General features: G+C 40.8%; 6 protein-coding genes and 2 long non-coding RNA genes across 17 annotated transcripts; 3 read left to right on the plus strand and 5 right to left on the minus strand.

Moving 5' to 3' along the window:
- Positions 1-18,790: 18,790 nt before the first annotated feature.
- Positions 18,791-76,645, minus strand: tbc1d1 (TBC1 (tre-2/USP6, BUB2, cdc16) domain family, member 1). Of its 6 annotated transcripts, none has more exons than XM_004564287.6 (23): positions 76,484-76,645; positions 74,995-75,649; positions 56,771-57,367; positions 50,893-50,982; positions 50,701-50,805; positions 49,587-49,719; positions 49,330-49,421; positions 48,339-48,455; positions 47,980-48,102; positions 47,009-47,151; positions 46,403-46,663; positions 45,202-45,318; positions 44,774-44,887; positions 41,729-41,862; positions 36,615-36,800; positions 33,533-33,694; positions 32,657-32,815; positions 30,193-30,293; positions 29,867-30,010; positions 27,651-27,810; positions 26,473-26,642; positions 20,261-20,437; positions 18,791-20,163 (listed from the first exon to the last, which is right to left on the minus strand). In XM_004564287.6, exons 2-23 carry the CDS (start codon positions 75,607-75,609, stop codon positions 19,960-19,962), a joined length of 4,104 nt encoding a protein of 1,367 aa, XP_004564344.1. In that variant the 5' UTR covers positions 75,610-75,649; positions 76,484-76,645; the 3' UTR covers positions 18,791-19,959. The 6 variants fall into 6 exon arrangements, with proteins under 6 accessions (XP_004564344.1, XP_004564345.1, XP_076741054.1 ...); XM_004564288.3 differs by lacking the exon at positions 76,484-76,645 and adding an exon at positions 76,191-76,255; XM_076884939.1 differs by lacking the exon at positions 45,202-45,318 and having other exon boundaries at positions 76,484-76,643.
- Positions 76,646-77,001: 356 nt separating this feature from the next.
- On the minus strand, positions 77,002-88,782 carry pgm2 (phosphoglucomutase 2). Its single transcript, XM_004564286.2, has 13 exons — positions 88,537-88,782; positions 85,726-85,893; positions 84,912-85,103; positions 83,122-83,205; positions 82,773-82,966; positions 82,411-82,600; positions 81,831-81,928; positions 80,587-80,767; positions 80,221-80,314; positions 78,569-78,698; positions 78,281-78,473; positions 77,930-78,063; positions 77,002-77,608 (listed from the first exon to the last, which is right to left on the minus strand). The coding sequence occupies exons 1-13, from the start codon at positions 88,609-88,611 to the stop codon at positions 77,506-77,508; spliced, it is 1,836 nt and encodes a 611-aa protein (XP_004564343.1). The 5' UTR covers positions 88,612-88,782; the 3' UTR covers positions 77,002-77,505.
- A 1,793-nt stretch (positions 88,783-90,575) lies between these two features.
- On the minus strand, positions 90,576-142,491 carry zcchc7 (zinc finger, CCHC domain containing 7). 2 transcript variants are annotated; one of them, XM_076884940.1, is made up of 11 exons: positions 142,340-142,401; positions 138,866-138,930; positions 137,150-137,699; positions 135,636-135,846; positions 112,541-112,590; positions 111,547-111,684; positions 111,289-111,459; positions 107,547-107,582; positions 95,258-95,353; positions 93,952-94,069; positions 90,576-92,504 (listed from the first exon to the last, which is right to left on the minus strand). In XM_076884940.1, the coding sequence occupies exons 3-11, from the start codon at positions 137,651-137,653 to the stop codon at positions 91,891-91,893; spliced, it is 1,938 nt and encodes a 645-aa protein (XP_076741055.1). In that variant the 5' UTR covers positions 137,654-137,699; positions 138,866-138,930; positions 142,340-142,401; the 3' UTR covers positions 90,576-91,890. The 2 variants fall into 2 exon arrangements, with proteins under 2 accessions (XP_076741055.1, XP_004564342.3); XM_004564285.3 differs by lacking the exon at positions 138,866-138,930 and having other exon boundaries at positions 142,340-142,491.
- On the plus strand, positions 142,441-144,944 carry LOC143419010 (uncharacterized). Its single transcript, XR_013098968.1, has 3 exons — positions 142,441-142,550; positions 144,666-144,703; positions 144,833-144,944. It is a non-coding gene; the product is annotated as an uncharacterized LOC143419010 (long non-coding RNA).
- A 6,959-nt stretch (positions 144,945-151,903) lies between these two features.
- On the plus strand, positions 151,904-208,981 carry pax5 (paired box 5). 4 transcript variants are annotated; one of them, XM_004564283.4, is made up of 11 exons: positions 151,904-152,311; positions 166,874-167,039; positions 170,644-170,841; positions 171,567-171,631; positions 174,463-174,588; positions 182,264-182,364; positions 190,070-190,202; positions 198,703-198,804; positions 201,124-201,210; positions 202,042-202,128; positions 204,116-208,981. In XM_004564283.4, exons 1-11 carry the CDS (start codon positions 152,266-152,268, stop codon positions 204,196-204,198), a joined length of 1,194 nt encoding a protein of 397 aa, XP_004564340.1. In that variant the 5' UTR covers positions 151,904-152,265; the 3' UTR covers positions 204,199-208,981. The 4 variants fall into 4 exon arrangements, with proteins under 4 accessions (XP_004564340.1, XP_004564338.1, XP_004564339.1 ...); XM_004564281.4 differs by having other exon boundaries at positions 151,905-152,311; positions 182,264-182,448; XM_004564282.4 differs by lacking the exon at positions 151,904-152,311 and adding an exon at positions 157,845-159,127 and having other exon boundaries at positions 182,264-182,448.
- A 10,585-nt stretch (positions 208,982-219,566) lies between these two features.
- LOC143419185 (uncharacterized) lies at positions 219,567-220,727 on the minus strand. Its single transcript, XR_013099161.1, has 4 exons — positions 220,528-220,727; positions 220,309-220,380; positions 220,135-220,187; positions 219,567-220,056 (listed from the first exon to the last, which is right to left on the minus strand). It is a non-coding gene; the product is annotated as an uncharacterized LOC143419185 (long non-coding RNA).
- A 1,490-nt stretch (positions 220,728-222,217) lies between these two features.
- Positions 222,218-231,821, minus strand: melk (maternal embryonic leucine zipper kinase). Its single transcript, XM_004564280.3, has 18 exons — positions 231,679-231,821; positions 231,357-231,468; positions 231,166-231,251; positions 229,684-229,800; positions 229,198-229,341; positions 229,034-229,102; positions 228,383-228,475; positions 228,031-228,129; positions 227,808-227,876; positions 227,392-227,490; positions 226,659-226,745; positions 226,407-226,538; positions 226,132-226,293; positions 225,303-225,588; positions 223,462-223,555; positions 223,118-223,274; positions 222,891-222,994; positions 222,218-222,793 (listed from the first exon to the last, which is right to left on the minus strand). The coding sequence occupies exons 2-18, from the start codon at positions 231,433-231,435 to the stop codon at positions 222,616-222,618; spliced, it is 2,055 nt and encodes a 684-aa protein (XP_004564337.2). The 5' UTR covers positions 231,436-231,468; positions 231,679-231,821; the 3' UTR covers positions 222,218-222,615.
- Positions 231,822-237,097: 5,276 nt separating this feature from the next.
- adamtsl7 (ADAMTS-like 7) lies at positions 237,098-244,789 on the plus strand. The gene is made up of 12 exons (XM_004564358.2): positions 237,098-237,232; positions 237,905-238,034; positions 238,183-238,358; positions 238,612-238,717; positions 239,682-239,858; positions 240,256-240,385; positions 241,290-241,512; positions 242,424-242,597; positions 242,724-242,897; positions 243,059-243,238; positions 243,889-244,033; positions 244,387-244,789. Exons 1-12 carry the CDS (start codon positions 237,098-237,100, stop codon positions 244,539-244,541), a joined length of 1,905 nt encoding a protein of 634 aa, XP_004564415.1. The 3' UTR covers positions 244,542-244,789.
- Positions 244,790-245,496: the final 707 nt, after the last annotated feature.

Genomic DNA, 245,496 nt, shown 5'->3' on the forward strand with positions numbered 1-245,496 from the left:
GCAAAAATATATATAAAATAATCTTGTACTTACGTACAGTTGTTCAAACTGGTGATCAAAATGGTCCATTAAACTTCTGAAATGGCCTTTCCAAAGTCCCGACTTCAACCTTATTAATAATATGAGGTCTACGCTCAAAAGCAGGGTCTGTGCCAGGAAACTAACCAATTTAAACGAACTCCACCACTTCGCCTTGAGGCGACTTTTGTTGTGATTTGGCGCTATATAAATAACATTGAATTGAAGAGTAATCACATATTCAGAATTATGCCAGAAACCTGTTGATGGCTACCAGAAGCACCTGGTTCAAGTTCAGCTGGCTAAGGAACATTTAACCAAATATTAGTGGGGGTGTATTTATATATTTGAGCCTGTACAGTATGTATCCTTCAATCCAAGCTAAAATCAAACTTGTCCACTGAATTCTTGTGTTTTAAAGTCATTAAAGATGTATGCTGTAAAATAATTCCTGCCTGCAAAAAGAACAGTCCCCATGATGTAAACCTCTGACCACAAATGTATGCTGTCCATCACTTATATCTATAAAACTGAATCCTCCTATTGGCATCATTTGCACTTGACACGGGGAATTCTAGGAAAAAATAGCCTAAGTTGTTCATGCATGAAGCATTTGACTCCTGAAGGCACAGAGACACACCAACACTGGGCTGGGTTGAACTCAAAGAAAACTTGACACCCCCCCCCCCCCCCCCCCCACCTCTAGTGCAGGTCACACCCAAAGTTTAAAAAAAAAGAAGCTCTGATGCAACTCTTGGATCGCACATTGCTGGCACAGGATTGGAAACATGTCTCTTTTGGTTCAAAGAGAAACAATAAGAAAGCATCTTTAACACCTACAGCTGCACTGAATTTAAAGAGCAGTTTACGCCCAGCTCATTTTCTGTCAGCAGCAAGCATTTACAATTTTTTATTTTTATTTTTTGCTGGTGAGTCAGTTCGCAGAGTCATAACAACTTTTTCACTATCTGTAGTTGGAGACATCTTGGCAATCGAAGCGTGAGACCGTCAGAATCATAACAAATCTCACAATGGCCTTTTTACTAGAGCAAATGTTGAGTTAGAATTCATGGAGTGCAGGGATGTGTTTTAATCCCTTATTAGTATTTTCTTGAAAGTATCCTTGTATTACTTGCCCAACTAGGTGCCATAGCAATAACAATACCACCACTCGTATGAATGTAGTAGAGCTTGAAAGGTAAACAATGGCAAAAATGCACAACAGATTTTTTTTTCTTTTTAAAAACAATAAAGGTAGTTCTGTGGAAGCAGATGGAGGCACAGAGACTGACAGTGGGCAGATGGCTGTTAAGATTTCACAGGAATCACAAGCCTCTCAAAACACACAGGTGAGATGAAACATGGCGATACATACTTCATTCCTCCACTGCCAAAGTAAACAACCGAACGGAGCTCTTGCTAGGTGTGATATTCATTACTGCCAAATATAGGTTCATTCTCTAACAACTTAGATTTATATTTTATATCTTTCTCTGTGATGAAACAGAGTTTGGCTCACCACTGGTCCTCATATGTTGCATGTTTGTTTAAATGCTCCGACTTGCTGCTAGCTTGCTGTGGCATCAACCCACCCTGACATTGATAATGACTATGATCCCAGTACATGACGGGGAACAACATGTTTTTCCCTTATCTTTGGTTATAAATACAACAAGAGTTGTGAGGTCACCAGGTGCCACCCATACACCTTCTCCAATTGGTTGTTGGTGAGTACATTAATCAGTTTGTCAACTGCTTTCTTGGATGGTGCGTGCAGTTTAGATATAGATCACTGCAGCGTCACAGCTCTAGTTCAGCAGTAAAATAGCAAGCTGGAACAGAGCTCAGCAATTTTTTTGTCATTCAACAAATTTACCATACTATGCCATACAATTATAAATAATGTTTACTGATGAGATTTTAGTAATTCTATATTACATTATGTGTTACATCAAAGAATTGCACAGGCACAAAGAACACTGGATGTACTCCACTCACCAGTGACTTTATTGTGTACAACTTGCTGGTACTGGGTTGGACTGCCATAATATTTCATGGTATGAACTCCTCAGAGATTCTGGTCCATATTGATGTTGCTGCTGCAGATTTGTTTGTACATCCATGACTGAATCTTAGTTACACAACATCTCAAAGGTTCTCTGTTGGACAGAGATCTGGTGACTGTGGAGGCCATTTGAGGCCAATGAACTAACTCACTAAATTTTCAAGAACTAGTTTGAGATTATTTGTGCTTTTTTGACATGGAAGCAGCCATCAGAAGACTGGTACACTGTGGTCATAAAGGGACAGACATGGTCAGCAACAATACAGAGGTAGGTTGTGGTGTTTAAACAATGCTCAGTTGGTCCAAAAGGATCCAAAGTGTGCCAAGAAAATTGACCACCCCGTTACACCACCAGCAGCATGAAATCAGTGACACACAACAGGATGGATCCATGCATTCATGCTGTTTACTTTAAATTCTGTCCAAACCATCTGAATGTCATAGCAGAAATTGACACTCATCAGACCAATTTTCCAGTCTTCTGTTTTCCAACTTTGGTTGTGAACTGACTATAGCCTTAGTTTCCTGCTGCTAGCTGACACAGTGGTACCCAGTACCTTAATGCTGGGTTTGAACATCCCCACGTCGCCTTGAGCATGTTTACAAACTAAAATGCTCCCATGAGACTGGCTGATTGGATATTTTCACTCTGGGGCTGTTAAACAGGCGCACCTAATAAACTGGCCAATGAATCTATATTCTGTTTTTGTTTACAGTTACCAAAGATCGGTATTATTTGAGAGATAAAGGCTTCGCTACTGCTCAGTCATCCTCATTCTGCACACATTTCCAACCTCCTCATATACAGCACACAATTGATCAGGAACCCCTATGTTATCACGTTAATGCTCTTGATACACTTAAGTGTCATTTTTCAACATTTTGGGTTAATGTTGAAGTTTTGGTGGCTAAACATAATCAAACAGTTAATGATTAGAATTTCATGATTTCCACCACCAGGCACCAAAGCAGTGTTCTTATTTGCTCTTTTAACCAAATGTTACAAATACCAATTTAAATTTTATAGCCTTTATAGATGCTCTGCAGTTTGTTTACACTCATATCCAGATTCATAGATGTTCATAGATGGTTCACAAACTAATTTAACTAAATGTATGTAGTTTAGTATTTTCTATTTAATTATAAATATTTAGACATCATGTGTATCAGTTCTGACTCCATTATGAAATGATTTGTTTGGGCAGTAGAAGTTTTTTGAAATGAAATCTATTTCTTTGTTCTGGAGAAAGTACACATAATAAAAACGATCTATTCAAAGACGTGCCGCATTTTGCTTCTCCACTGTTTGTCTTTCTTTAGAAAAAGGTGATTACAACGAGGTGGAGCTGTTAGTCAAATAAAAATTTGTAATGATTTATATAATCACAACTTGCTTTTTATACCCTAAAATGAAGACAGATCCCCACAGTGGAACTGTAGTTAAACAGATTTATATCCCCACAATATGAGCAATAAAAGTACACACACACACACACACACACACACACACACACACACACACACAAAATGTTAGTGCAGGGTGTGATCTGTGGAAAGCAATGACATGCTCAGACAGAAATAAAAACATAAACCATAATTATCACTTTGTTGAACTTTCACTGTGGGTTCATTACTGTATCAATACACACACACACAGACTGGGGTTGTTATGGAAAACAATGATTTTCGGAGAGTCTACTGTGTTACATGCTTCTCTTTTGGCATCCTTGTAGACAGTTTGTATGTCTGAGGTTTCTCTTTGTGAAGAGTCGCTCCCTTCGCAGCAATGACACAAAACAGAAAGAGCAGCGGCGCGAAGCTGCTGCTTTCCTCTGGCCTTTCATTTCAAAATCAAACCCAGCAAAAGTCACACTTTAAACACACTCCAGGTGTACCTGCTCGCTGTCTCTCATTACGCATAAAATGTTACGAGGCATCTCATTAATTGTACCCGACGTGACACACCTTTGTCTTTGTTCTCCACCTGTCCCTGCGTTATTATTTATATCTGATTGCAGACTGATATGGATCATTATGATTTATGACAAAAACATATATTGATGCCTCTGATTTAAACTGGCAGACATGCAAGTACAGACTACCAGCTATGTAAAGAACAAATTTATGCGTTTCTTGTTTACGGCATCTTTTAAAAAGTTCCAGTACGAACCAAGGAGCACATGGATATAATCTCTGCCTTATCTGCCAGCTCTCAGATGGCTTTGCAGCACTCTGACTGCCATAAATTACAATAAGTGTTTGAGTGATTATCTGATCTACGTTCATTATGACGTCTGTTTTCCAGCCTCATATTAGACTCATATTGTGTGTGTATGTGTGTGCGCGCGTGCGCGCGCCATCAGGTGGTGACTCTCACTTTGAGATATATTATGGTATATCGTCTCCTTGGGCAACTTAGGGAACAATCACATCTCTGTGTTCACTACAAGCAGCCAGGAGACATGGCATAATTGCACACACCGTTGTAGGAACAAACACTGTAATTGTTCCTATGTACTTTTTATCTAGGTTTTTCAGGTGCAGGTGTATCAGGAGGGTGTGTATACGTGCGTCTGGGTGTTATTTGAAAGTGAGGTTGCCTTGTGGCCATAAGACATTCAAACTATCACTAACTGAAATATGAAGTCAGCCTGATGGGAAGTCAGTCCGCCCAAATAAAGAATGTAACCATGCACACAAAACACACACAAAAAACACACACACACACATGCACACACACACACACACACACACACACACACATAAAAAGGGGGAGGGGCTAAAAATGCAAGTGGATGAACTGAGGAGATGAGTTGTCCTTGTTAAAACATATTTACATGAGGTAGGAGCTCAGTCACAGCCTCCGTGTGTATTAGACTGTTCATGTATTTTTTCCTGGTTCAGTTTGGTAGTTTTCAAAGACACACTAGAAAATCCAAATCCTCAAGTGCATCCAGTTCACTTTCAATTTTTGCATGACCTTATAGCCATTCCTTTTTTATTTACCTCTTGTTTTCTGCTTTTTTATCTAATAAATGACTTGTCTTTGGAATATGATTCAAACATAGCGTGCCAAATATCAGACAAGTTAGTCCACATGTATCGACCACGTCATTTAACAGTGTAAAAAACCCATAAAATGTCATTATTTCTCAGTGATAAACTCATGGTCCCACTACCCCCTGTTTTTCAAAGCCATATTTCTTAAACGCAAACATTGTCATGATTGATTTTTGGGACCAAACCTCACATCTGCTCTGATTGTGAAAGGGATACAGGGCAAAAAGTGACTGGCACCATGCATAATTCCCTTAATAGCTACTAAAGCCCCAGTTACAGCTGAAGAAAGGATCCCAAAAGTATGAAACTGCTACCACTGGTGTTATTTTATTGTAAAGTGGACCAAACATAACACATTTCCCACATGCTTTTGGGAGATTTGGTGTATTTGTGTTTTTGCAAATTGTAGCTGCACTTGGATGGAGGTGATTTTCCTAGAAAAGACTTCCATCTTGCAAATGTACTCCCTAGTCCAGACATATGCAGAATACAAAACTAGTGCTTGCCAGAAATTAACGTAGCTCCTTTGGTGTTGCAGTAGCTTTCTTGCCTACGTTCATTCATTTTGGGGGGATATCAAGTCACTGATATTCCAAAACCTTCAGGTAACTTATAGAAAGTAGAACAATACAGAAAAATCATTTCACCTTTAAACACGACAATAACCCCAAGAGCACATCCGAATCAAAAAAAGAATGGCGCAGATCTAAATCCAATAGAAAGTCTATGGTGTGACCTGAAGACGGCAGTGCACAAGAGCTGCTCTTGCTGTCTTGCAAACATTGCCAAGTCAAGATGTGAAATGCTGATAGACTCCTACACAAGAAGACTGAATGCTATGATCAAATTAAAAGGTGCTTCAGCAAACTGTTAGTTTAAGGATATGGACACTTACGCAACTAGCTTACTGTGTTTTGCCTTCAGAACTGCCTTCGTTCTTCATTGTATAAATTCAACAAGGTGCTGGAAACATTCCTGAAAGATTCTCTTCCAGAGTTGCTGCAGAATTGACTATGAAAGGGATTAGAAAGCCATTCCTTAGCCCATGACTCCGATAAACCACAGTTATAGTATTTTACCACAAAAGAAGAAAACCTGGAACAATAGCGATCCTTCCTGGGTGGGGCAAGCCTACCAATGTTGCTCCAACACATTCACAACACATCCAGAAGGACACTGTCATGGTTTGTTTTGGTTTTTAATCTCTGCAAGTCTCTGTGGATACTTTGAAAATCATTCCCCTGGATGAACTAATTAGACATTAGCTTTTACATTTACAGAATTTACAGATTTATTCCCATCAGTCAACTCCCTGGAGAACTGGAAAGCTCACCTGTGATCATCTTGTGCTCCTCGTGCATGTTGCTTAACCTTTCCTCGTCTTTAAATAAAGATTGTAAAACTTAATCTGTCATCTTTATTAGCTTTGCATTTGAGTCCACTTGCAACACTTGGCTTAATCAGCCTTGACAGTCACAAAAGAGTTCATGTTCATGATTCAGTCATAACAAAGAGATTAGGCAAAAACGCCATCCACAGAAGAGGCTCGTCTCACATTTGCCAAAAAAAACATCTTCATGATTCCCATGACGTTTGGGAAAACATGAACTTTTTGGAATGTTTGAGTCCCGTTACACCTGATGTAAAGCTAGCATAGCATTTCATAAAAAGAACATCATAGCACCAGTCAAACATGGTGGTCTTAGTGTGATGGTCTGTGGCTGCTTTACTGCTTTAGAACCTAGACGACTTGCAGTAATTGATACAACCGTGAATTCTGCTCTGTACCAGAAAATCCTGAAGGTGAATCCCCGTCCATCAGCTCTGGCACTGAAGTTCGAGAGCACCCTGGTGATACAGCAGCACAATGAGTCGAAGCTCACCAGCAAGTCCACCTCTGAGTGGCAAACAAGTCTGGACTTAAATCAAATGGAGATGCTTTGGTGTGACCTTAGACGGACCGTTAATGCTCGGAAAACCTCCAGTGTGGCTAAATTAAAAACAAAAGAGAAGAGTGGGCAAAAATTTGTGAAAGACTCTTTGCCAGTTATCACTAACAGTTCTTACCGCCAAAGGTGACACAACTATTTATTAGGTTTCGGGGAAAATGACATTTCACACAGGGTCAGGTAGAATTTTTATAGTTTTTTCCCTCTTAAGCATCATTTAAAAAAAACGCATTCTGTATTTGCTTTGTCTAATAATGTGAAACATTTAAGTCTGACATATAAACAAAAAACTGAGAAATCAAGAAGGGGGCACATAATTATTCACAGCACTGCACATACATTTACATTTAAGTCCAGGTTGTGATAGATGCAGATACCGCTGCCCTCTCGTCCATGTCAGAAATTTTTCACCTCAGTGAGACTTTTACCTCGAAAAATAATAAATGATAAACCTTTTTAGTTCCTCCCTATTACCTCCTTATCTCAAAAAACAAAACAAAAAAACATGTTCACCTCATAAAGTTTTTATTTTTCCCTCTTTTGCTTAAGATAGATCTGCACACATCCTTAGACCACACACACTCATTTTAATGTTTATACAAATATCTTATTTTGTAGCTTTATGTCTTCGTGTCTCATCCTTTTGTTTCAAAACAAAGCATGAGAAGGAAAAAAGAAAGAAAGAAATGCAATTACAGATTTATAGATTTTTTCTATGCTGAATAGACCTCCTGAAATAACTAGTTGTTCAAGAAAACTGCCTGCTTTGATCAGATGAGTAGTTATGAGTAAGATTAAAAGCAGCGCACTTGTGGCATTTTGGAAAGTTATTTTTACCCTGCTTTAAATATTCATTGTTAAGTGACAGAAATTCAGTCAGGTGGTGTGTGTGCTGACGCCACTCCCAGTCTTCCGATAGCTGCTCATAAATCAACATATTTGTCACCTTCTGTGCAGTTGTCAGTTCAGCACTTTGAGGTAATGAGGCTTTAAAACTGATACCGAGCAAGATAAACGCACCTGTTACCGGCTCCCGCCCCGCCACCACCCTTGACTTGCATTTTTGCTCCTGATTTGCATATAAACAGTGGTTTGTTGTTCAGTATGTAAGCTGCATTGCACAAATAGCATCATGGCCACAGATATGTCTTATGTGATCTTAATAAAAATGCACATGTGGGGTGAAATAAACGATTGGCTTTCAGTAATTCCAGATTCAAACAAGTCAATTTAGAGTACAAAGGAGGATTTATTAGCACTCTAAATATTAGTTCTTTTTTTTTTTTTTTGCCTGTCCTGTTTGGCTCTTTTGCCATCAGAATTGTTGTCTAAAGGCAAACAAAGATGCCCAATGGATTTACTTTACCAAATTGACCATCCCAGCCTTGCCGTAATGGTCCATTTGATTCACCTTTTATTGTTTATTTTATTTTCACTTACTGAATACGGGACAGACTTGACTGGGGGAAAGACGGGGAGAAAGAAAGAGGGAAAGAGAAACAGCTGAGAAGAGGGACGGGGGAGAAAGGCAAAAAACAAAAACCAACAGAATGGGCAGAAAAAAAAAAGAAAAAAATGCATCTATCGATCACCTGGGTCACCTGCTGAGAAAGAAAAAAGAAAACAAGCAGAAGAGAACAAGAGTAATAGAATAAACAACATCACAATGATATATGGGAATATGACAGTAAATACTAAATATTAAACATTATTGTGCAGCACATAAGATCAACAGAACACAGTGTGCTTTGAGGTAGGAGCCAAAAAGGGTGTAGTTTGTGGGTGTGATCACCCGTGTGTACACCTGTGAGCATGAGAACGCTTGTTTTTTTGTTTTTTTTAAAAGGTTCCTTCATGTAATGATCTGCTAGAGGGTGTGGGGGGGCCACAGCCCCGACCTCCAGGGCATGAAGCAGGTATGGAGGAGATCAAAACTCCAGACATCCAGAGGCCCCCAGAACACAAGAGACCAAGGAAGACCAACAGAGGGGCAGCCGCGCCACTGTCCCAGAAAGAGCTGAGGAGAGTCCCAGATGAGGGCTCACTCAGCAGCCGCGGAGCAGAAGCCAGGGGGGGGGGGGTTGCAGTGACGCGCCCGTGAGCTCCGCCGGCAGCCAGCCGTGCCTGAGTGACCGAGCCCCAGGCCGAGAGGCCGGGGGCACCCCACCTCCGAAGTGGCCCGAGCAAGCCCCAGGCTCCAGGCCCCGATAAGCGGCCGCCAAGGAGTGAGCCGGTGTGTACCTGGACGCCCATCCCAGGACACAGAGAACCACCAACGCACCGACGTCTGAGGGAGTCCGCCACTGGCAGGGGAAATATTAGTTCTTTAGTGGCCAAAAAGCAGGTAAAAGTTACCCATTCATGGAAATGGTTGCCACCTGTACCACTACACACTACACTACACTGAACTATGACTGTTGAATGGCTTACCATGAAATTCGGTGTAATATCTATCTATATAGATAGATATTACACCGAATATATATATATATATATATATATATATATATATATATATATATATATATATATATATATATATATACACACACACATATATTTAGTTATATGTATGTATATGTTTCTTTGTCCAGTTTCTTTAATTATTTTTAATGGCTCAGTTAAAAAAAAAGAGCACTATCAAATGCTGGCGTGAAAAAGTAAGCGTCTTAGTCATGTTAATGTGCCTTGGGCATATTCGACAACACCTGAGGGTGTGTGTGGTAGGTGTCAATGTTAAATTAAACTGTCACAAAAATATATACCTTTAAAAAAGTCAGAGCAGGAGGAGTTGCTCAGAAAAAGCCTTTGTGATGAATGGATGGTGATGACAGGAGCTGCTTTCATTTTGAGCTACCAGGAAGAAACCTCTCCAATACTACTGCAGAGTGTGTTTGTTTACTGGATTCTTTGCAGCACACTTCCAAGTTAAGCATTATGAAAACCCACCTTGATGATTATTTAAGGATTCTACAAGACGGCATTTTTCTAAATTATTGATGCATGATTAAAGCCCTGTGTGTGTGTGTGTGTGTGTGTGTGTGTGTGTGTGTGTGTGTGTGTGTGTGTGTGTGTGTGTGTGTGTGTGTGGCCAGTCATTGTAAAGATTCAGCCACATTCCTACACATTCAAAACTTGTTCAACAAAAACAAACCAAACAAATAAAGAAGTAATTAAAAGAATAGTGCATATATTTTTCTCTGCATCAAAACAGATTTAAAGACATTATGCAGATCAGGTCACATGCATGTTAAAATCAAGTATTTCTTCTGCGCTAATTAACTGATTTCTTTTTCTGCAGAAAAACCCCACGTTTCAATCATTAAAAGCAAAAAAGCTTCTTGAGGTAACTTGGGGCTTGAAGACTGCCAGTATGTGCAGCTTGTGAGCTGCGTGTCCATGGATCAGTGTGTGCACGTTTGTGTGCACAGTGCAGTGTTTGAGTGCGTAAGTGTGTGTGTATTTTGGGTGGGGTCTCTATGAATCGTTTCCCCACCCTGCAGGGAGTAGTGCTTCCTCTCCAGGGTTCAGAAATAACCAACAGACAGCTTTATTGTTCGAGAACCTGCCTGCTGTCTCTCTCTCTGACACACACACACACACACACACACACACACACACACACACACACACACACACACACACACACACACAAAGACCCCATCCCTTTCACAGATCTGTGCAACTGACAAGTAAAGTCTTGGTTACACCCTGGCTCAGAGGAAGGGAGGAAGAAGGAGAGAGCGAGGGAGGGCGAGAGAGGGATGCACAAACAGGGAGGGAGAGAGCGAGAGAGAGCTGGGGGGGGGGGGGGGGGGGGTTAAAGGGAGGGGTTTGTGGACACTTGATGTGCTGACAGGACAGTGGTGGACACACCCAGACTGTGGCGCCTGACCTCCTGCAACAAACAGAGGCGGCCTTACACACACACACACACACACACACACACACACACACACACACACACACACACACACACACACACACACACACATTCATGTAACATCATCCTCCCTGGTGTTGCAGGTCGTGTTTGCTGTGTTCAGCTCCATGTTAGCAGTTTGTGACTCAGCAGGATAACTACAATCTGTCTCTTTTATAATCCGTGCCTCTGTCTTACTCAGAGGTCGCTCACACAGACTCAGCAACGCACTGCACTCTTCAGATTTACTCGAGTACTGTAACTAGCTACCTGGGTATTTCCATTAATGGTGCATTCATGACTGTGTCTCCAATAGTTTTCAGAGATATGTGTAACTTTGCAGCTAAGGACTGTTTTTCAACCATGTGATGTTTTTATAAAAATTTACATTGAACTCCAAAGGAGCATCTAAAATGGTCTGAACGAAATGATCCTCATCACTGTAAACACAGTACGATACAGTGAAAATGAATGTTTCCACAGGTCTCAGTGACTGTAAAGCCACGTCTACTAGCAATAACTTTGAAGTAGTCACTTTCTTGGTGACTTTATCAGCCTCACATGATCACATTTCATTAAGGTTATTAAGGTTTGAAGGCATTTGTTAACGCACAGCTCTCTCAAAGTTTCGCCACAGCATTTTAGTCAGATTTGATTTTTTCTTTCTTTCTCAGCCGTTCTGTTGCGGATTTGCTCCGGTGCTTCGTACCATTGTTCTGTCACTGTGCATTTAAGGTCAAACGTCTCCACTTTGGTCTGCTCTGTCCAAATAACGTCGTTCCAGATGTTTTGTGGTTTGTTCAGATGTAGCTTTACAAACTTGAGCTGTGCTGTCATGCTCTTTTTAGAGAAAATTGTCTTTCTCCTGCAAACTCTTCCAAACAAGACAAACTTGTTGAGTGTTTTTCTGATGGTGCTGTGATTGACTTTAACATTTTACATATGCCAGCTGAGGCCTGTAGACCCTGAGATGTAATTCTTGGGTTTATTTTTACAACTCCTTTGTACCTGAGGTTGAACCTGCTGGGTATCATGTCCTGGGAAGATTAGCAGCTGTCTTCAGTGTAAGTTTGCACTTAATTTTTAATTTTACCTGGATCTTTTGATCAATTTTGATATTTTTTTACGAGTTCAATATTTTTCCTCACCACTGTAAATACTTTAAGAGAGCTAAGTAAAAACAGAGTTCCTTTCAGGGTTTAATCAGGGTTAAAGGTCAGAGTCAGAGAACCTGAAAGCCTTGAAGCGTACCGTTAGTGACTCACACCAAGAAATTAATCATATGCTGACACTTCCTATGCTGTCATCTACTGCTAATCATAAAGAGTGTGTTATAATAACTACAGAGGATTTGACCAAACAGAGGTCAAACTTTTATGACTTAAGTCTTAAACAGCTCTGATATAAGCGGTAATAAATCATTGTTCTTTTAAAATGCAACCTGCCGCATCCTCAAAGCACCGATTGGCATTTTTGCTGCTTTGATTTATAACAGTTTATTAAACAAACACGCCCTGACTGTTTTATACTCTGATAAACTCGATATGTGGAATGAGAACAATGAATAAGAAAAATGCTTTGCTGCTTATTTTGAGGCACTTTATATTAATTATTTTTAAAGATAATTTTACTTATTTTGACTATATATACTCTAGTTGATGGTTTTGGAGCACAGTTGAATAATTTATTCAGACTTTTAAATAACAGGAGAAAAAAGGAAATGAATGATTTCTAAGAGAATTATTCAATCCAAGACTGCATTCACTGGCTGGTTCTTTGCATGCCATCATCTGATTGGCTCTAAGAGATCTCACAAAAAGAAAAAGTGTTAACTTGACATGTGCTCAAATAATTGGTAGACTGAAAATATAAATTGCAGCTAAACTGTAAATATGACACACACACACACACACACACACACACACACACACACACACACACACACACACACACACACACACACACACACACACAAACCAAACATGTTTCCATTGACTGGGAGGAAGAAACAAAACAAAGTAAAATAAGAGGCATCTGCATGCAGAATTGCACAACATTGACATGTTAGCTAACAGTTGGATCTGAAGTGTCTGGGTGGCGTGATGAAACACTCACACACACGTAGAGACGGCGATGTTGAAACAGACTGGGTGGAATATATATGTGCAATTTCCTTGCCAAGAATGAAATTTCTTAGAAGCGACTTACTGTTGCTCTGTTACCAAAGCCTTTTTTAATTTACATTTAGACTTTCTGACACACCCAGATGTGCTGCAAAGAAGAATAAACTCATCTGAGGCATCCGCCAAAACAAACCCCTGTGACAGATTTGTGTCAAACATGATTTCTGGTAAGGTTCCTGTAATGCAGGGTGGATGGATGACGTGAAATAAAGTGCAGCGATAGCGAGACTTCATTAAAAATAAAACTTATATTACAAAAGATTAATAAATATAATGCGAGTGTTACTCTCGCTTCTGGTGTGGTAGAGTTCTCCTCTCTCGCTGGTGGTAAAACTAGCTTCCATAATGAATACAAACTTTTACGCTGTTGTCTACCTGACACACACACACTTAAATGTTACAGATAAAATACAAAATGAGGTTAATTATATAATGAAGTCAGCCATTTAAAATCATAAAATAATAGAGCAAAAGCTACTATCCAGCATTTGCAACATTGAATCTAATTACCAAAAATAAATACACAATCCATAACTAAGGTTATTTTACTGTGTTATATTCACCAGCTCAATGCATTTAGTTCAAAGTGAGCATCAGAATGGGGAAGAAATGTAATTTAAGTGACTTGACCGGTGACCCGGTGTCACTCCTGTCAGCGAAGAACAGGAAACTGAGGCTACAATTCCCAAAACTAGACAATAGAAGACTGGAAAAATGTTTCCTGGCCTGAAGAGTCTATTTCTGTTGCAGTATTCAGATGGTAGGGTCAGAACGTGGTGCAAACAACATGAAAGCCTGGATCCATCCTACTGAGTGTCAAAGTTTCAGCCTGGTGGAGTGTAACGGTGTGGGGGGGGGGGGGGAATCTTGGCACACTTTGGAGCCCTCAGTACCACCTGAGCATCATTTAAACTGTCTTTACGCTGTACAGACTCCGCTGATGAGCGTTTAATTAATTTGTTTAATTAATTAATTTGTTGTTTTATGTTTTATTTTTATTTCCACAGCATACCTGAGCATTGCTGCTAACCACGTCTATCCCTTTACGACCACATTGTACTCAGGGTGAAGGAGATAAAGGCCTTGAATCGGACTTGAACCTTTAGCCTTATGGTTAATACTTTTTTAATAACCATGTAGAAAAATGATCTCCATTGTTACTGTAAAGCTGTAAATTACATTCAGGAAACTTGATAAATTCTCTGCAGTGCATCTATAAACACTATCTGGATGGCTTTCATAAAGGATTGTTATAAAACTTGGTTTAAAGAACCTTTAACTGAGTCCTGTTTCACTTTCACTCCCTGTTCGGTTAGATTAAGGCTGCCTTGTTAGGTTTAGGAAAAGATCGTCGTTTTGGATTAAAATACACCAGTTCACAGCCTAAATCTGCACACTGAATACACTTTAAGGGTACCCAGTGCATTACAAGCAACACCTTATCTGTATCTCCAAGGAGGATTTAATGCACCGGAGAATAAAAACACTGATCGAAATCTTTTACAGACGATAAAGAAAAACAGTCATCTTTAACAAATGCATATATGTGGACAGTGTATGAAATATTATATGTGAGTATGCTATCAAAATGCCATCGTTAAACTTTCAGCACAATAAATATTATTAAAAATGAACCTTAAAATAATCAGTGTTTATTTCACAAACTAATGAAACAACCAATAAAACAAGTCCACATAAATCACAACATTATTTTTGATTAGAAACATTACTGTTATCTAGCAATGTTTGCTAAACAGCATAGTTGTCCAGCCACTTTTTGAACATCAGTAACACAAGCAGATACAGATTACAGCAAATCAGTTTTGCTTTGATTGTTACATAATCAATATTAATATTACATTTAAAGCCTGGTAGCAACTTTTTCTTTTCACTTACAGCAGCAGAGCACGTGTCAGAGGTGGGGTCAAGGAGAGGCTCCTGCCTGTCACAGACTCGTTCAGCCAGCGGTGAGTGCACTAATACTGATAATGACGTGTGTTTTAATAGTCTGAGACATTAACATTAAATGGACTTTGTGGATATTTCTGTTTTTTCCAAAACATCCAAAAGGAACAAATGTCATTAACTTCTTCTGTTTCCTCTCACAATCCTATTCAAAGTGAGATCAAACGAATAATGAATGGGGAGAAAATAGGAAAATCATTCTTAAGCAAGTTAAAACAAACATTCAGATTATTATTATTTTTTTAAATAGGCTTGAGGGTGAAAGTAAAGCGAGAAGCTTCAAAGGTCTTGTTTAATCAGGACCTGACTTTACAGCCTCCATCGCTCTGAATTACCTGGGCGCTAAAGGGAAAGTAGCTGCTTATCAATATTTAGTGCTGCTGCAGTGCTTTATGGGCTGTTACTGACACTGCCTGACCTTTTGTACTGACCCTCATCACGGCACTTGATGTGCTGTTACAGTCCTTTAAACAGAGCATCACTGATGATTATAAACCATCTAAATTACTTTATAAAGCACATGAAAGCGTGAAATTTATATTTGCTGGTGCATAAAGGTGAGCAGATAACGTCCTACCCTGATATATTTCTTCATATTTCAGGGGTTGGTTTAGTTCCTCCTGCACACATCCTTTACTGATGGCACAAGGGATTTTTTTTGTTGCAGCAGCAGGAAAGAATAAAAACAGAACAGTCTACAATGAATTTCTGTTCAATTAAATTTTATCTACATAGGTCCAAATCACAACAACAGTCGCCTCATGGTGCTTTATATTGTAAGGTCGACCCCACAATAATGCATACAGAGAAAAACCCAACAATCATATGACCCCCTACGTGCAAGCACTTTGGCGACAGTGTGAAGGAAAAACTCCCTTTTAACAGGAAGAAACCTCCAGCAGAACCAGGCTCAGGTTGGGGTGAGAGAAGGAAGACAGGATAAAAGACATGCTGTGGAAGAGAGCCAGAGATTAATACCAAGTATAAATTGGAGTCTAATAAATATATATATTTCAAACCACTGATGCACAAATACAACAGTGATAGAAACAAAAAAAGCAAAGTGGGCCCTGAGTATTCACTCATATTTTATTACAACCATAAGCAGAAGCCATACGTTAGAGCAGTGGCTTCCCAAAGGTAAACAAAGCTAAACAGATCATCTCGAAACTAACACACAGGTTCTTCATTATTACTGAAATATAATAGCTTAAAATTCCTCCATCAGGCTCTTGGATGGCGGGAGTTCGCGTCAGGTTTTAAGGAGGATACAGGCATGTGGTGTAGCTGATCCTGCTGGGAAGGGCTGGGCACGGCCGGGCTGAGGCGGAGTGTGGACAAGTAAACAGATGCCAAGTCAAATAAAACTCTCCAATGGAACAGCTCTGGGCAGCAGGACACATTTAACACAAACACACACACTTTGTACACATTCAGTAGACTGTTTACACACAGCGTAGGCAGCGCAGCAGACGCGGGGTGATCCAGCTCCATCGCAGCTCACTCAACCAGAGAAAATCTGTAAGCCGAGTTTCAACCACAGTCATGTGACAAATCATCTTTCCCCAACAGAGAAGAAGCTTGTTCCCTTTTCAGCCTGTAACATTAGGAGCTCTGACACAGCAGGTGCGACACACACACACATGTGCACACACCACTGTTACAAAACCCCATAATTGCAACATAAGAAACCTCATTTATCAGGCGGTTCTGGTGGGCTGTGAGGTGTGGCCACGTAAGGAGCAGTCATGCTAATCAGTGACATTTACAGACGAAGGTGTGTCTGGCTTCTGGATGTTATGTAGAGAACATGACTCTCTTTGTTGCTGCTTCATGGAAATCTCCACTCAGCTGCAGTGTTTGGTTTGGATCAAGACATGAGCTGTGCCTTCACCCCACAGATCAGCGAAGCAGTTAACAGACAGTATTAGCAATTCTTCTGTTGATCCCTGAGGCTCAGGCAAAGTCTTTGTTCTCACATGGCCGGTCAGAGGTCATTTACAGAGCAGCACCACTTCTGGACCTGGAAGGCCTGGCTTTCTCAAATTCATGGTGTATTTGATTATGAGGGAGTAGCTGATGCAAACAGATGCCCTGCACTCCAGCTGAATGCCACTTATAGGGCCCAAAGGGCTCCACAACCAGAAAAAAGTCCAACATATTTTGGGAAAAAGAATAATCAGGTGTTGAAGTTTGACTGGGAAAGACATTTCTGAATGAGCTTCAACCACTTTTTAAATTATTATTATTAGGGTGACAAAAGTTAGAGCGGCAAAGCTGGGATGCTTTGTACAGGTGCAGAGGAGGGATAGTGGATATACTGGACGAGGATGCTAGGGATAGGGGCAGCTGAAGGTACACGTTTAACTGTATTTTTTATATTACTTATTAAAATAAAACATTATTTTATTAATATTTGAGGCAGAAAAAAAACAGCACACTCACCTGTGGCTTTCTTCCATTTTTCAGTCCTTTGTTTGCAGCCATGTCATCTATTGCCAACATTAATTAATTATAATTTAATTTTGGGTGGTTTTTTGGCCATGCTCAAAAGTAATTAATACACTTCAGGATATTCCAGGATTGCTTTTAACACTTGGAAATCCATTGATGTCAGTGACTGCCTGAAGTCTATAACTCAGGGACGTCATCAAAGACTGTTTTTCCTCCTTTGAGATATTCTGTCAGACTTCTATAGCAAAACTTTTGTAAAACACCTTGAATTAGAGCTGGAAGTCTGCATTTCAATCACACGCGGCCTTTTTCATTCAGTATTCACTTTGGTGGTGTACACAGTTCACCAAACTATAAAAAAAAAGTGTCTTATAGACCTACTAACTGTAATATGATCATTGCATAGCGTATCAAACTGTAGCTAATTTTTAATTCATTAACATCCCAACTTAAGCGTGGTATATAGAAACGCACCATTTATGTGCTTCTTTTCTTTAAATTGAATAAGCACATTTTACTCTTGCACACAAATAACCTGTAGCAAACTCCATGAGTGACATTTCTGTGATTAAAAACACAAAATCAAACAAGCAAAAAACAAAACAAAAAAACCCATCCAAGAATGGCTCCAACCCGACTGGGTGGCTGATTAAGACATGCTTGGAGAGGCCCGTGAACAGGTTTAGGAATGGAAGGAGAAAAAGATCTCTCGGTGAAATCGTATAGTCCTCTTGCATTCTGCTTGACTAACAGAACAACCCAATCACAGAGGGCAAAAAACAAAACAAAAACTAAGCATGCATGTACACGCACTACAAAATATTTTGCAGAAATTCCGTTTTTTGTCTTGTCTGGGGTCTTGCTGTTGGTGTTTTTTTTGGCTTTCCTGTTTCATGTACCCACTCTCACACTATATGCAAACTAACAGGGTCACAACTTGCCCGAACACGCCGCTTCTCCAACCTCAGGAGGAGTTCCTGTTAACAAATACATGTCTGTGTTTTAAGTACGGTGTACAGCGCACGTCTATATACTGGAAACCTTATATTGGTATTCAAAAATGACTGACATGTTTAGACAGGAGGTGGAAGAATCTATACATCCGACACATGTTGGTCTGGAGTGCAACACACTCACTCACACACACACGCACAAAGAAAGCTGGCTTCAGACGTGCTGGAAGAATATGAAATGTATTTTAAAGTACAGAGTAGCAATAATCATAGTAAAACAGAACATGTGCAAAGAGAGTCAGGGGTAAAAGAAAAATATCTTTACAGTGTAAACCGACAGGTTTGTTGCAATCAGTGAGAACATTGACACGCAGTGACATTCAAACACTCACGTACAGGCACACCAAGCTGCAGCTCGGGCTGAAGAATTCAGTGTGTTGCATACAGTAAATGATTTACGGGTGACAGATTGTCTCAACAGCAGAAGTTTTCCTCTTTAAAGTTAGCGTCTTTTGCCGTAATTTTGAGTAGCTCCTCAGTAAATGTGTGGACTTCCCCTCGCTGGAGCGGCACGGCTAAGATATCAGATTTTTCCCATCAATGCAGATGAATTGACATGTGTTTAAAGGTGAAACAACAGGATGTGAAATGAACTGGATTTATTGTGTTGCTTTTCCTGGAAGCTGCTGTAACTTAAATGAAGTTCAAGTTCAAATTGCGCAGGGCCAGGAAAGCCTAGGAAGAATCAAAAATAGTTCACCCCTGATCTCAGAATATGAGCACCATCATCATCATTTAGCCGATGTTATATTTAACCTTTGCATTTCAAACCCCCCCCAAAACATTTTGCTGCCGTTTATTTCTTCACCCATCCCTTCATCTCACCTCCTTCTTACAATCTCATTTTCTTTGGGAGGAACTTGTGTTTCTTAATTAATGTGATATTTGTAACAGTGCTCTGAATACTGCAGAGTGGAGTCTTTGTTCTACAAGCTTGCTGTACATTTTTTGCTGCATCCAAAAACACAAACAAACTCCATTTATCACACACACAAACACACACACACAAACACACACACACACAGGTGCAAAAGTATTTTAACAGCCGAGGCCCGGCGGTACAGTCAGCGCCATCTTTGGGGATTATTTATGTTTATTTATTAGAGCACAGGAAGAGAGTACTATCCTTCAACCTCAATCCCATTTCTGCCACTATTTCATCTGTCCTCTTATCATCATCATCATCATTATTATTAAAACATTCCAGAGGCGGCAGGATCGAGGCAGAGACTCATTAATCAACCCTCGCCAGCAGGTGAAGCAGCGAGTCCACAGTCCTGCTATCGTGCTGCTCTCTGCCCTCCAGCTTTGATGCTGCTGTGACTGTCTGTCAGACGGACAGTGAAGGCAGCGCCTGTCCGTCGGGGTTGGCGTTTATCCCGAGGTTGGAGAGGAGGCCCTGGAGGTGTGTGATGGTGTTCAGCAGCTGCTTCTTCTCCTCCTCCAGTGCAGAAACCTGCTCCTTCAGCTGCCCCTCTGCCTGGGCCAAAGCCTCCACTCGACTCTCCAGGTTGCACACTCGAGCGTGGGACACCTGGGTGAGAACAGCGAGGGAGCGGTGACCTAATGGAACAAAGAACGGGCAAAGGCAGCTTTTCTTCTTTTGTGCAAGCGTGCGTGTGTGTGTGTACCTGGAGCTCCTCGAGCAGGTCGAGGTTCTGCTGTCGCAGGCTCTGATTGGTCCTCTCCAGCTGCGCAGCTCGCTGGTGCTGGTTGAGGGTCGGGGGCGTGTCCAGCAGCTCATCCTGCAACACGTGGTACTCCACCTCATAGGCTTGGAGCTGCTTGGACACATCCATCTCACAAACCTGAAGCAGAGGCATTTAATAACTCTCAGCTGGGTGAACATTTGAACTGCTTGCAAACAGGAGAATCGTGTTTCCATCGTGTCATACCATTATAAAAGAATGTATGTGAGGAGGATATAAAAGGAATATGACCAGGTTAAAAGTGGGTTTAATTGTTATTTTTACTGATTTGATTGATCTAAAACTCTTGCTTTGGCTTTGTAACTATTTAACTGAGTAATAATGGAAACTCAAAGTACTCCACAAGTTTAGCACTGCTGTTTATAACTCGGCTCTCATTATTGCAGCTCGGTCGTTATTCCTAATTGTTCTCACCAAAGACAACATTTGGAGGCAGTAAACAAAAGCAGCCGCACAATCACACAATTCAACAAGACTTCAAACACATTCGGTTTAGAGCTGCTCATTAACTGAGATTTCTCATATATATCTATATATTTAAATTAAAAAAATAGTCTTTTGCTCACGTGTATTCCCTTTATTTCACTGAGGGCACTTTGTGTTTCTCAGCAAAATTACGTTATCATTACTCACAGCAATGGTGGTCAAAACTAGGAACAAAGCCTCGTGTGAAACTGGGGATGTTTACTCTACAATGTCAACACATTACACACACTGAGCAGGCTGCTGTTGTCCAGACCAAAGAATTTTTCACATTTCGGCATTACAAAACAATGAACTGACCTGGAGTCTCCACACATCCAGTATGTTCACTCCCACTTTTCTTTTTTTTTTCTCAGATGAAACTGTGAGTCATAACACATGTAACATATACATAATCCGATATGAAAAAGTGGCACTGGAGGGAAAGTACCGGCAAGTAAGCAGTTTGCCATCTCATAGAAATTATAAGATAAGCGCGTACCTTCTAAAGTATAGCTTACCATGAGTTATTAGCTCTGTGTCATCTGTGATAGCTAGGGATGGGTACCGGTATCGGTTCTGACATAAACGGTAGTAACCAGACCGAAAAGCAGCGCACATTTCGGTGCTTTATTTCGGTGCTTTTTTTTTCCTAAGCTGTGATACACTTTAGATTCTAGCCAATCATTTTACGTTTCCGAGGATAGTAGGCGGGCCCAGGTACGTGCGTTCTTTTAGAGCAGAGCTACAGATTAAAATGTCCAAGGCAAAGCGGTCAAAAGTCTGGCTGTACTTCACAGCAAAAGATGCAAACTCAGCAGCAACAAGTGCTTTAAGCTGATACTGTGATACTGTCAAAGGAGGTAACACCTCAAATCCGATGAAACACCTGGCGACGCATAGCGTTTTTTTTAAAAGCCGAGAAATGCGCCGTATTTGATAGCTTGCTGCAAGAGCTCACACCGAGCGCATGTACTGTGCGTGGGTTGCCTGTTATCGGACCCGGAGTTAGCAACATCCCCCAAAAACCCGAAGAATAGAGTCCTGGCCCCTAGCCCTGTCAGTGTAGCAGAAATGATGAGGATAATGATGCAGCAGCAGCAGCCGTTCTTCTCTGCGTGAGTAGCTTAATGTTGTTCGTGTGTAATTTACGTTGAGTAGGCTAACCAGGTTATTACATTAATGCATGTAAGGTGAACTAGCAAACATCATCATAGCTACATGTGGCTGTCTTCTTGTTTGATGGAAGATACTCCCTTCACCCTGGCCAAAAAGGCTAAAATGACCAAAGAAAAAGTGGGAAACAGTTAAACATGAGAGGTTTTTGGACAAAGTTTGTGTTTTTTCCATTGATTAAGCACTGCTTCCAGCCAAGAGTGATACCATATATGCCCCATAGCTGCAGAAAAGGCTAACATTGTTATCTTTTTACAAAAAAAACTGCTGAACATGAGAGGTTTTTGGACCAATTTTGTGTTCTCCATTCTTTAAGCACCGGTTTGAGCACCGTTTGAGCACCGGCACCATTTCAAAAGTACTGGTTTGGCACCGGTATCGGATAAAACCTAAACGATACCCATCCCTAGTGATAGCTGACAGCCACATTACCGCGCACCTTAATGGTTAACATTTTCTCATGGCAACCATAAATTACACTAAAAAGTGAAACCTGACCAAGACTATGAGATTTTACCCACTCGAGTTGATCAGCGTGAGAGGCCCATCTTACTGACGTGGTATTTTTCCAAATGGTGACGCATGAGGTAAAATTTGCATAACTTCACACACACACACTCCACCCATCAGCTGCTCTCATCACTGTTGTAAAGGCAGGGTGTGGCTGGCCCTGATAGCCTCTGTCACTCAAGCAGGATATCATTCTCCTTTGTCTCATTGTGAAGCCATTAAACTGTCTCCTTTAACTGCTGCGAGTTGTAAAACCAGATCTCAAAATGAAACATCTGTTCCGTGAACTTAGTAAAAATGTTTTAATAGTTTCGTGAGCTCATTTAGAGCAACAACAGACAAGAAAAGAACGTCCAGTTTTACAACAGCTAATCTGATGAGCTCGGTGCTGGTTATCGTGTGAACGATGTCTGGTATGAGCGTGAGTAAAGGCACAAAGTCGCCAAAATAAACTGCAGGAGGACCACCAGGAAATTTTTTATAACAAACCTCACAGCTGAACATGGAGGACATTTCAAAGACAAACAAAGGCAAACTGGCTAAAGCTAAAGCTATCCAGAGCTCAGAGCCAGCCACAAGCCAGCAGCCTCGGTATGAGCAACGGATCAAAGATGTTACGAGGAGAATTATGGAGATAAATGAAAACGTTTTTTTATTACATAAATCTTCTCCACCTCCTCAATCCAAAGTTTTATCTGTTAAAACTTTGGATTGAAGACGAGCTGATTTTTGCCATATGTCAAATATAGATCTTAGAAAGAAAACTGAAAGCTGCAAAAATCTGTAGCATTAGGTCCCACAGGAAGTAACAGGCGTTCCTCTGTTTTCACATACGAAGTTCAGATCATTTTAAATAGAATGTTTGTGTTATAAAGGCATCAAATTGTGCAAAAGATCAATATTTTTGTCACACCGGCTGTTGTAGAATCAGCGTTTCTGCATTTTCAACTAGAGCATGGCGATATGACCAAAAATATTTATCACGATATACATTTGAAAATTTGTGATAACAATATAACTAACGATATAACTGACACTAGACAAAATACTTTACAACTCCTCAACTTTATTAGTGCAAAAAAACAAAAAACAAAAAAACAACCATGAACAAGCAGCTGTTTTTTTTATGTGCATTAAAGTTATATAAAAATTTAACAGTGCAAATGCAAAATCCTTGCTGACAGTTTAACCTAAAGGCATTTCCAGTGGAAATTGGCCAACATATCCTCAGCATAACCATGTATCCACAAAACTTAAAAAGAGGTTATACACATAATAGGGTACTATTATGTTGAAGCGCAGTACGTATCACTCCGCGAGGCTCCTTCCTACGATAGCCGTAATGCTCCGACAATCCATCAAGCGGTGTGGGTTCGTAGCTTAGCAAAGTCGTACTGAAACATTTGACCGATTTTCGAGCGCCGTGTACGACATAAAATTGTTTCCAGGTCAGTAAACACAACCAGAATTCATACATAAGGCACACGGGATTATAAGGGGCACTGTCGATTTTCAGAAAAATCAAAGGATTGATTTTCCAAAAAACACGGTAATAACGACGGCCTGCTAGCATGCACTACCAAAAATAGTGCTTTGTTGTGTATCTGATGGACGAAAGCTAAACCAGTTCCACACCACTGAAGTTGCAGCATTTTTACAAACCAATTCTGGTTCATCCGTTTCATTTAACGATCAACTTTCGCTCTTCTCATTCTGCGTCGCCGCCATGTGCGTATGTAAACAAAGGCACTGCGCATGCGCCAGTATTACCGTGAACGGTATGATATAGCCGAGCCCTATTTTCAACCATAGAAAAGACCAAATATCAAGAGTCTGATAGAAAACACTGGGGAAAAAAAAAGAAGTTACTTTTTACCGCTGACTAACATTTATCTAGAATAGTTATGCATCACTCGCTCTTTAAAATGAAAGTACACACGTACATTGTGAACAGATATTTCTTTAGGAATTCATAGAGAAAGTCTTTCTCACTGTCCTACATCCAACTAGTTGTTAGTTTTGTTTCAAACATGAAAATTAAAAATCACGCCAGACCAATTGTTCAGCAATGACTCAATTATCTCAATAGGCAAGGTTATTATCGTTAATGAAAACTAACGAAATAACGAAAACTAGAAGTGAAAAAACATTTTCGTTAACGGAAACAAAAATAAAAACAAAAAAAGGAAAACTAACTAAAACTGTAATGAGTGTTCACAAAACTAACTAAAATTACCTGAATTTATAGCAAAAATGTGTTTAGTTTTCATTGATGTGTGCGTGTCATACAATAGTCAAGGGTGAAAATAAGTTTAGTTTCCAGATTTTTCTCTTGCTGTCTCATTATGCCAGCAGGTGGCAGTACGTTAGTCGAGTCGTCTGTGTTGCTGCTCCGTCCACGCGCAGAATCATGTCAGGAAAAGTCGTGAGAAAGCGCCAGAGTCAAATTTGGGATTACTTTGAACATGACTGTGTTTTGGATGAAGCAAGTGTCTTGTAGTGGAAAGAGACAAATTATGAGGGGCATTTCTAAAGGGAAAAAAATCCCACAAACCTTAAAGTGCACTTGAAAAGCTCACACAAGAAGGCTAACCTAGCTTACCTTGAGAAGGTAAGGGAGCACACTCAACCCTCATCCCCAGAAACAGAAGCTAACCCCAGGCAAGGCAGCGTGATGCATCCCGAGACAACAGGACGGAGATATCTACATAACTGTGTGAGTCAATTGCCTTCAAAAAGTTTATCAATTCATATGAACCAAAATTATGAACACCCGGTGCTGCAAGAGTTAATAGTCTTATTGGGGCCAAGATATACATTTTATAGTTGCCTGGTATCAATGGTTGTTCATCTGCCTTTATTTATTTATTTATTTAAAGAACCCATAGCTGGGAATGTGAGTTGTCTGTCTCTGCATGTTAGCCCTGCGACAGGCAGGCGACCTGTCCAGGGTGCAGGGTATGGTAGCTGGAATAGCAACATACCCAAGGATAAGCAGAAGAGCATGACTGATATGATGAAACTGGGATTTTGTTACACTTAATTATTGCAAACACAACTAAAACTATAACTGAAACTAATCAAAACTAAACTGAAACTAAGGATTTTCAAATAAAATAAAAACTAAACTAGCAAACAATTGGTAAAAACTAATTAAAACTGATATAAAATTGAAAATCTGAAGTCAAAACTAAATAAAAACTAATAAAATCGCAAAACTATTAAAACCCTGTCAATAGGACGATGGCTCACAACCTTTCTATAGCTCCCAAAACTCAATACATAAGATCACACTGATAAAAAAAAAAAAAAAAAAAAAAAAATAGATTTCTGTACTCCAGTGTTAAAATTAGGGCTGCTCAATTAATCGAATTTTAATCACGATTACGATCTGGGCTTTCAACGATCATTAAAAATGACTGAGCCGATTATTAGCCCCTCCCTCGTGCTTTACTCTCGCGCTGCTCCGTGTGGCAAATCGAGCGCACCTCTCTGCATTTCGAACACGTGTCACAACAATTAAGAGGACCCGAGGGAAGCTCGGAAAGCTAAGCAGAAGTTATTTGGAGAGGAGAGTGACTGCCGTTGGTTGAAAAGAGAGGTAAAGAAAACTTCAGTGGTGTGGAAACATTGTGGGTTCGCGGAGTCAGACGTGGATCAAGTAGACATAGTGTGTAAACTTTGCTACAGTGTCGTAGCTGCACCACAGAGCAACACTGCAAAGTTCACTAAACATAGATGTTTACATTTTTCATTTATTTTTTATATTGCAAACATTTGCACTGTTATCAGTATTTGCACACTATTTTATATTATTTTTTAAAGTCATTATTCAATACATTGTTATTGTTAAATAAATATCGTCAAATAATCGAGATCTCAATTTCAGTGAAAATAATCGCGATTATCATTTTTGCCATAATCGAGCAGCCCTAGTTAAAATGAGTAGTTACACATTACTAAACAACTTTGTCTCCTTGTCTAACCTGGTTGATGGTTTTCTCCATCTGTACAAGGCCCAGGTTGGGTAGCATGGTCTTGATGAAATCCACAATAGACTCCAAGCTATCGTGCTGCAGGATCAGAGGCTTGTGGCTCCCCAGCAGGCTTAAGGCCACCTTGAAGATGACCTCTGACCCCTGCAGAAACACCATATCTGACAGAGGACAAAAAGGAAGGATAAGTTACAGAGGCAAGCGGGGAAAAAACCCAGAAAACACAGGGAAAGGAGGCTAAAAAAGGCTCTAGCGTGACGGCACTCTTAAATTACATATTGTAAAAATCAATACTGACATGTGCTGACAGCAGAGCTTACCCTGTTTAATGGCAACTTAAAGGCTCATTAATGGGAACAATGATTTGACGTCAGCAGAAAACGTTTAAGCAAACATAAATGTAGGCCATTGTGAATCTGCAGAGCCAGAGAGCATTTGTGTGTGTATACTGTGAATACATCAGGGTGTGGTAAGGGTTAGGCAGGATTGCATGAGATCATACAGAAGATTAAGGAATGGCAGCAGAGGTGTGGGCCCCACAGATGATATCAAAAACCTGACAGTGCAAATGTGATGGCCGCTAAGCGCAACACACGCACGCTCGTGCACGTCAACACACACACAAATGAAGTGTTATGCTCAGATGAGCACAAGGAGCCAGTGAGTCTGGTTCAATGACTGAGTACTATGTAAGAAATTAGGCGTGAAAACAAAAGTGCGGAAGGAATGAGGTAGAGAGAAAGGCAACTCCAGAAAACATATACCCTCTGTGGGCGTGATGGCATTTACACAAATGAGGAAAAGGTCACTTAACAGATAAACAGTAACTGTAACTGAGTCTCAGTGTGCACATGACTCAACTGAATCCTTTACTTTGCCTGAAGTCCCTCCCCAACTCCTTCACCAAACTTTCAGGATTATAGTACTACTTATCTTCAATCAGTTACTAAAATTTCATTTAGCTCTGACAATTTCCTTTCAGCATTTTGGGTTCAAGATCTAATTAGATGAGATACCTAGGGAGTAGAGATAACTAAACATCACTGTAAACGCCCCGTCATCCTTTTTCCTGTCATGCGTCAATACTGCTGTGCTTCTATCAGGAAGAAGAAACAAGGCGGCGACCCACCAAATCCACTGTGCAGAAATAGAAAGCCTTCAAAGCTTACCAAAAACTCTGGCCACAAACCCGAGGGGAAAGTGTGAGGCGAAGACCGTGAGGAACCAGGGGGTGGCATATAAGCTGGGCCCGATCTCCTGCTGCTCCAAGTGGCTGTAAAGATCCCTGTGATAGTCATGAAGCAGTCGCGACAGCTGGTACATCTGGATCTGAGAGGAGCAACAGCACTTCGTTGTAAAGGTGTAACATGACTTTGTATGAGGGGCTTTTATTATTTCACACATGCTTTAAAAACTGGATCTGTTATACATGAACATTTGTAGGATTTTAATAGAGAGTATTCAGGAAGACAAACGTCTTGGTAAAAAATGGAAAGATTTTTTTCCCCTTAAGTTTACGACGCAAACACAAGTTTTAGAATGGACCAATAACACGACACCTTATTATGAGGTCACCTCCTTGGAGGGTAAAACGAGGGCTTCCTGTGTGGTATGACAATTATTTTTTAAGCAATTTTTCACTTATCATTAATGAGCCACTCCGTTCATTCACCATAGCAAAGTATAGAGTATTGCACTACATGTGAATACTTTCCTAACTCCCTCATACAAAGTGCTGCGGTGAGGTCATATCAATTTGTCTTTCTACAGAGCAACTCCAACGTTATCCGTGGTAGATCACATCCACACCAAGTTTACCAAAGGTGCCTCATTTAAAGTGGTATAAGAAATAAGTTTTGATTAGATTAATGTTAAACTGAAATGCTGACAACAGTGACTCTTAAACTAGTCAGGGTACACTATGGAAAATGGCCTTTTTACCAGTGCTGGATTATGCAGATGTCATTTAAGTGTATGCTGCTGCCTCACTGTGTATTATCGTCACTTAACACTCAAAGAGAACAACACAGTTTATTTTTAAAACCATCTTTAATTAAATTTCACGTTATTTATGATCGGGGTTAGCCATATGAGTGTTTGTACACAAGGATGGGAAAAACTTTTAAGCACCTCACAGAACTTTCAGGTTAGGCCTCAGCCATAAAGGCCAGTTGTTGACTGCTTGGCAACCACTATTCCTGGATGAAAATGAGGATGCAACCAGTTACATGAGGTTCCTTGCAAATACTATGAAATCAGTCACACAGACCTAGAACATAGTGATCCTGTGGCCACCACAGACCACAAGGGAAAAATGTGTCTACCTCAACCAGCTGGTGAGTAGCTGCTGGTTGCCGCTGAGTGAAATTGGTCACAAAGAGCCACATGGTGCTGCCGTAAAAGCTTGTAATCACTTTGATTAACAGCAGATTTGGCACAGTTTGTGTGGAAGAACCAGACTCGCCAGGAATTCTTTCAGCTGCTCCCCTCTTGGGGTCACCACAGCAGACAACCTGCCTCATCCCGTCATCATATTTGCTTTGACAATATAGAATTTCTCGTTTTGACCTCAAAAACCACAAAATGATTGATGAGTTATTATCTGGTTTTGTTCACTTTCATTCTAGCAGCAAAGTAAAATGAGGGATTGTTCACAAAAGGTGTGTATAACGTTCACAAAGTGGAAAGCCGTCAAGGACCTTTTGAATTTATTGATTAAGGATCACGAGCACCAAGATCGTAACAGCACTTCGTTCATATTCATAGTTTGAAGCTTGAGAAAAAGCAACAGTCCTGTGCAATATTATTGTGGAGTATGCCGCATGTTGGACTGGTGTTGGACTCCCTGGATTAGCTCACAAGCTTTTTATTGTTACGTGACCTGCGCTTGAATTCAGGAACAAAACACATGATGTTTAGCATGATAACAAGGTTGTTTAGCATTTAACCATAGTATGTAGCTCTTTTGGTTCTAGTTCTATCAAAAGATGAAATTCAATCCCACACTGGAATTCAAAACCAATGACGTAGTTATCTGTAACACGAGCACTATTTACCAACTGTGTGGCGAGTACTAATGCAACTAAATTCCAATGCCAAGCACTAAGACCATGTCTCAACCTCACCAACGCTCTAGAGGCCATTAATTCACTGTTTTTGTTTGAAAACGAAAACGTAAGCAGACGTGTCATCTAAAAACAAAAAAAGGGGAATAAGAAGCATCAAATTCCAGAAAATGTGAGTTAGTGACATTACTCAACTACATAACCACTGGAACTGGAGGGCTTTGCTCATGTGATTCAAGTATTTAAGAAAGGGAAACATAATGTAGATTAAGTTGTTTGGGGACACTGACAAGAGAATATTGTGTGGGTGAACACTGTACCTGCAGGATAATCATGTCAGGCCTGTACTGTTTGCGGAGCCCAGCATCGTACATTAGAAATTTGAGCATGTCGAAGGCGTCTTCTTCCCCCATGTGTAAAAGCAGCACTCCAGCGATGAAGGACAGGCCCTGGCAGTATCCCACCTACAAAAACGACAACCACAAACTTGATGCCGACAACACAGGGGAGGGAAACTCTCTCAAGTCTAAAAGACAGGTAACAGCTGGCTTTTTTTTCTTCCTTTTTTCCACTGAATATCAAAAGAAACATGCAGAATGAAAGAGGAGAAAGGCAGAAATAAAGCAAAAACAGAATTCAATGATACCTCAGGGTCAAGCAGTGAGTAGGCTTTCAGGATATTATAGAGAGACAGCTGTCCTGCCCCCAGCTGGGCTTGGAAATATGGATGTGTGGGAAAAGTACGACCTGGAAGAGAAGAGCGGAGCGGCATATTATCTCTCAGCAACGTCCGTAGTTTGCATTAAATATTATTTCAAACTAATGCACCAGATACGCAGTCGAAAACAACACTGACACAGCTTTAGAAGTGTAACATTTTCTTCTCATGGTTTATTTTAATTCGCTCTATTCTATTCAGCAGCATCTGGGTGTGTCCATGTTTTTGAACAAAGCATATACACTGCTGATCTTCGCTGTGGATGCAGAACTTCTCACTTTGCTGTTGACGTTAAAAAGGAGCTCAGTGCAGCTGCATGCACGTACTCTTTTGGAGCAAACACGCTTACAAACAGGTTCTTGAGAAGCGCACAGATGAATGCAGCTTTTTAAAGAGAACCGATCCCCGTGCTTCAGAGGCTTAACGTGTATTAGTGGATTGGACGTGTATGTTTCAAAAATGACAATAAGGAATGCGCTCCATTTAAAAACAAAACAAAAAAGCACTCTAAGGAAGGACAGACTAGTAATTGGCAGGTGTGTGTCAGGGGACTGAGGACTTGATTTACAGTTAGTGATGTGAGGTTTTAGAGAACCGAATGAAAACCGTGTGAGTGTATATTAAAGGAATGTGCGTGGGGGATTTAAGCTGGTGAACATAATGTCATGACTCCCTCCCCTGCCTGGAGGAAAGTGTGTCTATTCTGCTACATAAAAGGTGTGGGAATGCAATGTGTTACGCACCTACATTCTAACCAAAAAAATAAATAAATTCCTCTTTTGCTTGTTTATGTGAAGGAAATAGCCTTGAGCTGCCATAAATCTTCTACCTGCATTCTTATTTTTGTAGCTTCAGTGTGACAAACACTGTGTTTATCACACTGCATATAACACCTTTATATTAGACCATGTATGCAAACCACCAGTTTGTATGTGCACGCCGTTACAGCTGTCCCTGCCCTATTAGATGTAGAGTAAATAACATGAAAAACACAGGGTCAAAAGCAAAAACTGAGGGAGGGGAAGCACTACAGGGACAGATCTGTGGGTGGATGTGTCTATGTATATATATGTGGGTGTTATATGGGTGGGGTGTAGGTAGTGAGTGTATGTGGGTTTTTGGGTGGGAGGTGTTGGGAGCATTTAAGGGAGAAAGTGTTAAAATGAGGTTTGACAAATACAAAAGAATATATGCAGTTTATGTGGCGTTTGCTATGTACGTTTGACTTCTTGGTATCACGCAGAAGGAAATTTACATTTTTCACAGTACTTGTCAAAGAATGACCATAAACCAGTGGGAACAATGAGGTGTTTGGCTACGTGAATTTATAAACATCACACACGTCACACAAAGAGACTGACAAATTGATTATTTAAAAGCAACAGTTCTACTAAAATCTTATGTTTTCTTTTCCTTTATGCACTGTAGCTACAAAGTAGTGATTATGCTTGGCATGCATGCTGACTGAAGCGCCAAACAAAAGGATTAGAGAGGCTCCCGTGCTCACAATCAGCTGTTGCACCTATATTAAAGGTTATAGATGTACAGGGTATGACGACAAAGAATCAAACACTTTACTTTCTAAGTAAATATGGCTCTTAAACCATTAAAGGCATTCTCCTTATAGTCGTTCAGCTTGCTCCTGTTATGTTTGGCTCACTCTTCGAAAGTCTCATTCTGAACACCTGAAGGGGAAAATCTGTGATACACACTTTTGACAGTTTTGCTGCACGTTCAACCTGAGACGCCTCTGGGTCATTCCAGTAGAACTCGACACTGACTGTCTAAACACAAAAACACAAACGATGCTCCTGATTGGGCTTCAATGTTAAAGGATCAGTCCAAGGTCATGAGGAAACTGCCAGTGTGAATCTGCAAGTGGTCTAAGTGTGACTGTCAGGGAGTCATCCAAACGTTGCAAAACAGCATAAATAAGAACAGAAAAAAAGGCAATGAATCAAGTTTAGCTCACGAGTTTTTTTGTTTTTAAATTACAGGTTCTTCAACAGGCAGCCTGCAGGCCAACGATCACCAGTGGTAATCAGGGGTTCAAATGGGATTAATAATGCGTTGGCAGTGTTTGTGGCATACATAGCATTTAGAGAAAATATATTATTTAAAGAAACAACCAACTTACATTTGGCTGTAAAAGAAAGTGTGTAGGCATTTTATGCATACAACGACTGCAATTAGACTAAAGTTATTAGACTTAACTGATGACATAAAATGTGTTTATTTATTTACTGTTTTGAATTAGACTGCGATTCGTAAAATATACACATTGTTAAAAATCACTTTTGTGACATTGACGACATGGGAAAGCGAATGTACCAGGCACATTTAGATAACCCACACGCAGTTTAACCCTGCATGTTAACCGTGGATGCATTACCCAGGTCGATGAGGATGGCATGTTGCTGTGAGGTGAGTTGTTTCAGCAGCTCTTTGTATGGAGTGTGATTAGAAGGGGGCCGGGAAGGGACTGTCTGTGTTAACCGGTACTGTTCGGCGAGAAACTTCCAGATCTCTCCTCTGTGTTGCCTTGGGACACCTGCCAGACAACGATAAAGGAAGGAGAGGGTGATGAGGACAAACGTGGGACAGAACGCTACCATGTTGAGTGAAACGCGTCCGCCATGTCCAAAGGGATTTCTACCCTTCTTGAGTTATTAACTATTTGTACATGCCTGTAGAACTTAGTAACAGAAGTTGTCTCCATCATAATTTTAATCTACTAATATCCCGAGCATCGTTCAATCACCGCTTGCCCGCTTCTTGCATGTAAAATTTACTCTCAGCTTCCTCTCAGATGGATTATCCAGCTTGTATCCCTAATTCACCAGGTTCTCAGACTGCTATTTGTTATATGGTGACCTTTCTGTGTGTAAATACGTGTGTTGGACTCGTTGTTCGAGGCCGTGTGCACAGTAGATAACCTTCCTGTCCACGCTGCAGAACATGCTGATACTAGAAAATGGACAGAACAAAAAGGCCTGATGATTAGAGACACGCACCAGAGATAAAAATGTCAAAGGGAATAGACACCGAGTTCACTGTGCCCAAAAACAGTGAGTAGAATGCCTCATGGAATTCAGTCACCTTGCTTTTGCCACATTTTAAAAAACAGTTATGAAGATAAGTTACAGTTTTTGGAGCTTTGTGCGTTAAGGTTTGGTCAATATTTGAAAATCTCTGCTGATTTTAAGAAGAATAAACATTTACAGGAGGAACTGATATAGAGCATGTGTTTGTGGAGCCAAGTATGTACCTTGTGCAACTGCAGTATGTATGGTCTCGGCGTCAAATTTGACCTTTGCCCTCCCGGGAGTTCCTAGCATTTTCTCCCACACCAGCGTGACCTCCTTCAGACACGGAGTGATTTCTTCATAGTCCAACTTCAGGCGCTTGTTCTGCAGATCGTTCTCTGATGCTACAAACACAAACACACAAACAACACATGTGAGAAAAAGCAACAACACTGTGCGTTTGCTGGTGGAGCTGAGGTGTTAGGACTCGGTTTCTGAGAACTATTTGAGGCCCATCATCTCATCATTATGTGCGCTGCTCAAAACTCTCGGAATTATGCGCTATCGATTTCAGTTTGGTTTTGCGTATTAAAATGAGCCTCACATAGCACCCGTGCACTTTGATAAATTACTAATCCTGACTTTCGTTCGCTCTTTGTTGTGGCAAAGTGATGAGCAGAAACATGCAGCTGCACTGCATTAATACACTTCTCAGCAAAGGTCAGAAGATACAGGTGATAGTGAGTGAAAAGAAAAGAAAATCACTAAACAGCGGTGACAACTTGCTTGATGACTCTTCAGGTTCTTTAAGGAAAGTGTCCCCTTTACATGGCATCCAGAGTGCAATTTACTCTACTGTGCTTAACCATGCTGATTATAGAAACTTTACTGTCACTAGATCTGCTTCTATGGGTGTTTTCTTTGCAACCCCTTCAAAGGAACATAAGACCACAGCTGTCTGTCCGACCCTCTGCAACATCCTGTAGCTGGAATTCTCAATAGATCCCTTCAGTTAGTACAGAAAGTGTTGCTCTAAGCTATGAAAGACACAGCTCTTGTTTACGACCCACAGTCAAAAAAATACCCCGAGGATGCCTTAATTTTCACATGGAGATCTAATTAGCAATAACTGGAGACGTACATAATTGCAACATCCCCTTTATTTATGAAACTTTTTTGTTTGTCTTTTTTGGTTCGATGTAAAGGAAAACCTCCCACTGGACTTTCAGGTTAGTACAGTTTACAAACCAAACAGAAAAACACAAACTGAATTCCGTTGCAACATGTTGACACCAGTGATCAAAGAAGGTGAGGGCACACCCAGCACCCCTCATCTGTTCCTCTCTCTATGACAACACCCTTCCTCTCTCCCTCCCCAAATCTCTTAGCCCAAAACCCATGTCTTCTCTCTTTTTTCTTCTCAGTCAATCCCATGTCTGTATAGTCCCACCACCACCCCCTCCCTCTTCCCCTGTGGACGCCCCCACCCTTTCCGTTCAAATGTGGTGTCCACCCAGTGACCAGCTGCAGCTTGGCTGCGCTCGGGAGAGTGATATCATCATTACAGGAGGACAGAGACAGAGGCAGGAGGCCACCCATCGCAGCCGGCACTGCAAAGGACTCTAGGAAAATAAGGTGTAAGAGGAAAAAAGGCTGAATGAATATTAAAAAAATAAAAATAAAAAATAGAAAGAAAAAGACTAGCAGCACAATTTTATTAAACAAACTAAGAAATGTAATTTTAGGGCTGCTTTGAACTCACAAAATAAACGGTCTAAGGAAAAAAACTGAAAAAAAGCTGTATGAATACCTTTTATGGGACATAAATCAGAAATGTAGAGGAATGACCTGGAAGGCATAATCTAGATTAATGGGAAAAAACTTGGACGGAGCAGATAGCTGACACACCCATAGTAAGAATAGATGCTGAGGCTGTGGCCATGCCGTCTGTCTTATCATCTGTTCAGAGCAACCAGTGTCTCGTCACTCAGGAGTGGCACACTGGCAGGAGCCCAGCTAGCGCTCCTTCTCTTTCCTCTGTCTAGCCTTCTCCTTGTCTCCTACTTTCTTTTCTTTCTCTTTCACTGCCGCCGGAAAACTCCACCCTTGATAAAACACAACAGGATAGGATAACCCACCCTGGAGCTGACAAAGATACGCACACATGGATGGACGTGCACGCGCGTGTTTTCATAGTTGACCCACAAACCAGGCGGCAGCGAGAGAGATAAACTCATAGAATGGAGGATACGGAGTCGGGCTCCACCCTGACAAATAACGGACAGAAAGGTGGAGTGCACGCTGTGGGAGACTAAAACACAATAAATCTACAGAGCGCCAAGAAAGCCGCCACACGCTGGCAATGTTTGGATTGGTGTGTGTTTGTGTAGTGCGATCAGAGTGTCTGCGTGAGGCAGAATTGTGAGGCTGTGGTCCCAACTGTATTTTCTTTTTCTTACATCAATATTGACCTTCATTCGTTAATCTAGCACCATGTGCTTGTCAATTTATGGTTCATAAATAGAGGCAGAGGTATGACACATGGCTAGATGGGTGTAGATATGAGCCAACTGGGTCAGGAAAAAGGTGGTGCACTTGGCACACCCATAGATGTGCCTACCAGGAAGCAATTTTGGGCGCGCGCGCGCACACACATGCAATAACGTGTTATATAACTTGATCATTTGTGGTTTGTGATTTTAAATAAAGAAAAGTAGGTGTATACTCAATTTGCAAAGCTTTAAGAGCATGCATTTGGAAAGGCGTGTTGCCAGTGTCTTAAACAAAGACTCGTCCTACTTTTTAGCTTCCAGAGAAACCAACTCATCGTGTAGTCAATGACTACCGATGAGCCACGTGAAACAAACAGTACCTGCATGTTATCATGTAGACAGAGCGAATTCAGACAGAACTGCAGTAATATTTAACACACCTCAAAAATTTTAGAGTTAAGGGCTAATAAAACACTTTTTCACAGCAATAAAGCACCATTTGGCTCATCCAGTTTTTCTATTTTGTGTGCATTTCGTTTTGATGTGTACATCTCAAATTCAGGCAAACATTGAAGTTTTTTCTCCACCTCAACAGGATGCTTGAGTAGCTGCTGTGTAGATTACGGGCTGAACACCACAACACTGTGAAATGCGATAGCAAAGTTTGATTATATGTCTCACTGTAGGGAAGTTTATTTTAACTTCTCTGTTTAGGGCTATTTTTTAAGAGTTGTTACTTGTAAATATGAATAAATCTCAAAAGTCAGTGTGGGCTCATTGCGTGTATCTGTTTTTAAAAAAAAAAAAAAATCCCTTTATTCATCCAGCTCACCTTGTAGCTTCTGGTTCTCTCTCTCCATCCTCTGCAGGAGAATCTGCTGCAGGATGGCCTTCTTCCAGAGATCCCTCAGCTCCTCTTTGGTTCTCTTCGTCTTCTCCTCAGGCACCGGTCTCATCGCCGAGTCCCCAGATCCTCCACCCACGATCTGGGCCACAACCTGACAGGCATCAGACCCATCTTAAAGACATTTAAAAGATTATCATATTAGTTTACATTAGATTATTTTGCACAAGATGTTTACTGTAGCAAATGTAAAAAAAGATCTTAATTTAGATTGAGAAATGTATCTTTAAAAACAGTTTTGTTGAGCAAAAAAAAAAAAGCAATAAACACTCCAAGTCATTTCAATTTAAAATGAAACAATCACAAATATCTTCTGGAGTTAGAAGCTTATTAATAAAAACATTTATGAGCAGCACATTCACATTCCTTCATCTGGACTAGCAGATAACACGCCGTTTAAGAACTGCAGGCCTTCCGATTAGATTCAGACCCACAGTTCTGGGTTTGTGTGTTAGATGTGTTGTGATTCTTTCACCATTAGCAATGACAATAAGCAAGAAATTTACATTTCATTTACACTTCATTTACATTTGTTCAACACTTCACTTTGTTTACAGGTATGAACAAAACTTTTGTTCATACCTGACAGAGGCGAGTGTCAACTTCTTCTTACTTTCAAACGTGTTGGTATAAAAAGGAACAAAATCATCGTCTCTAAAAAAATTCAAGTAGCCTTCCAGACCCCTCTCTCTCTCTTCTTTCTCTCTCTTTCGGTGAACCTCACGGACACTCATGCAAAACAACAAGAAAATGCTAAACATAGATATATTTGACACAGTTGGGTGCAACACACAGACAGTAAAAAAAAAAAAAAAAAAAAGCGTTTGTGTGACTCCACCTCAAAGTACAGGGTGGATCCCAAACCTCAAAATACCCTGTGTTGTTTAGAGGAGCGACATACCAACTATCCAGATCGCACTTCTCTTTCAGTTCGCGGGAATATCACGATTGATCCTGATCACTAAAATACACACGTACACACATACCTTAGCCTAACTTAGGTATGTAAATCTGATGCTTATCTTGTCAAAGACTCTTCTGAGGAAAAAAAATAAATAAATATGTAAAGGTCATCCTTTCAATACTACAAAAAACACTCACGCACACCACAATGGCGGGCTTTGTGTAAAACGAGTCTTATATTTGTGGAGTGATCATCTGTTTCTAAGACATGCTGAAACCAGCCGAGTCACCACACAAATTTATGGCTCTTCAGTTATAAAAGAGGTGAAGACAAAGCAAACTCATGGACGACACACACAGAAAGACACTAAGACACTCACACGCGCGCGCACAACTCTCTTAACAGATTCATGTTTCTTACTAGAGAGAGACAACTGCTGCAGTTTCAGCAGAAGACTGGTGACAATTTGTCTTTAGGTGAAAAAATGTCAAACTTTCAAACTGCAATACTTGATGACATTAATTCCCCGCCTACTTACCCCAACTAACACTATGGTACTGCATATTCCTCATAATAACATAAAAACACAAACACAAACACACACACACACACACACACACACACTGGCACAAAGTGGCACAATCCACTCCCTGTGCAAACAACCTGGTCAGAACCAGGTTGCAGTGTGCACACACACACACACACACACACACACACACACACACACACACACACACACACACACACACACACACCATGCAAAGTGGGTCAACAAGGCTGGCGCTTTCCTCTGGCGCTGTCTATGTATGGACTGTCAACATGACCTTGAGACACACTGCCACTTCCAGCAAAACACACACACACACACACACACACCACGCCCATGACCTCATGCATCTACGCACACACATAAATACACACCCAACAAGTTTAGCACTGCATTCAGCCAGCACAAAGCCCATCACATTGACTTGTTAAAAAAAAAAAAAAAGCCCTGTTTTTCCCTTCACTTGCTTGCAGTTGAGCGTCAAAGTAAACTTTGGCTGCACATTTCATTAACTGAAACATTTAACATGCTTCAATTACAGGGCAAATTCATGCAGAAAGACAGACTTCACCAGTCTCTGCACATTCAGTGTTAAAGTGAAGAAAACAACCACATTAGTCCAACATACCAATCTGATTTTATGAAATACAATATCCACCCAACAGACTCCAGTTGGGCGTGTGCACGAGTCAACATAATAATAGGAAAACTACATAATGTTACTTACTCCTGAGAAGAATACCACCTTTGTGAGGATTTAAATATTGCTGAAGGTGCACCAGGGAGGTATTATTTAACTGTATGGAAATCTTTGTAGCTGTAATGTGCCGTTAAAGCCACAAAGCGTAACATTGGGAAATGTGATCTTTGGCACCCCCCAGTGGTTAGATCTTGAGGGCCTCTTAGTTAACATTTTAATAATTTATCTAGACAAAACAACCAACAGGCATTCTAGTTAACAACACATTATGTGCTGCACATACATGTCCAAACAACATGGGAGTGTAGGACACCGCTAGTGGAAACTAGTGAAACTAGTTATTCTCAATGAGTTTTTGAAAAGCAGCAATTTAGCAATTAGCTGATGAATCAAGGAGTCAGTGGACATAAAAACAAAATAAAATCATAATAATGCATGCATGCATGTTACTGAAAGAAACAGTGTACACCCTGTTAGTCCAAGTCTTCCAATAACACAAAATGAACACTGACATAACAAAGTACAGAAAACACTTCTTTTTGTAAATAAAATGCACTGTGTGAGAAAACGGTTTTATATCAGCTCACATGGATCATGCTTCTTTCCTGCTCGGTGCTTACTGGCATTACAGTGTGAGAAGCTCAACAATCTCAACTGTCAACACTTCTTCTGTCCTGAGTGCACTGTACATATAATTATGACACAGAATCCAAAGACTTGCAAGCACTAGCATGATTAAGACATGTCCACAAGCTGAAATACAGGCATTTTTATGTCAACATATGTTGTGATTGATATTTCAAAGTTATCTGAAGTCAAAGTAACTGTTCACTACCCAAAGTTATACAGTTTTCTACTTGTAACCATCATACCTTGACGGTATTTGACAAGAGCTGTCATTTCCCAGGCAACAATTACAACTGTTTGCTCAAGGTTTTCAAGCTTTTAGGCAAATCTTCATTTTCAAGCATTCAAATAATCAACCAGCAGCATTAGTGAAGAAATTTATACTGCAGTAACACAAAATTAACACTCCACCAGAATAATCATCTAGTGCAGCTGTCCCCAATCCCCGGGCCACAGACTGGTACCTGTCCGTGAGTCATTTAGTACCGTTGAGGCTTGGGTATGAAATTTATGGTTTTCAGAGTTTTTATCGGTTTTAGCGGTTTGTTTTTTTTAATTATTTTTTTATCGTTTTTATCGTTGACTCGGTTTCCTGGGTCTGTTCCCTTGTGTTATGAATGAATCGTCTTTTTTTGGTATCGGTTTTATTTTGTTGTATTTGTTCACGACACCTTAAAGGCCGGTCCTTGAAAATATTGTCAGACAAAAACCAGTCTGTGGCGCAAAAAAGGTTGGGGACCACTGATCTAGTGCCAATACTGGATTTGTAAAAAAACCAAAACCAAAACAAATAAAAAGTACATGAATATATCACAAATTCTTAGTTTCACCTTACATTTTAGAAAGTATCACTTCAACATCAAGAAAGAGGTTTCTGGGTACTATTTGCTCAGTTTACTGATCAATTTACTGATGATATCAAAGGTCTGGGGCTTTGCCAACAACTGTTAGTATAATCAATTCATTACAGCCCTACATAACAACAAATATAGCTGTGATTAACTAAATATAATATAAATATATGTTTAATGCATGACTTCCGTAGGTTAAAAAATAATAATAATAATAAAGAAGTAATAAAAAGTATACTGCTTCCCCAAAATGGAGGAGATGAGAAATTAAAACTGTTATGATAAACAGATAGGGAGTTACGTTTAAGTTATGAATCTCTGCCTTCAACTCTTCTGAGAGTTCTTAGCATAAAACTAAATGAAAGAGTGACACACAGTGGAAATGCTTTGTGTCTGCACCGCAGGAGCAGATTTAATAACAGTGTAGTAACAGCTTACTGAAGCAGCGCAGTCTCAGTTTTGCATATGAGCTTCCTGTTTAGACTCGCAAAAACTATTAAACTGAATAACGTGATTTACTAAGGTATGCAGTAAGCAAGGTACTTCAATTGAGTCAGGTTTAATAGGAAACAATTTATCTACAAATGTTCATGTTCCTGTGACAGTTTCTCCTATGAATGTTTGTGTATCTGAAATGGCAGGTGGAGAGGTTAAGAATGCGAGTGCAAACTGGGAACAGAGAATGTTAAGCCTAAGCTTTGACCCTGTTTTTTTTTGTCATATGTTTTGTCATTTCTACACAAAACTTTGTCCTTTATCTTTACTCAGCAGTGTGCACACACACAAGGTTTGACTTTTAGTGTGCTAAAAGTCTTGCTCTAGTAACACACACTTGTACCCCTCTCCAGCAATTTCATTTACAGCAGGAAAAAAAAGTACTTTTTGTAAAGACATTACTCACTCCCTCATCAGTTCTGCTCATTTTCAGCCTGGTAATTTGCAATTGCTAGAATGCATTGGTCATTACATGAAGTGGCTGTGTCATGTTTATATAAATCAGCATACTGTTAGTTGATCACCCACATAATTTTCTACTCCATCAGCGCATTTGTTAGCCTCATGCTAATTTGTCATGCTTAAGAAACCTGGGCTTTAGCAAAGAAAAGCATGTACACACACTCTTTATGGAGTGTGTTTTCACTTTCAGCTTTGCAAGCCGCTGTCAGCTTTTCTGTTCTCAGCTTAGAAGTGGATCCAAAGTTAAAATTTACATTAGCCATTAGACAGACTAATATACCAAAGATAAACAGGAATACAACTAATTTCACACAAGAATTGCTTTTTAGAGCATGATGACAACACAGCATGTTGGGGTTATCTACAGTCTCAAGAACAATGAGGGGTCCAGCATGAAGTGAATTATGTCTTTAACCATGATTTCAAAAGTTTTAAGTGTGTGTGGGTGTCCCTTACCGATGGAGTCTGTGCCTTTCTGAGGAGTAGCGACCCGCAAGAAGATCTGCTGCCTCCACGAGTGGCGGCGGCTGCGCTGAGGGCTTTCCCCGACCCCACCAGCTGCACTTGGTGTGGAAAGCGCCACTACATCACTGACAGCACAAACACCCAAATACAGAGATGTAGTTACAGATGTGCCCTGATAAACAGTCAATAGATAGATAGAACTTACTTTTTACACATACATGTATGCATGCATGTGCATGTACACATATCAAAACCACTTCAAAGACTGTATGAAACCAGAAGCGGATGCAGCCTGTGACTCAGCCTGTGACTCTCTCCACTCTGTGGTCAGCAGACTGCAAACACAATCACCGAGAGCCCTTCTCATAATATCAGGGGACTTCAATCATGCCTCACTGGACTCCACACTGCCCACCTTCACCCAGTATGTGACCTGCCCAACCAGAGTCAATAAAACACTGGACTTACTGTATGCCAATGCAGATGAGGCATACAGTTCATCACCTCTCCCTCCTCTGGGCAGATCTGATCACAACCTGGTGCACCTTGTCCCTGTGTATGAGCCCTTAGTGCGCAGGGAGCCACCAGCCACCCGCACAGTACAGAGATGGTCAGAGGAGAGCGAGGAGGCTCTTAAGGATTGTTTTGAGTCGACTGTGTGGGAGGTGATTTGTGATGACCACGGTGAGGACATCGACAGCCTTACTACATGCATTACTGACTATATAAACTTCTGTGTGGATAACACTGTACCTACCAGGACTGTACGGTGTTTCTCCAACAACAAACCTTGGATTACCCCAGAAATTAAAACCGTCCTCAAGCAGAAGAGGAGGGCCTTCAAATCCAGAGACAAAGAGGAGTTGAAAAGGGTGCAGAGAGAGCTGAGGGGACTGATAAGGAATGGGAAGGAGAGCTACAGGCAGAAGATGGAGAACCAGCTTCAGCAAAACAACGTTGGTGAAGTCTGGAGAGGCCTCAGAACCATCTCGGGCCACAAACAGCAGAACTCTCTGCCTGGGAGGGATGTGAGATGGGCAAATGAACTGAATCATTTCTTCAACAGATTTGATTCAGCCATGAGGCAGTCTGCAACATCGGCTGCAGACTCACCCACCCCCACTGCTGCTGTTCCACCTCAGACACTTCACACCTCCTCTATTCACCCTGCTCACTCCCCCCCACCCCCAACAACAGCATCCAATACACACTCAACACAAGGCTCCAGCCTGTCTCTCTCAACCACCCAGGTTAGGAGGGAACTGAGGAGGATTAATGGCAAGAAGGCAGCGGGCCCAGATGGCATCAGCTCGAGGGTCGTCAGGTCCTGCGCGGACCAACTGTGTGGGGTGATGGAGCACCTCTTCAACCTGAGCCTGAGGTTGGGAAGAGTCCCACAGCTCTGGAAAACCTCCTGTGTTGTACCAGTGCCAAAGACTTCACGCCCCAAGGACCTCAACAGCTACAGGCCGGTGGCTCTGACATCCCACCTGATGAAGACCCTGGAGCGGTTGGTCCTGGCTCAGCTTCGGCGCCTAATAAGCTCATCACCGGACCCACTTCAGTTTGCCTACCAGCCTGGCATTGGAGCGGATGATGCCGTCATTCACCTCCTACATCGTTCCCTCGCTCACCTGGAGACCGCTGGAAGCACTGTGAGAATCATGTTCTTTGATTTCTCCAGTGCCTTCAACACCATTCTTCCCTCGGTTCTAAAGGACAAGCTGGTGAACTCTGGAGTGGACCATCACCTCACTACCTGGATCCTGGACTACCTCACCGACCGACCACAGTATGTGAGGACTCAGGGCTGTGTGTCGGACAGGGTCGTCTGCAGTACGGGGGCCCCACAGGGAACGGTTCTGGCTCTGTTCCTCTTCACCATCTACACTGCAGACTTCTCCCACAATTCCACCCAGTGCTTCCTGCAGAAGTTCTCTGATGACTCTGCAATAGTCGGCCTCATCACTGATGGGGACGACAAGGAGTACAGAGGTCTGACCCAAGACTTTGTGGCTTGGTGCCAGCTGAACTACCTCCAGATCAACGCCAGTAAAACCAAGGAACTGGTGGTAGACTTCCGCAGGCACAAGCATTCTCCACTGCAACCACTGAACATCCAAGGTATGGACATTGAGGCTGTGGACAGCTACAGGTACCTTGGTGTTCATCTGAACAATAGACTGGACTGGACTCATAACTCAGACGCCCTCTACAGGAAAGGGCAGAGCAGGCTGTACCTGCTGCGGAGACTCAGGTCGTTTGGGGTGGAGGGCCCACTCCTGAAGAAATTCTATGACTCTGTTGTGGCTTCTGCTATCTTTTATGGCGTGGTCTCTGCTATCTTTTATGGCGTGGTCTGCTGGGGCGGCAGCATCTTTGCTGGGGACAGGAAGAGACTGAACAGGGTGATCCGAAGGGCCAGCTCTGTTCTAGGATGCCCTCTGGACCCAGTGGAGGTGGTGAGTGACAGGAGAACGGCGGCTAAGCTGTCATCCCTGATGGACAACATCTCCCACCCCATGCAGCAGACTGTGACAGCACTGAGCAGCTCCTTCAGTGGGAGACTGCGGCACCCACGGTGTGGGACGGAGAGATTTCGCAGGTCTTTCCTCCCCACTGCTGTCAGACTCCATAATAAAGACTTTAACTGATCAAGCACACACATCCATACATATGCAATAATACTAAGTGCAATAATCCTTTCTGTCATCGTTGTATTTTTACTCAGTTGTATATAGTATTTGTATTTGTATTCTATTTTTATCTGATTGTATATTTATTTTATTTTATTCTACTGTATATAGTATTTTATTTTATTCTATTCTGTACAGTTGTGTACTGTATTTATTCTTATTGTATTCTAATTTTTGCCTCATAACTTTTGCACTGTCCACTTCCTGCTGTGACAAAACAAATTTCCCACGTGTGGGACTAATAAAGGTTATCTTATCTTATCTTATCTTAAGTACAGATTATGACTTTGCTATTACTAACAGACATTTACACTGACTTTTGGTACGAGTGTGTGTGTACCTGTTCTTTGGGTCAGGGCAATCATTCTCTCGGACAGTGGCCAGAAATGGAAATTTCAGAAAATTAGGGACAGATGAGGAGGAGTGGAGACGAGCACGGAGACCACCCAGAGGACTGAGATGCAGGTGGCGATAAACAGAAGGCAAAAACAAATGAAAGAACAATCGTGGAATCGCATCCTAACAGAGACATGCAGACGTAATTCCATCGATATCACCAAAAGCATGATGACATTTTCTGCTGAGGTGGAAAAAGCTGAACACAGCCCAGCGATTATAAATGAGGGATGGATTTAGCATGTCTCTGTCTGAATGGCGAACTACAGAAAAATACAGAACACAAGACTACAGGAAGGTATGAAAAGTTAGTACGAGAGCATTTAAAAACACAAAGAAAAACATTAGTTAAACTAAAAAACAGATTCTCACCTTCTTTTACTGAGCCGGGCTCCAGAAGAAGGTGAGGAAGGAGGATGAAGGAGGAGAGAAGAGTGGGACGAAGGACAAGGAAGGGCAGGAGGAAGAGCAGAGTTGCATGGGACGTGTCTGAGAGTCAGTGCGAGTGCAGAGAGAATGAGAGGAAGTAAAGAATATAATGGGCAATGACAAATGTATTTAAACAGAAGGAGAGTTTCAGAGTAACCGGTATAGAGTTAGGAGAAAAACATGTGACTATAAGTGCATATGCATCATATAAACAAGATTTTTGTCAAGCATGAAACTACAGAATATTGTGTTTTTATCTCTATATGGTCTATATGAGTAAAATCATTTGCATTTGATATCAATCACTTAGAACATGTTTTTACCAAACTCTGAAAAATGTTAGAAACATGTAGATTTAAAAAAAAAAAAAAAAAAAAAAAAACAAACTGAGAAAAAGGTTTGCAGAAGGCTGAGATAGAGCGCAAGTAAAGCCAACATCCAGGGAGAGGAATGATGCAGTAATCCACGTACAAGTTTCACTTTCTTTTGACACAAATATGCTGGTGTCACTGAAAACTCAAACATGACAAAAATCCTCTTAACACGTTTGGAAAAAGATGATACTGCTTGCTCCTCATTGTCATAGACTTGATGAACCACAGTATTAAACGACAACACACACACACACACACACACACACAGCTTCATTACTACTTGCAAATACCATAGTTTCATTATCTTTTTCTCAAAGTGACAAAGCGATGCGTACTCTCCAAACTGGCTTTGCAACCCTTATTCTGGGAACTGAGGTAAACCGATACAGGGTGTTAGACCACAAGGTAAAAATACCATCACTATAACCATCAACTTTTTAAGCTATAAAAAATATCTAAATTAAATAAAATACTAAAACCAATCCTTTTCTAAATTTCTCATATCAGCGAGTTCCTTTACACACATGACATTGTACGCATCTTGAAGACACAAATAATCATACTGTATTTGTCTGTTATTAATAAGTGGCACTATTTCTCTTTTATATGTTCATTACGTTTTGATATCTTATAATATTCATTAAGTTGCCTTATTATTACAGTCAACTGTATGAAAGCACAAAGTAAAATTTAACAAATACTATCCAAATAAAATTTCTACTAGTCTATCTGTAAACACACACACAGAAACACTCACATGCTCTACTCACTTGCTCTGGTGGGGAGTGTCCGTGCTGACGGAGTAGTGTCGCACAAGCTTGTGCTTGGTAGCTGCAGTGTGGTCCTGTGGTGGGTGAATTAGTATGTGCTCCGGTGAGTATTCGGCTGAGGAGGGGGTGGCAGGGTGGCTGAAAGTGCTGGCCCGGCGGCGGAAGCCCTGTGGCTGAGCATCCCCGGATAAAGAGGAGGAAGAGTGTGACAGCGGCAGAGAAGTGTCAATGTGCTTCAGGTCTCCTGTTGAGTTGTGACACCTGAAGATAATAAAAAGGAAAGGAATAAAAATTCATGAATGCAATCATTTCTACACAAGTCTAAGTCTATGATATGCACCACATAGTGAGAGAAAGCTTAATGTGATTTTAAACTTAATCCAATGTACCGCTGAGCAGAGAGTATACAGTGGGTACAGAAAGTATTCAGACCGCCTTACATTTTACACTCTTTGTTTTATTGCAGCCTTTTGCTAAAATCATTTAAGTTCATTTTTTCCTCATTAATGTACACACAGCACCCCATATTGACTTGAACAAGTTCTCACCTTTAAAGCACTGAGTAACCCGAGATATGAGGTAGCCTTTGCATATAGGAGCGTTTACCTGAGAGGGCTGGTTGATCGCTGATGAGCAGGCAAAGGATCATCTAAACAGGGCTGATCCTGGCTGCTGTTGACAGTACAAATAGATGAGCTGCTCTCACTTCCCTCGCTGTTCTCCCTTTGAGCTCTGGCCTTGCTGCTTCCCTGCCATTAACAAACACACGTGTGTTAAACACATGGTTTTTACCTGTGAGCAAAGATCACAAACCAAGACACACAACCTTCCCAACCAATTTCTCAGTGCTTTACTCTATATGTAAAGACTAAAAACTGCTAAAAATAAATATTATAAATATGAACTCTCTCATCCTAACGGGCTGCTTTTTTTCCTGTTACACTGCAAAAACAATGAATAAAATAATGAAAATATATTAATACAGGTTTGCATAATCTATACTTTCAGCTTTATTTCAGCCCCGAACTGTTCACTACACTTTATGTGTAAACTGAGCCACTCTGTCAGTAGATATTTGCTGTGCTTGTTTTCACTCCAAGTCCTAAGCTTTTTTTATCTTATCTTCATGTGTTCTATTGAGCTTTTTATCTAAGTGAGAGGGATGGCAAGCAATTAGTCTGATAGTTTATAGGTCCTCATTTAATTTAAAAAAATATCCAAAGCCTGAAACTGAAAATCAAACACCTACCTATGAATTAATATCAATGTACAGCCACGATTTATTTCAATTTATATAAAATAACAGCACTTCTTGCATGTGGAAAAGCTAAGCTAAATGACTACAACGGTGTAGCACTCTTTGAGAGTGTGGGAGTGGGAATTGTTAGGTACCCACTGTTTTGCACTTTTTAAACACCTACATATTAACATGGGAAGCACACACATGGAGAAAGACATTTATTATAACAACTGTATTTGCTTCTTACCAAACCAAAAGGTCAGGTATGTAATTTGCATATAGTCACATACCAGAACATACTTCTGCACACAAACCAAAACAGAAACAGCACTGTTACCTTCCAGATCCCCTCCAGGGACTCAGTGAGAGAGCGCTTGGCTCGGCTCTTGAACTCCTCGAGTCGCTGCCGGCTGCTACTCTGCTGCTGTGCCTCCACAGCTGGAGCGACATCCTCACACATCTACATACACATAGAGACAGGAAAAGACACAGAAAGCAACAGTGAGCGAGAGGAAGGGAGGTCCTCAGAGGCATGCAATGACGGCAATTTGTGTGTGTCAGAAAAAGGGAATTTTGTCTTTCCTTAGAGGACCAGTCTTTCATAGCAATAATGACAATAGAGAGGAAATGTAGGACTTAAGAGTGTGTTCTGCTACAGAAGTGCATATGTATTTCATAGGGGTGTCCAGTAGGTACCTGTTTGCTCTCCTTCTGCACTGTGTGCTGATGGGTCTTCTGTCTCGCTTCATACAGATTTCTCAAAGAAGCCATTATCAACTCATTCTCTTCCTGATCACTCTTAGGACGAGCCCTCTGGACAAACAGACAGATTAATCAATATATTTGATGAGTTTTTGTATATATTATATATACTTATTATATATAAATGATGGAAATATGTAAAAATTATGTTTTTTGTTTTCTGTTCTGTGTCCTGTTCTTTTTGTATATGTGTGTTTTTTTGCTGCTGATACAACCACATTTCCCCTTGTGGGACAATTAAAGGATTATTCTATTCTATTCTACTTATATATATATATAAAATTATTATGAGAAATGGAAAGTTTCAACTGGAAAAAAAGAAAAATCTAAAATTGATCACAAGTCTGTTTAAGCTGGTAAGTTTCAGAGAACTCATCTGCAGAAGTTTACATTTGGAAAATAATTTTTACACCTGGTTCCCAAAAAATGGTGAAATCGAGGTACATTAACACCTACAGCACAGTGAGCTAATAAAGACATGCTTAGCTCTGTTGGGTTGCAGTTTTACTACACCACCAGCAGATGTTAGCTAAGTCACACAGCACAATGTATCTGCATTATTACTCTGGCAGTTTCCTTTTAACGTGCCTGCCCTTCCAATAAATACCATCAGCAGACCCCATTAAAAGTACTCAAGCCCATTACTGAAAACAAAGCAAAAAGCTAAGCAAGGTGAAGAGAGAAAAAAACACTGTAAAGGCAAAACTGAGAAATGAGGTGGCAGAAAAATTTAAATTATCTGTGAAGAAAGAAAAATGTATCTTTGTGAATCCCCCTCAAAAAACTTGTGAATCCACATTCATTTATCCACGATAAACTTCGATGACCTTGCTTACTAGGAAGTTTTCATGTTACAACCACCTGAAGGGAAATTTAAACATTTACACCGCGCCCTTCAGGTCAACAGGCACAACAGGCTCATTACCATAGTGTTTTCAAAGACTGAAGCTTGATCATCATTGTCCAAAGTGGCCAAATGTTTTTGAAGCTCCAGTTTAGTTTTAGATGGGTGTAGACCTGAAAATAAAGAAAATACAGAATATAAACACACTACAAGCAAGCCTAGTCTCACTAGAGATTTGTTATACAGCAGCTTAGACAGTCCTAAAAGCCTAAATATAAAGAGTTGTACACATCTACAACATAGAGACACCACTTATAGCTTTAAGGACACCTTCTTACCTTCTATGCTCTCACAAAGCCTGTGGAGCTGCTGCATCGGGCAGCTGTCACACTGCTGGCTCTGAGTCTTTGCATTTTGCTGCAGGGCGGCCACAGAGAACGCTTGCTTCAAAGTCAGCATGATCTCGTCCACCTTAGAAGAGTGAAATAAAATCATTTATTGCCCTCTACAAGCTTCAGTGTTTTTAGGCAAATATCAAATAAATATTAGGATGTATGTCTTTTCCCCAACACTGTTATTGTAAGAGCAATAAATGCTTCATAATAAGTGTTAACTCCTAAATTCTTGGTTTGTGAAACCAGTTTTGTTCAGTTTGTTTAATTTTAATAGCCAAATCCCCGGAGAGCATCTGATTTGCTCCTTTTCTATCCCCAACACTAGAACATCTCCCTTTGAGTGTACAAGGTCTTTAACAACACTAAAGGGAAATCTAGCTCTGCAAACAGGAAAGCAGAGCCACTGCACATCTGGAATCAAAACTCCAGCTCCATATGGGAACAGACATTATGTAATGTTCATTTTACAACCTGTTAAAATGAACTCTGGCAGCTGATGTTTAACAGAACAAGTGTCTGATTCTTTCAAGAAATACAGTATACTCACAGCGCAGAGCTAGCTATCATACAGTAGCTTTTTTTTCCAAACCAAAATTGAGTACTTGGCACACTATGAGTCAGTGGAGCCCAGATGCACTGAGTCATAGGTCCTATGATTTACAGATATATTTAATCTGAAGTGACAGAAAAAAAGAAAACACTTGTGAGAAATTTCACCCTCCTGCCTTCTGGCATTTCATTTTAAATCCAAAGCAAACTTATTGACTCTTAAATGAAGTAGGCTGATCAAATCCAAACACTGAGTGGGAGGGACTGATATTAAAAAAAATCAATGGGTAAAATTCTCCTTTTCAGCACACATTCAAAATTGAAAAAAAATGTAGCTGCACCACTTCTGTTGTAAAAACTCAACAGCTGGCGATAATAACACAAAATGACACTGCGCTAGTGTCCAAAATCTTAACTGTGACTCAGTTATTTGGAGTCTGTTACATGGGAATATTGAATGAACTGTGTCTGGACACAAGCAAGAATCCTTATCAACTTCATGTCTCACCAGTGATTCATCTGTACACTGGAAGACATAACACACGAAGTGGCAGTTTCCCCCTTCCACGGTCTCCCTGCAAATGAAGCCGAAGTGATCCACATGACGAATACCCTGGAAACAGACAAATAGTGGGTTTAAAAAAAAAAAAATCATAATCATAGTCACGCTTGAATAGTAGTAGGACTGTAGCGATCATACCTGTGAGCAGAAAGAAATTTCTTTGAAGCTCTTCTCTATTGCAACTTTCTTAGTGTCTGGACTAACCAAGAAGATCTGAGACCTGCCCACCTAAAACACAAAGAAACACAAAGAAAATACAGTTAATGCATGTGTGTTTATGACCTTACTAGCTTTCTTTCTGTAGTGTGTGACAACTGTGGTGTGGCAGTGACTACAGTTATAAATCTTACTGACAGAACTACTTAACAGAAGTTATATACAGTGTTTCCTTAAATAGTGTCCAGGGCCAACATTTAGTTAAATGCAGAAGGAAACAGAATGCCTGTATTTTCACAGGCTTTTATTAGAGGTCGCAAATCACTCTGCTTACTGGATTAAATACTACACAACATTTTTTGTCTGTTGCAAATTATTTAAAAGGGGTAGTGAATAATTATGAACATATCAATAGAAATGTCAGACTTAGCCAAAAGCCTACTATTCATCTGTAGTCCGTGGTAGGTCAGACAAAAACAAAAAATAAGAAAAATAACACACCATCATACTATACAACAATACAGCCCTGACAATAAATATATATAAACTTACAACATGAAGTACAATAAGATAACACAGAAAAAGAAATAAATATGAATGCATATAGAATTAAATATAACACATATGTTAATATGTGTTATATTTAATTCTATATCTGATTAGTGAGTTACAGAATTATGTCTCTTTTTGTGAATAAGAGCGACACAGCAAACTACACAATACAAATTATGACTGCCATCCTTTGCAGTGTATGTGACTTCATTAGGAAGGAGTAAGAAAATGAATGAAAAGGAAACCAAAGTCGTTTTTTCTTCTTCTTTTCATCCAGTATGACACAAAGATGAGATAAAACGAATGACTGCCGTTCACAAAGACCTTTTTCATTCCCAAACTGTCATCCAAATCAGGCCATAATTAGGCTTATACCATGTAGACTGAACCCGCCATCGGACAGCGTTGCTAATCATGCACGAAGTTTGATAAAACAACACAGAAACAGCCATAAAGTGTGAAAGCGGACATTTCATTTAATTTTTTAAAAAGGTTTTTATTGGGAAACTTCAGTCTGCCTATGTAACAGTCCTTTTCTTATTTTTTCCCGAGCCTACAGGGAGTGCAGAATTATTAGGCAAGTTGTATTTTTGAGGAATAATTTTATTATTGAACAACAACCATGTTCTCAATGAACCCAAAAAACTCATTAATATCAAAGCTGAATGTTTTTGGAAGTCGTTTTTAGTTTTAGCTATTTTAGGGGGATATCTGTGTGTGCAGGTGACTATTACTGTGCATAATTATTAGGCAACTTAACAAAAAACAAATATATACCCATTTCAATTATTTATTTTTACCAGTGAAACCAATATAACATCTCCACATTCACAAATATACATTTCTGACATTCAAAAACAAAACAAAAACAAATCAGCGACCAATATAGCCACCTTTCTTTGCAAGGACACTCAAAAGCCTGCCATCCATGGATTCTGTCAGTGTTTTGATCTGTTCACCATCAACATTGCGTGCAGCAGCAACCACAGCCTCCCAGACACTGTTCAGAGAGGTGTACTGTTTTCCCTCCTTGTAAATCTCTCATTTGATGATGGACCACAGGTTCTCAATGGGGTTCAGATCAGGTGAACAAGGTGGCCATGTCATTAGTTTTTCTTCTTTTATACCCTTTCTTGCCAGCCATGCTGTGGAGTACTTGGACGCGTGTGATGGAGCATTGTCCTGCATGAAAATCATGTTTTTCTTGAAGGATGCAGACTTCTTCCTGTACCACTGCTTGAAGAAGGTGTCTTCCAGAAACTGGCAGTAGGACTGGGAGTTGAGCTTGACTCCATCCTCAACCCGAAAAGGCCCCACAAGCTCATCTTTGATGATACCAGCCCAAACCAGTACTCCACCTCCACCTTGCTGGCGTCTGAGTCGGACTGGAGCTCTCTGCCCTATACCAATCCAGCCTCGGGCCCATCCATCTGGCCCATCAAGACTCACTCTCATTTCATCAGTCCATAAAACCTTAGAAAAACCAGTCTTGAGATATTTCTTGGCCCAGTCTTGACGTTTCAGCTTGTGTGTCTTGTTCAGTGGTGGTCGTCTTTCAGCCTTTCTTACCTTGGCCATGTCTCTGAGTATTGCACACCTCGTGCTTTTGGGCACTCCAGTGATGTTGCAGCTCTGAAATATGGCCAAACTGGTGGCAAGTGGCATCTTGGCAGCTGCACGCTTGACTTTTCTCAGTTCATGGGCAGTTATTTTGCGCCTTGGTTTTTCCACACGCTTCTTGCGACCCTGTTGACTATTTTGAATGAAACGCTTGATTGTTTGATGATCACGCTTCAGAAGCTTTGCAATTTTGAGACTGCTGCATCCCTCTGCAAGATATCTCACTATTTTTGACTTTTCTGAGCCTGTCAAGTCCTTCTTTTGACCCATTTTGCCAAAGGAAAGGACGTTGCCTAATAATTATGCACACCTGATATAGGGTGTTGATATCATTAGACCACACCCCTTCTCATTACACAGATGCACATCACCTAATATGCTTAATTGGTAGTAGGCTTTCGAGCCTATACAGCTTGGAGTAAGACAACATGCATGAAGAGGATGATGTGGACAAAATACTCATTTGCCTAATAATTCTGCACTCCCTGTATATGTAGACAACGGCCTTTATTTACATCTACCACGACCCCGACCATTATCAGTTTTGAAATTCTCTGAACACAGCTATTCCCCTCCCTGCAGCGTCTCTTTCAATATGCCTTTCTGTATCAAATATTAATAACATAATTAGAGCCTTTTGAGAGGAATGAAGATATTTGATCTGTGTCTCTATAACTGAAGCAAAAGAGAGGCGATGATCGCACTGGGATGAGGCTACTCTGGCAGTAACAGGATGTATAGTTAGTGTTAATAATGTGTCTGTATCTGCTGAGCAGAGCAGGACACTGACCTGTGACTATTTCCTGTCTGTAAAACAAACAGGGAAATTCCTGTTGGCAAGAGACCACTGAGGTCATGAAAATGTCAATTAGGGAGACTCATTTTGAGCAGCAGTCAGCATTTGTTATTGCGGAGTCATTATATTTTTGTCTTTATATTTGTTTTCTTCTCTGCCTTTTTGGCCTTGAGCAACTGGATAAGGGGCTTTATTTTTTAATCTTGAACAGCAATTTATTGCACTACTAACATACTTTGTATTCTTATGAGTATGAATGTTCTTTGGAAAAATTTTTACAATCAAACTTCCTGTGGATTCAATAAATTTTGGTACATTAATTTAAAATGGTATGCATTATGGGTGATAAATTCAACAAAGATAATGGGACCATGTTTTTTTTTTTTTTTTTTTTTAACTCAACGTTGAATCTGTAGTCTGGTATTTAAATCTGTTCAGAAAGCCAGAAATGTCTTAATTGTTCTCACAATCAACACTATGCATCTGGAGACCATTTCAGTCAGCATACAGTGTAGGGCTGAACGATTATGGAAAATAATCAAATTGCGATTTTTTGCCCCAATATTGCGATTGCGATGCGATTATTTTTTAAGGTATTTGTCTTCTGTATTATTAAACAAAGACAAGCAATACATCATATAGTATGGCCAATACTATATTACATTAATTTTAAACTGTTCTTTCCTGGAAGACAGACCTCTGTTATGATGACATGAGGTGATGCATGAATTGATGACTGACATTTTTATTTAACTTCTTCAATCACAACAGTATATTTGAACATACACAATAGTTTATTTTTAGCTTACAAACATCTGAGCATAAAGTGCTGACAAGGAACCCTGGTGTAAACATTAAAATGAAAGTCAGTACAATGTGCAGATTGCAGAAATATACATAAACAAAATCAGTGGCTTTACCACACTCAGTTTTTCGACATCTGTGAACTACTAGACAGTCATTCAATTAAAAAATAATATTAAACAAATAAAACTAATAAATAAAAAATACACACATCTTACTGATCTCTGCAGTCAGTAACATTACACAAAGTGCAAACATAATAGCAATTGTATAAACACACACACAAACACGCCTTTAAAGTTTAAAGGCGTGAAATTGGACGGTCTAGCCTTCTGATTAGCTAATCAGAAGGCTAGTTCTGATTAGCGTCACCGCTGTCTCGGTGGAGTTTAATAAACTCGGCCGTCTGCTTCTTGCTATCTAAAATATAACCAGACACTGGTGTAAATTCTCGACTGTCTCATACTTCTGTTTAATAAGTTTTCTGTTTGACGTTTAGTCAGCTGTGTGAAAACCAAGGAGGAACCCACCCGGGGGATTAATAAAGTTTTATTTTATCTAATCTAATAACTTTAATCTCAGCCAAACCGATTTACTCACGAACAAACAAAACACTGAAAAAAGCCCAACAATAACATTTTTAGGTTGTCTAAGTGACTTATATATTACGTTTAACCCGAGCAGCGAAACTCCGCGGTGATCTGAAAATGATGTGCCGGGAGTTGTGCCGTTCTCGGCCGCATCAGTAACCCTCGAGCTCCCGGCTAGCTGTCGAGCTGGTGGGTAGCAGACGCCTCTGAAAACGTCGAAGCACTTTTGCAAATATGGGATATCTTGATAAACCGAGCAGATATTTGATGTTTACACAACTACTTTCTCGCCTGAAAATATGTTAAAAGTTTATTTTGTGACCCAGAAAGATTAGTATGAGTAATTTTAAAACTTAGTAGCGGCCGCCATTGCTGGAAACTGGAGTTTGGCTGGGCTGCGCTATGAATTCTGGGATATGGTAGTAATTTGGACAGCCTTCGGCACGTCGCTGTGACGTAATCGGTCTACAAATGCGGCCTCAGGAGGATGCAGCCCATGAATTGTATAATATAGTCGCAGTATAATCGCAGCCTTTGCGGTTAGAAAATTGCACTTGATCATGTCGCGATATTATCGCAAATGCGATATATCGTTCAGCCCTAATACAGTGATAAGAGGGTAGCGCCCAGAATATGTCGCCAGTCTATCAAAGCTCCGACACAGAGGGACAGACAACCATTCATGCTCACATTCAGACCTACAGTGAATTGAGAATCACTAGTTAACCCAACAAGCATGCATTCGAACTGTGGAAGGAAGGCAAAAAGCACCCAAGCAAGCCCCATCAAGCACATGGAAAACATGCCAACTATTAGGACTGTGCCATATCATTCATGGTAATACCGTTATAAATTTTTACTTGACATAAAAGTGTCATATAATGGTTTGTGTGCAAGCCTTCAATGGCAGTTTAGCACCTAACAAGGGGAACTTCTTCAACAATCTTGAACAAAGAGCAATACTTTGCAAAATATGCAAGAAATCTGTTCCTGCTACAGGTGGAAACAAACTTGTTCCACCACTTGAAGCAAAAAGCACACGATCAAGTATAACCAGGCTGAAGGGGAGATACTAGCAGCTGGCGATGTGTGACCCAAATTCAACAAAATGAGTCAAGCATGTATTGCTAGATACACTCGCTAGTTACAGGAACAAATACTGGAAATTACTGATGTGGTCACATGGTGGCACCTTGTTTGAGTGTGTCATCAACAACAGCATCTCAGTGAAAAAAAGAATGGAGGATAATGCCCTTCATTTACTTATAACCACTACGCCACCGTGTTGACCTCTAATTACACTGTCATGCAATATTTATATAAGTAACATTATAATAATAAAAATTATGCTTACAAGTCCTTAATAGAGAACAAATACAGATGTCTGGAGCATCCAAAAGAGAACTCAGAACACGCCTTCAATTTTATGTGTGTGTGTGTGTGTGTGTGTGTGTGTGTGTGTGTGTGTGTGTGTGTGCGCGTGCGCCTTTTCACCCACCATAAACAACATGGTCCTATTCTCCTTCAGGCTGGTGGGCTGCACATCAGCGGACCGCGTCTGAGGATCGGTAGTGTTGCTGTTAGAAATCTCTGGTGAGAGGCCATTCTCATCCAGGGCCTGTAGGCAGGGAAAGCTGGGGTCTCGCTTGAACAGAATTGGGCGTTTCCCAGTGGTTGGGCTCTCTGCTGCACCGTTACTAACAGCGCCACTCCCCAGTCCATTGGATTGGAAGGTTAATGCCCTCTTCAGCCCACCCACCAATCCCCCATCATTTGCCCCTTTATCAGCTGTCCCTGAGCCACGCAGCTGGCTGAACTTCTCGATGCACTCGTCAATCAGGGCAGGAGGGGCTTTCTTGTGAGCAACACTAACGCGGCCGCAGTATAATACCTCAAACTTTTTGGCAAACGCTGTCGGAGACACAGCAGCGGCGGGTGCCATGGAGGTGGTTGTAGTAGAGAGAGCGCAAATCCACGTTTCAGAGGAATCGCTGCCTCCAGAACCCGTGGAAGCCTTGTTGGAAACGGTGGTGATGTCATTGTTGCGTGCCGAGCTTTTGCCAGCCTGCCTCAATGTACTGATGATCTCAGGAACCTGGAAAGATAACGAGAACATCATTAGAAGTACTGTAAGGACTCATTATGTAATTGTAAGGCATTTAGCTAGAAAACCTATTTTTAGACTAATTGCATAAACAGAGACTGCGGAAGAAAACCGAGCTCTTAGTGTCACATTACATCCATTTGAGCCTAAGCAAAGACAAACAACTTTGAAAAAAAGCTTAACTCAAAATGCACAAAATGCTCAAAAACATTTAATCATGCATTTAATCTCTCTTCAATCCCAACCAGCCAAGTGGGGAATTTATTCAAAATCATCAACATTGCCAGCTATACTGTATTTTTATATTTATATGTATATATATATATATATATACACACACACACACACACACATTAGGGGTGCAACGATATTCGTATCGATATTGAACCGTTCGATACAGTGCTTTCGGTTCGGTACGCATATGTATCGAACAATACAACATTTGTAATTTATTTTATCAACTTTCCTTCTGACGATGCTGTCTGTGTTGAGCGCTCAGTGAATCTGCGTTCGACTACTCCGCCTAGGCTGCACTGTCGAGCGCAGATCCACTGAGCGCTCAACACAGACAGCATAGTCAGAAGGAAGAGCGCAGGGCAAGCTAGCAAGACAGAAGTTAAGCTTTCCTTGCAACATGGACCTCCTCCACCCTCATTCAGGTCTGGCGTTTGGAATTATTTTGGTTTTCATGTGACGTATGACCCTGAAGGTAAGCGAGTCATGGACTAAAGTAAAACAGTATGTTGGATGTGCCATGCAATGCTCAATTACATGGGTGGGAACTAGTGTGTTAGCGCAGTTAGCTCGTTAACGTGTTGGCCGTCTAGCCCCATGCACGGAGTGATCGGCGGTAGCTCGTTAACGGAGATTTGCCGTGTTGTGGCGTTAAGGTCATTTCAACGAGATTAACCTGAAAGCACTAGTGGGAACACAACGAATATGACTGCACATTTACGCCGACATCATCCTAGTGCAAAGACAAAAACAACAAGCATGCTACTAACTTTAGCCGAGTCATTTAGACAGCTGTTAGCACATGATTCTCCTTATGCTGCTGAGAATATAGCCCAGAAGAAGCGGATAGTATAGCTTTTATTTTGGAAAGAGACATTTCTCTGTAATAAACTCTCTTTTCCAAAGATGAGTGATTCCTCAATCAGATACAGGGCTTGCAATATCGCTAGCCCAACGTCCCGGGGCTAGCGATTTTTTCAGTCGGGCTACCAAAATCTATCTCTGCCCTGCCCGTCGGGCTATTGTAGGAAGGAAAAATATATGTCAATGCTTTTGCATTCTTTCGGAAATGTAGCTGGGTAATTATGTCATTGGCATCGGTGAGCCACTGTCAATATGTGACATATTGAAATCGCGTTTGAATTTGCGCTTGTGTTTTTTTGCTTTCACTTTGCAATCGCGCGAACTGTGTATAGAGAGCGACAGCACTGATCTGTGAGTGATGATAATTTGCGCACCAATTCCTCTGACATCGTCTTATTAATTGTTAGCTTACTATGCAAACATGACAAGTGAAATCTCCCGCAGCTTAAACATGTGAGAGGTTGATCGCGCAGAGAATCGCTGAGCTTATGTGAGTGCGTGTGTAAAAGCATTTCAGTTCTGCTGAGCCAAATAAGACAGGTCAGGGTGAAGAAGTGACAGCCAAAGAAAAGCTTACCACAAAACGGAGAAGTTATGACAAATCAGACTATAAGGCAAAAAGAAAGTGCAGCTTTATGGTTTCATGGACAAAAGAATTTCTGTGGCTGCAATATGACGAGCTAAATAACCAGGGCTGCACATAAGTGGTCCGCAGGTGCGCATTCGCTGTCAAAATAAAAAACACGCACAAGGGTTAGGGTTAAATTTAAAAACTGTACTTTTGAGTTAAAATATATATTTATAATTTTAATAAATGACAAATTAAAAAGGCATGAACATTTTTTTGTATCGAAAAAATATCGAACCGAACCGTGAATTTTGTGTATCGTTGCACCCCTAATAAATATATGTATATATATATATATATATATATATATATATATATATATATATATATATATATATATATATGTATGTATGTATGTATGTGTGTGTGTATATATATTATATACACATTTCATCTAACAACAAAACTGCCCGTGTCTTTAGGAAATTATAGCCTGTTGACTATGTGCAAACAATGCAATTCAGCACTATGTTTAAGTTTGAGATCTTCAAAGTTAATGTTTAGTAATGCTTTTTTTTTGGGTGGGGGGGTGGGGGTGGATGCTACCTGTGTAAAATAAATTTCATTTGTTCACATGCTTTGACCTGGTGTGGTCCTTTGTTTGTGGACTCCAAAGTCATCACATACATGTTTGAACGTTTGAGTAAAATGTATTTTACACCGATCTTACACTGATACGAATCCTGCTGAGCTCAGACATTTGATATTGCTACTACTATTCGACGGCAATGCTTGCTGACTAGGGGTGGGGGAAAAAAATCGATACTGTGTAGTATCGTGATATTTTGTTTGCTAATAATGTATCGATACAGGGACAGCAGAAATCGATATTTTGTTACAAACAATTTTTTCGTGGACTGGAACTCTGACTTGAGAGCATGTTGATCCTTTTTCTGAGCAAGAATCCTGACATTCCTTCACTGTCCAAATGTGTTTAACTTTTTTTTTTGGCAGCAATAAACATGACAGTTTACTTATTTTAATTTAAGACATTTTTTATTTTAATTAAGTTTAAAACTTTTTTATTTAATGTAAAATTATATTTTGTTTTAATTTACTTTCAAATTCTTCAGTTGCTGAAGGGCCTGTATAGTTTTCATAAATTGCATAGTTCAGAATAGCTATAATTGTACCAGATGGTTGCATTCAGTTAAGTTGGACTAGACTGTAATACAAACCGTTCAGTTTGTCAACAATAAAACTGACTGAAATGAGAGAAAGACTGAGTGCGAGACTTTGATATTAGATAAAATGAATATTGATAAAGTTTACCTTTATGTACAGAATCTGAATATCGCAAAATATTTTAAAAAATTGCAATAATATCGTATCGTGCGTTAAGTATTGTGATAATATCGTATCGTGGGGTGTATGGTGATTCCCACCTCTATTGCTGACATACTTACTTGTCCTTTTCTTTTGAAAGAATATTTATAACACTACCAATAAAACCCCATGAGGTGCAACAGTAAACATTTCACAGGGAATAACTCATCACTGAGACCTTTACTCTTGCGTGAGTTCAAGCACTACCATCAAATTTCGTCTTCTAATAATATTTTTTGAATCCTTCATCCATATAAATTCATTCAGGGTCACAGAGTGACTGGATTCTACCTCAGCTGTATATAGCTGAAGCCTGCCTACGAGACAACAGGTGGGATACACCGTGGACAGATTACCAGGGGTGACCTATCGCAGGGCTAACACAGAGAGATAGAAAATCATCCATATTTATGGCCAATTTAGAATAACCAATTTACTGAACATTCATGTCTTTGGAGTGTAGAAGGCAGCCAAAGTAGGCCAGCCAGCCTATTAGCTGACAGTGCCAACCACTGCATCGACGTGACACTTAATGTTTTAGTTTAAACTTCCCTTATTATTTCTAAAGTGGTGATTTCACTGAGTCGTCACACTGTTCATGCATTCAGGTTGCATGTCCACAAACAGGTGGCTGCCTACAGTAGCAACAGCGGATAAACTAAAACAAACACAAAAGGCGTACTCCAAAGAACAACTTTTCCATCCATTGATGTAGATGCCACACCTCACTATGAGCTAACCTGCCAAATGGTGTGAAGAGTATTTTGAGACCCCTGAATAAAGCAGCTCTTGTGTTGTCTTCTGGTGGTGAAAAAAATGCCAAATTGGGACCTCAAAGCAGGCTTTGTACTCCTGTCCCCTTTAGATGCACCTATTTCTTTTCTTTCTGAATCTTCTCGAGTTTCTTCTCTTGCCCTATAAACTGTACCACTGTATTGAGATCTTATGGTAGGTACAATTTCAATCCAAATTTTTACTGGAAAAAGTCTTTTCCTATTCCTCCATATAACTAAACAGGATAACAGAGAGAGAAAGGGTGGAAAAGAAAAAAAAAGGAGAAAAAACTCCAATGCTACAAAACATATTATACACTCACAAGCTCACACAACAGAGCAATGAAGAGCACTCCTAGGTAACTTAGACATTATGTTTCAATTTAAGGCAAAATGTTTTAGGTTATCTGTTGTTTGGCCTTGTTGTGCTGAACATTTCAGAAAAAAGTTGCATATTTAAATAAGTATCAAGAATAAAGAGCTCAGAAGTGTCCATCTAAGACATATTTCTGGCAACCTCGCAATTGCAGTTTAATACTCACTCTTTCCCTGGCTCCTCTTAGCTGTGTTGGACTTGGATTACCTCTTAAGGGAAATATCTGTCTCTCAAGTTCAGTTAAGCTCACTAGCTGTGTCCGTTTGGACCGGTTAGAGCTCTGAGGGTTGAGAGGGGACAGTTGAGAACAAATGAACTGTAACTGGGTTCTTTCCCCACACAAAAGCCCTTTTCTGTAGCTACACTCTCCACATTAACACAAGGTCCATTACCATTAGAAGAGTCTGACATGTTGCGTGTGCCAATTATAAAGATGGAAAAGTGACACAGAGAGAAATATAAGAAAGCCTAACAAAGCTGGGATGCTGTGTGATCTAGTCGCACAATCGGTGTATCCTCAGTACTGGCTTTGTTACATAAAGCTCACTCTTTGACCATTTTCTTATACAGGGACACTCTGTGCTGTTAATTTAAAGCCTTTTCCTGATTACTCGCACATCGAGAACGTTCTGTTATCCAGGCAAAACAACTCATTAAGCCACTCAGGTAGCTTAATGTATTTTGTGATTCTTGCAAGGCTTATTTTATTTTCTTGCACACACTTTGATTAATGTCTTACTTTATTGCTTGGCTCTAGTTATACAAGCTATGCATGACCAGAGAGATCAATTCAAACAGCCTGAGGCTTTTCTCTGGATAATTGGTCCCACTTCCTTGTTTTAATCTATTTACAAACAAGCACTGGACAGAAGATAACGCCATACAAATCAGAAAACAACCTTTTGCTGTCTACAGTATACGTCCTTCTCCTATTGTGGACCACACTATCATTGTACCACACCAAGGAACAAAAATGAGGAAGCAGATGAGCTAAGCAGAAGCAGCGGTTGAGCCACATTGGTGATGTCATTAATGACAGATGCCTGAGCAGCTACAGTCTGACAGACAAACTTCCAGCAAGGTCCTGCCGTGTCTTGCCTCAGCATGAGGTGCGCGCTTTTAGCAAAACAAACACATAACTCTCTGTCCTCACCTGGAAGCTGCTCTGGATAGGTGTGTCAGCCAAATGTGTAATAAGTATTCTGACTTGTTGCCTTTTCCTTTTTCTTTTTTTCAAGGATATAAAAACTGTATGAAGGGTTCGAACATAACCATGTATGTTCATAAGTACTGTTCAGTTTTGGGACTTCACTTTTAAAGGTTGTGCACAACACTGCAGCGCTTACAGGATTACCAAATACATTCCTGGGTGACACACCAACAGTTTAAGCTTTCGGATTTGTGTCTGCAGCACACAAGTACACAAAACATTTTGGTCTTAGTGGTGAGAGTTTAAATTAAAAAGACAAGTGCACAACAACTTTTTGTAGGGAATGATTATGAAATGTAATTACTGACGAGATCCAAAACTATCTCAGTACCCACCCCAACCTGCCACCAAACACAAGCAAAGGTAGGAATTCAGACTAGGGCTGCCACAAACGATTATTTTGATAGTAGACTAGTCAGCAGCGAGGCTGAAGCAGTCGCTGCTGACCGACATCGATGGAGATCACTGCCCGATGCGCCGCCCGGCGTAGGAGGAACTAAGTGCTAAGTAAGTAAGACTAGTCACCGATTAATTTTGCAATTAGTCCACTAATCAGATCGTGCATCCATTGGACGTAAAACGTACAGCTTATTGCACCAGCATCCATCTGCTCTTATATAACTATCATTAGCTTACAGCTTTAAGTGTTTAAGGTCTGTGCTAACTAAAAATAAGGACAAGATGATAGTTTAAATTTTAATAAAATTTGCAGATTGTTTCGGTGAAGTTTAATAAACTCCTTGCTATCTAAAATATAACAGGACACCGGAGTAGATTCTCCAGCATCTCACACTTCTGATAATCAGCTGTCTGCTTGACGTTTATTCAGCTGTGTAAAAACTATAACTTTAATCTTAGCCAAACCGATTTACTCAGGAACAAATAAAATACTGAAAAAAACCAAACAATAACATTTTTAAGTTATCTAAGTGACTTATATATGTTTAACCTGAGTAGCGAAAGACGGTGGTGGGTTTGAAAACGATTTGCCGGGAGTCCGGTGCTCTCACCGGCTCTAGTGAGCCTTGCCCCCGGCTAGCTATCGACCTGGTGGGTAACAGACGTCTCCGAAAACGTCAGAGCGCTTTTAAAAATATGTGGTGTCTTGATGAACTGAGCAAATATTTGAGGTTTACACAGCTACATTCTTGCCTGAAATATGTTAAACGTTTATTTTGTGACCCAGAAAGAATAATAAGAGTAATATTAAAACTAACTAGCTGCCGCCATTGTTGGAAACTGAGCAGGGCTGCGCTATGAATTCTGGGACAGAGCTACTTCTTCTTCGGGGTTTAACACCGGCTGGCATCCTTGTACATGCAGTGCTGCCATCTTCTGTTTCAGTCCGTTATTACACTCATAAATCCTACTACTTATTCCTGCGTCTTTTGTGATCTTACAAAGCTTCAAACGACGCGTCGAGTATTAAATCAGTCGTCGACGATTTTGATAGTCGACTAATCGTGCCAGCCCTAGTTCAGACTTGCAATCCTTGGCTACTTCTTACTCCCAGGTTTCCAGCTTTTTTTGCTCTCCAGTTGCATCTAAATGCAGCTAAATACCACCAACTGCATTTCTTCTTCTTGAATATATGGCATACAGATACAAGTTAAGTACTGGGTCCAGTTGAATCGCCCGCTAAAAAAAAAAAAAGCACACGAGCAACAAATTTATCCTATAACTAATTTCAAGATTAATTTTTAAAAGATTCTCAATACTGCTGGCTGAAATGCAACCCCAAACCATTACAGAGCCTACATGGTGTTTTACAGATAGCAACAGATACTCACTGTTGTACATCTCTTCTGAGCACCTCAGTACACACTGGCAACAATTCAAACCAAATGTTCAAATTTATATTCATAGCGCCAGAAAAGTTGTTCCCACTGATTTTCAGTCCAGCTTTTGAGTCATCTGGCATACCTCAGGCTTTTCTCCCTGTGTCTCTTCCTTAAGGATGCCTTCTTGACAGTCTCCATTCCTCTGAGACCATTTCTGATGAGACTGATGCATCTCTCAGGTCCTGTGCCAGGTTTCTGCTGCTCTCCTATATCTCAATGACATGACTTTCAGATACTCTTCATGTGCTGTATATAGTTTTGTAAGCGTTGCCACTTCTTCTTTTGTCCTGCCCTTATCCATTTTCCTCAATTTTTTTAAAGAGAGACTGTACACCACGCTGACATCAGCACATAATTCGGACTGAAAATGAGTGAAAAAGCAGCCAATGTCCAAATAAAAACTGACATACCTTCATAAAGTCTGGAGAGCTACTTGTCAAGGCCACTACAAAAACTGCAATAAAGTCTGAATCTTTGGAAGTAAAATATAGAGATGAGAGCCAAATCAAGACCTACGCACAGTACTATATTTCTTTCAACTACATTTTTGCTTGAATCACTCAAATAAATAACTTAATCAGCAGGGGAAATGAAAAAAATACCCCAAAATGACACTACGACCAACTGCAAACCTAGTTACTGCAGCAGCAATCCATCACAATTAATAAATGCTTTCTTTTTAAAATGTATTTGTCCCTTTACTTATTCAGACTCAAAGATACTTGTTATATATCATTTTGAGTATCTTGTGGTCCTCTCTCTTGAAACAACGCTTCCTTTCCTCCTTTGACTGTCACTCACTCACACAGGAATCTAGACACCATGTTTCTCACTCTCTGCTTTCTACTGCCTACTTGCTTTTAATCATTCTGTGAAGAGTGAAGTCTGCTATCTGTCCACTAACAACAGACTCTTTGCTTTGCACCCCACCCCCCTTCCTCGTCCTCCTGCTTTCACTGCTCGACTCTGAAACACTTCAACCAACAGATACATTTAGTCCTTGCCAATGGCTCTCCTCCTCCGACTTCTTTTGTGTCTCTCTGTGATAAAAGATACTGAATAGCCACTTCTTCACTGTCCTTGTTAAGACTTTATCTTACTGTATTTCTACACACAACTTGAGTTTCATTTTTTCTGCACTTGGTAATTGATAACCTGTTTAACTGCACGGCATGGCGATGTTATCGCTCTCTTCTACATCAGGTAGTCACTGCCTTGTAAAATGCACTTCACATAACTAGGAAGCAGAGATTCTTGCGTAATTTGGCGAATGACAAACAGCTAAAGCTATATTTATAGTTTTTAGAAGTTTAATGCAGAAATCCAGTAAACAGCTTTCTAGAAATATAGCTCAATTTAAATTTGGTGAATGAAAAGTCAAATTCATTTGTATGTCATCATGCTTTTTAATCTATTCTCATATAACCTTTTGGTGAGTACTCCTCTACTGCTTCCTTCCTCTTCCATACTTCTCGTAGCATGCTAACACATCTGTTTTGGAGGTTTGAAGCAAAGCTGACAGAAGTTTTGCTTGTGAGGGTGCAACCCTTGCTAAAGGCACACAGCACACATTATCTCTCACAGTGGAACGTTTACATGAAGCCGATCTCAGACAGGAAGGCAGTTGGACGGCCTCAGGCAGTGACCCACAGACTCGGCCTCTCACAGAGGAACAAAACTGAAAAAGTTTGATGTCCCACACCATACCACAATTAAAAAGAAGTACTGTAGTAATGGCCTCAAAAAAGGAGGAAGTTACACAAGAAAGACAGCAAAAGAGAAGCTGCAGGTCGGCACAGTAAACAAAACAAACCTGTTGGTGTTTTTCAGAAAGAGAAAATAAACCTCAAACATCAGAATATAACATGAACCAGGACAAAATTGTAGGTAAGCGCCTGAGGAATATTGTAAAAATGTATTTTTTTTTCCACAAAGAGGCCCCTATAAGAAACTCTTTAAAAAGACTGTCAATGAGATTATTGTTTTAAAAGAATCTATAAATATGGAAATATTTTTCAGTTAAAAGTTCTTTTTTAAATATTTTTTATAGCTAGACTTTCAGAACTATCTGACCCCTGGGCTATTTATAACTTTGAGGAACTCCAGTGCAGTGAGACTCACATCATTGGTTTACCACCAAAATCCAATAACTAAAACACAGCAGTGCAATTTAAAACCATGATGAATGTATATAACTAAATTAATTAATTATACTCCAAAGGAAAGTATCTATTTTAACCCAACAATATGTATTCTAAAACAAAAATAATTTCAATTTGATTTCAATTCAGGTTTATTTATATAGCACCAAATTGCAACAACAGTTGCCTGAAGACTCTTTATACTGTATGGTAAAGATCCTACAATAAAACAGCGAAAACCAAGGAAACCCACAAAATCAGATGACCTCTGGCAACAGTGGAAAGAAAAAAACTCCCATTTAACAGGAAGAAACCTCCAGCAGAATCAGACTCAGGAAGGGGCAGCCATCTGCCATAACTGGGGGTGAGAGGAGGGGGGAAAAAACCCAACCAAAAAACATTTTGTTGATAATTTCACTTTAAACACAGACTGAGCCCAAACACACGTTTAACTTGAATGATTCAAACTAGAAAAGCTGGGAAAAAACATTACAATTTAAGGAGAAATGCCCCTTAAAACCCACTAATGCACCAGCAAGACACATGAAAATGAACAACAAAGATGACGAGGCAGCTGAAAGTCCCACTTCTCTGCTTCCCATGATCATGTGCTTGAGTCTTGTGCCTCGTGGAGCTCTGCCAAGTTCAAAGTTCAATGTATAACCAAGAAACGAGAAGCACTGCTGACGGAAAGCGAAGCGCAATGAGGAGAAAGAGGGCAATTTTATATGGTTGAAAATGGTTAACCACAAGCTTCCAACATATTGACATCACTTCAACAGACTGAAAAACTACTTCAGCACAAAAAACAACCCCTGACAATGAGCTCATTCAATAGTAACAACAAGCCCACAATGTAAGGACTTGTTTAAACGCAGTGCAGAGTGAACTCTTGACTGAGAATAAATTAAGTCAGTAAAGATCCCCGACACCTTCAAGGTTTTCATCTTAGAAGACTGAATGTCTGTAGCGTGGAAATGTTAGAGCTGACACAGTGACTGAAGAGGCAAACAGCCACTGAATGGACATGGTTAGATACAGACTCCCAGACAAACAGGCAAAAAGCAGTCTGACAGTTCACAAGGACATGTTATTTATATAACGACTCGAAGGTGCCTCCAGTTTACTAGCTTGTTTTTGCTACAGAGCATGGAGTGTGTCACATGAAAAGAGCAGCCAAGTCGCATAAAATGAGGGAGGAAAAGGCAGGTGGCCAAAAAGGAAAAGGGGACTCTAAAGGCTCTCTTGGACAGTTTAGATAATCATTAACTTCAATCACTTCTGGGGTTTTTTTCTTTTGGGTTTTTTTTTTATTTGGTCAAAAAATAAAAGGCTGCGTGCGGTACTTTCCAAGCTGAGTCAGAAATCAGCTGTTTTACCAGAGAAGGTTAAATTTAAGCTCTGTAAAGAATTGGGTTCAAAATAACCTGATAATACTTGTTAGCAGTTCCAACTGAAGAATAATTTTAATCAAAACTCAACAAATAATGAGTTACTATCATGGTAAAAGATTCCCGCTTCTACTGATATCAAAATCAACCTTTTTCCCACCAGCTATTTTGACATGAAGTTCTAGGTAAAACACAGCTGTTACTTTCTGCTTTGGTTCAGAGCTTTAATTCATGTGATCAGTAACAGGGACAGCAGTCTGAGCTCCCTCTCCCCTGTTCTCAACCCAGCTGAGAGATTAATCTTTCCATTGTGCCTTGAGACCTCCTCCCCATAGGATATGCTGGAAACACCTCACCTTGGAGGCACCCAGGAAAAATCCTGATCAGATGCGTTACCTCAACTGGACATTTTCGATGCCTTTCCCGAATGATAGTTCCTCGCCCTACCTCTAAGGTTGAGCCGAAACACTCTTCGGAGGAAGCTCATTTCCACCGCTTGTATGCATGATCTTACTCTTTCAGTCACTCCCGAAGGCATGGGAATATCAATCAACTAGTGAAGTGACAGTGTCAGCACCACTTGCGAACAACGCATTTATACTCCTCACCCCAGACTTGGGGGTGCTACTTCTCATCTCAGCTTCTTAACACTTGCCTGCAAATTCCACAGTACAAAAGGAACGTCATGGCTCAATGAAGCAAACAGAACCACATCATCAGCAAAAAGCAGACACAAGATCCTGAGACCAACGAATCCCACAACCTACCATAACATGCAAAAAAAGGCTGCTGTGACAAAGGTTCTGTAAAATGTCCCTGATATTTTACAGCACAAAGGTTGAGCTTCACTTCAGTATGAGCTTTTGAGCTTGCATGCAATCAAAGCAGTTTCAAAAGAGACAGACTGCCGACGTAATAGCTCATGACAGACTTTATGACTAATATGCCATACAAGACGTGCCTCCTGTTCCAGGACTACAGCACTGGCAGGAGCACAATGGATCTGGAGGTGATATCGCCATGAGTCACTCACACGCTCACATACACCTACATTTGGCTTGAGTTGGCAGCAGCTAAGCAGACTGGATTTTCACGTATTCGGCTCTTTAAAGGGTCTGACAATTAGTAACCTACAATTTACAGAAGCAGGAGCTCTGACATCATCTAGGAAAGGAAAAACCCTGTTTTATTACTGGAGTGCTTAAGCACAGTTATGGTTTATGCTAAACAATACTGTGAGTGAGGACGGGAAGAGCAACGTTCCCCCACAGTGATCTTTCTCTAAACTTGTAAGGAGAATGACGATTCACTTACAAATTATTTATTAGGCCCATTATGTAAATTAGAAGGAAAAAGTGTCAAAAGCCCCATCACATTTCTGAAGAGTAAAAGGTGAGGTGTTCATGCCTTAATTCTTGGCACTCTGCAGGGAATAAAGTAAATACATTACTGACAGTGCATGTGACATTCAAATTCAACTTATTTTCACTCACAAACACATCTATAGATGGCCTCACACGCATGAAATCACCATAGTAGAGGTGAAATTTTGATCTGACAACTTTAGAGGAAGTTTCAAAAGTAGACATATTTATCTATTGTAAATACTCATTACACTTTCCAGCTTCAATCAAACTTCTGTGAACTGTATGAGCCTGAATGACCACCCAAAGCTACCATTTTACACCCGAACCAATGGTAGGGTCACAATGAACTGAACGGTAGCATCCAGTTGACAGGATGAAGTACAGTAGTCACTACAACGCAAAGCACATTTGGAATAAAGACGAGCGAAATTATTTGGTGTTAAATACATTAACTGCTACACAAAACATTACTAGACATGTAACAACTATTCTGCTGGAGTCGTTTTAAAAGGCTAAGGCCACCACAGACGAAAGCTAACAACAGGTTGCGAAAATTTAGCTAATGTAAAAGCTTACTCAACGTTAGCTAACTGTCCACTTTAGCATGACACACAAAGTAAAACAACGCCTTCAAACTCCACTCACATCTCTCGACTCTTGTTTGTTGTTGAACAGGCTGAATCGCTGGAATCGCGCTTTCATCCCATCCGCCATAAACTTGACAAAAACTAAATCTGAATTGTTACTTCTCCGTAACTCGTCCCTGCCAGCGCGAAGCGCTTCAATATCATTTCATTGGAAAGTTGATTTTTCTCCCTGAAGCCGAGGTGGATCCTGCTGTTCGTTCGCCGTTAGGTTCGCAAGCGTAAGATCATTCAGCTTCCGGTACACACATTCGCAATAAAACAGTTCCAGCGCTCAACGTGTAAATCCCTTACTCTTTAACGAAATTTCTGTTTTATTTTGAAAGCAAATCGGTAACTTCCGTTTCCCTTCACCACAGACTGCGTCTGATTTGTCGTAGCCAAATCCTCCTCCGCGTATTGAGAAAATGGACACAGTTCCTGTCCCGGAGCAGTCAAAGTTTCGGCGGCAGAAATTAGGGTGGATTTCCCATTACCGTTACAAGAATGCAGATCTGTTATTTTCGTCGACATGACGTTATATAAACCAGCGGTCCCCAACCCCCGGGCCTGGCCGCGAGAGTTGAGGCTCAGGTGTGAAATGTATGGTTTTCAGGGTTTTTATCGGTTTTCATCGTTATTTTGTTATCGTTTTTATCGTTAACTCGGTTTTCCTGAGTCTTTTCACGTGTGTTACGAATAAATCTTATTTTTTTTCGGTACCGGTACTAGTTTTATTTTGTTGTATTTATCCGCGACACCTTAAAGGCCGGCCCGTGAAAATATTGTTGGGCATAAACCGGTCCGTGGCGCAAAAAAGGTTGGGGACCGCTGATATAAACAACATTTCCACCCAGGAATGCACAGCCTTTGGGGAGTGCCACTGAAGGAGAATTTGGGATGAAAAGCACACTTGTGGCGCAAAAGTTTCAAGTCTTCATTAACGTCAAAGTCAACATTTGACACAGTTTTGTCACGCCGAACAACCAACGTTAGATGATACTGAAGTTTGCTAGAGCACCACACTGCATTTTAAACTAGTTACTTTTCACAGCACATGCCTAGAAAAGTGGACGGCTTGTACAATGATACAGTTATAGGATTAAATAAAAAGTAGTTATTTTAAGCACTGATTAATTAAAGTGCAATAGCATTTTTTACCATTCACTGTTGATATCTAATAAACTTGAATCGCTGAATGTGGATTAAAATTATTCTTCTGAAATTGCAAAAATAACAGTCCCATAAAAATAAGATAAAATGGGAAGTTGTGTAATGAAAATCGTATTCGTCTATTTATTATGCATAGCTTAGTCATCAATTTATATCCAAAGAAAGCAATGCATTTTATTCAACAAAGTCTCTCACAAATTACTGTTCAGCATTACAAATGGTAGCCTATTAGTGATTAAAACAAACCCTTGGTGTTCATGAATGCTACCTTTTTATTACCAACGAAGCAAGAAATAAAATATTGTAAGTGCAATGGTGGTAACTCCTCAATTAGTAGACGCCAATAAAAACAGTCTAGCACTGTAGTATCTATTCTTTAGTAACTACCATACATTAAAGGAAAAATAGGTTTAGTAACTTTGCTAATGAACACAAAGGCACTCAGAGAGCACATTCTCCTCCAAGGTCTTATTTAGTCATTTTGATGCAAGTGATCTGGAGCTGCAACAAAATGTAATAATATCTCCCTGTGCTTCATCTCTCAACCAAGATACAAGAAACAAATTAAACCTGACAAACAAAACAAACCTTCGTCTCTGCTCTCGACTCGCCAGACGAATCACAGATTGCACAGGGACACCAGTTACAGTGAAGAGAAGCTGGCTTGTAAAACGTAAATTTAAAGCTGAAATCACACAAAAGCACAGCAACAAATACAAAGTCATGCAAACAGATTTTCACACCGAAACACTGATTTTTAGACACCTCTGTGGTGACACCCAGTGGTTACTTTCTTATTTACTAGTTCAGCAGAAAGGGGAGGCCCCACCGACCTCCTGAGATCATTTCTCTCCCTTGATAGAGAATAGGAAGTTTATGTTTCTTGCTGAGGTACTTAAATTTAGTGCTGGTGGTTCTTTTTCCCATAATGTCTCATTTTTAACCACAAAAAGATCCCATGTCCCTGCAAACATTTACAAAACACACAAGGGAAACTGCAAAGCACAGTGGCACCTGTAACAGAGTGTTACTCCTGAAATAGTAATGACAACCATCTAAAAACACACTTACCTTAAATGTCTATAACATTAGTGGTCTAAAAAAAAGTAGATGTGTATATTCAACTGCACTGTTAAGCAACTCTACAGTTTTTCAGTTGCAGATATGGAGATCCAATATAATAGCTTCTTTTGCGATAACAGTATGACATGGCACAACATGGAGCAGAGAGCTGCATTTCCTGTCCGGAGGCAGTTAAATTATAACCGTGTAACCAGTCAAGAGGAACCACTAATGCAGCAACAAGAACAAATCCTTCATGGTGGTACATTCTTTGTCCCCTGCAGTGAACAGGAACTTCTATTTTCTCTGACTCTGAATATGTGCTTAAAGAAAAAAATACAGATATTTTTTCTGATTCAAAAGTTTTACTTGGCACGGTTCTCATAAAGAAAGCCAGAAAGCCATGAACCAACCCTGATCTGGTATGTTCAGGTGCACATTTCATATCACAACAGTCCAAACTGAAATGCCCCATTTGAGAAATGTGTCAAATTGTGTGAAACTGCTGTTACTGCGGTGTGACAAGTGACAAGAACTCCAGAAGCAAAGAGCGATATTGTGTGTGTTTGTGTGTGTGGCTGACACAGCTCAGACAGCAGGTTGAACAGAGACTCTTGACAACTGTGTCATTTTCTCAGTCGATCCATGCCTGTTGCAGAGATACTTTTTTCCAGCTCCGTCTTCCACCATCAGACTGTGAGATGCTTTGGATGAAACACAGTTTGTGACTGGGCATGCCCCTCTCATACCTGTCTGATTTTCTCAAATCTTTTAACACAATTACATTGTAATTTCCACAGCATATTCAGCTCCTGTCTATCCTCACAGTTGAAAAGAAAACACGAGGCTGGATGCCCTTATCCAAAGCCGGTCAATTCCTCTGGAATCAGAATATCAGGATTTGTGCTGAGGCTTATGAATCCAGGTCTCATTCCCATTAAATGTATTGCACCTAATTTAGATGAGATTAGATTAATTGCTGTCCTCAAAGCTCCCTCTCCCGTATTCTCCCCATTTCCTCTCCTCTGCCCTATTTTCAGTGTGCTGACATTCATCTGTCCTGATGCCTCTCTCTTCCCCTGGCTGTCTGTGCCTTGTTCCAGATGATCCGGATCCTCCACAAGATTTAGAAACTTATCTTGTCTCATTCCTGCCAACTACCCCAGCTGTCATAGTGCGAGAGGCAGGGTGAAGTCTGTGATGTAAGGTTATGTAAAATTAATTTGACTCAAAATCTGATGATTTTTGTGCTTTTGGTGGTGAGGGTTCATTCTAGATTCCCATCTTGCTGTAAAGTATGCACTTTTATTCTGCTTAATAAAAACTTATTTGACAACATTTAAAACACTAAAGAAAAGACTGTATTATCTCACTATTTAAAGCCCCGCAGCACTGTGTAGAGATGCCACTTATAATTAGAATGTATGTAACTGCGAGAGAAGCCTGAGCAACAGGTGGTCAGCCTGACATCATCATGGTCACATGTTCGAAAAGGTAATGAAAACAACAAGCGCTCACTCTGCTGCAAACATAACATCATAACAGGATCTGTGCGACAGGAAGTGATCTCTATGGTAACGTTGTTTCACATCCTGCACGTTTCATGTAAAGTATGCTCATTTTCTCTTGATCAACAAAACAGACAGGCGTATCCAGGCATGTCTGCAGTCGCTGTGCAAATGCTGAAGAACACATGTGTGCATTTAAGACAGATGTACACTCAGTGATATTTACATTACCCCACACAGTAAATGATGGCTGTAGGCATAACTGAAGCGTGCTGGTATTTCTCTTGCGGTGCACATGTGACATTTTGTATTTTGACTTCTCTGACTCATCACGTTTCACATCGAGTACCCTTCATTGGCTCCATCTTCCTAATCTGGCCAACTCTTTTAAGTCTCTGGCATGTTGGGCATGGCATGCTATCGAATGTCTCGGGCCTGATCTAACACCAGCTGCAACTTCACTTTGAACACACAGGCTTTTGGCCATGCATGTCATGTGGAGGAAAGGTAAAAGGACTAGAGGTCAGGGGTGTGTTGGTCCTCAGTGTGTCACTGTTAGTGGATCAAATGCACGTCTGTGTTTGCTCGTGTTGCTGAATGGAATAAAAGCACGGAGCATGTGGGCCGCAAGCGAGCCAAAGCCAGATCCAGTTTCTCTCTGTGGGCTGTCATAATAAATACTGATGCGGTCACACTGAATGCTCAGGCAGCTTTTTGTCATTTGTGCAAACATAAGGAAGAGGTCGTCACACGGCTGGTGATCCCCTCGTGTCATTCTCATCTGTACCTTGGTGCTCCAGATTATCTGACATGCTGTGTTTCCATATACTTTGACTAGCTGAGCTTGTGTTGATATGTTTGTGGTTGACATATGCCGTTGCTTGTCGTGAGAGAACTCCCTTTGACGTTTTTGGACTTCTAATTTGGCTCATGTGCATTTATTTACCATAGCTCTGAAGCTGTTCTGTGTTATTGTGAAACACGTTTTGTTTTGTAACTTTGCATACATGTGTAGTTTATTTCTACAGCCTCAAACGCTCTACCCGATTGTTGATTGAAGTAATTAAATCCAAGAACACATGCACACACACTTATACATACCTTAGTTCTGTACTGGCACTGGAAGACATAGCAGGCACAAGTCTGTGTGCCTTTCACCAGGCAGGCAAAGCTACTGGGTTCCTGGCTGTTGTGAATTAGCTTGGTCACATGGTGAGGAAGACATTCAAACAGAACTGTGTGTGTCAGAGGGTCCCATACAAGGCTCTCTCCCAGCGTGGACACACATCGTACCCTTGATGCTGACACACACAGAAAAACTGTCTGACTGCGTGAAGTAGGACCCAGCTGTCTACCTCCAGACCCCCCAGCTTGCACCCCACCACCTTGCTCCCTCTCACCGGGCTGGGACCTGCTGATTTCAGCCACCACCCAGGGTAGCATAGCCATGGTGGTCAAATGGTGGACTTTCCGAAAACCAATCATGGTCAGTTTGTATCGTACTTCGTCCTCCTCTCCTTCCACCTCCATCTTTGCCCCCCATGATGCAATCCTCTCCCTCCCAAGCTTCTGAAGACACTGCGTGGCAGAGGTCAGATGTGAAAGTGAAGGACATGAGCGGTGGTTTGGAGTTAGATTATAACGGGGTTTGTCAGAGCTCCCTGGTCCAAGAGCTTCACTCCTTCTTGGCTTCACTTCAAAGTAGAGACCCTCCATGATGTCTGTGACCTGAGGCAGCTGCTTGCCTCCACTTCACCTACAAAATATCAGTTAGAGATCAGAGCCAGTAAACAGCTGAAAGGACAGCCGCAGGCATTTGCAATCTAGCTTGATCTTATGAGATTTCAAATGAACACAAATGTGCTACACAAACATTTACTTTGCAAATTAGAACTTAATCTTGTAGCTTGATGTTTGCTCGACTTTGCTTTTAGTGTAGAATGAGGCCAGTTTCCCCAGGACACTATGAATCACCTGATTTGTGTGTGAGACTCAGTGGTACATTCTCAAGGACACACAAACAAATGATGGTAATCCTTCAAATATCATATTTGACCGGTTAGTTGTCACAGAGGGGAAAGGGACCCCCTCACTTCATCTAATCATACAGCTCTACATAACCGCTCACCTGTGTTTGCACATTACGTTTTTCATTTAAAATCCGTGAGAAATTACACAACAGCGTCAGAACCTTAATACTAGGACACGAGTACAAGATTAAGTAAAGATACATTGTCCGTTTAACCAAAACGATCACGTTAAAGTCCCGAAAAAGCAAAAGGCAAACGTTTTCATACCTGCCTTAATATAAATAAATCGTTAACTTCATCAGCGGTGCTACGTTCAAGATCTGTATGCTGCTCGAGAGCATCACGCGGAAGTGAAAGCTATTTTTTATACAAGGAGCGGGCGGCAAACAACGGATCGTAACGGGGTTTTGGTCATTTTACGCACGTAGCCGTTTATTTTTACGCACGGGGGTTTGCGCGATTTGCTCCCCGCACCAAATATTGTTTACCCCGAGATTCCCAACGCGCACAACGTCCGGTTTTAATCAGTTTAACATTTTCATCTTCTCCTCCTTCCTTACCTGTCCCGGTCACGCCGGTCTGTCGTGGCTAGCGGCAGAACCACCACCGAGAGAAATCTTATGGTGTAAGAGTAACTGCCTACAGAGGAACGAGAGAGAGCCCTTTACACAGCTCGAGCCGTCTTCAGCTCGAGTTAAATATAGATAGACCAAATCCTACCGTCCTCCTCGCCTCTGTACTCAGATGGGGCATGACAAGTGCATGCTGAGTGTGCGCGCTGGCGAAGGATGCAGGGGCGACAAATGTGCGCGTCGTGGAACTCACAAAACAGATCGATAGTGTGTCCCCTCGTTTTTTGTGTTTTTTTTTTGTTACTTCACGTTTACCTCCACATGTACAGTCAGAATCTTTATTTAGTAAAGTTGTATTTTTCAGCATGAAGAATACCGGAACACGCACATTATTTATTCTCCATCAAATGAATTTAAACTGAAAATAAGTTAAAACAACAACAAAAAACCTCTGACTTCTAACACTTCTAACAACATACAGTATGAAGAAACGAGGAGTCGGTGTCTCCACTTGATGGCGCTATAAACTTTTAATGTTCTCATTTACACACTCCTCTAATTCTTGACATTAGCAGCAAAGCAAATGATGCTGAAGCACACTGTGGAATGCATGTCATCAAAACAGGAAATACAGAACGCATAATAGTGTGAAAACAGGAATGGCTGTGGGTGTAAGATGGTTGGACTTGTGCGCTTTAAGATCTCCGGCATTGAGGTAAACTGAATTTTAAAAAACAAAAACATGAAGCTGTGAAACATTTTGACTACTGAAAATATAGGAACACATGACCCTTGAGATCATTTTAAAATGACTAATTATCATCAACAACAACATGATTTCTCCAAATTGTAAAAGAGCCACATGGTTAACTTGTCACTAACACGTTTATGAATTGATGTAAAGCCAGAATTAAAAAGAATCTCGTCTGGAGAATTCAGACAACACGTGGCATGCTGGTCAGAGATATTAAGCCCAGCTTGTCCTGCTTGTTGTTACAGACCCATCTGCGCTACTGTGGCTTTGGCTGCAGCTTATTCTTATCTGGCTCGAAAAAGTTTTCAATGATGGCATCAACCAAGTCATCCAGTTCCTTCTTCAGGTGCGGCACATCACTGTTAGAGACAAAAAAACAAAAACAAAAAACCCGTTGACATTTATGAGGGATTACTAGAGTTGCACTGTTCAGTTATGACATTTCAAACTGTGGAGTTTCTTTATCTTCAGAGAAAATAAAACAACTATTTATTCCTACAAAAAAAAAACAAAAAAAACAAAAAAAACCCCAAAAAAACGTTTTTGCCCATCATTAAATTCCTTCAGGATTTGGGCTGATATCAGACAAAAGAAGATGTATAAAGCCATTTTGCAGGGTGTAGAAAAATTTAACAGTTCTATAGTTTGCTTATATTAGCTTTGCCTCTAAAGTAACCTACCTGTTACCAGGAGGAGCACAGAGTTCAGTGTAGTATTTGATTTTTGGTTCTGTGCCGCTGGTCCTCATGGTGGCCACACCCCCATTAGAGAAGGTAAAGGTGATCATCTGACTGGAGCTAGACGTGGGAAGAACCTGAGAGAGGAGAGGAAGGAGTGTTAGATGGACAGAGGGAGAGACACACTAAAATAAATAAAACTGGAAAGACGAGCAAAATTAAAAACACAAAACTTCTGCAGTTTAAAACTAACAACTGTTTTAAAAGGAAACTCTTACACAATTATAATGTGTAATTAAGAGGTTTGTTATGCTCTCAGTGTATGAACTGCAGGTGTGAAGTTTGTGCCCTTACAGCTTTTTTATCGGGTTGGTTGCTATCGTATCCGGTGGTCAGGTCTCGCACAGCGTCGATGGCAAAACGACCACATTCGGTGGGATACGAGTCTTTTGTGCCACCATAGTTGCGCAGACGCTCAAACAGACTGCGGATCACTTCCTGGTCATGGCAGATAAAGTAAGAGTTCTTGCTGATGTGGTAGCCATACCTGATGATAAGAAATAATCAAAGACAGAGCTAGAGCCTGCAGTTTTAGGTTATTCAAAGTTTAAGGTGAAATGTACGCAAGTGTGTGCATCTTACTCTTCATAGATTGTAGTGAGCTGCTGAGAAAGACTGATTTTTTTAGTCGCCAGGAAGGAAATCATCTCTCCTGCTATGGCTGCAGCGCTCACTCCATCCTTGTCCAATACAGAGGGACTACACATATACCCTGCAACACACACACAGAGTTCACTTAGACTATATAAACCTCCAGCTGCTGTAGTCAGCTGCCACTTCTTTTAGTAGCAGTGTATCCAAAGGAATGAGATTCCAATTATAGTATCATAATCTTATTATATAGGAATGCTGGAAACTATGCTGTTATGTTGTATGTGTGTGTTGGACTTACTAACAATCGTATTGACCCCAAACAACTTTTATTTTTAACTCAGCCTTTGTGTTTGACTGTCAGCACGGCTCAAACCTTTTAATAATCAAGACTGAGATCACATCACATGAATCTGATGTTTTTACATGTTTAATTTTGATGACTCATATTTTCATTAACCAAATGACCAAGATTGCGCTACGTTGTGTGATTAGATTCACTTGTAAAGCGCAACTGTTTTTTTTCCACAGAAATATTTCAGTATCAGTGCACAGTATACATGCAAGTATACTTCAGGACGGCACAAAGAAAGTGAAGCACTTCTATTCACAGTAATGATGCAACCTTTGGTCACAGTTTTCAGTGGTGTTTAGTTCAGGGGACTGTGAGAGCTCTGCATCATCTTGCACCTCTTGAATTAGTCCACTGTGAAGTCTGAGGTGAGTTTGTGATACTTTCCTTGTCAGAGATGAAATGGTGTGACCTTTGCTTCCAGAATTATTCGCTGATATTAAACTGGATCTATTGTTCCCTCTCCCACTCAAATACTTTCAGCTTTGCAAGTGGAAACAACTACAGCCAAAAAGCTCATCCACTTCCATAAAGGTCATATTTGTTTAGTCCTCAGTGCACTGCTGGTGACTCATTCTGAAGGTCTTTTGCAGTTAAACAGGGGTTGTCCTTGGTCTTCTTAGCAAACCTACAAGCAATTCTCCCTTTTTTGGTCTTACAGATCTCAACTTAACCTCCTCTGTTCCTGTTAACTGCCACTTCTTGATTAAACTATGAGATGAGGAACCAGCTTTCTTTACTTTCATAGACACAGGTAGCTGTTTAGAGAAGCCGTGGCTGCTGACAGCTGCCACAGCAGAAGACGTTTGTGGATAAAGGTCTCTGAAGCTGAAAGGCCCAAAAGAAGTTAAAAATTAACTTCATGTCTTTCAGCGATCAGCTCACACACCTCTCACTTAACCGTTCATAGTAACTTTACTTTTCCATGTCACTGTGCACTTTATATATCTAGTTTAGTTCACCAACAGGTGACTACACATTTCAGTTTCATTACTGCCATCACTTTAAGGCTATTTTTTAATCCTCAAGCAAGTTTTTGAAAGGTTTAGATTTAGGTTGAGTTTAAACTTTAGTTTAGATCTTGTGAGCTCCCAAAAACTCAAACAGAAAAATGTTGTTGTCATCAACTGATCCCACACAAATTTATGTTACTTGAATACTTTTAGGCAGTTAAAATTAACTCAGCTTGTGACACTGTGGAGATCATTGTGTGCATTAGCCACAAAGCATGAATCAGGACTGGTCTCAGTTTGAAAACAGTCATTCGTGTGTGTGCTGCATGTGATAATACCTATGGCCTCTTCAAAGGCAAACAGCACGGTCTTGTCCTGGTCCAAAAGGTCTCTGGCTCTGTTACCCATCCACTTGAACCCTGTTAGTGTTTCCTGTCCAAACATTATGTAAGAAATTTGGTTAACAGTAACCACGGAGAATGGTTTGAAACATTCAATCTGAAACACGTGCGGTGGTGAAACCTAAAACAGTATTGTTAAATAGTCTCATAGCCCTTTTTTTAAAAATTTATCTCAGTTTCTTCTAAATACGATTACTAGCAGGAATTCCATACAAGCACTCCTCTCCAGTTAGGCCCATCTTACAGAATCTTTTGATGCATGGGGAAATTTAACTGATCTTATTTTAAAAACAACTTTGTTACCTCAAAGTGGAATCCCTCCTTCAGGGCAATGGCGCGCAGTATTTTGGATGAGACTGTGCTCGACAGCATGTAGAGGTTTTTCACAGCAGCAGCGTCGGAGTTTTGCTCCCTCCAGCAGCGAAATAGCCACCAGCCAAGCAATGCTCCCAGCTCATTACCACTGAACACACGCCACCGTCCACTAACACAGACACAGACAGAGGTTATGGAAGTGAAGGCAAGCTAACATACCTTATGCAGAGGGTCATCGATCTGTGATCATCAAAGCATTCTGTAATATGCAATGTTTAAACTGTTACATTGCAGCAGGTCAGTCACATAAGTTGGTATAAAAAGAAGATCTTAGAGAGGGCAGAGTTTCGTACAAGTAAAGATGGACAGAGATTCACCAAATTGCAAAAAGCTGCATTTACAAACTGCGAAAATCTTCCTCAATGAAACAATTGTGAAGACTTTTAACATCTTCTCATCTGCAACACATAATGTCATCAAAAGATTATGAGAATCTGGAAAAATCTCTATGTGCGCGTGAAAAAGGCCAAAAGTCAGTATTGGATGCCTGTGATCTTCAGTGGGTCTCAGGCAGAACTGCATTAAAAACATGCATGAATCTGTCATGGAAATTACTGCGTGGGCTCAGAAACCCCCTTCTGTTCACCTCGCCGTCTACAAATTCAGGTTAAAGCTTAATCAGGAGAAGCTACATATGAAGAAGATCCAGAAAGGCTGATCCACGGTCAGATTAATAGAAGTTTTAAATTATTTCTGGAAAAAAAAATGGACATTTTGTTCTCTAGCCTAAAGAGGAAAGGGACCATCCGGCATGTTATCAGCAGTCAGTTCAAAAGGCTGCATCTCTGAATTGGTGCCTTGCATATCTGGAAAGGCATGATTCAATGCTAAAAGGTATATACAGGTTTTAGAGTAGCACATGCTCTTATCTAGACATCTTTTCCAGGGAAGGCCTTGCATATTTCAGCAAGATGATGCCGAACTACACACTGCATTTATTACAAGAGTCTGGGTGCAGAGTGGTCTGATCATTCACCAACTGAAAAGATGAAATCATCATGTAAAACAATGACAAAGAAGACCCGGAACTGAGCAGCTGGAGGTCCTGAGTAGCTCTAAAATGTGTGGGTCACCATAATTTTTATTCATTCAACCCTAATAAACCTGCCCAATGAGTTTGTGTCAAACTCTGCTGCAAACACTATTAAAGCTGTATATGCACACAAACACACCTCTCCTGCTTCTCAGCAATGGCCAGTCGATCTGCATCAGGGTCATTCGCCAGCACCACAGAGGCCCCCTCCTTCTCTGCCAGTGCAAATGACAATGTCTGCAAGAACAACCAATCACTTGTTACACAATCAACCAAAACCAGTCATCTACTACAGTCAGCTGTATATGTTTTAGGGCAGTGAAACATTTGTTGTACTTTCATTTTGGTTTCTGTACACTGGAAATCTCAATACAAGAAGAATAAGTGCATGATTACAAAATTATTTCCTTAGTTAAGAAAAACAACTTCACAAAATGTCAAGAATACTCTCAAAGAGGAAGGTGTGTCATCGTCAAACAAAGTGAAACAGGCGCAGGATGAACTCTTAAGTGTACAGGGCTATTCTGTCATTCCTAAACAGTAATGCGATACTTTTGTAAAAACCCTTGAACTGAGACTCCCCGTCTGTACTTCAATCACATCTTGATGATCTGATTTAAAATCCACCATGATCGTGAACATTAAAACTGTGTCACTGTCCAAAAACCTACGGACGCAACTGTACATATGATTGGGTGTGACAAATGTTGACTACGCACCAGGACTCCCTCTCCCTCTTCAGGATTAGGATATTTAACGGTGGGAAATTCGGGGTCTGGATCCTTCTGTTCCTCCACTGCGTACGGAGGACGAAGATCGAAAGCCTTGAATGCTGACTGGACGAACGTGTGACCAACACCGTGCACAGATGTATGCACAATTTTCACCTCTGACTTCTTGTTTATTTCCCTGCAAAAAAAGTCAAAACATGATTTATGAATATCCACAGTTTTTACCTCGAAGCATCATGTACTTGTACGGCCTACATGGCAGCTTATGCATTTAAAACATTACACAGTAGAATCGCTAGCATGTTTTAAATGGTACATGCTGCTCAGCAAGTTGTGTATCTATGCAGCACCTGTGATGGCAGTGTTTCTGGATGGCTTTGAAGTATTCTGTGTTAATATCCTGATAGGGGTCTTTGAGCAAAGTGCTCTTCAGAGCCTCCTCCGTGTTCCACGACTCAGGCCAAGGCTCCAGGTTTTCCACAATGGCTTTAGATATACCTTTGTCATGAGGAGTCACAATCTGGGCACCGTTCTCCCAGTACACCTAGGACAAAACCAGAAAAAACTAAATGTTTCAGAAATTTATGGGAAAGAAATTGGAACTTTGTAATTTTTAAATTAGCAGAGATTATAAATAAAACTATCAGTAAGCTATTGATGCATTTAAGGAAGAAAGACAAGGCAATGATGAGGTCTTACCTTGTAGCCATTGTCTTGTTTGGGGTTGTGAGAGGCCGTCACCATGATACCAGCACACAGACCCAGGTGGGAAACTGTGAAAGGCTACAATGAGAATGAGAGAAAGACAATAGTACCTCATATATGATAAATATTTTAAGAACACCATGCAGAAGCAAAAAAAAGTTAAGAAATACAAAGAAAGCCTATTTGAAAATGTTACTAATAAAACAATGTTATAGTTGGTTACTATGAGGGATTGGATTCATTTCTACTGAGAGCCAAATGGTTAAAATGTTTTCTGCTATAACGCCATCATGGAGGCAATTACTCGTGATCAAGGTGCACTTAAGGAAAATGTCAATATAATTTTTTTTTTTAATTACTTTGGGAGAACATCAGGTGAATTTGAGCAGCAGACGTTTTCCCTCGTTTTCCTTTTGTCTGAAGACTCACAACAAAACTGTGCTACACAAAGATTTTCTTTCCCACAAAACTGCAGAGAAAGATAAAATCAGGATGAAAAAGTGAGAACGAGGAATACGCTTTTATGAAATTCTGGGGCGAGGCTGCCGGAAACTGGCGCCACTGACCACCACCAGTAGGCAACCAGTAGGCAACGGGTGAAGTGTCTTGCCCAAGGACACAACAACCGAGACTGTCCAAACCGGGGCTCGAACCGGCAACCTTCAGATTAAAAGGCGAACTCCCAACTCTTGAGCCACGATTGCCAGTAGAAAAAGGCAGATATTGGCTAATACTAATATTTGGTTGACTTATCGATGAATGCCTACTGAGAACGGGCCTAAACCACTGCTGTGTGTTTGCATGCTGGCCTTTTGGCAAATCCTGCAGAGATATAGTCTACATTTTCACTAAGGCTGAATGATTGTGGATCTTTCCTCTGGTCTAAGTAGGCTCATACCCAGGGCTAATCTTTGAATCTGACATCTTTTGATGCACAGTGTCTAAAATTTCATGGAGTCCTGTTTCATCCAGCTTAGACAGACACCTAAAATCCATTCACTCCTATCTCAGCATGACTTAACAAGGTCCTGCTTTTATTTCTTCCAGAGTTGACTACTTACACCAGCGTAACATAAACAGGCTACTATTAAATGAAAATGCAGCTGCTAGGCTTCTAACACGTAGCTGAAGCAGAGGGAGCATTACAGCAGCCTTTGCAGCTCTTCACTGACGACTTCATAGCTTTAGAAGTGATTGAAACATTTTATGCTTGTTTCTTAAGCCATACAGAATTCCCTGACTGAACATCTGAGGTAGGCAGTCTTTAAAATCTTCTCTTAAAAGTTATTTTTATCTGCTGGCTTTTTAAAATCACTTGTTGAAACCTGTTGTTCTATGTATTTTATTTTTTTCACGTGTTGGACTAGCACTTTACGGCTTGGCTTTGGAAAGTGCAATATAAAAACAAGATAAATATTGCGTGCTGCTCTCACTATTACACAAGGAAAATAAGTAATGCAACAGGAAAATTGAGCAAAAACTGAATAAAATAAGTGGATAAATAGATATATTGAATAATCACCTGGAAATACAAACAAGACTTAAGTGGTATTGATGTCTAAAGCCTAAATTGCTAATCACAGATCCTCTTTCTTCAAAGTGAACATAATCTGATGACTGCTACATGTGTTATGCAACATGTTGCACTGTACACTGAAGGAAAGTGAGCGGATTTTTTTTTTAAATTGGAATTTGCTTTAATTTTTTTTGACTGTGTTGAATACGTGTTGCAACATCCAAAAAAAACACCCAAGTGATGAAAACACAGGAAACCAAGTGATTACCACAAAGGGCGTGGGGGTGATGTCAGAGAAGAGGTGGACAGGGACTCCTCGGCTGATGAATACAGCCGCAGCCAAGCTGGCAAAACGCTTGCTGCTGCCCCCGCTGGGAGGGTGGGCGCGAGCGTCGTACCCAATCACCACCCCTCGCTCTTTGAGGTTCCCAATACTCTGCTCCAGGTAGCAACAGAAACCCTGTCAGGGAGGAAACGATTAGAAGATACAAGAGAAAGGTCTTGAGAATGGTTGATTATAACTTTAAATAAATATATATACACACAGCACCTCTCACAAAAAAGGCACAAACTATGGATGGGTTTTAACCCGGATTATAACAATTTCAATCATGTAATGAATCAGATAAAAATCACAAAATAATAATTACAGAACATGAAGTTGGATATATATTCAGAATAATATGAATAAAAGCAATCATCATAAAACTGAGCTAGCTTTTATACAAATCAGTGATTTGAAGGACTGCTTGTATATATAGTTTCACGATCCTGCAGTGTCAGATCTTCAGTGCAAAAACAGCAATCTCCATTATTCTAGAGCCAGAAAAGAACTAAGGGGAAGGTCTGACTCACACACAGGCAGCAACTCAGGAATAAACTATGAAGTGCTATAAAGCAATCTATACGATCTTAAATTCAGCTATAAAATTAAGTGTGAACCAGATTTTGGGGGGTTTTGGGTGACAATAAAATACTTCGCATTCCTCAACTTCTTCACAAAACAAAGACTAAAAATCAAAAACGGAAACATTCAACTTTGCATGCGACTTGAAACGTATTGAGCTGCAGTATTGACCCACCTGTGTGGTCTGAATAATAGTGAGGTCGTTCATACAGGATATGCCAGGCCCCATGGCTGCTCTCAGACCTGCTGTGCCAAACTCCATCCTGGAGGAGAAACACTTCTTCAAAGCTTCCATGTTTCCCTCTTTCACCATATCCTGCACCATGGATTTCGTTTTGGGGTTCTGGGGAAGGGAAATTTTTTATTATCCACAAATTAATAAATAAATAAACGAACACAATTAAAGATTTAAAATCTTGTCTACAGTGTTGTCACTTGATGATAAAGTTAGCATTAAAAAACCCAACACAAAAGCTTCTATAGACAACAGGAAAGTTTAGAGGGTACGAATCAGTCTACTTAGGAATTACTATGAGAACGTCCAGACAGGACGGCACTTCTGACCACGTGGACCCCTGAGGAAGCCGCTGTAACACAATTATCTCAAGACTAATGAATCTGGGGTCTTTTTCCAGTGTGACCTAATTTGTGACATCCCATATGTCTTTAAGGCCAAGAATGACTGTGTTTGTGTAGGTCTGATAGTCGGGTAGTAGCCGGGTTAGTTTGGTTATACATTTGTGTTGTAAGCATGTTAAGACCATGTGACTGGTTCTGTTTCAGTAATGACCAACATACCAGAATGTATGACCAGCAGCTGACTGGGTTATTATAAAATCTGAGTCATATTCTGTTTTACTGATTTATAATTTCAAATTATTTTCCACTAAATAATTCTGTTATTTTGTAGTATTTATAAAAATAATGACGTAAATATTAAAAATAAATATAATATTAGGAACAACTGATGCTTGCAGACAGGAGGAAGAGTCTCCTGCAAAATTTGGACAAACGTTTGGGGACCAAACAGAGGGTTATGGATTTATAATCATTAAAATGAAAAAGACTCAGTAACAACAGACACTTGAGTACAAGCACAAGTTGACTTCTGGTTTTAAAGAAAGCAAACCTGCAGTGATGAATGTTTGTGGATACGTAACCCAAGTGGAAACTTCTCTGTCTAAGATAAGAGAAGTCTAAGAGCAGAGCCCTGGGGAACACCACTGGTCACTCACAAGCAGATGACTGGCTTCATAAAGTAGGCACAGTTCAGTTTACCATGAAATCCACAACTGGTTTAATTTTACACGTAAGACAGGAGGAGAAGTAGAGAAAAACTACCTGTAATTGTTAAAACCTTGCAGATCAGTATTAATTCTGTAGGGTGAAATGTCAAAAGGGCTCTATGATGACTTTAATTTAGCTCTCGTGTTCTTGGAAGTAAAATAGCTTCAAACTAATTTAGTAGGGGAGGGCAGGTCAGTGTTCGTGGAGTGGTCACGAGTTACGCAACCCGGAGAACGACTTCTTCTATTTTTGTGTGAACAAGGGCTTCTTTGACTTGATTTGTTGGTTGGATGTAAAATAGCTGACAAAGATTATTTAAGAAAAAAAAAAAAAAAAAAAAAAAAAAAAAGAGTTTGAATTATGACGGTTTCTAGCTAAAATGCTTAAGGGTCTTTCTCATCTCAAAGCATCAAATTTCTACAATATGTTCTGTTCGTCCACATCTGACGTCCCTGAAAAGTTTATGGTTTAAAATTTGGGCGCATGTAATGATTGATGTGAAATTATTAGAATTTAATGTACATTAAACTCCAGAATTTTGCGTTATTTGGATTAGAGGACCTACTTATATTTTTGCTTTTGTAGAAAAATTTGTCATATTTGCTCCATCCAGATTAAAGTTGAATGAAAACAGCATTTTTTCATGTTGACAAAGTTTTATTTGGCATTTTTTGTAAAATACATCTATGTCCCATTCAGAAAGTTGTCTTTTTTGCAGTGTGTTTTCTTTTCCAATTATTACTATATGTTCAAATGTTGGACTTTATAATTCGGGTTACTTTCTTTGTTTATTTATTCTTTAACCAGTCATAATCAGACATTTTTTGATCCATCTCATCCTGGTTCATTTTAAGGTGAGAATTTGAAAAATTTCAGGCTTTTATCTTTAATAGTTTCTGATTCATGCTCAAACATGGCCTCAGATTTCGCAATGTGAAAAAAAAGATATGGTGGAAATGAATCAAGAGATAATTTTCAGAACTATACATCTTGAAAAGTAAACGACATATGAAGCTGAAATTTCACACTGATCATTATATATGTCCAAATATTAGACCATAAAATCTTCTAGCAAATTGGTGATGGTCAAGCAGAAAGTCCGTGGTGATTTGAGACAAAACAATGCTAAAGAAACTGGACATCCTCCTTTACAGTGTTTTATAAGCCGAGATCTAAGACACATGAGATTCTGCTTTCAAATGACAGATCAGATCTACTTTCTGTTATGCTTATCCAGACTATTAACAGGCTATCATCTAATTCTCACAGAGAAAGAAGAATCCAGTTCTTCTTTGCGCTTCTTGGTTTAGGCATAATAATCATGTATTTAGTAATTCAATGGCAGATACTTGATTTGAGGTAATTCGTGGGAAATGGGCACTTCTTTAACAGAAAATACAGATAAATTAAAACCCAAGTCAATATAAACTTATATCAACTTATTATAGTAAACAAGTAGCAGATTTTTACAACTTTAAATTAAAATCTAAATTGAGCACTATCACAAAAAGTTCATTGATGCATGCTTAAATGAAAGGACCAGTCAAGGACACCACTAAACTCACAAAGTTACTAACTGGAATCTTCATGTATCGCCCGAGAATAAATAAAATCGCTCGTACAAAGATAACCCTGAATGTGTTTGATGACTACAGCAAAGCTGAAGCACTCTGAGCTAGCACGCTAGCTGTCAGCTCACCTTGTCGTACTGCAGCCACTGCCGTATAGACTGGTCCAGCTGGGCGTCACCGGTTGAGGACGTACCGTTCTCCATTTCTCTTCTTGGCCAGAGTCAACAGTCTGTCCAGCTCAGTGTCTATGCTCATGGGAGATCAACGCACTCCTTCAGTAACTTTTTCTGGCTAAAAACTGAAGATGTTAGCACCACTGCCTGCTGCTGCGGGCGGAGCGACGTTCTGCGTCACGAGCTTCCTGCGTGTTGCATTCAGAAGCTGTCGTAACTGTGGTTAATAACAAGCGCGAGGCCTTCATGGACTATTTTAACCAATGACTCTAGAAAACAGTTATACAGTCATCGATTTTAACCAGAGAAAATTAATTGAAAGATTGTTTCAAAACTGTTACAGAAAGCGTAATCTTTGTTTTCCTAGAGGAAAAAAACCATAATTACACAACTACAGCAGTCACTGGAATCACGGTACCAGTATTTGAAGTAATGTGCAAAAGTCTTAACCCACTCTCATTTATTTACATTTTTACAATTTAAATGGGAAGTAGATAATCCTTTACTACATTCAGTGATTGTCATGCAGAAAAATGAAGCTGCTGCCAATCAGATGCTTTCCAGATGATCTTGCATGGTGGATGAAAAACTGAAGGGACCTCTCTGTGTTCATAATTCCATTCATTTTGACAAGTTCCCCAACACCACTGGCTGAAATGTAGCCCCAAATCAAGACAGAGCCTCCAAGGTGTTTTACAGATGTCTGTAGACATTCACTGTTTCAACTCTCTCCTGATTGCCTACATACATACTGAAATGATTTGAACTAAAACAATAAATTTCTGTCTTACTACCCCATGTGACCTGCTGCCACTGATTTTCAGTGAAACGTTTGTATAATCTGGAATACCTTATCCTTTCTCCACATTTCCGTAAGAATGGCTTCTTACTACCCACCCTTCCACGTAGAACATTTGTGATGAGGCTTCAGTGAACAGTAGATAAAAAGGGCCAGATGTATCCATCAGAGTCTGTGTCAGACCTTTGTTGGACCTCCCCCTATTTGACACCAAGAGTGGGACAGGAGCCCTGTGGCATATGAGACTATTTGATCAGAAATAATAAATAAAAAAAAAAAAATTCCATTTGCAGCCCTGTGTCCTTTTAAAGCTTCATCAGCATTTCTGTTCTGTCAGTAAAGACCAGCAGAGGATATAAAGTATATCCTCTTTAAAGTAAATAAATTGAAAGATTGAAATATGAAGATGATTATCAGTGAATGTTTTTATACTGTGATTCATTCATCTGAGGAATGGAAGCATGTTTTTAAGAGCCAATTAAAGATCAAAGCTGTGTAAGAGTTTAACTTGTTTCGAACAATAAGTCTGGATCACTCTGACCCAGTGTGAGTGTAGTTTTAATCTTTCAGTTCTCATGTCTGATAACACAGGCAAGTACATTCAAATCCCTCCATCAGCTGTCTCTGTAGTTTGTCTGGGTTCACTGACTGAAGCCAAATTAAGGAGAAGTGACAGCATCCACCGGTCTTTACCGCCCTTCACAGAGCACTAGGCTCCATAATGCATACTGGAAGCATCTATCACCAAGTTCATTGCTCTTCTCACATACAAAAATGGCACTTTCATATAGCTATCTTCTGCAGCAGTTGACAGTCTTCAGTGTACTTTTACCTCGTGCCTTTAATAAATCACAAAAATAAAGATAAAATTGACAAGCTGATCGTCTGAAAACATGAAATCATGAAAGCACAAGGCTACACAGCAGATAAATAGTAAAGAAAAACTGTTGCTCAGTCTGTGGAAAGACTGGACCTCAATCAAAATGTCAACAGTAGGCCACTTAGGGTTTTTAACAAAAAGTTTGTGACTCATTGTTATAGATCACAAATTATTTTTCCCCAGCATAGGGAAAATTAAAATTCATCCATCAACCTCCACTATGACATTTATCAACCCGAGCCAAGTGCTATGAATTGTATTGAATAACAATGACACTGAAGATAAGAAAAAAGAACTGCGAGCGCAGAAGCAATCCAAGCTTTCTTCCTCAATCACAGAAGAGATTCAAGTTTTATTTTTCCTCAGACACTTTGAATAACCAGTGGTCATATTACAAAGGGATCACTTCACACGATTTCCTATTTCAGGGTTTCATTTAGCTACGACAATAACAAATAAGAACGCATACAACTGATTTTAAATGATCAACACTGTTGGGGCCACATGTTAGTGATGCATGTTATCTGGGACCAGTGGTTTGAGTCCACTTGTCCGCTTACAAGAAAACATTCCTGAAAGTGATCACCTTCAATAAATACAAGAAATACTTGTGTTCTGACTGAAGCGATCTTTTTCAGGTTTGACAGAGTTCTCCAACATCAAATGACAGAGGATCACGGTTAAATAGGCGTCTGCTGATTTTTCATCACTGCTCTATTAGTCTGTACGTAACAGATGCATTAGTGCTCATAAATACAGAAAAATTACAAGCGCATGGGTTGGTTACAGAAAAGAGCAGCAGTTTACCCTTCAGTTAAAATTGAAAATGAAATTAGTAACAAACACGTGTTTAAATATACACTGGCTTCTGGTTCCAAGAGCAGCAGCAACATTAAAAAACTACTTTCAAAGCAGAAGCACAGGGAAATCAGCTTATTGAACTTGCAAATATTTTTAATTTTCTTTTTTTAAAATGAGACTTTTGCAACACGATGGAACCAATGGGAAGAAATAAATTTTAAGTCACCATTACTCCTGAAACTGTTTTAGTAAACCTTTTTGGTTTTACGCAAATATTATCCAGATTCCTTTCAGGCCATGATCCTTTTTCATTAAAAATCCACAGAACTGTGACTTACTGGACTAACTAAATTGTGAACTGCTGTTTATACATAGTCAATTTCCAAACATAAGGGCCACTTCCTGTTTAAATCTGGGGACAGCTGTATTCTCACACTGACCACATGGGGAAAGTAAATAAACAGCTTCAGCGTTCTGACTCGTTTTAAGCTGTTATTAACAAGATTAAAGATGCTGCTCTGTTCAAGCATCACAATGTGACTTCGAGCCACTGTGAACAAAATCAGGACCCTGGAGGTGAAGCAACTAAATGAAGCATCTTTTAATATTTCCAAAAATCATACACATCACCTAACTCTTGACTGTTGTTAAAATATTTTGTGAAAAGGTCCCATGAAGGCCCTTAAAGCCACAATAATTTCAGGTATTTATGTCGAGACCTGAGTTAACGAAACGTGCGACACGCCCCTAAAAGTCACGGTCTTAACTTTTGCTTTTAGAGATCAGAGCCCTGACAGACTCTGACATTGAAACCTCACACAAACAGATGCTATCTTCTGCCCTTTCTTTGTTTAATGAAGAACAGATTATCGTCTGCAGGGTACATCTGCGCACCAGTTTTTTTGTCAGCAGTCGCGGGGGCTTGATTTTTCCTCTTTTTTCTCTTCTCTTGCTTTGCTTTAGGCCCATGCACCTTTCCTCCAACAGAGCCAAAGAGAGGATTAGATCTTTTCTCTGTGTGTCCCCCTGGCTGTGCTGAAGGGACATGGTTCACTTTCTTCTTCTTTCTCCTCTTCTTCCTCTTCTCTCCCATCCCTCCCCCTCTGGGAAAGTCTTCTGCTTCATCGAAAATTGGTTTAGCGGCTGGCAGCGGGTTTCTCGAGGTGGGCACAGGTCTCTTAGGTTTCCATGGTTTAACATTGCCTATGCTTTCCTGTTGTTTGTACTTATTAAACTTTTTTGTTTTGGGTGTTGCAGCACTTAAGTCATTATTATTAAAAAATAAATGGCTGGGCCTGGGATTGTGGTTGTTAGGAGTATGACGAGGGGTATGGTAGGACTGGTGGTTGGTTTTATGAAAGCTGATCTTCTGTTTCTTCTTTGGGGGTCCTGGTGTGAGAAGGGCCTCAGAAAAAGATTGAAAACCGCCATTTTTCTTCAGTTCTGGGGAAAGAAAAACAAAAATAATTAATTGGATCTGATTTGATTAGATGATTTTCATCTTTTTCTCTTATGATTGAAAAAACAAAGTCAGATGGATAAAAACTCTTATGTGCCAAGACATAAAATATTAATTTGGTCCTTAACAGCATTTAACTACAACCTCACATGACTAATATCTGTTTAACAAAGCGACGCCAAAATGCTGAAGCAGAGTCTGAAGAGCTAAGTACTCCCAAGGACCGAATAGGTTATGAAACAATTTTTAGGAGCAAAAAGTTGACAAAAGTAATTTTTTTGCACGACTTTGTCAGTATCTGACATGATTGTGGAGGAATTCCCCCCCCCCCCCCCTCTTCTTTACAATGTTGCTTCAGTCTGCAGGCACTTGTTTGTGCACAGTTCTCTTCGCCAAATCATTGCTGAGCACGGGCACAGGCTGAGGTTTGGACTTTGACTCAGTCACTGCATCACCTTGATTCTCTTCATTTTCCTGCTGTGCTTTAATCACTGTTCTGTTTTCAGCCAAGCCTCTACAATACTTTGGTATACAGAGGAGTTCACAGTAGACTGCAGTGGATGCAAAACAAGCACAATTTTTCACGCCTCCACCAACGTGCTTAACAGATGGTGTGAGGTGTTTCTGCTGATATGTTGTGTTTAGTTTTTTTCCAAACACGGTTTTCTCATATGCAACTGTGCAACACTACGGTTCACACGCTGAACAGCTTTTAATTATTGCTTTGAACAGTTCTTTTTTCAGGGGGGAATGATTGCACAGCATAGGTCACTAATGCTGTGGGGCGATCGTGGCTCAAATGTTGGCAGTTTGTCTTGTAATCGGAAGGTTGCCGGTTCGAGCCCTGGCTCGGACAGTCTCGGTCGTTGTGTCCTTGGGCAAGACACTTCACCCGTTGCCTACTGGTGGTGGGCAGAGGGTCCAGTGGCGCCAGTGTCCGGCAGCCTCGCCTCTGTCAGTGCGCCCCAGGGTGGCTGTGGCTACAATGTAGCTGCCATCACCAGTGTGTGAATGCGTGTGTGAATGGGTGGATGACTGAATGTAGTGTGAAGTGCTTTGGAGTCCTTAGGGACTAGTAAAGCGCTATACAAATACAGGGCATTTACCATTTAATGACTTAAGAAGCAAGTGCACAATTTTGAATTTCATTCAGATGCTTTTGGTGGCCATCAGCAAGCTTCTGGTATAATTCCGGCTGCACACTTGCCCGCTCTTCTTGGCAGAATTGGTAGAGTTTATTTAAATTAGTTGGTGTCCTGGCACAGACCAGGCTTTTAAGCATATAGCCCAAGGATTTTAGCCCATGGAGGAAAGCTTAGTACTGCGCCTAGACCAAGACACGCTACTAAGAGGCGTTGGCCTAAAAATGAATAATAGCTGCAGCCATAAAAAGGATAGATATTTACTGGCCTATTTCTTTATGTGATTTACCTTTAGCCCTGATCTTTATCCTGTGTTGTCTGCGGCTTATCTCTTCCACAGTGTCATAGTGGTTAATCAATGAGGTTGTGGGATGCACTCCACTGAACATCCTCTGTCTTATACATGCCTGTGGAAAACACACAAGACACAGAATTAAAAGGCCTGCAATATATTTAAAATGACATAATAAAAACGCAGCACATGAGGTCAAATCCAATCCTACAGAAATCCCGCTGATTATGTTACTTTTAGAATCTGTAGAAAAAACAACTCTGCGCATGCGGAACCTGATGAGTAAACCCGAAGACGTTGGATGTGAAATACGCTGTTGATTACAAAAACCTGTAGGAGGTTATATCTTACTACAATAATCTCTGTCTGTGTGTTTGTTTCCTTATCCGCTGTCAAAAAAGTCCATTTTGACCAGAAACATCTGTATGAAGCTGCTATTTGAGCCTCGTAATAAAGCTGGCATAGCCTTTTAACTCTTGTTGTGTTTCACTGCCAGCCGTTTGAAAATGGCTGGCAGTGAAACACAACAAGACTTGCACCACCACTTGCACCACATTTTTGTCTCACTGCGCAATCCCTTACGTGCGCAAACCCTGCACCTCCTTGCAGGTCTACTTTTACTGCTGGTGGGCTTCAGTTCAATTTACGTTGACTGCCATTGACGTCTATAGACGTCAATGGCAGTGAATGAGTTAAGTATAAATTAACCTCTCAACATAACTAAGCTGCAAAAAATTTATATCTTTAACTTCACGTGACGACTTTGCAGCAAGCTATTGATGATTTGATATTTTAGCTTAGCGTTTATGAAATTTTAGAATACAAATAGTGAGAACTCTTAGAATTTATTTATTTTTATTTAACATAGAAGCTGGAAGAATTTCAGGGTTGTTCCTGGTTCAAATGGGTCATGGAAGCTTGTTTCTACAATGGAAAAAACACACACAAAAAAAATAAAAATTGCCAGTCAAGAGCCAAGCTGAAGTTTTAAGCTATTAGTTCAAAATTTCAACTTGCTGACTCAAACTGCTGCGTAAACTGAAATTATGAGATCATTTTGTGACTTTTCTCAGTCAGGCAGTACTGGACCTAACAGTAGTAGTAAAGAATTATTTAATCAAATAATAAAAGTACTTACAATTAAATATATCCCTTAAAGAAAATATTGTTTCTTTTTGTTTTAAAGAATCTGCTTCCACTTTGGCCTTTATTCTTTTGGTGTATACAAAATGGCAAATACCTACACATGTAATATAACAGACAATTCAGCGTAGACTAAAGAAAGACAGTGAGGGTTACTTACATGGCCAAAGTGTCCCTTCTGTGAGCAGTTGTAGCAGTAGGCATGAGAGTGTCTGCTGGGCTTTGGTTGCTGCTTCACAGGAGGGCCATGCTTAGTCTGTTAAAAAAAATAAATAATCAAAAATATATTTTTAAATAAAAACCACAATCGGATCCCCCCCGATAAACACGATGGACACAATAAAACGGTGGCTTAACCTCCCATTTCTGTCTCATTCTCCCTCTCCTCTGCCATCATTCCCATGCTCTCAATGAAGCGGACTGCAGTGTATTGTACAGAGAATATGGGGCGCTGATATAAACCACTGATTTCCGAGGTATAGTTAGAGGCCTGTAATGACCCTGTATGATAAGTAACTGTGTGTGTTTGTGTTTGTGTGCGTCAGACTGTGTGTGTGTGTGAGTGTTTGTTGGACACGGGGTCCCGTCCCCTATGGGCCAGTGTTCTGAAAGCCTTCCATGCTCCAGCGCCCACAGCTAATATACACTGATAAAGAGAGAGAGAGGAGACACAGGCAGAGTGCATTTACTGCTAATGTTACACTTACACACACACACACACACACACACACACACACACACACACACACACACACACACCCCTAATGCTATTCTCCAAAACACACAACCACAAAACTGCGCAGAAATTGCCCCCTCCCTCTCTCTCATCCCTGATTCCGAGATTACAAATGATTTGCGCCCCACGTCATTTCTTAAACATAGCTTAGGTAACCTCCCCATCCCCTCCCGCTTCACCCTCTCCTCCGTACACACCCCTGCAAACCCACATCTACACCTCACACTTTTCCCCTCTCTCTCCCTCTCTTTTCCGCTTGAGTAGTTTTGCGGCAGAAAGGATGAATGCTATTAGAGCGTCGCGTCATTATCGGGTCAGGCCTGCCGGGCCCATCTCCATCACAAAGGCCAGGAGATCACAGACCTCTCGCAAGCACAAACTCTCTCTCACACACACACACACATACACATGTGCACCCCAAGGAGATCACAGCCCCTGTCTCGAGCCCCCCACCCGACCTCCACCCTTCCTGCCCCTCTTTCCATTCATCTTTCATGTAAATTGGCTGTAGGTCTCCCTCTGTCTCTCCCTCTCCCTGACCTTGGGCTTGCGTTATCTCCACATACTCTGATCACAGAATGAATGAAAGCACGAGAGACATCGGAGAAAAAAAGAGAGAGAGAAACGAAATCCCCCTCTTATTCTCACACCAACCTGTGATAGTTGTGTGAATACCTGGTGTGAATGTGCGTGTGCATGCGAGGAGTTCTCTGCCTCATCCGATATTAATTAACGGGATGAACGTTTATCCCTCACTCATTTCCTCTCCTTGTTCTGATCTCACACTGCCTATCACGGGCATCTAAACAGAGTGAGGCCCTAAGGGATCACCGCAGCTTGGTGCCTTTCTAAATCTTTTTTAAATGGTTTAGTGAGGAGTGACAGCTATGGCTGTGCAGCGACAGCTAATATGACACATAATTTTAGTATAAATTTGCAGCAGGAACATTTCCACTGAAGTCTAAACCGAGTGGGAAACTGGAGTCAACATCAATGGCTATGCAAAACAACATGTTTTCCTTGTTGGTCGGTATGTGTTCAGTTCTGGATCACTCATAGCGAGTGAAGGGCATTAACTTGAGTTACACAGATTATGTCTATGGAGAGTCTACTCGCTTCGTATTAATGCCATGTACCAACATTGAGTGGAATAATCACCAATAATGAACAGGACTGAATAAAGAGCTAAAATAATTGTTTAGATAAGGGGAAGCCATTATATGCTAGCACTGCTAATGTTTGTCAGTTGGTGGGTTAAGATAAGTATTTCAATAAAAAACAAAAAACAAAAAAATTACACCTCCATCAAAACCTGAATAACACAGCTGGCTGTGGTGGTCATCAGTGGATGCTACACTACATGGACAAAAGCACATGTACCACCTGCACATGTCACCTACAGGAGTTGCTCAGTCGTGGTAACACATGAAGCTGTCGGAACACAGTTTTTGTGCTGATGTTAACACCAGAGGACATTTAGACTTTTACACACTATTCGCCTCGGCACTTGCTGATACTGCTCTGTAACTTTACATGTTCGGCCAGATCATTTCAGAGATTCCTAAACACTTTCAAAAATATGACTTATAGCTAATTGGGAAACATGTAGGAGGGAATGAATGTAACAGACTAACCTGCTGCAGTGGTGGCATCCAATCACAGGACAAAACGCAAAGTCAGTGAGCTCTTTAGAAAGACTCATTCTTAAAAAAGTGTTTATAAAGGCTGATTGCACAGCTAGGTGCTTGATTTTATACACCTGTGGTAATGGGACTGAAAACACCTGAATTAAAGATTGGGACCGTTGGCTGTGATGCACAGTGATCATTACTCACAGTAAGGTATTTCATGCAACCTCAAAAAAAGAAAAGAAACTATGTAGCTAATTTGAAAAGATTTAATTAGAAAATGGTATCTTTGCTGATGCAAAGTCTGATTGTTTCAGTATTTATGCATTTTCGTTCACCTACAGAGTGATTTTTTTTCTTCCTTTTATATTTTTTAGCAGTCAAAAAAGTTAGAGTGACCCAGTGCTCTAGGTAAATAGGCACATACTGCAGGAAATCATCTTTTTGTTTTTAAATAGAAAATACACTGGTTCTTATATAGTGCATTTTCTACTCCATCCAAGCACTCAAAGTGCTTTATACAACATACCACATTTGCACAAGCTTTTTTTGCAGCTAAGTGCTTTCTATCTAACAATCACACACATTTACACTCGAGTGTCATTTTACAGACAGCAACTCGGGGTTCAGTGTCTTGCCCAAGGACACAATGGCATGAAGACTGGAGCAGACAGGGATTGAACCACAAACAAACCCTGCACATGAGCAAAAAATATCTGCTTTACCTAAACATTTCCCAAAAGACCCTGAGAATGTCCATGTCTCTTCATAAACTTGCTTACAAGCATTAGAAGAGACTTTCAGCATCAGACACAACAGGAGAGACTCCCTTGATACCTAAAGAGCTTTTGATCACACACATAAAGCATAAAGCCAGCCTGACCTAAAAAATAAAAAAAGGACTGAAACTGGGAAGAGGAATGACGCGTTGGTTTAGTTTTTGTGTGTGTGTTAGTTTGTACGAGGGTATTTGAGAAGGTCCTGAGGGCTCCACTATGTGGACATAGACAACCAACCATCCGTGGCCTCTCATGCATGCACGCACAGATACATGAGCACTCTCTCCCTGTCACACACACAAATGTGTTTTCCCACAGTTGTCCCAACACATACACCGTGTCTCTCTAAGCCCTGCTCGCCTCTGCTCCTTGCCTTAGCTGCTGGTGGCAAAGCTGTGATAATCCTTCGGCCAACACAAAGCTCAGACTGTTACAGACTAAAATCTGAAGGAACACACACACACACACACACACACACACACACACACACACACACACACACACACACACACACACACACACTGAGACACACACACAGTTATCAAACAAAATCCGAGAAGCAAACAGGCTTGTGTGTGTGTAAGAGGAGAGGGGGGCGGGATCTGAACAGTAACGGGTGGTGGGAGCATAGGGGCCGGGGCCAGCAGCGCTGTTTTGCATATGTTATTGCAGCAATAGGGAGACGTTTGCATATGTTACTGGACCCACAGGGGACCAACTCTGCATGCTTTATCATAGAGAGCAGCCTCACAACACAAGACTACTGGGCTCATACCAAAACAAACAGAGCCTTGTGGTGTGTGTGTGTGTGTGTGTGTGTGTGTGTGTGTGTGTGTGTGTGTGTGTGTGTGTGTGTGTGTGTGTGTGTGTGTGTGTGTGTGTGCGCGCGCAACATACCACTATGTACATATTAGGTTAACAGGGAGGATTAATTAGACTGTTGTGAATCAGAGAGATGAAATGGCTGTAAGGTGTACATCTTCCCAGACAGGATGCATTGAATGAACTGCAGACCTAACCATTAATCCTCCTTTTGTTATGGAATAATTAAAAAAAAAAAAAGCATATAAACCGTGTTTACTGTCACTCATCAACAGGAATGAAAAAAATCCATCTGCTTAAGGAGACTGCTGAAGGTGGAGGTGGGCATGTTTGCAGTTAGGTAGGCCATGAATGAGGAAGAGGAAGTGGATCCTCCAAATAACCAGATGTGATTCCTGCCCTCTTTGTGTCTCCCAGTTCACAAAGACCGAAACCCTAACCCCGCACCCGGTTAGGACTCACACTCACACAGTGCAATTCCCAGAGGCTCTTCCTATCTCTTCCTGTCAGTTGGTCAATCAGTTTGTAGACAATCAGTACGAGTCTGGATTTTTTTTTTCTTTAGAGAGGAAAAAAAAATGCTCCTGGAATGTAACGATAATGTGATGCAGAGCTGGGAGGCGGTGGGTTGCCACCTCTGGAGAAAACCCCCCTTTAGGGGCAGCAAGTGGCGGTAATCTGGTCACACCGTGGAAGGCGGAACAGGGGATACAAGCTAATCTATTCAAAACCAAGTTGTACGATTTCTTTTCTTAGTGCTCACTGCTGAGTGGAGAGGCTTCTTTTCTGCTGTGGCCAGCGTGAGGCTGTGTTTTCATTAAATATAGGACCCATAGACAACACGTATGGACATGAGAGACACGGATTTAGATATACTACATACAGATGGACCGCGTCTTTTATGCTCTGGTCAGTATTTCAAATCCTAATTTTACATTCTCAGCCAGCTACACACACACACACACACACACACACACACACACACACACACACACAAATCGACACCATCCAGCTAAGCGGAAATTCACAATGACCTGCAAGCCTGCAAGACCTCTGATAACACTGCACCTGTGTGTGAGTGTGTGCGTGAACATGTGCATTTGTTTACATTCCTATGGTCCTGCATGTGCATCCAGTAGATTATCTAAAGACACTTTTACCAAATACTAATAAACTCCAAAATACAGAGTCCCTGGTCTTCTTACTGAGGATAGCAAAGTGTGTGCAAGCTTTGATGAGGACCTCTAAGCCTTTGTTTGTAGTTTGAACAAAGTATTTTGGGAAGGGAAGCACCTAAAAACCCCAAACAAGCAGAACTAGTTTGTCTGCATAATGTCGCCATGAGGGAATGAACTAAAAAAAATGCAGTTTTACTAAATAAATTTGATCAAAATTTGGCTTCAAACAACCAAATACAGTTCTTCACATATTTGATAAAGTTATTTCAATTTAAATATTTATAAAAATGATATTAGTCTTCGTAGTGGCTGGTACATATGGATTTGGTTCCTGAAAGGGTTGTTGCTTTCAGCGTTGTTAATCTAAATTTTTATATATATATATATATATATATATATATATATATATATATATAAAAATTTCAATCAATTATGTAAAAATTTAAGTGACAATGTAATAACAGTGTAATAACAAACAACATAATGCCATTGAGGTTTAAACACTCTTTGTTCTTGCAAGTTTGGTACAAGGTGATGATTTGTCATACAACTAAATGTTGCTTAATAATTAATTTGTCTTTTTCCTTCCAGAAATCTGATGATTTTAGAAAAATCCGCGTATAGGATCTTGTTTTTAAAACATGCGATTCAAATATAATCAGTTTAACATGACATAAAACAGAAACTGGGACTCTTAAAAAGCCCGTACCAATAAATTCTAACATGATTCCTTAATAATGACTGAAACAATCGAAACAACTGATTATTATAAATGACAATATGCTGATGACATGAGAAACTGAAATTAAAATAAATCATCTGAAGTTAGATTGTTATAAGGCGCCCTGTGCTGCTTTATGAACTGTGCTATCCGTCTGACTACTGAAGACACACAAAAGCCATTTCCTTTCACAAACACCTTCCCCTTCCTCCGGTGCTGTTAGCGCTTCAGTCTGAGGGAGAATAAAGAGTTGAGGGCCTTTTGACACGGCGAGGTGAGAAGACTGGACAGTCTGTACTGTACAATGATGAGACAGCAAAAACAGCTCACTGAATAGATGTGGATTTAAAGGATTTTTACAGAGCACACTTTGAATTGAGGACATTCTTGTAAGAAAAAAAAAAAGAGCGGTCAGCCAAACAGAAGAAAGGACAGAACAAAAAGTGGAATAAAGATCAAACTTAAACCTGTGAGAAGACTTAATGTTGGTATATTATTACTGCGGGAAAGAGTGCGATTTTAATTAAGTTTTGTCTGAGTGACAGTTAAGTGTTCATTCATATAAAACCATTTCTCTATGCAAACTTACAGCCTACACTGGTTTAATTAGACTTTTAACAGCAGCACCTTTGGCTGAGTATGCTGTAACTTTCATATAATGTCTTACTGTTTCCTAAGTGTCTGATTTTTAAGCTCTTCTGCCTTCTTTTCTGTTCCCATATCCATGTACTGCCTCGTGGTAACATTTATGCTTCCGCCATTGTCTGTGCCGTCCCCCTGAATATTTATTCTGTTGGTTGGTTGAGTGTTGGCTTTTCCCCCCCCCAAAAAAAAAAATCAGTTTACCTCTGATCCTCCAAGGCAACATCATTTTTTGTTTGTGTGTTTCATGTTGTATTTGTTGGTTTCATTTCTTGTTTGGTGGGAAAGAGGGGCGGGTGGGTTCAGAGATGTTTAATGTGTGTAGACTACTTGTGAAATTAAACACACAAGTCCATTCATGTTCTGTTATGCTGGGTAAAAATACTTTTGATGTTAAAAAAACCTCCTGAAAAGATCTGGCTTAAAATCCCTCCCCTGCATCCGTATGGGAGTGCAGTTGCCTGTTTGACCACTGAATGGCGCTCTATCTTCACACAGTGTACAGAAAAGCCCAAGGCTGATCTCAGCGCAGAAGTAGGACTTCGATAGGAGGAATACAATCAGAGTTGTTCATTTGTCTTTAACGCAGCTGGTGTGGGCAGCAGGACAATCTTCTCTTAATGCTTTTGCTTAATCTGTCTCATTTGGACACTCAGAGCACTAAAACATTTACTTTTATGAAGGTGAAGATGGTGTGCCAATCACAGAGAGAGGTCAGCAAACAATACCACTTAATAATTGTGTGAACGCAGACAGCAATTTAATTCCGTACAAAATCAAATACAATATCTAAATGTGTTAACTGTAAAATAACACCAGGATTTGATCAGTCTTCATTGTATTTAATATTACTGCAATAAAACATTTATGATATTGCACTGAAATAATACAAATGTTTATAAATTCAAACCAGAATAACAGCTAAAGTGCAGCCATGTTTCTTTTCTGTCCATTAAAAATCAGATTACACACATTATCTACCATTTACCTCTAAATATCCAGTAAATATATTTATTTCTAAACGGTCATATAAACCAAAGTCATAAAGCCCACAGAAACCAGCCAAAACATCCGACCACTACTGAGGTCTATTTTACACAACAGCGGAGGGATTTCAGGGTTACCTGTGACGTAACATTTATTAAAGTTTTTTTTTTTTTAAACTGTCTTTTTTCACAATTAATCTGAGGGAGACCCTCTTTGGAGTAAAGCTTTTTCTTCAGCTATTCATTCTGCTCAACTTAAAACAGACAAAGAAAAGAAAATGAGGATTCCTGAAATATTTTGTACCTTGGAAAAGTCGACTGTCTTAACGAGACATTTTTTCCTATAGAAATAAGAGGATTTAAGGGGCAAAATGTCCTAACCTTGCGCTAACAAAGACATGTGTGAACTGAGCATACCTTCTGAAGAAAGACGGACAGACAAAAATGTATAAAAGGGTACAACATGCTAAATGAAAGGGGAAAGAAAGGCAGTCAGGTGAGAAAGAGAGGGGGAGTTAAAACGGCTTCATTTTGGAGTCGACTAGGAAGGTCACGGAGCGCTTTTTCACGGGCAACCCCGACACATTTACACACCTGTCCCACAGGAAAAGATCAATTCACACACCCTGACACGATCGCAAGATTGGCTCAGCACACACATACACACGCACGCACACACTCGGCAGAGCTGCTGATCAATAAACACCGATGTACAGGTGTCACCATTACTATCTAAAGGGAGGCCAATCAATGCTCACACACCGATATACCTGCACCAATCAGCTTCTGGGCGCACTGATTCACTCTCTCTGCTCACTCTCTTGTCTCCTTCACCGTTTAATGCACTCACCATTAACCCCCACCCGCCTTCCAGCAGTTCTCCCCCACCCTCTCCAACTGCCTCTGCCTTCCTCCCTCTCCCTTGTTCATACATATATTTCTGCTATAAAGGTGAAACACATTGAAACTACTTCTTCTTTTTCTTTAGTAAAGACACTTGATCTCTATTAAAGTAAAAAAACAAGCATTCCGGACGTTTGCTTGAGCTTTAACCCTCGTTCAGAGTCTCAAAAGTTAGAAGAAAGATAATTCCCACTTCACATACACTCATTGGTTAAAGGCAAGGGAGCATTCACTTTCTACCAGAGGGTGGCACTCTGGTCTTAATGCAACAGAGCAGGGTCTGGGCACCAAGAAAAAAAAGTGACTGGGAGTTGTATGTTTGTTGTGTGTATGCATGCACACATTTATGCATGATATTTACATGAATTAAAGCAGCCAGAATACAGATAGCAGGTCACTAAACCTCGCTCCCCATCCAATCATCCCTCCAGCCATCCATCCCCCCCTTAATCGTGCTTTCCTACTGGTCCCTACATGACTTCAGTCTTTCCACCCTGTCCTTCTCTGTCCTCTCATCCTCCTCTTTTTTGTCTTGCGTGTAGTTAGCTATGAAATAGAAATATGGTTCTTTTAGCCTCTTGTCAAAAAGACTGTTCAATTGGCCCATTAGATATTTAACTGGTCTTTAAAGCTGATTATGTGGTGTATATGTAATAATTCACCAATGTGTGCCATTCTATTTTATTTCAATCATATAAACACTATAAATCTGAAATATCACCAGTGGCAAAAATATTTATTAATCTATAAAATCAGAGAGATTTATCAGTAATATAAATGAAAATAATTATTAGTCACACTTTCCACAGTCTGACCTCAATGCAGAAGTGGCCAAAGGCAATTTGTATAAATTTAAAAAAGCCATTTGTGTAGCAACTTGAGTGCAGGTGTAGTTGTAGGCATGCCCACGTAACAGAAATCATATGACCAACAGACCGAAAGAAAAGTTCAAACAAGTCATGTTGGCGGCAGGGCCTTCTGGAAAACAAAACATATGTCGATGGCAGAACTTTGCACCGGCCGACCTCAGCCAGATAATACCAGTATTTTGGGAGTTTTTTTGTTATATTTAGTATGTAGAGTATTAGGTGGAAATCATAAGAACATAATAACATACATGGGGGTAGTGACATGGGTCTGCAGGAAAAGGAGTGACCCCACACTGTAAGCTTCAATGGAAAAGAAAGGGGGAGAAGAAAAAAAACAGGGCGTCTGTGGGTGGGTGGGTGAAGTGGTGTTTGCGTAGGAGAGTGAAAAAGAAAGATAGACTGAACAGCAGAAGTAAACTCTGTTCTTCAAAAAGGAAACAGTTACATTTTCTACAAGTGCTACAGTTGTGTTAAAAAAATCTGTATGGTGCTCAAATCTGTATGACACAGACACAATGAAAATGTTGTGGATATCTTTTTACCCCATTTGCTGCTCTATATATTTGTAGGAGGAGTGTGTGTGTTTGTGTGTGTCCATGTGTGTCAGTATCGTACTTTCTCGGTAAATACCCCAGGGCTTTGTGGTCTATACTGTGTGGTTTGGAGGAGTTTGTTAGTTGAGGGCCAGGTGCAGGCAGACAACAGATACACTCATGGAAGATAAACGGACCCAACACACACACAAGCACGCACACACAGCGAAGGATAAATGGACCCAGTAGCAGGGAGGTCTGACAGAATGCCTTTTCACACCTGGCTGAGCCCAGCGGAAGGTGACAGAGTCACATCTCCCAAAGCGAACACACACACACACAAACACACACACACGCACGCACACACACCTTCTCACATTGGGGAGTTCAGGGTCATAAGCAGCATCATGAATAAAATGAGGCTGTCTTAAACAGAAGGAGCTCTGTGTATGCATGTGTGTGGGTGTGTTTGTATGTGTGAGACTGTGTTTGTGTCTGCGCAGGCCCCTAGCCCCCATGCCAGTTTGGATCTGTAACGACCTTCTGCTCCCAGTGCTTAAATGGCTTAAATACTTCAATTAGACCTGGGTCACAATCCTCCACCCGTTAAAGCACACCATTGCACACACAAACACACAAACGCACATGCGGAAGTGCAGCGGGGAACAAAAAAACAAAATGGTTTCATCATCCCGCAAGGCGACCGGAGACTTTCGTCAGCATGTTCTCGTTTCGTCTGTGGTTCAAAGTGAAACTCCGCTGTAAATCATAGAGGCTCATCCGCCAAACACAGGAGCAACAATTAAACTCAACTCCCATCTTCTCTGCCAGCGTCTCCCCTGGAACTTCTCTGTCCCGCTCCCTCCTCCCACTTCCTCCTCCTCCTCTTTCCATCTCTCCCGCCGTGCTACCCTAGCGCTAACGATGCTGCCTTTTCATTAGACAGCCCCTGCTAATTAATCTCCATAGAGGAGAGTGACAGACCTCCCCTAACACACACACAGTGCATGCCAAGATATATGCAAACACACACTCTTCTTCCCCCTCTCTCACTCCCTCGTCCCACGTGGTGTTGGCAGCCCATTTCATGCTTTATCACGTCTTTTAATTGACAAACAAGCTGCTCTTTTCTCTTAGGCTGAGGTCTATATCACCCCCTCGCTCAGATGCACACACACACACACACACAAACATACAGACACACACACATGGAAGTAAGAAGCCAAGAAAACTAGTTATCTTTTGAGATTTTGGATAAACACACACAAACACACAGATATAAATAAGCAAATGCCTCCCCACTGACATATGGCCCATGTGACTGTCAAACAGTTTTCTACTCTTTGACACATTGTTTCTGTCTCACACAGACACACACACACACACTAATGTCACATGAGCACTTGATGAAAGAAAAGGAGGAGGACAAGTTTCCCATAACTTTTAGTACTTCTTTAATATTTTACTATATTTCTTACCCCCACGCTTCACTTACCTGCTACAGGGCAAAGTCAATACCAGTCACGACTGACTTATTGACTAATCACATGACACCTTTGCCTCTATGAAACTCATGGAAACACCTCGTTGATTGACGATTCAAAAATAAATGTAACAAGAAGATCAATTACTCTAATTCAGCAGTGGTGAGAGTCCGGCTTAGTGCTAGTGCAAAGTTTTACAATTAAGTACATTTATTTTTGTTAGTATTTTCCACTGAAAAATACTTTAATGAGCTATTAATTGATATGTTTCACTACAATGTTGCTTTATGTATTTTTTAAGACAAATTTCAGAAGGTAAGATGTCTATTTAGATTGGGCTTTATCACTCCTCACTACCATCATTTTTCTTTTTTTATCTTTCTTGGCTTTAACTCAGACTCTGAGCAGAAATCCTACATAAACGTGGTGCAAACTAAACCCACACAAATTGCTTTTCACAATTTCCCAAGCTTAATAAATTTTGGGACTTTCCACTTAAAACCACTCGTTCTGCTGTTCTCAGGTCACCTCCTTTTACCTCCTTTGTTTTGCTAAATAATTTATCATGAATATAATAATACAAAAATTGTTTGTACCATTAGTTACATATTTAATATTTTCAGTAAAGTAATGAATCAAATATGCACATTTACAAAAGTTTCCACTTGTACTCACTGAAGAAAAAATTCAAACCTAAACTAAGACATATTTGGTGAAACATTCTATAGAAAACAAAAACACATTTGGTGTTTAATGATTTCCTGTTTTCACTTTTACTGTCATTTGTATGAATTCATACCACAAGTTAAAAGCAGCTTCCCTTATTTTAAAGAGCTATTAGACAAACGCAAAATACAAATCTCAGAATTTTTATCTATGAGCTCAAGATTCGAGTGCGAGCAGAGGAAACTACTGAACACCATCTGAACCCTTGATCCAAAAGGTATACTTGACCTACACTTTACTCCTTTCCCCTGCACACAGTCTGTTCGACTTTGGCATCGTTTCTAAAAAAGAAGCGGGACCTTTCTCATTTTTCAGGACTGAACCTGATACAATATTAGCCTCCTTTCACAAAAAAAGAACTAATAACTGGAGAAATGGAAGGAGTGTGAAGAATTCTGCTATGACACTTGCTGACAGAGTTTTTCTGTGAAAAGATACTCACTGTCAGGTGATACTGTCTCCAGATTTCTGGACAAGCCTGAAAAAGAAAAACACACACACTGTGTCATTAAATACCTTTTACAAAGCTTTGTAAAAAAAAAAAACAACACTTTTTTTATACTCCACCACAATGAACTTTAAATCAAACAATCAAGATGTGATTGTAGTGCAGAATTTCAGCTTTAATTCAAGGGTTTTTAATGAAGTATTCAACAAAGTGTTTAGAAATTACAGTCACTTTTCCCCATTTTGAAAAGCTCAAAAGTAATTGGACAAACTGGCATAATAAAAAAATGAGAGAATAGTTTTATAGTAGTTAATACATAGATGGAGTCCTTATTTTTGCAGTCTGTGCTTTTAAAATCTGCAGGTCTGTCTTCAGTCCTGCCTCCCTACGCTCTCTTTTTTCAGTGACCTTACAGTAAACGTGTACTGGGGCAACTGTTATTGTGCTTTGGTGCTATGTAAATAAACCTGAACTGAAATTAAATTCAATGAATCAAGTAAGTAAAAAGCATGCTCAGCTGAACTAAGATCAGGTGAATGACTTGGCCATTGAAGAATATTATTGTTAGTTAATGTCTGCATTATCCTTTGGGTCATTATCCATTTGCTGTCCAACCTGTTTTGCAACATTACGCTGGAGCTGAGCAGACAGCACAGCCCTGTACACCTCAGAGTTCATGCTGCTACTTCTATCTGCTTCATCTAAAAAAACAGTGACCCAGTTCCACTGGCAACCATACATGTCCACGTCATCCATTACGCTTCCTCCACTATGTTTGGCAGATGGTGTGGTATGCTTCAGACCATGAACTGCTTCTCTTCTTCTCAATATTTCTCTATTTCCATCATTCTAGTGCACGTTAATCTTGGCTTCATCTGTTCAAAGAGGGTTTTTTAAAGCACTGTGCAGGCTCTTTTAGATGTTTTTTGACCTCCCTATTCTTGAGTGGAATCGATGGTTTGCACCTTGTTGAAAACCCTCTGTTATTTCCATTCATAAAGGTGTCTCTTGTGTCTAATCTATAACTTCTTTTCAAGACTGAACCAGGTTGTAGACCTGACCACTCCTAAAGTATGTGCGTAATGATTGCGTCCTTCACTTGCACTGACAGCACCTTGGACCTCAGGTATCCAGTTAACAGCTACTAAAGCTCAACATTTGGAATCAACTCCATATTCTTTATCTCCTAAATTTGTTTATCACTCAATTGTCCAATTATTTTTGAGCCACTGAATATTTGGGACTATGAATAAATGCAGTTCACACTTCAGTCACATATTGATTTTTTAAAATCCACTGTGTTGGTGTAGAGAGGAAAAAATACAGATAAACTGTCCAAAAACCTGTGGACCAAACTGCATTTATACCAGTTTACTTGGACTCTGACAGTACACACAAAATCAGGACAAAACATTTTGAAAACATCAACATCAGATTTTTAAAACACAAGGGAGAGGTATGAAAGTCTAACTGGTGAGAGAAAAGACAAGAAAGACATTCAGAGGCTGAATGGAAACTCCTGGCAGGCCACGGAGTCATTTGCTTGCCCGTCTAAGACCATAAGTCTCTTCTTGCATCTCTCTCTAGAGTCTGATCACCTTGATTTCTCAGTAACTATTTTCTATCCATGTGTCTCTCTGCAGTCAGTCGGTAAGTAAAGCAGTCAGTCGTTTTGTCCCAGTGTGGCTAAAGCATTATCTCCGGGGCTTCTCCACGCTGTTCCTTAAGCGTTCCAACATCCTTTCCAAACCGCCACCACTTCCCACTGGGAAATTGAAAATGCCGCAGGCAACAAGATTTATCTACTTACATACCTACTGAGTCAAGAGAGTGTGTGAGACAGAATGAGGGAGACAAATTCAAGCCTGTTCTGTGCAAACAGCACTGTTCAGTCACACCAAAGTTCCTCAACATATTTTGTAAAATATATAAATTACAATCCCACTAAAAAGTCACTAATTTGACCTCAAGTGTGGGTTCAAATCCCGACCTTGAAACAGCAGCCTGTGAGAACAGTAGGTACTTTTTCTGGCTTAATGTGATCTGTTCTGATTTGAATACATACAAGAACAAATATGAATTTCAACAGCTGCATCTTCCTCCACCTCTCATCTAGCTCTTTTCTTTTCTTCAACCCCCCCCCCCCCCCCGTTTGCTCTCTCCCTCCAGACCGCCAGGGTAGTGTGTTGTTGTCGAGGGCGACAGGCGAGGCGAGCGACACACTCGCGCTCCATCAACCGTCTGTCTTTAATGAGAGACACAGAAAGGCCCAGGGGACTGAGACCTGACTCTCTTTCTCTCTCAAACACAGACACTAATACATACAGTATAATTTGTGAGTGTAAGGAAAAGAGGAGAAAAAAAGTGATACGTTCCAAGAAAAAGGTAATTACAATGCCACACAACTTTGCACATTTGTTTGCTGTTGGAAAACAATATGCAAAAGAGTAGAATGAGATCAATTTGAAGATCTGGATGACGAGCTGAAAGGAATGGGTTTAGAGATTGAGAGAAAGAGAGACAGAGAGAGAGCAAGAGAAAAAGAAAAAATTGGGTTATGTGTGTCCTGGCCTACACTCTCCCTCTGGTGTTCACCTGGTTACTCATCCATTACACAGAGCACAGTACATGACTGACTGACGGAGAGACAGGGCGCGAGAAGGAGAGAGAGACAGCGAGAGAGACAGCGAGAGAGAGAGAGAGAGGGAGAGAAAGAGTGGGGTGTGAGGTGGAGAGACACAGACTGACTTCTTGCAGGGTTTTCCATTCTGTGGCATTAGTGTAAATGGGCAAGGTAATGAACACTGCGGCGGGATAATTGTCATTGATGGTCATTAGATTCACCCTTCAGTGCCAACACACGCACACACACACACACGCACGCGCCCATAGCTGGAATATGCAGCATGGCAGAGACATAACTAAGCTGTAATTACTGAAGTGTATCAATTAATGTGAACAGCAGCGTTTGCTGACCCCTGGTCACTCATTATTACTGAAAGCGAAAGAGGGAGGGAGTGAGAGGTGGAAAAAACGATGATAGTGGAAAGAAAAAGTGAAAAACAAACCACATTTATTGTGATGAAGGCGGTTTTGATTTCTATGTTCAGCAGTAATTTTTATTAAAAGCCCAAGCCGCAGTATCAATCTGTGGCAGTTCCCATGTTTTATCATAGAGCAAAGTGAAGTTGTGTGTACAGTAATTCTTCATATATGCATTTTACCCCAAAACATGTTGCCTCCCTCAGCTTTAAGCATGTGTACATGCATGTGTTCAGTTTGGTCCTGTTATGCAGTTTGAGCTTCTTTGTGTCAAACTGGCTCTCTGGTTAAAACTATAAGTGTACATGTGTTTGAGCTCTGTGGTCTCTTACTTTCAGTGGAAGAAAATATTAAAGTCACAGCAAAGTGATTTTTGGGAAAGGCCTTTCCAGTCTCAGCTGGGCAATACATTACTTTAGTTTAGAAGAGCCTGACTGACCTGCACAGAGCCAACACCTCAACTACATATCAGCTTTACAACTAACAACGCCAGGAGTTATTGCCCAACAGAAACAACATTCACCATCGTCATGGGAAACCTTCACAGAGAAATGAAGGATTCTCATAGCTCCCATGATTTGGGAATATAATGTTCAACACTCTGAAATGCGTATAATGTTTGCATATCCACAATTCTGGATCATCTAGTGCAAGTCTGACTCTCAAGTAAAATAAAAGTGGGTGTAATACTCACGTCAGGGTAGTGTCCCTTCATGTTGCAGCGATGACAATGTCTGTTCCAGTATGAATTCTCACTGCAGGAATCATAAAGATGCCCTGGCAGGCCACAGTTGTTGCAGTGCCTTTTGAGACAGTCACGGGCTGGGTGGCCTGGAGTCCCACAAAGAAAGCATGGCAGCAACTTCTGCACATACACACACAAAACGTGGTTAGAACCTTTATGTACTTATAAAAGTGCTATATGAGCCACTATGTGGTGATCAGGACTCACTTTAGGGTCAGGACAGTTCTTGGAGAGATGTCCAAAATTGTTGCAGTTTCGGCAGTTGACGTTCTTATCAGTATAGTATCTGTTCGACACCCGCTGCACTGCTATCCTGACACCTTTTCTTTTGTTATAGATTTGAGCCTGAAAAACACAAGTTTAGTGCATTAATGGCATCACGGTGTTAGTGTAAGGATCAAGAAACTCTGTAGCCATACAGGATATATAGCCACAGGGTTTAGTGCTTGGTGTTTGGTCGATAAAGCCTCATCATTCACTTTTCTGTCAGTTGTTGGTGTTAATTACACAAGGACAAAGCAGCTGCATCAATAGTTTTACAAGATGAACTCAATATTTTTTGGCAGCTATGAGGAAAAAAACTCATGCTACTGGGTCTAACTTACTGATGTTTACATTTAATAAATATATATTTGGAGTCAGCTGTTTGTGTGGCTGCATTTTATTAAAATTAAGCAATAGGTCACCAACACTAGGCTAACTAGGATATTCTGTCAGCTTCAGTGCTTAAATGTTTGAGGCCATTTCAATACTTTTGCTACGACTGAGTCGCTAAGTTGTTGGTCGAACACACATTTTTTTCTCTGTACACTACCACGGGAATTTCACACTAAACAATCAAGATGGGACTGAAGGGATTTTACAGAAGTATTACTTTAACTGTTTTCACTTTCATACATAGTGCCCCAGATGCTCAAACATAATTGGACAACAGACTGAGCAGGCAGTTTCATGACCAGGTGGGGCCTGTTGTTATTTAATAATACATATGGAGCTGGCTTTACATGTTGAACTTGCATTAGGATTTTTTTTTTACCAGAACTCTTAATAATCATTTCAGTATAAAATAACACAGTTAAAACTATATGAGTAATGCAAATACTAGCTTTTATGTTTATTTATAGTTGATTTTGATTGATAGAAACCAAAAACAAAGCGGCAACAAACAGAAAGCACTAAAAAGCTGCTCATTGCCACCCACCTCCTTGTCTTTGTCTGAAACCAACCAAGTTTCACCTTCTGCATCAACATCTGGAAGAGAAGAAGAAAATACATTTTAAAACAAATTTAAGGGAGAAGACTATGCTAGGCTCTTATTTTTCTGTTATAAGGTTTATTAGTTATTCCTGAATGTAATACAAACCAACACAAAAAACCTGACATGAATTCATCAGTTACTGGGTAATGAGCACTTTAATACAAGAAAGTAAGTGAACAATTACAATTTGCAAATTTTAGAATAACAAAGGGATTGCAGTTACCAAGCATAACATGTTCACACACACAAGTCGTGAGCCATGGTTTTTAAGAGTGCCTAAAAGCAATTACAATGGATGAACATCAGAGCTGCATTCAAACGTGGGGCTTTATATGACAAATGAGTGAGAAAAAAACAAGAGGAAAATATCGTTTTTGAAATCTTTTCTCACAGTAACATTAAACAACAATTGGAACAAATATTTGATAAGAACTGATAGATTCAAGTGTCTAGATCCCACCCCAGCAGGAAACCCTGAGGAATAACTTTAGTTTCCTGTAAGAGAATGGTATGCATGCACACACGCACACGCAAACACACACACAGAAACTGACACAGTCGCAGCCCAGCACATCTGTATGAGAGTGGCACTAACAGCACCCTGAGGGAGGCCGCTGTATTCTCCTCAGGCCCACAGAACTGTAACTGACATCCAGAAATCGTAACATACACACAAACATACGCGCAGAAACACACAGACATGTGTATTCGGCATAAATTATGTTCTGATAAGCAATGACCCACACAAGCTGGCGTGTTTTCACACACACACATAAAGTCACACCCATCCGTCGACCCCTGCGATTTGCTGGTTGACAGTCTTTAGCTTTTAGACAAATATACAGCCTTGAGCCATAATCAAATATTCCACACTCCTTTTTCACCACTCTCGTTTGTTCTTTCTTTTACTGACTCTATCCAGCCCCTTATCGCCATTCTGCTCAGCCCTCCCTTCCTTTGCTTTTGCTCTCTCTCTCGTTGTTTTCTACCTCTCTTTCCCCCCCACCTTTCCTCCCCGGGTGAGCGGCTACGGAGGGAGGTTATCACCTCTCTTCCCTGTCAAACAAATTAAAATGGCTGCTGTTTGGATGGGGCTTCTTTCTGCCACGACCTTCACCTCCAAAAAAAAAACAAAAACAAGCAAACAAAAAACCAATGCAAGCAACCTAATGTCATCACATAGGTAAGCTTGAAATTTTGACTCAAAATCACCTGATGGTCCTCCCATAGCTGATAAATTTGGAGAACGACCTGTAAAGATGTTGGTATTACCTTATACCTATCATCTCTAAAAGGAAAAATTATCCCAACAGACAGATGTTGTATTGCATCTTCTTGCTATATATTCATGATGCAGTGGTCAAATGTCTATAAGGTGTATAGCAAAGTGAACGGAAATAAGTTAATTTAGGATGAAAAAGAAATAACTCAGGTGAAAATGGAGAAAGTAGCAGGCAGAAGCAAATCAGAAAGTTAATTAACTGAACTGACACGCCTGCTAAAATTGAATGATAATGCATCAGTTTCCCTTTTTAGGGCTTTTTTTCTCCTTAAATTAAGCAGATATAATCCACCATCATAGATGATTCCCAAAAAGTTGATTCTGTTCATCTGGACGTAGCCTTTTCAGAGGGTGAAATGTTTTGTTAGGCATCCAAGTGACTTCTTCAGTCTCAGCTGACTGCAGGCTTCTCCAGCCTTATAAATGGTACATTTGCATTATGACTGAAACTAACACCACTGACAAAGAATGGGCTGTCAGGTCAGTTTCTTGATCATTAATATATAAATTGTCATGACTACAGATCGCCAAATACTGATCAATGAACACTGATCAATGGCCATGAGTATTATTCACAGAGTTGGGTAATGGCTGCAATCACAGCACTGAAAGATTGTGAAAGATGTAGGCCTCCTTCTCAATTAAGAGATGGTCTTTCCTTTTAAAATAAACGGCCACCTTGTCTCCCCGCAGCGTTCCTCCCTGTCCAGGATGTGTACATGCTCATCATTGAAAGAGTGTCCACTGGCTTGTAGGTGTGAACAGATTTCGGAGTCCTGGCCTTACAAGTTAGCTCTTCTATGTTGTGCCATCCGCTTAGCTGCAGAAAGTCTTTCCCAAAAGTCTTCAAAATGTTGGGGTCATCAAAATGTTGATGACCCCCAAGACTGTAAGACAAATGTGAGACAAGTCTTTGTGTTCTTTTTGGTTAGCATTGGTTTTGTCCTCAAATCACCAGTGTATGCCATCTTTTCTTAGTCTCTTTGTGATTATTGAATTGTGAACTTTGACTTTAACTGAGGTAACTGAGACGTGTAGTTCTTTAAATATTGTTCTGGGTTCTTTTGTGACCTTTTTGATGAGTCGTTGATGTGTTATTGGAGTAATTTTGGAACACCGGACACCCCTTGGGAAAGTTCGCCGCTGTTCCATGTTCTCCCCATTTGTGGATAATGGCTCTGTGGTTCTCCCAAAACCTCAGAAATGGCTCTGTAAACCTTTCCAGAATGATCGATGCCGATGACTTTGTTTTTCAGATGTTTTTAAGTTTAGATCATACCATAATGTGTTGCTTTTTAACATATTTTAGCCTATTTCACTTTGTCAGACAGATTCTATTTAAATGATTTTTTGATTCAACAGATCTAGCAGTGATCAGGCCTGAGCGTGGCTAGTTTTCCAAAAAGCGTGGTTAATCACATTAAATTTGTGATTTGGCAAGTGGGCAATTACTTTTTATGATAAGGCCAGGTAGGTTTAGATAGCGGTTTAGATAGCTCCTTTCCCATAATAAATAAAATAATCATTCAAAAACTGCATTTTATTTTACTCAGGTTATCTTTGTCCAATAATAAAATTTGTTTAATGGTCTGAAACATTTAAATCAAGAAGGGGACAAAAACATTTTCCCCATATAGTAACTTTATTCATTGGTTAGCTGTTTTAACTATAAATACAATGACAAAGCCCAAAGTAATGCCTAATATTAAACTGTCTGAATAAAACAATTTTTAAGACATCAAGTAAAAAACTAAATAAAGGCTCATCCTGAAAAAGCTAGAAGATACCATTTTTATTCTAATTTATCAATTTCACAGAATAGCGTTTCTATCAGTTAATCAATGAATCCACAAAACTATTTCAGCTCTGCTGGGGGTGGGGAAAGTACAGCGACAGATGACTGTTTAATCTTCTGGTTTGCTTTTGTATGTTCACTTCAGGTTTTGAGTATTTACATTTATTATGTATGTAAGCTGTATCACATTGTCTCTGTCTATGCACATCACTTTGAAGTAACTTATATTAAACTGTAGTAGTTTAGGGTGGGTGTGATGGTGGTGGTGGGGTGTACTGATCTAAGTGTGAGCATACTGGGGGGCCTCTGTATGAAGAATGCATGTGTGTCACCGGTATCCAGCAGTCAATGGGGGGAAAAAAAGGCAGGGGTGAAAGGTGCGTGCATGTGTGTGGTGTGTGTGTGCATGTGTGTGAGCAGGCGTTAGTGACTCAACGAAAGTCATTCCCAAAGCACCTCCCGGGGGGACTCCCCAAATAAAGAGCAGGAAGCTTTCCCTTAATCTAACCCCCTATCCACACACCCCAGCCCGACGCCCCCAACTCGATGCCCCCACCTCACCAACACAACACACCAAATAAAGGGTGAAGCTCTTTGTCACGGCCGAGGAATCAAACACATGGGTGGAGGGGTGCTGGAGAGGAGAGGAAAGAAGAAGGAGGGGGGCTGTACACAGGGTAAAAATATGCTAATCAACCTTGAGGCCCTGTTCAATACCAAACCCTCGTTCCATCGTGGCCCAGCAGATCTGAAGGAGTCTGGAGCTCAAAAAGCAGATGGCAGCGACATCACCGAGCAGCTGAACGCACTCAAGAGAGGCCTCCGCCATGTTGACTCCAACTGTTCAATTTGAGCAGATCTAATGGCAAAGCATTCCTTACAGCCATCTTAGTGGTCTAAACCCAAATATCCTGAAGAGAGAAATGGTTGTTTAATGTTAAGAGCACCAAGTGGTGCTCAAGTCATCTGCTATGACTCTCTGAAGCAGCTCACTGACAGCGTTTACTGAGGGTTCCAAAGACTTAGATTCTGCAGGACATCTCGTACATTATCTCATCACTCCATCGTCACGGGAAATGCAACACAATGACATGGAAGAGGGGGAGAAACAGAGGGAGAGATTGATCAGGGGAGAGAAGGCAACAGATGCTATCTGTCTGTCTCATAGGTACCCTGATTACTAGAAGATGAGGAGGAGAGGGGAGGAGGCTGCGTTCCTGTTCATCAGAGTCGGCAGAACAAAACAAAAGGGGTGGGGGGGATGTATGTGTGTGAATGCTTTAAATCTGTCTCTTCTACCAGTGAGAACAGAACGGAAGTGTACATGTGGCTAATGAACCATGAACACCCAGCTCTCCTGGGGTGACGTGCACACACACACATGGGATGAGGCCCAGACAGGATGGTTTAAGTCTGGTAAACCAAGGACAGCACTGAGAACATCAACGACACAATCAACTGCAATTCTAACCAGTTACCAGTTTCCTAAAATGTGTGTGTGTGTGTGTGTGTGTGTGTGTGTGTGTGTGTGTGTGTGTGTGTGTGTGTGTGTATTCATGAGTGTGTCATATACAAGCTGTTCTCCCCTCTGTCCCAGCAACATCAAAGGCTTCAATGGATCTGCCTTACCCCAGTCTTTTTCCCTGTCCCGACACTTAAACAGGCATCCTAGGCCAGCCCGCCCATTATACAAGCTGCTGACCAGACCCATTAATACACACGCACACACAGGCACCGTCTCACACACAGACACACGCACGCACACACACACACACACCCACACCCACAAAGGGAATGTGTAAGAGGTCTTGCCCCCCCCCACCCCCTCCCAAAATGGAGGTTATGTTTGATACCAAAGCGACAGGGCTGGATTAGCAACACTATACATGACAATGGTGAGGGTGGGTGGGAGTGTGCATGCTCTAAGTGTGTGCGTGTGTGTGTGAGTGTGTACAAGAAAGTGTTTCCTTTGTGACATCACCCTTGCCCTACAGCCTTCCCTTCTGTCCAACAGACATGTACAGAGCACCACATTTTTAACTCCTCTCTTTAATTTGAGAGAAAAGTCTGACCAAGCCCGTAAAACACAACAGAAGATTGGCGGAGATTTTTATTACTATGACTAGCGGATACAGTGCTGTGGAAACCCAGCATCGCAGAAAGAAAAGTATCAGAGTCGATGTCTTCACTCCATACTGTGACATATTTTTGAACCAACATGCTGTCCTGAAACCCAAGCTAGCTGCATGTTGCTAGCAAAGCTAGCTGCATGTTGCTAGCAAAGCTAGCAACTGTATGTATTCAAAACTCTCCACGAATAAATAAACAATTCACAGTTGTTGGACTGACAGTAGCCTTTTGGAAAATTTTAATCATATTGTCATAAACCCTAGTGTGCAGATGTTTGGCACGTAGGGAGTAGATAAACAGCTGTACAACCACACTACTTACTTCAAATTCCTTTTTTCCAATCTCTACTTATCTCTCTGTTAGAGAGAGGTGGTTTCCATCCAAATGTAGCGCAAATGTTTCCACCCACTAACATTTTTAGATAAACAGCTGGTGGCACCAATTCTCCAGTCTCGCAGCGCAGAAGAAGAGGGTACGCCACATGAGATGTTTTGGCTCAAAAGCACAAGTGTAATAATTATGTGAATGGTGACTGGATTCAGTTCAGGTATTTTCAGGTTCCTGGTGGTGTACATGTTGGCCTAACAAGAGTAGGAAATTAATTTACACATAGGACCACACAAGCATCTGGGACTGATTGGTGCGGCGCTCCATAAGACTCCCAGTTTGGGTACTGCCTACTCCTGACAAGGTCATTTCGTTAAACTGAAGTTTGATGAAGTTGTGCTTTTCTTGCCATTACCAGTTGAAACCAGCTGTGACATCATGATGTAAAAATGATATTATTTGTGCTGTGTTTTTTTTTTACAGTACTGTTCACAACTGCACTATCCTCAATGATTTGAATCACCTCAGCCAATATGTAAAATACTTTTTTGTAAATTAAAAACAAAACAATGTATATATGTGGATATAAACATACCTAGAGCCCGAAAAAACGTGAATGCTGATGCTCTGTGGCAAATATTTGCATCATTTACAAAAGGGATTTGCTGCAATCTGTCTGGAATGAAAGAAAAACATTCTTGAGGGTTATGAAAACCTTTTTTTCATGATTAGATTCTTAAGGCAAGACAGAAAATCTCATGGCAAACAAAGTTTCATTTCAGGCTTATAATAGTTTACAAGATAAGAGATATTTGGGGATATTTCAGTTTGTGTTCTTTTCCCTGGTATTAACTGGGCAATATAAAGCAACTTATGAATATCAATGTTATGAGAGCAATAAGACTGTATATGAACATTTAAATCTGACACCTGTTCACTCCTTATGTAGAAAACGATTCAAGCTTTGAGTACTGCCATCTTTATGAGAAACATATGAGGATGTTTAATTTCTAGACTTTATTTACATTATTTAACAACTAGGGTGTCTTTGTTTTTACCTCAAGAGAATCAAGTCTGTCTGCCTCCGTAAAAAAAAAAATCACATAGGAGGGTTTGCTTTATATGTCTGTGGGTGAATTTCATCTATGCTATGGTGGCAAACCAGCAAGTCAAAAAGGTTAAAGATGGGTGTCATCAACTGAGAGCCGCACCTGGTCCATATACGGATCTTTAAAATTGACCCACACGTGCCTGTAATTTTACACATATTCCTTCTGTCAGTTCAACAGGCAAAGGCAAACTGTGCTACTCTGTCACTTTACCACCACCCAGGAGGCATACTGATATACTTGCAAGATAAAGCACAGAAGTGCATAGAAAACTCTTATTTTTAGTGTAATTAATAAGAAAAACAATGGAATACAAAAATATCTTTTAAAAAATAAAATATTTCTTTCATGCTCGTGATGATGTTTTTGGCAGTATGACATGTCTTATGTCATACTGCCAAAAACATCATGGACTCAAAGCGTAACTCAAGAGAACATTATATCAAATACTATAAGTTATATTAGCTTTATTTCAAAAATTGTGGTCATGACCACAGAACCTAAAGAAACCAGCGACTGTAATGGTTTTGACCCTCGGCCAGATAATCAAAGGCAGCAGATTTTAAAAAACGCCAAAGAGACAGATTTTTTACACATCTGCTTGGGTGGTCAAACTATTTCTTTCTGCTACAAGATTCTGGAAAACAGCCCAGAAAGCGTTCATTAGCCTCACTTTGATCAAACAGGATGAAATTACTATCAAAGACAATGTTTAAAACTAGAACCAAAATGATTTTCCACTAATTTTTTGCCATTTCGGTGAAAAACCGAAGACGGATGCCATCACCGTGGTCCCTGTTGAATCTGCCTTATGTTCAGCAAACACATATTTCAACACAGCCCGTCTGATTATCTGATATATCCACCACCCCCTCCTCCGTGACACATCGAGCGCTCACCCCCTGCCAGCCTGTGCCACCTCCTCCCCTCCTCTTCACCCTCTTCCACGCCATGTTGGCAGGCAGGGCAGGGCAGGTGGCCAAACCTGTCAGTCAAAGTACCATCGCCACGCAGCAGCACCACAGACACCAATTACCACACAGCAGGGGCGCGGCCTGGCAACCGCATGGCAACCACATGGTCCAATCAGGGTACACAACAACGGGGACCAGAGAAGGCCAAGAAAAGTGAACGAGGCTGTGTGCCCCCAGTGTGCCTGTGTACGTGTTTTCGAGTTATCCAAAACTGAGCCAAAACGTGTCCGGGACTGACAGGAGACACGTAGTCACTGTGTCTTTTTAATATCCGTTAGCTGCCTCTTTAGCGCAGATTTTCAATTCAAACTAGAAATTATCTCCATCAATCTGCTGATAACCAGAGTGGCTCTTATTAAAGACACAGTCCTGACTTGTACCATCATATCGTCACCGATGATTCAAAAAAGGAGGCTGAATTGAAAATTGACTCATTTAACTGCCATAAATATGCTTGGATCGCTGGTGCTGATGACACATTACATGACAATAAAAAAAAAAAAGAAGAAGTTACAACTCATATTTTTTACATAACACTTACTATCACAATGATTTGTTCATGTCTCAGTATCGGATTAGATCATTGTCTGGGACTTTAACAGCCGTGAACTTGGGAGATTATAGACTGATTTAAAGCTACAGCAGCACTTTTTTTTTGGCTGTTAAGAACAAACAAAAACACATAAATCAAGAGATGGAGCAGTCTAGAAGAGTTATTCTGAATAACTGTATTTTTATAGACACTATAAGTGGAACAAATGCATATGTATTCACAAAAATGTAAGCTTCATACCAAACAGATTTATTAAAAGATTGAAGTCTGACAAGCCAGTCAAATGTTTTTTGCCCATTAACTAATTGTTTGACATTTTTTAATGAAGCTTTACAGTTACGTCTCTAAATGGTAAAGCCATGTAAATAAACAATGACTACATTGCAAAGTGTTGGCAGTGCCCAACCAACACTCCAAAATCCCAAAATTTTCCAACTTTAAAGTTTAATCCTTTGTGCTTATATAATTGCCTGAATGAAAAAAAGATTCAGCTTCATTAAAGCTAAACATAAGTTAAAAAAAAAAAAAAAAAAATCAGGATGGAGTTTCCCTAAATCAGTGTTGTGGTAGAGCAGACTATAGTCAACAAGTATTTCATGGCTAAAGTCGTACTTGTGTAAGCAGACGCAAAATGTCAAAAACATTACACAAAAAAAAAATATCTGACCAAATTATTCATGGTGCCCCTTTTGTCTTCTGTGGCACAACACGCATCGTCTGTGAGGGGCAAATATATTTTAATAAAACCAGTGAGTTGCAACCTCAATTTCATTTTGATGAATTTCCTCCTGCGGGAGTGAGCCAGGCAGTGGGCGGGAGGGTGGAAAGGCGAGAGAAGAAGCGGGGTGATGGGGGCTGGGAGGCAGATAGAATTTTCATGATTGTTATTGTTGTTATTATACAGAAAGGGGGGGAGTGGGTGGGGTGGGGTGGGGTGGTGGTTGATAAACGGCGTTGGTTAATCTGAGCCATTCTGCGGAGCGCTCCATTATCGGGCAGGTTGGGCACGTCGAGGGGGTTATTTTTCCGAGGGATCTTTGGCCCCGGTAATTAAGCTCCATTCACCAGGCCCTGTTCCCCAAATTAAAAATTTGTCATTAAGTGGAATTCACCATAATGCCTTTTTATCTGCCGGCGCTTCAGCATGTGTGCATGGATGGGTGTGTGTGTGTGTGTGTGTAGGAGGGACAACAGCAGAGGGCAGCCAATAAGGGGTTACACTCTGGTCTCATGCACATACAAGCACATACATGAATACTCACACACACTTTGAGAAGAAATGGCAAATTAAAAAAAAAAGAAAAAAAAAAAGAAATAATCCTGGACAGCAGTGTGTGTGTGTGTGTGTTCGTTTGCAAGTGGAAGCGCGCACACACACACACACACACACACACACACACACACACACACACACCAACAAAGAAACCCTTTCAATCCTTCAAATCCACAGCCTTTAGGGTAATTAAATAATAGTGCTTTAAAGTTTTAATTTAGATTTGGCTTTTTCCTTCCTCCTCCTAGTGTATGCCGCACAGCCCTCCCTCTCTTACACACACCCAAAACAGCCCGTCACTGCTGTGGTTGTAGACTTCAACCAGCAAGATAGCCCCTCGATCGGCAGGGTACATTGGAGGGAGTGAATGATTGAAGAGCAGAATCTTTGTCTCTATAGACTTTATAAAACAATACAATTATTAGTCTTTAATTAGAGCAGCCCCTCTGTGGACCAGGGGACAGACAAAGAACAATAGAGGATTAGAAAGGGAGTGCCTAATATGGCTCTTTTATCACTTCACTCAAATATAGCTGCAACCAGCTGTCCTATGCACCTGGTAGGCAGAAGTTAGAAGTTAGATTCTGGTGCAGAAGGGAGTAAAACTACATCACCTATTTCAAACTAAAAAGACCTATTTTTGATCTCAAATGATCTACAAATCAGTAACTGTCAACAACATATTGCAACATACATAAATATAGGGATGGCCTGGTTGTGGCCTAAGACTTGAAGGATCCATCACATAGCATCTCCAGGCTCATACTGGACCTCTAGATGTCTGTCACTGTTCAATGGTTTAGTCTGAAAAAGTAAAAATGACTTAACCATACAATTCTTCTCGCTATTTATTGAGTCAAACTAACAATTATGGAACCATATCAAATAAACAGCTTGAGTTTTCTTTATTTTAAACTACATAAAAGACAGACTGAAAGTGGGAAATGAATTATCAGAACCAAAACCGACAAAGGGGTGCAAACTCAAACTCTGATTAACAATGATAGAACTGAGTACTTGCAATATGAAAAAACACAACACAAACAGGACCTTTGATTTCATGTGATGTGGTTGAAAATGTAAAAAGCAGGCTTTTTTTTTTATTTTTTGGCTTTACACGACCCAAACACCCTGCCACTGTCCTCCTCCCTCCTCTTCTTATCAGAGATACATGGATACTCCCCTGACACGTGACTAATATTCCACAATCTTGTGAATGCCACCAGAGAGTATAGGTTAAGAAACAGGGCCCTAAATGAACATCTTGAGGTGGGAGGGGGGCTGAAAGAAGAGGAAGAGCAGAGGTGGTGGAGGAGGCTGAAATGGAGGAGAGAAAAAAAGAAAAAACAGGAAGATAGGAAGAGGAGGGGGCGGACAGATGGCAGAGGTTATGCCTGGCTGAAAGGGGCAAGACGGGAGGAGGCTATTCAGGATCTGTGTGCGTGCAAAGAGAGGAAACACCATGCCCTCACTTCCCACATGCAGAAGTCATTCTTAAGAAATCCCCTCCACCTCAATCTCAACTCCTCATTTGTAGACCTCTAAAAGGCATCAGATGAGTTTCAATAAATGTCTGAGCCCCTTTCCTTTACCATCAGCCCGATTGACTGGCTAAGCTGATTCCATATTGGCTTCAGACTCGGTGATGAACAAAATAATTACATTTTCCAGCATCTGATTGACAGACTAGACTGGTTAAGGTAAACTACAGATAGAGCTGAACAACAACATGCTGTCAAAATCTCCAAGTGTGTCTGTGTGTCTCTCCAAAATACAGCGAATGGAGGAATGGCAGACTGGCAGGGGGGCGAGTGCAGAGAGATAGGGGGGTCTTATTTACTGTCGTTTAATTCCCTCCCCTCTTTTCCATCCATCCCTTGGTTTTTCTGACAGGTAATAAAAAGCAGGAGCTTCCTTGACAAGCCCATTTGAATTTGGATTGAATAATATAACTGTAGGGTTTCCCACATAACGCTCTGTCCAAGCGTGCAGACACCACAGATGCTGGCAGCCCCCATGCCTGCCAGTCTAAGTGTGTATATGTGTCAGTGACACACACACACACACACACACACACACACACACACACACACACACACACACACACACACACACACACACACACACGCGCTTACGTCATAGTAGTTAATGCAGCAATAATAATGAATTCCAGCAACTAGCTATCACACCAGTCTAATATGTTAATCTCCACATGTGCCAAACCTTTATTTCTTTTTTTTGTCACCACACTCCCCCTCCCGATTCCCTCTTCTTCCTTCTGCACCTCTCCAAGATCCCTTCATCCCACCTCCTCTTCTCGTCTTACCTCATCCACCAGTCGTGCTACCTCCTTCCAAGAACCCCTGCCCCTCCTCCTCTTCCTCTTTCAGAAGCAGCTGAAAATCCCATTCCCCATGGGGCAGGCTAAATTGAATTGGCGTGTTTATATGAACAACAGGGCCGTTGCTTTAATATACCTTAGAGTTTATGCCTAATGCCTCCCTGCTAATACCGCTGGAGTTTCAACGCTCACTCAACACACTTGCTTTTATGGAAGTCATAAAAGAGACAGAGGAGTGAGGGATGAGGATGGAGAGATACTCTGGAAGTGTGCTTGATTTTGTAAACCATGGGGAGAAAGAGAGGAAGGAGTGAGACCCCCGTTAATGCAACTTAACGAGTCATCTGTGTTTTGTCACACCTCTTTAAAAGATCCCCACCGCTCTAGAAACCTACACACACACACACACACTTACATACACTCTCTATGCCTCTAGTGTGAATGAATAGAAAGACAGAAGACACAGAATGGTAGGAAAGGGTTTTTCTGGATTTTTTTTTTTTTTTATATTAGTATGTGATACTGAACAAATTCCACAGTTTTAGTTGATGGAGTTGGTCATGCTCGTCGACTTGCAAACATTGTCCATTTTCTTTCCGTCTACCCCCACTTTTTTCTTCTCCTTTATTTCGTTTCCCTCGCTTGTCCCCTTTCTCTTCTGGCACTGTGTCCATCTACAAAAGGCCCACAGTACAAAGGACAGAAACAGGCCTGATACACTCAACCCAATTACTATTGATCAGTCTCCACTCTGAGGACAAAAAAAAAAAATGCTCACCTGCACGCACACAGCACACACACGCACACAGCACACACACACACACACACACACACACACACACACACACACACTAATCTGTAAAGATCAAGTCCTTTAGGGTGGGTATTTGTCCATAGCTGATTTTTAACACTTGGAACCAAAGACTTAAAAAAGTAAATAAAAATAATCCAACTCTTTGAAAGTCTACATGATCCGAAAACAGTGGCTGGTAACACAGATTGTTTAAGAGAAGAGGGTGATATAAAGGTGAGCTGCCAATAAATAAAAAAAAACATATCTGTAAAATATAAAAACACAGTATTATAAATGTGAATTGAAAGTGTAGTTTTTCACTGTATTTTAGATATTTCTCTTTCCTTTTTATTAGGTTTAATGTCTTTCCTCTGATTACAAACAATAATACAAATTCTTCATGAAAGCCAAAATCTGTGAATGCTAGAGAAAGATTTCTTTTATCATCCAGCTAGACAAAAAGTAGTGGTATCAGTTATTTTAAAGTGCCTCTAAATCTGCAACATGATGGGAAACTTAACAATCAAAGTTCTTCTACAATCTAGATTTCATACTATTTTTTTTTTATTTGCTGTTCTTGACAGTTATTATCTTTTAATTGAGTAATCAGAGAAATTCAGAAGCCTGGCTTTGATTAAAGTGTAATTTTGGCAGGATTACTTGTACCAGTTGGCTGAAACAACTAAAGCAGAGAGTAATGTGACTTTTGCATCAGCTCCACTTAAATTTTAACTTAATTTAAGATTGTTTAAATCTTGCTCTGAGAAAAACCTACATTAATGGAGACAAGAATGACTGAATGCTGTGAAATGTGAATACTCAAAGGATAAAAGTCCTTGAGCTGCTGGAAACCCCGAGGACATTCCAGCTGATCCGCAGGGAAAAATGGGGGGGGAAAAAGCTACATCAGTATGTCGGCTGCGTTAAAACCCAAAGGCTTTTTGATCCTCAACCAAAACCTTTAAAAGTTTGTAAAGCCCAGCTCGAAGGTGCATCCACACACACTTAGACACACAAAACTAGTATCACATTAAGGGTGTGATGAACTCTGCATGTTGTCTGGAAGCCTGTGCCGAAATATCAATGACTAAACTCCCCAACGAGTCGGTAACTATCTCCTTCGCTCTTGATTTTATCCCCAATAATTAATTTTCTCTCCTAACGCCGACTTCGGCTTTATCGGTCGCTCGCCGCCAGAATCTCAGCATTTCATTTAACCATAATCCCCCGGATAAAGGGGCGGCCTAGGTGTGCAAATGCACAGGCATGCGTGTGCGCAGGAGCACACGCACAGGCGAAGGCTTAAACTTCACAGACACAAACCGGTTACACATGTGTGCAAGGAGAGTTAATCATACAATATTGAGGAAATTTGATAAATCACACATTTAGACACATTAAACCTCTTTACAGGAAGTCTGAATGTAGACTGCGGGACATAGTGTCCACTGCTAGCCGTGAAAACACTAAAATACATCCTGGATAGAAACTGGATTAACTCAGGAAAAGCCTGCAACCTGGCATAGCAACAAGCCCCGTAACCAGGGCTTGGTCTTGTTGTACGGAAGCATGGTTAGGAATGGGAGTGGAGGAATAAAGAGATGAGATGGATGGTGTGAAGGAGGGTGGAGCTGAAGGGTTAAGGGAAGAAAAGCAGATTGTGATATGGATGTACGCTTGTCCTTAGCATACGCTTGCTGTAGCCATCTGTAGTAGATCATGTTGATATATTATGTTGCCTTTATGAAGTTATGGAAATCTTGGTTGGTCACAACATTTGAGTTAGAGACAGCGACCATTTTTCTGCATTGTTTGCATAAGGAATGCAAGTCCATTTTAGTCTTTCAAAAGAGATGTGACCAAAGAGGCATGACATATCCTGCCAGTTAAATACACAATGTTTCAGTGTGTCTGAGAACATCGGCCACGAACTACAAAAAAAAAAATTTAAAAGGAAGAAAATGACTGGATAATTTCTTAGATTTAGAGAGCTTTTTCCCTTTACATTTATTTTATCCCACACAGAATAAACACTGATTTTTTTTTTCTATTTTCTCATGGTATTCCCCCCCTCATGACGACTGCTTAAGCATTTAACGTGTTCCTTAACACCTATATCCTGGTATTTAAGGGCCGATTAACTAGCAGACTCTCAGATACTAATGGGACTCCTAATTAGTGCTTTATTGAAGGCAGGTGTGATGGAAAGGTCAACTAGTTAAGCTTACATGTGTTATAAACATGCAGAGGGCACTTCCATCGATATGCAGCAATCCAAGAACGTACAAGTCAATCAATGAGGGAAACAAAGGCCAAAGAAATCTGCAGAAGAGAAAAGGTGAGTAGGAAAGAAACAAAAAAGCAAAGAAGATGAGGGAAGGGTTGGACTGACTGAAATTAGTGAGTGCCAGCTAGGCCAGACCAGGCCCAGCTGGTCTCTGTCTGACGAGTGCCTTAATTAAGAGACATGGGGAGAAGCCTTGGAATGGCCACATACACACTGCCAGGAGCCTCTGGAGAGGAAACTGCTAAACAGGCACACTTGTGTGTGTCTGTGTGGTACACTGCCAAGAATCTCACACACACACACACACACACACACACACACACACACACACACACACACACACACACACACACACACACACACACACACACCCCCTCTGGGACCTTGTGAAAAACATTGCCTTGCTATTATTAGGCAACCCTTTGCATACCGAAGCAAGTGTACAAACCCTAAATGAGGTGTATTTGTGTGTTTGGGGTTCTCCCTCTTATCCTGTTGACTGTTAAACTGAACTTATGATTTCAAAACAGACAGCTCCCCTCTTTGCTGGCGCCGGAGCTCTGAGAAGTAGTAGAGGTGAACCAGAAAGTGAGTACCCCCCCCAAAAAAAGGGGGGGGGGGGGCTAAAAATGAAGCGAGAGGAGACGGGGTGATTGTGTGGATCCATGACTGCCTTTACGCCCCCCCCCCCTCACCCTTCCATCGCTCAGTCCTCTTCCTCCTGTTCCTCAGCCCAAAAATGTATTAATATTAATACATATCCCTCAAACCCCGTTCCCTCAATTCCACCATCCAAAAAAAGAAAGAAAAAAATCATCACCCTAGGCTACCAGTTAATAAAGCCCTCTCGACAACCCCTCCTAGCCCAAAAACCAAGGAAAGACAATAAAGGGAAAGTTCTCGGGTCAAATAAAAGAATAGAAATTAATACAGTCCCACGGGACCTCCCTCTGTCCCACTGTCACCCCCCACAATAATTTGATTTCTTATTAAGTGATTGCTTAATTATAATGATTATTATTGGTAATTGTAATTGACATTTTTTTCCTCTCTGCTAGTCTCCTCTGTGTCCCTTCCCTCCCAGTCCTTCATTTAAAGGATGAGACAGTTTGTGAAAACGGCCACATTTTGTGTAACTACTTGACCAAAAGCTACAGTTACGGGACCAAGCGGACTGCAAGGACAAACAATGCAGGATTAAGGTGTTGAGGCCTAGAAGTTTTATTTAATCAGACTTGAGTGGGTGTCTGTGTGCGTGTGTGTTTCTGTTGTGTATTTGTCAAGATGTCTTACACTGTAGCTTCAGGGCACTGTGTCTGCTGCAGGTCTCCGTAGGAAGAAAAAAAAGAAAAAAAGATCCTTGCTCTCAGTGGGATATCCTGGTTAAATAAAGGTTCAAGTAGAAGACAGGGATTCCCTATTCAATCCACCCACCACCCCACCCACACAGACACACACATACATACGCATTAAACTACAGTAGGGACCCCCTTGGTCTCCAGTTTATTACCCCTTCCTCCAGGCCACAGTTACCGCAAGCAGCCGGTTGTGTGCTATTGCTAAAAGAAGCCCCTCTCATGCAATGTTACATCTCACGCTCAAAAAGACAAAAATCCCAAACCACGGTTCATCAGCGGCAGCTAAAAAAAAAAAAAAGCAAAGCGTTGAAAACCATTTCATTTAATGTCACATTCTCTCTCTATTCGGAACTAAAGATGGTGAAACTTCGTTCCAGTGGGCCATGGCACGGTTATTGGGCTCACCTCAGGCGTGGTGAGGCTGACACACACTTTTCTCTTTAGATGCGCACACCTTCACACTCCAACACACACACACACACACACACACACACCCTGGCATTGCACCTTCACTTTCGCTCTCAAACGTCCTCTCATTTCTACAATACGACATATTAAAAACAAAACAACCACATTTCATAAAAAAATATCTCAAATCAAACTAAAATGGGTGAAAAAATAAAACAAATTTAAACCATCTCAAATTCGGGAATCAAAATGCCACTCCCTGACCGACAGATGGTGGCTGTGCAAAGGTTTCTGTAAATGTAGCCAAAATGTTTTCTCCTAGATTATATTCAAATGCTGCCCCTCACTCACGCTGAAGAACAAACAGCCACATTAATACAAATGAGCACCTGGACCCGCAACCGCAGATGTCTGTGGGTGTTTTTGAGTCAAAGTTTCCAGGAAAAAAAATAGCAAAATTTTCATAGATTATTTTGACAAAGATTACTTTCAGACAGGATGGCTTGTTCTGTCCAGATGCAGATAAAAGCGGTATAAATAAACTCCAGATATCTGCACACAAAAAAAGACACTCTGCAGTAGAAGCAGCACAGCTGAAATTAAAACGTGTCCGTGATAACTAAAAGCAGGGGCAGTATTTTGACCGTAATTCTGCAATTTGAATAACAGTAGATGCAGAAAATGTTGCAAAATATAAAACATAAAAAAAACTATTATCGCTACAGTTTCAAAACACATTTTAATAAGAAAATAAATGTGATTATGTCACATACATAAACTATAAATCTAACATTTAAATGAATTTCAAAATCAATCCATCATGACATTGCGACAACTCATATTTGGCTCAGACTTAAAGCTTCATATGAACAGTTTCAAGTGCAGCTGACGTGCTGGAAATCTGAAAACGGCTCGTGAGACAAAAATTTGCTTTCGTTTTTCCTAAAAATAATGGCATTTGAACCAGATTCGCAGCTTTGTACAGAGCCACATCAGGTCACGTCTTATGTGGGAAGGTTCAACAGCAGAACCATCAGCTACACACAGACGGGGCTGACAGACAGCGCTGGATATCAGTTTGTGCAGACAGAAATCCGGCCGTGTTCGAGCCACTCTGAGATCTTAGCCTGGAGACAAACCGTTCCTGACAGACCGACACCGTGCCCGATGCTTTTCAAGGCCTGTCTCATCCACTTTGGCTTCTACCGCTCTCATCTCTCTCTACCTCTGTCTGATGCTGAGCTCTACTACCTGTCCGTCCACCACGATTTTTTAGATATAGACTCGAGTGGTGCTTCACAATTTCTACTTCCTCTATCCTGTTCTTTGTCACATATGTAAGCAATTATTTTACTCAATTTTCTTTATGAAACCATTTGGCAAAAGACGTCCTGAAGCTAAGTTAGAAGAAGGAAGAATTCAGCTGTGCTGATTTTCTAATATTTAAAGTACAATTGAACAGAAGAACACAAACACGAAATCCAACAATGATAAGTTTCTATCTCTGAGTCTGCAGGAACAGCATGAGGATTATCCTGCACTATATTTCACAATAATAAATAACACAAGCTAACAAGTTGCACTGTGTACAGTGCAAAGCATGTCCAAAAATGCTGCAAGGGGCTAAATAATAAAATCTTTAATGAGTCTACACAACATAAATACATCTTAATAAGCAAAAGATGAGCAGTAAATGCTCAATTCATTTTAACAAAATATGGAATACTCAATAAGGAGATTTTTCTTTTTTGCATTACAAAAACCTTCTGTTTCATTTACTCGATTCCAAATGTCATTACATTTCAAAGGCCGCTGGCATCAAAATGATTGTTCAATCAAAAGCTTTTTTTTTTTTTTAGATATGAAGGCACCGGCCATTCAACTGAATTTCCACCATTTATTTTGCATGCGCTAATATTAGGCCTACACTGTAGTCTCATCTAATTTGCATATCCTCTGAAAAAAAGAAAAAGAAAAAAGGATAATACAAGTCAAACTATGGCACAGTGATTTCATGGTGTGTGTGTGTGTGTGTGTGTGTGTGTGTGTGTGTGTGTGTGTGTGTGCCTGTTCAAACACACTGTGTGGTAGCGTGGGTGTGGCGTTACACCTCGTGTGGCACTGGGCAGCCAAGATAAGAGCTGATCCTATCCATGTCTCCCTTCTGCAGCGCCTGCCCGCCCGCCCACCCACACGCGCGCGCGCACACACATGCACACGCACACCTACTGCACTACCCAACGTGCCATTGTAATCTCATTTTACAATCCCGATGCCCTGTACATAAACGTGCACTCTCACACATAATCAGAGCAAAAAGAAAATACACACAGCTAAATCCGTATTTCACTTTGTGCGTACACTGGCATGCAACTTTAGAGTACACAGATGCTGCAAGAAGCAGCAGAAGAAAGCTTTAGGCCTAAAGTAGTGTGGCTCATTCACACATATAGCTGAAAACATTTGTGCAACTACTTTCCACAAACAAATCTGAGTATGGAACAGCCTCTCAGGACTATAAAAGATGGCACACAGAAAATGATGAAGGAAGAAGAGGAGAGAAGTGAACAGACTTACCTCGCTTTTCTCTGAGTCAGAGTTAACCATTACATACAAACACTCACTTCTCTCTAATTCACCAAGACTTTCAGTGAAACACACACACATTGACACACACACACACTCAGGCTCACTCTGATGTGATCGGCCACCCTGATAGCAAGCCAGAGCTGACTCTAAGCCTCAAACAAAGTTTGGTGTGCACTGACCAAGATCGAGGGGACAAAAAAAAAAGCGAAGAGGAGAGAGCTGGGGGTGGGGGGAGGAGGGGGGGGGGGGGGGGAGTGTGACCATAGAGTGAAGTTTAACCACTTACAATTCAAGTTTAGCTTCAGCACACCCCGCCTACACCGCAGATTCATTCACGGGGAAGTAGACGCACACCTCTTCGGGTGGGAAAGGCACTGAGCTGGATTTTGGGAAGACCTGTTTTCGCTCTCTTGTTCCGTCTGGTTGCTGCTGCATAGCTGCCGGACAGGCAGACGGCCCTCGCTCACCCTCCTTCTCTCAACTATCTTTTCTCTCTCTCTCTCTTTTTTTTTTTTGTTTTACCTATTCGTTGTCCTTACAGATCCAGCCAGCAGGACCCGCTACTAACAGCTAGGTGACAGATAGCCACTCAGACTGTGTGTGCATGTGTGTTCACGTTCTTGATTAAAAAAATTATTTAAAAAAAAAAAACTTATCTCAAGGGTGAGAAAAGATTAGATTGTAAAAGTATGTGAACAAGTGACAACATGTAGGCGGAAGAGGGAGAGAAAGAGGATGAACAGATTAAATTTCTGCAGGCGAGAGGGAGAGACTAAGTGTAGTGAATGTGATTTGATGGTGATGCTGAGATGGGGTCTAGGCGTACAAATACTATTAGTCGCTGCTGTGCAAAATGGTTACACACACACACACACACACACACACACACACACACACACACACGCATGCGCACACACACACACACACACAAACAAATGCAGAAACCAAAGCTACAGAACTCACAACATGGCATATAAAAAACAGAAATCAATCTTTATATTTGAAGCCCTGGTTTATGGATGTAACGATTAAGATTAAGGTTGCCATAAAAATTCAAACAACCATATCTCAGCGACCTAAAATTGGCCTTTTTCTCTGAATATCTTTTCCAAGTAAAAAAGCTTGTGAAATGAATTGTAAAAGAAGAAAATGATTCAGCATACGATTGTGTTTTTAAACCTACACCATCAGAGAGGTGGAGGCAAGAGGGAATCAAAACTGTGTCCCAAACATACATTCAAGTCAGCTGCAGCGCGTACTTCACACAAAGATGTATCAGCAAGCGACATTATCGGTCCAATACTGGCTCGTCACACATAAATATGTGCCGTCCCATTTAAACCCATCTGAAAACGTGCAGCACATGTAGCAGAGTATGCAACACTTTAGAGATGCGTGTATAAATCTATGCAGATATATTGATTATCATGACTTCTTGCATTCCTTAAAAACCCACTACTAGTCAGGTTACATTTAGTACACACTAAATCATTTGACTTTTTGTTAGTTTTTTCTCAAAGATTTAATAACACTAAATATTTTTTTCATAATTCTTCAAAGAGCTATAAAACCAAATTTTCAGTTGAGATCAACAGACATCTTATTTGATTATTAATTTAATTAACAGGTGACAACCTTTAAAACACAGTTCGTGAATTTTGCTTAATCATAAAACAAACTGCATAAAGCAAACTTCTGTCTTTTAGCTCTAATGGTTACCATCTATTTTTTTAAAAACACCATTTATTTCTAAAATAAGCTTTTTTTGTTTCAAAGAATTACAAAAAAAAGTGAACGATGTATTTCTTAGGGAATGCATCTGCAGAATGGCACATTTGGTGCACTTGGAAATGTTTTACAGTGGCAGGAGTGTGGCTCACTAATGTGTTTTAATAGTTTTCATACAGCACCCCACGAGCCCTATCGGTTTTGGAATGAATAGAAAACGGTAATCTGGGATCAGTTCAATTTTAGTTTTTGTGCTTTTCAGAATTTTTTCTTAAGATTTAAGAAAAAATTTTTATATTTTGGCCCGTTTTTAGTGTAAACGCCCAACATACTCAGGACCAAGTTTGAATTAGTGAGTTGTATTAAATTCAGGCACAGTTCAAGACTACTCAGGCTCATTCCTTAATTTCCTCGCCTTTATTTCTCCTTTTTTTTTTAAAAACTCCCCCCCCCCCCTCCCCGATTCCTCTCACTTTAAGACCCCATCCACACCACACCCATGACCCCCCATGTGCAGACATGAGGTCAAGCTCCAAAGATCACAGAGAGAAACCAGACGAGAGAGACAGAGAGGGAGAGAAAGACAGAGACCTAAAATCCTCCTTTCCTCCCAAAACCAGGCCAAACCTCAAGCCTTCCCACCAGCTACAGACCCCCTCCTTTAGCCCAGTTGTGTGTAGAGGAGGCAGTGAGCACTCTTGCAGAAACATCAGCCCAGGGAAATTCAAATGAGGAAGAAACGGTGAGAGGGAGAGTGGGAGAGAGAGAGCACAATAGTGAGAAAATAGGATAAAAGAATGAGATGGGAGAGCGTTAGGTAGGAGGGAGGAGGAGGAGGAGGGAGCCGGAGAGGTTGCTGAGGCTGCAGGTTAAGATAATGTGTAGATCTGAAGAGATTTGCAGGGAACATTTTTATTCATTTTTTGATTACTCCCATCTCTCCCAAACCTCCCCTCCCTCTCCTCCTGCGTTACCGTTTCTCCGTTTGTTTGTTTTTGGCATTAGCGTTATGACTGCTGGTATCCACGTGTATGTACGCATGCATGCTGATTAGAGCCAGAATATGTTATAAACACAAATATTCACACTTTTGCAGACTCACACACATATATCAATACATAATGCACACAAACATATTTAAAGATGCATCAGAGAAGCGAGCAGCTGGGCAGACGGTGCCAGGAATGCTAAAAGCTTACAAGTTCGTAAACATGCAGACATAGATGCTGCTTATGTATGTACAAACACGCATTCACACAGATTGTTCTCAGTGCAGCCTAACGCCTGCTTCTTATCAATGGGCTGTGCAGGTAGACTAAGTGTTCTGAATGAACTGGGCCACACAAGAGGTGCAGCCCAAATACAATGCCGTGAAAATATTTATTTGATGAGCTGAAACATGTAAGTATGGAAGCCCGTTTCCGCCACTAAAAAAAAAAAAAAAAAAAAAAAAGGATCCGTAACTCAAAATTCCGAGTTATTTTCTCAAAATTTCGAGTTTTTTTCTCAAAATTTCGAGAAAGTAACTTGAAATTTCGAGTTAGCGCTGCCAATCAGTAATCTACGTGAATTCCTTGTTACCTGGAAGCTGAAGCCCTCAGCTACAAATGCTACAGCTAAGCTACCGGTATTATATCCAGTCGTGAATGCACAGATTGCTGAGTGTTTTCAGCCTGGCTTCACAAATGATGAAATCCCTGTGTTATTAGCTGAATCACATGGTGTTACTATCAGCAAACGTACTCGCGAAAGCACCAATTTGTTGGGATCCATTTTTGAGTGCGCGTTCCTCTGCGCCATATGCTTCCGGGTAACAAGAAAGCGACCTCATTCACATATATTTTTGATTGGCAGAGCTAACTCGAAATTTTGAGAAAAGTAACTCAAAATTTTGAGTTATGGATACTACCTTTTTTGTTTTTATTTAGTGGCGGAAACGGGCTTCCATATGTAAGCATGACAAATATGCAAATAAATAAGAAATCTAGAAAGGGGCAAACACTTTTTCACAGCACTGTAGGTCTAACTATTTCTCAGTACAAACAGGAGTCACGATTAAATAAGGTCACAAAAGACAGACACACAACACACCCAATTCGCTGTGAGACCCTCCTTCCAGGTTGAGTGAGATGGAGTGGTCGCCAAACTGATTCCCTTGACCCAGGATCATCCAGCTTTCCAGGCCATCCGAATCAGATGAATCGGACTCAGATTCGGATTCTGACTCTTCTGAATCCGATTGTGAACTTCTGGACTCCACAGTCACAGGCACACCTGGAGTCCTTTTCCTTTTCTGAGCATCCTACATGGATGAATTATACACGCAATTAGTGTGCATCAGATGTCAAATCCTTTATTTATTTATTTTTTTACCTTGCAGCTTTACTGAACTGATCAAATGACAAAGCAGCGATAAAGGTGATGGTTTGTGAAATTGCTTTGTCCTTTGTTAAACATCATTACTTCACTGCTAGCATTACACCTGCAGCACCTAGTCATTCACAAGCCATGCTACAGCTCAAAATGGAAAACAGCAGTAATTAAGCCTGGTGCCAGTGACCACTGAGAAGTAGCTTGCAAAGGACAGAAAAAAATCAAAAATGAAGATGGAAGCCAGATTTCTGATAATGTCTCACAAATTACAAAATAAAGGGGCTTTAACTTTATGGTGACTTTTGCTATGTCTAAGAAGACGTTCATAAAAGTCTTCAAAGTTAGATGTCCACATGCTGGGCGTAATCTATTTTTACAGCTCATTTGAGCCATTGGACATCCTTTTGTAATAAGCTTCATATTTAAGTGACTGGGAACTGTGGATTTAATCCCCTGACCCCATTCTGTGCAAGACCATATGCAAACATTTATCTGCTGCTAGTATGAGGCCCCAGCTGGCCTAGTTTGTCAAAGTTGCATTAGTGTCAAAACCTGAAGTAAAAAAATTGGTTTTACTCTTCACACGGACATCTGGCAGACTTACCGCTCACACATACTGTCATCAACATTCAGTCAGTTTTGATTATGACTGACAAACTCAGATTTTAAGTTAAGTTAAGGTTTGACTTAATACCCAAGGCACCAAAAGGCAGCTGATCTTGGATGGCTGGAGGAGTAACCAAATTGGATGGGCAATTAAGTCCAAGACTACAGGGTGCAGCTGCAAACTGACGTGCTGAGCTTCAGCGCTGTTTCAGTGTCCACAGGAATTGTTTCAGAGGTAAAGCATCTGTTCCTTAGCATGTTTAATCTGCTCAGAGGTGCTTCTTAACACATTTTCTTGTTTATGCATGTCAGAGACAAGTTTGCAGATTGTTTAACACTACCCTAAGCCAGACGGATTTTTTTTTTAATAAACTGGAAACACCATAAATAATATGTTTCATAAAATGTGTCTTTATTTTTGCATTTACCTTTTTTTTTAATTAATTTTTTTAAACGTATCTTAAATATAAATACTTCTGTGTCAACAACTACTCTGCAAACTTTCTAGTTACTCTGCCACTGTGTTGACTGATGTTAAAATGACTTTATCTACAGTTCATCAGCAGGGTAATACTGGCTAACAAAGTAAATGTGACACATGGATAGCAGTTCACTTTTTGCTCTACCTGCTGCGCTGGAGTGGAAGTCTGCATGCCTCGACCCTTTAAAGCACAGATCCCTTCATCACCTTCAGCGCTGTCATCGTCAGAGATTGAGATGACGTCAGGGCCGGAGTCGATCACGATGACCTCCTCGAAAAGTGATGATGGCAACCTCTGACCTTTAGAGTCACTTTTCTTCTTCGGCTTGTCCTTTTTCTCTTTCTTCTTCTTCTGCTTCAGGTGTTGCTGCAGGCTGCCATTAGTAGGTGTCAGAGCCTTGATGCCTGTTTTTTCCTCTAGTCCTCTATCACCATCTGTAACCCTATTTTGCCGGGTGTCCTCTCTTTCATGGTTCTGCTCTTCTTCACCCTCCTGCTCCTCTAGTTCCCCAAGGTTGGATGAGTAGTGGAGCTGGCTATAAAGGTGGAACTCCACCTCGCTGTTGGCCTCTGACCCATCAGAGTCCTCTTCTTCCTCTTGATAGAGATCATCCTCCAATCTCTCCCGGTCCTGGTAGACACTGTACATCCTCACAACCACATGCACACACCTGAGGAGATGGCGACTTCAGTGGCTGAAAAGCACACAAAATCAACATAATACAGCATCACATTGTCTAACTCATTATCAAGCATCAAATTATACATTATTAATACACTGCTGTGTTATAGTTGGAAAAAGAAGAACAAACAGACAGTTTACTTTAGCCTACAGTTATTGACCACTAGTTATTATCATTTGGTTTGTAAAGACGAGTCAATCAAATTCTTTTCACATTTCCAAAATCCCAAAGAAATAAAAGGCTTAATCTACCCACAATAAAAAAAATCAAAGAGTTTTCTATTATGCAAGTCAAAATAAAATCAAAAGAAATTCTTACGCGTGGGAAACTTCACTTTTTTTAACAATTCATTTCTAAACTGCTAACACTGGTTACCATCACCAACATAAACCAGCTTTAAGTAGGCAATCATAACAGCTCACCAACCAGCAGCTCTTTATGCGTTTCCGCAGGTCCTTCCTCCCTGCAGCTGTCAGACTGTACAATCAAAACTGCTCCCAACAAACAGAGGTTTACATCAGCGCTGTAACTTGCACTATTTTATCAACCGAGTCACACTATAACCAGGGTTTGCCTCTTAACTTCATTTAATTTAATTTAATAATGGTACAGTACTCTGTTTTTGGTAACCATTGTCCTTGATGTAAATATGTAAAAATTGTGTATGTTTCTGTTCTGTGTCTTATGTACTGTTTGTTTGCATATGTGTCTTTCTTGCTGCTGTTACACCCAAATTTCCCCTTGTGGGACAATTAAAGGATTATTCTATTTATTCTCTTTGCAAAGCATCACTTTGGATTCAGATTCACCTGCTCAGTGGTTTATTCGGGAAAATAAGGCACAAATAGCAAATTGTGTTTTTACTAGTGTCATAATAGTGTACATTTGTTAATTTTAGAAAAAGATGTGCTCCTTTGCTGCAACCAATCTTTCTCCTAACTGAGTGTGTTTTTCAAAAGATTCAAAACTGAATACAAAAATTAAACTTATTTAGTTTTCATTTTGCCTGATATCAGCTACAAAATCTTCATCAATACCAATCCAATTCTAGTAATGTTTAGAATTTCTTCTTTTTTTTCTGTGCACATGAAATCTTTATCCCACCATTCAAATATTTAACACTGATCAACCACGTCAGGTCTAATATACAAGACTAATTAGTAGCTCTACTTTATTACCAGAATTGTGCTGTCGTCATTTTCCTCTCTTAAGTTATATGGCGGGTATCCACAGCGCTGTCGAACTGAAGGAAACACAGGCCAACATCAATTACAGGAAACTTCCATCTTACTCGGAAAACCATGAGGCCTTGTTAAGAAATCTGAGCGGACACAGCTCAAGAGAACTCAGATTTTTTTTTTTTTTTTTTAACATGTAGACTTTTTTTTTTTCCATCGGAGCTGTCTTCATTGGCTCAAGCAAACAAGACCCAAGTTTTTTTACCTGCCAGGTGACGACTTTAAATAACACTTAACGTGACACCAAAAAATTGTTGAATTAGCTGGTTACGCACTGTGGTGTTAATTTTTCCAGTGCTTGTCTGTCTTTTTCTAACACACACAGTCACACACACACACACACAAAGTGGACAGAGAAGGGGCACCGGCCCATTGCTCTGTCCAGTCCTGCGTGTCTGTGCCATGATGGCTGGAGATGATTGGCTCCCAGGCCGCACACACACTGCATAAAAGCCACGCTACACGGTCACAAGCCGGCCACAAGGGATTAAAGGGACAGAAAATCTTACCGGTTGGTGAGGGGCGACCGTTGTGTTGAAAGTTTCAGCAGCTCACAGGGACTGGGAGCCGACAAATGACTCACTGTGTTTTACAGTAGTGGAATTTAATGTACTATACTTAAAGGCCGGGTACAGTCATGGTCTGACAACACAGGTGATTCCTCCTAATCTTCTCAATTAAAATGCTACCTGAACAACACCTCTGGACTCTGTTAGCTCCATTGCATCTGTTTTGGTGAAGCAACTCAGCTTCACCAAAACCAGAGAGGGGTTTTCCACAGAAAACTTTTTGACATGCCAGGAAAAAAAAGTGAAGAGAAAAACAACAGGCAAGATGCAAAGGTGTCTAAATTCTATTTAGTTACTTCAGTTTCAATCCTAATCATGCTCACAGTCTAAATGTCTGATTTAATATAGATCAGACAGACCTATGAATGATAAGACCTATGAATGCAGCTGAAATGCGTTTTACAAATGCTGCATTAGGACACAATGAATTTAGTAGAGATCAACAAATATCAAGCACTGACGTTTCTATTAGCCAGCTGTGCATATTCACACGTGAGTCCCTATGGGTTTACACCGAAACAGGAAATACAAGGTTTAATTTATCTGTAGTTTTGGTTAAAAAAAAAAAAGTGAACTGGAGACTCTGAAAATTTACTTCATAGCTGTGAGATTTAACTAATCATTAGAACAGAAAACACCTACATATGGCTCAATTGTGAATGTGCATGTATCTGAGAAGCTTTAAGTAAAATTCAGGCATGTTAGGTTAACTGGTGATTCTAAATTGTCCAGAGAGGTGAACGTGAGCGTGAATGGTCATTTGTCCCTACAGACATGACAAACGGGTATCCGCCTCTCAGCCAAAGACAGCTGGGATCCACCTGAGCTGGATGAGCAGTTAAGAAAAGTACATTTTATGTTTCAAGAAAAGAAAAAAACAAAAAAACATTGAATCAACTTAACTGATCTTTTCTTATATCATTCAGAGCACAATTCTTCAAACAAAGCACATCATCATCTTAATAATTAGGAGGCCATCTTATACTTACAATACTAAAAGAATGGACAAACTCTATTGAACCAATAATAATCTATTAATATAATCAATTAATGTATTGGTTGGAGGATAATGGCCTATAAGATGCTTGGATTAACTTGAGGTAACTAAATGGTGTCTGCATGTAGTTTGCCCAGCTAAGGACTGGTGACTACATTACATATAACACTTTTGCAGTACTACATGCTATCCAAAAACATACTGGCTGATATACTGACATTGGAATAGATCCATCCATCCTCCTATTTTCTTCAGGGTTGCAAGAAGGCTGGAAACTAACTAAGCTGTCATAGGCTGCGAGGCAGGCATGCAAACTCTACACAGAAAAGCTCCAGACTTGATTCAAACCTAGGACTTTCTTGCTGTGAGGCAACAGGTAACACTGCACCACCATACCACCCACTGCAATCTTTAAAAATCAGTATCAGCCAGGTATTGAACAAGCGTTATGACAAAAGTGATTTCTTATGTTTCTGTGTGTTTTATGTCTGATATCTTTTTCTTACATAAACTGTCTTCAGCATGATTTTTGAAGGGAGTAATAGATAAAATAAAGACAAATGTCCTTAAGATTCTGCATTTTGTACATAGTCTGTGTTCTACATTATAACCAATACTGTCCATTTTGGCATATGGCACTTCTGGCGCAAAATACCTTGATATCATTCAAGGAAGATATGTCTGACATATTACAGGTCAGCAGTTTGAATACTAGACAATGTTTTGCTAGATATTCACTTTTTAACCAGTGCCATGCAAAAGAGTGATCATCTCCCAAAAGGTGATTTCTAGTGTCTACCAAAAAATGATTGCCCATATTTAACCTGTTGTAAATGACTTATTGGCCTGTAATTTGTGAAACTTATGTGAAACATATCTTTCATGAATGATAATAAGTAATTTTAAGCCAGAACTTCCCTGCAACAATGTAGAAGATGCAATGAGTTTCTGACAAAGCAGCTTTTAGATATCATTTATGTATCCCAGTAAACATCACAGTTTTGTAGAACATCACAATTCTACAAAAGATATATTTAGTGACCAAAAAGGAGTGGATTGATTGTATTGGAGGTGCAATTACACAGTTATAAAAATACTTTCAAAACAGGTCATTTATTTATTTTATATATATATATAACCCCTCCAAGAACCCTGCTGAGTAGAGTTTATTTAACAATTTAAGAAAAAAAACAAGTTTAAAACACACACAAACATCAGAAGTCACCTTTTGCACAAAACTGTGTAATGAGGCCTTTTGATTATACATACATTTTTCTTTAATTTTAGTGAATGTGTGATTATGCTATGGTTGCAATGTGGAGTTTATAACATCCAAGCGGTCATTTGACTTAAGTTAGGTTGCCAAAAACAGACTAGAGTGACAGGCAGACATCTCGGACATCCAGCAGCCTGGTTACATTGCAGTGACAAACAGAAACTTCAGTTTTATAACTGTGTACTCTCCAATTGTAGTTAGCCTAATGGTAACCCCGGCTAGCTCAATGCTAACGAGCTAGCTTACTGGGGAACATGCGAGCTGTTTATCAGAGTACCGAGGCTTCACTAAACAGTAACACGCCATAAAACACAGGTAGCTCGGGAATTTTCGCTAAGCTTTTTTTGGGCTTTTAAAAGTTATTTTAGCGTATCGGCAGTCCCTGGTTGACATGTCTCAGTCCACTCCATCCACGTGTTTCTAAGCAGCAGAGCAACTGCTCGGATGTAAACAATGGAGCGTTTCAGCCTCAAACACACATGAAAGAACATAAATACAAGGAGCTGAGGCAGCCCTACTCAAGGCCACCACTGTGTGTGCTTAATATATAATGTCAGTGTGTATGAGCTCACCTTTGGAAACAAACTGGAAAGGTACTGCTACCGGAGGCTGGAGCTGCTTTTCCTGCGCCTCCAGCACAGGAGACAGACAAACAACTTCCGGGTTTGTCCGAGGAAAATAAGTTGGCCGACCGTAACATTTCACGTCGAATGCGAAGACTGTTATGAGTGTTGAAACAAAGTGCATCTCGGACACTGAAAGGTCATGATTTCCCCAACACAGGTAATTTTTACAGGATACCAAGAAGAAGAGCCTTTATTCTATAAATAGTTATTTGAGACTGTATTTCGCTCGTTTTCTCCCCTTTGCCTAAAATAAGTATTTTTGTCTTTTTATTTTCATTACTAACAACTGACAAGCCTGTGTTGTGTCAGTATTGTAGGTAGTAATTATGGGGTTTTTAGAGCTAGAAAGAACGACGAAAAAACGCAATTTACTAAACAAAAAAGAGACAGAGACAAAATAATAAAATACAGCATTTTACAAACACAACATTTAAAATTTAAAGCAGCAAATTTTTAAAAACAATGTTTCGTAAAATGTTTTTTACTAAATTACTATAGTGAATTATAATTGATTATATAGAGACAAAGATATGCACTGTTTTTTCAAGTCCTGCTTGTACATTTAGTTTTGTTTTTCCTTATCTATGTTTTCATTTTATGATTAGAGGTGCCTCCAAAATGTTTTCAAAGGGTTGGCCATATGCGGTCTACTAAAATATTGGGGTGGCACACCAAAAACAAAACTTCCTGTTTTATTATGCTGTATAAGTTACTCAAAAATATCGCAATGAAAAGAGAAGGAAAAAAATTATATGCCTGGTTAATTGCCTGCTATTAAAGTTGATATTACCAAAAAAAAAAAAAAGGTTTATATGAAAACCAAAGAAGACTTTGAATTCCAAAATAATCTGTCTTGAATGATTGATTGACTGGAAGTCCACTGCTTTAATGATTCTCAAATAAATATTACATCATGTTAGAGTGTGAACTGTTGCCTGTTTCTGTGTTGGCCCTGAGATCCACCAGTGATGTGTCCAGGGATTGGCTCAAGCGTTTCTGTAACATTATTACATTATTACCAATATAGGACAGTCTCCCCTGCCTTATATTGTGTGTGTGTGTGAGAGAGAGAGAGAGTGTGGGTGCAGTGGCCAATGCCCCCTCTGCCCCCCCCCCCCCCCCCCCACCCCCCACCCACCCGGTGGCACCCCTGCTTGTGATGCCTATTCTGATATAAAAGGAGATTATTCTTCTTTGATTTGGATTTCTTTTACAACAATTCAACTAGAAATTCATTTTCTTATCAAAATTCCAACATTGATTCAATGAAGAAAAGATGAAATGAAAATGTGTTGATCTCAAAAGATCTGAAGGTCATAATCCCTCATGGTACCACAAGATAATTTAAGAAGGCTGTCAATTAAGAATTAGAAGAAAAAAAGATTTTTGTTGTTGTTTGTAGGTTGTTTGCTTGCGCAGGTAGGCTTCATTAATATTTTCTCTCTTACTTTAACTGCTAAGCATCATCATATGAAACCACTGGTTTAAATAGTTTGTTAGTGTGCTGGCAGCCAAGGGAATGGAGATACTCATTTGGTTTAAGTCCAAATGGGGAATCTACCCATTTCCTCTCATTTGCTTCCAGCTTTTTGCTGACAAAGACAAAATGTCCAAAACTGTCAACAAAGTAAGAGACCTCCATCATCAACAGTTAGTATTCAAGTCTTGCGTACTTAAGGTGGATTTTCTTTGTGATTCATGAACGCGAACCTCCTCTGCTAAACTTTTAATTGTCAAACTTGACACTGAAGTGAGCCAGGCTGCTCTACTTCCAAAAATATTGTTTCTGCAAACAAAACATCCCTCAGGGCCCTATATGTTGTTTTACTGCATCATTTCTCTGATGTATACATCTACAGTAAGGTCCAAATACCAGCTGTAAATCCTCTGAATATGTAGGTATGCTCACTTGGTGTGAGCATGAATGTGTGAGTGACTAGTATGAACCTTCAGGCCCGTGCCTTTATTACATGTTGATGGGAATGTAAATCTATATGTAAATGTAATTCAACAGACTGGGTATCGCCATCAGTCATATTTATGACACGTAGAATACAGCAAAATTACGCCATCCTGGCTCTTGTGCAAGCTGTGTAACATTAACATCCATCTCCCTCTTCCTCTCCTCCATATCATGAGAATAATTACGAGCTCTGTATATCCTGCTATAAATGTCGCCATCATAATAGTGGTGAGAGAATGGCGTTATGATAGGGAATCAGAGGGTGAATGCCATCTGATTCCTGAGGTTTCTCCATGCGTGTCATCACAGGAAAGGCCATCACAGAGTTGGATTGTTTCCTTCCAAAGGTTAGTCTATACCTCATGTCACAACACTATCACCTTTTCTAGTCTATGTATACCTCTGACATACACATACACACACCTGTGCGTACACACAGGTGCATACTTAATATTGTGCACCTGTTTTGTTTTTAGGAGGTGCAGACGGGTGGGCGTGGGACCCTCTGCTTCCTCTGCCTCCCTGTATCTCTCTAAATTGGATGCAGGTCCGAGATGCCTGACTGCCCCAGTGAAATTGTGATGTGACTGCCTGATTTTGGGTTCTACGCATTTGGTGGTATTTACTGTTATTATTTTAAATGAAGGTAGAAGAGATCGGCTGAATGGAGGCATCTGGTTCAGCGATTCATCTCCAGGCCAGTGGTGCCCAGACCAGTGGCGTGTTGAAGATGGATGGAGTGTCCGGGAGAGGGATTTAAAGTCCCCTCATTTCCAATCACACATTCCAGAAGGGATGGTTCTGCCTGATGAATGATCTTTATTGAAGAGAAGAAGTTAAAAGAAGCATGTCATTGCTCTCATTTGGTGGTGTTTGTATGTTCCATAGCGGCCCCTTCTTTCCATTTGGTATCGGACGACTTGGAAAAGCTTTCTCCGGAATGTTTTATCAAAGCTGGATTCTTGTCAGCCGCTCCGGTGTAAAGGCGATATTCTACAGCTGATGGTCATTTTTGTTTTGTAAGTGTGTAACTGATGACAAAAAAAGCCCCAATTCTGTTCTTTTTGTCTGCAGTTGTGATTTGAAGAACCTGTACAAAATGGAGTGGAACACTTGCTTTCTCTGGCAAAAATCTGACCTCTAGCTTCTGACTGCATTATGAGAAACCATGGACTATGCTTACCTGAGAGTAAGCATGCAATTAATAATCAGTTGTGAGGACAATGGTTGGCAACTATATAAGTCCGAATGAAAAATAAAAAAAATGTCACTGGTTTTGAAATATGCATGTCAGTTTGTTTGTGATAGATATTGCTGTTGGCCAGAGAGAGCAGAATATTTTAAGAAAGCAAAAAATATTTTATTCTCAACAGCAGGTTTGGAATACCACCAATGGAGTATCTCCAACAGGAACGTGTTTTTTAATAAACCTCATATTTTTTTCTACTAACTATAAGATTCCTACAGAAGTGTTTAATTTCTATTTGGTGCAGCTCAAGTTAAGAATTTTTTGTCAGAACAGGTTCAATAACAGCATCAGTCTTTAGTGACTCATTGTTGAGCTGATGTCGCTCTCTAATTTTAAAAGCAGGTGAAGGTGAGCTTGAATCAATCCTGGCCTTGTGATAAGTAAAGGTGTCTCAAAATAATATGACCAGTTTTAGCCCTACAGTCTCCCAGCTTTTTAAATTTTGAGAGATATTTTGTGCAAGTCAAACTGTAAACCAAAAAAACAAAACAAAAACAAGCCCCAAAAAGCTAAACTGGGGTTTAAGAGATTAATCTGCGCTCATTCTCTCAAAAATTAACATGATGGGCATCCACTCCAAATTTAAATGTTCTGCATTTGCCTTCTTGCTTCACATTTAATGTTTATAGAAGTTTTTAAAAAAATAAAAATCTAAATATAGCAGCCAAACAGTTGTGGAGCTGATTTGTATTGAAAAAGGAAAATAATAGCGGAGATCTAGAAGTAATAGTAAGGTGTTTCAAAAACGCGTCCAGCATCTGCTCAGATGTTTACTCCATCCATAACTGGTTGCATCAGCTCGTTTCAGTTCTCTAAAAGAGGTCTGCTTCCCTTTCTACTGTTGCCACATGCTTTCTTGTTACTGTATATATGTAAATTCAACCATCCGGTCTGTATCGAAGCAGCCGGGCAGAAGGAATTCCCTTAAAAAAAAGGCTCTCCCTGGATCAGCGCTTCTGAACAAAAACGGCTCCTGTGCGTCACCCATATGGGGCCCTCAGTGCTGAAGTCATTCACATATTCTGGATGTACAGAATGTATAAGCCCCATCATCACTGGGGTTTTTTCACTGCATCGCATGTAATCTATCGTATCTGTCGCCTCAGTCAAGGTTTGATCTTTTTGGTCACATTAATGCAGGTGTTACATTCTCATTAATTCTAAGAGACACTGCAGCGTCAAATAGCTTTGTGGGATAAGAAACTGGTGGTGTATTAGAGAGATTCAGTAGATTCTGGAGTTAATATGCCAAGTAGAGCATGTACTAATCAGTGGCAAAGCTCACAGGCAGGAAGGAACAAATGATAAAGCACAACCAGAGGGGAATGATAACTCGTCACCGGGGTATTGCTTGTAATTTTGTACCATGTAAGAGAATATTTCTTTGTTTTCTCAGTTCTACACAAAGTTTAGCAAGCTTGATCTCCAAACCTCTCTTCAGACATAGAATTTGTAACACAGATCAGCCACAAATGACCTCATATTATGCCTGGGCCATATGGATGAAATGACAAACCTGACACTTAAAGTACTTCATGATACGATGCTAAATTCATTTAAAATGAGTTGTTTTACAATACTGAACACAGTGGCTGGACACTCTGTTGACACCAGAAAGTACAATGCATCTGATCAGGGCTCACAACTAAACTATCTCTTAAATTAAGAGACAACAAGCCAACAAAGAAGAGTGGAGATCCAGAGCGATGCCACCGGGATGCTCCAGGGTTTATTTGTTTCAGGTTGCAGCTTAAAATCTAACCTGCATTATCAGGACTCTCTGACGATGATCTTTTTTCATATTGAATGCATGTCAAGTACAGGTGAAACACACACACGCTTGTGTGCACACCCAGAGGAAACTGTTTTTGTGAAGCTCTGTGATCAACAGTCTGTCCATGCTTTCAATTGGAAAAAAAAAAAACAAGAGAGCAAGCCTGACAACACCTTTTCAGGCCAGACCAAGTGACTTGTGTCTATGGGGATTAAATTTGTGAACACAAGCTCTACACACACACACAAAGTCCCACATACACACTTCATCACCACACGATGCCACAACACCTCTTTCTCAGCTGCAAGTATAAAACCACATTGACAGGAGCCTTGTCCGCTCTTGTCGAATTGTCACGCTGAAATGTTTACCTTTACATACAAATGGCCTGGTGTCATGTTGTGTCACATAATGTTTCATGGACAAATAATGTGTCCCATTTCTCAATCCGCCCTGCAGCCCTTAAGCCCCCTTTCTAGCCTCTATAGCCACAACGACACCCAGGCACCATGGCCGCAGAAAGGGAACCTTGTGTCGCCACAGTGAAGTGCCACTCTGAATTAAATCCCAGGGATATAGAGGTAAGCTCAATCAGCACTGTGGCTCTGAGTATTTCTAGGAAAACAATGAGCACCAGAGGTAAGTTTTTGGGGTTTTTTGTAAGGCTGTCGGTATTAGGTTTCTCTGATGTACTGTAAAGAAATGTAACACATAAGTGGATGAGAGGGAGTATTTTTTTAACTCATACCTAATACACAATCAAGTTAGAAACCCTGAGTGAGACTTATTCATATAACATTGCTGAAAAACAAAAGTTACTAAATACTCCAGAATTTAAGGAAGGATTAACAAATATATAAAAGCAGGAAAACCACAATTTTTTAATTTTTTCTTTATTGTAAAATGAAGAAGTATATAAGATATAAGTCCAGAGTATACTCTGCTTTTAAATAGTTCTGTCCCTTTCATTTTTAAATATGAAAAAATATAGTGTTGATATGAATGTGAGGCTTTGGACTTAAGAATAACATTTAGGTAGCAAACAAAACATCATTATCAGGTAAAGTTGGGTGTTTTTTGTTAAATTTTCTTTTGAAATGTAAATGTAGTTCATTTTGAAGTTAGACAAAATATTTTAATGAACACTTGAGTATATTTTAAGGTGCTACTACTTTCTATTTCTGATGCTTTCCTCTCTGCTACAGTTGATGGGAAATGCAGTAAAGTGTATTGCTTCACCTGATATACAAATTTATTATTATTAAATATAAATTAAACCCAGCATTACAGTGGCACACATTAGCTCCAGGCATAGGATTAAAAGCTGTGTATAGTTGGATCCCCATTTAAATACAGCATAATCAAACTGTCATTGTCCAAATGCCCTGCCTTTACTTTTAATAGTTAAAAGTAAATCACGTCGATATCTAATTTGCATAGCCTGCATCTAAGTGAAATTTTGGAGGCGGGACCTTTAACACGCAACTAGTGAACTTCCACAGATAACACAGATGCATGTGTAATTTTGCACTGACACAATGAAACCCCACAGAACTGCAGGCCTGCAATAAGCCTTTGTCTTTTCCGTGTAGTTTACACTAAATTAAACCGGTCTGGTGAAAGCCAAAAGTCCCACAGAGCCGAGGAGCATTTCCGCCTGTGTTTACGTGTTTACTTATTGTTCTAATCGTCCCTTTAGTTCTTCTATCTCGCGCTTTAATGCGATTCTTTCCGGTTCCGCTCGGTCAGAGCTCGGGTCACCGATCCAGCTACTCCCCACTCATATTAATTACATTAATTAGTACGGGGTGAAAAACAAACAAGTGATGATTAATATCTAAACTGTGGAGAGTTCTTTGAAGAGGTCCTGCAGGCCAAAACAACAAAAACAAAAACAAAAACAAAAAAAAGTGGAGAGACAAATGAAAGACTGCAAAAAAGAAATAAATTCATTAATTAAAAAATGGGATTTTAGGGATTTAGGAAAAACTATTTCTTGTCTAAATGTTTGAAATACAAACAATAAAAAATAACAAAATAAATAAATAATGTAAAAAAAACCTGTTGCATGTAAAATATTTCATACACGCAACATATAAGCCCAAATAATTATGTGCACATTGTTACATAAATATATTTAAAATGCGTGATGTATATATGTATTTTACATATACACTATGTAAACAGTAATTTTTCCTTTTATGGTCTATAGCTCGTTATTAACATCATCATCTTCATCAATAACAATAATAATAATAATAATTATTATTATTATTATACTGCCTCGAGCGATTAATAAAAATCGTTACACATTTCTGCATTTCACTGCACTACAGTGAAGATTAATTACCAGTCAAATCTGATTTAAAAATACCCCCTCCCTCAAACTGTGTCCGCTTTATGTTTTGTAGTTTGAAATTATAATTGTGGCAAGATGTGCATTTCATCTTTATGTGCGTCTCTGGAAAAGACTAAGGAAAAACACACAAATTAAAACCAAGCAGAATGCAATAGTGTGGTTTCTTCAAAGAGCCCAATAGCAGATAATTGCACATTTTTCTCTCCACGAGCTCACACATTTAGGAAATGTAGTGAATAATCCGCAGCCGTGGCCTTGCATACAGATTCAACTTTTGGGGGTCCATGAAGTGATAAGGATGAGACAGTTCTGCCGGGGATTCGAGAGCTTTCCCCTGCAGGCAAAACACAGAATCCACGTTAGTGTGTGCAGGCCTAATCATCATTAGCCTGGAAAGTGACAACACCAGGCTGCACTATTAACCAAATCACTCTGTGCGATGTGCAAAGGCGGGTTCAAAAGATCCCGTTGACTAACTTTTCCCCGCATAAGTGGCCTACAGTCCATTCCAACACGGCATAAATTCATATTTTCCTCATAAAAGTCTGTAATTGATTTATCTGCGGCTGAAGGTCAGAGTAGAGCCTCCTTCTTTGTTTTCTCGCCACCACACAGGAAACATTAATGTTGATGTTTTGATGTTGTGGGCGCGAGCCGAAGGTCAGGGTCGTAGTGTTGCAGCGCGAGGCGACAAGCAGAGCAAAATGGGTCGCTGTCTCGCGCTTTGTTCCTCACTCAATTGTCTCGGGGCTGCGCGTGAACCCTGAGACCCGCAGCTGTCTGGAGGAAAGCAAGAAGAAGTTAGACACCGAGTAAAGAGACACACCCACTGCTTCAATTTCGCTCTTAAATCTTAATTCCTGTTTATGGTCACGATCGGCAGGAACTGGCGGTGAAGTCTTAAGTTAGGACTGTTGTGTGTTTGTCTTTTACAGTAAATTCACTTTCGTTTGTACTGCTGTTTCCACGTTTTTTCGCCTGGAATCAGTCCTCTTTTAAGCATAATTCAATTGCGTTTGTTTGCTGCATAAGACACCCCTTCGTTCCGGCTTTACCTCATGCCCTCTTATTGGTGAAAATCTTACTGAACACGCTGCTGCGAAACTCTTTTAAAATTGCTCCTTCAAAGTGGTACTTTGGTCTTCAAGTGTCATTATTTACACAGCCTTATGATTAATATCTGTTTGATTTTAAAGGTTGCAAATGTATCAATATATGTAATAAATGTATTTATAATAATTTATGGGGGGGGGGGGGGGGGGGGGGGGGCATTTGCGTGTTTGGGCTTGTTGACGAAAAGCGACAGCAAAACCTGACCGTAATAACACGAAAAGCCTACAAAGGAACACTAAATCAGGAGATCTATATCGTCAGTGTTTCACTAGACACTCTAAGAAACCCAAAGAAAGCGGTAAGTATCAGTATGAGTGGAAATTTTCAGTTGGAAAATCGATTTCTAAATTAAATGTAACGCGCTTACAGGTGTGTGTCTGACAATCAAGACTAAGGACCAGAACTATCCATTTTGTAACAAACTCTTTTCACGAGATACACGCAGAGGAAGACTGTACGCTCCAACTGCAGAGCAGTGACGTTAGCTGAAGTTGTAGCTCGACGTATTGCACCTGCTCCAAAGTCTCTGAGTCCGTGCGTAAAGAGCATCCTGCGTAACAGGTGTAGACCGGCAGAGGAGGACAGAAGTTGGAGAAACTCCTTTGAGCACTCTTTTGGGAGACACTGAAAGGACACTAAACAGAAATCCACCTGTGAACCAACGTTTTCTTATTTCTAAGTAAAAGGAAAAAAGAAAAAAGCGCACTAGTTTTACGCACGGCGCTGTAATGTTACCTATCAACCTGCATAGCAATCAACCGGGAATGAATCAGAGGTATCAGAGGAAATGAATCTAACATGAAAGGGAGAAAGAGAGAGAGGGAGAGTGGGGTGTGGGGTGTGGGCGGGAAAGTTTAGTAAAGTGGAACTTGGTAACAGATGCGAGGGAGGGGGCGCGGCCCTGAAGGGAAGGGTGGCGGTTGTAAGTTGCATGTTATGTATGCAGGGCCGTGCGCGTGCGTCGGAGCGCACGTTAATGTGTGCACGTGAGCGCGTACACCCATTGAATTTGTGTGTGCAAGCTCGTGCAGGAAAAGGACAGGACATGAGCGCACATTGAGAAAGCGGCTCTTTTACTCGGCGTGATCATTTCACGCTTCCCCCCGAAGCCTTTTTTCCACCTAAAGCGTTTAGTTGCAGCTGACTGAGCACTTGCAGGGAGTGCAATAGGGAGCGGAAGGGTCGAATTATTTCAACCTACAAGTCGCCCCAAAAGTAGGGGACAAAAAAAAAGGGGGGGGGAGAAAGGGGGAGAGAAGAAAACTGCCCCAGAAAGGGAGAGAGATAGGGAGAGGGAGAGAGAGAGAGAGAGAGAGAGAGAGAGGAGGAGGAGGAGAGGGAGACGCTGGAAAAAAGTTTTTGATCTTTTCCTTTTTTCTCCCTCCATCGCCTCCCCCTGTTCTAACCGAGTAACATGGACCAGGGGCCCAAGAGTCCTGCGCTGCGGCTGGGAAGAGCAGGTAGGGTCGCGCCGTCTCACTCTGGCTATATTTTTGCTCTCATCAAGAGCTAGAACTCATCTGCTTATCTAGTGAACTTGTGCTTTTCTTGCTTTTTAATTTTATTTACGACAAAACTTTTAAACTGACGTTAAAGTTTAGCTTTTTACAAACGTTTCTTTAAAAAAAAAACTTGCTTTAAAGCCGTTCCAAGTTATTAAACTATTACAAAAACTATACAAAAGTTTCTGGAGTTGATCTCTGCAATGAAACACTCCGTAAACTTTTGTGCTAACTTTGAAGTGTAAAACGTGCTTTACTTGCAATGTTTTCTCTCAAGTTTGTGACTTTTGTGGACAAGTGCAGAAACTTTTAGTCTTCGTGTTGCTGTCTTTTAGAAATTCCTTAGGCTTCATTTAAAGAGATAAAGAAGATAAAAAAAATGTGCCTGAGTGCTGTCGGTTTATAATTTTGCTTCTTTAAAAGATATGTTTTGGTGTTTATTTGCTATTTTGTATTTATTATTATTTTCGTCATTTGCTGGCATAGAAGGAAAAGTGGCTGAAGTTGCTGGGTTTGGGTGGCATTGAGCTTCAGGTCATCTCCACGTGTTGGTCAATCACCTGATGGGGTTAGCTTAGTACCGAGTGGGTGATTAGAACTGAAAGGCAACGTGGATTTGCGCAAGATCGTGGTCCCTGTGTATCTCCACGTCTCACAAATGTGTGTAAAATGCGTCTTGTGAGGGTGGCCATGTGAGATATTTGTTTTTCTAGTTTGTTAAACAGAAGTTGGCGTCTCTGGTCGTTTCAGTCAAATGCAAATCTCTAAAGGATGTGAACTCGACTCTTTCCTTCGTGTCTCCATTATTTTATTCAACAGGTTAATCTCCTATAGGCCTATTCATAAAACAGCAGGGTCTGGTACAGCAATGGATCAGGCCATCGACCTTGTTATGGCACCCAATGGATATCACATCATTTCATATTGCTGCCCGCTGTGTCTGCATTGATAAAACGTCGTTTGTCATTAAGAAACTGTGGGTAGGTGATCAGCCTCTTTGAACGGGCTCCACGCAGCTTTTTTTCCTCCAGAAAAGCAACATCTGCTTTCATGACCCCTCCTTTTGCCTGTTAGAAAGAATATTGAAATGTACGCTCACAGATTTAAGACAGCTGTTGAATAACATTTTTAATAGAGGTTCAGACTGCAGTTAATGCTGTTTTGCGCATTCATTTATACTATATTGCGTCAAGGAGGACTTTTGAGAGCATGGCACTTTGTCTTGAAATAGAATTTTTTTTTTTAATCTTGGAGTCACCCTTCTTTGAAAATTTCTCTACAGATGATGCCACTGCTCTGTAAGACAAGCCAGGGCTCCTCTGCAGTCTTTTGTGGAGTGGGCCTAGCCCCTGATAAACGGTGAAAACGATGGGATTTGTAGCAATTGGATGATAGCCTTTTAGCCACTGAGGAAATCAGAGTTTAAAGGAGGGCCCCTCCCATGCTGATGTGTAAAGTCTTCTGGGCCCGGGGCCTGTACCTACGGCCTCTCCATGTTTCCTCTCACTTTAAGATACGTGCCTGGAGTACAAAGGAGAATCAATGGGGAAGAACATGAATCTAGAAAAGCTTCTGGTAGTGCGTGAAAGAGAAAAACTCGATTCTTTCCATTTAGCTTGGCTGTTATTTCTGTGAATTATTATTAAAACAACAACAACAACAACACGCAAGGCATTTATCTGTCTTATAAGACATTTTCAACACTCGTATATGATGTTAGCTCCCCTTGGCCTGTCTTCTGTCCACAGTAAAATACAGGTGTATTGAGAGTAATACGACCCACTCAGTGATATCGTTTCTCTGCGTATATTCTTCTGCGTCATTCTCTACCAGCCTGTTTTTATGCAGGCGCCTCGGAAACCCAGTGAACTGCTCTGCACTACTCTGACCATTCAAGCTTCAGCTACAGGATTTGTGTTTTCCAAAAGTCAAAGCTGACACGCCACCGTATAAAAGTTGTTGACCAAAACGCTCACTAAACTGTGCAGAGTACACTATGTGATGCACAACCGATACCATGAAAATGGAAGAGAGAAAGAAGTGAGGCAGGGGAGGGGAGGGAGAAAGACAACCATGACCTCACATGGCGTAGCCTGCTTTAGCTTTGACCTCAAGTGCCCCATCATAGTAGAGAAACTAGGCTGATATACGGCCATGAGGCCTTTCTATTCCACCTGGCAGATGACAGACTGGTCTTTACTTGCATTATGAAAGAGCCAAATGATTACAAATAGGACCATCTGATCGGGCCTGTGGGTGGGACAAGCAGTCTCAGCGATTTACCTGCTTGGCACACGGTCGAGTTCCACCCCGGGAAGTCCAAGACGGTTCACTCTCTAGTCCATATATTTTATTTATTAGTTATGACTTTTATATTTTATAAGCAAATGAAAACTTAAGAAGAGATACGGGAGCTTTCTCATTATGTTTACAGTCAGCGGGCGTGTAATAAACGAGCTGGTGGAGTTAACATGCGCTATTAATTTTTCATTGCTTTTTCGTTTTGAGGCTCGGGCGTAAAAAAGCAAAACAGCCGAAGCCTTCTTGGCGGATAGAGGGAAAAGGGGAGAGCAGGAGTGAAAGGGGGGAACTCCTAAACAACAACAGTGGGTTCAATTTGCCTCCAAATGATTAGCACAACTCCACCACATTCTTACTAACGTTTAAAAAAGTCTACAAACCCTTCATCCTTCTCCTCCTCTTCTTCTTCCTCCTCCACCACTACCACCCTCCCATCCTCCCGTTTCCAGCAGTGGAGAGGTAATGAAATATGGTAATGGATTTGGATCCCCGGATTAAAGTCGTCCTACCCTGATTGAAGTTTTCTCCAAATTTCAAACCCTAAAGCAACAACAATTTGTATACATGATTGATTGTGTTTGGATTTTTTAATTGCTTATGTATTTAATTTGCAAATCGGAGAGACAAGAGCGACGGCTGTAATTTACTTCTGTGGGGAGAGAAGCGCTCGTGTCTATATCTCAGTAAATAAAAACAGACTGGGTGCAGAAGGAGAACGTATTCAGTGACAGAAATACGTAAAGTATCATATGGCAGGTTTTGTTTTTGAGTCTTTGTTTGGAGACCCCTCCAAGATAGCAAAATAACCTGCTCCGCCAATACAATATATATTACGAATTTACTACTAGTAGTTTATATTTATATAGAAAGTAAAATGAGATATTGTCATATTTTAAAACTAGGTTCATTTAGGCCTATTTTAAACGTCACGAGGCCAGGAGATTTTTTTTTCCACTCTTGGTCCCACTTCAGAGAATTTTCAGTATTATCAGCGGTCCCCTGCTTTTCGACATTTTGTTTCGTCTTGTGGCCTAAATTCAGGCCTGAGGTGTAGGTGGCAAATCTAAATATCAAAATTAAAAATATTACTACTACTTCTTTGTCTTTTAATTTTTTTTCTATTTTAATGTTAAGAAAAATGCAAGGCTAAAAACAGAATGAGGCTCGTCTGCTGTCTGTCGTGTTTTTCCACGAGGCCTCATAACTGATGAATACTCAGCAAAGAGATGTGAAATATGAATGAGGATTAGCGTGGATCCTGAAAACAGGGTCTACTTTCAGTGGATTAAAGAACAGAGACGTGGAATCAATGGAGATTCATGAAAACGTATTTTGTGTTTTGGATGTCTGGGTTAGTGAAACAGACAAAAAAGAATAGAAAGAAAGAAAATGTTTGATATGCAGTAATCCCGTGCTGGGATTATTGTTCTTCCTGTTTTAGGAGATATTTTGGTCCTTCTAGGCCTTCACTGGTCTACTTGGAGGACTTAACTTAAGGTATGTTCATGGTAAAGTTCCTGTAGGCCACGTCTTGTCTTCGTGTGTATGTGTGTGCACCTGCATGCGCGTAAGGGGGTGTTGCCCAAGGTTGAACGCCCCCTCGTGGTTAGTTCCGCAAACATCCCATACAGAGGAGCCAGTCTAACCAGAAAGCAAAACCCCAAAGCCTCCAAGCTTCCAGTTTTTCAGAAAGATTTCTGAAACAGCGTCAAAATGTGTCATTTTTCATTTTAGGGATAACTTTTTATTTTCTAGTTATGCTGTACTTGAGTTTACATGAGCTCTCTGGGCTGATGCGCGCTTTAAAATGAGCAGAAGTGCAGATCATGAGAGGAGCAGAGGAAAGACGCTAACAACTGCAAATCAAGAAATCTGCTAATCTAAAAAATTAAATAGACTCAATCATATCACAAACTGACCTTTTCCATAACTGTGCATTGCCTTGAGGTACATCGAGCTCGTAGGTCTTTTGAGGATAAGCTTGACAGGTAGGCAGAATAACCTAAAGACTGTTGTGGTTGTTGTTTAGGTCTCCATTGTGACACTGACTTGACAGATTGTAACAAAAGCCGCATGCTTAGTGATGCTGTTAGACGGGCAGAAATGACTTGTGCGATTCTGCCTCCTGTTTAAGTGTCTGTGAATGACTGTACAAATATATCTAATCAGAGGGGTTTATGTGCATGCGGCACATATGCACCAAAACGATTAAATGTCTAGACACAGGAAGAAGGGAAATAACACTTTTTAATTTGGCTCATGCTTTTGGCTATTTGCTTGGTTAATATTACCGGAGCGAGGCTTCGATATGCCCTCTCAAATCAGGTGGGACGAGCGCGTATTGAATCCCCTCTTGTAGTTTGGTGAGTAAACGCGCAGCTCGCCAATTGCTTTTCGTAAAAACCGACATCCGTTTGGATCCGCGATCAATTAGGTAATGAGTGGGAATGCATGTTTCATATGTTTTCTCCCAGTTGTCCCCCTAGCTAAAGATTTATAGCATTGTGCTGAAGGAAGAGGGAGGAAACAGAGAAAGTATGCAGGGCCAGTTGTTTTCAAAAACACTCTGACTTTGGTAGACCTGTGCTTACGTGAATATAAAGATTTTATTTATTTTAGTTTTTTATTTTTTTTATTTTTATTTTTTACTCAAACGCGTTTCCCAGAAAGGCTGTGGGCCTATGAAATCTACTTTTGTCCACTTACAGCTACAGTTACTCATGCAACAGAAAGATGGACACTAGCTATTTAAGTTCTTCAGCATCCCTTCATTTATAAAAGCCTGCTGCAACTAAGCCTCATTTTTAGTAATACTCAATTAATTAGCCATTTAATATTGACATGAATAAATTGAGCGCAAATGGGTATAAAGGCATTAGTTTTTTTTACTTCGTTAATTGAAATTAAACATATGATCATCTACTCCCCGAGCCGGGCGTCCCTTCGCTGAGCCTCACCATTGGCTGACGCGTAAATCTGCGGGGCGTCATTGGTCTACGGGATTCGCTCGAGCCAATCGCCACCCTCCCCCGCCCGATTCTATCTGGGGCTGGCGGTGACGTGTGGCTCGCGCTCACGCTGTGATTGGCCAGATTCCCTGTGAGTGACGGGCAGCTGGCCGGCGCGTGTAGGTTAGGGTTCCAGGGGGTTGGGAGCGCGGGCGCTGTCCGCAAGAGACCAGGTCCTGAAACTCGCCGTGCGCCACCGCGGATGCTGGGCGCAGGCAGCTTTCTATTGTATAGTTAAAGAAGCCCGTTTATGTACAGACTTGAATCGCAGTCTGTGGCGTTTTTTGTGCTTTGAGCGCGGAGAAAAGTAGATCTTTTTTTCCCTTAAATTTCGGAGAGAACTGTTTTTCTTCTCCGGCGCGAAAGAAATCAAAACTCACGCACAAGCCCGCATCTTCGTTTGTGCAGGGTTCCTGGTCAGCAAGGAGGAGGAAGGAGAAAGAGTGACCGAGGGCTGAGTGCTGCCTTTCGTTCCTTCAAACAAGGCAACAGATATCAAGTCATCTTCAGTACCTTCTGTTGAGAAAGAGGGAGAGCGCGTCCCCCCACACCCTCCTCCTGTGCACTTTTTCTGTATTTTACTTTTCTTTTTGGGGGGATGTGAATCTTCAAGATGTGAGCACTTATCCGCTGTCTTTCATGGTTTTTTATGTTGATGGGAGATAACCGAGTTTTCCAGTAGAAGCAACCGAGGACGACTTATCGCAAGAAGCAATGTGCAAAAAAGAACTTGGGACAAAATACAGCCGCGAGTGGATCTGTAACGAATATTTTTGTCTTTTAAAAGCTCTTTTTAATGTTTGTCTTTTTAAATATTTCTGAACAGACTGAGAGGAGAAAGTTCAGCCCCCGCCGGGTTAGTCTCAGTTCAGGGGTCACGGCCAGCGGACCGAGAAGGAGAGAAAGGAGGGAAGGCTACTTTGTTTATTTTGCGTATTTATTTTTTATTTTTTGGCAAAACTTTTAACATTACCTCAATATTTTTACGACCCGGGACTGGTGCAACTTGGTGATAATGAGAAGCTGAAGGAATGAAAGCTTACGCCGTCGTCTCCCTCCTCTGGTTTAGGAGACGCCAGAATAGACCCGCTGTTGTGTCCCATCCCCATGAGGAGGGGGCCCATCTTTGATTCATATTTTTGAGGCCGGTTCTTTCTTCCCCATCCAACTGCAAATCCTCCATTTTCGATGTTTTAATATCGTTGTACCAGTTTATCACAAAGTGTCGCCTTGCCAGCATCGTATTTTATTTTTTAATCAAGAAGAAGAAAAAAGTTCCCTCTTTTAAAGGGAAACAGGCGCTTTTCATTCATTGGAGGTCACGGTCTTTCAGTAATATTGGCCGACTGAAGCGAGGAGTCCGTTGGCATTTTTTTAAAGACTCGTAATAGCTCGCTGGGGCCCTCCAGCCCCATCTTTCCGATGGAGATTCACTGTAAGCACGACCCGTTTGCGGCAATGCACAGTAAGTGTATGCGTTTATAATTTCCTTCATCTGCATCTGCCCTGAACTGAACTGTCTCCCAGACCGACAGCTCTGCGTGCATGTGCAACAATAACAGCAAAGAGTAAAAAAAATAAATAAAAAAAATAAAAATAAAAATCATAATTCGAAGAATTGAAATGTCGATTTATTTGTAAGAATATATACAAAAACATATGAAAACGTGTTTTTTTGTTTTGTTTTATTTAATTTAAATAGGAGCTCCCGATTTCGGAGAACTCAAAAAACAAAACAAAACAAACATTTTAGGCATTTTCTTTTTCAAATACAAAAAGTGTTTAATATTGGATTGTTTGAAAGTACTTTACAAATATGTTGCGCACGCGTATCTTTAGGCTGCTTGTTATTCTTTCTTATTATTATTTGAAAAAATCAATTATAAGTGACTTTACAATGTGGATATTTTCTCAGTCTTTAAATATGGACAGAAAACATTTACAAATCTTATATCTTATGAAATTATACATTTTTTTGTATTACTTACCTTACCAATTGTTTCTTACAATTTAAAGCTGGATCATTTTTCATAAATGTGCATATTAAAATGTCAAGTAAGTGTAAATCGACATGAGTTTTGGGTAGAATGAGGAGCTGAGGGGATTTGTGAATCGTGTGATGAAATGCAGGTTGCGCACATTGTGTCGGATTTGATGTTTTGTGGGAGATGGTTTGCTGTGCTTCCCTCTTTTGAAGCGAAGAAGTTCAGGGGTCAGAGAGGGTCGGGGAGAGGGAAAGAGAGAGAATGGGAGAGAGTGGGAGAGAGAGAGAGAGAGAGAGACTGGGGTAACAAAGCATGACTAAAAGCTGAACCTGATCCACAAACAGTAACCGCAGTGTTTCTGCACATAACCAGGTTAGACTGCACTTCACACACACACACACACACACACACACACACACACACACACACACACACACACACACACACACACACACACACACACACACACACGGATCCGGGAGATTTTGAGATTTTATGCGAGTACCTACAAAAACTAAGCCCTCGTTTTTACCACACAGCAGGACACAGTTTTATGTAGCTCAGTGTCTTGCTTGAGGACACCTCAACAGAGTAGCTGTATATATATATATATATATATATATATATATATATATATATATATATATACACACATATATGCAGGGGAAGGCTGTGCAGAAAGAGGGGGATCAACTTTTGGTCACTCAGTCGTGACATGGCGGAGCCTGCTTTGTTTTTTCGGTTCATTTTCCCCTCTCCAAAAATGTGCTGCTGCGCACCTGTGCGTATTTATGAAGAAAGAGTCAAACAGTGATGATAACAAAAAAAGAAGAAAGTCTTCTGCTAATATTAATCATTCTGAATTTGAGCACAAAACCTCTGCTGTAATTATAAGCAAAATGTCAGGTTTATTACAGTGTGCACTGAAACTACTGCAGTGTTTTGTATTTAGAGTGTTAGGCAGTAAAGACTGAAGGCTGATGCTCAAAAAGACGTTTAAACTGTTAAATTCGTTTGGTTTTTTTTTTTGCAAATTTGCATAAAAAATGTCACCCCCTAAATCAGCAGGCTGCACGGTGGCAGTACATGTTGTGTTTTCTCTTTACACTCAAAAGTCAAATAAAGCGTCCTACAAGCGTTTCAGCGTGTGGCTAATAGATTATGCGTTATATTGCACTTTAGTCCCGGAGAGAAGCCGTGTTATGTGACTGACATAGTTTCCCACGGTGTGTTGCTCTGTGGGATTTAAAAAAAGAAAAGAAAAGAAGAAGAAGAAGGAGAAAAAAAGTGCTGCACACACGTATCCAAAAGCTAGAACGAATCACGTTTCCTCTTCCCTGCCGTTTCAGCAAAGCCAATGATCCGCGGTGCTGATGGCAGCGGCGGGGCTAAAGCTATATATGTCAAAGCGCGGAGACGCTTTAAAACGATTACACCTAAAAATGTCAAAGGTAGAGAGAGAGAGAGGTCGGGAGGAATCGACTGTGACGCGTGGAAATGTTGTTGGGAGAGTTTGGATGTGCGCTCCATGCCAGTGTTGGTGTGCGTGTGTGCGTGCAAACGGGTGTGTAGGTGTACTTCACCTCATCAGGAAGTCTGTGAAGCATACGGGCCACAGACTTTTAAATTTAAAGCAGAGGCAATAACACACGATCCTAAAGTTTCATGTGTTATTGTGAGGGCGTAACAAGTGCGTGTTCGTCCCAAAAGCCTTTCCCAAATATTTTATTTGACAAAAATCGGAGGTTTTTCACCTACACGGCTGACACTTATAATTAATATTATTTTTCTTGCTATTATTTTTGCTTAAAATCTCATTCCCTACAATCATTTGCCTTACACACTTTTATAACGATGATTGAAACGTGAATAGCCCACATATGTGGCTCATAACAAGCCTGAGCACTCACTAACTTTAAAGAGTTATTTCTACCACGAGCAACACCATAAAATAGGGATATTTAAAATATCTATACCAGGTAATTGTGATGGTAATGAGTTGAATTTCATAATCACGCATTGTAATGGTAATAGAGGCATGCTGAATATTAAGTAGGCGAGGCCGTGGCCTACCGTAGAGACTCGCGAGTTATAGCGTAAAGAAAATATAGATCTGACTTTCTAATGTAGAGCTACACTGAGCCGGAACAACAGCAAAGAAATGTGGAAAAAATGGATTAATCTTAATCCAACAGATCGACTCAGACGCCATCGTCATAATCAGTGTCCGCTGCAAATATGAAGTTTACTTTAAATTATTTAGTTTTGGGGGACTTTTTCCTCTGTGAGTTTCTTTGAGCCTCGATTCTTCCACCAAATATTAATTATCCCTCTGTTCACGTAAAGAAAATACAAAATAGCACTATACGTCCAAAACGCCCGCCTGGCACATCTCACCGATCTATCCACTGTTTGCTCAAGGAAATTTGCTTCATCTGTATTCTCGCAGGCGACTTTCCAAACAGGTTTTCGGCCTAAAGTAATTTCTAGTTGTTTTTTTTCTTCCTTTCTTCCCCCTCTAAGACAGGGAGCGGAGAAAAGAGAGAGGGGACCGGTGGCGTTTTGTCGCGATTTCTCTTTTGCTTTATTTTTGAGTCGTCAGGCCGTGACGGCCCAGATGAGAGATGAGAGAGAGAGCTATGTGGACAGAGGGAAAGAGAGAGAGTAAGAGAGACACTGAGGAATGTGGCTGGAAGAGAGAGACAGAGAGCCTAATGGACCTTATTTTCTGGATGGGGGAGCGCGAATATATTCTGCTTTATCTTTGTATTTCCCCCTCCCGGAAACAGTGAATCAATCAAACGTTTAAGGTGGCGCTGGGTTCTTAAGGCAGCTCCTATAAAGGGTAAATAAATAAAATACAAGAGGGATGCATAATGACCGCTGGTCCCCTGGCAGGGTGAAAATGAAGCTGCTGTCTCTGCCAACACCCCCACACTACCACCACCTCTGGAGACTTCAGAGGTTCAGTAGAAAGATATTTAAAAGCCAAGGCTAGTAATTTGGCAAAATCTTCATTCTGCAACAAAGTCTCCTGAGCTGCTGATTGAATTTCTGTGAGCAAGTGGTTAATTTGCTTGGTCAGAGGGATGAATTACTGGCATCTGTCAGTAAACCCACCCAGCTGTGGGAACATCAGCCCGGGTTTCTTCTGTAATTAGTTTTAAGGACAAGAAAGGAAATCATTTCTTCTAAAATTAGGAGAAACTTCCGAGTTCTCTTACTCGGCCTTGCTCTGGGCTAGCACCGTTCACCTCTCCAGCCTGATGCCTAAACATGGCATATAACCCTCTGAAATGAGAACTTGTACAGCGTATTCAGAGAATTACGCTACTGAGGCCGATAAACAAATGCTTTTATAGATTTGCGTTTCTCCCTATCAGTATTTATGGGCTTAGAAAAATAAATTTCAAACACATAATCCACACAGCCTACCCCAAGAATGGTGAGAGTCTGAACGCCTAATACCAACAGTAAATACACAGATAAGTGAATAAATAGTTATCGGGAGGTTTTTGTAGGTCACAAGTCATTCCTCTCCATCTCTTTACAAAGCAAGGCGTATTTCATGCCCTGGCCCAGATAGGAAGGGTGAAAGGAACCATTTCATTTACTCTTATCTGAGGAAGGGGGAGGGAGGGAGAGCGAGAGCGAGGGAGCGTCTTCTCTGCAGATACCTTTGGTCAGGAGGAAGTAGCGCAGTAGGCTTCTATAAACCATTCTAGAAAAAAACCTTCTTTTATTCCTTGAGAGGTTATAGGAAATAATAATAAAGAGAGGAGGAGGAGAAATGCGTTTACACATTTAGACAACCTTATAAGGTATTCACAGAATGTCAAAAAAGAGTCAGAGAGCTGACTTTCTCCAGTGGAGGTCAGCTGACTCTTTCTTGCTTTAAGGAAGATCTGAAACTGTACGTGTTTGAGATGTCTCTGCGAATGCTGTACAGGACTGGGCAGTGAGTATTCCCAGTAAAGTCTTAGTAGATCAACAAATTGATCCCTTATTACAAAAACAGTAGGGTCAGGGGTGCCCTGTAGGCTCCAGGAGGGTCAACTGACTGCCTATGAATGACTATGAGCAGGCTCGTCTCTTCTACTTAAATTCTGATTATGAATTTTCTGATAAATACATAAAATCTGTTCACATGTTTTACAAAACATATGGTTGGGAAGTTTACTGGAGGAATTAAGGGTGATAAAGGGGGCTATGATGTTGTTCAAGTTATGTAGCCCACCGGAGCAAATTTGTAAATTGTGATTTTGGATGTTTTAATTAAATAAATCTAGTTCCATTTGACTCGTTGCTGTGTATGCTTTCAAGAGCAATAAGTTCACAGTACCCGTTAGTATGAAAAAAGCCTTTGAAAGCCAGAAATGTCCTTAATGGGAAATAAAACAGAGCACACTGAACAGTTGTGAGGTACAAATTCTTATTTTGGAAAATAAAATAGATAATAGACATCAAGAACTCATGAAGAGCTTATCACAAGGATAAAACACGTTTCTTATTTCAGGTGAATGGTCCTCTTCATTCAGCCACTGCTATATCTCAACGTAACATTACTGTATTATTAGCCATCTGAAATATAATGAAAGCACGAAGAAACCTTTTGCATACAGAACATAAAAAAAAACATGGTACCTCAGCACTGAATGATTTGCAAATCCACTGTTAAGTTAATAAAAAGGGGTGAGATTTAACATTTCTTATTCATAGAGTTAGAGCAGACAGGGACCTTTAGTCTCTGTTCTACAGTAAATTTCCCAAAAGCTCTGACATTTTGATGAAGTGTGACTCAGTAGCGTCTACAGTACATCATTCAAATCTCTGTGAAGTCTTCCGAACTCCGTCCTTCCAGTTTGTTATAAATTTAGGACATCCAAACCCAGGATAGTAACACATCTGATGCTATACGAAGCAAACAGTCTACAGAAGCTTTGCAGTACTTCCTCCGATGAATCCACTAAACGTGTAGAGCGGAAATATGAAAAATGACAATACATAAGCGCTAATTGGGTGAATGACTTCTTTGATTGAACAGGTTTAAAAGTAAATAACAAATCGATTAAACACAGCTGATGGTAAAGTTCATGCTGCTTGTCTCTGAGCTGTGGCTGAGCCCAGCTCACAGGGTCATATTACTCTGCCTGCGTTTTCCTGTCTTTCATAAAGAGCGATTGCTTTTCAAATTGTGCTCTGCAGCAGACGTCTGCATAATGAGACTTCTTCTATCTGAAAAAAAAATAAAGCAGTAAGGAAGCGAGTCGCCGTCCACGTTAGCCATTTGGAAATAGCTTTGTTTGATTTCACAGAATGAGACTCTCCACTCTTCACATTTTTGTATTTATCTCTCCTGTATTGACCTATTTATATTTATGCTGGAGAAAGCTGCGAAAGTGCGTGTGTGTGTGTGTGTTGTGTGTGTGTGTGTGTGTGTGTGTCTTTCTTTATTTTATGCTGATGGAGAGAAGTTGAGGACAGGGGGACAGGTTCAGGGGACAGCACGGTGTTTTAGGGGGTATCCCTGCTGGGGTAATGTGTTTAAAATCTATTACCCCCACAGCTAGGATTAGTGTGTGTGGGAGAGTGTGTGTCTGTGTGTGTGTTTCCCCTAAAGACGCAATCACTATGGTAATACAAAAGCCAGTGGATTAAATGGTTGAAATTTTTTTTCTATTTCATTTAAACTTTGCCTTTGGAGGGAAACACACACACACACACACACACACACACACACACACACACACACACACACACACACACACACACACACACACACACACACACACACACACACACACACACATATGTTTAAGAAACCTGGGGAACCAGTCCTGATCTTTCTTACTGTTTTCTGCTCACATGCCAAATTCCAGGATTCTGACCTGGCCCGGCTCACGGGGTCTCACAGCGTGGTGTTTACAAATGTATAAATGGTGTAGTCTGTTTAAGTGCATCTTCTGTGATATGCTGCTGACCTGCTCAAAATGTATTTCCAGTCAGTAGAAGCTTGGATATTTTCTACTATAGGAGAGCTGAAAGAAACTAGATGGACACAGATCATGTGCATATATATAAATTACTCTCCTTTGCAGTTTTGCCCTTGTCAGTTGTGGCTGCTGTTTAAATCTGTTTATGCAACTTTCTAATAGACGGCTGTAGTTTTCTGTGACTTATGGATACAGAAGAAGTTTATTCAATTATGCAAAGGTTCAGCTAGTCTTTTCTTCTATTCTACTTTTGCTGTCTTTCATTCATTTCCTTGTACTTTCATCCCTTCATCCCTCAGAGGGAATATTAGCGGTGTCTTTCGCTAAGGGGCCAAGGCAAGGCCTTGGTCAATAATTAATTAAAATCCCTTCATTTACTCAAAATCTTTGCTTAGCCTGCCCCTGGTGAAATTGGGCAAAGTTTGCACTTTGGAATAGTATTATTATGCTGAGCAGGATAAATCACAGGCGGGAGAGAAAACAGATGTATTTGAGATAGTAAATTAACTAAGCTAAGCCAGCTAAGCCAAGGGCCAACAGCTGTGGGACTGCAGCCTAGAAAGTGTTGCTGAAGTAACTATTTCTCAGGCAAACAAATGTAAATGTACAGAAACAAGCTGTTAATGGCACAGATCCAGCATCAATTTACTGAATGAGAAGTGATGTTATTAAAATAAAGCTCATCGAGTGTTTAAGTAGAATGGAAAAGCACTATATACGAACCAATCAATTGACCTTTTCCCAAAATAGAGGAAGTAGCCTCTAACTGCTGTGCTGCAGACTAGACTACCTTAGTGCTGATATGAGGTGTAAAGATTGTCTGAAATGCCCTTAAACAAGCTGGTTTTTGCTGCTACTTTATACAGTGAAGCTGTTTAGTTTTTGTGTTCTTCTGTCTGATATTGTTTTGACCTTTAACTTGAACCAAGTCTTGGTCAGTCTTTGATATGCGAATATAAGGATAATGGATCAATTTGTATGTTTGATTGTGTTGAAAAAGTTACATCAAGATCTTTGACTCTTGCCTATCCAACTGTCTGCCATGTATCAAGAATGTAATCAGAGGAAATGAGAGGATTTTGTAATTAATTTCCACTGAGTCCTTTTTTTTTTTTGGTTGCATATCGAGTTAGATTTCAAGGTTATCTTTGATTTCAGTGCAATTTTTCATGCATTTCTTTCTGTTGTTCCTCATTGGCTTCTTGCCCATCTCAAATTCTCATTCTCTTCTAGGACATGGTGGCGTGAACCAGCTTGGAGGTGTGTTCGTAAATGGCAGACCCCTCCCAGATGTAGTTCGCCAGCGAATAGTAGAACTTGCCCATCAGGGGGTTCGGCCGTGCGACATCTCACGCCAGCTACGAGTCAGTCATGGATGTGTCAGCAAGATACTGGGCAGGTAAGAAGCCGACCAGCACCTACACTCGTGTGTGTGATCAAAACACATCAACCTCCTCATTCAGTACTTTAAAGGATCCCTTTTCACAATAAGTTAACCTTTAAACGATGCAGTGGAAGACCAAGTATCTTCACCTTTACTTGTTGGATTTATTTGTGTTTTTCTGGTTAGTTTTTTTTCCATCAGGTGAAAAGAACACACACAGGCTGGTTCAGCATGTGTCAGACTGAAGCTCCTGTAAGGTCATACTGACTCCTTTGGTGTCAGTTCTGCTGTGTTCTTCAGTTTCCTCCACATGCACAAGCTGCGTTTTCCAAAGTGCCTCCATTTTCGCTCTGCTTCTTACTTCTCTCACACGGTTCTCTGCTCTTTTCTTGCTTTTCACCTTCCTCTCCCCTCTCTTTATATCCTGTATTTTTTTTGTCCCCCCCCCTATATTTCTGTGTCTCTCCTCACTCCCCCTTTTCTCTCTCTTTCTGTCTCTCCCTCTGCCTTTTTCAAAGCTAAATTCAAGAGTAAATCCCTGTTCGTTCCATCCCTCAGAGAAGAAAGGGGGACAAAAGGGAAAAGATTCATCACTTTTTGGAATTAGCATCAAAATGAAAGTGGCACCATATTTCTGCACCAAAAAAAGACAGAGGGAGATGGAGAATGGGAGAAAGACATGAACAAGGGACACAATCAAAAGGGAAAAGGCGTGTTAAAGAAGACGAGTGCAGGAAAAAGAAAAACGAATGAGAGACAGAGAGACCATTTGTGAGGACGGAGGGGAAGGATTAGCTACAGCGACCCTCAGCTATATCAAAAAATGTGCTGCTCATTGTTCTCCCATGCCTCTCTTTCTCCGTCTCTCTCTTTCCGTCTTTCTCTCTCTATCTCTCTCTTTCTCTCTCTCTCTCTCTCTCCCCTTTCCTGGCCGTTCAACTCACTGAAGCGTTACCATGAGGGGGGAGGAGGGGAGGGGATCGAGGGATGGAAGGAGGGAGGGTTGTTTTATCCTCTCCTCTCTCTCTGGTGCCAGCAGAACAAAAACACCAACTCTACCACCCTGTGTGTGTTTGTGTGTGTGTGTGTGTGTGTATTGGCTCATCGTTGTGCAGATATCAATAACTACGCTCATTTATTCACCAATGATTCAGCTGTGAATAATTTAAATAGTTTTCCATTTGAAAATAGATTGTTTTTCCTTTAGCTGTGTTTATACTCCAGCTGTGAATAGTCAAAAATGTGGAACACACACACTCACCCCCCCCCCCCCCCCCCCCCACACACACACACACACACAGAAAGAAAGACAAGGAAGTGCACATTTACAGGAACTCGCATCTTCACGGAAAGGATTACTCTACCGTACAGTGGAGAGAGAGAGGGCGAGAGGAGAGCAGCAGCAGGTTTAAGACTGACTGACAGCTTGCATCCACACACAGCATCCCCCCTTTTTTCTGCAAGCTGTGTAGCGCATTTGCTGTCCTCCCACCCCCTGTCCCCCCCATGCCCCTTCTGCATGCAAATACATTCATGACATAGCCATGGTGGACATGAAACGGTTGTGTGAGTGCGTCCCGTGTGCACATGTGTGTGTGTCGGTGCCATCCTCTTCCTGCATCTGCGTAATAACGTGAAATTGCTTAAGAGAACAGAAGCCGATCGCGGGACGAGTCAGGCCCTAAAAATGTTGCGTGACAGGTGTTTGAGCTTATTGCATTTAGCCTTTCAGCTGACTCTGACATCTGCAGCGAAATCGGCAACATTATGTAACTGGCAGTGAGGGTTTTAGCACGCCTTGATTTAACAAGGTGTATCCCAACGAGAGCAGAGTCTCTGTTTGCGAGAAGGAGCTGAGCAAATCAGTCAAAGATACAAAATAAAACAGAAATAAAGAAGACTAAAAGAAAGGATCAAATATACAGAAAGATTCCCTCGAATTTGCAGTATATTTGACCAGCATTATCTGACCGGTGTGAATAAATACAAAGTCTTTGATACAAACTCTATCCACACACAGATTATAAATACACAGTGCAATCATTAAATCTTCAAGGTGCTTTCAAGAGGAAATATTTCCACGGCAATATTTCGATTTAATACAGAACCTTTTTGGTTAAAGAGGATTTTAAGCCTATATAGCAGACACATTTGGACCTCATCTGGGGTACTTTCCACAGCTGTTGGGCAGGTACATCCCTAGAAAGTATTATGTGGCCAAAAATATCCCAAAAGTTATGACACAACTGGCATCAGGCTCATTTTAAGGAGAACTGTGACTGAATTCACATGTGGGCAGATATGAGCCACCTTTGGGCCAAACATTCATTGCATTCTGAGCAATGCAATATTCATAAGTCCATGCAGCGCATGGGCACTGAAGCTGTTTTTGCGATCTTCCCTGCTTTATGCGATGTGATTCCTCGCCACATCAAAAGATCAGCCCAAACCAACACGGAGTTTCAATTGTCAGAATTACCCAAATAAAAAGTTCTGTTTGAAATTCAAATTCAATTAAAAAAAAAAGATGCAGCTGATGGAGGATTAGCAAATAATCACACCCATTTCATACCTCAAATTAAGCAAATTAGGACAAGAACCACAAGTGATCAAAAAATTTGGACACTAAGAAGATTTACAGGCTACAAAAACTATTTTAATTGACATGGCAACATGACAGACTCGGGGGGGGGGGGGGTTAGCTGTCTATCGTGAGTGGAAAAAAGACCTTAGACAGGAGGAGCACGTCCAATGTTTGGTGTGTAATCCAGAAATAAGTCCTGACCACAGGAGGGAAGGTCATTCCTCTGTTGGAGAGCTTGAAGGGAAAATAGCTGAGTCCAAGTGGAGCAATGTTCAAACCACCACCAAGAGAGGTGAAGTAGAGGGGCAGTAAAGCAGAAAGCTGCTTTATGTTATATCTGGGTTCTTTGGAGTCTAGATTCCCCTTCTACTCGATTTAGCAGTGAAACAGAACTCCCAATAATTATTTCAGCATATTTGATTCTGTCACAGAAATTACCTGGCCACTTTTCAGCTTCAATAGGTGAAAGAAGAGGAGTTAAAGGATAAGGACACCGATACGAGAAATTTATTTTAAAAAAATCCTTCACATTTGTATCTTATTCCTCTCTGCCACTGACCTACATTGTTGTCCATTCGCTGTTAAAAACACAGAAAAAAAGCCACACTGTTGGGCTCTGTGTTAGTTTATTCACTGTCCTCGTGCTGTGAAGAGCCTCGAGATCTGACTCCACACCTGTTGATGTATATTTGAGAAAATGAGGAAAGTATAGAAGAGCACCAACCTAATGCTTTTAAAAAAAAGCATGTTCAGATTCTTATTTGGATGGAAACTTGAACTGAAATATTTTCAGATGCGGCGGCACAATCTTGATTAAGTACTTTAACCCAACTAAACTCGGCCTTGTTTCTCTTTTATGTTTTTTTAATTAAAGTTTTTTTTCAGGTTTGGATTTGGCACATTTTAATAAGGAGCTGTATGCATAAAAAAACGAACTAAAAACAGAATTTGCAGATTTCATATTCCATATGATTCTATTAATTTGTCCTCTCGTTCCTCTCCGTATGATCAATGCAAGTGTCTTTTAATTGGCAGGTACTATGAAACGGGCAGTATCCGCCCTGGGGTAATTGGGGGATCCAAACCAAAGGTTGCTACACCAAAAGTGGTCGACAAAATCGCCGATTACAAACGCCAAAACCCCACCATGTTTGCCTGGGAGATCCGGGACAGGCTCCTAGCAGAGAGAGTTTGTGACAACGACAGTGTTCCCAGCGTCAGCTCCATTAACAGGTACGACGGTCTGCATGCTTTGTGTATGTTTGTTTGAGTTTGGGCGTATAGCAACAGGTACAGCCTATTGGTAGAGCTCAGAGCAATATAATACTCTGTGTTTTATGTGTGTGTGTGCCTGTGTGTGAGTCTGGGAGTGGAAAAGAGAATAGTAAAGAGGCCCCAGTCTCCATATGTATGAAGTGGCTGCAGCTCAGTGGTTCAACACGATGGTACAATGACAACCCTTTCCCCTGAGCATAGAAGCAGAGAGAGAGAGGGAGGGATGGTGAAATAAGAGAGAGAAGGAGTGAGCAAAAGAGGCAGACAAAAGGGAAGGAAGGTGTGTGGGGGTAAGGAAAGAAACAGACACAAAAGGAAAGGAAAGAAAGGAAAAGGGAGAAAAGGAAATGAGAGGAGAGGAAAAAAGGGGAGGAAAGGAAGAAAAAGGAAAGGAAAGAGGAAGAAAAGGCTTGCATGAGCAGCCAAGCAGGAAGTGTGAGGCCCCTCTGCCATGTCAGCCTGCCTCAGCCACTTCACACACACACACACACACACACACACACACACACACACACACACACACACACACACACACACACACACACACACACACACACGCACAGACACATATACACAGTTTTGCTCCCACGATGGTCATGTTCTCTCTGTCACTCAGGATCTCTCTCACGCACACTCACACAAACCACTTCACACACACTAATATCCCCTCTCTCCTCCTGCAGGATCATCCGGACTAAGGTTCAGCAGCAGCCTGGTCAAACGGGCTCAGTGTCGGCTCACAACCTAGGTAGGTTGCTGTTCGAAAATCCTGTTTCCAGCCATCAAAGCCAATTTTTTTTTTAACAAAAGAAGTGTTTTTGTGTAAATCTCTCCGGAGAGGATCTTCTGTGCTGAACAAGAAAACAGAGTTTCTGGACCTGTGTGAAGACAGGATGCTATGTGCCACAAAGTTCCAAATCTACATTGCATCCTTACAGTCAGCTTTAGATTGTCATTTTCCACGTAAGAAGTATGTTTAGGGTTTGTTTCTTTTTTACCAGAGTTTTGTGTGATGGTCAGGTTCATTTAGCCTTTTTGGGCCAACCGAGAGCTGACTGAAGAACGAGTAAGGTAGTGTACGATCAAACAAAGGTGACCGGCTGGATATAAAATAACAGTTACATATTAAGCTTTCATATTCTTGGCCCATCCGCTATGATGACTGTAACCGAAAGCACACTGGTAACATTATTACAGTAGTGTACAATGTAACTATTAAGACGTACAATAGTCCCAATAACAACAATCAAAGGGATCCACGGCGTGAAACCATGTCATCCTAAATATAACTGTTTCATAAATAAGTCAACAAAAATGCTCGTCATTGTAATATCAAAGCATTAGAGATCTTTATCAGTTCCTTCTCAAATGGGTACTAGATTAGCAACACTGGCAAGCATTTAACTCTTTGATTATTGGAGGTTATGACTGGAAATTGATTATTTACAATGATATTCAAGTTCAAAGCGAGGATGCACCTGGTGAGGCATATTCTCACGGGCTAGAAAAGATCATATTTACGGTTTCTCAGTTACATCACCAAATTATTACTTATAGGTTAATGGACTTCTTGTGACCTATGCACCAAACTTTACACTATGCATATTCATAAACACATTTTTTTTCATCCATATTGCTACAAGCAGTGATTAGTGGGGAAGGATACACAGCTTTCTGCCCCCTTTGTCAGATTAATTCAGCTGTGTTTTGTTTGAGCAACATAGTAGTTTGAAAATAAGTTTGAGTATATTAGCAACAGGTAAACTTTTGCTTTAGTTTCGATTAGCACGAGTTAAAATTATGTTAAGTGCAGCTGGATGAGATCCAAAACCAGACAAATATTAAAGGACTTATCGGAAGGTTCTCATTATATATTTTTAATAAAGGACCCGTAACCTTTGTCAGTATACAGTTAATTATCCTGTTAGACACTGAAAGACTATATCTGTGGCATCTATGGCTTGAACATTATTTCCTTTTATTCGATGAATATCGCAGCGTACACACAGATACGATAGCCTTTCTCTCTCTTCCTCACTTTGCCCTGCAGTGGATTGTGTTTCAGAGTCTCTCATATCTTCATAATCGCACATTGTCTATTAATCTAAATTAATTTCACACACACTGCTCCCTGACTCCTGCCTTTTACTCACATTTAAGCGACACACACACACACACACACACACACCCTAGATGCAGTGAGACACACACGCACACGCTTACAGATTACACAGATAAATGGGTCCCACTCCCAGGCGGAAAATTGAACATTTGGATTTGCAGAATAAAAGCGTTACGTTCTGATAAAAAAAAGAGTGAAAAGAAAGAGAAAGGAAAATCAGATAATTGAAGTGCTAAATCAAGTGATGGGAATAGGAGGGATATGCATTCATTATACTCTCCTTGTCGTTAGCGAAAGAGTAACGGCTTGAAGGGACTTTGATCCTCTGGTTTACCTGCCTTTTTTACCCCCTCCTTCTTCTTTATTGCCATTTCAGTCTTGTCTTTCTCTGTTTGGGGGGTCTGCTGGGAGAGGGGATTAGTATGTCTGTCTCCACACCTTTCTGTCCCTCCTGGGATACCATACTGTCACTCAGCCCCACGTCCGCTTACAGGGGTACAGATAAGGGACCAAGAAGTGAGCGACTGTATGTTTAAGCCTGTGCCTGCGTGTCAGGAGGTTGCAGGATGCGTGTGTGTGTCCGTGTTACTGAAGCGGTGACAAGTATGTCGCTGTGTCACCCGGCAAAGAACTTGTCTCCTCCAGGGGGAAGATTAAAGGAAGAGACAACAAAGAGCAAAACACTAACAGAGGCTGGTCTTTTGTGTCTTTTCCTTTAGTTTCAATTTAGCCGATACAACCGAGTGAAATTTAGAGAGAAAAAATGGACTTTTATTGATTTTTTAAAAAAGAATAATAATTAAGATTTATATTGTGTGGCAATCATGCCACAAATATATGAATAAGGACACTTGATTGTTGTTTTTCAAGCCTGAAAGGCATCCGCACACACAGACACACAGAAGAATTTCTCAGAAAGAGCTTTGTGCACAAAAACTATAGCTTACTGTTTATTTTCAATTAAATATTTGTGCTTTCAAATGAGATCCAAAGACACATGCAAATATATTGGATTCAGTTCATTTTGGTGAGTGTTTATAGAGTTTTGTGACACAGTACATTAAAATATACAGTCTGTGATATTTCAGCAACAGCCAGAAATTCATAAAACACTTTGCTGTCTTCTTTTTCTTATCATTTTATCTGAGATGTGATCATAAAGTAAAACATGAACATTTTAAAAAATACACTCTTTTCTTTACAAGTAATTGTTTTATTGAAAGCAAATGTTTCAGTGAGTTAAAGAGTCACTTATGCCTTTTTAATAAAATCACACAGCTTACAAGAGTAAGTGTCCACATAACACAATAAATGTGTTGTGCTTTCCCCCATTTTATTTTACAATACGACTCTGAGATTAAGTAATTCCTCATTTCAGTCATCTGTTTTTTGGGTGTTCTTTTGCTTTCTCAGTATATCCTTTAAAGTGTTGGCATTGTCATGTGATCTGTCTGCAGCAACGTCCGTGCCAGCCACACAGGTCTCAGCAGTGACCAGCGACTCGGCCGGCTCCTCGTACTCCATCAGCGGCATTCTGGGTATCAGCTCAGCTGCTGATGTAGGCAAGAGGAAGAGGGATGAAGGTGAGCAAACAGCTATGCTTTGTATATGTCCCACTTTGCTAATTTTTCCTGGTGGATGCACAAGGCACACGAGAATCTAACACACAAGCAACAGCAACGGGACATGTGAATAAAATATCTTCATTGAGGAACGCAGATTTATTTACTAACAGTGTTTCATGGGATAGCAACCCGAGAGGCCAGCTCATGCACGCACTATCGATCATATACTTCTGTCATACTTGGTCAATGTTGCGTGCTAATGTATATGCGAGCTTGTGTATGTGCTCATAGGTACTGGATGTATATATTTGTGTACGCTGATATGCCTCCACGTGTTTGCTTGATTGTGTGTGTGTGGGGGTGTGTGTGTGGGGGGGTGTCAGTGGCATTAAAAAGCCATCACACAGACGGTCTCCTACGGTAAATGAGACAGGACCAGATGTCGGAGCGAGAGGGGGTGACAGAATGCCACTGGGGGCTATTTCGCTCTCTCTCTCCCTGACACACACACACGCGCACACACACACAGATACAGTGTGGGATCCTTTTTCCCACTGCTGATGAATTTTCAGAACACTCCAGCAGGTTCCAGGTGAATCCCAGGTGCACCTTGATATGCTCGGATTCAGCCCACTTAACCATCAGTAGAGTACAAAGACTTTAGACCCAACGCAGACATAGAGACATGCACACATATATCATTGATACACTGGATCAAAGTTTGACTTACTATGTGAACAGTTTGTCCATTGATAAATGAGGTTTTAGCTCAATCCAAAATAACAACAAATTGCACTCTCATCCTGTTCAGCGATCATCCGCTGGTTGGGGTTTCCTCCGTCTTTCTGTTGCAACTGCATAAAACGTCAAAATATGTTACAAAGTTAAGGTTGAGGTAGAAGACTTGGTGTATCCATAAAAGCAAAATGTGACATAGTGTTCTAAAAGCAGGCTTAAACACCCGGTGAAGCTTGAGACACACTCTAGACTTTAAAAACTGGGGCAGACAAAGAACCTACACGATGAGGAAACTGCCTTTTCTCACATTAACACTTGAAACAAATGTAAAATGGCAATTTTCCCTCACATTTTCCACATTTCGTATTCATTAAGTTATCTCGCATGCACACCTTGACTTACCTTGATGTGCATGTATGATATCTGCGCAACAGAACTGAAGAGAAACAAATCAAATTCAAATGTTTTAGATATATTCGGTTAAATTTTACACTAAGTTTGACGGGACTCTGATTTTAGTTGCTGCTCTTGAATAAGATCAGAGCACTTGCACAGAGCACAGTGATTGTCATGTCCACATTTTGGCTCACTGACAGAGTAAAGACTGAAAGATTAACAGATTCACCTGTGTTAGTGATCATAAGTCTGAACGGCCACAGTGAAACTGGTCTCTGACTGATTTCATCCATGCCTCTTTGACATAAATAATATAAAGTATTAATCCACCCCATTCTGTGCTGTATTGTCTTCAGCAGAAACTCTGCAGTCAGATCTGTTGCTGAAGGAAAGTATCTGTAGCCTAATTAGCGGTATTATTGTTTCACTTTGTTCTTTATGTGCATGACACACTACACCATGTGCTACATGTGTGGTCTGTCTGCCGGTTTTCTATGACTGCTGCTGGACTTTCCATTTCACAGTTCGAATCGAAACATTGTATCACTTCTCGTTTCATTGAAGCATTCAGAAAGCATCATTCGAGCATTATGTCTCTCCGTGTCACGTTTCGCTTGTGTGTTTTATCTGCAGCGTTTCTGTGCCAGAGGTCTGCGCGGTTGGCTCTGTGGTCTAATTAACAGCATTGCTAATCACAGCTTCCATTAGAGCAGCCCCCGCTGGATAATGACACACACACACGGCAAGGGGCGACAGGGGGAACAGCATGCACAGACATGGACAGACAAACACATACACAGGCAAACAATAAGGCAAGCTTCTGACGACGAGTCACGGCCATATGCCCGTCTTTGCAGACATTCTTACACACGGAGAAGGAAGGCATAAACCCACAGTACACTACAGTGACACACCGGACATCACCAAGGCTCTTTTGTTGACTTTGTCTGTCTCTCTTTGTACAGGTGGATATATCACACATACAGCAATGTGACAGTTTGTGTAGTTCAGAACGCATTTAGAACAATGATTGGTCCATTTTTTGGTGGGGTGGGGTGGGGGGGGGGGGAGCCTTGAGTCAGTCTGTTGCAATTTTCCTGAGTTTTTTGTGTAAAAAATCCCCAAACACACTGCAGCTCTTATTTTTATTTATTAATTCATTTATTAGAGCAGGTTAATGTTAGCTGAATCCTCTGATGATCCTAAGGCGGCATGGTCTGCATGCTTAATAAACAGGCATTTTATTACATATGCAGCCCATACTCTTTTAGTGAGCCTTTAGTGAGAGAGGATTAACAGTGGCCATTGACTCTTTCCTAAACTGGTATGAGAAGTTATACCTTTTCCTAATGATTAAATCCACTAACCCTGCTGATAAACCAGTACAACTAGTTACAAATTGCTTCGCAATGTGCTTAAGCCATAAGCTTATACTGGAGCATGTGGAGTGACCACATAAACTGAACAAAAGAAACCTTTTGACCACAAAAAACAAGTTGTTACTGAAAATATTCTGTCCCACTACATCATCTGCTACTCTGCCAATATAGCCAGTAAACTGTACCAACATCAGTAAACATACAGAGTGGTTCATCCATTGTTTTGTAGCTGACAGGCTGTTTGCTAGTGTAGGTAAACCTCTTGTCTAATTCCCATAATTCTCACATCAGTCAGTGGTATTCTTTGCATCTGTCTCACTCAATCACCCCCCATGAAGTTGAATTTTAACTTGGTACCAACTCATTTTGTGCCTCCACCAATTATTTAGTCTCTCATTGCTACATGTTGTTGAACTCCACACTCCCTGGTGTCCACAGCATCTCAATTCCTGCAGCAGATTGTGTTTACTCTTTGAATTAAATGTGTTGTGGAAAATATTATGTTTTCAATAATGGAATGTATCTACAGAGACAGAGGTATAAATAAAGCAAATGATATTCTAGCTCACAAGAGGCACCCCACTGACTCCTCAATTGAACTGTTGCCATCTGGTCAACAATATTGCCCCCTCGATTTGCTAAAAACACATCTACATTAGAACGTGTTCTCCAGGCCATTGACTTTTAAAACTGGTAAAACATAAATCAGTAGTTCTGGTGCTGAGCTGGTCTGGCCATCCTAATCTGTTGCAAGGTGCGCAGTATGAGTGAAATGATGCTTAGTTTGTTGTGATGAAATTGCTGGTTTTTTTTATATCATATCATTGCATATCATATCTGCTGTATGTGCTTGTGAGGACGTCAATGCGTGCAATGGAAACTGTTAGCCATGAGCATATCAAACAGCTGCTGTGCACGTGAACACAGGAAGGAGGGATCAGTAGCTTGTGTTGTGTATGTATGTGTTCTTGTGTGTTGGTAGGAGGAGTTTGTGGGGGTAAAACCCTGTGGTGACCTGTGCCCCCAGCCAAAGCGAGGGGAAGTTGGGGGTGACTGGGGCCAGAAAGGAGATGAATGGGTGTGAATGGAAGAACTTGACTTCTGGGGCCAAAAGGGGACTATTGTACCTTAACCTATTCACTTTACACATTGAAGCTTCTGCTGCTGCTGCTGCTGTGTGTGTGTGTGTGTGTGTGTGTGTGTGCAAGCATCCAACATGCATGTGGAGTTCAGGACAGGTGGGCCGGTCACTAAAGGGAGTGCTGTTTTTTTCTTCCTCAAATCTGTGAGGGGAAATCCACTCTCAGTATTTTTAAGTCATGCACATTTTTCAAAATATAACAACAAATAGTTTCAATGGCATTTACCCAGAATGCCAGATTGACCTCTCACCCCCTTGTGCATCCACTGTGACATGAGGCAGCTTACAAAATAAAAGATGCTGGGAGTGAGCAAGAGATGCAGGGTGGAGGGAGGGGATCGTCGCCCTTCGCGCGTAGCTCCTCCCGGCTTACAAAAACTTTGATCTCTAGAGTTTGGATCAGGCACATACACACTCTCACAGACAAAAAAAAATCATTACACACACACATGCAGGGAAGAGCTGGGGCTGTGAGGTCAGACTTGTGACACTTAGGCTATCAGCATGATTATCTATGTCAAGAGCAAAAAGGAGCACACTGGTGGTGTTCTAACCTCTGCAGACATGCATGTATAAGCAGGCAGGAAAACAGACAAATAAGTGACAACTCATCTAATTCTTTAGGGTATTTGGATTTAATAATTCAACTGCTTCTGGATTCTTGGGAAAAATGGCAGCAGCAGGCTGTTATGGAAGACGACTGTGATGGAGAGAGAGCAAGAGAGGCAGGAGGGAGGGAGAAAGAGAGAGACAGACAGAGAAGGCGGAAGAGAGAGGAAAAAGGCAGAAAGGAGAGAACAATAAGGGCTCATTGTTTGTTTTGTTCTGCTCTGAAAAAGAGGGAAGAGAAGCGCTTCCCTTCTGAGACTGAATCACAGAGATAGAGGCAGCTGTGTGTGTGTGTGTGTTTGTGTGTGTGTGTGCGTGTGTGCGCGCATCCAACAGTGAATAGGATTTAACCCGTCACGGCAATGAGTTTCTTTACCCATCCATGGATACAATGAGACCAGCCGGATATCAAGCTACCCACCCACCCACACTCACAGCCTCAATCACATCCATACCAAGGCCCATGCATGCACACCTCAAGACAGACACACACACACACACACACACACACACACACACACACACACACACACACACACACACACACACACACACACACACCTTTACACAACTTCATACAGATGAATGAACAATATTGATTATCATAAGTAAAAGCTTTGTTCTTACTGCTCGATTACAGCAGGTTCTGTCATCTCCCCTGTTCTGTCTTTCTCTGGTTCTTTGTGGATGCTCCACCATGACAGACACAGGTCAGTCTTTCAGGGTGCATTTGTGTGTGTGTGTGTGTGTGTGTGTGTGTGTGTGTGTGTGTCTGCGCACATATGAGAGAGTTTGTGTGTGCAACAGAGAGAAAGCAGAAAGCAATAAGCTGGCTGAAATGGTGCCATCAGAGCTACATGATTGATCAATTGAATTCCATCATGGGGACTGGCCGGTGGGATTAAATGGGTTGCCTTGGGTTACCAGGCTAAAGCATCATACTGGCTTTATCTCCCACCCTGATTGGTCTGTCACCGGAGACCTGGACCATACACACACTACTCCCAGCATCTGTATATGAGTGTGTGTGTGTGTGTGTGTGTGTGTGTGTGAGAGAGAGAGAGAGAGAGAGAGAGAGATTATGATCAAACCTCTGTTTGTGAGAGAGGGTTTTGTGTACTGAAGATGTAGAGGGAGGTTTAGTGTGTGACACAGCACTGTAGGATACTGTCTGAAGATTTAAAGGTTTGCTAGAAGTCTTTGAATTGATCCAAAGCCACAGGTTGTGCCAAGACTGATCCTTTTTATCAACTTTTGAAATTTAGCTAACACACATCAAACTGTAAGCAAACATTTTGCAACCAGCTTTGGTACCGTTATACAACTCTGGGACTGTAATCCATCCATCCATCCATCCATCCATCCATCCATCCATCCAGGAAAGGTTTTCAGTCTAACCTGGTGCATTTGCACTCACACCTATAGCCAGTTTAACCTGAAACTTTTTAGACTATTGGAAAAAATCCATCCAGCCACATTGCGATCACACAAACTTCACACAGAAAGGCCACAGCCCACAAACAACTTCAAACCCAGAACCTCCTGCTTAGAGGAGAAGTGCTAACCTCTATATCGTCACAGTGCCATATGCCAATCTACCAAATGTTTTAACATAGTCTTTGTTCTGCCTGTCACTCTTGGATGTGCACAGAGATCACTTAAATAATGAACCAAAACAACGGAAAAAGTGAAAAAACAAACAAACAAACAAACTGTCAGTTTCCTTATTAGGCTACTGTGGATGTAAAATGTACACTTACATAATCCTCTTATCTTGTACAAAGGATCAATTAATTCTGACTCCTCAGGTATACTCACAAAACACCTTATTTTCCTCAATGTAATCTAGCTAAACTTGCTTACTTAAAACCCATTGCATCTTTGCTTTAAACCAGTAATTCTTGCTTATGTCGTAAAACCTTTTTTAGATTATGTTTTTAGGAATGTGACTAGAACAAATAAAGAATGAATAAGATTAAGTAAAACTATGTTAAAGAGGAAACCTGTCATTCTTATAGATTACTACACTGTCTCAGCTCAGTCCTTAGTTGAAACCTCAGTTACTTCTTTATGACAAAGTGAATTATACTCTGATTTATCATCTATTTTATACAGATGGGTAACAACTATTTAACAAAATGAATACAATTAAAACTTGAAAACTAGTAAATAAGACCACAAAGTCATTAGGAAAAATGTTTCCTGCTCATAAATGAAAGAAGAAGTAATTTAAAATTCTCACTGACTTATACAATCAGATTAGCAAAACTCACTTCTGTAGTTTTGAAGTCATTAAATCTGAAATACTACATTTTAACAAACACTCAAACCTTTATAAAAAGAATATAGTCTCCCCTGCAGTAGCACAGGTCTCAGTAACTACATGTAGTGGTATTAAAAGTTATCCACAACTACAGAATTTCAAAACAGGAAGCATCCCTTGAGGTTAAATATGGTTAGACAGACATTTTTTTCTTTCTTTCTTCAGTTTTTTTATTTATTAGAACTAGTCTGGTGCAAATGAATCTGTATTTTCACTCCAAATGGAAAAAAAAAAAAAAAAAAAAAAAAAAAAATATATATATATATATATATATATATATATATATATATATATATATATATATATATATATATATATATATATATATATTTGAAGCCCCCTCCCCCCTCTCCACCTGTCTGTCATATCACTACCCTGGACACACATTCACGCACATACACACACTAAACACAGTGACCCCCAGGACTAAAATAGGCTCTCAGGAGTGGTTTGGAACGCTGAATTGGCTCTATAGTGGGGATTTTCACCCTCATCCCCTTTTTCTCTTTATCTTTTTCTCTCGTTCTCTCTTCTCTAATCATTTGTGGGCCGCGACTCTTCAGAGTTCTTATAATTGTCTCGTTCAGTCCCTCAGCCTTGCAATAACTGCAGGATACGAGAGCTCACAGTCTAATACTGATACCGTGGCAATATATATTTGTGTGGATGTGTGTGTATGTGTGATACGACGAGAGGGGACGGACAAGTGTGTATATATGAGAGGAGAGAGTGTACTTTTTAGAGATCAAGAAGGAGAGACAGCGTATGCTTGGTAATGGATTGCATTTGTATACCATTTTCTCTGAGCCTCCACAATCTATGAAGTCGCTCAGTCTTAAATCAGTTCACTGGAGTTCATTTGAGTCCACTAACTTCTTTCTCCACATCTGTCTTAGTGATTTATATTGTCAACACACGCTTTCACTACTCCCTTCATTCCTCTATCGCTGTCTGTCTGGGTTTTCCCTCCATAACATAAACCAGACTCGCAAAAGCTTCCTTTTATCTTGCTCATTTCCTCTCCCTTTCAGTTATCATTCCTCTCTTAAAAATTCTGCATTTACAGCCTGTCTAACCCCTCTCCTTTCACCTGTCCTCTCTGTGCAGGTTTGCAGGAGTCACCGCTGGCCAATGGACACGGCCACAGTGGGCGGGACTTCCTCAGGAAGCAGATGAGAGGGGAGCTATTCTCGCCACAGCAGATCGAGGTATTGGACCGCCTCTTTGACAGACAGCCATCCTGTCCAATCCAGTCCAGCTCTGACCTCTATGTGAGCCCTGATTCTGGCAAGGTAAGGGCGAGGCATCGTGCAGGCTCTGGGCTGAGGCTGAGGTTGGGAAGAGGTTAGGAGTCAACAAGAATGTAGTTGTGGGCTAATGAAAAATAGGAGCTGTGACAGGAGATAACCGCTCATGAAAAACAAACAGGAGCTGACTAAAGCAGAAGTGGCGGTTCCTGTGTTATCACCTCACGGCCACCAGACACAGCAGTGTACTTCAAGTCACTGTCACAGCACAACAGCCATTCAGCCATCCTATACTGTAAGTCTTTTTTCGCTGAGTTCAGACATTTTTTTTCTTACTGTTTACAAGACCATGAAAAGATCCAAAGCAACAAATATGTTTCCCCCCTAACAAGTGCTTTGTCCTCGTTCAAAGACATACATTTTTTTATCCCGCTAACCGTGGCCCTTCACAACCTCTGGTTATAGTCAAGAAAATAATACATGGGCTTACCTGGGATGTAGGTGTAACTGCAGCACAGAGGTTAAAGGGCCTCTCATCCTTTTCAGAACGTGTGTTTTTTTTATTTACAATCTCTGACAAAAAATAAGCAGAATATAAAAAAGCATACGCTTTTTTTTACACCAGGGTATATGTTTTGATTAGAAGACGGCCTACTTTCACCAACCTGGAATCTCCAAATAAAAACATCCAAGAACTAATGCTCAACGGTTGCGTGCCACACATGCAAACAAAATTAAAGCAAACAGCGCTAGACTAACACATTGTTGTTTTTGGTCTTTCCATCAATAAGAGCAAAACTGTTGAATGGCACAAGTCACATCGTTTAAAGAGACAGTGTGCAGGAGTTTCAAACTGCCACCAATATGACAGTTATTTGGGTTTTCCAGTGGACACAGGTGCAAATTTCTTTTTTTTTTTTGTTGCTGATAGTGAAAAAAATGTAAGGCAGGAAAGCTTAAAATGTAATGGACTATTTTGGGATTTACATAGTACAGAAGCCAGATTAGTTTGTAGTTTATCAGTTAACATTTAAGGTTTATCTGACTGTCGTATAAAATATTTGTCTCTGTTTTTAGAAAAAAAAAGCCTGCCTGCTATGCCTTGCCATGCCATGTCAATGTTGCTGACTGCTGTCACATTGCACAACAAATAATCCCATTTTAAAAAGCTCTCTCTCTATCCAAGCGCTTCACTCATCCTGTCTTTTCCCCAATTCTTTCATGTTGCTTTGAGCTCTCAAAGTGTCAGCATCAAGTCGTGTTTTCACTGTTGGCTTGACAAACCGCTGTGAGTTTCTTTGGTCTGATAGACACTGTGATGAGTCAGACCTGCTCTATTGATGTTCCTATAATGTAGACACACTACAGGGGTTAATGAACATATTGACCCGACTCTCATTATGACCTCACTTCCTGCTGCTTGGTGGGACGGCAGTGCCGCTGTCCGCATGCTGATGCGTCTTGGGAATGTGTGTATGCGTGTGATCGTTTGCATGTGAGAGAAAAAGAGAAAAAACGAGACAAGAAAACCGAGAGCGAGAAAGGGTGTGTCTGTGTGTCCTAATGTTGCATCTAAATTGACCTCCCGCCCTTTCTCAGGAGTAAATTAATGTAAATCTGAGTGGAATAGACAGGTGTAAGTGGTATGCTGAATAACAAAATGACAACAAGCTAGCATTTGTATTCTCTCTACCTTTTCTCAGATGCCTTCTAATCAGCAGCCCAACGGTCAATATTAAGGAAATATTTGGCCAATGTTTCAAAATGAAATTTTTGTTTCAGCGAGCTTTCAAGCTGACACTGCTTCTGGTTTATTTATTCAGTCAGTGCCAAGGGCAAGAGTACAAGCAAACTCCCGAGTAGTCGGAGTATATGGAAGCATAAATAGGCTGCAGCCTTAGACCTACAGGGCAGAGTTTGGCTTTTTAGTCCATTCTCTTTCCTCTGACCGACATGGGGACTTGAGTGGCACAGGGCGAGAGGTCGACAGGGATTGGCTGTAGTAGCTCTATAGACTGGGACTCAAGACTATAATACCCATGATTCATAGGTCAGTGTCCTGTCTGAGCCTGGTCAAGCCACTGGGGTCGGTGTCTGGGATAGGGGAATCAAACTGGGGTCAAACTGGCTTCAAGAAGTGCATTACAAAGAGACCCAAGCAATCACAACCACATGCACACAAACACACACACACAAATCTACATGACTATCTAGTCCTCCACCTCTGCTAACCCCCTTTTTCCCACTGGGAATGATTGACACTCTTAGCCTTAACGCTGACAGCCACAGCTTAGGCTCTTTGGTATGTGGGCTGAGGTGTGTGTACACGTGTGCGTGAGTGTGCACAGTAACCACTATTGGTGGGGTTATGGTCAAGGGGGGTCACCCTGCCTTGCGACTGACATTCCTGACAGATTTGTCCCTGCTGGTGATGTTTTGTATGGGGTCGTCTTTTACGAAACGCGTGTCAGTGTGTGTGCATCGGACAAAGACGTGTCCAAAACTGTGAAAACCAAAGTAAAGACAGAAGAGCAAGAGGCTCAGATTCAGGTGTTATACTAATAAACTGTAATCTCAGTGGTTACGTCAAGCTCCTCATTATTTTTTAGCTTTCTTGCACTAAAACATGAGGCTTACTCATTATTTTGTCTTCCTTCGTCCCACTTGAAGAGACCAAAAGCAATACCGCTCGCAAGCAAATCTTATTTTATCTGTCAGCAGTAGTTACTCGTCTATCCTGTTTATTTCAGACCTTTTTCTTTATCTTTCTTTCCTAACAAGCCCTGCTTTTATCTCATCTGCCTCTCCTGCTCTTGTTCCACTTCACCCTGTAGTCTATTAAGCCCCGCTATTAATTTATGTGTGCGTGCTCGTATGTGTGTCTGCATGTGTGCCTGTCAGAGACAGTTCATTTGAATTTCCCTTCAATCACTTTCTATTACCCAGGTGATAAATCAGCAGGGCTGACAAGCACCCCCGCCCATCCGTGCTGCCCTGGGTCCAAACGCCCACCCCAGTACCAAGCAGTTTACACTGAGATGTGGACGGAGAAAAATGAGACTGATATTATAGATTTTTTTTTCTTTACTTAAAAGGATTTCTATCTTGGGCTCCAGTTTGGCTCAGATGCCCTGTGGCTGAAATGCAGCGGCCCGGGTTTGAATCTGCCCCTTGACCCTTTGTGTCTTCCCCTCTTTCCTGTCTACTCTTTACTGCTGCACTAAACACAAAAATGAAGAATGCATCTCAGGTCATTTCAGCTAGTTCGTCTCATCATTGACCGCAGAATGTTTTCCCCACACAACAAATAATAAATCAAGAGAAAACAAGTAGTCGGGAAACTAGAAATAACGCCAAATTCATCGCTTTATAGCATGAGCTTATTAAAGTATCCTGTAGGAAATTTCACAGTGCAGTTAGAGATTGAATTTGATGGCTCCAGAGTGTAGTGGTTCACACATTTAACTGAAAAGTAAAAGATACACTTTTTGTTTCTAGGAGGAGACACAAATCTCTGTGGGGTTGTAACAGAAAGGGCGTCTGGACGCAGTTAAAAGTAGCTTTCAGGTGAAGATTGGATTTAGATGCACAAAGCCACAACATTTTTTTATTAACACTGAAACTATTTAAGTGTGATCAGACGCATCAACCATGCTGCTCAAATTTGAAAAAAAAAACAACCCCCCAGCAGACTTTGCGTCATTGTGTAATCACTACACTAAACGTTTTTTTTTAAATCATGCATACAAGAAGTATAACAGTAAACAACTGCAACACTTAGATAAATTAATTAAGTATAAAATATGTAAAAACTTCCTCTCATGTGGCCTACAGCGGCCCCGTGACTCATAAGGAGCTGTTTGGAAATGAGTATCCTCCCCTTGCTGCCACGCTCAGTTTGAGCACAGATAAATTCCTTCCCCACAATCCCTGTCTCAGTCTGTGGGCCACTCAGGGAATTGTATTTGTTTATAGTCAAGCAATTTTCCATCAGGAGCACTCAAGCCAATGTGACGAATGGGAGAGAGAGAGTAGGAGATGGAGAAATCACGAGCTATTTTGGAAGTGGTGAAAATAGGAAATACTATTATGCAAATGGTACAGAAGGGCCGGTCTGTGTGTGTATTTGTGTGCTTGTTTGTGTTTATGCGTGTGTCTCTGGCTGGGTTGGGCACATCTGTCCCATTTCTGACTCAGCAGACCAAGCTGCTGCGTGGAAGAGACACAGTGATAGAACGAGTGAGATTAAAACTTAGTGCAGCTGCTTTTAAAGAGTTAAAGTGTTATGATAAAGGACTGCTATCTGCTAACCCTTTAGAGGACAGAGTTAACGAAACAAGAAAGGAGAAAATGCATCGAAGCAGACAGCAATAATCAACCAATGAGAAATTGTGTATGTTATACCCTAAAAAACATGCTGCATTTATATAAAATGAAAACAAAACGCTGAAAACAGTGAGTGCCGTCCATGATGTGTAACTTTAGTGGAGTAATGAAGTGAAATTTGATCCTGGGAGTCCACTTTGGGTGACAGATCCAAGAATGTGAAGACTTAGGATTCAAAGCAATGTAAAGTTTGTGAGTTAGTTAACTTCAAATCCTTTAACTCATTGGTCACAGAAGAAAAACTAAAAATGACCAAGTTCTCAGTATTACCATATATTGGTGGGATGCTGCTGCTGCTGAGCGCCCTGCTCTACATTCTTTTCTCTATCCCACTAATTTATCAATCAATTAACATTTCCCTCCATCTCAGCCCCATTTCCTGTCTCCTCCTTATTCCTTATTATTTCTTTATAGCGACCCTTTATATCTGCCAGGTCCCCCTCCTGCCACCTTTACTTGCTTCCTCCCATCTTGCCCCGAACAACCCCTCCCCATCAGCATCGCCAACCCCAAACCCCAACCCCTCCATGGCCCGGCAGCTGCGTCCCTCCTCTTTGATGAGGGCTGATGGCGCTGTATGAGCGGTGGAATTGACAACATTTACGGGGGCGAATGAGAATGATCCATCTTCCTTAGCAGGCCTGTCACCCCACTGGCCAAACTTCATCATGGCCAATTACCACGGCAGACCCCTTCTTCTCTGGTGCTGCTGCTGCCTGGCCCCCATCTACACACGGATACATGGACACATTAGACACCATTATAATAAGACAGAGAGCGGCCAAGAGAAAGGGGGGGAGGGCGGCTGAGCAGTGATAGCTCATATGATTGGATGAAGAAACTACAGGTGTGATGTGTGTGATGTGTTTGATGTGCGAGAGAAAAGAGAGCTTAAAAGTGTGTCTGAAGTCCAAAGAGAGAGAGAGAGAGAGTGAGGGAGGATGTGTGTAGTGTACTGCGTAAGCTCTTATTTGGCAGGTCACAGTCCAGTGGTTGTGTTGTGTGTTGACGAGCACAGGGGTGTTTAAGAGGTCAGTGAGCACAAACACACGCCTACACTTACACCTCCACACACACAGATGCAGACGCATTAAAAGGGTCAGTGCAAAACTCTCACCTCATCACCTAAAGGAAATTCTGATTGGTGTCATTAGTGTACACACACACACACACACACACACACACACACACACACACACACACACACACACACACACAGGTCAGTAGTAACTGAATGGGAGGAAAAGCTACAGAAGGAATTTCATGCGATAAAGTGCAATATTTCATTTGCTCAGTTTTATTTACTCGTACAGTGGGAACAGTTTGAGGTTCAGTGTGTTGGTCCAGTGTGCTTCAAAATGCAGTCAGGAGGAGAATTTAATGACCAACTTACTAAGCTTTTTTTAAGCCACCCCTCAATAATCATACACTATATGCTTATATTTAATTGCCGAACTCCGGATGAATATGTGTCTCTTTTCCAATACTGTGAGTAGGGTTGTTTAGTACATACACAAATTAATTGAAGCTGACTGAGAGCAGTTTAGTTAGCTCAGTCATTATGGCTTTCCGGTTAAAAACGCTGCTGCAGAAACATTCATGTGACATGAACTCTTACCTAAAAAAAGAGCTAAAGCTTACCTCGCAGTAGTCAATTAACACAACAGACAGATTTAATGAGCAAACGACTGAATGTACTACTCCACACAGTCTTAATTGTGGCCACAGAGTAATGAATGGTGTTTGCCTGTATGCTTTGCTTGCATTTGCTTGTTGCTGTAGTACAAGGTTTATTTATATGATCACTTGTCTCAAAGTCACCAAGGAATGGACTTAAATATTTTATTGTAAGCCCCACATTTTTATTTCTAGTGCACCTCTTTTCTGCACTGACTTACTTATGATGTTACTTCCTTTTCTGCGTTTTAAGGAACAGATGAGCTTAAACTCCCTGATGCTGAGAGCCAACCTTTTTTTTTTTTAAAGTGTCAATTTCTGCACAGCCTTCGTTATTATTATTATTATTATCATTATTATTATTATTAATATTATTATTGCACACACGGCAATGTGCGTATCTCTGACTTCAGAGGTCAATACATGACTTTAACCTTTACCTACCTGCCCAACACTACAAAAAAGACATATATTCACCTTAAAATGTAATCATTTGCATGACGGGGATTTTGTCCCAATAAGAGGTAAGTCCCCAGTAAGTCACTGTGTACAGTGATTTAAGTCCCTGCATGATGAGTAATGTCTGGACCACACATAATTACACACACACTTGTCTAGTAGAGAAATGAGGATGGATGGGTCGTGACTCTGTGCTGGGGTCAAACACAGGTTAGCGGACAGTTTCCATTATCCACCCATCTCACTGCCTTTCAGCCAGGCTGGGTTATTAAAGACCTCTTTCAAAGTTGTGTCCGTATGATCCAAAGATCATAACCCATGTTGTGGACAGTGAGTTATTTGACATTTGTGTACTGTACGAGCATACTGTTGTATTTTCTGGGTTTCTTCTTTTGTGTGTCTTGCTAGTTAAGCTAATTTCCTTTCATGTGCTTGTGGGTTTTGTTTTGTTTTTTTGCAGTGTTTTTTTGTTTGGATCACATTATCACATGTTTCTTTATTTCTTTTCAGCCTTCCTTTTTTTAAACTTCAATATTATTTTGTTTCTAAAGAAACTGCACATTCAGACAGTGACATATTGTTTTGTCACTTCAGCCTTCTCTGAGTGCTTTTTAAGTTTTTGCAGCGTGTGTGTATGCTGGGTTAACACCACTGGGAGAACGTGTGTAGGTGTGCTGAGATGATCACAGTTCTTATTGTTGTTGGTATCTGGGGAGACAAGAGGCTTTGTGTTAGCCGTGGTCTATGTAATGCCAGCGCGTATGTGTGGATATATATACGGGTGTCTATGTATCCTGTGTGTGTGAGGGATGAAGAGAAAGAGCAAGCTGATCCTGTGGTTATAGACTGTTGGACTTGGTTGTACAGTAAATCCCTGTCTTTGTAAACAGATCAATAAACTCTCAGCTGTAGGTGTGTTTCTGTATGTGCGTGTGAGTCTGTGTGTGTCTGTGAGTTTGTGTTCATTCTAAAGCGCTTTTGCTCTCTGCTCTGAGGAAAGTGCAGCATGCTGAAAATGTAGCAGGATGTAACAAACACTGCATCCGCGTTAGATCTAACAACAAGCTAGCCTCATAACATGTACTTGTTGTTTTCGATTTTTGTTAATAAGTTTACCCTTTGTTTACTTCCTCCTTTCTTCCAGACGTCAGATTATTCAGCCATGGCTTCATTAGCAGGAGGACTGGATGAGATGAAGAACAGTTTGGCCAATCCGGGCACAGGGGCAGAGTTAGGAGCCAGCGTCTCTGGTCCACAGTCCTACTCACTAGTTCCAGGTAAAAGTTACACCTAGCTAATAATCTTAACTTCACCTCTGAGAGACATTTTGAAATGACTAAATAAAGGGTTTTCATATAAATGTTAATTTTCCATGAAGTTTTGTACTCAGTTATTTTTTCCAACCTCAGCTTCACTTGGTAATGACCCGTTTCCAATCAGTTTCTGTACACATTTCTTTTCTTCATGTTGCTCTTGCCTTTTAGAGGAATGATCTGTTGTGGATATTTAATGTATGAAAGAGACTAAAAAAGTAGTGCATGTGTACTATGAAGAGTGAGATTTTGAATTCTTTTATAATTACTACCCTCCTATTTGGTTACACGAAAAAAATGTGAATGTTTGTTGTTGTTTTTAAAGAGAGAATTAAAAGATTGCTTGGGTTTGTTTAGTTTTAGGATTAAAACTGCTAACCTATTGCTGCACAATCCCATAATTCACACATAAAAATTCCATAAAATATTTTAGTCAGAAGACAAAACTCTGGTGTTTTATACTTTAGAGTCAAGCTTTAGCTGGAGCTCTGACAGTCGTATTTAAACAACACACACACACACCCAGAGAGTAAAGTAAAGGCTTTTTAAGTCTACCTCAGCAGTGGCAGGAGCTCCAAAATTGTCAGGGCTTAAAGAGCTTAACGCTTTGGATCTCAAAGGAGGAAGGAAACTCAGAGGGAAGGAGGAAAAGAAAGGTGGAAGGATGGATGAAAAGTGAGAGCCTCATCTATTCCTCCTTTTCCATTTAGGGGCACTGGGAGAGGCAGTGGTTAATTAAGAGTAGACCAGGGAGCACTTGGACAAGGCTTTGACGCTCCCATCTGTAATGAGGGGAATCATAGAGCTGGGAATTTGGGATATCTGGGAATGGGCTCGTTTTTGCCGCCTGAAACCACTGAGGAATATTACCTGCTCGTGTTGGAAGAGAGAAAGAGCGAGACACGGAGAGCATGAGCAAAAGAGAGCAAGATCAAAATTTCCATTTCTGCTTATGCATGCAAACACACACATTCTGTTACACACACACACACCTTCTGAATATTATGCATACATTTCCTTGCCTGTTTTTTCCCTGAGAATAGAGCTCCCTTAAGGGGATCAGACGTCTGTGTGTTTGACGCAATGTTATTGCATCCTTGAAGTGGTGATACACTGGACACATGCTGTAGAGCAACGCTCACACTCTCATCCCTCAATTCTAAGGTCTTTCCAAATCTGTAGGGCATTTTATTTTATCCTGAACTTCACCCAGTCTACTATAGCACAAAAACACACAAAGGGACACACACTGTGCCCGCTTGATCCCTCCAGGTTTGACATGTGTTGCTTTGATGGCTGGCTGAAATGGGAGAGTTAGATAGGCAGACAGTATGAGAGTAAGAGAGGCAGAGGATGTGTGTTCATCTGTAGCTGCAAGTGAGCGTGGAGGAGACTTGTACTTGTTCGTTGACCTCTGCAGGAAAGCTGTGGAGAACAGATACATCAATACAACTGGCAAACATATGCACAAATACGCTGTGTGCACTTTCGTGTACATACACACTCATGCATACACACCTCAGAGGATCTGGCCCTGTCTGCCCCCTCTAAGTTGGGCTGTAGAGAGTCCATCTCTCCTCTCTCTCAGCCTCTCCTCCCTCTCCTCCTTGCCCTGTGCACTGACCCTGAGCGGATGAGTAGCCCGTCTGCACTAATGCCTCGCTGTCGCGTCAAACACAGAGAAAAACTTTACTACACGAGACAGGAGAGAGGAGGCGGGGAGGGACAGATAGAGGCTGGAGTGGGGAAGCAATATGTGAGGGAGAAACACAAGTAGAGAGGGAGGTGCAGAAGGAAATAGGAAGTAAAGAGGACAGAAAAATGAAAGGATTTAAGATGTTCATTTTTTGCTGATAAGGACCATAAATGCTGTTTTTCTTTTATTGCTCCATTTGTCCACTTTCCCTAGCATGGGAACATGTACAGTTGGGATTTTTTATCTATGTATACTTGCTGAAATGTAATTGGAGGCCACATTATCCATAGACATGACAATGTTTGCCAGCCATTCAACTTCCTTGATCTCAGACCTTTTATTTATGAAACTAGATATTTTAAATAGTGTTGAGTGAAATGGCTCAACAAATATTTGATGGGTTGCAATAAAATCCATCCATCCATCCATCCATCCATCCATCCATCCATCCATCCATCCATCCTCAAGTTTTCATTGACTACCCACAGCTTTGCTTTTCGCTCGACTCTCTTCTCCACAACATCCTGTTATAGGCTCTGCATCACTGCAGACATTAGACTAATGCATCTGCCAGTCTCCTGCTCCGCTTTTTCTAAGATACTCAAACTAAAACAAGTGTGCTGCTTTTACTGGCTGAATTTTGTTTGACCAGAGCAGGACCTTTTACAATTAATGATTTGTCCACTTACGTAACATTGGCTTAGCCATTAGAATTTGCCTGTTTGTGTGTGGACTGCTGTTCTGCAGTTTCATATTCTTTATTGGTCTTTTAAAATGATCCTTTATTAAGCTAATGCTCACAATAGTTGCTAGCTTGATTAGGGTTAGGGGTTATTCAGTGTGATATTAAATAGGATAAACAACAACTTACTAAACAAACAAAAAAACACACACAAAAAACAACACAAAACTGACCAGATGTGTATTTGTGTAACTCATAAAGAAGCAAGGCATAGATCTGACTGAAAAACCACACTGCAGGTCTACATTGTTTTGAATTGTTAATTCAAGAGTAGCAAATCCCTAAAGCACATCCTGCTTATTGGTTATTGTACTCTGAATAGATCATAATTTATTTCATCATGCTGTATCGAAAAATACTATTAAAAATTGAAGCTTGTGAGGAAAACATTTAAAAAAGTAATAAATAAACTGAACGATGGGATGTTTTTCTTCTACACACTTCTACACAATCAGACCTGAGGAGTTGCCCTCTGCTGGTCATTATCGGTACTGCTAGTTTAAAGCATTTCAGCATTGGCTACACTTCATGCCAATCTCCTGTGTCCATCTTTACTGTACAGTCTATGTTCTTGAGTCTTTATTCAATGTATGAACCATACATTTCAAACAAATATAATGTACAGGCAGTTTATAAAATACTAAATAAAATATAAATAAAATAGTAGATTGTGACATTATAAATCCAGGTTGCCATACCGGATGACTGAATTAAGCTTTTAATACTTTCTTTAAAATACTTTTGAGTGCAGGATGGTTACTTATACGGGAGATGGAGAAAACTAATACTGTGATATTGTTTTTACTCAACAATTTCTTCTTTAGGTGTCACCACAGCCATTCATCTGTCCCCATCTCACCCTGTCCCTAGCTTCCACCTGTGCCACACCAACCCTCTGCATGTCAACCACCTTGCCTCATCTTCCTCTTTTCCTTCTGCCTGGCAGCTCCTTTTTCAACATCCTTTTTCTAATATATCAACTAACCCTCCCGGTCATATGTCCAAACCATTTCACTCACTGTCTCATGAAAACAAATATTTATCTACTACAGCTGTTGACCTTCTAGCACATATCCCTCCTCTCTTATTCTCGTACCTGTTTGCTCTTTTTTGCTTTTTGCTATTTCTGTTCTTCTTGTTTTTTATATTCTGTATTTTCCTCTCCCACCTTGTTCCCCTTTCCTCCTCCTCCTCCTCCTCCTCACTTAGTTAGTGGTGGTTAAGTGGAAGGGAAGTGAATGGGATTGATGGTGTTAGCATCCGAGCTGTTTATGATGATGATAAATGTGTGTGTGCAGGGGGCAGGAGGAGGGTGTTGATGCATGTGTGTGTGGTTGAGTGTGTGTATATGATGATGATGAATGGAGGGCACCCTCTCCACGCACTTCCAGTGTCTACTGCGCGCAAACATAGAGAAATTATTTGGGTCGACACACTGTCATGAAGTCTAATGCAGTTATATATCCTATCCACCAAGTGACAGACAAAGCAAGGAAGGGGAGATTCAGGTAACGAGAGACGGGGGAAGTTGGTAAATTAATAGATGCCAGGAGATGGAAAACAAGACTGGAGGAAACAAAAGGAAAAAAGGATGCCCTGCTCCTGCAGGATTTAGTAAAATAAAAACACTGCTTACCCTTTTCATTAAGTGATATTAATTGAAATCCCTCATCACTGTGAGAAAGATTTTGCAGTTTGGTTTTAATCAATTTTCCTTTAAATCTCAATTTATATATATATATATATATATAAACCAAACACCCAGCACGCCCCTGCGGGCGGTTTATCCTTCAAGCTCGGGTCCTCTACCAGAGGCCTGGGAGCTTGAGGGTCCTGCGCAGTATCTTAGCTGTTCCCAGGACTGCGCTCTTCTGGACAGAGATCTCCGATGTTGTTCCCGGGATCTGCTGGAGCCACTCGCCTAGCTTGGGAGTCACCGCACCTAGTGCTCCGATTACCACGGGGACCACCGTTACCTTCACCCTCCACATCCTCTCGAGCTCTTCTCTGAGCCCTTGGTATTTCTTCAGCTTCTCGTGTTCCTTCTTCCTGATATTGCTGTCATTCGGAACCGCTACATCGATCACTACGGCCCTCTTCTTCTGTTTGTCTACCACCACTATGTCCGGTTGGTTAGCCACCACCATTTTGTCTGTCTGTATCTGGAAGTCCCACAGGATCTTAGCTCGGTCATTCTCCACCACCCTTGGGGGCATCTCCCATTTTGACCTCGGGACTTCCAGGTTATACTCGGCACAGATGTTCCTGTACACTATGCCGGCCACTTGGTTATGGCGTTCCATGTATGCCTTGCCTGCTAGCATCTTGCACCCTGCTGTTATGTGCTGGATTGTCTCTGGGGCATCTTTACACAGCCTGCACCTGGGGTCTTGCCTGGTGTGATAGACCCAAGCCTCTATGGATCTTGTACTCAGAGCTTGTTCTTGTGCTGCCATGATTAGTGCCTCTGTGCTGTCTTTCAGTCCAGCTTTGTCCAGCCACTGGTAGGATTTCTGGATATCAGCCACCTCCTCTATCTGCCGGTGGTACATACCGTGCAGGGGCCTGTCCTTCCATGATGGTTCCTCGTCTCCCTCCTCTTTCTTGGGTTTCTGCTGCCTGAGGTATTCACTGAGCACTCGGTCAGTTGGGGCCATCTTCCCAATGTATTCTTGGATGTTCCTTGTCTCATCCTGGACTGTGGTGCTGACACTCACCAGTCCCCGGCCTCCTTCCTTCCGCTTAGCGTACAGCCTCAGGGTGCTGGACTTGGGGTGAAACCCTCCATGCATGGTAAGGAGCTTTCTTGTCTTTATGTCAGTGGCTTCTATCTCCTTCTTTGGCCAGCCTATTACCCCAGCAGGGTACCTGATCACGGGCAGGGCGTACGTGTTGATGGCCCGGATCTTGTTCTTACCATTCAGCTGACTCCTCAGGACTTGCCTGACCCTCTGCAGGTACTTGGTGGTTGCAGCTTTTCTAGCGGCCTCTTCATGGTTCCCATTCGCCTGCGGGATCCCCAAGTACTTGTAACTGTCCTATATATATATATATATATATATATATATATATATATATATATATATATATATATATATATATATATGTGTGTGTGTGATGAGTGGTCCGATTACCACGGGTGGTCCCCGTGGTAATCGGAGCACTAGGTGCGGTGACTCCCAAGCTAGGCGAGTGGCTCCAGCAGATCCCGGGAATAACATCGGAGATCTCTGTCCAGAAGAGCGCAGTCCTGGGAACAGCTAAGATACTGCGCAGGACCCTCAAGCTCCCAGGCCTCTGGTAGAGGACCCGAGCTTGAAGGATAAACCGCCCGCAGGGGCGTGCTGGGTGTTATATATTAGGGGTGCAACGATACACAAAATTCACGGTTCGGTTCGGTTCGATACTTTGGTGTCACGGTTCGATATTTTTTCGATACAAAAAAAATGTTCATGCCTTTTTAATTTGTCATTTATTAAAATTATAAATATATATTTTAACTCAAAAGTACAGTTTTTGAATTTAACCCTAACCCTTGTGCGTGTTTTTTATTTTGACAGCGAATGCGCACCTGCGGACCACTTATGTGCAGCCCTGGTTATTTAGCTCGTCATATTGCAGCCACAGAAATTCTTTTGTCCATGAAACCATAAAGCTGCACTTTCTTTTTGCCTTATAGTCTGATTTGTCATAACTTCTCCGTTTTGTGGTAAGCTTTTCTTTGGCTGTCACTTCTTCACCCTGACCTGTCTTATTTGGCTCAGCAGAACTAAAATATATATCTGTCTGTGAAGGTTCTCAATCATCCAGGTCATCGTAGTGAAATATATATCCTGCCGCACTCACATAAGCTCAGCGATTCTCTGCGCGATCAACCTCTCACATGTTTAAGCTGCGGGAGATTTCACTTGTCATGTTTGCATAGTAAGCTAACGATTAATAAGACGATGTCAGAGGAATTGGTGCGCAAATTATCATCACTCACAGATCAGTGCTGTCGCTCTCTATACACAGTTCGCGCGATTGCAAAGTGAAAGCAAAAAAACAAGCGCAAATTCAAGCGCGATTTAAATATGTCACATATTGACAGTGGCTCACCGATGCCAATGACATAATTACCCAGCTACATTTCTGAAAGAATGCAAAAGCATTGACATATATTTTTCCTTCCTACGATAGCCCGACAGGCAGGGCAGAGATAGATTTTGGTACCCCGACTGAAAAAAATCGCTAGCCCCAGGACGTCGGGCTAGCGATATTGCAAGCCCTGTATCTGATTGAGGAATCACTCATCTTTGGAAAAGAGAGTTTATTACAGAGAAATGTCTCTTTCCAAAATAAAAGCTATACTATCCGCTTCTTCTGGGCTATATTCTCAGCAGCATATTAAACAGCTGTCTAAATGACTCGGCTAAAGTTAGTAGCATGCTTGCTTGTTTTTTTTCTGCTTCCACTTGTCTTTGCACTAGGATGATGTCGGCGTAAATGTGCAGTCATATTCGTTGTGTTCCCACTAGTGCTTTCAGGTTAATCTCGTTGAAATGACCTTAACGCCACAACACGGCAAATCTCCGTTAACTAGCTACCGCCGATCGCCCGTGCATGGGGCTAGACGGCCAACACGTTAACGAGCTAACTGCGCTAACACACTAGCTCCCACCCATGTAATTGAGCATTGCATGGCACATCCAACATACTGTTTTACTTTAGTCCATGACTCGCTTACCTTCAGGGTCATACGTCACATGAAAACCAAAATAATTCCAAACGCCAGATCTGAATGAGGGTGGGGGAGGTCCATGTTGTAAGGAGAGCTTAACTTCTGTCTCGCTAGCTTGCCCTGCGCTCTTCCTTCTGACGATGCTGTCTGTGTTGAGCACTCAGTGAATCTGCGTTCGACTACTCCGCCTAGGCTGCACTGTTGACCCTAGGCGGAGTAGTCGAACGCAGATTCACTGAGCGCTCAACACAGACAGCATCGTCAGAAGGAAAGTTGATAAAATAAATTACAAATGTTGTATTGTATTGTTGTGTTGTATTGTTCGATACATATGCGTACCGAACCGAAAGCACTGTATCGAACGGTTCAATATCGATACGAATATCGTTGCACCCCTAATATATATATATATATATATATATATATATATATATATATATATATATATATATATATATATATATATATATAAGTGCCAACCATGATCCAGATGTTTTTTGCTGCATCCGTGGAAGCTTCACTACATCCAAACTGCAGCAAAAAAATAACAGTTTTTTGTAAAAAAGAAAAGAAAGAAAGAAAGAAAGAAGGAAAGAAAGAAAGAAAGAAAGAAGGAAAGAAAGAAGGAAAGAAGGAAAGAAAAGGGTATGTTTTGCTTACTTTGGTATCAGCACTGGCTTAGTTGATGAGAGAAAGGAGTCTGATGATGTTTTGCCTGCAACAATGTAGTGATGAAGACTTTGAAGATCTCTTATAGTGTCTCAGTTGTCCCCCGGTTATTCACTTAGTCAGAGTTAAATGACTTAGTACCTGGCTCCAGGAACCGGACTTTCCTCTTATAGGCATTGTGAGAAGGATCTTATTCCATTCTTTCTAATGGATGATGACTTCGTTTATTCTGGTGATGCTGAAGATCTTTTGGGTGCAGTGGGTTGTGAGCACGATCCAGGTTGCTCCAGAGCCAGCCTTTTGTCCTACTGCACAAAAGCAGTAACTTTGCATCCATGTCAATTGTTTATTCTGTCCAGTTAAAAGAAACCTATAAAAATATGTGAATTGTGTTAAAGAAGCTGAATTTTAATGAGTAAAAAAGGGCCCTATGCGAAAAATGGATTCACATTTTGTGAGAAAATTAAATGTGATGATAATTTTATTGCCATTTTCAACTCAGCATCAGTGAATTATGTAATATTAATTATTTTCTGGAAAACAGTAGAAAGGTTATTTTTTGACACAGGGCAGTGTAATAGCACTTATAGTAGGAAGACACTGATGACAACAAATGTGTGTGTGTGTTTGATTACAGGTCGAGATCTAGCCAGCACCACTCTGCCAGGCTACCCTCCTCATGTCCCTCCTACTGGACAGGGCAGCTACTCCACCCCCTCCCTCACTGGAATGGTACCTGGTGAGTAGACACACACACACACACACACACACACACACACACACACACACACACACACACACACACACACACACACACACACACAGTCATGTTTCCATCACCTTACACTGATGTGTGGAGACTTACCTTCTCTAAGCATGCAAGTATGCAACACTGCCTCAAACCTAACCCTAAAAGCAGGTCATACTGAAATGAATATATTTACAACTTACTTACTTTTTCTTCCCACAGTGGAGACTTGTCACCACAAAATGAGTAATGGCAAATGCACACTTGCTAAAGCTGTTTTACTTTTAATGTACATAGCTGTGTCATCTCTCGCCACACATGATGTCAACCCATCTCTACGTACATATCCTCTAAGTTCCTGCTGGATGTTTGTCAGAGCGTGTGTGTTTTCAGAGGCTGTACTTAGCTTCACCACTTCCTCTTTCTTGTCTGTCTACACTGTGGGTGACAGTGCTCCCAGGGGGTGGTGCGTGTGTCTGTTTGTGTGCATATATTTGTGTGTTTGCGCTTCTCTTTAGCGTGTGTGTCTGTGCGTGTGTGTGTATCATTAGAAACCAGCCACAGTAGCACAGCTGTCCCTCCTCAACATTAGTAATTTGTTTTTAATGAGAATCACCAGTGACCCACGACTAATTCATTCATTCCCTTCCACTCCGCCTTCTACGATGCTTTTGTGTTTCAATCCTAAGCCGCTATTCTTGTTCTCTCGCTCGCTCTCTCTCAGACTTGCAGTGGTGGTCGTGGTCAGTGTGAAATACACTGCAGAAAAATAAAGGGAGAGACACAAACGGGAGGGAAGCAAAGTCAAAAAACAATGCTGTTTACAAGTTGTATTCCCAATCATTCAGTCTGTGACAAACACACACACATATAGACTGACACGCAGAAACACACACTCTCAGTGGACATGTAGGAACAACACGTCTAAAGATGGGTAACCCTGTCACCCTGTCCCCCTGCGCTCACCCCGTCCTGTCCTCAGGTTTGACAGCATATTTGTGTGTGTGCGTGTTTTTGGTTTGCTGGATGTTTATGCGTGTGCTGTGTTTGTTTGTGTGTATGTGTGTTTGTGTGTGCGCGCGACCTTGACACTGAGCTACACCAGGGAGACCCCTGAGCCTTCTTTCCCCTCCTCTCTCCCCTCCGCTCCTCGTCTCCTAAACAACCTGACACATTGCCGTCACTACGGTGATGACAAGGGAGAGGATGTTCGCACCCACGGATGCCATGGAGACAACATCCCGACCCCACCTGACAGACGCAGCTAAACGCACACATAAATGCACACACTAGCACAAAGAAAACTTGTTTTGTGTATATATATATATATATATACACACACACACACACACACACAAACAGTGCAGGCATTTGAATTTTTCTCAGTGCATTTTTAAAGCTGCACGAATCCATGAGCTGACTGGAATGAGTCGAGGAGATAATCTACAAACTTTGCTTCTCCAGCTCCGGCACGTTTTATCTCAGCACTTCTCAGGCAAATTATCCTCCTTTTTGTTCGCTCTGTCTAATATCATACCTTCATTAAGCAAGCAACTCTCTTCTGCTGTTCGCCTTCTCCCTCTCTGTCTCTCTGTCTTTCTCTCTGCAGCAGGGGGGCTGACACTCAGAGGGGGTGTTGGAGAGCAGTGAGGCAGAACCGACAGAACGAGAAGGAGAGAGGAGGAACGGGTGGTGGTTGGAGGGAGGGGGCATCAGGGTCTGTGACTGTCAGCTATGGGAGAGGGATCCCCTGGGAGGAGTGAAGGTTCAGGAGAAAAGAAAGAGCAAAAGAGTGAAAAAAGAGAGCAAGTCAACAGAGATATGTGGAGGAAAAAAAGAGGAGAAGAAATGGAGGAGAATGTTGTTTTGATGTGAAGGGTGACGGGCGGGCTGCAGTCAGGCGGGCCAGCGGACGAGAGAGAAAAATAAAGAGGAAGGGGTGATGGGAAAAGCAGGAGGGGAAGGCAAAAGGAAGAGTAGACCCCAGACAGTAAGTATTAAATGAGGGAGAAAAGCTACACTATCATCCACTGTATGGCAGGACCACTACATTCGCACCGAGCTCTCCTGTTCTGTCCCTATCACCTAGTCTGTAAAATATTCTGTTGAACACAAGAAGCCGGTTAAAGCTTCAGAGAGCAAAGTATTTCCACAAGCATGTGTTCCTGCCAAACGAGATAAGAATAATATCCTGAATATTATCTAAAACTGTGCTAGTCCTCACCTAAACCAAACCAAGATGGGATTTTCCTCCCTGTCCTTTAATGTTTTTAACCATGTCTTGTGTCTCTGTTTTCTGTTCTCCTACAGGGGGAGATTTTTCCGGAAGTCCATATTCCCATCCGCAGTATTCAACGTACAATGAATCATGGAGATTTCCTAACCCCAGCCTATTAGGTTGGTGTATCCCATATTGTTTATTGTAGCGTATTCTGTGGAGTTTCATCACATTCCACCTTACATCCCACTTCCACCCTCTCTAATACTGTTCTATTTATCTTTTTCATGGCATTACATTTCATTCTTTGTAGTAATGTAGCAGACAGTCTGCAGAGGGTTTTTTGTTTTTAATGACAGGCAATTTTGGCGTGAATGATCTGAAGAACAGATATAGCAAGAGAGGAATGAACTGAATTAACTGTTTGTTTTTTTTTAAATATATATAGGTGTCATGGAGGAAAGTGACTCTGACCACCTATTGTTTTAAGTTTCAGTCACCTTTAGATTAAAAATTAATCTAAAGAAATGATGTTAGTAATATAATATATTAGAATCTTAGCTGTTTGCTTGCCCAAGCAACAAACAGTTACAGCTTATTTAGTCCCAAAGAGTCACCAGTGTTGATCTGAGGGACTCTAATAAGCAGCAAGCATTACCTACCCCCCCCCCCCCCCCCCCCAAATGTTTTTAGATATCTTGGCAGCATCCATTTCCTTTAACTTCCCAAACCATTGATGTGTGTTTCTGAAAGACATCCCAACGCTGTCTTTACATCTCCGCATTAGTGTTTAAGAGGAGGCATTAACCCTGAGCTAAAACAGTCGGTGTCAAAGTCATTGTCTAAGCAGCCATTTCAGGGTCATGATTAAAGGTGAAACGGTCAGAAGGTGATGGTTTAAAAGGTCAATAGGTGAGAGAGGTCATGCTGTGATGACCTTTAGCATACCCCCACCCTTTCCTCTCCTCACCTCTCCTTTTGCCTCCTTCCCTCCTTCCCTCTGTCCCCAGTGTTTCAGCAGGATTATGGGTCTCTCCTGGGGACGGAAATCGGCTGCTCCTCCAGTCTCTTCACCAGCCAGGCAGGACAGATGCAAGGTAGGTGGAGAAAGACAAAAGAAGCAGATGAAGAGAGTACAACAGAAATAAGTGCATTGTGTTTGTGAGCACGCAGGTGCTGTATATGCACGGGGGGATGCCACGATGAGGAAAGCTGACAGTAGAGCATGCAAAAAGGGAAAAAATGCAGAGAGACTGTAACGGAAGTTTATGATAACGGATGAGTGGACACATAATATGAGGACAAGATGCACATTAGGAGACACTGAAAGGCTTAAGATTGAAGGCAGGGGAAGGGAGAGCCTTGGATACAAAAGAAAGGATAAGGAACGGATGAGGAAAATGGTGAGACATGAAAGAAAGGGGAGTTTTTCAAGAAGAGGCAAAAGGGGAGAAGAGGGCGTCTGAAACCTTGAGTGAGACTAAATAGTTTGTCAGGTCGGCTTAATGCCTCACTTCCCCAAAGAGGCTCCTGAGATTACCTGGACTGTGGACAGACATAACCTGTCAACACACAGCTAGGCTGATTGATGGAAGGAACGGAGACAGGTGTGGATGTGTGTGTGCAGGTGACTGCTTTTTTCTGTGTGTATTGAGGTGTGTAAGTGTGGGTTTCTGCGTGTCTTTGGGGTTACAGTATTGAATTGACCTCTCCCTTGGGGAGAGAATAGACTCAGGGGATCAGCAGTAGTAGAGCTGTACTCAGTGTGTCAGCTTAGACTGTCACTACGATTGTGTGTGCGTGTGCGTGTGTGTGTGTGTGTGTGTGTGTGTGTGTGTGTGTGTGTGTGTGTGTGTGTGTGTGTGTGTGTGTGTGAGAGAGAGAGAGAGAGAGAGAGAGAAAGAGAGAGAGAAAGACTGAAAGAGTCAGGGAGTTAATTTTATTGGTTGTACATGAAAGAGAGACTATTTTTTCTGTCATTAGCTCCATCAGCTCATGTCATCTCATCCCTGCCTTTCACTGCTCACATTCAAAGTAAAATATAATCTGAACAGAAAATTGAAGCTGCTCGTTTCACATTTACACCATATTTAAGTAGGCTGTAAATTGTTCAGGGAGAATTCAGATTTATTACAGCCGTCTTGCTGTTTTTTGTCATTTTAAACATCAGTTCTAGCTGTAATAAAAAAAAATTATTCTGACCAAGTTAATTGCTGCGATCTGTCAGTGTGATGACATTGCGACAGAAGTCCACGGGGAAGCGAAATGAGCAAAAGAACAAGACAATCGTATTAACAAATCTCCAGATTAGTCAAACTTATTTGAAAGAGAAAGTACTTTTCCTCCCCACAGAGGAATAATTGCCTACGTTCTTGCTTAGTTCACTTTCAGTTTTACCTGGTTTACAGCTGCTAATCAGGATTTGTCAGATATACTGAAGGGATCAAATGAAAGCAGTTTCTTCAATATTCGTTTTTTGTGTGAAATGATTCAAAAACTTTAAATACTAAAAATCCTTAAATATCACAAAACGTCTTTCATTACACATTTAATAAACTTCTTTTATTATACATTTAGCCTGTTATCACAGTGGAATAAGTGACCGCCTGGTAACCTCTAAGCAGTTAGCGAGTAATTTCTGACAGTTGCTAGGATAAATCGGTTGCAAAGAGGGCGTGGCACCACTAGCAGGTCACTAGCAGATTACTGTGGTCAACTGTAGCTTGAATGGGAAATACAAACACTTGATAACTAACCATGAAGCGATCATGCTTGATGGTTAGTTAGGCCTTAATAGTAGAGATAAAAAAAAACCTTTTATTGGACTCCATCAAACACAGCTCTTAGATAAATCCCATCGCTGTTCTGTTTCTGCCTGTAAATTGCTCAGCACACACCATTTTAAAATAATGTATTTTCTCTGCTTTCAGCTCTTACATGGCAGAAATGACAGGTTTTAATAATCTAATTATGTAGACAAGAAAAAAGCCCAAGGTTAAAGAACCTGGATTCACATCACGTTTTCATATTTTTTTCAGTTAAGTGACTTAAAAAAGTTGTGTGTTTGCTTTTTTCCCCCTCCAGGATCGCCATATTATTACAGTGCAACATCACGAGGGGCAGGCCCTGCTGCCACCGCTACAGCCTCCACCTACGACCGCCACTGACACCCTCGTGTAGACACAGGAAGTCGCAGGGTGAGGAGGAGAAGGAGATGAGGGAGGGATGGATAGCATCGGAACCGCTCAGTACAAACTCGCCTACGCTTGGACTTCAAAGAGGAGAAGAATTCAAATCTTTGACATCGGTGAAGTTTGCATTTTCTTTGAGTGACACTTAAACCAACGAATACACTCCTGAGCTGCAGCACAATACTGTTTGGGTATACAATACTGTGAGGACACAGGTATGTCAAGGTCAATAACCGATTATGTAAACAAGTAGATTTTGGAAATTTGGACCCTCCCACACTATCAAGCCTTCGTATTCCTATCTAGTTTTTAACCAGTCATAAACCAAAAGTCAGCGGACTGTGTGTAGCATTAAAACTATCTGTATTGTGACCTTCTGGGTTTTCCAGTTGGGAATATTTTTGATGAAATTATTTAAGCTGATCAGAGAAAAATCAACTTTTTCAAACAGTAGGCTATTTTTATGACCGCACATTAATCAATCAATTTTCTATGCCATGCTACAGTGAAGTAAAGACAATCCAATCATCCTAACTTTGACTGACCAAAATCACCCATATCGTTACCATTCTATTCGTTCTGCCACAGATTCAACACATTTTCCTCTGGAACCCTCAGAAATGTTCATCAAATGAGATAACATTATTTCAAAGGGAGCGTTCAGGGTCACGCATGTTCGCCCTGTCCCGTTTGTTACTGTTATAGTGGTCAAGCTTTCCAGTTCTGCAGAGTATACATGCTCTGAATTTCTAGTCATTTTTAAAGCGGCGGATTGCTTACGACAAACACAACTATCACACAACTGTCAACTATCCAATCCTTTTGTGTTACCAGTGCACTATGCAGTATGTAAGCTAGTGAGCATTTTTGCATCTCACCTCATTTCTTCATTCTTTACTTTTAGGATTGGAAAAAGTTTAGAAGATAAGACTCCTTAAATGCTGTGTGTGATTTCTACTGCTGCACCATGCACACGGGTTCAGCGTGTAGAAAAATCCAAAACTTGGCACGCCTAAAGATAGTTAATAAACCATGACTGGATGTTTGCTGTTCAGGGGTGGGGTTTTAGTAGTTGAAGTCAAGCATGATCCAATTTTCTGGTAAGAAAACTGTGTCCTCACATAGTGGATGTATTAAGAGGAGCTGGATACTGGATGTCAACGCCTACAGATAAATTCATAACAGAACGATTACGGGGCAACCTATCAGAGGTAGAAACATTAGTAGTTCTACAGATGACTCTTTTGTATTTTTCAAGAAATGGGGGGGAAAAACGTTTTTTGAGGTGTGGGTATTTTTGCCTGCAATACTGAATTTGACCACTAGAAAAATTGGAAGGACGTGCTGAATGACATCGCTGCATCCAAAAGCCTCATTTATAACATGAAGTTACATTCGTAAAATCTTAATTTGTAAGTCTGAACTGTCCATGATTTTCCTGCTAATCAGAATCAGATTCACTGGCAAATTTGGATTCTCTTTTATTTTCTCTTAATCTACTTAAGAGAGCTTGTCCTCAAAAAAGTTTTCTTTTCTGTTTTGGTCCTCGGTTATTTCTGTTTAAACCCACAATTCTGCTGAAATTACAGGTGCCGTCAATTTAGGTTGGTTTGAGATCTATAAACAATGGTCGTCACATAATTAAACACAAGTAATTAACCAATCTTTGAACATAATAAAAATGTATAAATGAGGCCCCAGCTCTTTTAATACATCCATGCCTTACATTCACACTTGCATTTGAGTTGGTTTGAAAGCCACTGACCAAGACATAGAGAGACTTTTCAGGAAAGCACAGCCTAAAATCTGAGCCCACTACTGTAAAACAAACAGTACTCATCTTCACATCGGACCAAAATCGGTTCCATCAGGTTGTGTTACAGTACAGGACGGTGGTATCCTACCTCCCCAGACAAGATTTAGTCCTGATCAAGAGCTATTTATAATGGAGGAGACACAGAGTAATATATTAAGAAGCTTTTCTGTGCTGCACTCCGTGATGAGAGTGAATGCCTGTAATGATTTATAATAGTGTCACGCTGTTGTGCTAGAATAGTGACGATGACGACGGCGATGACGCAGTGAAATATGAATTCTGAAAAAACTTTCAATATAAGAAGTCTTTGTTTATAAGTGTGATCAGATTGCGATTTTCCTGTTTATAGTTTGTTGCCTGGTATCAGTTGACAAAGGTGCCACTTAATAAGTTTTTTGTGTTTTTATTTTGCTTCCTAAGTGTCCAAACGAAGGCTGGTGCTAGACTGGATCAGACCCAATGTGAGGAGTATCCCTCCTGTTGCTGATCCAGTCGAGCATCAGCCAAAGACCAACAGGAAGCAGTGGCACCCTCTCTTTCTATCTCTGTCTTTAAACTCCCCAAAGATGGGCCCCCCTAGTGGATCGGCTGACTTCTTACAAAAGCACAAAGAGACTCAATCATCTTCTTAAGGTGACATTCTACTTTTTCAGCTTCCTTTCAGAACCATTAAGTACTTCTTCTGCTTTTCCCCGTTTTGAGTATGTGTCAAAACATGTGCTTGTTTAAAATCCTGAAATTGTTTCTATAAAAGTACTGCTTTCGTGAAAAAAAAGTAAACCTGATTATTATTTTTTTTCGTTTGTTTGTCTGCCACATCAGTTCTGCGCTGTGACAATGCATGACACCAGGGTTGAGGCCTTACCCATCTCGTACAGACAGACAGACAAGGACAGATTTGCCCCTCAGCACAGATCTGAAATCAGTGTGTTTTCCCTTCCCAAATGTCTGAGGGGCCGATATATTGGTCTTGTGAGAGGGCAATATCTTCCTTAGCCTGTACCTTTTTCAGTTTCAATTCTGTCCTCACCAGACTTGTACAGTAATCAGCGAAAGAGAAGTCACAATGTCAATAGCGATTTCAGTTATTCACACTGAAGATTTTAGTGTCGAAGCTTTCTTCTATTATAAAAAGACTTAAGGTGTGCGGTGTTGTTTTTGGCCATCATCTGCGAGTGTTTGGATTCCTTTTTTGTTTTGGGTATATGTGGCTGAGTGTAGCGCTTCATTGCTACTGTGTAGTGTCTACTAGCAAACAGATTGAAGGCACCAAATCTGCAGTGTGAGGCATAATATATAGCTCTATAAACATACAATAACTATAAACCCTGAACAAAGCTGTTAGTTTCTCAATATTTGTTGTTTCTGGGATTTTTTGAAATAGTAATAGAGTGGATCCTTTCACGTTTGTAGACCTTAAAAGTTGTGAATACACAACTCTAAAGAAAGATTCTTATGACGGCTCACCTGCTGTGTTGCCAGCGTGCGCCTCAGCGGGAGCCTTTCCTTATTTCTGTCTTTTTCTCTTGATCCTTCTGAGGCATTATTGAACCTGAACCACACCAGCTGAAAACAAGGACAGTGCCTTTAGTTTTATATGTCAACATCCCCCTGACCTACTATGAGTCACTAAAACTAGATTCAGTTTCCTCCCTTCAACGCATTTAACAGAAGTCTTATTATTTACCCGGGCAAACACAGGGTTTGAAGATTTTACAAAGCCTTTTACAAATAAATAAAGGTGATTAAAGTACCAATAACTCACAGTGATTCTTACAATGCAACAACAGTGTCATCGCGGCTCTGACAGCTGATCTAACAGCACCCACATTAGTCAATAAATCTCCCCGAATGTGGATTTTTCAGTCATAAAACCCGGAGGAAAAAAAGATGTTGTTAAGCAGCTACAGCAACGAAAAGCAGAAAATAGTCCTGGTTGTATTAAAGTCAGTGATTGATTCCTCACTCATCAGCTGTAGTGACAGTGCCAGAGCCATACGATTTTTATCCAAGCGACTCAGCTGAGACTAAACTTCTGGTGACACCAAGACAGATGTCTTTTTTTGTTGAGTTGTCTTTTGTGTGGCAGTACAGTAGGTCATGTCATGGAAGATTGTTTCCACCACTGAATTTATTTTATTTATATTTTCCCCCATCTGTAGCTCTAAATTCTATGATATTATTTCAAAATTCTTAGTTATCTTTAGATAATAATCCCAAATTTTGACATAGCACAACATTTTTCATTTTTGATAAAGCTCCTAAGATGATCACGTTGTTAGTGGGTGGTAGTGTCTGTGTGGGAACATTGACCATAAAGAAATGGGTCAGCAAAGTCACAGGACACAACTCCAGTTCTACAAGTATATGCAGAACCTGCTAATGGGCTAAAAACCTGCTTACAGAGCCAGTCACCCAGGCCTAGACAAGTTAGTGACATCCTGGCAACCACCCATCGTTAGGGGAAAATGAGTATCACCCCAATGAGTTGTGAGTGGTTGCAAAAGGTTGCTGAGAAATCAGCTGCTGAAGCCTCAGTCACATAGGTCTGGAGACTGGTGACACTGGTAACCACTGGTAACTACGAAAAAATTGTGTTCCCTGACCAGTTTGCAAGTGGTTGCAGGAGGATGCTTGCTATCAAAAGGTGAAGGCAAATGGTCTCCATTTCGTTTTGGATCACACTTTTACAAGTTTCACTACTGCTTGATGAGTGTTTGCAGTAAGACAGCATCTTCCATCAAAACAACGGCAACCGTTAAACTGCCATCAACCAAACCAATCTCAAGGAGGTTTTTTTGGTTGCAGCGGGACAGTGAGATATTTTTTCCAACTTTAGGGTCATTAAAAGATATCCGAACATCAACCAAGTGCATAATATTTGCATATTTCTGAAATGGGTGACTGAAAAGTTCAATTTCTGGGAGATATCCACAACATAGATCACGGTTAAACTATGTTTATATATATATATATATATATATATATATATATATATATATATATATATATATATATATATATATATATATATATATATATATATATATATATAAAAGTAAAAGCCAAGAACATGACAGAAATATATCAAGTTTATTCATTAATAAAATGAATTTCTTTTTTCCAACCCCAGTATTTAAAAGAAACACACAATTTCATATCTTAGTGAGGACATCTCATTGACATAATCTAGCTGCTTACCCTAACCATCAAAAATGAATGCCTAACCCTCAGCCTAAGCCTAACCATAACCTAATTGTAACCCTGACACTAAAACCATATTTTGAGCCTCAAAAACTCCTAGGGACAGGCATTTTGTCACCATAAGTGCACTGCTGGTCCCCACAAGTATAGTAGCATGCCAATTTTCTGTCCTCACAAAGATGTCTAAACATGTTCACACACACGCATACAATAAGAAATAATTGATTGAAGTCATTCTCCTTCAGGAGGTAAATCCAGTTGTCCGCTTGCATCAACTTGCTAAATCAAACAAGTCAAACTCAGTGGTTGTCATTCGGTGTAGACCAGAGTCCAGTGACATATTAACAGGACTGTTGGTTAACTATGCATCTCATAGGGACACAGCTTGCTTTGCCATTGCTTTGACCTGACTGGTTCACATTGGGAGAGACTGGATTCTCACTGGCCGGCAGCTGTTTGGATTGGCAGCTATGACATTGACTGCAGTGATGAAGGGGGGGGGACTAGTCACCGTGGGTGGTACTATAGAAAGCGTGGCAGGCAGAGGCTACATACACACACACATAAATATAAGTACAGACATACTCTTGCTCCCTCCTTTTGTCCTTTGCAAAGTGGTGGTAGCCCCTCCTCTTATGCCCCCATGTTCCCCAGGGGAGGCCAAACCTGCTGTGCCATCAGAAGCTCATCCCATCCCTTTTCACCCCCCCCCCCCCCCCCCCCCCCATCCCTCCTCAGCCCTAATCTCATCATATCTCATGCACTTGTCTCCCCATCTCGCCTCTCCTCCCCACTGCCACACCACCAGGATTAGGAATATTAAAGGTATTCTCTTGATTTCAGGGCTGTGACCTTCCTCAGAAGTCCTCCCTTTTTCTTCAGACAGCCCTATTAATCCTTTTTCCTTCTTACTTCTCTCACTTTTTCCCACTGACTCCTCAGACGTGATGCTCGCTGTCCTGTCAGAAATTCTGCATAGGAATCAAGCTGGGTGTTTTTCGTGCCAAAGCGAGGTCATTTCAATGGCAATATTGCTGCCGGCGTCTTTATTTGGACAAGAACACTCTGTGAGATCTCGCATCTCCTGTTTCCTATTTCCTCTCCGTGTGGCTGTAGAGCATTTTGAAACACAAAGAAACACCAGTTTCAGATCAAACAAATACATTTCATTTGCAGCACTTCCACAGTTTACTGTCCATGAAAATAAATTGCATCCTGAATTTTGATCCCAGCTCCAAGTCAAATAAGAACCTGAAATAAATGCAAATGAGTTTTTTTCTCCTTTATTATGATTTCTTGCCGAGTGCGCACTGCCTGACTGTATCTCAATATGAATCCATGAAGAAGGCTACTGCCTTCCCAAAACCTGAGGGGAATTCAGCATCACATCTTGACAGCAATTAGTGGCACAATCTGTTTCATGCTTGCTGATATAACTAGGCTCTGGACAGATCTCATACTGAAGTGTTACAATGTTCTGTACATCTTAATATTATTCAACTGTGGAAGAGGAGTAATACACACGACTCAGCCTACAAAAATCAACTGTGCTTTTTAAGCAGATGTTTCAATCAAAAAAAAAGAAAAAAAGAAAAAAAGAATAGATACATAATTTTTCACCTTACTGTGGCCTTTCGTGTAACAATCTGGAGTTTTTTTTGTGTCCATGACTTCCTATCTGGGGTTTTGAAGAGATATTTATATCTGTGACATTTTGGTCCAAATAAAATAAAATAAAATATGAATTTAAATAAAATGAACAAACAAAAGACAAAAAGGCAAAAATTTAATTCGGGTCCAACGATTCAGTGTGTTCTATTCTTCAACATTAAAATGGGACAAAAAAGATAACATATCTGTAACATTCACCAAAGCCTGTGATGCCTGTTTTAAAGGACAAACTCTTGTACAAAAACCATATGAAATAGAAGAAAAAGAGTTACAAACACAAAAACGAAGACGAGAAATGCCTTCAAATATTCTAGAGGGGAGGATTAAAAAAAAAAAAAAGTAAAAAGAAATGCTTCTTTAAGAAAACCTGTATGTTTTTTATTCAATTTTCTAGTAGTTGCAAACAAAACTTGGTGTTTTTTCTCTTTGTGTGTTGTGTGTTGTCTTAATATTTGAATGTATTTTACTGCAGTGCGAATTTGCCAAAGATATCATATCACTTGATTTTTCTTCTTTTTATCTTTTCTTCACTTTTTGTTTGTTAGTTTATTTTGTTCCTGAACTGCGATCAGTTTTGTTCAGAAAACTGAAAGTAAATGGTGAATTTGATATTATGCTTATTTTTTATATTTTTATTGTTAATATTATTGTTATTTTATTTCATGGCTTTGAGTTTACTGTGAAATATTAAATTGCAGTTTGCTTGATGCATTTCTTCATACTCAGTCTGTGTACCTGTCCATCCGTCCACCTGAGTGACTGTTGTTGGTGAATTATTCCATTTATGTACCTGTAATGTGAAACTAAGAAGTAATTATTTGTAAATATTTGCCATAATTTTATTGGTCATTCAGAATAAAAATAATTTTTTGGAATTTAAAGCTTCTGAGTGAGTGTTTAGCTGCTCGTTTACTTGATTTTTGATACACAAACTCACACAAACTAAACAGTTGTTTCTGGCATAAATACCACATTCCTGTACATTCAGCCTCAGTCATGGACAGTAGACGCTGCTGACAGAGCTGGTGGCTGTTTGTGTCTCATTGTGACCCCACAGAGCTGCTTTCATCCTGGGGGACACACATCTCATCTCACCCCCTCCCTCTTCTCACCTCACCAATCTTAGTGAATGGAGTGTCCCAGTGCTGCAGTCTTGGCTGCTGGCCGAGTCCAGAAGGGGGCAGAGGTGTGTGTGTGTGTGCGTGTGTGTGTGTGTGAGAGAGAGAGAGGAGGAGAAAGGGGGAGAGGGGTGATAATAGGACACAAGCCACGACATGGCGACAACACGCCACACACACAGAAAACAGCACATACCCAGCTTGAGACACAGGCCAGGCTGTCCACAGTTTGGGTGTCTGCCCAGGACACCAGAACTGCAAGAAGTGTGTGCGTGTGTGTGTGTGTGTGTGTGTGTGTGTGTGTGCGTGTGTGTGTGTGTGTGTGTTTATTCTAGTTCCATGCCAACCAAAGGCAACCCTTTAATGTTGTGTAAAAATGCATCATACGGTAAAGGATTAACACTGGAGTGAAAGTTAACAAGCGCTGTTTTATTGCCGCTATCGAGGTTGGACGAATTCCTAGGCAAGATTAAATCTGGTGCTTCCATGTACATTTCTCCAGCCTTCATTTTTCTCTTCTATTCATCTGAATCCTAAAAGACCACTGAGGGCTTTTCTCACCTTCTTTTGGGTTTCTTTGCAGTTGTTTTTGTGGTATTCATATACAACCGTTGGCATTTTTCCTGGTGTATAGTAGCAGATAACCAGATATTCTCTGCAGATATTTGGGGGTTATTGCTCAGACTTAAAAATGCATTTGTGGTTGAATCTGTGATGGTATGGATATGGCTCAAAACTGTACGCTACAATACTGCTCCCACTGAAATTAGTCAAAAGAGCTCTGTTAAATTATAGACTGTATCTTAAAGATGGACATGGCATCTAGGGCTGAAAAATAAAGCCATTTATTCAATAAAACTTAATGTTTCTAATGAGCAGTGCTGTGGTTGGGAGAAAAAGCAGACTCTACAGAAGTCTACAAGAAAATATTCACTCTGCCCTCACTCGAGATTCTCTAAGTCTCTTTATTAATACACCGTGATGCGCGCTCTCTCTCTCTCTCTCTCTCGATATTGTCCTAGTTAGAAACAGGCAGTAAAGATGTTAAAGATGTTAGATGTCCTAGGTCATGGCTACCTTAAAGATACTTTCAAGCCCCTCCCTTATTCCCTGAGGAATTGCCACAGTGAATGCCGTTCCTGATGCAACCTCCCTATTTATCCAGGATCAGGCCTTATGAAGCCAAGATGGTAAATGTCGAACTCGCCCAGAAGCCATGGCAGTCCATTTGTTTTAAGGTCTACGTGATCAACAGCACTGTGTGTTACTAAAGCAGCTCAGTAAGTTCAATGTAATATTCAGCCAGGACTTTAGTGCTCTCACAGTTTCTGTGTGCAGTTAAGTGTTTCGCAGGTTTTAAGCTAATGTGTCACAGACACAATTCCAACAATGAATGCAAAGCCATGGCTACAGCAGCCATCCCAGCCTGTTTCAATCAGCTGTGACACAACTACGCACGGTGTGGAGCGGAGAAAATAACCAAAGCTTAGCTTGCTAAAACTACACAATTTAAATTGTACATACTCCACTACGTACTACAGTTTATTAATTGGTGATTGTGAGTAACAGAAAGACAGTAAAATCACATTGCCAATGAGCAATTTCACATTAGGAATTTAAAATCAGGAGACACAGATATTGGTGCTGCTGTTTGTCTGTGCATGTCTAAAAAATGTGCAGTTTCTGGATCTAAAAACTTGTATTAGCAAAAACTAGCCACATATAATTCTACTGTATCTGTTTTTCTTTAGTGAAGTGGCATCCTGAAAGCTCTGATAACCTCTTAAGCCCAAAATTTTATTTGCAAATGAGCTAAAGAACAAACACTAGGAAAAATAAATAAATAAATGGGAGATTTATGTTTGCGTAGTCTGAAATCAGAATCAGAATCAGAATCAGAATACTTTATTGATCCCTGGGGGAAATTATTTTTTGTTACAGTGCTCCATTTTAAACCAACATTAAGACAAGACAGACAATACACTAACTAAGAATAGTACAATATATACATATATATACATACATACATACATAAGTCACTCATAAATAAATAGTTGGAAAAGAAACATGTGTAGCTGTAGCAGCAAACAGTGTGTTAAGTGGATGCGTTGTACAGGGAGATGGCCACAGGCAGGAATGATTTCCTGTGTCGTTCAGTGGTGCTTTTCGGTAATCTCAGTCTCTCACTGAACGTGCTCCTGTGACTGACCAGCATGTCATGGAGTGGGTGGGAGGTGTTATCCAACATTGTCTTTATCTTGGACAGCATCCGCCAGTAGACTACAGATATCTGGGCAAACACTGCCAAACTGCCAGAAACGTTAGCCTGGCAGATAGAGAGCCGATGTGTGACCTGTCAGATCCATGTCTGCCTGCAAAATAAGGGTTTGACAGTACTTAGTTAGAAAGCAGTGCGACACTCCCTGCCTTCTTTACTCTCCTACTAGTGCTTCGGATTACATAACATGACATGTTCTACCTCTTCTTCTCCTCCTCTGGCTTCCTATGCAACGGCAGAAGACAGACAACAGTGGTACTTATGGAGGCCAAGAAGTCATGCAAATTAACGTCAGTCAGCATCGGTATATTTTGGCCCTCCAGAGCCCCTGTAGTGAGGTGGTGCGGGGCCAACTGAGTATAATTGGGCCTCAGATGATTAGTGAAGAGGGGCTCATGCACGAGAGAGGGGGGTTAGGAGAAGAGATGCTGAAGAGGTATTAGGAGTGAGAGAGCAGGGGATTTGAATCAAACAGGAGGAGAAGGCAGCAAGAATCTGACAAAACATACAGAGGAAAAGGATGGAGCAGGGGGTGAGCTGTATGCTGCATATTCATGACTTCTGCTGTGTTTGCATTCCCATCTCTATTTGCTTTCTTTCCATTCATGTCCAGGCGCATTCTCCTTGATTTTTCTGCTATGAGTTTACATCTTGAGACATCTTTGAGGATGGGGAATAGTTAATGCTATGCTATCTCCTGGTTTGTTTCAATTGCATCTTATTTCCATTGATTTGACCGTCTTTTCCAGCTGTGGTTGTGGTCTATCAGCAGGCAAGAACACTGGTGATGGAAAAGTCTGTTAAACACTGGATTGCTTTTAAATTGTCCCCTCCTCAGTAGCTGCAGATGACAATTAATTCAAGTAAGAGAATTGTTGAGGTTCAAGATAGCTAAGTGAAGAGTTAGGGAGACCATAGCATGAATATATAAATATGACTTAGTTGCAACAAATGAAGGAAATAAAGAAGTTTAAATCATCACCCCTCCACTGCCGTGCTTGGCAGTTGGCATCAGGTGTTCATGCTGAGTTTTGCAAACATGGTGCTATGCATTACGACTAAACAAATTTACTTAATCTACAAAGAACATTGTTCCAGAAGTCTTTTAATTTGATCAAATGAAACTTTGCAAATCTGAGCTGTGCACCCATGTTTTTTACGAGATATTAAGCTTTGTATTTAACATCTCAACTGAGGCCTGTAGAGACTGAAATGTGTTTCTCTGAATATTGGATGGTCTGACCCTAGGGTGAATTTGCATGGAAGTCCACTCCTGGGATGACTCTGATGTTGTGTTATCACACATCTGAATGGTGCAACAACACCTGGCTGCTACTTGGCCTCTTAATTCCTATGGAAGCATAAGGGTGTACTTTGTTTTTCACGTGATTGTATTCTAATATGATGGACTACTAGTGCCCGTCATACCTTCTAATTTCGTTTTTTTTTTTCTATTTTTGAGAAAATAATTCAGTCCCAGCAAGATTATATATAATGACTTCTGACTTAACCGGACATGCTTAAGCCCTAAATAATCCTGAATGAATCCTGGAAACATTTTTATCATGTCACCAGACACACCTTCATTATTAAAGGTCACAAGCTAAAAAGGTTGGGAGCAGTCGAGTCCAGGGATCCTTAAAGTGTTTGTCTTACTTGAACCTGTGTTACAAATGTCATACAAGCACTTTCTATGTGTACCTTTTATCGCTCGGTTTTATTACCGCCTAAGTCAAGCAAATCTCAAGAAGAAGAAGAAAGCTGCTCTGACTGCTGGCCCATCAAATCAGGAGAGAAGAGAAACTCTCTGACACACTTACAGTGGAAAAAATCTCGTTTGACCTTATCAAAGCAGACATTTGGACCTCTCACAATGAAGCTCTACATGTTTCTCTTTGCCCTTTACAACAGCGATCATGTTAACACACATACGCACGCGTCCACTCACACACTGAAGTCTCAGAAATGCAATACACAGTGACACTGGTAAAAATGAGCAGGGTTGTAGAAAGTCTTTATATGCTGTGTTTTGCTCATTAAGGCTCTCCGGACACCAGAAATGACAGACACTCAGCTCCATGTAAAGTTTTTTTTTTCCACCCCCCACACTCAACCCGTCACTCACAATCACTCTCTCACAGATACTACATGTAACAAATGTCAGACGTGAGAATAGTGTGTGCGTGTGGCTGGATGTTGGACCACTGACAGGCATGGAAGCAGCTTGTTGAACTAATAGCCTAACTAATGTGTCTACATTCCCTCCCTCTTTACCTCCCTCACCCCCACTTCCCTTTGCAAAACTGACATCTACGTACCGAGCAGAGAGACGAGGGAGAGGGGGAAGTAAAGAGGGAGGGGGAAAAGAGGAGAGAAGTGGGTTGACAAGCGGCAGACCCTATCGCCCTCCCGTCTGACTCTGTCTATCTCCCCGTTGCTCCCTGAGGGTTTGTCTCTGAGGATAGTGCTATGATGAATAGGCCTGTCTAAGCAAACCTAGCGGAGACCAATTAGAGAGAGTGAGAAGAAAAAGAAGAACGATAGAAACAGAAAAACAATGAGAGAAATGGAAGCAAAGGGAGAGCGGGAGACAGAGAGGGAAGAGAAGGGCAGATGCATTAAAAGGAGGTAGGAGGACTGGGGTAAAGTGGAAAGTTTAAGGCAGTGCGTGTTGTCTGTGAGCGTGTGTGTGCCTCAGTGAGCTGTCAGTGCTGAGGGAGACGCCGTATGAGAGGGCCCGGCCTCCTAAGTCTTAACCTCGTCTGCTACTGCAGGAGAGGCTTTGACAGCAGAGACGCACAAACAGGACTGACCCTCGCAAAAACATTTCCTCCTCCTCCTTTAGAAAAGCCTTTCAGTGCTATCCTACTTCCTCTGTGTTCCTCCTCCCTCCTTCATCCAACTAATTTTTCTCCAGTCGAGCAAGCATATTACGTTTATTCAGATTATGTTGACATCTTTTATGTGAATAAATGCCATTATTTTATTTTTTTTAATTGGGTTTTCACTGGATTTTATCTCAGGAAACTGGCAAATATTCACACTGTGATGGTCAGAGGTGTAGTCCACGTACAAGAACAGAAAAAGCTATAACAAAGCTACAAGTGCTAAAAACTAAAGAATCCAAATGAAGAACCTATTTCAGTGGGTCCTAATCCCGAACGCGCTGACCCTGTTGTGGAAAGCAGGTTCAGTAAAATCTGACTTGATTAACTCTGAGTTTCTAGATCATAATTTTCTCTTCAATCAAGCTATAATACCATAATTTACCATAGAAAAGGGCAAGAAAAGAGCAGAGCCTCCAATTTATTTCAGTAGTCTGAGGAATAAAAATGACATAGTGTGCATCTCATTATTCAACAGTAATATGACAGGGACAAAATACAGGCGACAGTAACTGCAGGTTGAAGAATAAATCCAAGATAAGATAGTTTAGTAATGGACGTATAAATTATTAACTGATTTTGGTCATTTGCAGGGAAAAAATTATGAGTTCAAGGTGCTCCAATTTGCTAATCAGAATTTGGTCATAGGGGGGTTTTTTTCACCTGTGAAATAAGCAAAGATTACTCACTGAAAGCTCGAGAGACTGTTTGTTTTTTCAGTCCCACCTTCATAACGTCTTTTCCCATCCTCCGCCTCAGCAGCTTTTTGGCTTTTGTAGTTTCTTTGCCATGTTCCTGTCATTCATCCATTTTCTTATGCTTATCAAATTCATGGCCTTTCATTGGGTGAGACACCGGGTACAACCTGGACGCCAATCTATCGAAGGGCTAAAAAATAAACATCTATGGTCAATTTAGAACATCAGTTTTAGACAAACAGTTTTAATTTAGACTGTTGGACTTACCTGACTTACACTTCTGTATGTTAGCCCTTAACATACAGAAGTGTCTGTCAAACAAAAGTATTTCGGACACTATCTTAAGTCTATTTTGCAATACAATCAGATTTAATCATTTGGATATGAACTATATTGTCTAGTATATCATTTCTGACCCCCATTTGCTCAATCATGTAATCCCCATATGAATCTGAAACATTTGTAAGTCTTAAACATGAAACATTTCTACTTTCTATAATGTGAGCACTGAATTATGTTGGAGATTTAGACAACTAGGAAAAAGCATCAGCTTGGCCTGGGATCAAATCCAACTAGCACTTCCTCGCCTGCGTCTGCCAAGCTAATTTTCCTCCTTCAAACAAACATTTGATAAATGGCTTCCCCACTCTCTTCTTACAAAACAGGATAACTCTCCTCGTCCTCTTCCTCTCGACGATCTCTGTCGTCCTTCCCCCTACACACACGCACACACACGCACACACACGAATCTCTGAGACAATTACAAACATCCTGCTTCCCATTTATCACCAACAATTAAATGGCACGGACGCTCGCTACTTCATAAGCAGAGAAGAGAGGGCAAGGAAAGCGGGAGGAGACGAATGCGAGCGGAATGAAGTAGAGTCAACAGTGAGAAAGAGAGAGGAAGGCTGACAGCACAATTAAGGTTTTTAATTCTCTGCTTGAGTGGGCCAGTCCAGTCTTTATGCTAATTAGGATGCCACGGCCATGTAATAAATCTCTATGATCCAGCCTCATTTCCCTTCTGTCTCTCTCTGTCTCTTTCTCGCACGCTTGTACAGACAACAGCACAGAAAGTTCACCGGTTACTTTTTAAACGGCTAAACTCTTCGGCTGCAGTGTTGATCATTTTGATAAGATTGTTATTTCTGTGCAGTTTTAATGCTTCACTGTGATCAGGGAGCCACAGTTTGTCTGCATACGCGGTTTACTTGGTTGGGCAAGCATTTGCCGCCTTGGCTCAACGCCTCCACCACATGCAGTTTCTCTCCCTGTTAACTCGCTTTATTAGTGTTTTTCAGGAATGTGGTTTGCATGTCCTGCACCGCTGGACTCCGCTGCATAAACGTTACGAATGCAGAACATTTTCGGTTCTTCTCTTATCTTCTCATCTCCATTTGACAGACACGTCTAATGATAACATCTGCAGATGGGAAGCAAACAGCACAACAATCCGCAGATAATTGGGGGCCGTGTTTAAAGACGACGAGAGAAAATGAGAGAGACCGATAAGTGGACAACTGCAGGCTCTTTGTTAAAGTAGCAACGAGCAGATATATTTTCACCCTCATTTAGGGCACGAGGACTCACTAGTGCCCTCCTCCCTCCCCTTTTCTTTTTGCTTCCTTGTAAGGTTGTCCCAAACCCAGTAAAAGACAGAAACACAGAATCTATGTAAAAATCAACTAAAAGTTTACTTTCATTAAATAAACAAAGGTAAAAGCAATTAACTAAGGTGGATTTTTATTCACACATCATCATTTTACACAACTCAGCCTTGCTGGGCAGCTCTTTTACCAATTATTAGCCTGCTTTTGGTTTGCTGCCCTTCTACGCTCTTCTGTAGGCTTAATACTTTCTCCCTGGGGGTGTCACCGTCAGCCATCTTGTGTTGCCTGACAGCCAAAATGGCTACCGCCCCAGCCACCAGCCCGAGGTGAAGTAGGTAGAGAGAAACATGGAGACCGGTCACCAGCAGAGAGAAGCAGACAGTGGCAACACACCAAGGCCCAGCCAGGATCAGCAGCAAGGAGTGATACCAGGAGCTGAAGACGAGAGCTGGGACGGACAGAAGGAACCTGAGCAACGTGGAGGTCATCCAGGAGTACAGAGACAGAGGCGATAAGAGGAGAGATACTGCTGCCTCACTCATCGATACTGCCTAAAAGATACAAAAGGTGGGCGTTAAATACACACACTATATATTTCTTTATAGCATTATTTATTTTTGTCAACCTACCTCACGAGCATTCATGTGCAAGGTGACACTAGATGTCTGAGTCTTGTGAAGCCCTGAAAAGTTAGCAACATACAGACACAACTTTACTTGGATAAGAGCAAAACACGACTGAATCAAACAAAGCTTTTAAACCTCATCAGTGATGGTTGCATTCTTTAAAAGACATCTACTTACATAGGAAGAGGAGAATGAGACTGACAGCCAGCAATAGCCTCATTTCTCCTACACAGCTTCACACTTACAATCCTGAAATCAACAAACAAAACAATTCAACAGCAACATTAAGCCTTCACTAAGGTTTAATGCCTACACTAGCCTTCACGAGCACTCGCACATGAATCTAGGACAGTGTCTGCATGGCTTAAAAACAACAGCAAGAGTTTAATTTCTCACCCAACACTGCTCCCACTGTGTATCAGCTCACTCCTGCTTCCTTCTGTCACACTGACCTTTATTCAGCAAAGTTTTCAGCTTTACTTAAGTAATCCTCTTGTGGAAGTTATGCAACATTCCCCCTTGTTGTGCCAGTTTTCCAACAAAAAAGAAAAGAAGCATGGCCTGAACCACTCCACACTGACTTTAGGGATGTCAGCGCCACCTGTTTGAGGGGAGGGGTGATATCAAGAATACTTTCACAGCTGAAAGATCACCTAGAGACTCTTTTCTCTGCATGTTTTGTGCATCTTTTGTCCTGTTACCCACCTTCAACCAGTCACAGCAGATCGCTGCCCCTCCCTGAGCCTGGTTGTGGTTTCTTCCTGTTAAAAGGGAGTTTTTCCTTCCCACTGTCACCAAGTAACTGCACATAGGGGGTCATCTGATTGTTGGGGTTTTCTCTGTATTGTTGCAGTCTTTACCTTCCAATATAAAACACACTGAGGCAACTATAAAACTCAACTGAATTATATGAAACATCAAATTCATGCTTTTGTGCCAAAACACTTAAAAAAATGACTTGAGGCCAGCAGGAGGTATTTACCGTCACTGGAATGTCATAGTATGATGTGACGCTCTCCAACTCCAACCTTCACCCCTGTCTTTAAATGATCGTCCCACCCCCTACCCTCGCACTCCATTAAGGTTAAACCCCTCCTGTTATTATCAGCTCACCCCACCATTACCCTTCTCCTCCCCACTGAGACACCAAGGAGAACCTGCTACAAATAAATGCTGATCAGCTGTAATGTTGTCATGATTAAGTGGCATTCTGTCAGAGTAGGGGGAGAGGGAGGTTTACTCAAAGGGCCGAAGCGCACTAATAGTCTTTATGTTACCATTTAATGTCTTTCACCAGGGTTTGTTTATTTATTAGGTCTGTTCAAAATTGCAGGTAATGTTCATCATGACTTCAGCCTTTCACTTAGTACTAACAATCATGCTCTCACAGGCATTCCTGCCATAAAAATGATAAAAATCATGATACACCAGTTCAAGTTTTTTTTTATTATGTTAACCCAGTGATGCGTGGGCAGTATGTTTATACACCATGTTTTATCTGTGTACTGTACAATGATTACTAACGCTTAAAAATACTGGAAACTATTTTTTTGTTTTGTTTTTGCAGCTTGTAGTAAATGTCGGTTAAAACCACAAGTCTGTTCGCCAGTAGTCTTAAACTCAAAAGTATCTGAGGTGAGAAACGTTACAGACATTTGACACCTTTCACTGCTCATTTCATTTACGGTAGATGTTTAGAAAAACTCGCTAAGATAAACTATCACCATCAATCTTTCTACCAAAGTGAAGTGAAGCCTAGAGGACGAACAGAAGGCTGATGACAAGAGTGTAAAACACACCACTGCTCCATCAACTGCTGAATGAATAAACAACATTTGAAGTTAAGAAAGTAGCTGAATTCATCTCAATCATCTGTCTTCATGAATGCGAAAATCATTTATTTTTGCTGCTTTTGCATTTTCAGAAAAAACATACAGACACCATGTGACACAGAAACCAAGACAGAAAAAAAGGACATTTAATATAACCACATAAAAACATGATGAAAGCTGTAAACATGTGTACAGAGAATTAGTCATTCTTTACACTTCATCCTATTCATAAAAATTTTGCATCTACAGGGGAGAACAACAAGAAGAAGACATAAATATGTTAATAAGAAGCTGGAAGGTATAGTGTAAGAAGTCCCATTTCATTTCAGACACACACCTCAACTCACTTTACATCAATTACATAAAGCTTACTCATTATGAAAATGGAAATTAAAAATTGTTCTACATAAAACAAGACTCACTGTACAGACAGGATCCTGAGACGTGATGCTCATAAATTTAATGTAACTTGTATTTTGGGAATTCCGGACTAGCCTACGGACAATATTCCAAACAACAATGAAGGACTGATCATTGTCCATGTATATGCATCACTCATTGGTTAGTCAGTGGTATTTCTTCAGCAAAGAAAGCCAGTGCGAATTCACTTAGGACTAGTAGATACTGGTAAGAAAGTGCTTTTTTCCCCCCTTCAAATACTGGATGTGGAGAGAATGTCCTCCACCAGATGCTTGTATACCCAAGCGTCTCCCTTCAGCCTCTGGCGGCGGACCCCAACAACTTCGGGCCTTTGCAGCAAGCACACCTCCAGTTCAAACGCCATCGTCACCTTCCCGAAGTCACCCCAGGTTTGACATTTCAGAGTATACCTGGAGGAAAGGCAATGGGAACAATGTGGAAACATTAACATTTGGTCCAAGAGTGAGCAAACCAGTCAGAAGACAGGGAGGTAACGGGAATTCTTACCCTTTCTGTGTGAAGTCGATGTTTTTCTCCGGCAGGATGGAGAGGATCTGGTTAAGCACCTGGTCTGGATTGGTCTGACTGGTCAGAGTCACGTTGTACTGTGCCTGGTGGAAAACACAGCCAAGCCACTGATCAGAATTTCTATCATTTTGCTGTAAATTAATTGTCTTTGAATTTTTATTTTACTGATGATGGATCTGCTTTGGGGGTTTTCGGCTTTCTATTACCTTAATCTTACGTGGACCATCCCGCAGAGCTCGTCGCTTGTTTGGCGTGAGCATGGTTATCACCTTATCCAGACCTCTCTCCAGGGAACCAAACATCTTTCCCCCTCGTTTCTTCTTCCCACTGTCTCCTGTGACAGCCAAGTCCAGTGACCTGGACCTTAAGAGCACAGAGGAAAAAAAAAAAAGCCTCACTTTAGCTCAGGAATCCTGAACTGCCCTTCCCATTGGCTTACATGTTACTGGTTTCAAGGACTCAAGAACACATTTATGACCCATTCTTATGACTAAAAGTAAAGAATAAATTCTGTTGAAGGGAAAGCACCATTTAGGGAACCTTTACTCACCTCCGCTCTGGGCTGAAGGCTATGATTTCTACATTTGCAGGATCCTTGTTCTCTGCTGCTCTCTTCTTGTGCTCTTTGGATGAGCCGTCTCCACCTACCAGAAAAAAGTGCATTAAGAAAGTTGAAAACTTACTACCTTGCAAACACAGAACTTCTATACATATTGGTGGATCTGACTGAGAAAGCAAGAAACACCGAATGCTCATTTGGTTGGCTAGCCTAAAGAATACTTGCTTTTATTTGTGTCACTAAGCACAATAAAGACCACAGTTCATGTTTTATTCAGTATGCCTTATCGATTATCGATTTAGGCCATAAACTCATCAGGACTGTCTTCAGTGCCTGCTGAAGTCATGCATCAAGTGAGCACTAGGATTGTTTCACCATAGATTTTACACAGACGTTGTCACCACCCTGTGATGGCTCTGAGAAGGAATCCAGGTTTAATCCAATTTAACAAGCGGCAGAATTTTATAGCAAAATAATTTAACTATAAATATGTGAGTATTTCATTAACCAATAAGGAAAAATCTAACTGAAAATTGATAACTCATGTGAAATTCAGTGTCAAATAAACCCCTCTTATAATACATTTTTGGCTATGACTGTTTTGGTCAGATCGTAGTGTTAGGGAAATAACCGTGAAGCTCCTGAGAAGTATAGTCAGCTTGGGGTTTGAATGTTTCACTCACTGTCACTCAGGAACTCTAGTTTAAATCAAGAGCTGATCAAAGACAACACAAAAAATAAAGCATACCGCTAACACAACATGGATAAAGGTTTGTTTTTTTACCAACCCCAAGGTCACTCAACAGGGAGAAGTGTTTGGAATGAGAATAAATTTGAAAACGCTTAGGTAACAGCCCTGTGCTCTTATGCATCGAACTGGCTGGCTTTGACACTGGAGTTGTGAACACAAAGGAATAACGATTTTGACACACATGCACACACAAGAGAGCTAGGCTTTAGTGGTAAGAGAACACATGTCACTACAGCCCACGTGGGACAGTGAGCAAAGGAAAGAGACAGCTACACCTGTCACAGCACACGCCTAGGGACAGACACGCATAGACCACTGTGTGTGTGTGTGTGTGTGTGTGTGTGTGTGTGTGTGAGTCAGAGAGAAATATGAGGACAAGTAAGTCACAGGTAGCACGTTTGCACTTTGCTGTAGTTTGCAGAGCAGGAGGCTGTAAAGAGAGCGGGTCTGAGCCGTATTCCGAGGATTCAACATCAACTAGGTCAGCTGCAGCGAGCTGGTGGCTGAATTTATAGAGGCATCTAATGAGGCTGGACATGTGAGCAGACAAGTCGCTATGACAAATAATTAAGACTTTAATGATTCTCCGTTCATATTAGTGTCCTTCATTCACAGATAAGTGAACAGAATTAGCTGCTTCTTGATAATAACCTCACCTTTGAGTTGACAGTGATAGATGTGTGTGTGTGTGTGTGTCCATTTTCAGTGGCAAAATGACAGCTAAATCACAGAAATATGAGTGGCTTTGGGATAAAAACAGACCCAATAAATGAGTTTATTACCAGAATACAATTTACTTGCAAATGTTTGGCATGTGGTTGTGGCACTTGTGATTATGAGAGCTGTGTAAGACCAAGCGAGGGACGGATAAATGAAGGGGGGGCAGGGGGTGAGTGGAGGAGAGGGGCAGCTGGTTAATGCGAATCTGATCTAATAGGCACTGCACTTCAAACCCTTGTTGAGAACAACAATTACAGTACAAATAAACTGTACGATGCCCAGAGCTCTGTACTGTCTGTACGGTACTCAATTTTCTGTCTTTGGTTGAGTGACCAAGAATCTATTAAGAAATGATTCTTACCTTTAGGTGTGGCCACACTGGGTTTGGGGCTATTGATATTAGCATTTTGATTGGGTGTGGTCAACACATTCTTATTGAGGCGTGCATTCCTCTTACTGGATACAGGCGTTCGAGGTGGAGGCAAGGCAAAAATGTCAACGTCTCTGTCTTGGACATCATTATTCTCCTTGTTCTCGCTGGCCTGTTCTCGGTTCCTCTCTCTATGGTAGCGAGGTGTCGCTTTTCGCACTCTCTCTGGGGTCGGGCTTGAAGGATGTCCTTTTTCCACCGATGGCGATACCAGCCTCTTTAAAAATACCAAAAGACAAATGATGATAATAATAATGGATTAGATTTATATTTGCATTTGGGATTTATCTGAACTGCATTTCAGATAGCCAGAAAGCACCCAAAACCTCATCCCCCTGCTTCTTTCAGGTATCAGCTGGAGAATTTCTTATTCATTCAGTATCTGTAACTTCCCGTTCAGACTGTACTTTCTGACATACGGCAGTAAGAGAGAAATCAGGGATTGGTTGCTCTCTGCTTCGGATTAATTAGGTGGTTATTTGGAATACTTTTCTATGTTTACCACCCTGGCGAGAAAAGTGGGTGTCCTTTCCATTTTTAAACATTTAAACATCTGCCTCCCCTTCCCCACAATGGCTGGTTTGTCACTCTGCCTTAAAGCGTGGCCACTTGGAACGACTAAACGCATCCAGCTTCTGACGTGGTTGGACAGCGTGTCTAAAGAGAAGGCTTTCAATCCGAGTTTACCTTTTTCTTCAGTCTACTCATTTAGACACATGAAAGAAAAGAGAAATCTATACTTATAGCAACTTCCACATACCGTGTCTTTTTTTATGATTCCATCTGGCTGACCTCTGACCCTCTGGGGTGTGTGCTGTGGAACTGAAACCCAGGGGCAATCATCGATGTAGTCTGAGCAAATGTCCAAGGAATCCACAATCAAAGCGTCTTCATCCTCACTGAAGTGCAGAGCTTTTCTGGTCTAACAGAGATAGAATAAAAAAATAAAATCCATAACAGCAAAATGTATCAGTATCAGCTGTAAGCAGCTTTAAAAGAGCAGAGCATCATGGAAGCTCTGGTCCTAAATCTGACCTGTAGTCCCTGATGCAGAGGCGAGCAGGAGTCCTCACAGACAGCTGGCTCAGGGCGCAGGCGGACAGGCTTTCCCCTCTGCTTCTTAGACAGCAGCAGCAGGTAGGTGGCTGTGATGTGGTCATATCGCCACTGTGGGAGATAATTTAAGATGTATTTAAGTAGATGTCTAACAGAAATTAAGTACAAGTTCTAGTATAATATGATAAATACAACATAATGATGCTGAAATATGCATATACAGACACACACCTCCTTCACCAGCGCTGTGGTGCTCTGTCTTGATCGCTTCATGTTTACTGCCATCTCAGTGATACAGTCTTCATCCATGTAGCCAAGCTACAAAAGACAAAACAAAGATTAAACTGTGAACACACAAAGCTACAAACAGACAAATTTTATTATCGTCACCAAGGAGGTTTTTCATTGATTCAGTTTGTTTGTTTGAAGGATTATTCAAAACAGCTGAAGATGGTTTTGCATCAAAAATGTGTTCACAGAGGTTCAGGCTTGGCCTAATTTAGTACCAATTAACTTTTGGAGTTCATCTGGATCCAAGATTTTTGTTTTGAAGGATTCTTCAGGATTGCAGCAGAGGGCAAAACTGGTCATTTCCTCACAGATCCATATCACAGTCCTATCTTCACACATGCACATCACATAAAAATAAGAAAACTTGGACAAAATCTCAAGAATATATCACAAACTAATCTGGTTCCACATCATGTACAGTGTGGAATTTTCAGCCTTGGTGGAGATGTGCATTTGCAGACTGTTCTTGTTTCATACACTAATCCCGATGAAAAAAAGAAAGTGATGTTAAGGACTATGGTAATGTCACAGAACAATGACTTGTATGCTGACTGGACAATCTAAAAGAAGGGGGAAAAGCCTGAAAAAGGCTGTAAAAGCGATGTCACAGCAAACGCTACCATTTGCAATTATGAGTTTTCTTATGCAGTTTTTTTTGTGTGTCTGTCCATACCGGCTGCCTGCTGTACCACTCCACAGGGCTGTTGTAGTCTTTCATCACCCAGGGATGGTCCAGCAGCTGTCTGACAGTCAGACGCCGCTTTGGGTCCACCTGCAGGACACATACAGAAACTACAACTCAACCTGCACAAAACTACATAGTCCACAATCTGTAGCAGAAACAGATTTGCCTTCAAATCTTGGAAAATGCTTTTAGGTTTACTGAGAGTAAGAGGTGTTCTGTTATAATAAATTTATGTGGCAAATGCATAATTGCATTTTACTGTAATTCAACCAAAAAAAGAAGATTTGCACCTCAGTTTTAATTAAAAAGAATCAAGTTTTCTAGAGAACAGTAAACAAATGATACATATCACAGGTTGAGAGGCTGACAGGTATACAAAGACAAGAGCAAATAAACTGACTGACCTGTAACATTTGGTTGAGGAGGAGGATACTACCTGGAGAGAGCCACTTTGGGTTATCATATGTACCCCTCTGAAAATAAAGAAGACATCAAGAAACCCATTAAAAAATAATAATAATAATGATAAGACAACAACTTGCTGTGAGTTTCCTTGAATGCCCACAAAAATTGAGGAGCAGCACCCGGAACTTAAGGGAAAGGTTTTAAAAATAAGAGTGCTCTTACTGTAATCTTCCTGTAGAGGATCATGCAGTTGTCATCATCAAAGGGCAGGTGTCCACAGAGCAGAGCGAACAGCAGTACTCCCATGCTCCATACATCAGCCTGGGAGGAGGGAGTTACACACCACACAGCGGTATTTCAGCTTCATGCGTTACAGATAACATTTCACAGCTCAGTTGCACTGAATTGCACGCCAGCAAATGTGATCACGACACCATGAAAAACTCGAACCGTGGAACAGGCAGGTATTCATAAATCTTGGTGAAAGCCAAATGCAAATACTGCGACTTCAGAAATTTTTGAATTAAAACCCCAGCATTTCTAAAAGTTGTATTTACCAAAGAACATGTCATACCTCTGATCCAATATACGCTTTTCCCTGGATAAGTTCAGGAGCAGCGTAAGCAGGGCTCCCACAGCAGGTCATCAGCTCATAGCCCAACCCTCCCTACAAGAGGCAACAACATGCTATTTAGGTCATGATTATACACAGCATCGAGTACAGCATGCATACACATGTCTAAGTTTTAGTTATGATGTGCTACACAACAGTGTTCCTTTTATGATTATTTTACTCCCCATGCTTCTGAAAAAATAAAATGGATGTTTGTCTGAGATTTTTTTCCTCATTGCAACATCCATAAGTATCAGGATACACTAAAGCCTTATCCATAACTAACTACTACATTTTCCAAAGTAGCTAAAAAAAAAAAAAAAAAAAATCCAAACTCACAAACAACCTTTCAGAAAGATATTTAGGACCCTGGGTGGTTTTTCTGTGTTCAATATGATTGGAAAAAAGATATGCCTGGTAATCAAATTTTACATAAGTGCTGCTTTGTCTCACGTCGTGCACCAGTGTAGTGTGTTATGCATGGAACTAGTTTGTACAATAGACTGAGGAGTACCTTGGTAAACAGCAAATGCCTTAAGAACGTTTTTCCCTCGCCCTGATGCTAAATATTTATAATACACACAAAGAGGGAAAAGGAATTTGGTAATATACCTTAGGTTTGGCACACAAGCCAAAGTCTATAAGCTTCAAGTTGTGGTCTCCATCAATCAATAAGTTTTCCTAGAGTTCAAAGAGAAAAACTTTAAGATTCATATTACAGCCACAACTGATCTATGACACTTTTTGGTGGTTGTTTTTGTTTGTTTGTTTTTTACCGGTTTTAGGTCTCTGTGTGCGTATCCTTGGCTGTGGACATAGGCCATTGCTGACACAATTTGCCTAAAAAAGACCCGGGTTTCCTCCTCAGACAGGCGGTCCTTAGCTATGATGTAGTCAAAGAGCTCCCCACCAGGGCAGTACTGAAAGTAAAATGAAAGATTGAGGGAAAGAAGAAAAAAGAATTCAGGATTTTTCTGGTTCAAAGCAGGTTTTGGGGATAATTATCTCAACTAGCCCACATATAGTTGCATCAAAAAAAACTGTGTTGCCTTACCGAAAAGAAATTTGTGGCTTTTCATGTTATTTTAGGTCATTTGATAAGCATAAAAGTCAATATCACTTAAAATAAGTTGATAATGATAACATAGTTTTATTTACCATTATTATTATTATTCAAATTAAATTCTGGGGGAGAGGAGAACCCCAGAAATTGATCTTAAGCTTATATTCATTCTCACATAACACATTGCTTATGCCCTTACCTCCAACACCATAAATATCTGGGTGGAGGTCTCTATGACCTGATACAGTCGACAGATATGTTGGTGACTCAGGTTCTTCATGGCTTCGATCTCCACCTTCACACGGGGTAGGTCATCCTAGGTGAAACACAGGGATTTCTTGTAAATTATTTATACATACAAATACTGTTTACTGCACTGTACACTTTCTTTCTTTTAAAAAAAACAACAACATTATTCTTTGTTTGTTCTGCCTATTTGAAGACGAGCAAGAGCCGCGAATTGTGCTCAAGCGAAATACTGAGTTATTTCAGAAGAACCACTCCCATACTAATGTTTTCTGAAACCTCTTGTTCTAGACAAGGTCCGGTTTGCAGAGGAAAATGGGGTGTTAGAAAAGCTTCAGCATTACTTGGAAGGTAACAGGACAAATGCCAGGGCGTGACTTTTTCTCCCCAGATTAAAGGTTCAACTCAGGGCGAGGTCATCTTACTCTTATTGTAAACAAATGAATGCTTGAGCAAACATAACAGTTGAAGGCTGCCATCATTAGTCGGCCAAAAAGATTTGAATTGCAGTTCCAGCACATAGTTATTGAAAAGTGCCAAATGTCAGTTGTTGATTTTTATAAATGATGTGTCATGACTAATTGACCTGCATGCACCTAAACCAAAAGGCCAGTGAAACTGAGTTAACAGTTACAGACATTTAGGAACAAAAGTTAATAACAAATTTAATTCTGATAGAAACACAAATTTATTTTACTGCTTGGTGCGATTGGAAATCACCAGTTTGTTGTCAGACAAACATGAAACAAATTTTATTGGCTGAACAGCTGTTATTGCTGATAAATGGACAACAAATGCAACCAATAACTTTCTGATCTGTGTTCTAGTGGCTGAAATTGCATTAGTGTAAACTCTGAATTTAAGATAATCAGAATACTTTATTAATGCTAAGGACATTATGTGGTTAGTGTTGCTCCAAGACAACAAGAAGAGTAACATACTGAACTAAATTAAATATCCAATACATTATCAAAGTTACAAAATAAAGCCAAGAGCTCCAATATATACAAATAGCTCAATCTCCAGAACATTACAGAAATTACATATGATTGACATTTTACTCTAAAATTATTTTTGTAGAGGATGTGGAAAAGGGTGTAACTATGGCAGTGTGTACTGTGCATTAGATGGAGGAGTTTTACAGCCAGGAATGATTCCCTCTGTAGTTCATAGCAGTTTTAATAGTAGTTTAACTGGTACATATTTGTAAATATTTAATCTTTTATTTGTTTACTGCTTGTCACTCCGTTTCACTATCAGATCTAAATAAAGACTGAACTGAACTCTTACAAGTATAGACTAATGGCACCAACATACAACTAGGCTGCCTCACTTTTGAATGCAACAACTTGTGATAATTGTTTCTGACATTTTATACTCTGAGCTATATTTTTGTGTTTGACCCTATTTTTTTATTGCCGGTTTCATTTCTTACCCCAAGATCCTTTTTATTCATGATTTTAATGGCAACCTTCTCTCCTGTCAAGATGTGTCGACCCAGCTTGACTTTAGCGAAACCTCCTGGGGAAAAAACAGAAAGAAAGAAAAAACACACACAGGGTTCAGAGAGGATACGATACAGATAGTAATTGTTTTCTTAAATGCATCAATTAACCCTTGCATTACCTGAGCCGATAGTCTCATAAACCTCATAATATCTTTGGAGCTCGTCCGCTCCGCGATGCTCCGTCCTTTCTATTGGCATCTTCCCTGCTCCGGCGCAAGATGGTAAACTTTCCTGGAGAGGAAAATGCTTAAAATTGGCAACAGACACGAAAAAACTACGTTTGGCACTCACTGGTTATCGGTTTGTGACCGTTCAGCTAGCTTAACGTCAATTACTGCATAACTGTAGCCAACATAAATCATTAATACCGCTTGCAGTTGGTAAAAGTAACTACAATAAACCTTAACTGAACCAAAACAGTACTCGATATTCTGCATTTACCTGAACGAAAACAGAGGAAGACGGCAGCGTCAGTTAACCACACGGTAAAGCCCGAGTCCGGCAGACCGATGTTTTGTTACAGAAGTTTGAATTTCGCACGTTGACGTGACTACATTTCCTGCTTCCGGTTTGCGCTTCGTGCTTCCCCCTGTGGTGAAAAAGAGTACTGCAGCTGTAAAACAAAAAGCACAGTTAGTGCAACTTTGTTTTCATTCTGCAGGCTGGTTCACAATCAGAATTACGTTAATTACCAAGTTGTTTTTTTTATACAAACGAGTCAGGGGTTAAAAAAAAAAATCGAACATGGTATTTATATTTGGTGTTATATTTGGTTCACTTTACCAGTCAGAGACAACATTAAAACCCCTGACGGGTTAAATGAATATCATTTTCATCATCTTGTTACAATACATGTTCTGCTTGGAAACCTGTGCTTTATTATTTATGTGTATGTATGATCTATTTGCTAAATGCGTATGCATTTCTATTTTAACTTCCAAATAGGATATAAGAAGGTACAAAACAAACATATTTGCCCCTAAAACCCAGATTAGTAGTTTGACATATAGCTAAATACAGCTAAAGTAGCACAGTAATATATTCTAAATGCATACAAAAACTACAAATACTGGTTAAATATGGTTAAATATTGGAGTACATATAGGAAGGACTAATGGCACTAGTCTGGTCAGATATGTACAATGTGGGTTAATGCATTTCTGTTGGGCTTTACACGGTTCAGTAGTCCAACAAGCCACAAGTTAATACACACCTCCCAGCCAGTCAGAAATCATTTATTTGTTTTGGTATGCATACACTCATCCCTGTAACACTGAAATCTCTTTTTCCTACTACTGTGTAGGTCCCGCTTTTGCTGCCAAAACAGGCCTGACCTATTGAGGCATGCACTCCGCAAGTCCTCTGAAAGCATCCTGTGTTGTCAGGAACAAGATGTTAGTTAAAAAACTGCAAGATAGTGTCTCCACGGATGGTACTCAGACTGGATTTTAGGGAATTGAGGACAAGTCAACAACTTGAATTTGCTAGGTTGCCCAAACCATTCCTAAAGTAGTTTTTTTTTTCCAGAGAGGCAGACAATAGTGTGGAAGGCTTCTGCAACAATGGAAGGGTCTACCACAATGTTTAAGTAGAGCCCACATAAATGTCAGGACCAGAACACTGTCCAGCGTATGGCACTGTACTTCTGCCAGTTTGCCTTCATTTGCCAGTGGATTCTGGTAAAAGTGACACCTGGCTGTCCACATAATGTAGTATAATATAAACTATCACACCAAGCAACCTATTCCCATTGGTCAACCGTATACAAGCGTACACTGGGTAAGACACAGGGTCCACCATTTCCCAGCCCCAGTCAACGAACAGATTCAGACCCACAGACTAATTGCTGCAAGGTCAACGTTTTAACTACTGCATCACTATGCTGCCAGATTTGTTCATCTATTATTCCCATATGGAAAAAGAAATAGAAAAAAAACCTCCTGAGTTTCCCATTACCTCAAATAGTAAATATTTATATTTTATGTATAAGTATTTACACTTAAACCAATATACTGTGGACGAATGATGATACTGGTAATCATGCTTTCATATACAGGTATATTACGACCTGCAGGTAGGAAAGCCTTGTGTGTTTTTTGTAATGTGGAAAGTGTTCTGTTTTGACCCTATAGGTATGTGATTGCAGTGGCTGACCGAAGAGATGTATTTAAGGTGTCAGAAGAGGTGTCTTCAGCTGTGCCTGTCTGAAGTCTGTAATTAGAAACAGGTGAGAGGTGAACTATAAATGCATTTTAGCAGAACCCCATCTTCTGTCTACCACTTGTAATGCAAGCACTTTCACTGCAGATGATGTATAAAGTTATTTCCCCCCTGATTATTTTCCCTGATTATTTTAATTGTAAAGGGACAACCACAAAGCTACGGAGCTATTCAGTGATTAATCAGTGACCATCCTGTATGTCTCGTGGTTGTTAGGAAATGAGTCGGTTGTTAGGGAAGTAATCTGTGGTTAGGGGATGTCCAGGTGTCAGCAGGATGACAGAACCACTCATTTGGTCTGTGCGGCAGCTGGACGGGATGGGACAGAGGCACATCAAATAACCACAGCTGGAAGCAAACAGAGGAGAAAGTGAGTGTGAGGAGACGGGAGAGTGAAAAGAAGAAAAGAGAGCGGAGAGAGCAGCGGTGGAAAGTGGAAAACAGAGGAAAATGGAGACCAGTATGAGGTTTTAAAAAAACGAAATCTCGAACGTCACTATTTTGTCTTTGTGTCATTTGTACTTTGTGGTCAGCATACACACACACACATACACAATCACTTACACACCGACGAAAACATATTTTAAATAGTTACATACGGTTGATTGTCTGGAAAGCAATAGCCGTGTTTTTTTTAACAGATCTCAGCTAGTCTAAAATCTGCATGAGCTCATAGGTTTACTGCAGATTTAAACATATTTTGAATGTATTGTAACGTACTGCAAGGCACAGGGTGTTCCCCCCTCTGGGTCCTTTTATAAGATACAACTCAAAGAATTTAAAAAAAAAATGGTTATAATGCTGTTGAGAGCAAATTTTGTTACGGCAAATGGTTTTAACAGACAGCCCGGGACTGCCAAGGCCATGTCCAGCCAGCAAAGTTTCACATATAAGCATCAGTACATAATCATAACAGTCAGGCAACTAAATGTCATGAACAAAATCCTGGTGTAATTGCACGGAAACTTTTAAAAACAATAAGAAACATCATGTTAGCAGATGTGTGTAATATGCAGGTTGTGCATCCACGTCCTGCATTTGTTTTGGGATATATGCTGCTGTGTGCTGTCATTCAAGCAGATCTCTGCGTTAAGGAGCTGCTGTGTGAAGGTAAACATGTTGCAAAATGTAAGAGCTTGTAAAATGTAAGATTCTACAAGCTCTCACATTTTGCAAGATATTTACCTTCATACATATTTAGCTCCATACTGCTGTACCACCTCCAGCGAGTGTATAATGAGAGATCCTGTAGCAGCTATAAAGGTGTCACAACCAAAAACAGACATTGTGGTCCTAACAGCTTCTGTCTTGTACATCTAGTATCCTCTGACAGATTCTTGGAGGTTCCCAGAATGCCTGTGTCATTAGTCCATGGCTGCTGGGTGTTCACTGCAGGGGACTGGCGTCTTAGACCTGGATGGTTGCCAGAGAGGGTTGAAGTAAAGAAAAAGAGGGGCATGTATGTCCGTGTTTAGATGTACAACATGTGTATGTAGGTGCATGCTATCATAAAGGTTGTGCTGCACTTTGCCTCACTGTCTCCAGTCAGAGGGCTCGTGCTAAACACTCAATAGGAGAGATGTAAAGCTTTGCAGAATAACAGATTTTCGTTCTCACTCAACCTCTTTAAACAGTGGCCCGATTGGCTGTGTACAACAGACATTGCATCACTGCACTTTATCCACACATATGTGTCTCATATATCTTTTTAGAGTCCACACATAAACATGAGCGCATACACAATCACAAAGAAGGGGGCTCTCAGAGAAGTTGGGAAAGTTTTGATCCTGGCAATTTCACACCCATGTTGTGAACAGCTGCAGGGTCAATCGAAGGACAGTCTGTGGGGGGAAAAAAGGTTTTTCAGGTCTGAAATGTTGTCACTCCATTCAGCAACACAGGTAAGACATGTTTTTATCTGCCCCCTACCTCCCGAAGTGGCTCTGTGTCATAAGTTTTGATAGACCTGACTCTCATTGTGTCATGATCCTGGGTCTTTTGACCCAGCGTTTTAAGTTTGAGTTTATTTTGTTCATTAGGTTATCTAAGTTCATTTGGTTATTAGACTCCTTGTGTTTTCTTCCCCTGTATTTAAGCTTCCCCTCACCCTTCGTGTTTCATACTGCGTGTCTTATGTTATCAAGTTTGTATTATTATGCCTAAGTGTTTCTAGTTATTATTTTCCCCTCGTGTTTCCAACCATGTTAAATCTCCCCTGCTCTTCATGCGTTTCATGTCTGTGTCTTACGTTGTCAAGTTCGGGTTGTCATGTCTATGTCTCATTATGTTTCCTGTTTTATTGTGAAGAGGTCTGGTGTTCTGTGTTCATCATGTTCAGTTTTACTCTCCCACTGTGACGTCATTATGTTCATGTGTGCCAGCTGTTTCCTCATGTGTCTCCACTTCCCCTAATCACCTCCTGTGTATTTAAGTCCTCTGTTTTCAGTGTGTGTTGTTCAGGTCGTCTGTTGTTCACGCCATGTTCTCCATGCCATGTTTCTAGGTTTCATGTCCAGGTTTTTCCATGTTGTTTGTTTAGTTCTCCCAGTTTAGGTTAATGTTAGTTTTATTTCTGTTTGCCTTGCCCTTTATTTGTACCTTTTCTGCCAGCCTCATTAAACGGCTTGCTTTTTGTTGATACTTAAGTTTTGATCCAAGTTCCTTGGTGTCTGCATTTTGGGTCCACTCTTCACAATACATACAGTCTGCTCTCGCCAGACTGTGACACATTGCTCCAATCTACGCAACATGAAACGGTGGAACTAGGCAAGCTTCACTACATTGTGTGTTTACAGGGCAAAAACAGTCCTCCTCCCAGAACTAAAACATTCAGCCAAGGTAATATATTACACCCATATGTGTTTGCACTCCTCCAAATCATTCATGTTCATCCAAAATATTAGCCAAAACTCTCAAACTGAAGACCTTGGGAGTGTGTGACAGTGGGGTTTTGAATGCAGGCCAGTGAATATACAGTAATGTTAAAAGCGATCTGATCATTAAAGGACAGAGCAACATGGTAGTAAACTGAGTCATGATAAGATGGCAAAATAATGCATGTGAATCATTTATTCAGGGAATTTAAATCACCAGGGAACAATGCCACTCAGTGCGTGTGTGTTTGATTTTCAGTCCATCCTCTAGCAGTTTGCTGTGGGCTTTTGTTTTTTTTTCCCCCAAAGAATTTCTAAAGGTGTTTCCCATCATCACTAAAATATAATAAAAACAATAACTCAAAACATAACAAGCCTTATACAGCAAAAAACAAAGTGGGTGGAGAAGCAAGAAGTATGCCTCTCTAAAGCCCCACAATCCTGCATGATGATTCAAAGGGAGCAATATTGTCTTTGGACAAGCGTTAGGATACGCTACAGGAGTCTGTCCATTTTTCTCTCTCACAAACACACGCTCTCTGTGAGCTGTCACAGAATTCATACCAAAGAGTAAAGGAGGTGAAATCCACTTAAAAGGACACCTACATTTGTAACGTTCTCTCAGCACGTCTCTTTACATCCTTCCCAAACTGTCCTTTTTCCCTCCCACCCCATAAGCCAACCCCAACTCTCAAACGCACACTCCCCTCATTACAGATGTGTGTCTATGTGAGTGTGTGAGATTGTCCTCCTCTCTCAGTCTCTTCATGGCTGGATTGTGGCAGCAGCCCTGCTATCTGGGGCAGGGTCGAGTTCTGGCTCTGCTGCACTTGATCTGTCTTCTCTCCCCAGCCACAGGTGCTCTTCCTTGGGATAACACAGGTGGCTCGTCCCCTCTGGAGGTAAGACGCCCACACTTTCATTGGGGGGGGGGTATAGAGTATGAGCTACAAGGGGAAGGCATGGCATGCTAAGTTATATCCTTACTTTGTAATATAGATCGTGCTTGTTCTGATGCAAAATGCAAGTAACAATCTTTTAAGATTGGGGAGGCAGGAGTGGGACTGAGTTTGCCCTCGGGGAGGTGGGGGTGGGGGGGTGTCCTGTTTGTTTTAGATCATCTCTGTTTGTGCCACTCAGGCTGAGAGTAATCACTAACAGACTGAGTAATATCAGACTGTAAATAAAATTTCAAATGCGAAGAACCAGAGAAAATGTTAAAAGAGAGATGACAGGAACGGAGCAGATGAGCCAAACTCATTTGCAAAATAGAGATCTGCACTGTGGAAGATTGGAGAGGAAGACCAGAAAGATTCCCCAATTCAAACCAACTGTTGGACCGAGTGAGCTATGGGATTTCCAGGAAGAGGAGGGAGAGCAAGATACACGAGTGAAAATGAGAGAAAAAGAACAGTAATGTGATCCAGCGGAATCTGTGATTATACTGTTGAAAATAATTCGGGTGATGCTGAAACTATGGTAAAGAGAGTAAGCAGAAAGTGTCTGAACATGTACAAAGGTGCAGTGTTGTGGCTTTGTTTGCATAAAACATGTGCCAGTGTATCTGTTGGCAGCAGTTTGAGGTGGTGAAGGGGAATTTTTCTCGGACTTTCCTTCACGTTGGCTACCATAAGATTGCAGAGATTCCTGCAGGAGCATGCAACATCAGCATCCAGGAGACCAAAAAGAGCCCAAATTATCTGGGTACACACACACACACACACACACACACACACACACACACACACACACACACACACACACACACACACACACATAACCATATCTAATAGCACAAGTATTTCCAGAATGACAAGCACCAATGCAGTAAACAATCGTGGGGATTTTCCAGCTCTGCTCAGCCAACGTGGTGTCTCCATCATCAACGGAAACTGGCTAATCAATAGACCCGGGATCTACGTTGCTCTGGGAACATATCTGACATATCGACGACCCAATGAGATCCGGTCTCGTAATGGAGAGTCCATCACTGCACCGGGGCCGCTGACTGAGGACCTGCACGTCTATGTGAGATGGAAAATGAAAAACACTGATCTGACAAAGTTGCCCATAAAAATTAAAAACAATTTGAGCTTCATTATGAGATACGAGGTTATAAAAGTGCAAATTTAGTTTCTTTATATGTCTGACAAATTATCAGAATTAAAAGTAGCAAATAAATATACCTTCCAAGGAGTCCTATTAAGATTTGCAAATACAAATAGTATAAAAAATACTACTTATTGGATGCCATTCATCTTTTTTTCTTTCTTTTTCACAGCTGATTTACCAACAACCATTTCCTACTGTGCAATATGAATACAGCATGCCTTTAAACCGATACCTAGCTCCTGAGCCCGGTACACCTTCTGCTGTTCTTCCCCTGGGTGAGTAAACTCACTAACATGCATAAGCACACAAGCTGTATTTGAGTTACTCAGTATGGCCACAGCGTCAGTATCTCATTATCAGGACTATGGTTTACCCTCAGACAGCATGTGCCCTTTTTTGGCTTCTCTTTGTGTTTGGTTAAGATCGCACTGCAGGGTGACACTGTTTCGTATCGTTTTCAGCAAAACTGTTCATTTGATCATTTGATTAGGGTTTAATTGACATTTTTGATACAGGTCAAACTTTCTCCTGGCAAAGAGCCCTTTGCCACACACTGAGACAAGATAAGCTGTCACTTATGCCAGATTTGGCCTCAGGCCTCACCTGGCCATGAAACCACTTCTCAGTCAAATGTGTAATATGTTTTGGATCCCCTGAAAATGTGACAGGGTATCAAAATGTCTGTAATTCCTGAACAGTTGATGCAATATTTTCTTAAACCCCGTGAACCAAAGCTGAAAGCCTACACTATTCACATCTTGTTTGATTTAAAACCCACTGTGGTGATGTACAGGGGCAAAATTATGAGCATTGTTTCATTTTATAAATATTTACAGTATGCAGTAAAGCCCCCTTGCACTTGTTGGTTTGACAGCTGTAACCAGATTAAAACTAAGAATAAGGTCATTTTCTGTATATTTTTCAAAATTTGGTTTTAGTTAGTTTTGCAACTACAGTCTTTTTACATCTTTTTCTAGCGTCCAGTTTTTGTTTTTATTTCAGTGAACTAAAGTGTTTCGTTCACACCCAGCTTTAGTTTTAGTCTAGTGTTTGTCCACTGTAATAGCCTACATACAAATTCACACAGTCCTTAAAACAGATCTTAGTAGCCATAATTAATAAAACCACCGGTGTGGCAGCCTTATGGTTGTACTTGTTACATTTTAAGTTATATTATATTTTAAGTTAGCCCACTTCTTCTCTGGCACATGGAACCTCTAAACTCTAACTTTCTTGTAGCTGAGACAGTAGATTTCTCCTATCCAGATGATGATGGCAAGACCAAACAAAGCATCATCAAGGAGGCATGGCATCCCAACCAGGTTCCCTCTTACCCTACTGTGAACTCTGAGTCTCATGTCACCTACACCTGGATGAAAAACGGGCACACAGAGTGCAGCACAACCTGTGGCACTGGTAAGAAGTTAGTTCATAGTTCTCAAATCTTAATCTGATAGTGCTAACAGTATCTACACCTGGGGCCATCGGGAATGGCAAGTTGTAAAGACAAGAAAAGCATATAATAATAGCTTACACAATCAAAGATGGCCACAGTGGGCAGCTCTGCATGTCTGATTTGGCAGATATTATCTCAGGGATTTGTATGTTCTCCCGGGATGAAACCAGGGGTCTCTCACTTGTTTGGTAAATATGTAAACTACTACACCATAGAGCCACTAAAATAAAGAAATCAAGTCGCTAGCTGAAACAGTCTCTAGGACAATGGGCTTCTACATTACTGTGCATAAGCACACATATATTTCACTCTCCTATTTAATTTTTCCCCCTGGGTGTTTGTCTGTGTTTTTGCCAGGCAAGCGTCAGGTGGTCCTGGAGTGTGTTGAGAAGGATTCCCAGACGGCTGTTCCCGCTGACTTTTGTCACCCTGCCATTGAAACAACAAAGTGGGAAGAAGACTGCAACATACAGCCCTGTCCTGCATAGTGAGCAACACCCACAGACACCTGATGTCCTATTCTGCTAGATGTGGCTAATGCACAGACTGAGCTGCATATAAACTACACATGACGCACACAGTATTACTTCCACATGGTGCTGTGACTCTCGGGGTGAACCCTGATCACTTGCACACGTCCTAGCCATAAGTCGGCCAGTAAGTCGCACTAAATCTCTTTGGTGTGGCTTCATTTTTCATGTCGTGCGGTAAATACCACTCTGCTTTACTGCTGCCAAGATGTTAGGACATTAACTTTATGTTTGGTTGTGGGTCTGTCAGATATTTTGCCCACAGTCTCAGTGATCCATGATTGCTGTCATCATGAAATATATGTTTATGTTTTTACTTGGAATGTGGCAGAAACAGAGGGCTATAAAACCAAGACATGAGTAGTAAGAAAAGTAAAGACTTCTGAATTTGTGCAGCACTTTTTGGGCTCCAGCGATAGCCTTTTGTATGATCTGTTTTTCTCTAAAAACAAACACTAACGAGTAACCTTTAAGATGGTGGGGAAGTGGTCACACAAAATTTTAATTTATACAGCGCTGAATCACAATAACAGTCCCCTCAAGGCACTTTATATATTGTAAGGTAAAAAATTTATAGTGACATGAGAGAAAACCCCAGCAATCAACTTCCTATGAGCAAGCACTTGGCAACAGTGGTAAGGAAAAACTCCCTGTTAACAGGAAGAAACCTCCAGCAGAACCAGGCTCATGGAGTGGCTGGTTGGGGGTAAAGGGGAGGAAGATACGCTGTGGAAAAGAGGAACTTAGTAGTTGTGGTCACCAAGAAGACAGAGCTAGGGCAAAGGCAATTTGGTGAAGGTCTTTAGTAAACTTATGCATCAACATTAAAGCACATCATGTCTCTATTCTCTTGGCTAACAGCTGGGACGTAGGTGAGTGGTCAGAGTGCAGTAGAAGGTGTGGACCTGGGACCCAGCATCGCCAGGTCATCTGCCGCCAAGTCACCGACGTTCACGCCAGTGGGACAGAAACTTCAGTTACTGTGAAGTCAGAGATGTGCGGTTCATCTGACATGCCAGTGACCCAGTCTACGTGCCAGCTGAAAATCTGCAGTCAGTGGGATATACGATCAGAGTGGAGCCCTGTGAGAAAACACACATTTCATGAATACTTATGAACAGCTGTAGTATGAGGAGTGTAATTTTATCAGTCGTGGGGGAAGTCTTAAGGTATTTAAGTAATCCAGACAAGTCTCCACTGCTGCTACGTCCTCAGCTCTCTAGAGGAAAAGCGGAGCAATGACAATCATCTAGTATGTGTGGAGAAGGCTGAGGCACAGTTAAAATGTTTTACAACACAAAACACCATAAAAAATGGAAAGAAACAGAAAAAAATGCCAGAACCAACCAAGTGTGGTACATGTGATGTTCGTTTTACTCTAGACTATAGCTAGCCCAGTCTCTAGAGTAGGAAAACCATCCAAAATGGTAATATAACAACTTACAGACCCCCCCCCCCAAAAAAAAGAACAGGACTTCTTAAGGTACGTTTAATTTTAACACACATACCAGCCAACATATAACATGTTATTTTTGCAACAAACATAGAAAACTAGCCAGACAGCTAAAGTCACAGCTGTCTCTTTTAAGCCAGCTGTTGCAATTAGCTGGAGCCTGACTAGAGCACAGGACTGAAGCTTTGAATCAATCAGCAGTGGTGGTGGGCAGGCTGAAGAGCAGGTGCAGAGACCAATCAGGAGAAGTAGAGCATGTGAAACAATTAAATCATACAAGCTGTAAAGAGTGGAAGACCCAAAGGAGTAAAAATAAAAGCACTACCACTAACCAGCAAAGTATAACTAGCTGACAACATTGTGTGTAATGTGTATCTTGTGCCATTCATTTCAGCAATACAGCCATGAATGGGCATTTAGGAAGACAAACATGCATAACTCACAATCTATAGCTGCAGCAAAGGAATTTACATGTCACTGAATAAAAGGAACTCAGTAATTTTCATGAGAAACAAATCTAGATCTCTCATCTTCTCCTCTAGTGTTCAGTACCATGTGGAGTTGGCCAGCGCACCAGGGAGGTGGTGTGTGTGAGCAACCAGGGCGATGTGGATGATGATCAGGAGTGTAACATGAACCTGAAGCCAGACACTATAGAGAACTGTGACATGGGACTTTGTGCACGCAGCTGGTTCACCTCTATCTGGAGCCAGCGGGTAATATTGAAACTGTTTGTGTTAGATATTGTGTTTGAGGAGACTGTGACAGGACGTGCAAATAAAATAATGTTACATTTCAAAATGGGACCAAATAAAATGAAATGTGTGTGTGATGCTCCTTAGTGCTCTGCAGAGTGTGGTAGAGGCAGTCGAACCAGGTCTGTAGTATGCCTGATGGATCATGTGACAAATCTGCCTTTGGATAGCTGTGAAGGGGAACGCCCGCCAGAAGTGACATCATGTGATTCAGGGCCATGCCAAAATCGTCTGGAGTGGTACACAGGACCTTGGAGTCAGGTTATTCACACACACACACACACACACACACACACACACACACACACACACACACACACACACACACACATACACACACACACACACACACACACACATCATTGCAAACTGTGCAAACAACATCCATTTGAAGACTCACTTATGTGTGTGGGTAATTTAAGTGTTCTGCAGAGTGTGGGAATGGCACACAGACCCGAAGTGTGGCTTGCATTTTAAACAGCGATGGTCAAATGGAAGTTGTGGACCAGTTAAAATGTTCCAGTCTTTCGAAGCCAATCACATCTCAGCCCTGCAGACTGAAGCCATGTGGTGTCCAGTGGTATGTTACGGAGTGGAGTGCGGTAAGTGTACCAAACGTCTAAATCAGTTCTGGCAGCTCCAGATTCAGCATCTTTTATCCAATATATCCACTATTCCTCCTCTGCACACATCCAAACCATCTCAGCCTTGTCTCTCTGACTTTGTCTCCAAACTGCTCAACATGACCTGCCCCTATTATATAATACTTTCTAATTCTGTCAATTCTGGTCACTCCCAATTAAAATCTCACCATCCTCAGTTATATCACCTAAACCTCGGCCTTCTGTCTTTTTGTCATTGCAGCTATCCTTTTGTCACAAATCATCCCTGACATTCATCTTTACCCACTCCACCCTGCCTGCCCTCTTTTCTTCACCTCTCTTATACTCTTTCCTTTGCATGGGATGTTTAATCTCATTTACGTTGACTAACTCTACTCCTTGCAGCTTCACTGTATCCCCTTTAATGTCTTTAAGTCATAGACCACTCTACATTTTTACTGAGACTTTTCCTCATTAAAGATCTGCAGTTATCCCAAGGACAAGATTTCTTTTTTTTAGTGCAACAGGAGACCATTAAAATGCATTTTTCAGTATCTAAAAACATGTGTTTTTTTTAAAAAACAAAACTGAACCAATTTGTGACAAACTGGTTAGTTTGTGTGTAATCTGTCTTCGTCCTATGACCTCAGTGTTCACGGACCTGTAATGCTGGCTTCCGTGTGCGCGAGGTCCGTTGTCTTGCTGACAACATCGTCCCAAGCGATCGCTGTGATCCCAGCTTTATCCTGGAGAGTCGAGAAGAATGCAACAAACAGCCTTGTGTAGCTGAAATAGGTAAGCATGCCAAGCAGTGTTGTACGACAGCAGTTCAGCTGCATACTGAACGGTCAGTGTTAGACCCCTTACATCACAGAGAGCTCAGACGATGAAGATGCTGATCCAGATCCAACTGCCTCAAACAAAAAGAACTCGAACTCGCTTAATGTGGTCCATATACAGTACATTTGATTCTTTTGTCTTGGCGTCTTGTAGGATGATTAAATTAGTCCCACCTCTTCTATCAAGGTTAGCCAGTTTAGTAGTTGCTCCAAGCAGATGACTGCACTAAACAACAGACAGAAAATACAATTATTTAAAATATCTTTACCCTCCCCCCCCCCCCCCCCCCCCCTTCTTTTCCTTCACAGATCCATTATGCAGTGATAAGTATCATAACTGCATGGTGGTGGTTCAAGCCAGACTGTGTGTTTACTCATATTACAGAAGTGTCTGCTGTGCGTCCTGCTCTCGTGCCCAGGAAACACACCCCAACTCTTTTCAAAACAATCACATACGCAGGTGATGCTGCAGTGAAACTCAAGGAACAAAAAGCTCTGTGATGACATCAACTTACTGTTGAAGACAATGAAGCTTTAAAATTGGGATGCCTGAAACTTTTTTGTCCTCACAACAACACACAGACAAACACACATGCTCTTTCATAGGACGTTCACAATTTTTAAATCTGCAGTCCAAGTGTAACATTAAAGTGGACACATTCAGTGTTTACTTGTATATTTATTCTTAATAAAGTTTCTGTAACTTCTGGTATTCTACTGCTTTGTTCACTTTTTATTAAAGAAATATTACAAAATTAAAGAATATATTAAATAATATATAAAAGTTTAAAGAAACATTATTAAAAAAACTGATCAAATATACCTGCTTTCTATCAAATGTATTCACTTTGTAATAGCTGTTCCCGGTTTAGGTCTGTGACTGGTTGATATCATTAGAGTTAAGTTGTCTCGATAAATAAGGAGCCAGCTGTGACATGATCAGGTGTGAAATGAAGCGCCAGCATGAAAGGACCGCGCAGGCCATCGTTACCTTTTTTTTTTTTTTACTGATCTAATGCTGCTGCACGGCAAAATGTTTGTGCCCAATTCTGGAACCACTGACGAGTTTAGCCATTGAAGGGTCTATAGCAAGAAATTAATCTACAACTGGCAGATTTTGCTCAACATGATTTTCTTTTAACTAAAATGTCCTTAACGTCTGTTAGTAATACTACATAATAATGGCTACATTGAAACATGCTAAATTAGTGGTGGTAACTTTTCATTTTCATAAAGATGGGGTTCTTAATGGTGACGCTCTCTGTGCAAAAGGTTTTGGTAGTTGTACTTTATTTTTGCAGCATGTTGTAGTTCTTATATAGTTTTTTCCCCCTTGTGTTTTCTCCACATGCTTAGGTATCTAATTGACTATCTTAGTTGTCACATCGTCACCCATTCTTTATTTATGTCATACTGTTT

The sequence above is a fragment of the Maylandia zebra genome, linkage group LG6 (assembly GCF_041146795.1).
Source record: "Maylandia zebra isolate NMK-2024a linkage group LG6, Mzebra_GT3a, whole genome shotgun sequence".
NCBI classification, from domain to species: Eukaryota; Metazoa; Chordata; class Actinopteri; order Cichliformes; family Cichlidae; genus Maylandia; species Maylandia zebra.

Coding starts and splice junctions, on each gene's coding strand:
- pax5 (XM_004564281.4), top strand. CDS start 152,266: ATGGACCAGGGGCCCAAGAGTCCTGCGCTGCGGCTGGGAAGAGCAG. Junction 171,632..174,462: donor AGTGTCGGCTCACAACCTAG/GTAGGTTGCTGT, acceptor ATCTGTCTGCAG/CAACGTCCGTGCCAGCCACA. Junction 182,449..190,069: donor TGAGCCCTGATTCTGGCAAG/GTAAGGGCGAGG, acceptor CCTTTCTTCCAG/ACGTCAGATTATTCAGCCAT.
- melk (XM_004564280.3), bottom strand. CDS start 231,435: ATGCCAATAGAAAGGACGGAGCATCGCGGAGCGGACGAGCTCCAAAGA. Junction 226,294..226,406: donor CTCTGCATCAGGGACTACAG/GTCAGATTTAGG, acceptor TATCTCTGTTAG/ACCAGAAAAGCTCTGCACTT. Junction 223,275..223,461: donor GCCTTCAGCCCAGAGCGGAG/GTGAGTAAAGGT, acceptor TGTGCTCTTAAG/GTCCAGGTCACTGGACTTGG.
- pgm2 (XM_004564286.2), bottom strand. CDS start 88,611: ATGGAGAACGGTACGTCCTCAACCGGTGACGCCCAGCTGGACCAGTCT. Junction 80,768..81,830: donor ATTGCTGAGAAGCAGGAGAG/GTGTGTTTGTGT, acceptor TGTCTGTGTTAG/TGGACGGTGGCGTGTGTTCA. Junction 78,699..80,220: donor TGCCTTTGAAGAGGCCATAG/GTATTATCACAT, acceptor TGTGTGTTGCAG/GGTATATGTGTAGTCCCTCT.
- adamtsl7 (XM_004564358.2), top strand. CDS start 237,098: ATGGCTGGATTGTGGCAGCAGCCCTGCTATCTGGGGCAGGGTCGAGTT. Junction 242,898..243,058: donor ACACAGGACCTTGGAGTCAG/GTTATTCACACA, acceptor GGGTAATTTAAG/TGTTCTGCAGAGTGTGGGAA. Junction 243,239..243,888: donor ATGTTACGGAGTGGAGTGCG/GTAAGTGTACCA, acceptor CTATGACCTCAG/TGTTCACGGACCTGTAATGC.
- tbc1d1 (XM_004564287.6), bottom strand. CDS start 75,609: ATGGAGGGTCTCTACTTTGAAGTGAAGCCAAGAAGGAGTGAAGCTCTT. Junction 49,720..50,700: donor AGTGTACAGATGAATCACTG/GTGAGACATGAA, acceptor CACTCTTCTAAG/GTGGACGAGATCATGCTGAC. Junction 36,801..41,728: donor GAAAGGCACAGACTCCATCG/GTAAGGGACACC, acceptor AATGTCTTTAAG/ATGGGTCTGATGCCTGTCAG.
- zcchc7 (XM_004564285.3), bottom strand. CDS start 137,653: ATGTACAGTGTCTACCAGGACCGGGAGAGATTGGAGGATGATCTCTAT. Junction 111,685..112,540: donor TTTCAGACAAAGACAAGGAG/GTGGGTGGCAAT, acceptor TGTGTTTTTCAG/GCTCAAATCTATAACAAAAG. Junction 107,583..111,288: donor TGAAGGGACACTACCCTGAC/GTGAGTATTACA, acceptor TTTCTTTTTCAG/GCTTGTCCAGAAATCTGGAG.